Here is a 239,207-nt window from a genome sequence, read left to right as displayed (position 1 = left end):
TGGCACACCCTACATGACCTCAGCCACTTCTATTAAGCATTATGCAACCTGATTTTCATACAGAAACTCTTACACCTCATGGAAGAAAACACACTTAACTGGTCTCAGGTACACACCTTCCTATGACTGGTTCAGATGGAAATGTCACACCTAATGATTGTCCCACCACCACTTTCATTTTCTGACCTGTTTCACATGGCAACACTTCCCTATAGAAGTGATATCGCTGCAGCTGCTAATGCAGCACAGCAGCAGGGCTTCCAAATAGTGGGTTTCCCTGCATTTTTAATGCCCCAGACACTATGGCAGTCATCCCTGCAGTCACACTACAGGGGGCGGGGGGAGCGTTTCAAGGTTGTTGTTTTTTTAAAAAAACTAGTAATATATCATTATATTGCTTGCCAATGGCCAATTTCTTTCTTTTTTTTAAATACCCTAGTTGCAGTCACAGGGACTGGGGCTGGCAAAATCTAAACCTTCCTAACTATACAGCAGCCAGCCCAGCTTTGCTGTGATCTTTCCCAAAACATTGCAGCAAAACAGATTTGAGAAACATTGCAGAAAAGTTGAGGTAAATTTAGATGGTGCACAGAAGCACTAGGGTGCTGTGGAAAGCAGGAATTAAAAACTCACTTCCCAACAGCATCAAATCCAGGCAAAGCACAGTGTGAAAACGGCCAAAGGCAAGCATTAAGACCTGCGTATTTCCTTTAGATTGCAACACTTATAGGTCTTTCTACAGTGGAATAAGTAATTAAAGATATTTTTTAAAAATAGGGTAGCATTTGCTTGAGAATGTAAATGAGACTTGGGAAAGCATTTCTATGTATGGTGCTGCCCTTTGTACTAAAATATATATATTGTGATTTGGTAAGCATACGGCCAAAGCTTCCCTAACAGGATCAGAATAAGGATATATTTAAATAGGTGATTTATATTTGTTATTGACCAATCTTACAGTTTTATGAAGCTACAGCCTGTTTTTTTTAAACTGGTTTGTTTTATTTTTAAAAAATCTGTTTGGTTATGAGTGGAAAAGGTGGAATATAAGTGAACTAAATAAATAACTATACCAACGTAGCCAGGCTTATTTAGATGAGAGCAAAATTTGGCTACCATTGATACAGGCCACAAACATTGGCCTATGATGCCTGTAATATAGCTTCTGCCTTCACCATAACTTCTTGTGATATCACATTGCTCTTGTGACACCTAGGTTGCCTAGTAGTAGATGGTAGGAAAGAGAGACATCCACTATTAGGGCAAATTTTCTGTGACTGGTATAGAAAGAAGAGACAGAAAAGTTTGGTTTTGTCCACTAGGATGGTAGCGTTCCTTCTTTTAAAAAGTTCATGTGAAAACGAAAGGAGCAACTCCTTCCAATAGGATGCCATTGAAGAAGTTGTTCGTGTGTCAACAAATGAGAAAGAAGGAAAGTATCATTTTACCTACCACAAGATCTTCTCTGAACTTGCCATCATTAGTCACTTATCAGAAACTGAATTGCTGTGATAATGACACGGACATAAATAGAGTATTCCTAAAGCTCTCTGCATTTCATTGCAAACTGCATGATGCCTTGAAGGAGCAGCTGCTCTGGTGTGCTTATGAAGATGAAGGAAAAGGTATGTACATTAATTTGGCATACTGTACGTAGGTGGGGAAAGGATTGGCAACATTTTTACTGGACTTGTTCCTGTGCTTTTCATGGCAGCCTACCATGCAACAATTACAGCGAAAAAATTCTTTGCCTTTAATAGCAACCTAAAGTAGCAGAGTAGGGAAGCAGTTTAGACAAACGTACATTGGGATATGAAAACACTTGCTTAAAGGAAAAGGGAGAGATTTTTTAGTGGGAACAAAGTTCTTGATTAGATATGGGCATGATCCAAAAAAAATTAACAATCCAGCTGATCGTGGATTGGTGCCGGCGACGATCCCGAATTAACGATCCTCAACTATCATCTCCCGTTCCCAAGCCGTGGATCGTGGATCGTGGAGGCCAAAGCGGGCCGCGCTGCTATTCCCAGCTATGTGCGAAGGTGGGTGGTTGGCGGCAGCCGCCGGACCTGGCGGGCACGGGGAGGTGGCGACGAGCCACACTCCAAACAGCTGTTTCAGGGGGGCTTCCAGCAGCCCATGTTGGGGCTCTGTTCACCCTCCCTCAGCAACACAGGAGGTCTGTGTTTGGCCATCAGAGCTGCGTATCAGGGTTTGCAGGGATGAGATTGGAGTGCCCATGGCTACAGAACGCCCCCTTCCCCCTCCCTCCTCTGGGTGTCTTCTCCCAACTTGTGACTGCTTTGCTGCTCTGTGGTTTGAAGGAAGCCCTGCTGATCAAGGAAAGCTGGGCTTCCATTCGGGTTTCCAGGGCAACGGAAGGCAAACAGAGCTCAGGCTTTCCTCTGGCTCCATTGCCAGGGGAATAGATTGCTGACGCCTGAGTGTCTGGATCCCCAATCTGAGCCCGAACACAACGATCCAGGCCTCTCCCGATTGCTGGATCATTGGCCGTGGACGTTCACGATCCGCCGGGTCACGATCGCATGATCACCATTATCATGGGGTTTTTTTTATTGTAATGCGGATCGTGCCCATCTCTATTCTTGATATCCAACAATTCTAAAAGGGAACGAACCATGTTTAAGAAAGTCTAGGATAGGGAAAGTATAGCCGCAGACAAAAGACTAATTTGTATCATGCTTAGAAGTATTAACTATTTAGGGCATCTTGCGCCTCTAGTATATGTAGGTGACATTTGTATGCTGAAGGGATTGATCGCTGTAAGTTTTTATTATACCACACTGCAACATATTTATATGGTTTTTATGTTCATGAGTCAGTATGAGAAGAGGAATGGTTTAGGTCACCACCGTTAGCTGCTGCAGCCTGAGAAACTGTGTCCCTTAATAATACAGATGATTATGAAGGTCAGAAACTGTAATAATGCTACTTTGCAGAAGATTAAATGAATGTCTGAAGTGGGATAAAGGAAGGGTTATATTTCAATAAAATTAATCCTCCCTAGATAAGGAAAGCTTTAACACTGCCCATCTGGAAAACTCCAACTCAATATTTTGTGAGAAAAGAGCATTTAATTTTCTCAAGACTTTGCTTAAGAAGTATAAGAATAAAATGTGAAAACCTGCTGAAAAGAGATTTGAAAAAGAAATCCCACATTTGCAAAAGAACACAAACAATAAGCACATGAGCTGTACATTTCTGCTTGAATGATGGAGTAGGATTGCTGTGATCATTTACATCTCATTCTGATACAGTCTTTGTAAGGTTAAAAGATGTATCCCCCTCCCTTGCAGCTCTTGCCTCATATGAAACACACCAATTAAACTGATCACTTACTACCACTTACTCTGGAAGACAGGCACTGGAGTAATTTGGGATTAACAGTTTATGATGCACACAGAGTTTTAATTTGGTATCATGGCTTTTTAAAGAATACAGTTTCCTCACCTGAAATGATGCCATTATTTTATTTTAAGGTTTGCAATCTGGTTTCTTCATAAAACTGATTACGTGCAAATGTCATAGAAAAATGGCTGCAATTTTTAAAAACTCGACCTGTGAAGGAATAAATACTATGTAAACTTATTTTTGAAGATTTTGTTAATTCATTGTAATAAGCTGTTTAGTACCAGTCAAGTACTGTGATGAAAGCAATCAGAGTTAAATAATTTAAATGATATCTTCCTGCATCTAAGTGTATCTCTGCCTCGATGTCTTCGAGTTCCTTCTAGACAAAAAGTAAATGGTATTAGTTAGATCTAGTACTAATCACCACTAGGTGCTCATGTCGACCAGTGGTTAAAGTGTGTGGGTCCTCTCCATGCCATCAGTGTAAGATTTAGCAATGTAGTTATCTACTTCAGTTACAAATCCACCTCAGGAGTAAAAAAAAACAAAACATGAACATACATCTCTTTTTCCTTTTCATCCATATCTCTTGCAGCAGAATCTTATATGTTTTTATTTTCAGGTTGCTGTTTTGAGAATAAAATTTTATAGTAGGCCACTGCACCCTGCTCACACCCCCCCCCCCCGAAACTCTCTACCCTCAGAATCCAGGGGACCCTCAGGAGCAGTGGTGGGTTCAAGGGAGAGGCTGTGGTAAGGGAAGAATGGGCAAAAATCACTTCACTGGCCAGAGGAACATTTGTTACCACCCATAGACCTAGTAACAGCTGGGTTGTATGTGAATATCTCCTTTATCTGCTACTTAGAAGCAAACACTCATTTCCATGGTTATGTGTTACCCTGAACCAAAGAGACTTTTCCTAAGATTTGGGAGAATGAATTTCATCTTGTTTCCTGTGGAGTCTGGGCAGCAGCATGTGCTTTCATGTGCCAGGCTGCTGGTAATGGCATTGCACTGGGACCAGTAAAAGGGGGGAAGGCAGACTAAGGACCTAGTAATATCCTCAAATTCTTTTCTTCTCCCTCTTCAGATGATAAGATCTCCTCCTTTGCCATGTTTACTGCCAACAAGGAGCTACCCCAGGGGGTTTGCAGTTCACCACAGCCAGACCACGTTCCCCTGAAACACAGAACATGTTCCAACAAGGTTGCCAAGACTCATAAAGGCTTAGGGATATATAGACAGGATGCTCCAATGGCAACTATAATTGCAAGGTAAGATATTGTAGAATGCAAGCCACTATTTTTTATAAATTCAATTGTATATCGGTATATATAATTTTCAACACGATGCCAACCACGAATACTTAATTCTGGAGACTCGAACCATCGGCAAGACAGATATTTCTACAAATCTAAAAAAAGCTCCAGATTTGCAGAAAATATGAAATCTAAAAACAAATAAGCAAACAAAAACATTGAGGGATTACCCCCCCCCCTGCAATCATGGAAGCAGCACCTGTATCTTTAAGAAATGAATGGCCTCTGCCGTGGCCATTACGAGCATCACTAGGCAACTACAACAGTACAGCAGTAAAAGGGAGGGGATGAGGCAGAGTCCTGGGTCGTTTCCAGGCCTTTGAGGGAGCATATGGGCCAAGCCCTGCTGCAACCATTTGCTGGCCTGGCTGCTCACTAATATTCAACAGTGACAACCACACAAAAGCCAGTGTGGTGTAATGGCCACAGTTTAATACTAGGATTGGGGAGGTCTAGGTTCAAATCCACACTCCGCCATGGAAGCTCTCCAAGTGATCTTGGTCCAGTCATTCAGTCCCAACTTAACGTATGTCACAGTGTTGTGAGGATAAAATGGATGTCATATAAGCTGCTTTGGATAGCCATTAGGTATAAATAAAGTAAATAAATAATACATGGGTATAAATGAAGTAAATAAATAATAAATACTGCTGAAGATGGAGGACAGATGAAAGGTAGTTGGCTGGTGGATGGGAAGGAGCCAAGGAAGCAGGGAATGGGGATCGCCAATGGGTAAGGGTGTGTATCTAGAAAGTTTCAGTTTCAGGGTTCCGGAACAATCTCGTTCCATTACTAGTTTGTTCTGGCTCGGAAATGATTAGTTTAGTTGTTTTTTTTCCAGTCCATTGTGTGTGCTTTGGCCACACATGCACAAATGCTAGGCTTGCCATCCCAGGGCAAAGGATCCCGTCCCCCTGCTGTCCCTCAGTCCTGCTCATCTGGCCAGTGGGGGGAGGAGCACAGGGATGGGGAGAAGCTTGTGCATGTGCTCCCCCTCCACAGACGAATCCAGGCACGCACTGACTGAAAACCGCCCCTTTGGAGGCCGTTTTCAGTTTGAATGTGTGTGCGTGTGCCGTGACTCCTTCCTTTGTCCCTTTGGAAAATGAGCAGAACAGTCTCCCTCCTCCATCCCGCTAATTTTCCAGTGGAACAAAGGAAGGAGCCGGAGTGCATGGGTATGTGCTGAAAACTGCCTCCCAAGAGGCGGTTTTCAGTCAACATGCACCAGGATTCCTCTGCAGAGGGGGAGTGTGGGAGTGTGTTCACGCACAGCACACACACAGGAGATAAGTACTCTGGGGTACTCCGTCCCCCAGCCCCCTACACACCTTCTTGGGCTCCTGGGATCCCTGACAACACTAGCAAATGCACACTGTTCTTTTCAGTGTTGCATAGCTAAATGAGGCTCTGGGCCAGCTGTTTTTGCTCTTAACCAAAACCACCAGCAACCATTAGTCTCCCTTGTAGTCTAAACAATTGGTCCACTGAGTTTTTCCTCAAGCACAATAACACACACACAACGGAGCTGTAGAAAGTTAATGTTGGCAGGTACAGCAGCGGTAGCGGGGCATTTCCAAGTAGGAGAGTGCTGCAACAAGTGTAAAAAACTATCCTGTTTCATGTTCATTTTTTTCTTTTTCTATAGTCCAACTAACTTATGCCCTTTACCTTCTGCTGTTGCTTGTTGATTTTGTGTTTCCTTGTTCTTTGTTTCCACAATGAGGGGAGAATCCAAATTCTTCCTTTTGATGCTCAGGATTCCTCTGCAAAATGGGGTGTTCTTACTGCAAATCTTCTCCATCGCCCAAGTGCAGGCAGGCAGGCAGGCAGGCAGAATGATTGGCTGAATCCCCCCCCCCCCATGTTTTCCCCATAAGTTTTCCTTTGCTGTGGGGGCAGGCAGGATTGTTTTTGAAAGGGCAGAGTAGTTGAATGGCTCACAGAGTTGGGAGGGGGGGAAGCAAGCCTAAATTGGTTTACTCAGATGTAAGTCTCATGTTATTCAATAGTGCTTATTCCTGGGGAAATATCTTTTGAATTGCAGCCTATGACTGAAATATGTCTTCTAAACATTTTCAAAGCTGATAGGCAGGGAACGGAAAGGACTCCTCTTGCATGGATCTGATTAGCAGGTGGGCGGGGAGAGATGCACTCAAGTGCATTGGTCTCATTCCCTCTTCCCACCAATAAAATTAATTAATGATGTAACATTTTTCTTCCCTTGGGATCTGATTGGCGCTGTTCAGGAAAATAAGTTGCTGTGCTGCCCTGTGAGGCAATCTTGTCCAGTGCCGAAGGTATGAAACGAAACACAACGCACAGACTTTTTGGTGGTTTCAATTTAGTTACCTGGTTTTGGTTCAGCATTCCAGAAGCTGCTTTAACAAGCTGAACCAGCAAGTTCTGTGTGTAATTTCGGCTTGTTTTTTCTGTTATGCACACCCCTAGCTATGGGGACTGCCAGGAGGAGGGAAAAGAGGAAATTGGGGGTTGGGGGTAGGGTTGCCAGCCTCCAGGTAGTGGCTGGAGATCTCCCGGAATTACAATTGGTCTCCAGGCCACAGATATCAGTTCACCTGGAGAAAATGGCTACTTTTGGGGGTGGAATCTTTTTTTTTTTTTAATAAAATTTTTATTGGAATTAGAATCATTTGATTTCACATTACAATCAATTCCCGTTTCCCAATTTCTAACCCCCTCCCTTTCCCCCCTTTTTTGTAGACTTCCAACAGTTTTCCAACCCTTTGTCCGTTTTCCCTTACTCATTTTAAATTCATCTATCTAACATACATATACTTTCCCTTTAATCTAAGCAATAATTCTTTAACTATTTTTAACACTCTATACCCTATCTTTAAGTCCCTTCTTCCGTATTAGACAAACAATTTGTCCCTTTTTTCATAATTTCCTGGTTTCAAATATTTCTATAAACCATATACCATATAAACCATATAATCCATGCATTCATATAAGTCAACCAATTTAATTTATATTCTGTATATTACTTTTTCTACAAATCTTGTCTTCATTCTACTTTAGTTATATTTAATTATGTTATTAATTTCCTCTTTCTTTAATTATACATCTATATAACTATCATCAAAAGTTATCAATCAGTTTAATCCATATATTTCTTCAGGTAGACTTATTCAGTTTAACATATTACACGTTTATACCAGAAACAATATTAATTAGTCGGTCCTTATAGTTAGTTATTTTCTATCCACATTCTATATATTTTTCTATATATAACAAATCTAACAAGATAGCTGCTTAGACATTTTCATTTCTCTCTCTACCCTCCGGTAAAGTCACCCCCCTCTACATTTTGTCATATTTCAATAGTTCTCAAACTGCCACAGTTCTCCTCCCACCTCCCATTTCTTCAACACATATTGCTTCAGCTTCTCCCAGTCTGTGTTGAACTGTCCTGGGTCCAGATTTCTCAATTTTCTTGTCATTTTGTCCATTTCGGCCATATACAGCAATTTGTAAGTCCAATCCTCAATAGTTGGCACTTCTTGTACTTTCCATTTTTGCGCATACAAAAGTCTGGCCGCTGCTGTCATGTAAAATAGCAATGTTCTATATTGGGCTGGAATGTTCTCCATTCCCAAGTTCAGTAGCAGGAGTTCTGGGTTCTTATTGATTTGAAATTGTAGAATCTCACTTATTACTTTTATTATTTCTCCCCAGTACTGCCTAGCTACCTCACACGTCCACCACATATGGTACAGAGAGCCCTCATGTTTTTTACATTTCCAGCATTTATTAGAAGTATTCGAATTCCCTAGCGCAATCTTCTTTGGTGTCATGTACCAACGATAGATCATTTTGTAAATGTTCTCTTTAATATTAGTACACGTTGTAGTCTTCATTGTGTTTTTCCACAAGTGTTCCCATGCCTCCATTGTTATTTCTTTGTTAAAATTTATGGCCCACTTCACCATTTGTACTTTAACTATTTCATCTTCAGTATACCATTTCAACAGTACTTGGTATACCTTGGAAATTTCCTTCTTATCCTCTTTTAAAAGTGTCTGCTCTAGTTCCGAATTCTCTGTTCTTATGCCTCCCTTTACACAATCCGAGTTGTAGAGATCTCTGATCTGCCTATACTGAAACCAATCATAGTTGGGTGATAACTCGTCCTGTGTCTTTATTTTAAGTTTGGAAGATTCTATTCGGGTTATCTCCTTATATGTTAAACACTGTTGCTCATTATCGACAGCTCTCGGATCTATTACTTCATATGGAACCACCCACATGGGGGTTCCTTCTTGTAGAAAGTCTCTGTACTTCTTCCAAGTTGCAAATAGGCTTTTCCGTATATAATGGTGTAAGAACATAGAGTTCACTTTTACTTTATCATACCATAGGTATGCATGCCATCCGAATATTTTTTTATATCCCTCTAGGGCCAATAATTTCTTATTCTTCAGCGTCATCCAGTCTTTCAGCCACACTAGGCAGATTGCATCATAGTAAAGTCTTAGATTGGGCAGTTGCATTCCGCCTCTTTCCTTTGCATCTTGTAAAACTTTCATTTTCACTCGAGGCTTCTTGCCTGCCCAAACAAAGTCTGATATTTTCCTCTGCCATTTTTCAAACTGCTTAGAGTCTCGGATAATTGGTATTGTCTGTAACAAAAACATTACTCTTGGTAACACGTTCATCTTAACTGCTGCAATCCTTCCCAACCATGACAAATTCAATCTATTCCATTTGATCAAATCTTGCTCAATCTGAGTCCATAATTTTTCGTAGTTATTTTTGAATAGATCTATATTCTTTGCAGTCAGTTCAACTCCCAAATATTTCACCTTAGTTGTTACTTCACAGTCCGTTATTTCCATTAACAGTTGTTGTTTTTGCTTAGTCATATTTTTGCATAGTATCTTTGACTTCTTTTTGTTAATATAAAACCCTGCCAAATCTCCGAACTCCTTGATCTTCTCTATCACTTTTGGCATATTCTCCATTGGGTCTTCCACAATTAACATTATATCGTCCGCAAATGCTCTGACCTTATAAGAAAAGTCTTTTATTTTTATTCCGCGGATTTCTTCATCTTGTCGTATTTGTATCATCAGTATCTCCAATACCAAAATGAATAACAGCGGAGACAACGGGCAACCTTGTCTTGTTCCTTTACTTATAGTCAATTTCTTAGTAGTCTCATCATTCACCACAATTGCTGCATTCTGGTCTCTGTAGATTTCTTTAACTGCTCTTATGAATCTTTCTCCCATTTGTAGCTTTTCCATAGTGGCAAACATAAAGTCTCAGTTCAAATTGTCAAACGCTTTTTCAGCATCAACAAAGAAGAAACCAACCTCTTTGTCACAACGCTTATCATAATACTCAATAGCATTGATCACTGTCCTTAAATTGTCTCTGATTTGTCTACCAGGTAAAAAACCTGCTTGTTCCTCCTCAATAACTTCCGAAAGCCATCCCTTCACTCTCTCTGCCAGTATCTTCGCAAAGATTTTATAGTCATTATTAAGTAAAGATATGGGTCTGTAATTTTTCACATTAGTCAGATCTTGGCCCTCTTTGGGGATCAATGAGATGTTAGCTTCCTTCCAGGTATCTGGAATCCATTGATCCTTTAATACTCCATTGATCACTTCTTTTAGGAATGGTACCAGTTCATTGGCCATTGTCTTATAAAATTTGGCTGTAAGTCCGTCTGGCCCTGGCGCCTTTCCCAAATTTGTTAATTGTATTGCCATTTTTATTTCCTCATCCGTTACTTCGTTGTTCAGTCTATCTCTCCACGCTTCCGAGATTACTGGGAGCTTCATTTTCTCCAAATATGTCGCTATTGATTCTTTATTCACCTCTTCCTTATTATACAATTTAGCATAAAATTTATAAAAGGCTCTACTAATGGATGTCTGTTCCAAATACGTTTTGTTATCTTCACATATTTTATTTATTGTTTTCTTTTCCTTTCTCTTTTTCAATTGCCATGCCAAATATTTCCCAGGTTTGTTTGCACCTTCAAACCCTTTTTGATTCAGTCTTTTAAGATTCCACTCCAATTCTTTATTATTCATTGCTGTCAACTGTTCTTGTAATATTTTAATGTCCTGATAAATTTTCTTTTTCCCTGGTCTCTTCTTTAACTGTATTTCTTTGGCTTTTATTTTCTCCATGATCTCCTGTCTCTTCTCCTCTTTCTTTTTTCTGGCTCTTCCATTTAAGTCCATTAGTATGCCCCTAATTACCGCCTTGTAAGTGTCCCAAACCTTATTAGTTGGTACTTCTTTATTCATGTTGTATTGTATGAAGAACTTTGTCTCTCTTCTCAGCATCTCCATATTCTCTCCCTCTTGAAGTAAGTCCTCGTTTATTCTCCATCCTTTCCTTTTGCTCCTTCTCCCCAATTTCCACATAATTGGATTATGATCCGAGCCTACCATCGGCATTATTTCCACTTCCTTAGTCCATAACGCTAAGTCTTTTGAGGCCCAGATCATATCAGTTCTCGATAGTGTAAAGTGTCTTGCGGAGTAGAACGTAAATTGTCTCCTTTTCGGGTTTTGTCTTCTCCATACCTCTTCTAAGGTTTCCTGTTGTATCAATTCAAAAAACAACTTTGGTAACAGTCCTCTCTTCTTTTGTGCAGTTGATGATTTTTTGTCTAAGTCCAAGTTTGTCACTCCATTGAAGTCTCCAGCAAGTATTATCTGGTCATATGAAAGTTCATCTAGTTGCTTCCTTAAATCCTCAAAGAAGCTTTCTTTTGCTCCATTAGGTGCATAGATTCCAACTACCAGCACTCTCTTTAAATTCCATACGCATTCCACTGCTATAAATCTGGCTTCCACATCTTTCATTACAAACTTTGGCTGCAGCTCCTCTTTAATATAAAGCACTACTCCTCTTTTTTTCTTATTAGAGGCCGCTGCAAAATCATTGCCCAATTTTTTTGATTTTAAATACTTTACATCTTGTTTTCGAATATGGGTCTCTTGCAAACATACAATATCACATTTTTGTTTTAATAGCCAGTGAAAAATGCTTTTTCTCTTATTCGGTGAATTAAGTCCATTTACATTCCAAGATAAAACTTTACACTCCATAATCATAATCTTGTTGCTGGTAAGTCCTTTTCATTGTCTCTTATAAATCGCTCCATCTCTCGTTCAGATCTGATGCGTTTTTTGGCCCCTCCAAATTCAAAGGACACTCCTTCTGGTAATTCCCATCTGTACCTGATTTTCATGCCCTTCAAAATCTGAATTAGCGCCTTATATTTTTTCCGGTCCAATAACACCGATCTGGGTAATTCCTTCATAATGATAATCGTCTTGCCGTCAATCTCCAATGGATCTTGAAACTGTTTAGTCACAATCTTCTCTTTCATATTTCGGGTCGTGAATTGCACAATCACATCTCTTGGTAATTTCCCCTAGGTCGCAATTCTTGAATTTACACGATATACCACGTCTAGGATAGCCACAACTTCCTCCTCCTCCTTCCCCAGGTATTCAGCTAACACCTCAGTCATCTGTTCTTGCGCTGTCTTTCCTTCCACTTCCGGCAAGCCGCGAAATCTTAGCTGCTTCTCCATGTGTTTACTTTCCGCAACCGCCATTCTCCCCCTCATCAGCCTCATCTCTGTTTGTTGCGTGTCAGCTAAATTCTCCACCGCGCCTTCTACTACTTTAACTCTCTGCTGTGTTCCTTGCAGTTCATTTTGCATTGTTTCCATACCTTTCTTTACTTCTGACAGCTCACTTTTCACTGTCTGTTTAACCTCTTTGATCAGCTCCGGTTTCATGTCCTCAAGTTCTTTAATCACTTCTAAGAGTTTTTTGTCTAGGTTCTCTATTGCCGATTGCCACTCTTTTTTCGACATCATGGGGCTTGCCTTAGCTCGCTCCCACGAGTCCGCCCTCTTCCTTAACTCCGTGGCGTAAAATTTGGTGTCTTTTTAATTTTTAATTTAAATGTCCCGGTCTTTTTGCAAAGAAAGAACTTTTAGAAAATCCAAAATGTCGGGCGTCTTTTCTCTATGGTTCTTCTATGGTTTTTGTAATCCAAAATGGCTTACTTCCTCTTCCGCTGAAGCCGCGGCTCTTCCCCTTTCAAAGATGGCGATTCCCTTCTTCCTGCCCTCCGGCAGGGGCCGCTTCTCTCCAGCAACTCTATTGTTATTACGTACTTCCTGTCTCCCGACTTCCCGCAGTAGCTCTCGCGATGGTAAAATTTTCTCACAGCTCCATAACCGCAAGTATTCAAAACAATAATCCAAATTCTTTAATAACTTCTTTAAACTTAGTCTTTTTTCTATTTCGACTCTTGCCGAGTCTTCTCCTCCTTATAGTTAGCCTGTTGCAGTTTTAAAATCTACTTTTAATCTTCTTTACTTTTAACAATCTGTCCCGTATCAGAAGATAGTGATCTTTACCTTCCCATTCACTTTCCGTGGGTTGTAATCACTGTTTCAATCTTCGTTTCTCCTCTACTCCTCTTTCCCCTGTTGAAGCTTGGGTATGTAGGTCTTATGCCAACCGCATTGGCCCCGAAACTGCCGCAGAGATCATAGCCGACCTGTCACAGGGTGGGACCTCAAGGGTCGTGAGGGGGCCCGTCGCGTAGAGCCCCCCCTCGCCCGAGATCAATGCGCCCTGAGGTCTTGAGCGTTCTTTGCCTGCTCTCCGCCTGAGAGCAGTCGGCCGCGGGCTATTTTGCCCCCGCCGGCCGCTTAAAACGGCAGTCCGGTCAGCTCCGCAGTTGGAGCTGCGTCAGACCTCCATAAATCCCAAACCGGGGGTGGAATCTATTGAATTATGCTTTCCCTCCCCAGACCCCACTTTCTCCAGGTTTCTCCAGGTTTCACCCTCCAGATCTCCAGGAATTTCCCAACTTGGAGCTGGCAACTCTAGTCAGCGATGAGATACCTGCTGCAACTCCTTGCAGGTCCCTAGCCTTTGTTGTCTAATCTCTGGTTTGCTTAGTCATGTTTGTAATCTGTGCTGCTTCCTTGTTCATTTTTAGTCCACTTTATATATTCACCATCTGAAAAAGATAGTTAAGTTTGGAGAAATCCACATGAAAACTTGTAACTTTCCTCAAGGAGACAAATAGCACATCCCCAAACCATTTTAGGACAGGAAAGCAGCACCCATTTCGTTCTCCATGCATGTCACAGTTGTGATGCAAATTGGGCTTCATGTATGTGGGAACTGAAGAGCTGAAGAAAATCCACAGCTCAAGTATGACTGTTACATAGGAAACAGTGCAAATCCCCAGAGCTGGTCTGTGCATTGTGGAAATCAGCCTCCAGATGGGAACCAAACAAAACTTCACAGCAGCAGAACCATGTTTGGGAATGAAGGGTTCTCCTTCTTCCTGATCAAACTGAAATATTTTTAGACGCTGGCTTATGAATGCAAAAGTGAAGCAACCTGACCTAGATGGTCCTCCTTGAACCTTGGAAGTAGGGTTGCTACTGGCCTGGAGAAAAATTCTCTGTCGCTTTAATAGAGGCCAAATGTATGCAAAGAGATAAATGAAGCTTTTTGTGGCATGGAGATAAATAACATTACCTAGCAAACTGCATCCTATCCCATTAAGCCTCTATTAAAGGGATAGGACATTTTCCTCCAGACCCTTTGGCAACCTTGCTTGGAGGAAAAATATTAAATTATTTTAGAATTGCTTAGATATATGAGCACAGTTTTGCTTCCTGTATAGTAATCAAAGGCTATGAAGGTTTATAGGTATAAGGATTAAAAGGATATTTAAAATCTAATTATACATCTAATTATACATCCAGTAGTGTTTATGGCTTTAGCTATTTAAAGATGTAAACAAGGTGATTAAAACCAACTGCTCAGATTTTTAGAGTTGTGGTATATGCACACATAATTTCTGAACTGAAAAAAAATAAACATCTGGTTACATGGTTACATTTGGAAAATAAAAACTGCTACTCCAATCCAATTGAGAGTATGTGGAACAGCTGGGATTGTGAATTTCTTTCTAAAATTCTGAATCCCACCAATTAGCTGTTGGGTGAGGAAGAAATAGCAGAACTGAATCTACACTTCCTTCTCTTCTCTCCCGTTCACCAGCCCATCTCCAGAATTGTAGTTTTTTAAGAAGTGCTGAGTGTACCCAGTCTCAACTTTTGAATTGTAGTGGGTAACCATATGTATAGTGCCTAGTTATGCATAAACCCTTCTAGAGATATGTGCATAGAAATCTACTTTAGTATGGATACTACTCTTAGCTGGATCTGGGTGTTGAAACTGCAGCATGCAAAGTACTTTCAGAATACTTCCAGATACCATTTCTGCCTAATTAATAGGCCTATTTGTTCATTCCAAATACAGACACAGCATGCTCTCATATTCACACGTGCTAATGTTCATCTTGCTTCTTTACAACACAACCCTTTAATTTCTTGTCTGCTACCTTTCCAGATTTCATGATTCTCACTTGCTAGTCATGTTTCCAACTTTTATTACTAATTCTGCTTGTATTTTTAACAGTACATTTTTGCAAGCCAAATTGCTGTTAAAGGTACAGAAGAAGAGGCCAGTAAAAATAAAAATGGCAATTCTGTGTATGCCACAACTGTTCCTCATTACTAGAGATGGGCACGAACAGCAATACGAACAAAAAAAAGCCATGAACAACCCAATCTGCTGTTCGCAAACAAGCTGTTTGTGAGGCCCCATTCTAAACGAACAGGTGGTCATTGCAAGCCTTGTTCGTTGCTGTTCGTCAAGCCAGTCTGGCACCTGCAATCAATTCCCTTGGCAACTTAGGCAGGGATTGTTTGAACTCTGTATGCTCCTGCTATTGCCCTGGAAACCCTAATCTAAGCCCACTTTAGCTTGATAGGCAGGTCTTCCTTCCAAGTGTGGAGCTCCAAATTTGTTACAAGGGAGCAAAGACCAAGTGGGGAGGGGGGCTCCCAGCTCTGACTTTGCAGACAGTGGAGAGACAGTTGCTGTTGGCTTTTTGATAAGAGTGCATTGGAGCTTGAATTTTCTTTGTGTGTGGTGGGATAGAGATCTACCCCTTCAAGTTCCAGGGCTGCTGCTAGGCTCTGGGCCAAGCTATTATTTATTATTGGTACCTTTCCTGGTGCCTGCTCAGGTAAGGTTTCTGGGAGTGGTGTGGTAGGGATCTACCCCTTCAAGTTTCAGGGCTGCTGCCAGGCTCTGGGGCCAAGCTATTATTTATTATTGGTACCTTTCCTGGTGGCTGCTGAGGTCAGGTTTCTGGGAGTGGTGCAGTAGGGATCTTGACTTGGATGATGGCTGGAGGAGAGCCTGCTGGCCCCCACGAACAGCCAACCACAAACATGTTCGTGAACAGGGCCATGTCCATGGTTGTTTGTGAGTCCCTGTTCGTGGATGGCAACAAACAACAAACATGTTCGTTTTTTTTCTGTTTGTGCCCATCTCTACTCATTACAGACATTTTCTGTATGTTTTCCCCTGACTTCCTACCATCTTCCAAAGAATCAGAGATGAACTCAAAAGGCATGCTAACATTCAAACCAAGAAATAATACAGGAACTCCTCATATTTTAGCTTTTTTCCAGTACTTGGCATTTATTTCTTAGGTTCATACTTCCATTTCTTAAGGGAGCACTCTCTCTTCAACTGTTATGAATTTAGAATTTGGCTCAGTCATAGAGAGAGTATTAAAAATTTACATTCAACCTTTATTGTCCTTGCAACTAATTAAAAAAGCCAACAGTTAAACTCTAAGCGAAAAAAATCTACCTGTGAAAATCTGAGGTTTCAAAATATGAAAAGCTAAACAAATGGCCAGGAAATAATCAGGTCATGCATCCTTATGCAATGTTCTCTCTGAAACAAAATACTTGGTGTGATTTGTACTTGTCAAAAAACTGAAAAAGTAAAATAAAATAGAATCTCAGATATCATACTCTAGTGACTTTTCCTACACAAATAAGCTGTACAATGACGACAATGTAATATGGAACTGGAAGTTGTTCCAGGCCCTATGGAAGAGGAGGACAGAATCACACTTCAATCATTCTACCAAAATAGAGGAACAGCAATGTAAATCCAAAGATTTTTCCATTAAAAAAATCATGTCAGTGCAGAAATTAATAATATGGCCTCGATAGTGTGTTGTCCATCCCTGCTTATTTCTGTGATATGTAGCCTCCCACTGCCTGATCATGCAAAACTCCAAATAATTGTTTCTTGGTGTGCTTAACTCAGTACAGCAAGTTCTTTTCTTTGCCATCAGAGGCTCAAGGTACACAGGATCATTTCTTGCATGAATATTCCCCTCATCCCCCTAGTACAGCGATGGCGAACCTATGGCACGTGTGCCACAGCTGGCACGCAGAGCCCTCTCTGTGGGCATGCGAGCCAAGTCACCGATCGCTAGGTCCAGGGCTCATTTGGAGGGGAAACGCCTGGAACGGCATTCCAGTAGCTCTGAGTAGAGATCACATGGGTTTTGGCCCTGCCCACGTGATTCCTTTTCCTCAAGGCTTCCTCGGACTCCCTGCTGCCCGTCTCTTTAGCAGCAGGAAACGGAGGCAGCAGCCAGGCTGCTGGGGCTGGCTTTCTAAAGAAGAGGAAGCTGCTTTGATTTAACTTGCTTTACTTTTAGTCGTGGCTCTTGAGCAAGTGAGAGAGAGAGAGAGTGCTTGCAAGCAGGGCTGCTGGTCTAAAGAAGGGCAAACTGCTTTGATTTAATTTGCTTTACTTTCAGTTGTGGCTCGTGAGAGAGAGAGAGTGCTTGCAAGCAGGGCTGCTGGTCTAAAGAAGGGCAAACTGCTTTGATTTAATTTGCTTTACTTTCAGTTGTGGCTCGTGAGAGAGAGAGAGTGCTTGCAAGCAGGGCTGCTGGTCTAAAGAAGGGCAAACTGCTTTAATTTAACTTGCTTTACTTTTATTCGTGGCTCCTGAGTGAGTGAGAGAGAGAGAGAGAGAGAGAGAGAGAGAGAGAGAGAGAGAGAGAGAATTAGTTGGGACAACTGTATGAGTTGTTTTTTCTTAACTAAAACCTCAGCATTCAGGTTTAATTGCAGTGCTGGCACTTTGAAATAAATAAGTTGGTTTTGTGTTGCAGTTTGGGCACTTGGGCTCAAAAAGGTTCACCATCACTGCCCTAGTATCTTTCTAATAATAACACTAACTTGTTCACCACTCTGGGTGAGGCACTAATTTGTCTAGAAGAGCAGTATATAAGCACAGTTATTGTTGTTGTTGTTGTTATTACTACTACTACTGCAAAGTAAATTGATGAGATGATTCTGACAAGAAAAACAGCCCACAAGTTAAGGAAAATATACCCATACCACTTTTCTAGGTAGTAGCTTTGTAGCAATAGAATAGGTGGAAGTCACTCCTTGTATATGAATTAAAGGTGGAAAATGCAATTAAAGGTCAAGTTAGAACAAAGGTTTAATAAAATCAACATGTGCCATTAATTCGATTTATACCCACATGCTCAGATTTGATGAGCAGGTAGCAACCCCCATAATACAGGTAACAATATACCAAGAAGGTTTGCAGAATGAAGGCTTTCCTCATGGGTTTATTCTGTCAGTTCTGGCCCCATACTGCTTCAATTTATCCTGATTTCTGCACACATTTTTTTTGTTTAGTTTTCGCTTTGGTTTGTTGTTCCCTCCAGTTTTTTCCTGGTTCTTTCCAGACTACTTTTACCCCAATCTTGTTCTGGTAACTGATTTTGAGTCGATTTTTTTTCTTGGTGCACAATGTTTGTTTTTGTTTGTCCCATCCATCTCGAATCCATTTTTTGATGACTGGACATCCATCATGGTTGAACCACTCCTCCTTGCCTGCCTTCCTTACCCCCTTCTTTTGTTTTGATCTCTTTTTATCGTCAATTTCATACAGCTAGATTGACCTACCATTGTAATATGTGCAATAGGTTCTCTGAATTCCCAGCTTTCATTTTTTAAAAAAAAGCAAGTCTATAGCCCTTCCCATTGCAGAGATATGCCTTTTTCTTTATCTTTGCAAGAGGAGCTAGAGACTTACTTTTTCAAATTGTCAATTTCATATTGATAGATTGACCTACCATTGTAATAAAGGCGCAGCAGGTTTTCTGAATTCTCAGCTTTCATTTTTAAAAGTCTCTAGCCTTTTCCCCTGCAGAGATATGCCCTTTTCCTTCTATCTCTGCAAAGGAAGGGACTGTAGATTTCTTTTTTTAAAAAAAATGAAAGCTGGGAATTGGGAAAACCCGCTGCACCTTTTATTACAAAAGTAGGTCAATCTAGCAATATGAAAATGATTTTAAAAAAAATTGCAAAAGCCCTGGTGAACCCGGAGAAGAAGGGGATAGCCACTTCAGGTGCCAGAAATAGCAGCGTGCTTTGAAAAGCACATCGCTATTGCTTCTCTGGGCCTATCTCAACAGAAGTGGGTTTGACCCGCCAGTGCTAGCCTCCACCTCTTGGCTGTGGATCAGCCCAGGTGGAAAGCTGCTCCCCTTTTAGGCTTGCCCATGCAAAGATTTCTCCATGTGTTCATTTCCAGTGTTTTAAAAAAACATTCAGCCCTTATATTAATCTATCTATTAATATAAACAAGCACCAAAAATAATAATAAGGGGGAGGTGCTGGGATGTCATTGATGATGCCACTGATGATGACGGCACCCACCCATGAAAGCCTGATTTTTAAGGCACATTCAGAACAAAATAAACCGACTCTACAACTGTAAAAATGTGAAATAAGAGCAGATGTACAGAAGAACCTTACCCAAACTGATTCCAATGCTTGCGAATTGACTGCTAAGAAAATCAGGAATAAGCCAAGTGTGCAGAAAAGCCCTGACACTGCCTATGCAAATCTTTTCAAATATTTTTAGTTTTAACCTCCGTTTTTTTAAAAAAAAAATTCTAAAAAAAAAATCCTTCTACACATACTTTCAGACTTTCTAATTCTTCTGCCTTAGAGGAGACATTACAAGTGTCTGCCCAATTGTTTTCAAATAACTGCATTCACCTGTAGCACAAGGAAAGTGTCATGTAAAATAATCAGACACATGGAACTGTTATACAGTCATAAACTGTTGGCCAATACATAATCCTTTGTAAATGAATACTTGAATCAAGGTGTCCTACTAACACAAATTATGTTGTTTTCTTCTTTTGTCCCTTCCTACAACAGGTGGACACCAAACAGCATTTCAGTTCAACATAACCAACAATCAGTTGTTCAAGAACTTGCAAAATTTGGTGACATTGAATCAGTGACTCCCTTTGGAAGACAAACAGTTGTTGTCGTGTTCAAAGAGATTTGCTCGGCATGTAAAGCAATTAGAGTTTTCCCACCTCATGGCCCAAGTTGGAATGTGCGATGTGTTTGGTACCATAAATTCATGTCTAGATACAAGAGATAAAGATCCAAGGTGGTTATTATTAATGTTTTAAGTGACTCTGTCATCAATATCCTTAGATTACCCTTGTTAAAACTAAGGTACCATATTAGATATTTCCTGAAGTATTAATTTAGCAACAACTGTTCTTGTAGGAAAGGGGATAGAAATTAGCTTTACAGAAATCTATTTTTCACAGCTAAACAAGAAATTAGAGTTTTGATTTCTTCTGCAAGAAGCTCATTACAGCATTCATGCACTCATCAGACAGCCATCTTTCTTTGAGACATTCACATTCTTGAGAATTAACTTCATGTAGCTTCTTCTTGTCCATGCTTCGGAGTAACTGCTTGGAGATTGCCAGGGACTATAGAAAGAAAGAAATTAAAAGCCCAAGTTAGTGTGGAACACACCATTCCAAGTTGCATTATTCTGGAACTAGAACTGTACTTTAGAAGGCACATACAAGGTTCCAAAAATGATGTTTGCCTGGTAATGCTAATGCAGGGGAAGGGACTTTGCAGAGGGAAGTTGGCAGATGGGAAGGGGGTGCCTAACCTCTTTCCTTTCTCCTGATGCTTTCCTCTATGCAACCCTTCCCACAGCCAAGCTATGAGACTGGATGAAGGTTGGAGGAGAAAGGTCAAGGAATGGTGAGAGGACAAACAGCAGTTGGAGGAAGATTTGAGTCCTCTCCCACTGATTCTTCCCTGAAGATACAAACTTGTGGCGCCTGAAAGACTCACACATTTTTAAATTTTAGCAGAAACATTTATGGATGAAAGCCCACTTTATTTGTTTTAGCTGGAATAGGCTAACCGCTCTTTGCAAAAGCCTCCATGGATGAGGTTTAATCAGCAAATATTGGGCTGGATCCTACACCATCCTACCATCCTCCAGCCTAAGAATAGCCTTTAACAGAGTAGCCATTTTAACAGTGCAATCCTAAGAAAAGATATTCCAGTCTATGCCCATTGACTTCAAAGGGATTAAACTGGAGTAACTCCTCTTAGGATTGCTCTGTAAGCAGAGTAGTGCCCTTCTAAATCCACAAGTTAATGGGCTTAGAAAGGCGTGACTCTACTTAGGTTTAGTGTTAAGAGTGCATGCATGATTTATGATATTAACTTGCTGTGAGCGACTCCAGTTATGAACAGATAGACTTTATAGTATAGAAAAACAATTCTTCACTTATTCATCATCATCATCATCAACACATTTGATTTATATACTACTCATCAGGACAACTTAACACCCACTCAGAGCGGTTTACAAAGGATGTTATTATCCCCACAACAATCACCCAGTGAGGTGGGTGGAACTGAGAAAGCTCTGGAAGGACTGTGACTGACCCAAGGCTTCAAGTGGAGGAATGGGGAATCAAACCCAGTTCTCCAGATTAGAGTCCCGTTGCTCTTAACTACTACACCAAAGTGGCTCAATTCAGAATCAAGACTGCTGTTATAGAAAGCAAAACAGGAAGGGAATAGTGTAGAGTAAGTGATGTTGATGGCTTCATGCATTTTTGCTTGTATTCATTCCGGTATCACAGCACACAGCATTTCACAAGTACAAACTCAAGTTAGATTGCTGATTGCAATTTAGTGTTAATAATTATAATAGCAGGCTATGTAAAAGAGCTATCTCTATAAACAGACAAAAGTTATTACATATATGCAGATTTAACTAGATTTAACAAAAAAAAATGCTTGAACCTAAGTAATTATGTCTTAAGGGATTTGTAGGCTATGGTGAAACAACCCAGGACACTCTAGTTTCAGTTATAATCAGTATAGTTTCAGGCCACTGCTGTATTTTATCTTTAAGTATTCTCAAGCAGAGGATAATACAGTATGAATTAACAAAAAACAATTTTCTTATTAGCAAAAACATTCATTGGGTTGTATCACACAGATCTATTCTTTAGTTGAAATGTTTTCAGCTGGTGAAAAGAGCTCTCCCCTGATTCTTGAATGTTTTGCGTCAGGGGAAGTTTCTTTCTGCGGGAGGAAAGCAACTCTGCTAATAGATTTGCAAGATCCAATTCACAAAATTAATTTTATCCTGACCCGATTCATATACCCTATGCACAAGATCTCCAGATAAACTAAGCAAATCCCACTGAAATCTCGTACTGTTATTCCGATATGGCAATAATGCCATCAAAATATGAATAAATTCTTTTCAGGAAGGTGATGAAAATAAGAGTCCTCTGTGGTAAGGAAGTCGTTATTGTATCTTTTTTTAAAAGAACGCAGGAGAACATGATAGACGAAAACCAACTTGTTGTCTGGTAGAAAAAGATCTGATTTTAAAAAAGAACCAAGATAAGACAACTGTTTAGAACTCTATATAGCTTTGGTCCTGCATCCCTTGTGTGATGTTTCCTTCAAAGAATCCTCCCATCCTTTCAGATCTGGGACACATACCCTGCTTAAAATAGAAAAGTTTGCTTGGCCAGGGGCAATCAACTAGGATCTCACTGGTCATTCAAAATCATTGTTACATATTGCCCAGAGAAGCCCAGCTGAGTCTATGCCAAAAATATTTTAGAAGATGTACATTTGCTTTTGAACAGGACTTGAGAAATGCACATTTTTAATAGACTGCTTTGGTATTGATGTATATGGCAATTTCAGTATTAGTCAAAGCACCAATTGTGGTTGGTTCCCCCACCCCCCTAGAAACTAGGATTTATGCTCAGTTTTCCTAAATATATTTTGTTTGTCTTACTGAAGATTCTTGACAGATCTGACAGCTAAACAGCATTTACAAGATCAAGATCAAATAATGCTACAGTTTTATAATTTAACATGTACAATGTGTGGTAGATAAGAAAACCACCTGAATTAAATGGAAAAATGTGCACAGACTTCCATCAGACAAATTGCTAGAGGATTCCCAGGAGCCTCTATCCAGACTGATATACAGAAATTGTGAAAGTAGTGGCACTTAACTTAGATTCAAGCATAAAAGCTGATTGGTCCAGTTTCTTTTGTGTCTAATTGCTATCTGAACAATTCTGAGAACAACAAATAAAAAGGGTCACCAAAATAGGAGTGTCAAATTCTGAAAAAGTCCACCCCATTCTGCAATTGAAATTGAGGTTGGGAGAGATTTAGTTTTGTGCTATGTACCAAGTCCAAGAGTGGCTCCAAGTCTAAGACTTGTCTGGGGTTTTAATCCAAATCTGAGAGATAACTTTTAAAAATAATGCCAGGACCTGTTTATTTTTAACTTGCATTTTTAAAAATTCAAAAATTTAGTAACACTACTGACTGGCTTAAACTTATCCCAAGGATGAATGAGTCAACAACATTTTTTTGTTCAGTGTTATCATTGAGTAAGACAGCAGTATTTCTGAACTGTAGAAAAATCTGTAAGTAAAAAAACCCTCACTAATAGAGATGGGCACGATCCAAAAAAATTGCCGATCCAGCTGATCGTGGATCGGTGCCGGTGACGATCCCGACTAAACGATCCACACCGATCATCTCCTGTTCCCAATCCGTGGATCGTGGAGGCCAAAGCAGGGCGCGCTGCTATTCCCAGCTATGTGGGAAGGTGGGTGTTGGCGGCGGCCACCGGGCCCAGTGGGCATGGGGAGATGGCGACGAGCCGCCTCCCCTCAGGCAGCAAGGGGTCTGGCTGCTCGCTGGCAGCACCCCCCATGTGCCTGCCCACCAGGCCAAAAGGGAGCGTGCTGGCGAGAAAAGAACGGTGGGTGATGCCGGCGGCATCTGTGTTTGTGTTTGGCCATCTTGTGTTTGGCCGTCAGAGCTGCCTATCAGGGTTTGCAGGGATGAGATTGGAGTGCCCATGGCTACAGAACACCCCCTTCCCCCTCCCTCCCCTGGGTGTCTTCTCCCAGCTGGTGACTGCTTTGCTGCTCTGTGGTTGGAAGGAAGCCCTGCTGATCAAGGAACGCTGAGCAGCACAGAGGGGAAACCCCCACGGAAACCAAACAAAACATCAATCAGTTAATAAACTTTGAAAGTTCTTAAAGTGCCAGTGCAATATACAGTGCAAACTCTTAACATGAAAAGTATCAAATTCATTCAAATTACATTCATGTACAGTAGCATAAACATTCAGATAAACTCTACAGTAGTAGTTGTAAACATTCAGATAAACTCTACAGTAGTAGTTATAGCAGCATAGACAGAAAGTGTCCAGAAGTATGCACAGACTACAGAGGTAAACCCCTCCTAATGACGATGTTCTTGCTGTCCTTTATTCCATATTCTTCCAACAGGGATATATAAGAAGCTAAGACCTTTATCCTCCACGCTCAATCTGGGGCCGGCTGCAAATCACAGATTTCGTGCCCACTTCATCAGGAGCGTGATTTATATCCCATCCATTATTCTTATTCACAATCAAGATTGCTAATTAGTCAACCTGGAGTCTGGCTGCTGCCTGTTCTTTAACGCGTTTGTGAATAAGAATAATGGATGGGATATAAATCACGCTCCTGATGAAGTGGGCACGAAATCTGTGATTTGCAGCCGGCCCCAGATTGAGCGTGGAGGATAAAGGTCTTAGCTTCTTATATATCCCTGTTGGAAGAATATGGAATAAAGGACAGCAAGAACATCGTCATTAGGAGGGGTTTACCTCTGTAGTCTGTGCATACTTCTGGACACTTTCTGTCTATGCTGCTATAACTACTACTGTAGAGTTTATCTGAATGTTTACAACTACTACTGTAGAGTTTATCTGAATGTTTATGCTACTGTACATGAATGTAATTTGAATGAATTTGATACTTTTCATGTTAAGAGTTTGCACTGTATATTGCACTGGCACTTTAAGAACTTTCAAAGTTTATTAACTGATTGATGTTTTGTTTGGTTTCCGTGGGGGTTTCCCCTCTGTGCTGCTCAGCTTTCATTACGGAAACGGCCATTCTCTTTATCTCCTGCTGATCAAGGAAAGCTGGGCTTCCATTCGGGTTTCCAGGGCGACAGAAGGAGGGGAAACACAGCTCAGGCATTCCCCTGGCTCCATTCCCCCGGGAATAGATTACTGGCGCCTGAGTGTCTGGCTTCCCGATCCGAGCATGATCCAGCCCCAATCCAGCCCCCTCCCGATCGCTGGATCGTTGGCCATGGCCGATCACAATCCGCTGAGTCACGATCGCGTGATCGCCATTATCGTGGGGTTTTTTGGATCGTAATTCGGATCGTGCCCATCTCTACTCACTAACATCCTAATTTGCATGTACACAGACAAAAAGCTACAACATGCTTATGAGGCCACCCATGGAGATACTTTGGAGCAAATGGCTGGCTGTAGAGAACTCCAGGCCTACGAGGAGTCTGGACATACCACATGCTTCTAAATATGGGATATATACACTTTTCTTTTTAGTACTGACATTTTTGGGGAGACTAGCATAAGCTTTTAGCCTTGCCCACACTTCTTTTTGGAAGGTGTTGTCGGGGAAAACTTCAGTAACAAGCCCCTGTGAACAGGCTTCAGCAGCAGTCAGCTTCTTGTTGAAAAGCAGCATCTCAGTTGCCTGAATGAAAGGAAAACAAGACACTGTTGCTTGCAAAAAAATATGATACGCCAACAGAAAAAAACTTTCCAGTCTAACTTGTTATGTCAACTGCCTTCTGCTGATTTTAGTATTCTTTTCAATATTCTGTAGCATTCATAGTCTTGTTAGGGGGGCTTGCTTTCTGGGAGAGTATCAATCAGTTTGGGTGCAAGAACAACTGCACTTAGGTCAAATATAACTAAACCTGGAGATTTGTGTGTTCATGCATTCCCTCCTCTGCCTCTCCCTTCACATGCCACCAGTTAACAAATTATTTCTGCTTTCATGGCACACCATAGTTCACTGTTATGCCTGACCTGGCAAACTACATCTGGCATTTTCCCTGCAGTCCAGGATTCCAAATTAGGATTAAACTGGAAACCTGATTTGAAAGCAAGGTTGCCACAACATTTTTGCCACCCTAAGTGTGGGGAGCACAACAGAAGAGTAAGCACATATTCCCACACACATGTACCATTGCTGCCTCTCCCCAGAACAGCCTGTCTTGGAGCTGGGTGGCAATTGCACAAATATGGTGGGGAGGGAGGGAACTATGCCCCCTTCCTGTGCAGGGTGACTGCTGGAGCTTGACAGCATCAGCTGAAATGAAAGCGAGCATGCCAACACACACACACACACCCATGGAGAAGGAGCATGTGACTCCTCTCATGGACTGAAGCCTGCCTTGGACTTAGTTTGGGAGATGACAACTTGCACAAGCCACACTTGTAACCCCCTCCAAATTGGTGCCCCAATGAACCACTTGTCCCTGTTTGAAAATAAAGTGTAAACCAGTTTGAGTGAAACAAATTATAGTTTGCCACAAACCTAGGAGAGCTAATCTGGTCATCTGCAAAGGGAAGAAGGAAGAAGGAAACACTCAAGCCCAAGTGTCTCCAGGAGACTTATTCACATAGTAGCAATCCATGGTTTTATCATTACATCTGAATCAAGACATCATGTCTCAGATGCCATTTTCTGGCTACATGACCATCCAATCCCATTGCTACCCACTTTAAACCTCCCTCCTCAGGTTCTGGGCTACACAAGTAGTTTAGGGAAGTTACAATATACAACCTGTCTAGTCCCTAATTATCAGGCAGAGATCCCAGAGCCAAATCCACACACTGTCACCTCTCTCCTTCCCCCAGGGACTTCACCAGACAGCCAGTTCCCTCAATTCACTATCCTTCAACCCAGCTGAATGCCCAGGGCTATTTAAGGCAGGGAACTCAGTGTTTCTTTCCCTAATATGTTGCCATCATTTAGTTAATTAGTTATTGGCTGTGACCAGAAAGGTTGATGTGTGTTATGCTTTTCTTTCCCTGAGACATTAGGCAGCCAGTCAACATGGTTTAAGCAGACAAAACAAAACTTTTTATTTACAAGATGAACAACATAGGAGTGAGTGATTTAAATACTTGGATACATTTTTATCAAGATGCAAATGTATAACCCCATACTTTCATAACAGTGGGTGGTTACAATACGAAATAACAGGTGTCAGAACACAGATTTCTCTGCTTCTTCTCTTTAGCAGCCTAAAATATCACCCCTCCCTCCCCTTTAACTTTTCTAACAGATCTCAACTGCCACCAGCAACCAGCTTTCCATTAGCATTCTTTGGCTGTTTGTTCTCAGGAGAGGTGGAACTTAACCTATCCATCACAAATTATAACATATTTGGTATGTACCTGTGCTATTAGACAGAGAGGCCATTTTGTGCCAAAGAAAGTAGACTAAATATGGCCTACTTTTCATTATAAGGGGAGCAACTGGAAAACACTTGCTAGTTAACAGCTGCTAAGTAATATCTTGCGGAGTTTGCTCTCCTGTCAACACAAAGGTATGTAAGACGGAGCATGCCCAGAGGTGCAGGCTGAAGGGCTCTTGTCCTTTGTTTAGGAACCTGTAGCTGGGCAAAAGATCAGCTATCAGAGAGAGAAGACTGGCTTGGCAATCGGAAGCTTACCCTCCCTTTCTTGTTCATTTCGATGTATTTTTTCTTTTTGTATGGTTAGCTATTTTGGGTCTTTTTTTGGGCGGGGGGAGAAAAGTAGAATATAAATACACTAAAAAAATAAATACTCTTATCTACCTACCTAAGATCACATATAGCACACCAAGAGAGTTATAGCTTGAATAAAAATGATTGGTCTCTGAGCTTTATGATAGCTTCTATATCCAAGACAGCACTAACCTAGAAAGCATGCATCCTCACAATATTGTGCTTACCGCAATATAGCTTGATTCCTTTCCTTAGCATTTTTCTAAGTGAATAGAATAAATGTGAATGGTGGTAGGGGAGAGAGAATGGCAATGCAGTGGCAAGCTCTTCCCCCAACTTATGCAGGTTCCTCGGAATATAGTGCAGGGACTATATAAGTGTCTGTACATGGATTACTAGGGAATCTGGGCAGAGGGAGGGGTTGCATTTATCAAAAATGCCTGAGCAAAATCAGGAAACGACTGTTTTATAAACCATCAATGAATTTTTCTTGTGGTAAAATGAGCATGGACAGAGTACTAAATTTTAACAGGATCTCACCTTTGCTAAGCCCATAATTTTTGGAAATACATATGAAGAACATCCTTCTGGACTCTGACCCAGATTGCTAAAGGGGGTGTGAAATGTAGCCTGTGTAAAAAGAAAACAGAATCTTCAATTAAAATGGAGACCCCAAGCATTAATGTGTCACTTTCAGATAGAGCCTCTATAAACAATGGGTAATAATTACAGTTTCCTTAGAGGGCTTTTAAATGCAGTTAGGCAACAAACATGACTCTAGCTACAAACCCCAGAATTTTTGTGACTTGTATGAGGTACAAAGGAACAGCGAGACCCACCTTTGACTCCTCAGAGCCGAGTGACACATTACACGTGGTGGGTCTGTGCAAATTTACCTGGGAAGTGTAGTTGGAGAATCCTTCCCCTCTCTGTGAGAATGGATGGTGGAGTAGCAATGGTGGTGGCAGGCTCAGCAGCTCCTTCTGCCGCTGCTCGCCACCAGCTCCCCTTGCTGGCTGAAGAGCTGGAGGAAGCCAGCAGCAGCCATCGCAAATCATTCTTCCAGGCACAAGCCCACCGGATGCGAGGGCCCTCAAAGACCATTCGGGGGCAGGTAGCTGCTGCTCTCTCCCAGGGTGCCCTGCATCCAGTGGGCTGCCTGCTCCCGGGGAGCTGCTCTAGAGACAGCCGCTGTGCCAGCGAAGCTCCAGCCGGATCTGCTGTTGCTGCTGCTCTAACATGCCCTTCTCCTGCCCTCGAGCTCCCAGAGGAAAACTGGAATGAGGGCATGTTAGAGCAGCAGCAGCAGATCCCTCTGCTGTTGCTGTGGCTGGAGCTTTGCTGACGTGGCAGCTTTCTCCAGTGCAGCTCCCTGGGGGCAGGCAGCCTGCCAGACACAGGGCGCCCTAAGAGAGAGCAGCAGCTGCCCGCCCCCGAATGGTCTTTGAGGGCCCTTGCATTCGGTAGGCTTCTGCCTAGAAGAATGATTTGCAATAGCTCCTGCTGGCTTCCTCCAGCTCTTCAGCCAGCGAGGGGCAAATAGGGGCAGAAGGAACTGCTGAACCTGCTGCCGCTGCTGCTACTCAACCATCCTTTCTCACAGAGAGGGGAAGGAGTCTCCGACTACACTTCCCAGGTAAACTTGTGGGACCAATCAAGCTAATATGCAAGCTCTTGGCATGCATGACAAAGCTCAGGTAAAATCAATGTCAATGCATCTTTTCAGCCTACATTATCTTGAATATTTTTGTTTATTTTTGAAGCCAAGGAAGTACTTTATATCCCCAAATTTCTGGAATTAGAAAATGACAGCCTATTGTATATCAGTGTAAATATACTATTACTACATTTCAAATTGGACCCTTATACAAAAGCATTTTATACCCACACCTCATATAATGCTTCGTCTTACCTGCGCTTCAGCAGCTAGGAGAAAACTAACACAAAACAGAGAATGGAGGTAGCTACATTCTAGCAGAATTCAGACACCCAATTAACCGCAATTAAATAAAGGTGTGCATGAACCTGGACTGTCAGATTCACATGTTTGCTGTCAGCTCCCTCCTACCTCTCTTCTTCTTCAGAGCATCAAGAAAGAATGTGGTTTATGAAAGACTTCCGGCTTAGGATCCATGAAGGTCTAACGCAGCTCTAAGAGCTGAGCTGTCCGTGCCGCTGTTTTGAAGGCTGGAGGGGCGCAAATTGCCCGTAGCCACCTGTTCTCAGGCGGAGAACAGGCGAGAACGCTCGAGAACCTGAGGGCGCGTTGATCTCGGGTGAGGGGGGGGTTCTACACAACGAACTCCCACCCACCCTTGAGGTCCCACCCGAAGAAAGGTTGCCAAGATCTCTGCAGTGGTTCTGGAGTCAAATTTTGGCATAAGACCTACATGCCCAAGCTTCAGCAAAACAGCAAAGGGGCTGGATTCGATCAGATAACAGAAGCAGCGACTACAACCCAAGAAAAATGCTAAAGGAGGTAAAGATCGCTATCTCTCAGTACGGGACAGATTTTAAAAAGAAATAAGAGGCAAAAGCGGATTTAAGAACTGCAACAGACTAGTTATATAAGGGGGAAGATTCCGGCAAGAAAAAATTTGAAAAAGTAAATTTGTAAGGAGAAGCTAGCGCGGAAATTGGATTATTGTTTACATACCTGTGGCTGGGAAGAGATAGTAGACTGTGAGAAAGCTTAAAAATCGCGAGAACTGCTGTGCAACGGAGAGGAACAGGAAGTACGTCAGAACCATAAAGAGACAGAAGAGAAGGGCCCTTTTCTTAAACGCCGGAAGTAGGGCGATGCCATTTTGAAAGAGGGCAACTGGCGACTTCAATGAAAAAGGAAGTAGGCCATCTTTAAAGAAGGTAAGGGCGAGCGCTTCAGTACAAAACCATAGAGAAAAAACGCCCGACATTTTGGACAGTTTAAAACAGCGTTTGAGAAAAATAAACTGCAATCGGACTTTTAAAAATAAAAGAAAGTAAAAAAGTAGCATCATGAATTTAAGGAAAAGGGCAGACTCGTGGGAGCGAAGCAGAGCTAGCCCCACGATGTCGAAGAAAGAGTGGCAAACTACGATGGAAAATTTGGATTAAAAAGTTTCAGAGGGAAATAAAGAGCTTAAATATGATGCTAGAGATGGCGAAAGAATTAAAAGACTTTAAAGAGACGCTTAAATTGGAGATGGCAGAACTGACAAAAGGTATGGATAAAATACAAAATGACCTACAAGCTACACAGCAGAGAGTCAACGCAGTAGAGGAAACGGTGGAAACTTTAACAGACGTGTAAAAGCCTGAAATAAGAGGGATGAGAGACAGAATGGCCGTTGCAGAAAGTAAACAGATGGAAAAACAACTCAGATTTCGCTCGGTCCCAGAAGTAGAGGGAAAATCAGCCCAAGAGCAGATTACAGAAATTTTGGCAGAATACCTGGGGAAAGAAGAGGAAGAAATTGCAGCTTTCTTGGACGTGGTGTATAGAATCAATTCCAGATTTGCAGCTCAGAGGAAGTTACCAAGGGACATGATTGTCCAATTTACGACTAGAAGCACAAGAGAATTAATTGTGAGCAAACAATTTCAAGATCCATTAGAAGTCGATGGAAAAGTGGTGAGAATCATGAAAGAGTTGCCCAGATCGGTGCTGTTCGAGCGGAAGAAGTATAGAGAACTGGTTCAGATGTTAAAGGAGCTGAAAATCAGATATAGATGGGAAATACCAGAAGGACTGACATTTGAGTTTGGTGGAGTTAGAAAGAGCATCAGATCTGGCCATGAGATGGAGACTTTTATTAGGGAAAATGAAAAGGACTTACCAAAAACTATAAGAAAGTCATCATGGAATGTAAAGTTATATCTTGGAATGTTAATGGACTAAATTCACCTTGTAAACACAAAGCTACTTTCCACTGGCTAGCAAAACAAAAATGCAATATAGTTTGTCTGCAAGAGACACATATTAGAAAGCAGGACGAAAAATATTTGAAATTTGTTAAATTGGGAAAAGAATTTGTTGCCGCCTCTAAAAAGAAAAAGAGGGGAGTTGTATTGTACATAAAAGAAGAATTGCAGCCCAGACTAGTTTTAAAAGATGCAGAAGCCAGATATTTAGCAGTGGAAATTATTTGGAATTTTAAGAAAATATTGATCGGGATCTATGCACCTAATGGTGCAAAAGAAATTTTTTTTAAGGACTTAGAGAAACAATTAGATGAATTGACCTATGATCACATAATTTTGGCGGGTGACTTCAATGGAGTTACAAACCTGGATGAGGACAAGCAGTCTAAAGCTGCTCACAAAAAAAGAGGACTATTACCAAAGGCGTTTTTATGCTTAAGGAACAAGAAAGTTTAGAAGATGTGTGGAGGAGACAATACCCTAAGAATAGACAATATACATTTTACTCTGCAAGACATTTCACGTTATCAAGAATAGATATGATCTGGGCCTCTAAAGAACTGATATTATGGACTAGTGAGGTGGAGATAATGCCAAAGGTAGGCTCAGATCATAACCCAATTATGTGGAGATTTGGGAAAAATAATAAAAGAAAAGGATGGAGAATAAATGAGGACTTGTTACAAATAGAAGAAAATATTGTGTTGCTGCGAAGGGAGACCAAATTTTTCATACAATATAACCTGAACAAAGAAGTGCCAACCAATAAAGTATGGGACACATATAAAGCAGTGATAAGAGGCATACTAATAGACCTGAATACAAGAACTAGGAGGAAAAAGGAGGAAAAGAGATCTGAAATTTTGGATAAAATAAAAGCCAAAGAGATACAGCTTAAGAAAAGACCGCGGGGGGGGGGGGGGAGACATATCAGGATATTAAAATTCTGCAGGAACAATTGACAGCAATGGACAATAAAGAATTAGAGTGGAATTTAAAGAGGATGAATCAGAGGTCGTTTGAAGGTGCAGATAAACCTGGGAAATACTTGGCGTGGCAACTAAAAAAAAGGAAGGAGAAGAAAATCATAAGTAAAATTCTAGAAGATGATAAGGTGCTTATGGACCAAGCGGCTATTAGTAGAGCCTTTTTTAAGTTTTGTGCAAAATTGTATCAAAAAAAAGAAGTGAGTAAAGATTCAATAGCGGAATACCTAGAGAAGATAAAAATTCCGACAATTCCTGAAAAATGGAAAGAGAAATTAAATAAGGAAGTGACGGAAGAAGAAATAAAAGAAGCTATACAATCAACGAAGATAGGAAAGGCGCCAGGACCAGATGGACTAACAGCAAAGTTTTATAAAGTGATGGCTAATGAACTGGCGCCATTCCTGAAAGAGGCAATGAATGGAGCGATGCAAGATCAAAGGATTCCTGACTCATGGAACGAAGCCAATATATCGCTGATACCGAAGGAGGGTCAGGACTTGACCAATGTTAAAAATTACAGACCAATTTCGTTGTTGAATAATGACTATAAAATATTTGCAAAGGTGTTGGCAGAGAGGTTGAAAGGATGGATGTCGGAATTCATTGCTGAAGAACAGGTGGGATTTTTACCCAACAGACAAATTAAAGACAATTTGAGGACAGTAATAAACGCTATTGAATACTATGACAAGCACTGTGACAGAGAGGTTGGTTTTTTCTTCATAGACGCGGAAAAAGCATTTGACAATCTGAACTGGGATTTTATGTTTGCTACCATGGAAAAGCTGCAAATGGGAGAAAAGTTCATACAAGCGGTCAAGGAAATTTATAGAGACCAAAGTGCAGCAATCATAGTGAATGAGGATCTGACAAAAAAATTGAAAATCAGCAAAGGAACTAGACAGGGATGCCCGCTGTCTCCATTGTTGTTTATTTTGATTTTGGAAATATTGATGATTCAAATACGTGAAGATGACACAATCCGAGGTATGAAAATAAAAGAGTTTTCTTACAAGGTCAGAGCTTTTGCGGATGACATAACGTTAATAGTAGAGGATCCAATTGAAAATATGCCAAAGGTAATAGAGAAAATAAAAGAGTTTGGAGATTTGGCTGGACTTTACGTGAACAAAAAGAAGTCAAAGATTTTATGTAAGAATATGACTAAACAGAAGCAGCAAGAGCTAACGGAGATAACAGACTGTGAGGTGACTAATAAAGTAAAATATCTTGGCATTGAGCTGACTGTGATAAATACAGATTTGTTCAAAAATAATTATGAGAAACTGTGGATACAAATAGAGAGAGACTTAATAAAATGGAACAAACTGAATTTATCATGGCTGGGAAGAATTGCAGCAGTAAAAATGAATGTCTTACCATATGTGATGTTCTTGTTGCAAACTATACCAATTATCCGAGACTCCAAACAATTTGATAAATGGCAAAGGAAAATCTCAGATTTTGTGTGGGCAGGCAAGAAACCACAAGTGAAAATGAAGGTTTTACAAGATGCGAAGGAAAGAGGTGGCTTGCAACTGCCCAACATAAGACTGTATCATGAGGCAGTATGTCTTGTATGGTTGAAAGACTGGATAATGTTAAAAAACCGTAAGTTGCTGGCCCTGGAGGGACATAAAAAAATATTTGGATGGCATGCATACATGTGGTATGACAAAGTAAAAGCGGACTCTATGTTTTTGCATCATTATATTCGGAGAAGCCTCTTCACGGTCTGGAAGAAATACAAGTTGTATATGGAAGATGGAATTCCTTCATGGGTGGTTCCGTATGAAGTAATAGATCCGAGAACTGTCGATAACGAACAGCAATGTCTAACCTACAAGGAGATTACACAAATACAACATTCAAAGCTGAGAATAAAGACAGAAGAAGAATTGTCTCCTTGTTATGGATGGTTCCAGTACAGACAGATCAGAGACCTTTATAATGCGGACTGCCAGAGAGGAGGAATAAGATTGGAAAATTCGGAGTTAGAGGAAGTGATACTACAAGAAGGTAAGAAAGAAATATCCAAGATTTATAAATTACTTTTAAAATGGTTTACGGTGGACGAAACAGTAAAAGTCCAGATGGTGAAGTGGGCAATAAACTTTCATAAAGAAATAACAATGGAGGCATGGGAGTACCTATGGAAAAATACAGTGAAGATTTCAACTTGTACGAACATTAAAGAGAATGTATACAAAATGATTTACAGATGGTATTTAACACCAAAGAAAATTGCGCTAGGAAATACTAATATGTCAGACAAATGCTGGAAATGTAAAAAGCATGAAGGATCATTTTATCATATGTGGTGGACATGTGAAGTAGCTAAACAGTACTGGGGAGAAATAATTGAAGCAATAAATGAGATTTTACAAATACAAATAAACAAGAACCCAGAATTGTTGCTACTGAACTTGGGAATGGAGGCAGTTCCAACGCAGTATAGAACATTGTTATTTTACATGACTGCAGTGGCAAGACTTTTGTATGCGCAGAAATGGAAGACACAAGAAATACCAACTGTAGAAGACTGGATTTATAAATTGCTGTACATAGCAGAAATGGATAAAATGACAAGGAAACTTAAAGACCTTGACCTAGGACAATATATTGTTGATTGGGGGAAATTGAAACAATTTTTGGAAAAAAAGTGGGATGTAAAAGGAGAACTGTGGCAGTTTGAAAATTTTTTTAAAAAACAATGTTGCAATGAAAAGAGAGAAGGGATCTTACCATTTAGGGGGAATGTAATTATAATCTAAGCTAATATAATATTTAAGGGAATTTTACATTGAATATATGAGATAATGAGAAGGGGTAAATAGATATCTCAATGAGGTATACTATATATGATATATAACATAAAATAACGGGTTAGTGGATCAGACTTTACATTATAACATATTATGTGGTTATGCTATATGGTGTTGTGTGCTGTGCTACATTGGTGGCATAGCATACAATATATATATAATATATTACTATAATATATACTATATTGATAGTGTATTTGATGGAGTATATGCCTAAAAGAAAAGAAATAGAATAAGTTTAAAGTAAGAGATAGTGCGATCCCTGCTATATATTATACTATATTGTTATGTTATATTGATATGAGATATACTATATTGATAGTATGTTTGATAGAGTTTATGTAAAAGAATAAGAATGTGCTTAGATTAAGAGATATTATGATTCAAAGTTGGTAGGAAAATATAAATAAAATAGATTCAAGTAATAAGAAGGGTTAAGGGTTGGAAAGCTGTTGGAAGTCAATAGGGAGGGGGGAGGAAAAGGGTGGGGGACAGAGTAAGGGGAAAAAATGGGATTATATGTGTTAAATTTGGAAAATTTTCTTTTGTTTTTCCACTCACCAATAAAATTTTATTTTAAAAAAAGAAAGAATGTGGTTTATGAAGAGCTTTGGTTATTTGTGAAGTATGAATGCTGGAATGTCGCTTAACTAGCTTTAGTTTTCCTTCCACTGAGAACTTAAACCAGGACTAAACCCTGGTTAGGTGTCTCAGCTTGTATGGATAAAACAAACTGCAGTTATGCCGCGCCCTTGTGTTTGTATGCTACACATAACCAGAATTAGCGTTAAATTTCAAATTCGTTTATTGTGTTCTTGTGTGAGAAAGGAGGAGATGAGGAGGTACTGAGCATATATGTAAGCCTAACAAAAACTAGGTTTGTGCCCATTTTGATTTAATGAGGGTTAAATTGATTCTCACAATACAACCCCTTTCTTCCCAGATCCAACTTGCAGTCCCACAGGAACAATGGAAGAGGCAAGGTCAGATTTCCACCTCCCACTCCATCTCATAGAAATTGTCCGCCTACTAGCCTGAGCTGGGAGAAGGGAGTACAAAGATGGCAATGATGGAAGAGGTTCCAGGTCAGGACAATCTTGGCTACTGACACTTTAATCAGCTCATGGAGGAGGGCAGCAAGTTCTCTTCTGCAGATGGTTACATTTTGTACCAGCAAGCAGGAGAGCTAAGCCCGGAGCACCCATCCCGTTTTCCAAAATGAATTTTACTGTCAGTTTATTACTGTTTAATGCTGGTTGCAGTCTTGAAGTTCCCTCAGGAACAAAAGGCAACCTACATATTAAATAAATTAAACTTACTACATAAAAGGCGAGCTGTATTGGTGACAACTCCCTTTTATCGTGGCACAGGAGCACTCAGGGGCCTGTGGGTGTGCCTGCACCAGGATAAGAGCTGAGTTGTCAGCGCAGCAGGCCTCTGAGGGGCCACAGAGCCGGTGGGGAGGCACAGCACGGCCCCGCAGCCACTGCAGAAGCAGCAGGAAGGCTGCATCCAGGGGAGGGTGGGGCTCCGCAGGGCTGTTGTGGAGCCTTGGGAGGTCCATGCCAGGCTTCTGTGCCACCTCCGGCAGCCCTCTAAGGAGCCGCAGAGCTGACAGGGAGGTGCAGTGTAGGGGAGCCCTTCTGCCCAGCTTTCCCATCACCTCCGTGGTGGCTGCGGGCCCTTGGGGGGGGGTCCATGCTGGGTGTCTGTGCTGCCAGCAGGCCTCTGAGGGGCTGAGGAGGTGACGGGGAGGAGGTGCAGTGTGGCCTCACAGCTGCCGCAGAAGAGTCAGGAAGGCCACGCTGGGGGGCTCCCCATGGCTGCTGTGGGGTCTTGGGAGGTCCATGCTGGGCCTCCATGCTGCCAGCGGCAAGCACAGTGCAAGGCCCCCCCACGCGCAGCCTTCCCGCCACCTTTGCAGCAGCCCAAAGAAATATCGTGAAACCTAACTAACAAAAATGACAATGATATACAAATATATGCCACAATCACTTATAATATATCAAATATAACAACTTAGTAGCCGTTGTCTGCTATATAATAACGGACCACACAGAAACCATTCAGCAGCGTTACAATTTTGCAGTACATTGATTTGTTGGAAGAGGTCACAGTAAAGTGCTATGTGCAATGCCTATAAATACTAATTCCTAAGACCTATACAATAATCCTCTTAAAGTGCAAAGTGCTAAGGCAAAGAATAATTCATTCAAGCACACTGTGCCTCACAAATAATTAGTCCATTAACAGACTGCTAAGGCGCTGCCGAAGACGCTGGAAAGGGAAGGAGTGATCCAACCACGAACAAGCCATCAACGGATGGACCGGTTCCTGAAAAAGCCGTTTCGGATCTTCTTCAAAGATGACTAGATGGTATCACAAAGGGTGCTGGTGTTTTTCTTAATTATTTCTTGATAATATAACAAATCCATATATATATCAGCCCCACTCCTTCACAAGAGTCAAATACATGAAGTGCGTTCAGCAGCATTGTGACGCTGCTGAATGGTTTCTGTGCGGTCCGTTATTATATAGCAGACAATGGCTACTAAGTTGTTATATCTGATACATTATAAGTGATTGTGGCATATATTTGTATATCATTGTCATTTTTGTTAGTTAGGTTTCACGATATTTCTTTGGGCTTATATCTGCTTGTGATACTCTTTTACGCTGGTACCTTTGCAGCAGCTGCAGGACCTTGGGAGAGCTGTGCTGGCACAGTTCTCCCAAGGCTCCGCTGCTAAAACCGGTTATATTTATTTTCACAACGGGCTCTGTTGTTAGTGTAGTCTTTCTATGGAGGCTTCAGCTTGGCGATTTGAGGCAATAGTGCAGAAGACTTACCCTGTCAGTAGAATATACCACATCAAAAAGTCCAAGGATAGTTACAGATATCCCAACAGCTGGCCCATTCACCACAGCAATTAATGGCTTAGGAAAATCAATAAAATGGTTGACAAAATTTCTGGAAAGAGAAAGGAACAGAATTTGATTGTATGGAATTGACGCAGTCTTCTTCATTGCCAGAAGGTTATTCTGTATCACAACCTAACTGGAACAATGGCATGCAATGTAATAATGCTGGACTTTCCATCCTCCCTGAACAGTGCCAAATAGTACCAGCATCTATCTGCTGGCGTAGCAGAGTGGGACTTTCCCACTTCCCTTTCCCTCTGTCATGGATATAAGCAGAAATACAGGGGAACTGTTGCTGAATTTGATCATGAAGATAATGGAAAATGTCTCTGCTCACAGCAATAGGGCTAATCTGGCCCCACAGTCCGACATGCCACAAAGAGAGCCTGGAGGTCCAGAACTGAACAGCCTTGGAGAGGAGCATGAAACAAAGGAGTAACACAATTGTGTGGCTTTTTGTAAATAGAAGAGCCATCTAACACATATCAATAGGATACTGTGTGTTGAGGCCAAGGTGTAGAGTGCAACTGAGAATATCAGGAATGTCCAACTTCACAGAAGTGAAGGTATGATTCAATAATAATAATAATATTTGATTTATATATCACCCTTTGGGACAACTTAATGCCACACAGAGTGGCTTACAAAGTGTGTTATTATCCCTACAAAAATCACCCTGAGAAGTAAGGGGGGGGTGAGAGAGCTCTGAGAGACCTGTGACTGACTCAAGGTCACTCAGCTCGCTTCAAGTGGAGGAGTGAAGAATCAAACCCAGTTCTCCACATCAGAGTCCTGCTACTCTTAACCAGGGCTTTTTTTCTGGGAAAAGAGGTGGTAGAACTCTATTACCACATGTGTACGTGTGAATTGTGTGCACACTCCTGGAAATGTGTGATGACATCACTTCTGGAAGTGATGCTGCTTCCCAGAACGATGCATTATAACAAGATAAATGTTAGTTAGCTTGGAAAATTACACTATTATGAGAAAGGTTTTTTTTTCCTTTCTGTATCCTCTATAAAAAATGAAATCTTCCATTCCCTTTCCCAAACATTTCATTTCTTTGGAATCATATTTTAAAATATGCAAGAAGGAGGGAGCCTCTAAAAATCCAAAACCCATCTCACAAATATAAATTCTAACAGTTTCCCTCTGCCAGTGTAGAAAAAAAAATCCAAAATTCTTTCTCAAAATTCCAGAGTCTGAAATTCCTACTCTAATGAATATTGAATTTTCAAATTTTCAGGGAGGGTTTTGCTTTACTGGAGCAATTCAAAAGAAGATACTCAACTTTAGCTGCATTAGATTTATACTTAGTTTAAAATGGCTTTTTTTTGTTGCCTACCAACTCTACCTTACCAATGGCTAACCTGTTGTGACATTGTGAAATGCTCATAAACATTCCAATGTCCCAGACAAACAATATTCATGAAAACTTCCTTAACACCCATATGTCCACTGCAATTTCAGTGATGTTAATCAGCTGAGGGTAGGAAGACCTATTATTAAGACAAAAGAACACTTATATGCTGATGAATATATTGATGAAAGCCTTCTGTGACTTGGACATAGCTATCCATTCCTAGCATAAAACTGGAATAACTATAACTGATATTTTAACTAATACAAATAACCATATCAGATATATTTAGCTAACACAGAACCGATCTGCATTCAAAAGCTGTGGGAACCATAACAATGTCAACTTCAGTCAACAAAAGAATGAAAGCAACACACACAGAGACATACATGCACAGCCTCACCCACCCTCATGAAAAGAAAGCAGAATGAACTCAAAGCAGCACACATACACACACAGCTCCACCCACCCCAAATGAAAATAAAACAGAATGAACTCAAAGCAGCACACATACATACACAGCCTCACCTACCCACCCACCTCGAATGAAAATAAAATAGAATAAACTCAAAGTAGCACACACCCACAGCCCCACCCCCTGAAAAGAAAGCAGAATAAACTCAAAGCAGCACACATACACCCACAGCCCCACCCACCCACACCCCCAATTAAAGTAAAACAGAATGAACTCAAAGCAGCACACACTTACACAGAAAACCCTGAATGAAATGAAAGCAGAATGAACTCAAAGCAGTTTAACCTCCTCTGCAGAGCTCATGCCAGGCCCCAGTTCTCTCTCTCTCTCATTCACTCACTCACACACACACAGAGGAATGAAAAGAAAGCAGAATGAACTCAAAGCAGCTTAACCTCCTCTGCAGAGCCTGCGGGGCCAAAGGAGGAAGGAATCACGTGGGCAGATTCCAGAGCTGCCGGAACACTGTTCCAGGGTGTTCTCCCTCAAAAAAAGCCCTGCTTTTAACTACTACACCAAACTGGTGTATTGGTTGAGAGCCAAAAAATATTCATGTATATGAGAAACCTGTAATCACTGATTTTACATAGAGATTTTAAGATAAAAAATAGCAAGAATTCATTCACAATTTTCATCTACTTTTAGAGGATATTTAAAATATGAATAACCTTATATGATATTTGAAGTTGCAAGATAATTAGTTAGCCAAGAATGTGAGCCCTTATTAAGTGGGACAGTTAGTTATTGTTAAGAGAGGATTCTGAAACCCTATAAATATGAGAACTTGAACTGATTGGAAGCTGCTTCTTAGAAAGGGCTCCTTGCCTATGACCTGTGGTATTTTCTTGGGCTCGTGTATTTGCTCTCCTTAATGATTTATGTAGTTATATAATGTTTTAATAAAGGCTTAGAATGGAAGCAGAGATTCTGTAATTGTATTTACCTGTGTACACAACCTGATAATGAACCTAGAATGTTACTGAAGAATATCTCTTGCCAGGAGTTAAATGATTTGATATAGGAAAGGTAATTAGACAATTAGGGCTTCTTAAGTGCATGCCTATATCTGAATCAGGCCTGTCCAGAGTCATCCAGAACACTGTTGCAGCCCACTAAGGGCCAACTTACATGTTTGGGATTTTAACAAGCTGGGTCTGGGTTTCCCATACCCATCTCAGATTCCTGCAGCCATATAGCAGCTGTGGGAAATGGCTTTTATAAAATAAAAGGAAAGCACAAATGAGCTTGGGATGTCTCACAGGGGGACAAAAGATTCCTGCCTTCTCCCACCCCTGTAAGCTGTTTTCCTGCACCAAGACAGTACTGGTCGGGGAGGGGGGAGGAATTATTTCCTTGGTTTTGCTGCTAATAACTCCCCCAAGAGTTTTTTGCATGGGAAAGGAGCTTGGGGGAAGGTAGAAGCCCGGAGTAGTGAGCCTGTTTGGTATCTCCTTAATTGTTTAAAAGAGATTTCCCACCCCTGCTATGTGGCTGCAATTAATCTGAGTTGGGTCCAGGAAATCTAGACTCAACTCATTAAAAACCCAAATGTGTAGTTTGGCCCATAGACCCCTCCATTTGTTGGTGGGGGGCGGGGGGAGGTCAGAGAACCCTCCAAAACAGCACAGGGTGCAAAGTGCAGATTACTGTGGGGTGGTAAAAGTGACAGAATGACAAACATAACCTTCCATCATCTGAAACCTGTGGAAGGATGCAAGCCATTTTTCAAGGTACTGAGTGTTTCCCATACCACTTTTCAGTAATACATTTCTCTCATCCTCAATCATTTTATGTTTCATTTGCGGCCTGAAGGCACAGCTCCTTCTTTCCCATTGATTCTCTCATGCTGTGATGCCTCAGAGTGAATCATACTAATGATGCTCCTGCTTCTCTGGGCTTGCTCTAAAGAGCCTTGTAAAGAGGGTTTAATTTCTACAGAGATTTTTTTACATTCAACATTATTATTTCATAACATATGGATACCTTGCCTTGTAAAACTAATTACAGAAAGGCAGTCTGTAAGAGTAAATAAATTAAATACATAATACTATCCACTTTGGACAGGATTGCACAGATTATAAGACTCTTAAAATGCAGGGGGCTGCAAATTCTTGTCCCTCGCAGTCAGTGGAATGTATGAATCTGTATGCCCAAATCAAGTGAATGTGCAGGAGCCAATGGTTTCAGGGACCGTTGGTTACTCTAGGCTGCTGGTTTCCACAAGTGCTGTGGATTCACGCAGTCTTTGTTTCTCCCTTCCCTTTTAGGGTGGTTTCAGTCAATGACGGCAGTACAAACAGGAAGAACCTCTTAAAATAGGTACTTCCTGATGTAGTTTACAGTTAACATTTCTGCTCTAGGGAGATCAACGCTCAGCTGCCTGGATTAGCAGAGATCATAAAGGAGATCCCCCTCCTTGCATGGATTGAGAGTGATCAGCACAATGATTTGGAGCACTGGTCATAGGGAAGTTTCCTTCATCCCACAGTTCCCAGCTCCTGAATAAGAACTTGATATCTAATGAAATGTTAGATGCTGTCTACACAACAGCTTTACATGCTAGTATTTTTGTACCAGATGCAGTCAGAGACGTAAAATTTGTGGAAATTTTGAAGTCATGGGGGAGGTGGAAAAAACAATTTTGGAAACAATTGAAATAGATGCAATACTTACTTTCCTATTGAACAGAAATATTTTTACTGATTTAACTTAGTGAAATGCATTAGCATGTGAAATTGTACTAGTATTTGACATATTCATGGAATTTAGAAGTATAAATATCGTAATTTTTTACAACCAATACTTGAGCAAGAGCTGCAAACTGCTGCTATGTTTGGTAGCAAACATGCTACCATAGCACATGTATCTTTAATTTTTGACATCTGAGAGGTAGAAAAAAGAAAATTTAAACGTATAAAATAAATTCTGTAGTAAACAAAAGAAAATGTATCATTTGAACAGAAACTGTCTCCTAGAGTCACAAAAGATAGCACTGGCAGTATTGGACATTATACTAAACTTTATAACACTGAAAATACTAAATGTGGTGGTAGAAAGTGCTGTCAAGTCAAAGCTGAATTATGGCGACCCCAGCTGGGGTTTTCAAGGCAAGAAACTAACAGAAGTGGTTTGCCATTGCTTGCCTCTGCAATTCTCATATTCTTTGGAGGTCTCTCATGAAATTACTAACCAAGGCTGGCCCTGCTTAACTTTTGAGATCTGATGAGATCAGGCTTGCCCAGGCTATCCAGGTCAGGGCAAATGTGTTAATATGTCAATACCCCAAATTGTCCATTTTTTTCCACTGGAAAAAAGTGGAGGGGACTTGTTTTTTTCCTGAATAATTCCATTTGTTTTCCAGGCACTCACACCTCTATATACTGTACTCCCATTTTAAAAACATGTACCTTGTCTGTGAAACTTTTCTTATAAAGCCTTTTTATTAGTAATGATTAATGTAATGAACAGTCCTCAAAACATAAACGCTAGTTAAGCAAATAGTACTAGTAGCAAAAGGTACTAAGTGCGTATTTTCATAATTCTCTATCATGAACTGTGCCATGTTGAACTGATCTTGCAGTGCCCTTACCTATTCATATGGACTAACAGGAATAATTGCAGTGTGAGCACAGGGACTGCTTATCTTCTGAGAAAAAGGTACACAGAGCTTCTAACCAGATGGTATGCTAGAAGTTCCATGTAATGGACCCCCAGCATTTTAAAAAAGTCATTTTTCAGATGTGTGTGTGTGTGTGTGTGTGTGACTGATTTGCATTGAGTCTGTGGTGCAAAAGGAAGAGAGTTTTAAGACTTCTCTGCCCTGTTTTACCAATCAAAAATGACCACTGGAGCCACTATTTGCTCTTCTGGGAAATCTTTCTGTTTTTAACAGCTCATAAACAAGGGATGATAAAAAAAATCAGAGCAGGAATTTGCACAAATGAAAGGATTTACATTTGTTATGAAGTTTGTCTTTACAGTTTGAGATGGACTTAAGATTGTCATGGTGGTTAAGATAGAGATCATAGGTCTCACCTTGTCACATAGATGTATAAAGTCCTTCTTAACTGACTTTTTATTAGCAATGATTAATGTGATCCTCCCATTCTTTGCCTTTGGGCATGGAAAAGAAGCAAAGTCTTATTTCCAGGAACCAAGTGTATAATATAAATTGTACTATTCAGGGACCATGTGTCAATTTTGTTCCTATGATTTGGCACTGCATTCTGATACTGAAAAGTCATTTTAGCTGCAATCATATGCCTGCTTTTTTGGAAGCTGACTCACTGAACTCAGTGAGACTTAATTCAGAGAAAAAATTATGCTACATTTCACTTCTCATTTCTTAAAACGTTGGTACTGCTTTCTTTCTCTCCTGCCATACACTTTGTTACGTCGACTGTGCATGTCAACATAATTTTAAAAAAGACTTACTTGAGCAGCACTGCACCATTATCTGCCATCTCCTTTATTCCACCCGCTGAGACATTGGCAAAGTTGTTCAGGTCATTTCCACTACAGTAGTAATCTCCACTTCCTGCAGACAAACACACATCAAGACTTCTGATCATGTGAAACAGTCAAATTGAAAATAACCAAATTATATTTGAAAAGATCTTATTTTGTAAACGGAAACATTCAGTTTATTGCAAATATGATACAGCAAAAATTATGCGCTTTTGATTTCAGAAGAGAGATATCTATGTGCATGTTTCTTTTCCTCATCACAGTCAGTGGGACTTAAGATCCATTTTGACTTTAAAAAAAATTAAATCCATTTTTGATGCTATGGCTTACTATTTCAGCTTGTATTCTGCTTGAAGTTACACAAACAGCACTATACACCTAGTACGAACACCACTATATTGGCTGATAACCTGTTGTGCAGTTCACCATATAAATAACACCTGCTTAACCAGTCTTGTTTTTGATAAGAAATGAGGTATGCATGGGTTGAAAATTCACACACACAAAAAATAAACTTAACAGACAATGAAAGCACCTGTCACGACGGTTATAACAGAGTCATCCTTTGCTGCTTCCTCAAGTGCTTCCATTATTTCTTCATACATCTGTACAGAAAGATAAAAAAGTAAAAACAAGAAATATTATGATGCTGTAGGAAGAATATTTGTTACTAGCGAGCCACAAAAGTTCAAGTGTTGCATCACAAACTTGAGGTATGATCCAGAGGGCAGGAGCTTTCTTATCTTATATACAGGAAGGATGTGAGGCTGTACATAGGTTTAACAGCAAGCCACTATAGAAGCACCCTGACCACACTTTGGACACACAAACCCTATTCTTCACTGGACTGAATTCAACTGAAACTTCTAGCAGAAGCCAGATTTTCATAAACCAGTGCTGATAGGATGGATCTTGTGCCAGTAATGAACCTACTGGTGGTAGAGAGTGCCATCAAGTCATAGCTGACTTATGGCGACTCCTGGTAGTATTTTCATGGGAAGAGACTAACAGAGGTGGTTTGCTATTGTTTGCCTCTGCAACCCTGGTCTTCATTGGAGGCCTTCCATCCAATTACTAACCAAGGCTGACCCTGCCTAGTTTCCAAAACCTGACGAGAGGAGGCTTGCCTGGGCTATGCAGGTCAGGGCAATGAGGCTACTAGGGGTGTGTGATTTTGTACGTGGTAGTGGAAAGTGTCATCAAGTCATAGCTGACTTATATCTGGTCCAAAAATATAAACGAAAAAGACCTTATTGGTATTCTCAAATAGTCCAAAATTCTAGGATAGACCAATAATGACATTTCCATTGATTTGGAAAATATTCAGAATAACCAGGGCAGCCATTTTAAAGGTCACAGCAACCCCCTCCCCTTGCTTTTTTTGGACAAAAGAAAGGAAGGGACTCTTACAGGTGAATAGCATCACATGTTAGGGGGATGCTTAAACAGTCTGTACAACCATGATGATTCTCTCATGAGAATATGTAGAACTGGACCCCTTGACTTGATCTACTTGAATCATTGAGGGGACAAACAGCCCTCACTCAGCTGAAATCTGCGTGATATTTGCTCTAAAAACAGCTCCTCCTGCCTCCACAGGGAATAATGAACCCAGTTAACTTCAGAATTCCCCCCGAAACCCAGATCTAAATACCAAACTGGAATTTAGGGACCCAGGTACAGGGAATACCAATATTTATGTCCTTTCCAATACCCAATATGAAAACAAAACCAAAACGTAACAAACAGCTTGGCTGAAGCATGGAAAGAAGGTCAAAGAAGTTAGCATTCACGTATCACTACAGCAATCAGAGGAAACCCCATAGCAGAAACACCTGCAACTTACTCCTTTTTGTAAATACATCTATATGCAGCCAAAGAATCAATCCAGGCATGCAGAGACATTTCTGACTGACGCAAAACAAGGTTGCACCTACCTGTAACTGTTGTTCATCGACTGTTCTTCTGTGCAGGCACACATGGGAGCTGTGCATGTGCAGGCCAGCCGCGGACATATCAAAGCTCCAAAAGGTGTGAGACGCTCACCCGGCTTTTTTGAGTGCTTTTTGTCAGCGGGTGCGGCTATAAATGGCAGAGCAAGCAGATTCCTCCCTCAGTTCACTAAGCCGCAGGTGAAGAAGGTCAAATTAGCATATTAAAGAGCACATGGGGGGGGGAGCGAGGGATGTGTGCCTGCACAGAAGAAAACTTGATGAACAACAGTTACAGGTAGGTGCAACCCTGCTTTCATCATCATGTCTTCTGAACAGTCCCACATGGGAGAGTAGCGAGCTAACTTACCCAGGAGGTGGGCGTATTGCTCTTTATCAAAAAAGTCTCTTCAGGACTGCTTTGCTGACTGCAGCATCCCTTCTAGAGTCTACATCAATGGCATAATGCTGAATAAAGGTGAATGGCGTCAACCAGGTGGCTGCTTTGCATAAGTCCACTAGAGGAATGCCCAAATTAAATGCTGACGAGGTCAATTGGGCTCTTGTAGAATGTGCCCTGATGTCCAGAGGGCAAGGTTGTTTGGAATGTTTATAACACTCCTTGATGAGCCATACCAACCAGTTGGAGATGGTCTAAGTAGTGACCTTCTGTCCCTTCTTAAGCCCTCTGAAGGAGATAAAGAGGTTAGCGTTCTTTCTAAAGGCAATAGCCCTATTCAGGTAAAAACACAGTGCATGTTTGACATCCAGTGTGTGCGCGGTGTTTTGCATTGTTTGTGGAAAGCCAGGAGACTGGGGGCTCTCCTGACCTCCTCGGGCAGGCTGTTCCACAGGGTAGGGGCCACCACAGAGAAAGCGTGTGTACGGGCTGCTGTTGATTTCACCCATGAGCAGCATGACACATGCAGGAGATCCTGCGCAGATGAGCAAAGCTGTCATGGAGGAACATAGGGAGGGAGGCTGTCCCGTAGGTATGCTGAGCCAAGGCCATGAAGAGCTTTGTATGTGATAACCAATACCTTGAACTGAGCATGGTAGCTGATAGGTAGCCAATGGAGTGACAGCAGAATGGGGGTGATGTTCATGCTCCTGCTTGCTCCTGATAGTAAACAAACAGAGACAAAGCCGGGAATATAACAATATGTATCTCTATTCTATTAAAGTGCATTTAAGTGCAAGTAGCAAAAGTCTTGTAAACAGTGTACAAAAAGCAATAAATATATCAATCACAATCCGTCAATGTCCATATATATATTCCACAATGGGAGATCCCAGGAAGGGGAGGTAGTTGGAAACAAATTTCCAGGAAAGTTCATAAATAATTTAAAAGTCATAATCCATGCACGATGAAACCATTATTGCCGACGGTCCGATGTGTGCACTGAGGTTTCAAATCCCGTTTCGTGGCAAAAAGGCACTTCTTCATGGGCATATATCTTCTGGAAAGTAATAACTCCCGGTCCAACACACTCCCGGATCCAATACACAATCAAAAATTACGACGGATGTCCATCGTAATTTTTGATTTTTGATTGTGTATTGGATCCGGGAGTGTGTTGGACCGGGAGTTATTACTTTCCAGAAGATATATGCCCATGAAGAAGTGCCTTTTTGCCACGAAACGGGATTTGAAACCTCAGTGCACACATCGGACCGTCGGCAATAATGGTTTCATCGTGCATGGATTATGACTTTTAAATTATTTATGAACTTTCCTGGAAATTTGTTTCCAACTGGAACTCCACCTCCCCTTCCTGGGATCTCCCATTGTGGAATATATATATGGACATTGATGGATTGTGATTGATATATTTATTGCTTTTTGTACACTGTTTACAACACTTTTGCTATTTGCACTTAAATGCACTTTAATAGAATAGAGATACATATTGTTATATTCCCGGCTTTGTCTCTGTTTGTTCCTACTAACCAGGTTGTCTCCCTGAGTTTTGCCCTGCTCCTGATAGTAGTCATGCTGCAGCGTTTTGCACCAATTGGAGTCTCCTAATTAATTTGGATGGGAGACCTATGTATAGTGCATTACAATAGTCAAGTCTTAATGTTACCATACCCTGACAAACCAATTTTGTAACAGCTATAGCTGTAGCCTGGCAAATGGTACTATCAGTGTCAGAGAGGCCATGAAACCTAACAGTTTTTGGATTTGCCTTGCGCTTTGGTGCCTGCAAGATCACACTTTGTTTAGAATGGCTAGGAACTGGGTTATTCATTCTCCGGTGGGAAAAAAACGAGCTAGTGTGGAGTCCAACACTGCTCCCATAAATGTTACCCGTTGTTGTGGAACCATGGAAGACTTCTCCAAGTCGACCCGTAGCCCCAATTGGTAGAAGGTTGACAGGACTAAGAAAGTGTGATAGGAAATGGACTCCCTGGACTGGCCTATGATAAGCCAGTTGTCCAGATGCTGCTGCTGCTGCTGCTAATAACTGTACTCATATACCACTCTTCTAGACAGATTAGTGCCTCACCCAGGGTGGTGAACAAGTTAGTGTTATTATTATCCCCACAATACAGCTGGGGAGCTGGGGCTGAGAGAAGTAGCTTACCCAAGGCCACTTACTCAGCTCATGGCAGTAGTGGGATTCAAATCAGTAGAGTGCTGATTCACAGCCAAACCACTTAACCACTGTGCTACAGTGATTAGGAAATGCAGACAGGGAAATACGGTACAACCTTTTTCCTTGACGTGACCAACCACTACTGCCATCACCTTGGTGAACACCCGAGGGGCAGAAGAAAGGCCAAAAGGAAGGATCTTGTACTGGAATCTTTCAGAACCACACTGAAAACAGAGATATTTTCTGTAATGATAATTTATTGGCAAATGAAAGTAAGCTTTCTTCAATTCAACAGTAACAAACCAACAGTGGTTCTCTAGGAGGGGTAAAACATCTTTTAACGACAATATTCTGAACTTTTTTGGAACAACAAACTTGTTCAAAAAACGGAGATCTAAAATGGGGCAAGAGCCCCTTGACTTTTTGTCCACCATAAAGTAGTGGGAATAAACCTCTTCGGAACCATGGTTCGGAACTGGTTCCGTTCCTTGTTTCAGCAACAAGCTTTGTACTTCCTTTACCAACAGCGTTTGAAGCAGGATAGGGTTCAACTAGGGAGGAATGTCTGGAGTCCTGAATTCTAGGGAGTAACCTTCCTGAACTATTGACAGTACCCAGAGCTCCTGGGTGATATTTTCCCATGCAGATAGGAGCAGAGATTGACTGACAGGGAGAGGGGAAGACATTCTGGCATGAAAAACTTTGCTTGGTGAAGCCTGACTGTTCTCTAAGGGAATTGGAACCATCCTTCAACTTATGGCAGAAGTACCTCTGTCGAGGCTGGTTAGATGGAATCGTGGAAGTAGCATGTTGCTGGTTCCAATGGAAATGTTGGGTTGGTTGAGACGGGAACCAATTATATCTGGGATTGTAGAAGAGATAAGGTCTGGGAGGGAACCGGTGCTTACATGGTATGGCCAGGGTAATCCCTAGGGACCTAGCAGTCACCTTATCATCCTTTATCTTTTTAAATGTATCATCTGAAGTCGATGAGAAAAAAATCATTGCCACCAAAAGGTAGATCTTCAACCCGTAATCTATAATGGGGAGCCAATGCAGTGGTTCTAAGCCACGTATACCTCCATATAATGATGGCTGAAGCCATACTCGTGTGGAGCAATCCCCAATGTGTCTCGCAGTGAGGATCTGTTGCTTAGAGAGTCTAAGGGCTTCTCCCTGCAGTATCCTTGTGAGGCACTGTTTCTCATCAGGGATGAGACCCAGGTAAGGACTAATTTTGTGCCAGAGGAATAACTGGTACCTGGCCATAATGCCCTCGTAGTCACCAATATGCAAGTTAAGGGCCAATGAAGCATAAACCTTTCTCCCTAAAAAATCCAGTTTCTTTTTCTGTGGGGGCAGAATGGCCAGCACCCCATGGAAGATCCTTGCTTTGGAGAGTGTCTATGACTATGCAATTAGCAGAAGGGTGGTTGAATAAGAACCCAGCCCCATCCTGTTTGGTTTTTAAAGGTTGTCTAACATCTTTGAAGTCACTGGTGTGGATGCCAGAGTCGACCAAACTCCTTTGCAACATTCAACATTCCCTGCATGATGGGGAATGCCACCAGTCCCGTTGCCTCGGAGTGGAGAACCTAAAGACTGGATCTGAGGAGGTCAGAGCAGAGCAAGTCATCTCAGTCTCCAATGACCTTGCCATCCTGACCAACTGTTTGGAATAGAAGTGAAAGTCTTCAGTAGTAGACACAGTAGAGTCCCCCATTATACATTCGAGAGGGGATGGCTCAGATGCCACGTCAGAACCAAAGTCAGAACCTTCATCAGAGTGTGCAGGTGGATCAAGTGCCAGTTCCACAGTCTCAGAATCCATAGGAACCATTGGAAGAACCGATGCCATTTTTGCCTTCGCAACTGAAGGACGAGGTTCAGCATGGCAGTAGTCAGAAGCCTCCTGTAGATAATACTGAAGTGCCAGGTAGAGGCCAGTATATCCCTCAATGCCATAGGCGTAGTAATGATAGGGAGTGTCATAGGGGTATGGAACCCATGGACGTCTATGTTGCCTGACAACCTCTAGACAACTCTCGGTCGGAGCCGAAGAAGCTGCTTCCTTCTGTGCAGGTTGCACTGGGAAGGTGGTAATGGTGATAAAGCCATTCCTAGTTCAAGGAAGTCTGACATTTCACTGTCTAGAATGGCAGGAACCGAAGCCGAACAATGCAAAGGAGTTCTCAAAGCCACAGGTGGACTGGATGCCACCGAGGTGGATGGAGCCAAAGCTGAGGATCGTTTCTTCTTCTGAGGTCTCAGAGTTGGGTGTTTATCAGCATGTCTTGACTTCAGCTTGGCTTTTTTCAAAGGCAGCTCGGAAGAAAACCAAAGTGGGCCGGAATCTTTAGCAGGAACCAATTGGTTCATATTATCTGCACTTGGAGCCGAAGTAATAAGTACCGAGGATGCCCATTCTGGGCACTGCGGTCCTTTTTTAGTGGCTTTTGTCAGTTCAGAATTGGAGACATCCTTCAAGGCTGACTCCCAAAGAGCCGCTTTCAGACGCGATGCCCTTTCATGCCAGGCTTTAGGTGTGAACTGCTTACAAATGCCACAGTGCAGTGTTGTGTGCCTCACTACGACACGCGAGGCATTTGTCATGACCATTGGATTGGGCCATCTTGGAACTGAACTTGAGGCACTTCTTGAAGAGTGCCTTCGAAGTCATATCTTCTTCTTTCTTCTTTCTGCTTGGAGTTGAAGAGGAGCTCGAAGCACATCCTTCTTCACCAGCAGCTAAAGAAGAACTGAGAGAGGGATCTGCTCGCCTGGCCTTTTATAGCTGTGCCCACTGAAAAAAACACGCAAAAAGGCCAGGTGAGCGTCTTGCACCTTTTGGAGCTTTGATACGCCCATGGCTGGCCTGCGCATGCGCAGTTCCCATGTAGGACTGCACAGAAGACATGATGGTGAACAGGAAATCCTTAAGCCCACAGGACACTACACTATGCTTTCGTTGTGACTCTGCATACATGCTTTGACCCTCCTGTAACTATATCTGGGAAGAAAGGGTACACTTACAAAGGATCAGGATTTTAAAAAAAGAATTTATAGAATCCTTTTAACTGCATCGAGATTTGCTGACTTGCCCTGTTCGGCGTTCGTGAACAGGAGGCTCGTGGGACACTCATTTTTCACACACGCTACAACTTTTGAGCAGGTCTGTTAGTCAGTGAATGCAGACATCCCAGCACCAAGCAATCAATTCCCTAGGCAATGTAGGAGCCGCCTGCAGACCTTTTGCTGCCTTTGGAACACACCAATCTTAGCCCTGAAAGCTTTGATAGGCAGTTCTGGCTCCCAACCATTATTCTCTATATGAGTGTTTAGGACGGAGCCACGGTTTCACTTTCCAGCTGACAGTTACTGAGTGAGAAACTGATTGTTGCAGGAGTTTTTTTGCATTACGTGTCATGAGAGGACACGTGTTTGCTAGGCAGGGCAACATGCAGAGAGGAGAAGGCTTGGACTTCCCCTCAGTGGGGAAGCCCTAGTCTTGTGGGCTTGCTTTTCTCCTGTTCTCCTTTCACAGGAGGAAGAGGGGTGACCTGGCTGGTGAACTTTGCCGCTGTCTCCCTGCTGTTAATTGCACCCACCAAATGTGTTCAAGGGGTATCACTTTGCAATCCTTACTGTGTACAAAAATGAATAGATTTTGTAGTATGAGCTGACTTGTGTTTGCTTCTTTTGAAAAGCAGGATCGAAGTGATTCATAAGCACGTTACTATGCTGGAAGGGGCAGTGGGAGGGGAGGAAATGCATTGTGAAAGGATCTAAATGAAAGCACAGATTCTGCCCATCTTACAGACCCTACACAGGGTCCTGTAAATGTTGACGGCGATGGATTCAGGGAACTAGAAGCAGCTGGGATGGGGGGGACTAGACACCCACAGGAGCCCACCATGCCTGTCTTGTCCTCCTTCTCCATGGCCCCTTTGCAGAGAAGCACCACTGAAGCTGAGAGCCAAGCTACAAGTGACACCTTACACAGGTTGGACACTTCTCAGCTTCCCTCAAGTTTTGATGGGAAATGTAGGCGGTCCTAGCTTTACAGCTTGGCTCTCCATTACAGCTACAAGACCAGGATGCCTACATTTCCCATCAAAACTTGAGGGAAGCTGACAAGTGTCCAACCTGTGTCAGGCGTCACTTGTAGCTTAGCTCTGAGTCCAAGCTTTCCCCTCTCTGAATGTAAATTTAACGCTCGGCTCAGCAAGGGGAGACAGGAGGCAGTGCTCGTCCACCTTATGATCAAAACAGCACAGAGAGAGGCAGCTAGATCAGGTTGCTGTCTTCCTCCTGCATCTTCCTCAGGCGAGATGGCCAGTTAGTTTGTGCTGCAGCAACAATTTGGGAGCAAGCTTATTACAAGTTACTGTGTTTCCTCGGCTGAGGACTCACTCTTCTGTTTCATCCCCCCTTTTCTATTCTTACTTGCTTGTGGGGTGGTGGGCTAGGGCTTTGTCCCAACCCAGTCTCAGGGCTGCAGTCTTCCCATGCTCAGATCTGCCTCCTCATGATGATTGTTCTCCCTCCCAGAGTCGGCGCTTCCAGACTCCCCTCTAGAAGTCCAATGTGGAGATTTCTATTCCTCCAAGGTGACTCTCCCCCCCCACCCCCACCCCAGGATTAGGTCCCCTCATGGATCGCCTCTGTTCTTTCCTGTACAGGGATATTCCTGTCTCCCCAAAGAACATCCACTCCCTTCCCCAAATTTAACCTCCTCTTATAGATGGTCTCTGTCCTCGTGTCCTTTAAAAGAATATTCCTCCTGCTGTCTCCCCAAAAACATCTCCTTAACTTTCCCCTCAAAGAGTACTTCTCTCCCTCCCCATTCTAGCCCCAGAGCAGGTTTTCTGCTCCTAGGAACCATCATTCCACTCTGGGGCCTGTCATTCCATTCTCAAAGGAAGATTCTCCAACTCCATCTCACATTTTCATTGCAACTTTTTGGTGCTGCAAGCCAATGCAAGTCAATTGGTGTTTGTAGCTCCTATTCTATCTACTGGAAGTTTCCTGGGGGCGGCCGCTTTGGGGTCTGTAACTAGGACCTCCGAAATGCAATCTTGCCCAAACTTGGAGCGTGGCTGGAGGACAGCCTGCTGAGGACTCACTGTGAGTTCAGCATCTGTGAGTGCAAAGGGGGTGGTCTCAGGGACTCCAGAAGTGATGGACCACAGACCAATGAACCAATCAGTGAACTGGGGTGGATCTGTGAATGGTCTGTGGTCCGTGAAACACGATGGACCATGGTCCAATGGTCCATAGGTTTTTCCCAGTCCGTGTCCATGTCTGGTGCAAAGTAAAAGTAAAGTAGCTATATCATTGCTTTACAAAGTGCTTTGCCTGTCCTGCCAGAAATAGACAATGATTTGAAGCAGAGGTGAGTATTGCACAGCATGAGGACCTTGGACAGTAGGCTGTGAGAATCTGACACCCATTTTCAGCAACAGCTTGTAATGCTCACTGAGTTCATTAGACAAAACTGGCTTCTATCAAATCTGCTAGTTACTAAAGATTCAGAGGGACTTTTTGGAGGGGAATAGGTTCAGGCAGAGCTGTGTCAGCTGGGCTGGGAGGAGGAGCACAAAAGTGGGCTGCTGGAGAGGTGAGTGTTTTTCCTTGCCTTTCCTAAGCTGCCAGGGTTATAATTGACCAAGGCTTGCTGTGTGTGTGTTGTGTGTGGGAGCTGGTGCTTTTGGCCTGGGAGGGAATGAAGAGCTTAGCTTGCAAAGGGAGAGGTTTTCTCCTCGCTTCTCCTCGTGTGTAGTATAGTGTGCAGAGACTGTGTGAATGCTGTGGATGTAGTTTATCTGGATTTGAGAAAAGCTTTTGATAAGGTTCCTCAATACTGTTCTGATGTGAATTAGATGCTAGGATTGATAGATGTATAGGGAACTGGCTGGATAAATGTATCAAAAAGTTCTCAATGGCATCATGTCTGATTCGGGGAAGGTGTCCAGTGGAGAGCCACAGAACTTGGTTCTGGGCCCAGTGCTTTTCAGTATTTTTATAAATGATCTGGATGAGGATGTGAAGGGATTTGTACATGGCACCAAACTGGGAGGGGTAGCAAACACCCTTGAATATAGAGATAGAATTCAATGAGATCTGAACACAAACTAGAAAAGTGAGCAGATTTGAATAAGATGTGATTTAACATGGGTAAGTGCCGGGTCCTCTTCCTGGGTAACAAAGGGATACACTTTGGAGGAGGGATACACTTCTGGATAGCAGTGTGTGTGAACATGATCTTGGGACACAGGTGGATAGGAAGCTAAATATGAGCAGTCAGTGTAATGCAGCAGAAAAAAGGCGAATGCAATCCTGAGGTGTCTCAACAAAGGCATAACATTCAAATCACAGGATGTCATTGTCCCACTATATACTGCATTGGTCAGGCCCCACCTGGAATAATGTGTGCCGTTCTGGAGGCCTTTCCAAAAAAGGATGTTGACAAATGCGAACAGGTACAGAGAAGAGCAACCAGGATGATCAGGGGCCTGGAGACCAAGCCCTACGAGGAAAGACTGAGGGAATTGGCAATGTTCAGTTTGGAGAAGAGGCGGTTGAGTTGATTGCTCTCTTTAAGTATTTAAAAGGTTGTCACTTATGGGAGGGAAGGGAGCTGTTCCTATTGGCAATATTGGCAACAGAGGATAGGACTCGAAACAATGGGTTTAAACTACAGGAGGGAAGCTACTGGCTGTACATTAGGAAAAACTTCTTCACATTAAGAATAATTCAGCAGTGGAACTGGCTGTCTAGGGATATGGTGGGGTCCTCCTCATTAGCAGTCTAGGAGCAGCTAGATGAATACTTGTTGAGGATGCTTTAAGCTGTTCCTGCATTGGGCAGGGGGTTAGACTAGATAGTCTTTAAGACACATTCCGATTCTATGATTCTATCCTTTCCCCCCATTGAATTAGACTCAATGCGGGAGGGGGGGGGAGAGAGAGAGAGAGAGAGAGAGAGAGAGCATAAAAAGTTAACAATGTCACCTTCACATTGATTGCATTTTTCATTTTGGGACGGTTTAATACTAGCTTTGTGATGTTGTCCTTGGTAGAAACTTGTAGTGTTTCATAGTCAGACTTGCTGTCTGGAGGGATTTCTTTAACTTGACTCGAAGATTCTGAAGACACCAAACTTGACACAAGATTAACATATTGCTGTCTGGCACTTTCCTGTAATAAGAAATTCCTTTAATTAATGTTAAACACATGCTGAATTATGGCTTGACTGGCTACCTAGAAAGAAGAATCAAGATACAAAACGGGGAATTTAGCATCAATAAAAAACCATAGTCCGTTCCCCAACGTCTCTTTGGGGTTGAAAAAATATAAATATGTCCATTATAGTTTCTGATCTTTTGGAAATTCTTGGTTACTATATAGTGGTTGTGGAAGTTTGCTCTGGCCTAGAAGTTCAGAAATTTCCAGGCTGCCTGAAGACACCACTTGGAAAACCACCTACTTTCTTCTTCCCGATAAACCCTTTCTTTGATCTCTACCACCACCTACTCAGTGGATAAAATATAATTGGCCAGAAGAGTGGGACTCCAGCCCTCTTTTTCTTTATCCTCACAACTCTGTGAGGTAGGTTAGCCTGAAAGAGAGTGCCCAAGCAAACTTCATGGTAGATGGGGACTTGGAAGTTTGGCCTCCCAGTCCTAGTCCAGCCACTACAATATACTAGCTACTCAGCTTAAAAATTATATCCCAAAAGAGCTCACATCAATTAAAATTCAGCACATAATATGCAATAATATATATTACATACAATATTAAAGATAATTATGCATATAGTTCCTATAGGTATAATTTAGCAACTTGTCTGAATCTTCCAATAACTGGTAATGAAGCAAATAACATTTTGCTTTAAACCATGTGTATGCACATTTATTTTTATTTATTTTATTTTACAAAATTTATACCCCACCTTTCTGTCCTCATAAGAGCCACCAAGGCAACTAACAAATTAAAACATGCATATTAAAATCACATCTTAAAACCATCAAAAATAACCATTAAAACAATTAAAGCCAGGCCTAAAATACATACAACCAGAGCTAAAATACATACAAAAACATAAAAACAACATTGGGCAGAAAGGGGGGATCATTGAGGGAATGCCAAAAAAAAAAAGTCTTCACTTGCTGGCAGAAAAAGGCAGCAGAAGGGGACAAACAAATCTCTCCGGAAATAGAGAGTGGCAGTGTTTTGGTGCCACTACCAAGAAGACCCTCTCTTGGGTTGCTACCTGCCTAATCTCAGAAGGTGGGGGTACCCAAAGCAGAGTCTCTGAAGATGACCACAGTGATCTGGTAGGTTAATAAGAGAGTAGGTGGCTCTTCAGGTACGTTGGTCAGCATCAGCACTTTGAATTGTGCCTGGAAACAGATTGGGTGCTAGTGTAAGATGACCCACTCCAGTCAACATCCTTTTTGTTGATCATACTTTTTGTCAATATCCTGGTCTTTGCCCAGCATTCTGCACCAATTAAATTTTCTGAACACTTCTCGAGGGCAGCCATATGTACAACACATTTCAGTAATATAATCTAGATATAACCAGGGCATGTACTGCAGTGGTCAGATCTTGGAGGGGCTGCAAATTGCTTATCAATCAAAGCTGGGGAAGGAGTGTCTGTTGCAAATTTGTGAGCAGTTCTGTCCTACATGCTTGGCCTTTGATCACGGTGACTCAGTCTATTTTACATGACAAAAAGGAGGATAATGTTATAAGGTAAAATAATTATTTATACGCAATATTAGAATTACATTTATCTGTTTCATAAAAGATCTAAAGGCAACGCTTCTCTTGATATCAGTGGGACATTTTGGATACTTCTAAAAGCTTTTGAAGTGCATTTTTTATCCTACCAAGAGAGACTACAATAGGATAGCAAGATCTCGTTTTTATTCTATGTCGGTAACTCTATTGATAACCTGATAAAGTGTACTTCTTTTATAAATTAATCTCTGGCTTTGCATACGGGGCCTTTCCATGACATTTTTAAAAGAGCCAATGATGCAAACTACAGGGATTTTTAGGGTTGCCAGGTCCCCTTACCCTCCCAGCACGAGGGGGGGAACCTGGCACTTACCTGGGTGTGACCTTCTTACGTGCATGCTTTGTACACGCACACTCCCGGCATGTGTGATAACATCACTGCCAGAAGTGACATCATCGTGCCCGGCAGCAGGTATGTTCTTGCCCTTCACAGGGCCAATTGAGGCCTCTGTGAAGCAGGAGAGCATGCCCGCTGCTGGGTGCAATGACTTCATGTTGTTGGGGCTGGCAGGAGCGTGCCCACTGTGTGCTGGCCCAGGAGGTTTTTTGCTCATTCCTATTTCTGTTACATATGTCTATTACTCTTTCCTTCTAAGGGATCCAAGCTTGGGTAAGCGTTAGCCCCGGGAACTTCTCTTTGCTTGTAGCATAAAAGCATAGTGGAATAAAGTTGCATGGGACAGAGCTCACTTCTTCAGGGGTGCATGTGTGAACAACAAGTACAAACAGAAGAACAGCGGAGGAAATATGGGATCTTATGACAAAGTGAGGCCAAAAGGCCCAACAATCTAAAACAGCCAGAGCACGTGAAAAAAGCTGAAGAGCTAATGATCTCATCAGAGTGGGTGATCAATTGGCAAAGCAAGATCAGTATTTTATACAACCTTTACCTCTCTCTGTGAGTTTTGATGGCAAGTAAGAAAGTATGTAATTGAAAAGCCATAACTTTTTAAAAATGCATTGCGAAAAGACATATTTTTCATATCAATGGTTCACTTCTACTGAAAATAAACTAAATAAAAGAATGGGCATCATTTTTGAAATATTCAGAGGAGCAACTCATAGAAAATTCACAAATTAAATCACAGCAGGAAGAAGACATCTCATAATGACCAGGAGAATTTCCAAGGCCAGGAGGAGTAGCTTAGTATCCTATATTGCTCTTTATCCCTTTCTGGTGATTAATTTAATTTAATTTAATATATTGGATTTGTTGCCTGCCCTCCCTACAAGCTGGCTCAGGCCGGGTCACATTATCATAATACAATAAGTAAAAACAACAATAAACAATAATAAGATAGAATAACAATTTTAATACAAATTTTAAAACTACATATCGGGGACTTCCGGTTTGGGGTAATGGCGAGACCGACGTGATTCAGAGCTCCGGATCATCCAAGGTGCTGTTTTTTGGGCTGGTGGGGCATTCAGATCGCCCACAGCCTCCGGATTTCAGTCAGAAATCCGGCAGGAATGCTTGTAGCCCTGAGAGTGAAGGGTCTCGGCGGGTGGGAGGCTCTGAATTAAGGGCTTTCCTCCCAAGCCTTGAGATCCTCCTCGGAGAAGGGCGGCTAAAATCCCTGCAGCAGCTTTGGGAGTCATTAAATTGACATAGGCTCATTGTTCCCCAAGCCTCGGGAACGGAATTGAACAGAATTGGACGTTTGAAGCAGTGAGTACATCCCAAGAAGTTTATGCTAAGTTAAGATTACTATCTCCCCCAACAGACCGTTTTACTGAATAAAGACCGAATTTTTAAAAGAACAAAAGACTGAGTTACCAAGCTGAAAAAGTATACTAAAAGACTGAGTAGTTTAATTTGAGCTTTGAGAGTGAGAAAAAGTTAAAAAGAGCTAAGAAGAATATTGTTTTGCATACCTGCGGTTGGGGAGATAGTGACGCGGTGGGCGGATCGTGGGAATTGGAAGGCGTGCCGCCAGACAGGAAGTGGAGGATAATAGATGGAGAGGAGATAGAGAGAGCGCGGTGAGGGAGGTCAGGAAGATCAGGAGGACCCGGAAGAAAAATAAAGTTAGAAGAGGAAGTGAAGTACCCACCATTGAAAGTAAGGGAAAGGAAACGGAAGCAAAGGATTCACCACTGAAAGTAAGGGAAGATCATCGGTGTGACAGCATTACCATAGAGAAAGATCGCCCAACATTTTATATCATAGAGAAACATCGCCCGACATTTTAAGGGTAAGGGAAGCCTCAACTGCCATTTTAACTGAGGGCAAACATTTAAAAATTTTGATATATAAAAATAGAGATTTGAATTAAAAAGAAGACGGAGTTAAGAAAGAGAGCTGATTTGTGGGGACCCAAGGCAAGTCCGATGGCCTCCAAAAAAGAAAAGGACTGGCAGGTTGCCATCGAGAATTTGGATAAGAAAATAACAGAGGGAAATAAAGAGATTTGGGAGATGATACAACAACTACAGCAAAATTTAATGACGGAAATGAAAGAAGCGATTAAGTCAGAGATTACGGAAGTTAAAAAAGAGATGGAGGCAATAAAAACAGATTTACAGAACACCCAACAAAAGGTACAAGAAACGCAACAGATGGTGCAGGACGGGGAGAAAAAAACGGAGGCTATACAGACAGAGACTGTGGGTATGGGCGAAAGAATTGTGATGATGGAATGCAAAGCAATGGACAGACAAATTCGTATGAGGGCGGTCCCGGAAAAAATGGATGGATCCGCTCTTAAACAAGTACCTGAAATATTGGCAAAATTTTGGGGACAAACAGAGGAGGAAATGATGACTCACTTGGATATCGTGTATAGAGTCAATTCAAAATATGCAGAACAAAAGAACTTACCAAGAGATATTATTGTCCAATTGACCACAAGGAGAATGAAGGAGGAAATTATTAGAAGACACTTTGAAACTCCATTGGAGGTAGCCGGGACACGGATTCGAATTATGAAAGAAGTACCACGTAAAGTACTCCAGGATCGGAAAAAGTATAGAGATTTGACACAAAAGCTGAGGGCAGCTGAAATTAGATATAGATGGGAGCTGCTGGAAGGAGTGACTTTTGAATTTCAATCAGGGAGACAAGTCATTAAATCGAAATATGCAATGGATGTATTTCTGATGGAGAATGGAAAAGACTCTCCTAGCTCATCCAGGTTATAATTATGGAGTACAAATTAATTTCATGGAATGTTAATGGACTTAATTCACCCTCTAAACGAAAAGCTGTGTTACATTGGTTATCTAAACAAAGAAGTAATTTGATTTGTTTACAAGAGACTCATATTAGGGATCAAGATGCTAAATATTTAATTAACAAAAAGTTAGGAAAACAATTTGTTTCGGCAACAAAGCAAAAAAAGAGGGGAATTGTTATATATATAAAGGAAGAATTGCAACCCAAATTAATAGTGTCTGATAAAAATGGAAGATACCTGGCTGTGGAATTTTTATGTAATGCAAAAAAAACTTTGGTACTTGGACTATATGCGCCAAATGGCTCCAAGGATATATTTTTTAAAGATTTACGAGAACAAATGGAGCAATGGACTTATGATCAGGTAATCATAGCTGGAGATTTTAATGGAGTGGTAGATTTGCAATTGGATAAAAGTTCATCAACAAGTAAAGTAAGGATGGGGAAATTACCAAAGTCTTTTTTTGAAATTCAGGAACAAGAAAATTTAGATGATGTTTGGAGAAAATATAATCCTAAAGCGAAGCAGTATACGTTTTTTTCAACTAGTCATCAATCTTTTTCCAGAATAGATATGATCTGGGCGTCTAAAGAACTGGTAGTGTTTACAAAAGAGACTGACATATTACCGAAAGTTAGCTCGGATCATAATCCTGTGATGTGGAGATTTGGAATGAGAAATAAGTAACGGAGATGGAGAATTAATGAGGATCTTTTAAGTGACCCAGAATGCGCTGAGGTGCTTAGAAAAGAAACGAAGTTCTTCATTCAGTGTAATGTGGATAAAGGGGTGTCAATGCACATGGTCTGGGACACATATAAAGCTGTAATTAGAGGTGTGTTGATGGACTTAAATGGTAGAGAGAAGAGGAAAAAAGGAGCGAAATTAAAAGAGATTCAGGAAAAAATATTCAAGTAGAACAACAACTGAAAAAGAGGCCAGGTAAAAAGAAATTGTTGTATGAAATAAAGTTACTGCAAGAACAAATTAGGGCTATGGAAAATAAAGAAGTGGAGTGGGAGTTGAAGAAAAAGAAGCAAAAATCATTTGAAGGAGCTAATAAACCAGGGAGATATTTGGCGTGGCAATTAAAGAAAAAGAGAGAGAAAAGAACAATAAGCAGAATTATAGAAGAGGGGAAGGAATTATATGATCAAGGGTTGATTGAGAGAGCATTTTATAAATACTATGCCAAGCTATATCAGAAAAAAATAGTGGATTATGAAAAGATAAGAGACTACTTTGACATGATTGATCTACCAAAGGTGCCGGAGAAGTTGAAAGAGAAGCTTAGTGCTGAGATAACAACAATGGAAGTGCTACAAGCAATACAAGCTACTACAGTTGGTAAAGCTCCGGGACCAGATGGAATTACAGCAAAATTTTATAAACTGATGGCGGAGGATTTGAAACAACTGATGGAAAAAGTGATGAATGAGAGATTGGAAGGGGTTGAGATGCCAGATACATGGAAAGAGGCTAATATTACATTGATACCGAAGGAGACATTAGACTTAAGTAAAGTTAAGAACTACAGACCAATATCTCTAACTAATAATGACTATAAAATATTTGCAAAGATATTAGCGGAAAGACTTAAGGCTTGGTTAGTGGAATTCATAGATGAAGACCAAGCTGGCTTTTTACCGGAAAGGCAAATAAAAAATAATTTACGAGTGCTGCTGAATGCTATTGAGTATTATGATAAAAATCCAGGGAAGCAGGTTGGTTTTTTTTTTTGTGGATGCAGAGAAAGCGTTTGATAATTTGAATTGGGATTTTATGTTTGCAACAATGGAGAAGATGCAGATGGGAGAGAAGTTTATACAAGCAATAAAGGCAATATATAAAAACCAATCTGCAAATACAGTTGTCAATTCGGATGTGATGAAAAAGTTGGAAATAAGAAAAGGAACAAGACAAAGGTGTCCGCTTTCCCCACTTCTGTTTGTAATGGTATTGGAGATCTTACTTAGGCAAATAAGAGAAGATAATTCAATAAGAGGATTGAGGACAAAAGGATTTGAATATAAAGTGAGAGCTTTTGCTGATGATATAATGGTGATAGTGGAGGATCCAATAGAGTGCATGCCAAAATTGATGAAGAAAATGAAAGACTTTGGAGATTTAGTGGGATTTGTAATAAATAAGGTGAAGTCCAAAATACTGTGTAAAAATATGACTAAACAACAACAAAAGGAGTTGATGGATAAGGTGGAATGTGAAGTAGTGAACAAAGTCAAATACTTGGGAGTGGAAGTTACTGCGAAAAATATTGATTTATATAAGAATAATTATGACAAGTTATGGCAACAAATAGATAAAGATATGATCAGATGGAACAAAATGAACTTGTCATGGTTAGGTCGCATTGCAGTAATTAAGATGAATGTTCTTCCAAGAATGATGTTTCTATTACAGACAATACCTGTTGTTAAGGATAGTAAACAATTTGAAAAGTGGCAGAGAATGATTTTAAATTTTGTTTGGGCTGGGAAAAAACCCAGAGTTAAAATGAAAGTACTTTATGATGCAAAAGAAAGAGGAGGTTTACAATTACCAAATTTTAAATTATACCACAATGCGGTATGTTTGGACTGGTTAAGGGAATGGTTGTCATTGAAGCATTTGAAGTTATTAGCACTGGAAGGATACAATAAACTATTTGGATGGCATGCATATCTATGGTATGACAAAAGTAAAAGCAGATTCTATGTTTTTACATCATTATGTAAGAAGAAGCTTGTTTGCGGTATGGAACAAATACAAGAAATATATGGAAGAGTCTATACCAATGTGGATTATCCCTGCGGAAGTAGTAAACCCAAGAACAGACTATGCAGGGGAAGACTGGTTGACATATAAAGAGATTCTTGAGATAAAGCAGAACAATTATTTGCTTAAAGGCAATGATGAATTGCCATTCCAATATGGATGGTTTCAATATATGCAGATAAAAGACTTATATGAGAAAGACAAAAGGAAAAATGGTTTTAGATTACAAAATTCTGAGATTGAGAACTGTTTGCTTCAGGGGGGGAAGAAAATAATCTCTAAAATATATAAGATATTACTGAAATGGTTTACAGAGGAGGAGGTCGTTAAAGTTCAGATGGTCAAATGGGCAATAAATTGTAAAAGGGAAATTTCAATGGAAGCTTGGGAAAAGGTATGGAAAAATGTAGTTAAAATCTCAGCATGTACCACTGTGCGTGAAAATGTATATAAAATGTTGTATAGATGGTATTTAATACCGAAGAAGTTGGCCAATGGTAATAGCCAGATTTCTGATAAATGTTGGAAATGTAAACAGCATGAAGGTTCATTCTATCATATGTGGTGGACTTGTGATAAGGCTAAGCAGTTCTGGGGAGGATATAGTAAAAGTTATGTCAGATATTTTACAAAGGAATATAAATAAACCCCCGGAATTGCTGTTATTATGTATGAACCTAGAAGATTTTGATAAAATGGACAGAGTTATGGTGTTTTATACGATCACGGCGGCCAAAATGTGTTATGTACAGTTGTGGAAGACTCAGGAGATACCATCTATGGAAGATTGGATTCTGAAAGTTTTGAATATGGCAGAAATGGACAAGTTAACAAGGAAATTGAAAGAACAAGAAGAATTGGACTATACATTAAGCTGGGAAAAAAGTTAAGAAATATGTGGAGAAAAAGTGGGACATGAAGGGGAAACTGTGGTCTTTGGAGAATTAAAGGGGAGATAGAAACTTACTTAAGGTCAAAAAGGGGTATATTTTACTGTATCTTATTGGATTAGTATGGAGTTATAGTATTATAGTATTAAAAAGTTAAGAGATAGTATTTACAGGGGAGTATAAGTTTGAGTAATAAGGTTGAATAGGTTATAGGGAGTATATGTGAAATATAGATAATAGGTATTTAAGGAATAGTATGTTACACATATATATGTATCTTTTTTTTAGTTAGTATATGTACTTATTATATACTTATATAATTTTTATATTTTTAATTAAGGTAAGTAATATAGTAAGTGTAGATAGTTAAGATAAGTAAAGAGATTTGATTAGTATGTATAATATAGATATACATTATAGACTTTAAGAATTTATATGATATACTTTTTAGATTAAGTTGGGTATGGAAAACTGCTGGGAGTCACCAGAAAAGAGGGGGGGAGGATGGGGAAAATGTTATGGGGTAGAAAATGATAATGATTTTTGTGTATGTTTGTGAACCCATCCAATAAATTTTTTTAAATTTTTTTAAAAAAAAACACATATCTAAAATGCAGCATATGATGTTTATGACAATGCAGCTCTCACTCAATATCATGGGGGCAGGGCAGGGCAGGTAGGTAGACAAGTGTGTTAACAAACAGCAGATCAAAGGCCATAGCAGACCAAAGGCCATAGCAGAGAGGCCAACCGGGCAGTTTGGCCATGCCTCAACCACTATCATAGGCCTGGCGAAACAGCTCCATCTTACAGGCCTGGTGGAAGTGTAACAAGTTTCACAGGGCCTGGTCTTGATGGAGAGTTCCACTAGCCTAGGGTTGCCAGGTCCCCTTGTCCTCCCAGTGGGAGTGGGGGACACGGCACTTAGCTTCCCCCCTTCTTCCTCGCACATGCGCTCCTGGCCTGCATGATGACATCACTTCTGGGAAGTGATGTCATCATGCAGGCCGCAGCTGCAGGGGGCCAGATCAGGGTGCTGCGAAGCACAGGAGCAATCCCGCACTCTGCAGCATCCTTATTCGGGCCGAATCAGGCCTGCGGGAACGTGCAGTACTGCCCAGGAGCACACCCCTGGGAGGCACGTTCTTCCCCCACCAGCCAAGTATAAGCAGAGGCAGGGTGGTGGAGGGTGGGAGTGGGGGATCCCGTGCCCTTAGTGGGGGACTGACAACCCTACACTAGGCTGGTGCCAGTGCTAAAAAGGCCCTGGCCCTGGTCAAGGCTAGGTGGACCTCCTTGGGGCCAGGGATCACCAGAAGATGTTTATCAGCTGAGTGAAGTGCCTTCTGGGGAACATATGGTGAGAGGCAGTCCTGCAGGTATGTTGGTCCCAGTCCATATAGAACTTTAAATATCATAGTCAGAAGAGGAATAAATTATACACCCTAACTTTGTAAGCCAAATCTTAAAGTAGGATTTTGATTTTTTTTATCATGCCAAGCTTTAATTATATATAGCTAACATACAACAAATGTACATGCAAATATATGCAACAAAAAATAAAAATTTGCAAATAATAGCATACTGACCTGTGGCAAAGTGCCAAGTGAATTCCACGCATCCCATTTGGCCTTGTTAATAAAATCTAGCATGCCTGGTTTGGGGGTATTGCAGGGCCCCTGAGTTGCCTGCATGAAGGAAAAGATACAAATTTCTATAACCTTTCAAATTCGTTTAAACTGATTAAACAAGAAATCAAAAACACAGAATCAGCCATAAGGTTTTAATATAGCTATCTTGGACAAAGAGTTAAACTACTGCTAGTTTGCTCCGTGTTCTTATAAACAGCCCATTTTTTTAAGACTTCTGTATTAACATTTTGCCATTCCAAGATATTAAAGGCATGCAAATTCTTTCAGGTAAAGTAGTGGTCTGTGTGTACTTCTGGAGCAGCATGCACAACCATCCCAGAAGAGCTCATGTAGTCCTCACCTCCCTATTTGAGGGGCTGTGTGTTCAGCATCTTGGCCAAACTATGCAGAGCCTCATCTCCACCTTGCCCTCTCAAGCCCAGGGCAAGCAGAATGAAGCTGTGCAGAGAACCCTACACTTACACCTCAATTCTTGTAGACTGTGTGATATACACTCTACTACATGATAGGGTATGTCCCCCAGTTTGGTTGATGGACACAGTCTGGGAGTGCTGTGCTTGGAAGGGAATTCCCAGGTGCACGGAGACCTGATTCAGAACAGGATTATAGTGTGTGAACACCCCCTGCCCCAATTTTCTGAATTGAAATGGCCCCAAGGAATTATTGTTTGTACCAACAGAAAACAACAAATACTGATGGGAAGAAGTAAGGAAAATCATGCTAGCTTACTAATAGCAGCTGAATTCTGTGTGAGCTGAGTTTGTTTCTCTTTCGGCTTGAAAGTACTTGGCCCATGTCTTGCACCCTGAGACCTGCATTAGGCAGCTCAGTGGACCAGGACCAATCTAGGATATGTTTGTGGGGTTTCTTTTGTTTTATTTAAATTGTATTAATTAAACTGATTGCTGAAATTGTAGTTTGGAATTTTCAGAAAGGCAGAAAAACAGCACAGAAAAACCTAAACAAACAGATAGACATTAACAGCTCAGTCTTATGGGGGTTGCTGAAAGTGCTTAGGAAGCCAACGAGGAGGTACGATGGAGTATCTCACACATATGCCGCTGTAACCTCTAGATAGGATGGCGCAGTCCGTCCAGGTTCCCTGCCAGTTTCCAGGCGCAGTAGCTGGATGCAGGTAGATCTACAGTGTAAATCCTTGTTCCAGTGGGCCAGGGGGCGCGGCAGGGGTGCGAGTTAGTTGGCTCCCTAAGCTATTTTGGGTTCAGGAATGCTGTGGCCCCCCAGAGCAGCAGAAAGTTACATCACAAAAAAGGTGGGGCAGCCCATAGGCACCAATTGTATAGGAAAAGTTGCTTCCCCCATGCTTAGCCCCACCCAAAGGGCTCATAGGAGCATAGGACTACAGACGCAACCAACCTTCTCACACCCCCAGAGTAGGCAAGCCTTCTCCGAGGCGCCAAGTCACAGCCCCCACACCCTATATAACCCCCAGCCACGGTGCCCATTAACTCAGGTAAGTAGGGATGCAGCACAAGGTTCTGCCTGAGAGCCCTCTGCTATGGGGACTTAGAGTACAAGGCAGAAAAGGGTGTACATGGTGATGGGGAAAGCGCACAGAGGGCGCACTTTGCGAGATCTGATGAACTCCTTGCTCTCACACATTGGAGGAGAGCTAAGTCCAGAATAGCTGACTAACTTCTTCCATTCAAGTTCCCTTACAGGTAGCCCATCTCCAGAGTCTTGGTTCAAGGAGGGGGGCAAGGCTGTGCTGACAGGTAAGAAGGAGCTGGGGAGCTGGCTGCCCCGGCTTGCTCATTCATACCCTCCTTCGCACCCCCCTCATACATGAGCTGGTGCATCCCCCCAAAAGCTGACCTCTGCAATTGAGTTTGGTGGCAGAGAGGTGGCCTCTGCCCTTATGGCACCATGGCCCATGCCTGCCAAAGAGATGAGCTGCCTCTAACGGAATGGGGTATGGGGATGCTTGCAGCCCATGTCAGAGTTGCAAGCAGAGTCTCTCATCTGCACTCCCACCCCCTCAGAGAGAGGAGAAAGCACGGTCATGGGTCAGGGGCCATGCAACACTCGGACTGTTTTTCTCACAGGATCAAAGCTCCATACAGCCATGGAAGCAGCAGCAGTCAGCCTGGTGCATTCAAAGACCACTGTCCTGCCAGGGGGGGGGGGGGCATTTGTCACCTGGTTGCTGGCAGCACCTGAGACGGAGGGGCTATCCCCCCCCCCGATCCATGGATACTTCCCCGAGGTGCATCAGACCTGGCTGTGGCTTGTGTGAGGCTGAGCTCCCTGCCCCCATCACACATGTTTCTGTTTCCCTTTCAAGCAAGCTGCAGTCCGATAGGGAGGCCTGGGAGCAAGGCTGTTTCTGCCCCCTTTAATCCTCGATGATTGCCTTTCCAGCCAAGTTCAGAGAGTGGGTCCCCTGTTGGCTTGTGACTTAACCTTGCTCCTGAGAAAGCAGCATGAGGAATAGCTCTCCCAGCACCAAGAACAGCACACCCAGGCACAGTCACTTACCCAGATGAGAGGAGCTGGCAATCTGTGTCCAGCCATCCTCCTCATTTTTGGCAGCTCAATTAAGTCTGTGTTGCGCAATGATCCTTTCCCTGTCTGCTAGCCTCCACATTACAATGGTTCCATGTCCCTCCCCAACACCTTCCTCCACGTCTCTCACTTCCCTGTTGGACTGCCCTTTTGCACATACCAGAGGATTTTTTCTGGCTCTGGGCTGGTAAGGATTGGGTGGCACCAAAGATGGTCTGCTGCAAAAAAGAGCAGCAAAAAAGAGCAGCTGCCAAGCTTCCCATTTAACCCCTTCTTCCCACTCAAACGCCATGCTGTAAGTGGGGTGAGTTGGAATGCTGTCTGTTTGTGTCTGCCGGGGGTGGGGGCCTCTGCCGGGACTTTAGCCCACCTCTCCTCCCATACTATTGGGGTTCATACTATTGGGGTTCATGTTTGAGCTGCAGAGGGCTCTCAGTTCCTTCCCAGCTAGTCTTTAGGGAACCACCTCACCAGGCTCTGAGACTTGGAGGGCAGATCCTGAGTGCCAGGGGCTGAGGGTCTGACCCTGGCCAAGTTCTTCTTGGTCCTGCTGCCTTTTTGTATTTACTTTCCCAGGAGAGAGGTGCACATGTCTCGGGGTGGCGGCAGTGGGAGGAGGCGTTTGCCAGAGGGTGTTGCTTTGGCTGCCAGCCTGTTCCTTGCAAGAAAGGGGTGTGTGGGCAGGCACCCTGACCGCATCTGGGGTGTCTGCCCCACCCCCCGCAAGCTGGGCAAGGCTTCTTTCCAGCTGGGTGTCTCTGTTAGGGTGCTGCGATCAAGGAGTCTTTGTGCGTTAAGCACATGCTCTCTAGAGGGGAGTTGAGTGGCATTGACAGGCAGCAGCGGGGCAATCATGGTCCCTGGAGTGGCTGCGCCTTTCCCTGTCACTTACAGGCTGTCAACAGCAGCTGCCCAGCAATTGGTGGCCACTGCTGGGGTTGCCAGGGGATCTAGGGAGCATGCTATCCTGGCTGGGCCTCACCGTGTCTTGCCCACCAGTATATCTTGCTCATAAAAATCTTTAGGGAGAGAACAAGAGCTGCTGGATATCTGCAGGCGGTTGGCCACCTGCATGTAAACAAATGTTAGGACTGCACTGCCCAGTTCCTTTATGGTTCAATTAGTAGCTTCCAAGGATGTTTCAAGTCAGGAACATGGTACATGATGGAAGGCTTTAGCCCTTTCTCTCTGAGTGCCATGGTCCCAATCCAAGTCAGGCCCCTGCACACCTGAGCAGTAGGATTCCAGCATAGAACTCCAGTTGCATATCTCATCCAAAGTCTTCGTGGCAGCTCCATGGGCTTTGTAATGTACAAATCATCCCACATCCCCCCCCCTTACATATCCTGGACATCCAAGAGTGGGAATATGGAGTAAGGAAAAGAGAACTAGAAAAGCTCACTGGACACTATTAACCTTACATTTTAAAAACCTAACACCCCCCTCCCTCCACAATTGTATTGCATATTCAAATGAAAACTCTCAGACAGATTTTAACAAATACAACTAGCTTAATCATCCCTGTACTTAAAAATATGGAGCTATCTCATATGAGAGCCCAGGTGATGTGGTTACTATCAGATACAAATGATTCCATTACTCTTTCTGCAGCAAAATATATAGGGGCAATAATTAAACATCAGAGACATGATCTCAAATAAGGTTCTTCCCGTTTTCATTTCTGCTTAAAGCAATAGCCGTATGAGCAGAGAAAGATGATAGATAGATAGATAGATAGATAGATAGATAGATAGATAGATAGATAGATAGATAGATAGATAGATAGATAGATAGATAGATAGATAGATAGATAGATAGATAGATATTTACAAAATGAAAATGGCCAGAATTACCTGTTTAAACAATGCATAAAGCTTCAGCTTTACTTCATTACCAGGATCAGTCTTCAAAAATTTCAGTTGATCTTTGGCCTTTTCAAAGTCTTCCTGGCTGACTTGCATGGCAGGTTTAGTTGTGTGTAACTGTACTTCAGGAAAATGAAGAGCCCAAGCTGTACTTCTGGAAGAAAAAAAATTAAACTATCCAAATTTATCCAATTAAAATTTTCAGTAGATAACAGAATGAATGCTCCAATTTCTTGTTCAAAAGGTTGCAAATCGTCATCAGAGCAAAGATCAGTTGCATTAAAATCACAGCTAAGTTTGGTTGTGGTATAATTAACCTTTGGACAAGATTATTTAACTGAATCCTTTAGGTAAACATTGAACTCTGGATTTTGTGAAGCAAAGGAAATGTACTACAGTTTACTTATTAGAATGTTTCCGATCCCACCTTTCCACCATTAATAAAATGTCTAAGACAGCAAACAACAAACACTATCAAACAGCAAACTAAAAATCAACAAATCCAATCAAGTGGCATCCAAACAAAACCAAAGTATCAGCAGTCACAAGAGGCAAAGGACACTGAGCAATAGAAAGAAATCCGATCACCTTGTAGTTCAAATGTAGGCTGGAACAGCAGCATCTAAACAAGGTGTCCAAAAACTGGAAGAAAGAGCTAGACGAACCTTTCAAGGACAGTGTGCCTAAGCCTGGGCACTAGAGTTCAGTCAGGGTGGGAAGATTGGGGGGGGGGAGCCTGAGGACAGACTAGGGATCCAGTGGTCCCAGGGGCCAAAGTGGGGGCACAGAGAATGGGAGGCAGCAGGGTACTTACATCATGCATGTGCTCCCGTGCTTCCCTGTCCCACTGAACTGGCTGCTCTTGCAATTTCTCTTATACTGACATCATTTTCCAGAATGCAGGAAGAGCTGAGGGGTGCATTGAAGCTTCACTGCGCCCAGCACACACACTCCTCCCCCCTGTATCTCCCCCCATCAGCCAGGTGAGTGAGGCCAGGGGGGCAGCAGCGAGATGGCAAGCCTAGGAGAGACTGCAGAGTATAATCCCATAGAGTCTACTCTTCAAAGCATTTGCAAATTCAGAACAATGGATCCTCCAGGGTTGAATCAGGATTTTTTCTTGCACTACAGATACTATTTTTCTGCATTTAATACCCCTGCTCTATCAAGTTAACCATAACATATTATAGCTAGCTTCCTGACACTCATTTGCAATGCTCCTCCCACCCTCTGCCTGAATTATAAAGACTCCTATTTTTTCACTCCTTGTATCTGATGAAGGGAACTTTGACTCTTGAAAGCTCATACCCTGGAAATCTAGTTGGTCTTTAAGGTGCTACTGGTCCCAAATCTTGCTCTTTTTTGCAAACCATCATGACTACCCATATGAAATGATTTTCCCTGGAGAACCGATCCCTGTAGTCTGGAGAACAGTTGCAATTCCAAGAGATATCCAGGTCCCATATGGAGATTGGCAATCTTACTGGGCAGCACCATACAGAAGGCTCTACTCCTCATCCACCTGCCATAACATGGATAGTAAGGGACACAGAGTAGAACCTCAGCACATGGGTTGGTTCATAAGAGAGGATGCATTACTTAAGAAAACCTGGCCTCTAACTGTTTAGGGCTTGAACAGTTAAAAGCTACACTTTGGAATGTGTTCAAAAACAAACCGAGAGTCAATGGTGATGACACAATATCAGATCTAGAGCATTAGGCCCATTTTGCATTTCAGCTGCTGAATTTTGGACTAACTGAAGATTCTCCTGCTGGCCCAGATACAAAAGTGGGCAGGAGGGCCAGTCCGCCGGGAAACAGCTCACCTGGAGCAGGCAAATGTTAAGCCTAAGCTCAAAGGTAGTTTTTTTCCACAGAGGAAATGCATTTCCACACAAGGTATTTGCTCTGGATTTGATGCTACTGGGAAGCAATTTCAACCCCCCTCCCCTTCCCCACAGCGTTGTGATGCATTCATGTACCTCCCAAGGCTTCCCTGGTTTTTCCACAATGTTTCCCAAACCTGCTTTGCTCTGAAGTTTTGGGAAAGATTGAAGCAGAGCCTGAATGGCTGCTGTGAGAATTGGAAAGTTCAGGTTTTCCTGGTCATTTGGTTCCATCCACATGGTAGCCATTTTCTCCATGGTAGTCACCTCCTGACCCTGCTACTGTAGGGGGCCTTTTAAAAATTGGCAATTGAATATTGTTATATTGAATATTGCTATTCAATTACTTCCAAAAAAACCCGAAAAAGCCCCGGTGGAGGGGGGATGTGTGGCTGCTGACAGGGGACTGGGGCAGGAAACTATAAGGAAACCTGCCACATGGAAGCCTTGTTGTCACTGTGCTGTATTGGCAGCTGCAGAAGAAACAGGGAAACCACACACATCTGTGTCTGTGTCAAAAACATCAAAATAACCGGGGTGGGGGGAGTAAAAGTTTCCCTCTCTCTCTGTGCCACTTCTTCTTGTTAAAGCAAACCTGGTAGCTATCTTTGCAACAACAAAAAAGTTATTTAAAATAAAGAAAGAAGATGTTGTAAGTCGCAATTAGGCCCAGAATCATTCAGCAATCACCTCCCCTCCACACTCTTGGTCATTAGAATATGTAAATTTTTACTTTTTCAAAAACCAAATGTTTGAAAACCTCTGTTCCTGAAATCAATATATATAACATATAAATGTAATCATACAGAACACAGCTTTATAAAATTACATACACTGATATTAAATAAGTTGCATTTTAATTTTTTTATATTCCATTCTAACATCCTGTTTTTGGCACAATTAAATCACTCCCCCTTCTGATTTGCTTACATTCCGCAAACACTCTCAACATCCTTCTTCTGGTTCTTAGACTACTTCATTATAATTCTGTGCTGTTAGCCTTATTTACTTCATTAGGCACTGCAGTAACAGCTTTAAAATAATTTGTTTCATCTCCATGCGCAGCTAGGAGCTTCTATTCTGCAGTTAATCCCTAATTAATAAATAGACATCCTTGGCTTTTAGAAGTCACGTTTAACAGCATGAGGATGACCTCTCCTGTAGGAAAATGTTAAGAAAACACTACCCTTTCCACAAGACAAACTCTGTTATCAAGAGACTATTGACCTTCCGAGATGCTAGCCAGAATCAAAGCGATTTTTCTGAAAGGCTACTAAAAGCCTTAATCCAATACAAAGAGCTTTCAAAAGTCTGCGCAGCATGAATGACTGCATAGCTAGCAAACTGCTAGTAAATTGTGTGTGAGAATAATTACCTGTATGATAGCAACTCTCTGCTTGTAGAATTGATCTCTGACATGAATTAAACAGGCAATTCTTCAGGCATTCAGTTATCTGGTATGTTAACATTAAAGCGAGGGCACCAGCATCACAAAGGTTACTGAGTGTGGTGCAGATGGCAGCACTTTCAGAAAGCATTGCAGGTGATATAGCAGTTCAGGCATCTTACAATGAATCATGCAATAACATTTGTGATTGGTCATTTGGATACTGTGTGTGTGTGTTGCCCAAGAGCAATGGTTCTTTTCCTCTAAGGAATATGGAGACAATGAACACACAAATTATGAAAGAAAATAGATTTAATTAAGTAGTTAAAGTAGTCTACAGAAAAAAACCAGATCTATAGAAGAATCGATGTAAGAAAGTAATGTTTATGATCCTTCAGTTGTCAACCAGCCCTGGAAAAACAGAAAGAACCCCCTGGAACTAGCCCTCCACGTAGAACACTTTCATGTTTCTAGTCTCCGCTGAGGTTCAGTTTCAGGGGATCCATCTGTTGTTGTTCTCCAGGGGTTCCTGACAGCTGAAGGTACATAAGCATATTCCCTTCTTGCACTGTTTCTTCTGTAGATGTAGTTTTTTTCTGTAGCCTACTTAAGATATTTAATAAAATCTATTTTCCTTCATGACTTGTGTGTTCATTGCCTCCATTTCTTATACAGGAAAAGAACGATTTCCCCTTGGCAATACAGCATGTATGTGTGAGTGTGAGGTAGTTTAAACATTTAGGCAACTGTTCAAATGTCAAACTCTGATCCGAGTTAACAGAATGCAACAGAAGGGCTATACTTGCAACCCTGAGCACGTATTTTCTTATATACAATGACCTACAGAGGACACACCTGGACTGATCCTTTTACCCTCATACCCTAGGAGTGCTATAACTTGGTCCAGTGAAGTACACAGACCAGATGGGTGACCTCTTTTCCTAGATGTAGGCAAAGTTATCTATTGTTTGCTCTAAGGCGTCTTCACAGAGGTATGATGTTTAGAGGTATGAGATCTGTTTCTCATTTCAAGGTCTTCTAATAAGATGACTATCTATGCAACCACTTCATACTTCTGAAGGGTTGCTCTCTCACTTTCATGGGAAAGCAGGTTGATTCTACTCCACAAGCAACATTGCTTAATATCTCCCACTGACATATCCTCCATTCACATGATGGAAAGAATTTAATATCACCTACATGTGGGATTACCTCATCCTCCTTGAATTGTGTGTTGGGAGGGCAGGGCACTGCATGTACACAGATGTGCCTACGTGGAATGGAGTAAAAAGAACAATAAGCAACACCTGCAATTTTAAATGTTAATTATGTAGAGCTGAAAACGCACAGAACCTAGGGGGAAGTCAATCAATTAGTCCTCCTCCCAGTACTTGACATTGTCCCATGAACACTCTTAGTTTCAGAAGAATGGTTATTATCAGCCTTTATGAGGGGGGCAGAAGAAAATTCGTTTATATGAAATACTTGATGAGATGTTGGAGAGGTGAAAGCATGTCAGGAGGCTGATCAATGTAAATACTCATATAGGGAACATTTGGCCCATTTGAGATCTAGGAGGAGCTGTAATTTATTTATTTAGAAGATATTCCAAGCTGCTGTAACAACTCATTTTTACCCCACCCAATCTCCATTGATCTGGCAGTGGCATAATAACCCTGGAAGGAGGTTAGGCAGAAAGATTGGCTGGTCCAAGATCTTACAGTGAGCTTCAAAGCAAGGATTTGAAACTGAGTCTCCCTAGCTGTCATTCAATTCTCCAGCCACTATACTACACTGATGGAGTTCCATTCGCAATTGTTTATGTATACAACCACATGCACTCAAGTACATGCTAAACTCAAAATATGTTACCCAGGTATTCACTAGTTAAAACAAATTTCTGCAAACCATCCATTATTTTTCATGTCTTAATTTGGAAAAGAAATCACATCCCCCCCCCCCAAAGGAGGGTAAATTTACAGCTAGATCTCATGGTGCATAATCTTATTACAGATAATCCTATCAAATGAACAGCATGCCTGCAAGACAATTTTGTCAATATATTCTAACCAGAAAAGCAGCATTTCTTTCATCCTTTTAATGATCTTTCCCCAGACCCAAGTGCTACAGTGTCAAGCTTTTGTCAGGGAAGGCTTTTATATTAAATGATAATACTTTAATAATCAATTAGTTGGTCCATAGTAGTCATGTTTGGCTCTCTCTGGCTCTCTCTCTCTTTGCAATTAGGAAGCATGAAAATAACCATCTCTAGAACGCACCTTCTCCTCTGCAGCTCCTGCCCTGCCCTCCTAAAACACCTTTCATATCCTTTGAAGTCACCTTATTTCTCCCATCCTCTTTCTTCTGATTTTTGTTCTTTACACTAAGCATTTCTACACCATTTTCTTTTATGAGAATCTAATTACTGTGAAGGGTCTATGGAATAATTAGCATTTACTTATAGAAAGAACAGTCTTTAATTGTTAAAGCTGCTGGCACATTAAAGGAAGAAAGGACATTTTACATTTCATGTTGAGTATTTTTATTTCTAAAATTATTGAACCACAATTAAGTATGTACCTACTGATTTCAAAAACAACTGTTCTTGTAGGGACAAGGGGCACAACCAAGGCAGGTGGAACTAATGTAGAACTTGATGCTCAGGAGTTAGAGCTAACACAAAACTAGGATTTCATTGGTTTCCTGATAAGAGAGAATTGTACTGGTCTGACCAATAGGAGAATGGCTGGTTAGCCATTCTACATGCATGATTTGTTGGAATGCTATGCTTTACAAAAAAAGCTTAGTGCTGCAGAAGCTGGTAAATGTGCTGCAGAGCTGGGAACAAGACAACCTGTGGAGGTGACAGTAAATGGATAACCATTTAGAACTAGAAGAGAGACATACCTGGCTTACATCATAAGGATCTCTACCTGTTTTCCTCTATGGAGGTAACTGCAATTTCAGGAGAGAGGCCACTATTGGAAAACCAGCCCTTTGCCGTATTTTTAATAATCCGTCTCTCACAATATGAGGGCCATCCTGTCTTTGGATGATTTTTCCCCTCAATAAGTTTTATTAAGAATTATAAGAGAAATATAATAACAATAAAACAGTTAAATACAAAATACAATAGGTAAGCAGTCTCAAGTAGAAAGAACAGTTTACATAATGGTTTTTAACGATTTCTTAATCCATAAATATTTATGAATTCCTTCCTTAGTATCGTCTCCAATTTTATTTTATTGGATTTATAATCCAAACTGATATCCATACCAGTGCAGCCACTTGTCGATACAGCTTAACATTTGGCACAGCCAGCTCACCTCGGATTTTTCATCTTCTAATATTTTAAATCTTCTTGGTTTTCTTCCATTCCATACAAAGTCATTTATCCTTTTCTGCCACTTGTTAAGGATCTTTTCATCTATATAGACTGGGAGTAGAGGTGGGCATGAACTGGGAAAATACTGAACCATGTGGTTCGTGGTTCATCACGTTTCACGAACCACAAACTTTCACAAACTTGCCCCGGTTCATTTGGTTTGTGAAAACGTCACTTCCGGGGCAGCAGAAGGTCACTTCCGGGGCTGCAGAAAGCCCATCTCTCCCATTGCCTAGGAAACTGATCGGCGCCAGGCTGTCTGCAGTGATGAACCGAAAAACGAACCAAACAGACCAGCCTAAAGTTTGTGGCAGTTCGTCAGAAATGGGCTCTGATGAACCCAGTTCGCGAACCGCGAACCAGCCCAGTTCGTGACAAACTTTGGTTCGTATTTTGGTTCATGCCAATCTCTAATTGGGAGTATTTGAAACAGAATATATTCATTTTTGGTAATATATTCATTTTAACAGAGATCCTCCCTAGCCATGAGATTTTCAATTTTTTCCATCTTTGCAAAGCTTCAATAATACTTTTCCAAACTTTTTGATAATTATCTTTATATAGCTTGTCATTTTGTCCCGTTACATTTATTCCCAAATATTTAACTAATTTTCTGATAATAACACAATCTCTTTTTTTCCCTACCACTTCTTGTTCCTTTCTGGTTGTCAATAATAAAATTATTTTTGTCTTCTTTTTATTCAGCTTATATCCAGAATATTGTCCAAAGCTTGATTATTTTCTCCATTAGATATTTCAGGGAAACATTTGGTTTTGTTACTGATATTACAAAATCATCTGCATAGATTTTCATGTCATATTCTTCTATATCCTCTTTTAATTCAACAATTCTTTGATCTTGTCTGATTTTCACAGCCAATATTTCCAAAACAATAATAAATAATAGTGGAGATATTGGACATTTCTGTTGCGTTCCTTTAGCTATTTCTATTTTCTCTGTCTACAAGCCATTTACTAAAATTTTAGCTTGCTGGCCAATATAAATACTTTGCATCCAATTTAAAAATTTAGTTCCACACTTCATACTTCATAATACTTTCATCAAGACTTTCCAAGATATGTTATCAAAAGGTTTCTCTGCATCCAAAAATATAAATGCTGTTTTTTCATCCTTTCCTTCTTAAAATATTCAATTGCATCAAGTAAATATCTGATGTTATCTCTCATGTATCTCCTAGGAACAAATCCTGTTTGATATTAATGTATTAAATCTGGAATACATTTTCTTAATCTTTCTGCCATTATCATTGTATAGATTTTATCATCAACATTCAATAAAGAAATTGGCCTATATGATCATGGTAAAAATGGAGCATTCCCTTCTTTATACAGTATATTAGAGTTATATTCACCTCTTGCCACATTGCTGGTATTTTCTTTCCATCTTGTAGCTCATTCATTACCTTTTGTAACGGTATTGCTATTATGTCTTCAAAATACTTATAATATGTTGCTGTTAGTCCATCCAGTCCAGGTGCTTTGCCTATTTTTAGTTCCTTGATGGCTGAATTGATCTCTGGTATTGTTATTGCTTGATTCAAAATACTTCTTTGTTCCATTGTAAATTCTTTAATTGGTACCTCAGATATTTCACCATCTCTACCTCATTTATTAATTCTTGTTTTTAAAAATCTAGGAAAAAAATCTCTTTTGTTTGCACTGTCATTTCTTGTTCCACATAAACTACTTGGTTTCCTTTCCTAATTGCAGGAATTGTTTCTTTTTCTGTCTCTTTTCTTAAACAATATGCCAGTTTTGTTCGCCCCTTCAAACTGCCTTTGCTTTAAATATTTCAGATTTTTCTGAATTTTCTTGTTTCCAATAAATCCATTTTTAATTGCTTAATTTCTTTCAATTTTCTCTTGTCACCAGTAATTTTATGTTCTTGTTCCAATATCTTCAATTTTTGTGTAATATTCTTTACATTTTCTTGCCTTTCTTTTTTCTTTGCTAGTAGTATTGCTAGTAATGTTCCTCTTATATAAGCCTTGATAGCTTCCTATATTGTTGTTGAATTAACATCAGTTGTGCTATCCAACTTGAAATATTTTAGCAATTCTTTCTTAAATTTGTGTACTACCTCCTCTTTTAACAATAAATGATCATTTAATCTCCATCTTTTTTCTTTCTTAATTGCATTCTACCATGTTAGCTCTATTGGGTTAACATCCACCAAAGTCTTCGTAAGACTCTACTTTTCCAACTTTTGTAATTAAACTTTTAGATATCCAACACATATCTATTCTAGAATATGATTGGTATCTATCCCAAAAATATGTGTAGTTTCTTTCTTTTGGGTGCAGTTGTCTCCAGGTTTCAATATAGAAATAGATTAAGCCTGCCAATTTTGCCATTGATATCACCAATAGATGCTTATTATGATATTATTACAAGAAATAAAATAGATTATATTAATTATGAATATATGATGGACAAGCAAGGAAAAATAAAAATGGGAAGAAATCCAAGCCCAGGGAAAGAACATCCCATGGTTGAGGTATTATCAATTATTAACTAAACTTAAAGAACAACTATGCAAAGAAGAAGGACAATTAAGAAAAAAACAGTGTTTGACTAACTAATGTGTGGAGAGCCAAAACACCTGTTAGGAAAAGTACATAAAATCTTACTGCAATATGAAACAGAATCAGAACAGGTCAAAAATTGTATGATTAAAGGGATACAAAACTTTGATGAAAATATTTCAATGTGTCAATGAGAAAATGTATGGACTAAAGAAAGATTGTCAAATGTTAAGAGAAAATTGGTATAAAATGTTTTTAAGACGGTATATTCCTCCTAAGGATATTGCAAAAACTAAGGACTACAGCAGAAATGTTGGAAATGCCAATGTATGGATGCAACTATCTATTGTATGTGGTGGTCACATAAGATGGCAAGAAGATACTAGATAAAAATACATGAGGAGATGGAAAACAGACTGAAGCTTTGCTTTGTGATGGATCCTAAATATATGCTATAAAATATTTTACCAAGTAATATAACACAAGAGCATAGTGAACTTTTAAATTATATGGTGACAGCGGTGAGAGTAGTATATGCAACAAAATGGAAGGCAGGATCTTGTCCGGTTCGGGATCCATGAAGGTCTAAAGCAGCTCTAAGAGCTGAGCTGTCCGTGCCACTGTTTGTGGAGGCTGGAGGGGCACAGATTGCCCGCGGCCCCCTGTTCTCAGGCGGAGGACAGCCAAGTACGCACTGCATCTGAGGGCACGTCAATCTCGGGTGGTGGGGGGCTCTAAGCAACGAGCTCCCTCCCGCCCTGGAGATCCCACCCGAAGACAGGTTTGCCAAGATCTCTGCAGTGGCTCTGGAGTCAATTGTATTAGCATAAGACCTGCATGCCCGAGCTTCGTTAAGCAGCAAGGGAAACGGATTCGTTTGATTAAAAGAAGCAGCGATTACAACCCAAGAAAAGATGCTTAAGAAGGTAAAGATTGCTATCTCTCAAACTGGGACAGATTTAAGCAAGTAATAAAGTTTAAAACTGGACTTAAAAACGGCAACAGGCTGATTAAGTGAAGGGGAAGATTCCGGCAAGGGAAAATCTAAAAAGCAACATTTTAAACAGTAGTTAAGGCGGAAAATTGGATATTGTTTACATACCTGAAGTGGGAAGAGATACTGGACTGTGGGAAAGCTTGAATATCGCGAGAACTGCTGCAAACATTAAAGAAACAGGAAATACATCAGGACCATAAAGAGACTGGCAAGAGGCGCTCTGTGTTAATACAGGAAGTGGAAGTTCGCCATTTCGGAGAAGGGCAAAGTTTTGGCTTCAAGGAAACAGGAAGTAGGACATCTTGGAAGAAGGTAAGGGTGTTTGCTTCAAGTTAAAACCATAGAGAAAAAACGCCCGACATTTTGGATTGAGCAAAACAACTTTTAACAAAAACTGAGTAAATTGGGACTTTTTAAAGCAATTGGAAGTAATAAATCAGCACCACGGATTTAAGGAAAAGGGCAGACTCGTGGGAGCATGGTAAATCTAGCCCCACGATGTCGAAGAAGGAGTGGCAAGCTGCGATGGAGAATCTGGATAAAAAAGTTTCTGAAGTTACAGAAGGCAATAAAGAGCTCAAAGGTATGATACAGGAGATGGCAAAAGACTTTAGAGACTTTAAAGAGACACTTAAATCGGAAATGGCAGAGCTGGTAAAAGACGTATCAGATACGCAGCAGAGAGTGAAGGTAGTAGAAAACATGAAGGATCTGCAGAGGACAGAGATGAGAGGACTGAAAGCGAGTGACCATTGTGGAAAGTAAACAAATGGAAAAACAGCTAAGATTTCGTTCGATCCCGGAAACAGAGGAAAAGACCGCCCAAGAGCAGATTACAGAAATTTTGGCAGAGTACCTGGGGAAGGAGGAAGAGGAAATTGCAGCTCTCCTAGACGTGGTGTACAGAATTAATTCAAAATTTGCGTCTCAGAGGAAGTTACCAAGGGATATGATTGTGCAATTTACGACAAGAAATACAAGAGAACTAATTGTGACCAAACAGTTTCAGGATCCACTAGAAGTTGATGGAAAGGCGGTAAGAATTATGAAGGAACTGCCCAGATCGGTGTTGTTGGAAAGAAAGAAATACAGAGAGCTAGTCCAGATGTTAAAAGAAATGAAAGTAAAATACCGATGGGAAATACCAGAGGGACTGACATTTGAGTTTGGTGGAGTAAGAAAGAGCATCAGATCTGGCCAGGAAATGGAGGATTTTATTAGTAAAAATGAAAAGGACTTACCAAAACCCACAAAACCTTGATCATGGAGTGTAAAATTATATCTTGGAATGTAAATGGACTAAACTCACCTTCTAAACGTAAGGTTATTTTCCACTGGCTTGTAAAACAGAAATGTAAAATTGTATGCCTACAAGAGACACATATTAGAAAGCAAGATGTAAAATATTTGAAAATGGCAAAACTTGGAAAAGAATTTATAGCTGCCTCCAAACAGAAAAAGAGGGGTGTTGTGTTGTATATAAAGGAGGAACTGCAGCCTAAAGTGGTGTTTGGTGATGTTGAAGCTCGATATTTGGCGGTGGAAATAATTTGGAATTCAAAAAAGACATTGGTGATTGGAATTTATGCGCCTAATGGTGCAAAAGAAAATTTCTTTACAGACTTACAAAAACAGTTAGATGAACTGTCTTATGACCAAATAATATTGGCAGGCAATCTTAATGGAGTTACAAACTTGGAGGAAGACAAGAAATCTAAGACTACACAAAAAAAAAGAGGACTATTACCAAAGTCATTTTTTGCAATTATGAAACAGGAAAGTTTAGAGGATGTATGGAGGAGACAGTATCCCAAGAATAGACAATATACATATTACTCTGCAAGACACTCTACACTATCAAGAATTGATATGATCTGGGCCTCCAAAGAACTGTCGCTCTGGACTAAAGAGGTGGAAATAATGCCAAAGGTAGGCTCAGATCATAATCCAATTGTGTGGAAATTTGGTAAGAATACTAAAAGAAGGGGATGGAGAATAAATGAAGACCTGTTACAAATGGAAGAGAATATTGCGTTGCTGCGAAGAGAGACCAAGTTCTTTTTGCAATACAATTTGAATAAAGAAGTATCGACAAATAAGGTTTGGGACACATATAAGGCTGTGATCAGAGGGATACTAATGGACTTGAATGCGAGAGACAGGAGGAAAAAGGAGGAGAAAAGACAAGAAATTATGGAAAAAATTAAAGCCAAAGAGATTCAGCTCAAAAAGAGACCAGGCAAAAAGAAAATATATCAGGATATAAAAATATTGCAAGAACAGTTATCGGCAATGAACAATAAAGAATTGGAGTGGAATTTAAAGAGGATGAATCAGAGGTTGTTTGAAGGTGCAAATAAACCTGGGAAATATTTGGCATGGCAACTAAAAAAGAGGAAAAAGAAGAAAATTATCAGTACGATACGAGAAGATGATAAGCTATTAAGTGATCAAGTCGCTATTAGTAGAGCCTTTTTTAAATTTTATGCAAAATTATACCAAAAAAAAGAGGTGAACAAAGATTCAATAGTGGAATATTTAGATAAGATGAAACTTCCGACACTCTCTGAAGAATGGAAAGAGAAATTGAATAAGGAAGTGACAGAAGAAGAAATAAAAGAAGCTATTCAATCAACGAAATTGGGGAAGGCGCCAGGCCCGGATGGACTAACGGCAAAATTTTATAAAATAATGGGCCAAGAATTGGCACCTCTCCTGAAAGAGGTGATGAATGGTGCTATGCAGGATCAAGAGATTCCTGATTCTTGGAAGGAGGCTAACATATCATTGATTCCAAAAGAAGGACAAGATTTGACTAATGTTAAAAATTATAGACCAATTTCATTGTTGAACAATTATTATAAAATATTTGCAAAGGTGTTGGCGGAAAGAATTAAAGGATGGATGTCGGAATTTATTGCAGATGAACAAGCGGGATTTTTACCTAATAGACAAATTAAAGACAATCTGAGAACAGTAATAAATGCTATTGAATATTATGATAAGCATTGTGATAAGGAGGTTGGTTTCTTTTTCGTAGATGCAGAAAAAGCATTTGACAATTTGAACTGGGACTTTATGTTCGCCACCATGGAAAAGCTGCAAATGGGAGAAAAGTTCATACAAGCAGTTAAAGGAATTTATAAAGACCAAAGTGCAGCGATTGTAGTGAATGACGATTTGACAAAAAAACTGAAAATAAGCAAAGGCACAAGGCAAGGCTGCCCATTGTCTCCATTGCTGTTCATATTGATTTTGGAGATATTGATGATTCAGATACGAGAGGATGACACAATCCGAGGTATAAAGATAAGAGAGTTTACCTACAAGGTCAGAGCATTTGCGGACGACATAATGTTGATTGTAGAGGATCCAATTGACAATATGCCAAAGGTAATAAAGAAGATAAAGGAATTTGGAGATCTGGCTGGTTTTTTTGTAAATAAAAAGAAGTCGAAGATACTATGCAAAAATATGACCAAACAGAAACAACAAGAACGGATGGAATTAACGGACTGCGAGGTAACAAACAAAGTAAAATATTTGGGAATTGAACTAACCGCAAAAAATATAGACTTATTTAAGAACAACTATGAGAAATTGTGGATACAAGTAGAGAGAGATTTGATAAAGTGGAACAAGTTGAATTTATCATGGCTGGGCAGAATCGCGACAATAAAAATGAATGTTCTACCTCGTGTGATGTTTCTGTTACAAACGATTCCGATTATTCGAGACTCTAAACAATTTGAAAAATGGCAAAGAAAAATTTCAAACTTTGTGTGGGCAGGCAAGAAACCACGTGTTAAAATGAAAGTGTTACAGGATGCGAAAGAAAGAGGTGGCTTGCAACTGCCCAACTTAAGACTGTATTATGAAGCAATTTGTTTGACATGGATAAAGGATTGGATAACGTTGAAAAATCGCAAGCTTCTGGCATTGGAAGGTTATAAGAAAATATTTGGATGGCATGCATACCTATGGTACGATAAAATAAAAGCGGACTCTCTGTTTCTGCATCACTATATTAGAAGAAGCCTCTTCACAATCTGGAAGAAATATAAGATGTATCTGGAAGATCAAATCCCCTCTTGGGTGGTCCCGTATGAAGTAATAGACCCGAGAACTGTCGAGAATGAACAGCAACGTTTAACTTATAAGGAGATAACACAAATACAATATTCAACATTAAGAATAAAGTCACAAGAAGAATTGTCTCCTTGCCAAAGTTGGTTTCAATATAGACAGATAAGGGATCTTTATAAATCGGACTGTTCAAGGGGAGGAATAAGAACGGAAAATACAGAATTGGAAGAAGTAATGCTACAAGAAGGCAAGAAACAAATCTCAAAGATTTATAAGATACTTCTAAAATGGTACACTGAGGATGAAACAGTGAAAGTACAGATGGTGAAGTGGGCAATAAATTTTCATAAAGAAATAGCAATGGAGGCATGGGAGCACCTGTGGAAGAATACAATTAAGATTACAACGTGTACGAATATTAAAGAAAATGTATACAAGATGATATACAGATGGTACCTAACACCGAAGAAAATTGCGCTGGGGAACGCTAAAATGTCAGATAAGTGCTGGAAATGCAAAAAGCACAAAGAATACCCTATGTGGTGGACTTGTGAAGTAGCGAAGCAGTACTGGGGAGATATAATAGAAGTAATTAATGAGGTGTTACAAACCCAAATAAATAAGAACCCAGAACTGCTGCTACTAAATTTGGGAATGGAGAATGTTCCAGTGCAAAATAGAACATTGTTATTTTATATGACAGCTGCAGCAAGATTACTGTATGCGCAGAAATGGAAAGTGCAAGAAGTACCTACTGTAGAGGACTGGATTTACAAATTGCTGTACATGGCAGAGATGGATAAAATGACAAGAAAACTTAAAGACCTAGATCCGGGACAGTATTTGGCGGACTGGGCGAAACTGAAACAATTTTTGGAAAAAAAATGGGATGTGAAAGGAGAACTGTGGCAGTTTGAGAACTTTTGAAACAAGACATTTTAAACAGAAGAGAGAAGTGACTTTACCATTAAGAATTTATATCTATTTTAATCTAAGCTTGGATTATAATATAGCAGAAGAGGGATGAAATTTAGAACTGATTTTTTAAAGAATAAGATAGAGAGGTTATGATAAGTAGTATCTTTATCAGTGTATATGAATAAGGGAATAGTTAAACAAATATACTGATGGGGCATACTATATATACTATTATGTTGGTAGATTAGATTGTATATGATATAATGAATGTGCAGTATGGTGCTGTGTGCGGTGCCACATTGGTGGCAGGGTGCACAGTAGGGGTGTTAATACATATTATAATGACAATAGTATATTTGATAGAATATATGTTTAAAAGAAATAGAATATGTTTAAACTAAGACTTTTATTATATATTATATTATATTATATTATATTATATTATATTATATTATATTATATTATATTATATTATATTATATCATACTGGTCTATATTGAGGGGTATAAGATTTATACTATATTGATAGTATAATTGATAGATGTATATTATACTGATAGAATATTTGATAGTATAATTGATAGAAGCATGTTATATTGATAGGGTATTTGATATATATGATAGAATACCTGGAAAAAAAATTAGAATGTGCTTAGACTAAGGGAATTATCAAGTAATAAGAGGGGGTAAGGGTTGGAAAGCTGTTGGAAGTCGATAGAGAGGGGGGAGGAAAAGGGTGGGGGATAGGGTTAATTAGATATTGAGGGAATGTATGTATTGAATTCGAAAAGTATACTCACCAATAAAATTTTCTAAAAAAAAAAAGGAGATGGAAAACAGACTGAAGCTTTGCTTTGTGATGGATCCTAAATATATGCTATAAAATATTTTACCAAGTAATATAACACAAGAGCATAGTGAACTTTTAAAATATATGGTGACAGCGGTGAGAGTAGTATATGCAACAAAATGGAAGGCAGGATCTTGTCCAGATATGATTGATTGGATGAATAAATTGTATGAATATGAGTCAATGGAAAAATTAACTTCTTATATGCGTACTAGACCAAACCAAGAATTTCAGGAAAAAATTGAAAGGTTTTTTTGAATATGTAGCTGTAAACTAAGGAAAATTAAATATAAGCAATATTAAAATAGACCAGTTGTTAAGCTAAATAGTTAATAATATGCTGAACATAAGACTGAATATAATGTAAAATATAAAACATAAAATAGTATGGGGACGGAGAGGGCAAATATTACGTAGTTTTATTATTCTGATTTTTTTCTTTCTCTGCTTGTATATTATGTGTATGTTATCTGTTTTTTAAATGTTTCATTTATTCTTTATTGTTTAAAAATAAAAAAGAAATTAAAAAAAGAAAGAAAACCAGCCCTTTGCTATATTCAGGCTTAAGCAGCCCTTAACATGATCTAGTAAAGTGTGTGGCTGCTCTGTTGTTTTTAATGGTCCCAATTTATAACTTTTTGTATTGCTCAACGTTTCCCAAATAACAACACACTAATACAGCAATTAAGTATGCTAAGTTTGAAGAGACTAGCTAATGCAACCTGAATAAACATATGTGAAAATCACTATAATATTTTATATTTATGGCACTAAACTCTTGATAAATAAAATTCAAGGGAGTAATTCTAATAAATATTCAAAATCTGGACACATCTCAGGAAACATATATGTGGTGGCACTGCCCTGTTGTTCAACACTATTGGAGGAAAATTATGACACAGATGAAATGAATGAGAAGTATCAAGCTACCAATGGAAGCTAATGTTGTCATGAGTCAGCTTGTTGGGAGTCAGCCTGCTGCACTTGCTCACTACTACCAGCCATTGCATCCTCCTCAGAGAACGAGGAACTGGAAGAGTTGGCCTTTACACCAGAGAAGTCCTTGACAGAGTGTCAATTAGAACAGCAGGAACCACAGACAGAGACTGCTGGGGAAGCCTCCAGAGGTGTGGACTCCTTCGGGGCTGAGGGAAAACCAGAGCAGCCTGTGTTGCAGGCGTCCCCCAAGCCAACCAAGCCAATCAAACGACGGAGACACTGAGAGCAGATGACAGTCTGGGAGCGACAGAGGAGCACCCACTTACATGTACAGTGCTGGGCTATGCTAGTCACTGACGCGCTGAAATCAGAGTAAGAGGCAACACCTGTGCCTCAGCCTGTTAACTGATCAAGGGGATGAAGCAACTTTGTTTGCCACTCCCTGCAACCTGCAGGGAGTGTCCAGAAACTCTTGACCCCAACCTGCGCCCTGCACCCCGAATGGAACTCTTGGCTCTTGACCCCAGCCCACCTCTTGGATTTGCACCTGCCTGATTTGCTTTTGAACTGCACACTTGAGAGAAAAGGCTGAGAAGTGATTAGGGTAGGTTAGGGTTTAAATGGTCATAGTGTTGTGTTTGCTTCACCTTGCCTTGCCCTTTGAACTGCCTTCCCCGTATACTGACTTGGATTGCCTGACTTACTCTTGGACTGCCTCTGTGAGTACTGACCCAGACTGTGCTATGGACCTTGCCTACCAGTCGCCCCCACCCAAGCCTCTTGGCGGCACAAAGAAGCCCCTGAGCGTGACAGTTATTTTGCTGTGGCTTTTTAACAATTATGTTATTTCTAAATGTGATAATATGGTGCCAAGTCTATTGTCAGTTGCAAAAATGATTATTGCCAAAGAGAGAGGCTCTCCCAAAGTTTTTAAGATACTTATTTACAGGACCTCGCAAACTGCCACACTTGGTAAGTTAATTTAAATTGTTAAATTAAGAAACAGTAGGAAACAAGAGGCACTTTTGGGAATGGGAAATTTTTTCTTGAATGTTAGAAGAAGGGGGCATGTTATAAACAATGATTGCAGTGATCTAAAATTGGGTTCAAACTAAAATAAAATGAATGCAAATTCTGATTAAGTTTTACAACATGGTAGGGGGTTTCTTGAATAAACAGAAATTGAAATGCTTTATTTGTCTTATTTTATATGTTGTAATATTATTTTATTGGTTTTTTGTATTTACCAGACTTTTTTTTAAGTGAGTGGTGGACTTAATACTAGGGGTGTGCAAAGGCACCCTGATTCGTTTTTTCCAAATCTGCTAAATCCAAATCGAGAGGCTGATTCGGATTTAGCAGAAATCCGAATCGCCCAGCCGACTCGGGTTTACCGATTCGGATCGATTCGGATCGATTCAGATCGCTTCGGGTGTTTTTTCAATGGGAAAAAGCCTCCCCAGGCTTCTCTGAAGCCTGGGGGAGGCATTTTCCCACCAAATCACCCCAAATTTGGAGGGGGCCTTCCTCTAACTCCCCTCTAACAACCCCCCAAGTTTCAGAACGATTGGACTTTGGGGGGGCCATGTTATGCCCCCCCAAACCAGGTCCCCCTATACTCTCCTTTAAAAAAGCCATAGGTTTAGGTTGCTGCTGCTCATCTTCATTCATTTTTTCCTATGGAGAAAAAATGAAGAGGAAGGCTTCCTTTGCCAGGGGTGGCACCCTCAGGGGCCCTTCTCCCACCTCTACTCCCACCCCCCACCAAGGCTCAGCCTGCTCCCACTTGGGGGGGCATTTCATGGCCACCCCAAGTAGGTGCTCTTATCTCTACCACTTACAGCTGCGGGAGGCTTGTCTTGCCAGGGGAGGCATTTTGCATGCAAAATGCCCCCTACCCTCAGGGGCCCTTCTCCCACCTTTCCTCCCACCCCCCACCAAGGCTCAACCTGCTCCCACTTGGGGGGGGGCATTTCATGGCCTCCCCAAGTAGGTGCTCTTATCTCTACCACTTACAGCTGCGGGAGGCTTGTCTTGCCAGGGGAGGCATTTTGCATGCAAAATGCCCCCTACCCTCAGGGGCCCTTCTCCCACCTTTCCTCCCACCCCCCACCAAGGCTCAACCTGCTCCCACTTGGGGGGGGGGCATTTCATGGCCTCCCCAAGTAGGTTCTCTCAGCCCCCAAAGTCCACCCCTTACAGCCCCACAGAAACCCAATTCCCCCCCAGCTGCCACACACAGACCCAAATCCCCACATTAGCCCCTCACAGACCCAAATCCACCCCCAGCAGCCCCACACCCATAACCCCAGGAACAGGCTGGCAAAGGCCAGCCCTCTCCCTTTGTTCCCTATGCTGGGAACTTCTAAACTCTCTTTCCCTGGTCAATTCTGCACAGCTCAGGGGTGCCACAATGGTGGGCACACTTCTGAGTGCCAGCTGGTCCCTGTGAAAGAGCATCTGAACCACAGACACCCTCCCTCAAATTCCCCCACCACCTACAGAGATGGCTGGCCAGCCAGCCCCATTGTTCCCTATGATGGGAACCAACTGCACAACAAAGAATAAAACACGAACAACACAAAATACAGTTTTTAAAAAATTATTTTCTCCCTTTCAAAGTACAAGTAGGCAAAGCATTATGACACATTACACCAGCAGTCCCCCACGCAGAAAAATAACACAAATCACTTAACACCAGAGAATCACAAAAGCACAATTCCTGTCAAAAACACTTTATTTCTCGAACAGCTTTCGGTTACACAGCAGGGGGCACACCAAAGGGCATTCTAGCATTCCACCTCACAAAAATAACACAACTCACTTAACATCAGAGAATCACAAAAGCACAATTCCTGTCAAAAACACTTTATTTCTTGAACAGCTTTAGGTTACACAGCAGGGGGGCACACCAAAGGACATTCCAGCATTCCACCTCACAAAAATAACACAACTCACTTAACATCAGAGAATCACAAAAGCACAATTGCTGTCAAAAACACTTTATTTCTTGAACAGCTTTAGGTTACACAGCAGGGGGGGCACACCAAAGGGCATGGCAGCATTCCACCTCACAAAAATAACACAACTCACTTAACATCAGAGAATCACAAAAGCACAATTGCTGTCAAAAACACTTTATTTCTTGAACAGCTTTAGGTTACACAGCAGGGGGGGCACACCAAAGGGCATGGCAGCATTCCACCTCACAAAAATAACACGACTCACTTAACATCAGAGAATCACAAAAGCACAATTCCTGTCAAAAACACTTTATTTCTTGAACAGCTTTAGGTTACACAGCAGGGGGGCACACCAAAGGGCATTCCAGCATTCCACCTCACAAAAATAACACAACTCACTTAACATCAGAGAATCACAAAAGCACAATTGCTGTCAAAAACACTTTATTTCTTGAACAGCTTTAGGTTACACAGCAGGGGGGGCACACCAAAGGGCATGGCAGCATTCCACCTCACAAAAATAACACAACTCACTTAACATCAGAGAATCACAAAAGCACAATTGCTGTCAAAAACACTTTATTTCTTGAACAGCTTTAGGTTACACAGCAGGGGGGGCACACCAAAGGGCATGGCAGCATTCCACCTCACAAAAATAACACAACTCACTTAACATCAGAGAATCACAAAAGCACAATTGCTGTCAAAAACACTTTATTTCTTGAACAGCTTTAGGTTACACAGCAGGGGGGGCACACCAAAGGGCATGGCAGCATTCCACCTCACAAAAATAACACGACTCACTTAACATCAGAGAATCACAAAAGCACAATTCCTGTCAAAAACACTTTATTTCTTGAACAGTTTTAGGTTACACAGCAGGGGGGCACACCAAAGGGCATTCCAGCATTCCACCTCACAAAAATAACACAACTCACTTAACATCAGAGAATCACAAAAGCACAATTGCTGTCAAAAACACTTTATTTCTTGAACAGCTTTAGGTTACACAGCAGGGGGGGCACACCAAAGGGCATGGCAGCATTCCACCTCACAAAAATAACACAACTCACTTAACATCAGAGAATCACAAAAGCACAATTGCTGTCAAAAACACTTTATTTCTTGAACAGCTTTAGGTTACACAGCAGGGGGGCACACCAAAGGGCATGGCAGCATTCCACCTCACAAAAATAACACAACTCACTTAACAGCAGAGAATCACAAAAGCACAATTGCTGTCAAAAACACCTTATTTCTTGGACTGCTTTAGGTTACACAGTAGGAGGGCACAACAGGGCATGATAGCAGTGTACTACACAAAATAATACAACCCACTTCACCGTTTTTGACAGCAATTGTGTTTGGGTGATTCTCTGATGTGAAGTGAGTTGTGTTATTTTTGTGTAGTACACTGCTTTCATGCCCTGTTGTGCCTTCCTACTGTGTAATCTAAAGCAGTTAAAGAAATAAAGTGCTTTTGACAGCACTTTTTGGGGGTGATTCTTTAATGTGAAGTGAGTTGTGTTATTTTTGTGAGGTGGAATGCTGGAATGCCCTTTGGTGTGCCCCCCTGCTGTGTAACCTAAAGCTGTTCAAGAAATAAAGTGTTTTTGACAGCAATTGTGCTTTTGTGATTCTCTGATGTTAAGTGAGTTGTGTTATTTTTGTGAGGTGGAATGCTAGAATGCCCTTTGGTGTGCCCCCTGCTGTGTAACCGAAAGCTGTTCGAGAAATAAAGTGTTTTTGACAGGAATTGTGCTTTTGTGATTCTGTGATGTTACCTCTGGGAGGTATCCCGCCAACTCAGTGATGAATCGAGCTATCTCCCCATTTGCCAGGATCCTACCAATCACATTATGAATATTATCAAGGTGACCGTAGAGGAGGCTTTTGCATTAAGGGTAATTTCCGCAGATGTCAGCAAATTTTTGATAAATACAACTCCACGTGTCCCTTGCTTTTACATCCTACCAAAAATTCATAAAGGGGTCCCCCCCCAGGTAGGCCTATTGTATCTGGAAGTAATTCAGTCTTGGAGCCACTGGCACAGTTTGTGGACCATTATTTACAGCCTGCAGTCCTTAGTATGGACACCTACATCAAAGACACAAGAGAGTTCATTAAATTAGTGGAGGGCAAATGGCTACCTCCTGGTGCCATGATGTTAACCATGGATGTGACCGCCCTATACACATCCATTCCACATGGTGACATTAGAAACGTAGTGGAGTTAGCATTACGTCAGGGAGATCTTGAGAATGATTTGGTTTCTGCACCAGCCTTTAACCAAGCACGAGATGCGGTCGTGAAATCTGTCAGCTGGAACCGAGTGAGTAAACACATACTTAGAATCCTGTTGTAAAAAGGTGGCAGGCAGGGGTCTTTATGTTCTTGATGTTTATTACAGAGAAGCAATTCCCATGAACAAGAATGCAGTGAAACAGGAAGGCATCCGGAATCCTGTTGGGAGATTATCATCATTTATTTCCATCCCGCTTCTGTGGGGATCACCATTCAAATATTTTCTACTACAAAAGAAATTACACCAGGGCCGATTCCAGATGGCCCTCCCCATCCTGAAACGTTGCGCGTCGTCGCGTGGAAAACGCGAAATACCGCGTTTTCTCGGGCAACATCGCGCAAAACTCGCATGAGAAAACGCGATATTTCGCGTTTTCCGCGCGATGATGCGCGACGTTTCGGGATGGGGAGGGCCGTCTGGAATCGGTCCAGGACTAATTCCACCACAAAAGAAGTCACACCAGGACTAATTGTGGTGTTTTGCCCTTTGTATTTGCCCTTTGTTATTCTGATTAGATACCAACAAGTGAGCAGCGGTCAGCAGCCAGGGTCAACTTTCTCGGTTTGTCTAGACTCATGAACAGTGCAACAGCAGCAGTCTGCCTGAGCAATGAAGATCTTAGCAGTAGTATAATCACAAACATCATCATTGGTGTATAGTTGGTTCAGAACCCCTGGATCCAGAACTGAAACAGGGGTATTCACACAGGTAGTGACAGTGAGCTGCATGATGCCAAGCAAGTGGCCCTCATGAACCTAGTGCTCACTCAAGAACATTCCCCACAATCTCCTATAAAAGGGAGTTCTGTAGCAAAGATACAGAGGTTCATTACCAAACAAGATCTTATTAAACGAAGTCCATAAAAGTAGAATGTTTGAAAACCAGTGGCATAGAAACTAGGTTTAATGGTTAATGTTTCCTGTGGAACCCATGTTTTCAAGAAAGTTACACAAGTTTCATTCTTAACACCACCACTCAGCATCAATTAACAACAACCCAGACACTCAGAACTCTTGAAAGAGCAATTTTGATCCCCACTGGAAATGCACTGCTCAGTTCCCATAACAAATCTAATCCTTTAGAAACTCTCTCAGCCCTAGCAAATGAAGCTGTAAAGACCCCCATTTACCTGCTAATTCTAGTGTAACAGTACATACTTCATCTCATTAGCTCTTTCCCAGCAATTGTGCTCCCAGATCACCCACTGTCATTGTTTTTAAGATTAGTTCTCTTAAAACTGCAATCTTCAAGATCTGAAGGAGACTCACTCAATTCAATAGAATAATTCTGGAGTAAATTACCTGAAGACTGCTACCATACATTGATGGAATGACTTTGAACTTCCTGAAAGACACTCAAAAATAGTGATTCACATTAGGAAGCCAAAGTGAACATATTCATTTTCTAACTCGGCCCAAAAGCCAAAAGCACATTTCCCTGCAGATAAATTATATATAGCACACACCATCGACTCAGAAAAAAGGGAAAAATACAATACTTTCTGTCTTATTTTGAATACAGTATGCTGAATACTCAGAAGTTTCTCCAAAGGTTTTGGGCAAAGTAGAGGAACTGGGTTGGGGAAAGGATTGTCTAATTATAAAGTACTGAAGCTCAAGTCCCTAATTTCAAGTCCCTAATGCATCTGATGAAGAGAACTGTGGTTCTCAAAAGCTTATGCTACAATAAAGTTGGTTAGTCTTAAAGGTGCTACTGGACTCTTTACTATTTTGCTACTTCAGATTAACACCACTAATTCCTCTGGATCCCTAATTTTATTAACACTTTTACGAACTGGGAGATCCAGAGGAAGAGAAGGTTCATGAAAAATGGGAAAAACTCTCATTGTACATGTGTACTACTAAAAATAATCAGAATCTATGATGGTTACTAGTTTTGGATTATATAATTTCTTATTTGAGTTCAACATCTGTAATTTCCATACAGCCCAGTGACTGAAAACTGCAGTTTCCTGATCATGCCCAAAATACTACCATCAAAAAAAGAATGCACTGGTGGAAAGCACTGTGAAATTGTAACCAACTTATGACAGCTCCTGCTGGGGTTTTCAAGGCAAGACACTAACAGAGGTGGTTTGCCATTGCCTGCCTCTGTGTAGCAAACCTGGTCTTCCTTGGAGGTCTTCCATCAATTACTAACCAAGGTGGTGTTTTCCACCCAGGGGTGGGCTTGTGTGGCTTCCTTGTTGTCATTGTGACTGCCAATGCAGTACAACTTCTCTTGTTGAGTCTCCCTCTTTTCCTACTGCCTTCAACATTTTCTAGCATTATTGTCTTTTTCGGTGAGTCTTGTCTTCTCATGATATGACCAAAGTACCATAGGCTCAGTTTCAACATCTTATAGGGAGAATTCATGTTTGATTTGATGTAGAACTCTCTAATTTGTTTTTTGGGCGGTCTATGGTATTGGTAAAACTCTCCTCCAGCACCATATTTCAAATGAATCAATTTTCTTCCTGTCATCCTTCTTCATTGTTCAACTTTCACATCCATACATAATAATCCATACATAATAATCCATACATACATAATAATACCATAGCATGAACTATGTTGATCTTCACCTCCAGCGACACTTCTTTACACTTAAGGATCTTTTCTAGTTCCTTCATGGCTGCCTTTCCAAGTCTTAATCTCCTTCTGATTTCTTGCTCGCAGACTCTCCTTTGGTTAATGACTGACCAAGGAACAGATAATCTTTAACAATTTCAATGTTTTCATTATCAACCATAAAATTGTGTAATTCCTCAGTAGTTATTACTTTTGATCTCTTGATCTTCAACTATAATTCTGCTTTGGCACTTTCTCCTTTAAGCTTCGTCAGTAGTTATTTCAAGTCTTTACTATTTTCTGCCAGTAACATGGTGTCATCTACATATCTTAAGTTATTAATGTTCCTTCCACCAATTTTCTTTCCACCTTCATCTAAGTCTAATCACTTTCCTTATGACATGTTCTGCATGTAGAGTGAACAGGGAGATGATATACATCCTTGTCTGACATCTTTGCTAATAGTCAACCATTCTGTCCCCTCGTATTCTGTCCTAACAGTAGTCTCTTATCCAGATTACAGGTTACACACCCAAACAATCAAATGTTGTGACATACTTATTTCTTTTAAAACCATCCATAGCTTTTCACAGTCCACACAGTCGAAAGCTTTGCTGTAATCTATAAAACACAAATTTATTTTCTGTTATAAAAATAGTTTCAGGTGGGTAGCTGTGTTGGTCTGTAATAGAAGATAGATTCCTGGAGATCTCCTGGAATTACAACTGATTTCCATGTGATCAAAAACAGAAAATAGCTGATTTGGAAAGTGGATTCTATGGCATTATACCCTGCTGGGGTCCTTCCCTCCCCAAACCCTGCCTTCTCCAGCCTCCATCTCTAAAATTTCTAGGAACTTCCCTACCTGGCATTGGCAACCCTAGTAGAAAAGCAATATTTGAATCCAGTAGCACCTTCAAGATGAACAAGATTTCCAGGGTATAAATTTTCAAGTTTGGTATCTGATGAAGGGAACTTGCCTCTTAAAAGCTTATACTTTGGAAATCTTGTTGGTCTTGAAGGTGCTATTAGACTCAAATATGGGTCGAATCCACATTCACCCATTACCCACATGTTTATCGGATATCTTCTGTTTGCCTCCAATCCGTGATTTTTTCCTCTTCATTCACATTCCTGCTTCCAATCCGTCTTTCTCGCGTGTCCCTCCGGTCACACGGCCGCTCAAAAACTGCTTTTTTGGGCGGGACCTTTTTTCCCCGCCCATTTTTTTTTTAGCGCACTTTTCCGTTATTTCGATCTTGCCTTATAAAGAAACATCATTGAAGATAATGATGCCTCTCTTTCCCCCACTGACAGCACTGATGGCTCTCTCCCGTTTCTTTTTTGGAAATTTGGAAGCATGTGGGAAGCTTTCGTGGGCATTTTCTATGCAGGACAGTTCAGTGCCTGAATTTTACTGAAGTTTCACTTACTTGGAGTGTCATTATTTCGATAGTTCATAATTTCGATATTACAGTAATATAAAATAAAAAAAATAAAAAACAGTTAAAAAGGAAGTTTCGCGAGTCCATTCTGAGGATGGATGCACCCCAAAATGATTTTTCAAACTACCAGATTTGATTCAGAAACAGCATAATCAATAAATCCAATGCTATGAAGTCAAAAACAGTCTTTTGCAGACTATGGAGCACTTGCAAGTTGAATCAGCCAATAGGAACTCTCGGAATGGCTGTAGAGACAGGAAGGGGGGTGGTTTTTTTAAAAACCGCGTAAATTGCGCATTGGCCCATTCACGGCCACTGTGAAACTCCCGTTGAAAACCTGTGACCACATATTCGGGAGAAATGCGAATGAAATGCATCTTTTTAATGAGGTAATGTGACCGGCACTCGGATTGCGTAGGGAATGCGGGGAACATGCGACTTAGAATGAGTAATGTGGATTCGACCCTAGATTTTCTTCTGAAATTCTCTGGTATGCTCCAGTAACCATTGCAAATTTGCAATATGATCTCCATGCCACTGAGGGGGTGTCACATTTAGGGGCTAAGCACCCGCCGAAGGCTGGGTTGCATGCGCCTAGTAGGTGGGGTAGGCCACAAGTGGGTCAGGCAGTCCAAGAGCAAGTCCAACAGTTCAAGTCAGTTCACAGGCAAGGCAGGCAAGTGTATGTCCAGGAGTTGAGCCAAGGTCGTAAGTCTGTCCACAGGGAGCAGAATGCAAGGTGGGGTCAACAGCTTCCAAGCAGGTTCCTGCTTTTCTGATTGTGACTCCTCTGATGGCCGCTCCATAGCCCACTCTTTGAATTCCTTGTCCTCTGAGGAGGCCCTGGGCAATAATCAGACAGGAAGTACAAGTTCTCTTCAATTCCTGCATATGTGTTGCTCATTCCAGATCATGATTGTGGTATGCATGAAGGGACTCTAGCCTTTTCTCTCTTGCACCATTCTCCCAAATGGCAACGGTCCTGCGGATGCACTATTTGGCCTACTGGGGAAACCCAATTTGTAGCATATTCCCCCCCCCCACACACACACCAATATTGTTTCAGGTCAGAAAAATGATATAAGGGGAAGGTTGAGTACAGTTGCCAGTCCTCCTTTGGGGATGGGGCATCCTTTGCTTCTTGTTTCCTGCCAGTGCTTGGAGCAGCAGTGAGAGAAAAAATATTAATGGATGTTGGATCAATGGCATGACAGCACTTCCAGGGAAAACCAAGTTTTACCATAGGTTTCTAGTATTCCTAGAGAGGCATGACATCATGTATGAGTTTTCTCCAGAAGTGACATCACACCATCACCAATGGTCGCTCCTTTCATGTCCCCATCTCTCCTGGTCTCCCACTGTGCCTGGCAACCGTAAGGTTGAGGTCCCTTCTCTACTGAACTGAATGAGAGAAAAGGCAACCCTTATTTCAACTGGCAGTCAATTCCACAAGGACAAGTATTTGTGCCCTAGCAGGCCTAGTTCTTTCTTCCTTCAGAAGATTGTAAGGTCTATCTGGCCTGCACTGAGGAGAAGCAGTCCTTCAAGTATGTGGGACATAGGCCATAATGGGCTTTATAGAACAAAAGCAGAATTAGATCTGGAGGCAAACAAGTAAACCAGTGCAGCTGCTCTTGGTTGACATTTGATTGTACAAAGTTCCTAGTTGTCTCTGGCTTCTCTAGTTAGATCTCACAATAGGGTTGCCAGCCTCTAGGTAGTAGCTGGAGATCTCCCAGAATTACAACTGGTCTCCAGGCCACAGAGATCAGTTCACCTGGAGAAAATGGCTATTTTGGGGGTGGACTCTATGGACTTATGCCATGCCAAGGTCCTTTCCCTCCCCAAACCCCACTTTCTCCAGGTTTCTCCAGGTATCATCCACAAGATCTCCAGGAATTTCCCAAGTTGGAGCTGGCCACCCTATCTCACAAGGTGGCGGTGAGAAAGACCTTTTTCTCTGACTCAGACTCTGAAAAGCAGGTGCGAGTCAAAGTGAACCATTCTGAGCTAGATGGATCAAAGTTCTGATTTGACATCAGGCAGCTTCATATTTTCATGTAAGTACATCTTTCAGATCCTGCATTGAACCCATTAGATTGCATAGATATACAAAAGTAAAGAAAAAAAGCAATCACACAAAATGTAAGCCTGTAACAGATTAGAGAAAGCATACACTATTTTAGTATAACTGGTTTTACTGGTTATCCCAGCCTTGGTTGCTCAACGCTATGCTTTTTTTTCAGTTGGGAATTAGCACCATCCCCTGATTCCATCTGCAGAATCATGAGCATTTGTTTATTTATTTTGAATACTGAGTAGAATTCTCACTTTGCTAATAATAAGCATGCTCTCAGAGAGTAGGAGAAAATCCATTCCTGTATAGCTCTAATTATTGTGAATGTGAATTTGACAAAGTTATTAAAATGTGTTAAAGACCAAATGATTTATGTGACTCTGTGTATGCCCTTATCATGCAGAATCTCAGATTGATCAGAAGTAAACAAGTTATTAGCACTGTAAGCCTCCTTAAGGCAAGTCTTGAAACTGGATAGACTTAGAATACAATTCAAAAGCAGCAACACAAACAAGTATCAACAAGATTTATGAACATCTGATAATTAATGTGTAAGGGACTGTGCAGAGGAATGATTACATGTACCTTAGAAAGTTTACAACAAAGTGTCTGGAACTACTTCACACTTACAATGAAATATTCTACATTCATATGCAGCTGATGTTAACTTATATTCCACTTCACTTATCAATTGTAGTCCAAATGTCAAATGATGCTCTCCTGGTAGAAACAATTAAGCCAGCATGATGAAGCAGTTAAAAGTGTCAAACTGGGGCCAAGAAAACTAGGACTGAAACCCCCACTCTGCCACGAAATACACTGGATGACCTTGGGCCAGCCGAATTTTCTCCAGGTATCACCTACCTCATAGGATTGTTGTGAGAATAAAATAGGGAGGAGATAACCATTATATCTTCTCAAAGGGTGGGATAAAATGTGATAATTATTGAAAACTCTAACAAAATGTCCTTCCAACTCTTGCGCTGTGCTGTCACTGAACATTTAGTTCCTCTTACAGTAAAATATTTGTCTAATGGTACAATCCTATGCAGAGTTACTTCAATCTAAAGCCACTGCAATCAGTGGGCTTAGACTGGAGTAACTCTGCATAGGATAGTGCTATGAGCCACTCAGAATTAATTTCAGCTTTAAAAGATCACATTCATTTTTAATGTTTCAACAATCCAAATTGATATTTCTTACTTCTGTAACATTATACCATACAATTCAGCAATTAACTATCCAAACTTTCGACCCAATGTACTCCATGTGTATTTCACTTTCTAGCTTCTAGGAATCCCGCTGAGTAATTGCACTGGAAACAGTAACAGCTAAGTAAATCCAAGATACTTTAATACTCTGATCAATCTGAGATTCTGCATGATAAGGGCATGATAAGGGCCTCAAGGCATGATAAGGGCCATGATAAGGGCCTCAAGGCTACAGGAATCTTTTTATATCACTTCTTGAGGAACTGATTTGCAGTTTCATGTCCAAAAACGGCTAGAGGGGTAGCCATGTTAGACTATTGTAGCAAACTAAAACAAGACTAATGGTACCTTAAAAACTAACATTTATTCCAGCATGAACTTTTGTGAATCAGAGGTCACTTACAGGACCACTTCCTCTTTTGTGCTCCATCACAATCTTTATATTAACTCAGGATTCTCTTGAAATTATTAATCATATACCAAGATCAAACAGCAAGGACATGGGGGACCAATTCTAAACAGGTCTAGTCAGAATTAAATCCCATGTTTCAATGAGATTACTCCCAGGAAAGAATCCTTAGGATTGTACTGATAAACAGCAGTTCTTAACTGATGCTGCAAAACTATGGAACTCCATTCCAATAAAATCTCATCAGAATTACAGCCTAAAAGCTCCAGATAGTATTCTTGTTTTGGATGGCTTACACTTCAGGAATCAGAGGTGCTCTAATTCATTGTGCAGAGTACATGTTCTAACGAGTATTAAAGTATCTTGGATTTACTCAGCTGTTACTGTTTCCAATGTAATTACTCAGCGGGATTCCTAGAAGCTAGAAAGTGAAATAAACAGAAATAAAATAAAATGTCTGTGCATTTGGAGAGTGTTAGCTATGCATTGTGTCAATGTTCCAAATTAATCACAGGTCCTTTGTGTATGCCAAAATCAAAACTGTTACTTACGCAAAAGGAAGCAGTTACACAAAATCCATATACGTGTGACTAAAATGCAGATAAAGGAGAAGATGTTTCATTGACATCCAAGAGCTTCTCAAAGTACTTCCCGCTGAGGTTAATACTGAAAAGGCAGTAGTTTTCTAACACATTTGAGACTAATGACTCTCAGTAGTAACAGCTCATCAGCAGAAATAAGTCCACTATCCATTATCAGCTAAATTCAAGGTGGTGTATGTATGTAAAACTTTTTTTAAAAAATAACACTGTTAATTGTTTCATGTGAGAAAAAATATTTTTATGAACGATACTTTGATAACCTGAACGTATCCCTTCAAATTAACTAAAGTTACAGTGGCCTTGTAAAGCCACTGAAGTCAGTGGGCTTAGAATAATATAAAAATATTTGGGACTGCACTGCACTATCACTCACTAAGGCCATTTCCTTTTAAAGCAAATAGCATAAATCTTGAGGGGGGACCCAGAAAATGAGACCTGGCAGTCTATCTCCTCCTATCACATGTACCACTAAATGATACTTTGGACACTGCTTGGCTGTATTTAATAAATGTGAGATGACTATGAAGGAAATGCCAAAGGAACAAAAATTAGAACACCTCTGTTTAAAACAGGCATATCCAACTGGATCATATGATATGCCCATAATAGGAAGCTCTTGTTTACTTAAAACAGGAGCTTCCTATGTCCACATATGGGCATACTGAAGCAGCGTGCCAACAACAATTTCTACAGCACTGTGAAAACATCTTTGCCATTTCTCTACTGTGGCAATAGCCCTGATCACTGTCGATGATAGCCTGAGAGCAGTGGAGTGTGGAGTCCAATTGCGACGTTTTCCCAACTGCAGCTACTTTGCAAATTATATACAACCAAATGGAGTCAAGTCAAGTCAATTCCATTCAACTTAGCCCTCTGTGTTTACCACAGAGTTTCTGGCAATTCCTAGAGAGATTTCCCACTTCTGAGAGGTTTCCCAGAAGTGATGTCATACTGTCACCAGCAGCCACCCTCCATGTCCCATCTCCCCAGTTGCCAAATTCTTCTGACAACCCTAAGCAGGGAAGAAATTATGAGAATAACAGTGCAATCCTAAGAAGAGTTACTCCAGTCTAAGCCCAAGTCAAGCAGTGCTTGAAGGTCTACTTTTTATGCCACCAGACCCTCTTGATTGTTCTCTAAAACTGAAATCACTGATGCAATATTTAATGTCCTGCATTTTCAGTAACTGTGGTCTTTTGACTAATGTCAAAGTTATTTTAAGCTAACCATTCAAGGCTTAATTATGGCAAGGAGAGTAGACCCACAGATGTCTTAGAAAAATAAGTAATTGTAGGGTCCTGTGTACCAAATCTCAATGAAAAAAACAGGTTTTTAGCATATAATTTATTTTAGAGTTTTAACAAAGAGGGAAAAGAACAACAATTATAGGCTTTAGGTCACAGAGTGTACAACCTTAGAATTAATGTTATCCCTTTGCCCCCGCCCCTGAGTTTAGATTGTCTTTTAACAAGAGCCTGTGTATGCACTCTTGCTGCAAAAGCTATGTAAGCACAATAACTTTCTGTATATTCACTTTTTTCATAAACATTAACCAACTGCAAATAATAAAAGGAAGAAAGAAAGATCCTGAAATAAGGGCCAATGACATCCATTATTTGTAAAGTCATGGAATAGGAATCTGGTAGCTCTTTTTAAAATTTAAAATGTGACTGCCAGGTTTGTGATTGGGATCACAGAAGTGAGGGGAGGCTCTCCTTGCTGTTTCTGCAATCCCAACCCCACCCTCCACCCCCATCAATCCTTCCTGTTAATGAAAAACTGTCAGAGTAACATTACAGGTTTTTTAGGTAAGCCCTAATTATTATAAAACTTGTCAGGGACTAGCTAATTCATTTTGTGAAATGCTTATACAATTTTTTTTTCAGTAACAAGCACCCCCCCACCGCCATCTTCCTAACCAGTGAATTTGCCAAAAACCATTGCATAGCACTCTAAAAAAATGCTGGAAATCAAGAACTAAGAGACACAAAACCATTGATCTAATCATGAATTTCTGCCCCAGGTTGAACTAAATAGGTAGGTTTTTCTGCAATAGATCAGGGTCAGCATCAACATACCCTGAGGTGAGATAGCTGCATAGTAAGCTATGAAAGATTCAAAATAATCAACATAAGGATGTTGTTAAAGTACCCAATATCCCTTAAATGTGGAGACAGTGATTATATATGGACAACAATTCTGGGACTATAACCCAACCAAGTGATGGTCTAGCCACAAATTTCTAACAAAAAGAGAACATATGCGACACCTAATACAACTTCATCTCTGCTAGATTAAATGCATAAAAAGAGTTCTTTTGGGTCAGCGAAACAGTGGCCAACAAAATGTCCTAGGTGGCCCACAAAAGGGCACAGAGGCAAAAGCTGCTCCTTACTGTTGATCTCTAGGAGCACCTGTCTTTTGGAGAAATGTCATTGTCTCTGAACATGGAAGTCTCATTTAATTGCCATGGCTAATAGTTAATACAAGTGGGGGACTCACGAGTACTTGCAGTGGGGGACATCTCATTTCCCCCTACCAAAGATTACTTCAAAACTGGAAAAAATAAATCAAAAGGTTCACAGAAAAGCAGAGATATGAGATCAGGGGAAATAATTTTATAGTTGTCTGTGACACTTGGCATTGAATACACTAATCAGAAAAACTCAAGTTTGTTATCATTCTTACTCAGAAACTACCTGCTAGTGGATTTTGAGAGGATAAACTTTGCTAGCCCAATGAGAGGCATCAGCATTATTACTGATAGCGTCAGTGTTATGATCTTTACTTTCCTTGGGGTAGATGTTTCTTTTAATCTTTCCCTTAGTAGTTTGCTGCCACCAGGAATATATTATTCCAAGGTATTTTATTTAAATTTTCCCTTTTGGTAACATTCCTAAGCGTCAGGCTCCTTCGTGGTTCTACATGGCCCTGAGGATAGGAATGGGATATAGCAACGACAGCTACACTGGGATATAACAAAACAAAAATAAACTTTTATTTAGTCAAGAAGCGTATCGGTTTCATAAATGTAGTTCTCGGTTCTTAAAGTTACTTCATTTACTCTCATTCACACAGATCTCTTCTAAGACTTCACACACAGTTAGCCTCTTTCTCTAACTCAATATTTGTCTCACAGAAATGCTTAAAACTCCTCAGGCAGCACACAGCTAGCCTGCTTTCCTCTGACTGCTATTCACAGAAATATTAAACCTGCTCAGGCAGCACGCAGCTGGCCTCTCTTTCCCTGACTGAGTGTCCTTTTACAAACATGCTCAGTTCAGGCTCCACACAGGTTATATTTCTGTCATAAACACTTCAACATATTCAGGCAGCACACAGCTAGCCTGCTTTCTTCTGACTGAAACCTTTCTCTCTCTCTCCCAGTCTAAACTGCATTCACTCCGCCCACAATCTCAGTCAACCAATCAAATCGCTCACTCATTCCTCTCTTTCACCCCCACTCTTCACCTAGCTCAAACCAAGCATTTAAAGATACATGCACCCATTTGTTGAAATCATTACAGTCAGTAATAACGGAGTGGCACAGCGTCAGTAATACTGTTGCTGTGCCACTCCAAGCAGAGTTACACCCTTCTAAGATCACTGAAATCTATGAGTTATAGATTTGATTAAGATGATATTGTTAATCCACAAACTCTAATTAAGATGATATTGTTAATCTACAAAGTGATTTAGCAATTATTTATTGTGTGTTTATTGCTAAACACACAAAGGTACCTTATACCAATTCAGCCCATTGGTCTATGAAGGTCCACATAGTCTACCATGACTGGCAGTGCCACTCCAGGGTCCCAGGCAGAGATTTTTCACATTACCTACTACCTGATCCTTTTAAATGGAGATGCTAGTGATTGAACCTAAGACCTTTTGTATGCAAAACAGATGCTCTACCACTGAATTGCAGCCTTAAAAAGTCCTTTCAACAGATTGCCAGTGGCAAGTGCCCTTGGAGCTCTAGTGATACCTCTGGAGTCGCCTGATGAACAGCAGCATGTACATGCTCTTCTGTGCGACCTCTGTAAATTGCAGAGAACTCAAGGGAGGTCTCTCAAGACAGGCTGAGCTTTGACAGTCATCATGAGACATCCCCCAATCCCTGCCCCCATTCTTCTTCAGCTACAACTTGAGGGAGAACTGGGGAGATCTTCATGCAGTGCTGAGCTCTGATGCAGCTCTGCCTGTTCTGCAGGCCAGCACATCATGAGGGAGTCCTTAGCGCTGCTCCAAATTTCCTGGCATGTTCAGCATACAAGAGGGATGGGTGGGCAGGGTCTCTCATATTGTGCTGAGCTTTGGAGATTTTTTATGATATCGTTGATTGTGTGTGTGGTTTAACTCGATATTGCTTTTGTATTGTTAACATTGTAGCTTACATAATGTCGTTAGCAGGGCTGGGGCTTAATGGAGCCATATTTTGCCAAGTTATACTTTTAAAACAAAATAAAGTAAGTTACACATCATGCTCTGCGAATGCAGGCAACTCCACACTCTGATACTTGCTGCATAGTACACAAGTGTTTATTTAGTGTTTCCCACAACAAAGCTATAAAGAATGGATGACATATATACACCTCTAAACATCAGGTACATAATCTCCAGACACAAAAAACTAGTATGTCAGGCATTGCTAGGCTAGAAACTTTCTCCTGAACATCTAACTTTCCATGTGGAACTGATTTTTGAATGTAGGGACATTGTCCTGTGAGCTCCTTACATCTTAAATGACACAGCTGAAGTACTGGTTTGCCACTTTAGCGAGATGTAGGCCTTAGGCTTGCAGAAATTGTGTGAGAACTAGGCCTTAGACTTATCTGCTAAGCTCAAGCAAGAATTTCCACAGCTGTTTGTGTTGTCGATGTCCCTTTCTTCTATGCTTAATTTTCAGGGGAGAAAAAATACTGGTGTTCACGTGTACTCTTGAAGCTGCCTTATAATGAGCCAGACCATTGGACTATTGAAGCCTAATAAGGGTTCAGTATGTCTAGAGACACTATCTTGAAAGCCTTGGATTCTCTGAAGTTCCTTAATGGTATAGAAAATGCATCCATGACTATTTTTATTTGTTCTCACTTCCAACACTGAGCCTTGACATTGTTACCAGACACTAGGGCTGAACTGCCTTGTGCCCTCCATCCCTTCGTTCCCTGCCTCTTTGTCTTGCAGTATCATTCATCATCTTGAATTGGCATCCATGGTGATTTTGAAGTCCTGCTTGGGCTGAGAAAGAAGTAGGGTTTAATTTTCACCAGCTTCTGGATTCCATGTCAGGATTTAACACATACGGAGCGCAAAGAGCTGATCAAGTGCAAAGTACACTGAGAACTCACAGCTCAGAGAATTTGCTTGCCATTCAGAGAAGAACAGACTTGAGTCTCAACAAGAAATTAAGCACTGGAACACAGCAGTTATTACCCAGATGCCCAGGTCACACAAATTCTGTGGGTAGGCAATTCGGACTTTGAAAGGCTGGTGATTTAGCTCAGCATAAGGCAGCTTCATTACTGGTAATTCACTTTGCAAATTAAAAGAGCAAGAGCTGGGTCCATAGCATCTTCAAGACCCAACTAGATTTCCTGGGCATGAGTCTTTGAGAGTCAGAGCTCTCTTCATCAGGTATCTGACTCTCGAAGCTCATACCCTGGAAATCTAAGGTGCTACTGTACCCAAATCTTGCTCTTATCCTACAGACCAACAGGACTACCCACTTGAAACTATCTTTGCAGATTAAAAGTATTGTGGGCGTTAACAGAGAATAACGTCGATCCCTTTCTATTGCATCACAAACGGGTAAACTATGAGGCGATTAACTGGGCGGCGTGAGGGGGGATAGACAGCTCCCCTTTGCCTTCCTCCGAGTCCTCACACAGACACCTAGTTGGGCAACTTCTCTCTCACAGCTCTCGCCCTTTCTTCCCCTGCGTATAAAAGAGCTTCCCCCCGGCTAGGCGCTCTCACCTAACCCCGCAGAGCGGGTTGCGATGGCACAAAAGACTCCGAGTCAGGGACTTGGCGGCGGCGGCGGCGGCAGTGGCTGTAGCTGCTGTACTATACATCGCCCTGGAGGAGCCGGCCAAGAGGGAATGTACCAGCCCCGAACTGGCCAATGAGAGAAATGAAGCCTTCTGCGGGAGTCTGGCTCGTTCGCGTTGACAGACCTGAGGGGAGGAGCTGCTCCGACCGGCCTGGAAGAAGAAGAGGAGGAGGAGGAAGGGGGTAGAGGAAAAGGCGGGCTCGGCGTGAGCTGGGGAGTGCTAAAGGGGGAGGCGTTTGAGGAGACAGGCTTCGCAGCGTGCTTGTTGAAAGGCATGGTGGCGCTGTGTTCGCCACCGAGAGTGAGGGGAGGGGCGAGAGCTGAGCCTGTGAGAAAAGAGCGCAAAGAGAGTGAGAAAGGGTGAGAGAGAGAGAGAGAGAGAGAGAGAGAAAAGAGTTGCTGCTGGGAGATGAGGCAGGAATGATGAGCTAGGGAGTAGCTAGTGAAGTTGAGCTACTAAACTCGCAACAGTTTAATGTGGTACAATCCTGCTTAGTCGAGGAGAGCCATGTTGGGCGAGACGTACATTTTTGAAAGTAAGATACCTGTCTGGGGATGTACTAAAAGGAATGACAGGATTGCCCATTAAAAATAATGGGAGGGGCTTGAATGCCCATTGGAAATAATGGGAACCAAGAACTCCCATTTTCTTGCATGGGCTCCATTGAAACACATTACAGCAAAAAAAAAAAGTTGCAAAGAAAATGTAGAGTGTATTTTGAAGGAAGGTCCCTGGGCCCAAACAGACTATTCAGAGACTGGAATGACAGGCCCTTGAGTGGAATGATGCCCCCTGGGTGTAACAGAAGGGGTCTGGGATGGGAATGACAGGCCCCTGACTGGAGTGACAGACCCTGTGTGTATCAGAAGCGCTCTGGGACTGGAATGACAGGTTCCTGAGTGGAATGATGGCCCCTGAGTGTGACAGAAAGGCTCTGGGACTGAGATGTATACTCCACAGTCATAAGTATTGCTCTGTTGAACTGTTATCTACACGGAACATTATTTTCCACTCTGCATGCCTAAATGGAACACCTGCTTGATGGCATGCTGCAGCAGTTGACAACAAAATGTTTCTGTGTTGCTGTGATCCATCCTGATCTTTTGCTGAATCGACAACGATATTTTCTCTTGTCTTAAAGATTATTATGCCCAATACCCAATGATGTCGGGTCGAGTATAAGTCAGTATTGAAAGGAAGGAGTAAAATGTCTTTGTTGAAAGCCATTGTGCCAGCTAGAAATGGATAAAAAACATTGGGTTTGCAAAACAAAGTGTCAGGGAGCTGCTGGTAGGGAATGAGGCGCCAGCATTTTAGTCCTTTCCTACTTTGGCTCAAACAAAATAAATGAATGTTGAACAAGCTTTAAAAAGTACATGTTTTTCCCCAGAATGCCACTACCGATTGCCTCTCCAGTGGCCACAAGACAGCCCAATCAGAAATACTGTGGGGCGGGGGAGGGCTCCAACACTGCAACGTTACCACACCTGTGAAATTTTTTTTTAAGCTGATGTCAGCTCCAGCCCCCATAAAATGCTGCTACAAACAGACACATCTCAACGCATCAGCAGACACCAAATACCCTTGAGGTTCTGCAGTGCAGAATGATGGGAGCCCAAGCCATTTTGGCACCAATCAATGTGACTGCTCAGTGTAGCCAGCTTAAAGTGTGCCATGCAGACTAGGCCACGGTTTTCCTGGTGCCCACCAAGTGTTTTAAGAAAGAGGGGTGCCAGATGTGACACCTGCCCAGTGAGGCTACTGCTGTGCTGTGCAGATTATTAAAAATATCCCTTTGGCAGCAGCTGAAACCTCATTACAAGGATCTTCACCATGCGACAGAAGGAATGCTGTGGCCAGTGTTTCCTGGCTGGCTTACCTGCTGCAGTAGTCAGTTTGTATCTGCATCCACCATGGTGTGTCAGAATTACAAACATGCCTGTAGGCTCCAAAAGGTTGCAAGTTTGGGGACCCCGAAATATTTACTTGTTTCTTTTATTGGATTTATAGTTCGTTATCCCGGCAACTGGGCTAAAAGTGGATAACAACAAGCTAAGTAAATAAAGAAATAAAACAGTAATAGCATAAAACAAGATAAAAAACTAGAGTATGAGGGGATTTTTCACAGAGAGACTATGGAGGAGTGTTCTGGGTCAGTGGTCAACAGAGTGAACAAAAGTGAGCAAATATCGTGCTTTTATTAACCCTTTCCCTGCCAAAATCTCCCGGAACACCACAGAACAGGCTGGTATGGGCGCTAAATAAATGCTAGTACTTTCTAGAAATATCACGTGTATCCTTGCTCGCAGAAAAATCTTGAAGGTTGCAATCCATCTAAACTAGCCATCAAGTCTTCCACTTGCTTAGACATTGCACAAATACTGTCTGATATATTCCATAGAAAAGGTTCCATAGAAAGGTTCGGATGGGCTATGGGTGAGTTCTGGAAAGGCGAGTTTGCCAGATTTTCAGGAGGGGAGAACAATAGAGAATGGGATCAGAACAGCAGAAAGCAGGGTTTTCTGCAGTGGCTCAGGGCTTTAAGTGCACCCAGACCAGGTTTTCAAACCCCATCCCCATTCTCTGGAGTTAGCCTGGGGCTTAAAACATGGCTTCAAGCCAATACCGGTCGCCTGGCTAGAGGCTCCAACAAACAATCAAAAAGAGATGTCCCATTAATATATATAATCAACCAAACAAAGGAAACTGTTTCTCCATAAACCAATTCAGTCATTGGGTCAAAATGAAGGTGAGTGCAACAATGATGGAAAGGGGCTGTGTGTGAACATTGAACAGTGGATGAATGTGAACAAAACTTGGCGACATGTCGGTTGGAAAGCTGCACGAAGCATGGGTATTTGGCGAGGGATTTGACTAAAGTGTCAGTAAGTGCATGGAGAGATGATTCGAGCATACAGAGGAGAACAGCAGAGCTGATTTGAAGAACGGGAGACAGGATAAGGTTGCCAACCTCCAGGTGGGGCCTGGCGTTCTCCTTGAATTACAGCTGATCTCCAGGTGAGAGATCAATTCCCCTGGGGGAAATGGCTACTTTCGGGGGGGGGACATTACGGCATTATACCCTGCAGAGGTTCCTTCCCTTCCAAAACTACGCCATCCTCAGGTTTCACCCCCAAATCTCCAGGTACAAGCAGGAGTCAGCAACTGTAAGACTGGGGAGGCTGAGGATGGTGGAGCAGCAAATGTCATATGCTAGAATATAAATGACAAGGGGCTTGTAAGCAGGAGTAGGTTTGCCATTATGGCCTCCAGGAGAAAATTTCCCATCGGATGATGTCCTGGGGTACAACTTCTCCACACACACCCATTAGCGCTGTCATGTATGCCTGCCTGCAGTACATGCTACTTATTAATCCTCTGACACTATGGAGAGTTCTGAGTACCATTCAGTGCCTGTTATTTGGGAGTTCAGTATGTTATCCCTGCTTTGAAGTTAAACACTCTCATTGTGAAGCAAAATACTTTCACTGTTAAAGCAAGCGGCCTTGGAGGCCAGCTGCAGGCTGAATTGTATCTTCTCTGAGAACGGGGATGATTTCATACCCAATCTGCTATTGTAGTATACGATAGTCTAAACTGTGATACATTTTGTCTCTGATGTTTGAGCAATTGAAAAAGTTGTTCACCTGAGAACCAGCCCTACAACACCCAGATGAAAACCGTAAGTTCATTATGCAGGTGGACGTGAGTGACATTGCCATGGAAGGGGTCTTGTTGCAAGCCGGTGATGAGGGGAAGCTGCACCCCTGTGTGTATGTGTCCAAAAAGTTTTCTGAAACAGAATGTCACTGGGCGATCTGGGACAAAGGGGCCAGCGCGGTTAAATTCGTGCTGTCTACCTGGAGGCATTGGCTAAAGGGAGCCAAGGTACCTTTTGAAGTACGGACTGATCATAAAAATCTGGAAACATTAAAAACGCCGTGCAAGCATCCCAGAAGGCTTCTGCTACACCCAGAGGCTGTCATTCCACTCAGGGGCATGCCATTTCAGTCACAGAATGCTTCTGCTAGATTCAGGGGTGTCATTCCACTCCGAAGCCTATCATTCCAGTCCCAGAGCACTTCTGATACACACAGGAGCTGTCATTCCAGTTAGAGGCCTGTCATTCCAGTCTGAGAGCCTGTCATGGGCTCTGATTCCTCTGAGGATGAAGACTTCGTGGAGGATGACAGGGGACAGAGTATTCCAAGCTCCTGAGGCATGTGGAGGACCAGCGGGGAGTGGAACAGCAGGAACCCTTGCCAGAGCAGGCTGAGGCAGAATCAGAGACAGAAGCTGTTCCCCTACCTGCGCCAGCAGTTGAGACCAGGGCAACATCACCCAGCTCTCCTGAACCTGATAAGCAGCGTAGGGTGCGACAGCGTCTTGTTATACAGGAAAGGAGTCGAAGTGTGAGGCTTCAGGCACTGAAACAGCAGCTTAATGACCTTGAGTGCTAGCAGGATGCAGCACCTCCTTGGAGGTGATTGCTTTTAAGCCAAGACGCCCTTTCCCTTGTTGCAGAAGCACCTGTGCAAAGACCTGCCTGGCTCTACTGTGACCCAGCTCTCTGTTCTACGTGTTCCCCCAGCTCTGACCCTTGGACTCAGTGTTCCGGACTGTTTTCTTCCTTATTCCCTGGATGGCGTTGGCATACTTCAGACTCTAGTTAGGTTTGTGTCTGTTTCCTGCCTGTACTCAGCACAGAGCCCGTCTGCTACACCCATGGGAAGTCATTCCGATCAGGGGCCTGTCATCCCAGTCCCAGAACCCTTCTGCTACACCCAGCGGCTGTCATTCTACAAAGGAGCCTGTCATTCCAGTCCCATCCAGGGGCTGTCATTCCACTCAGGGGACTGTCATTCCAGTCCCAGAGCCCTTCTGATACACCCAGGGGCCATCATTCCCTTGAGGGGCCTTTCATTCCAGTCCCAGAGCACTTCTGTCACACCCAAGGGGCGTCATTCCACGCAAGGGCCTGTCATTCCCGTCCCAGAGCCCTTCTGTCATACCCAGGTGCCTTCATTCTACTGAGGGGCCTGTCATTCCAGTCCCAGTCTCCTTCTGTCCCACCCAGGGGCCGTCATTCCAGTTAGGGGGCCTGTCATTCCAGTCCCAGAGCCATTCTGTCACACACAGGGGCTGTCATTCCACTCAGGAACCTGTCATTCCAGTCCTAGAGCGCTTCTGATACACCCGGGGCTGTCATTCCACTTAGGAGCCTTTCATTCCAGTCCTAGAACCCTTCTGATACACCCAGTGGCTATCATTGTGGCTATTATTCCTTTTAGTACAACCCCATATCTGAGTTGTGCAAGCATGGACAGCTCCAGGCGCAGATTGCTGCATGTTTCCCAATCAAGCCTATAAAGTACGGATGACATATATTTATGTTTAGACACCATGTTCATATGCCAGAGAACCTTGAAGAAGCCAGAGTTACTAGAGGTTCAAAAGGTTATTTTTGTAGAAGGAGTAAAGCTGCAGTGTTACGGTTCAGCTCAGGGGGTGACTTTTCTTATTTACTTCATTTATGCCCTGCCTTTCTCCCCCATGGGGACTCAAAGCAACTTACATCATTCTCCTCTCCTCCATTTATGCTTTCAACAATCCTGTGAGATATTACAATATCATATCAGTTAAGATATAGTAACATTTTAGAGTGTTAGGTTGAGAGACCGTCACTGGCCAACATCACCTAGTCAGCTTCCATAGCAGAGTAAGGATTCAAACCTGGATCTCCCTGATCATAGTCCATCACTCTAACCAATACTGACCTTAGGGATAAAGTTTTTTCTACACTGATTATCTTGTTGCCTTAAACAAATATGTATGCATGCTTTGTTCTGTTTTTCCCCCTATTCTACAATCTTAGCCCAGCCGAATTATTTTGTCTCACTAGGAATATTTGCTGTTAAAGTCAAATGTGATCATATTTTGTAACTTGCTCATCGATTGCCTTATAGTATCATATTTTCTAATTTGCTTACTGATGGAGTGAAAGTTTTTTTTTAAATCATACTTGTAATCCATACTTGGGTCCCAATGAGAAGGGCACACTAAAAATGAAAATAATATACTTATTTTATACGTTTCTTTTATCTGTAGAAGATAACACTGGTGAAACACCAATTTTCATACAGCAACTACGCATCTTGCATTTTGAATGCTTTCTCAAGTTTTTTTTTTAAAAAACTTCATACAAATGAAAGGTTGGTTCTTCAAAGGCAGAGGTTCTAGCTCAGCTTATTGGGAGGATGTGGGAGATCTGGAACGAGGTCTGAGATTTGGAGTGCAGATTCTGAGCCAGTTATTGCCTCACTTGTTGCACCAAGAGATGTCTTGTTTTATCTTTCTCAAATGGCTAGTGTTGGATTAGTACTCTAACCCTCAAACCCATACATTCTGCAGCAGTCTAATTGCAAGGATATCTGCATACTCACATGCAGAATGGGTTGTTAGCTCAAAGGGTGGGAAGTAGAAGCTGAGAATGGTCCAAGTGAAGAAAATATGAAAAACACTGACCCAAAGCATGCAACTTAATTTTTTTTAAGTTTGGAAGTGGGGAAAAATGCCCTTACCCTTTGTCTGGCAACTGGACTGAAAGTGCTAGCTAGCTAGCTAGCTAGCTAGCTAGCTAGCTAGCTAGCTAGCTAGCTAGCTAGCTAGCTAGCTAGCTAGCTAGATAGCTAGATAGATAGATAGATAGATAGATAGATAGATAGATAGATAGATAGATAGATAGATAGATAGATAGATAGATAGATAGATAGATAGATAGATAGATAGATAGATAGATAGATAGATAGATAGATAGATAGATAGATAGATAGATAGATAGATAGATAGCCATGCTGGATTCCTCGTCAGTTGGCATTACGCTGGGTCCTTTGAGCAGGAAGCAAAATAGGCACTGGAGATAATCTAACATACTGGCATTTACTAAATAATGTTAAATTGTGTAATATTTCAGCAAAGTGTATGTGACGGACAGGACTGGCTCCAGCTCCAGCTCTCCTGAGAAACCAACCAATGAGAGGGGGCAAAATGCTGAATGCTGAACCAGGGACAGTTGAGGTCTCTTGGAGAGAGTGAAAGGAGAAGGCTGTTGGAGCTGCTGAGAAAAGGCAGCAGAGAGGGAGGTGGCAGTTAAACCTGTTTGGTTACATCGAAATATTCCCTGTTTAACCCCAGTATCTTTTTGAGTTAAAAACCATTCACTCCTATGTTCTGTCTTGTAAATAAAATTTAATTTTGTTTTGTTTTAATCCTGGAGGGCTTGGAATTGTTTGCTGAAAATATTACACATAGAAACCTCAAACAGGTAAAGTTAAATGGGCCAACATAGTTTAAGTAAATGGTGGCAACATACATAGGGGAAACAACCTCTACGTTCCCTTTCCCCAATAGCCCTGGGCAGTAGCTGGGTGAGGGGAGAAGGGACCCTGTGAGGATTTGAGTCAGGGCTCTCTGCCTGCTAAATTGAAGGCTAGACAAGTGGCATGTGGTGAACAAACCTTACCTACCTGGAAAGACCCAAACCTGTGAAGGGACGTTTAGGATGGGTGGCAGGGTGTATGAAAGACTGGGTCCTCCATAGTATATTTAAGCATTTTTCCAGGATTGCAGATGGAAAACCCAGTGGTCATAGAAAGCCAGTGTTCACAGAAAGCAGCAAGCTATGTAGACTTCTCATCAGTTCTGTATCTATAGCCTAGTGCATTGTCATGCTTTTAAATTAGATCCCTTTTCTCCTTTAAAAAATTAACAGAATGGAAGAGCTGGTTTCATATAGCAAAACTAAATGGAGGATTGAAGAAGGTTCCCCAGCCAACGGTGCCTTTTTCTGACAACGGATGGTAGTCAAAACCTCAAAATGGGTGCCACAAAAGGTGGAGCTAGCCACAAAATGTCAGGAAGTGCTTAACTCTAATGGAACTCTTTAACATTTCAGGCAACAGCTCTGTTTAACAGGATGACTTTTAATAAGAACATAGCATTTAAAAATGTTTTCTTGAATACACACAGCTTTAGTCATGCAATGAAGATCTTTGTGTTGTGGTTGTAGCTAGCTGCTGCTGAAGCAACTTTTAAAAAATTTACATAGCCAATCAGAGGGCATGCTGGGCAACAGTCCTACCTGGCTCCCCCCACTTTTAAAAATGCTTAATGGACTCCAGGAAAGGCTTTTGTGGGTGCTATTGGGGAACCATGGATTAAATCTGTATGACCCTGTATGACCTTAAAGCAATTTGAGACCTGCAATTTAAGGATGGAACAAGACCGTTTGAGCCATCAGGGACATCTTTATTTAGCTGCTGCTTACCCTGATACTGGGTAGCCTGGCCCTACTAACAGGATCCTTCATCTGCAGGGCCGGCGCCGGCGGTGAGGCGGGGGCCATGGGGCCGGAAGGGGTGCCGGAAGGGGTGCTGGGGGCGGAGGTGTGCACCACGCCGCCGCTGGCCATCCCTGCACCGCCGCTGGCCAGCCCCGCACCACCACCGCCGCTGCCACACGCCCCCGGGTGGGCGCAGCAGCCGTGGCCAGGGACAACAGGCAGCCAGGGCGGCGTGAGGAGCGCGGGCAGCCTCCTCGCGCCACCCCAGCCACCTGCCGGCCAATGGCCCCGGCAGCACTGCGTGATGACATCATCACGTGATGACGTGATGACGAGGATGGCCTCAGGCACCAGTGACCCTGGCGCTGGGGCTGTTCATCTGCACACATTTTATGGTCATTTCCTTAGAACTTTTCTACACCGTAACTAGTTGCATAATTGCTACAGAGTTTTCTTTGGCCTGCTTCTTAGCATATAATTCATCCCTCTGCTGTTACTCATTTTTTCAAACTGCTAGCACAGTTTGCTTTACTCAGCCTTATCTTGACGTTATGTGCTCCATTTCTCTTCCCAAAGAGCCAACAGGTTTATAAAAGGAGTATTGCCTTATTCATATTTGAAATTCTCTCTACAGAACAATGATAAATATTTGATGGGGCAAAGTAAACATTACAGGTGATTTTGTGCTGTTCAGAAGTGTAATAACAGGTTCATCTCCAAATGGAAGAGTTCAAACTGTGAATTTACTCTCTTGTCTAAAAATATAGAAATGACCCACTTATTAACAACAACAAAACCCTGCAACCTCCACCAAACTGTATCCTTGAAGGAAGAACAGCACTCCACGTAGATTGAAAAGCTTTGAAATATCTACACATCTGGAATAGTATTTTACAGGAATATCTTCAATTTTTGCATTTGCTGGTTCTGATGAAATAAAACATATGCAATATACTAAAGAAATCAAAAATATTGGTAGTTCCATTTCTAGGATTTCAATCTGCAATTATGCATTTACAAAAATAGTATATTATTTGAGGATCATTTTGAAAATTGTTTAACTTAATTCCAACTTTCAGCCTGTAGCACAAGGCTGATAAAAAAAAAATAACCCCAACCCCCTACCCTTTAAAACTGGTTTTCACATTTCTAAAATAGGAAAATGCATTTATGCTTGCAATGGTATAATTTAATCATGAAGAGAATTAAACATTGCAGTTCACCCTGCTGCTTCTTAGGCTCTAATTTTCAAAGGAGGTCAGGGCCATTTTAGGGAATAAATTGACACTAAAAAAAGCAGGGTGACAGCAGCAGCTATGGGAACGTCTCTCCTTGAATGCTAGGACTTCTCTCACTATGGCAACTGCAAGTCAAAGGTATGCCATTAACAATACAGGCTCCATGTATATACTGTGCCAACCGCCCCCCCCCCAGATTATTTAATCTGAATATATCATGCAGATTACACATGTATGTAATATAACCAGCATGAAGAATTTATATTTTGTACTGTGAATGTATGGGATTACCTCCCCCTTGTGTGTATTACCTCCCCCTTGAAGCCCAGCTTGTTCACCATCAAACTTTGGTTCTTGAGTTCTTCTGAGGGCCAAACTAGACATTACAATATTCATTAATCTGACCCAAGGATGCTGACGTCATTTTAGAGCTGAACTCAAACCATTTAAAAATGCTGCACAGGTGGTGGAACCAGGTAATCTTATTTCCTCACAGCATTTCCTTATGGTGTGGCCCACAGTACAGCAGGACCAGACAATCTTGTCCCCCCTCTGCCACCTTTTCATGTGCCAAAACATGCAGTTTTAAGACATGAAAAGGCATGGGCAGGGTGGGGGAAACAAGATTACTTGGTCCCACTGTGCTGTCAACCTGATCGGGATTAGACCCTTGCAATATTTTTAAATGGTCAACTGTAAAGTGGCATTGGTTTCCACAGGTCCAGCCCATGGATGCTTTAACATCTAGTTTGGCCCTGAGATACCATCTCCATTAGCATCACAATCAATTAGAAAAAAACTACCAGCAGGAGTATGTTTTACTTTGTAGTTGGTTGTCAGAAAAGAAGACCTTTGTTCCCCCTCTCCTCCTTCCCACCATCATTTTTTTTGTTTAGCTAGCTTAGTATTCAGCTAGCCAAATGACAAACAGAAAAGTTTTGTGGGAACATACCTGCTGATAGATGATCTTTCCAGTATCTAAGGAAAAACCTCGAAGGTCAAAAGGAATAAATTGATATTATGAATTTTAAATTTTTTAAATTTTTTTTTAAATTCAAAGTCCGAAGTGCTAAAGTGTCAACATCCAATTTCCAACAAATATTACACATAAGTATCAATAGATCATCCCATAAATATCCAATAAATATCCAAATATACAATTATATACAAATACAGTCAGGAGTTCAACCAGTAAAGTTCCATCCTATGAAGATAATGCAAGTCTTCCAGAGATGTACTACGTAATGTAATTCTATTTGCTTGTTCCTTTATGTAATTTTATTTGCTTGCTCCTTTATGGGTTCACAGGTTTCCTCAAAGGACAATGCAGTCCAATGGTTATAGCTGATGGCCAAACATGAGCCCATGAGCTCTTGGGCTCATGCGTGGCCATCAACTATAACCATTGGACTGCATTGTCCTTTGAAGAAAACTCCATATTAACACCGATGAACCTATAAAGGATCTAACTCATTCCAGAGAAATTTAGCATGTTCTAATTTCTTCTGTTTAATTAGAGCTTTATACTGGGACCTAAGCATTGTTAGACTGTTGATCTGAGCCCTATCCCTATTATGCCTGGCCTGTCTCATAGTATAAAGGAGTTCTTTTTTCAGTGCTCTGCATTTGTGGTCGAACCAACCACTTTGAGCATGGAATATCGACTTCATAGGCCTGTTATTTGTTAAAACAGGTTTAAGATGGAAATTAATTTCATCAAAGATTTTAATCACATCTGTGGTGTTTTGTAAAAGAGATGATCTCAGTCTACTCATTTCCAAGGATGACAAGGTATTGGATATAGTGCAATGTAGTTTCCCAGACCATTTGAGCCTCCTAAGATTGGGATTCATGCTCTCAGCAAGGTCTGGTACTGGTTTCACTAGGACATTAACATTTGCAGTAAGAGACAGTCTCAAGGGACAGTGATCACTTAATGTTACATCTAAAACCTCCAAGTTAAAAACCCGGTTAAATAGATCAGGGGATATGGCTATGTAGTCAACAGTGCTGGTACCAGATTCCATCACATATGTAAAGGTCCCCCTCTGTGGAATCAAAAGAGGTGCCATGCAAAATATGCAGGTTGGACAGAGAAAGCAGTTTCAGTAGTTTAAGGCCAAACTTATTTACTACTGAATCCTTTGCTGAGCGCTCTAAGACATGGGTGTTTGTAGCAATCTGTGTGCTTACACCATCTCTTGCCTCAAATTTGCCCGCCCCAGTTCTCGCGTTGAAGTCTCTGCATAGAATAACATGTGAATTTGGGTATCGAGAGGTTAGCCTATCCATCATATCAGATAGAAGATCCCAGATACACTCACCTTTCTAGGGTGATAAGCCCCTAGATGGGATATATATGTTAACACAGAGTAGACTTCTAAAATGATCACCTTTGAGAAGTAGGACCTGAAAATTATTAGGGCAGTTATTCTCTAGCACTTGTATATCTATGTTTAGGTCCACAGAGATCAAAATAGCCAAACCCCCACTTTGCCATCCCTTCGAGTGTACTTTAATTTCAGGCACAGAATAGACCCTGTAGCCCTGCACAATGGGGAGATCAGAGTTCTGGATCCAGGTTTCCTGCAAACAAAGAATGTCATGATAATGTAAAAAAGTTAAAAAATCTGGATCATATAACTTAGTCGATGTTTGGTAAATTGTGACGGCCTGTGGCTATAGACAATAAACTCTTTTGAACTTTGGAACTTTATAACATTATATCAGTACATGTACTAGATTCTCTGAATTCCCAGGGTTTATTATTTTAAAAAGTCTGCAGCCTTGGGTTACCAGGCCCCTCTTGGCAACCGATGGGAGATAGGGGTGGGGGAGCACAGATAGGTGCAGCCAGAAGTGACATCATCACACTAGGGCTGATCTTTAAGAATCAGCCCAAAACATGTTTTTGCTAAGTTTGAGGCCAATTCTGCCCCTGGTGCAATACCACTGCTTCCAGTCACACCAGAATTGGAGGGGAAGGGCAGGGCAGGGAAACTGCAGGAAAACCTGCTATGTGGAAGCTGCATTGCTGCTGCACTTTATCAGCAGCTACATCAGCAACATGGAAACCACACAGCCCATCCTCATGTGGAAACCACCTTCATTTTAAATGGTTTCTCTCAAGATATTTTATTCATTGAAACCAAACTGTGCTACGCAATGTGTGATGTCCATTAGCTCAGATGGCTTTTTAAAATTCTAATTTATGCAGAATAGTTCTGTCAGTGATCATTGGTCCTAATAACTAAATGGAACTTCCTTGTTTGGAGATTGTATGCTTCAGAGTATCAGACACTGGGGACAAACAATGGAGAGGGCTGATGCCTTCAAGGGCTTCATGGAGGTATCTAACTAGCTCCTGATGGAAATAGTATGCTGGATTCAATGGACCCTGATCTGATTCTCTAGAGAGCTGATGTGATCTAACAGAGCTGCCATTGTTGAGTTATTCTGTTACATTTGAGGAGGTTTCATGATTTTGGGGGTAATCTCGAATTGGGGATTGCATATTTACACAAAATATACCTACTTATTCTGGTAATTTTTCACACATCTCAGCAAAAGGGTACAATTTAGTTCACAAGAAAATGGATGTCAGGGAAGAATAAATGTGTCTCTACTGCTGAGTCAACCAAGCCAGTGCATCTTTCAGTTGTATTTACTGAATGGTGGAGGAAAATGTGCATTATGGAAAGCAGATGTTTAATACAGCACAATACTTTCAATAGGATATTTATTCAGACATATACCTCTAGATCTGGGTTCACAGCACTTGGTGTGGACAAATACTCTTACAGCAAGACAGACAACATTGGTCCAGTTGCCTCACTATCAGGACACATTCCCGTCTCCAGTGGTCCTAGGAGTGGGTCAGTCCATACTTTTAGGCTATAGCTCCTCCTTTCTGAAGGCAGGGTCAGTCAGCTAATTTTAATCTCAGAGGGGAGAGGTTTGTCCCTGGAATCGCCAGTCTTTCTGACCCTGCCATCTGAGCAGGACATCTTCAGCAATGCTCTGCAGAGTGCAGCAGTCCCGGTGAATAAGAAACTGCCAGAGATGAGCTGGGCATGGTGGTGCACACCTGTAATCCCAGTACTCAGGGAGGCCAAGGCCACAGGCAGTGCAGAGCTCACACAGGAACGGAAAGGCCCTACTGCCCTACCACACCCCTGTTTCGCATGGAGCAATGGTGAGCGTTAATGCTGGAGGTCCCTAGGTTCTCCTAGGTTCCACAGCCACAACCGCAAAACTCCACTGAGGTTCCCCACCTTCGTGCTTGGAGGAACCCCCCTCGGACAGCCAGAGGGTGTGGTGTTTGAGTCCATTGTAGCCTGTCATGGAGATTGATATTATCAGGAACTCCCTCAGGCTTGAAAGGAGCAGACTCCAGCAGCAGTAGAGGAGCTGCTCCAATCCTGGCAGCCTTGACTGAACCATGGTAAGACTGATCCAGCAGGAAACAGGGGCCGCAAAAGGAAGGAGGGAGGAGAAAAGAGTAGCAAAAGCCTCATAGCCAACTCGCCCCAAATAAAAGGGGGAAAGGTAAAGGTAGTCCCCTGTGTAAGCACCAAGTCATTATTGACTCATGGGGGGACATCACATCATCACTTTTTCTTGGCAGACTTTTTATAGGGTGGTTTGCCATTGCCTTCCTCAGTCATCTACACTTTACTCCCAGGAAACTGGGTACTCATTTTACCGACCTCGGAAGGATGGAAGGCTGAGTCAACCTTGAGCCGACTACCTGAACCCAGCTTCCGCTGGGATTGAACTCAGGTCGTGAGCAGAGCTTGGACTGCAGTACTGCAGCTTACCACTCTGCACCATGGGGCTCTCTTTAAATAAAAGGGAGCTCTCCTTTATTTCTCTTTCCTTTCAGCTGGGACTTATGAGGTGCACTTTCACTTTCGTTTCTCCTTTTGGCAGGAAAATTTCTGTTGATGGGAATGTCAGTAATGGCAGGCCCCAGCTGCCTCCTAGGCCTCAGAGAGTGCAAACCTGCAGCCTAGTGGTGCCAGACTCACAGGCCTCAGCCCCCTCTTGGGCCTCTCAGCAGGCCAGTGAAAGAGAAGGCAGGCCTAGCCACCTCCCAGTCTTCAAAGAGCACAAGCATGTGGCCTAGACTTTCCAAAGTTTCCCAAGCCTCAGCCCCCTACTGGGCCTCTCAACAGGCGAATGAAAGAGAAAAGGTCCAAGGGCCTGGACCTGTCAGGCAAGAATGCCTGAAAATTGCTGCAGGCGGTATGTCAGCAAAGGCAGGCCTAGCCACCTCCCAGGCCTCAGAGAGCACAAGCCTGTGGCCTAGACTTTCCCACCTCTCAGGTCTCGGCCTACTCCTGGGCCTCTCAACAGACCTGTGAAAGGGAGAAGGTCCAGGGTCTGGATCCATCAGGCAAGGACTCCTGAAGTGAATTGCTGTAACATGGCTAAGTGACTGGGCCACAAATGAGAACCCTGCTGGTTAAAGTTCCATAATTGCTTGACCAGTGTTGCAGAGGCAACTATGACTGGATGGCACTTTTCACCACCAAGGGGAAAGAAGTTATATGCCCCCTACTTACATAGTCACACAGCCATAGTTATTATTTAACAAGTGCATTGACATGGCCCAGGATGGAAATAAGAAGGAATTCAAAGAGGACTCCTGAAGGTACACCAACAAATAGTCTAGTGGCTAGACCCTCAGATGGGCAGGAGGGGCATCCCAGTTGGGGGTCCAACTCCAGAAAGGTGAAGGGGTGCCCCCCCCCCCAGATTAAAGAGGAGGCAAGAGCCATTAAGAGTACAGATCTCAGTTAAGCCTCCAACCTGAGTCCCCTGAGTTATCAGTTTTCTCCCTAGGCCAAGAAGAAAGGGGAACTGTTAAAAGAAGGGAAATTTCCCTAGTACACGTAGTCACTGATACAAACAGGTCTTCCTCAGGAGCTGTATCCTAGAATGCTCCCTAAGGTGATGAGGGTCCTGGATTCTTCTCCCTTAAGGACCAAGAGAAAGGAGGACAAAGGGGTTGGAGAGAATCCTCCCTAAAATCAGGAATAATCCCATCAGGGATTCCTTTCCAGAAGCCCTTCATACCTGTAGAAGTCTAAGAGGGAAACTCTGGCAAAACTAACCACTCTATTCCCTTTTTTCCAAGTCATACGTTGATTCCAAGAACTGCTAAGAGGATCAAACTGCCATTGGTGGATGATCTGGTAACCAGCCTGCCATCTAATCCTGTGCTGCCCATTGACAAGGACAGGCTACTTAAGGATTCTGGCCTCAGGCGATTTGAACTGGCTATGTGCAGAAAATTGGAAGATTCTGCTATATCCTTCAGAGCATTGGTAAAAGCTCTGCTCCTTCCTAGAGCCACATCCTCTCAAGTCTCAGACCTGCAGGGAGCAGCAAAGTCCTTTAAAGAGCAGAAGGGCAAAACTAAGAAAATAGCCCCAGCAATATGCTATGCTGTGGTCAACACGAACCAGGGTTTTCAGGCAAACCTAGGCACAAAGCTTAGGAACTAGAATGTGGACCATTTGCCCCAAAGCCAAAGTACAAAAACAAAAAGGGGGGGGGGTTCACTTCCACATAAATAATACACCAAGGAAAAAGAAGTGAAGAGGCACAATCATGAAAATACTCGTAGTTTACATATATACACAAACTGCAATTACAAAATCTACAGTCACTATAAGATAGACATTCAGAGTCCCTGATTTTTACTGGGACTCTGAATGTCTATCTTGTAGTGACTGTAGATTTTGTAATTGCAGTTTGTGTATATAAGTAAACTACGAGTATTTTCATGATTGTGCCTCTTCACTTCTTTTTCCAAAGCCAAAGTAACCACGGTTTCCTTCAAAGACATCAACCTGTCTGGAGAAGTTCTGGATAAAGGAAAGTAGACCAAACATCAAGAGGAGGGTAGTACCTTCTCCCTCAAGAAATCTGGTCAGAATACCAAAGAGCCAAAGAAGGGAACTCAGTGTGTCTATACCAAGACAGCAGACATGATGGTGATTAGAGGACACTTACAATTCTTGGCAAACCCTTGGCGGCCAACAATAAGAAACAGGCAGGTGCCAGATACTGTGATAAGTGGAATTCAATTCTGTGCCAACTGGACCTTTTACCGCCAGATCCAAAAGAATTTGGTCAAATAAAATAGGCACCTAGGAACAAGAAAGGTCAGAATGGAAAGGCTAAAATTTGTCATTACTGCCATTTAGATGGGAGATTGTCCGGCTTCCAACGATCTCTCAAAGGCACTTCCAACATGAGGCCCTTCCTTTTGACCTGAAAACACTACCCAGGGTGTTCATCAGAATCCTAGTAGCACTGATAGCATGGATAGGCTGCGGAGAGTGGCTCTTTTCCTGTATCCAAATGACATCTTGATCATGGTTCCCTCCCTACTACAACATGTGAAAATGATAAAATTGACAGCAGCCAGTCTGTGGGACCAAGGATTTATAGTCAACAAAGAAAAGATGCAGAAGTGATGCTCCTGACTCAGTGGCTGGGGATGAGGGTATACTAACCCTCCAAGAGGCAAGGTTCCTCCAAGAGGCAAGGTTCCAGACCTATGCGCTCCAGAGATGCCTGTTGCCATACCATGAGGTGTTAGAACACAAGAGGTTCAAGATAGTTGAGTTGCCAGAGATCCTCAAACAGGAGAACAACCAATGGCTGGACCTCATTCAGTCCTGCAATGGTATCCCACTCAAGGAACCAAAGAGAACAGTGATGACCATGGACACGAGTCTTTCAGGATGGTTATCTCGCACCCAAGGAAGAATGGCATAGGACATCTGGCTGAAGGAGAAATGGTCAACAGTGTAAACCCTTTGGAACTCAAAGCCATCAATCGGGGTCTGATGGAATGCCAGGAACGTCCTACAGGTCACCATATGTTTATATAGATGAAAGATTACCGTGAATCTCTGAAAGAAGTACATGTAGCAGACCAGGACAACTCCCTGGTGGACTGGCTAAGCCAGACAGTGATGGACCAAGCAGAATGGATGCTATCTAGAGAGATTCCTCAACTGGTCTACCACAGTGTTCGGCAAGGCACAAAAAGAAGAAACCCTCAAACCATAAGGATAGATGCTGTGAGTGGCAAGCTGCCGTCACACATCCTGTACACTTTTCAAAGTACAGCTATTGCACAGAGCAGTTCAGAAGATCACACAGTAAAGTGCAGAAGTGATACTAATAGCACCCTTTGGGTCCAGAAGGACATGGTCTCAAAACCTGAAGAATCTTTCAAGCATGGGTCCCTGGCACCTCCACTGAAGGAGGGCCCATTGATGCAGGGAACAATACCACACCCTTGAACAGCTGTGACAAGCCTCACAATGTGGAGGTTGAACACAGACAACTAATAGGGTTGGACTAAGCAGAAGACATAATTGGTAATATGCTAGCCTCCAGGAAGAGTTCCTCAGAGTCTATAAAAATTCCTGGCAAGTTCCCAGAAGAGTGCACGGATAGAGACATGTAACCTTTCAAGGCTAATTAGGGTGTTACTATCCTTCCTTCAAGAAGGGCTGAAGAAAAATCTTAACACCAGCACCCTTAGACAACAGTAGCAACCATCTCAACAATTAGGGGTTCTAAGAAGGGACATCCCCTTATACCTTCATGGCAATAGATTCTAAAAGGGGGCCTCAAAGATTCGCCAGTTTTTCTCATGTGAAATCTTAATTTGGTATTGAGAGCATTATCCAAAAGACGTTTTGAGCCTCTGACCAAAGGAACTGACCTTTAAAGCCATCTTTCAAATGGGAATAAAATCAGCTAGACAAGTGTCAGAATGGCAGGCACTAGCAGTAGATAGAAATCCATGCCCTTTCCTTCAAGATGGTAGATCAAGTTATGAACGGAACCAACTTTTTTCAGAAAGTGAACTTCACATTTTCATAGCACAGAAGAGATAGTACTTCCCTCCTTCTAACCTAATCCAAAGCATGGGAAGGAAAAAAGAACCTCACTACTTTGATACACGTTGAGACATGAGATTCTACTTGGGCAAGACTAAACAGTATTTCACAAGTCTGGGACACTAGTTGTGTGTTTTCAGAGGTCCTCCTTGGGACAAAGAGTGTCCCTTTCTCGGATAAGTAGGTAAAGCAGAGGGTACATAATTCTGGCATGTCAAGCTAGAGGTCTGGAGTGCTAAGCAAGTCTACTTAATGTCCCAGAAAAGTTTCCTCAGTATTGCAAAATCACTTTCAAATTTAAAAAAGGGTGCTGAAAAGACAGCAACTTGGAGGACAACAGCTGTAAACTAGTGCAAAAAATGTGTGGAGGGTAGAGTTATGTCATTGATCTCTTCAACTTTTCCCTCCCAAGGCAATGTTCTCATCAAAAACCGAATTTCACATAAATTAAGTGCATCACAATTCATAACACTGAGCTCTCTGCAAAGCAGCAGAGAACAACTTGACTTGAAAACAAAACCAAAAAAAATCATACTAGGTAAATCTGTGCAGCTATGTTCCTCTCTGTTTCCCTAACTGTTCTTTACTATTACTATTACTATTACTGTTCTTTACTATTATTACTATTATATTTTGCTCAGTGAATGTCCTAACTGTCAATTATATTGTATTGTCACTTGCACTGTTGTAATCTGCCTCAGATATCAGTCAGAAAGGAGGACTATTAAATAAACAAACAAATAAATAAATGTAAGCCTTAGACTGGCATACGATTTCTCCTGCAACTTTAAATTCATTATAACGGCTAAAGTATGTTGTGCCTCTCCCTCCCAAAATCAATATTTTTCAGTAAAATAATTTAAATTCTGTTTTTAGAATAACGTGCAGAAAACAAATATCTGTCTGTGGGGTTTAGTTAATTTTATGTGAGACAGTCAAGGAGTCTGAAGTTTCATCCCAGGCCATTAGAGGCTCTACTACGGTAGCTAGCTCCTGGTTGGGAAATTCCTGGAGATTTGGGGAGTGGCATCTGGTGAGGGCAGGTTTTGGGAGGGAAAGAACCTCAGTGGAGTACAATATCATAGAGTTCACACAACGAAGTAGCCTTTTTCGCCAGGGAAACTGATCTCTGTAGCCTGGAGATCAGTTGTAATTCCAGGAGATTTCCAGCCACCACCTGGAGTTTAGCAATCCTAAATCTCAGTCAGTTTTGCTAAGGTTTTCTTTCCCCCCTGCAGGTTTAAAGGCTAGAAACTTGCTTTTTTAAAAAAGCAAAAATGAGAATTCTCAAGATTCTTAATGTCTGTGACATGCTGCTTTCTTTATTTGCATAGAACTTGTAGGAACGTATGGAAAGGATAGCATACTGGCCTTATTTTAGACCTGTAATTTCTCTTATTCTTATACCAAATGTTTACCTATATATTTATTACAATTTTTTCAGCATGCTAATAATAAGCCAGTATAATATAATATAACAACAACATTCGATTTATATACTGCTCTTCAGGACAACTTAATGCCCACTCAGAGTGGTTTACAAAGTATGTTATTATTATCACACCCTGTGAGGGTGACAATATCTTGGGTACTGTTGGAAGTGCATAGCAAGTATAGTAGAATTATCACAATGGGGACCCTTTGTACCCATCCAAAGACCGTTTCCCTTGTTCTGCTTAATGTTGCTTTTCTACTTTAGAAATCAATTAATGAAGGGTTTTTTCCCCACGAAGTCATTCTAAATGAATTCTGACAAGATCAAGTTCATATTCATATTCACACTAGTCAGTTTATTTGTTTAAAATATTTATAGCTCACCCTTGCATCTCTATAGGATTTCTAGGTGGATGCACAACGTATTATCTAATTCAGGGGTTCCCAATGTGGTGCCCAGGGGAACAATTGTGCTCATTAACACCTTTCCTGATGCCTGTGTTTTAGAAAGTGGGAGGGGCCAGGAGGGGCTTTTGCAAAGCATGGCTTCTGATTGGCCATTGGAGTATCAATTGGCTGTGTAGATTTTTAAAAACATTGCTTTGGCAGAAACTGCTTCCACAGCACAAGGATCTTCACTGTGTGACTAAAGGTAAGCTGTAGCAGCCATTTTTTTGTGGCTGGATCCATTTCCTGCAACTGTAGGGTTGCCAGGTCCTTATACTGGCACTTACCTTGTGCTGGCGATATGCTTTTTGCGTGTGCGCTCCAGTGCCTGCGTGATGATGTCACTCCCCAAAGTGACATCATCGCACCAGCTATGGGAGTGCTCCCACGCCCTATGCAGGGCCAATTCAGGAACCCTATGTGGCAGCTATTTTATGGCAGCCATTTTGTTGCTGCACCCACTACACTATGTCAGAACTCCCAATGTGCCCACAGGCTCAAAAAGGTTGGGGACCCCTGATCTAATTACACTCATTGGACAAGGATATTTTTACCATTACATTCCCTACGCTACTGCAATTCTAATGTGGTGAAGTTACACCAGCATAATGACATAACAGGGCTATTCAGAAGTTTACTTCAGCATAATTTCTACCTGGTCATACCCATGATACTGAAAAGGGGAAAAATGGGTGAAGATGGGGGCATAGTAGGTAGGGGAGGTGAACTAGCCTGCTTAGTAGAATCTTGTGGCATGGTGACATTAATGAAGTTATATCAGCAGAATAGCTGTCATAACTAACAAGAACTCATAGGAGTCAATGGGATGCCCAAGAAACTGCCCTCCACTATCACATCAAAGGATTGGAGCAATATAAGGCCCAGCAGTGGAGAAGGACTTAAATACTGTAATATTTTGCATGTAAAGAAATGTATTTTATTTCTGCTGGTTAATGTGCTTTTTAAAAATGTGTTATTGTGGATTTAAATGCAGGCCTCTGAGGAAAGAAGGGGCTGGATGGGTGAATAGATCCATCTTGGCAGCATGGAAGCAGGACTTGTCCTAGCATCCATGTCTATCCTTAGACTAGATAGGATCAGTTAGGATCTGTCTCTCCTCCTTTCCTATCAGAGTATGGAGTACTTACAATAAAGAACTCTTATTTCTTTTCTAAATATAAAGCAAGTGTATAATTTGTTATTTTCTCTCCTGCACACATAGCAGCCAGCAAAACCAGCTCACAACCACCTATAATCGCGCTTCCTATGTGAAACGATAGTCTCTGCTAACGGCCCAAACATAGAATCCTTTAATTAGGTTTCTGGAGCCTACATACAATTTATTTATCAGTCTCTAGTGTACGATTGCTTCCAGTCAACGGATAAGATTGATTGCACTGGAACTTTGGTTAAGGCTTTTAAAGTTGTGGCCCTATAAAATCAGCTACCCTCTGCAATTTGACCGTGTAAGCCTTGCATGAACAATACAAACAGTTTACTTAAGCTTGCTTTTAGAGGATAAGCTAATGTAGTTCTCTCACTGTATTGTTTTGAGGCCAAATCCCTCCAGGGGGCATGTGTGCCTTGCTGAGCACATTGAAAGGGGACTGCCTGGTGCATGTGGGTGCTGGTGAGAAAGGAAAGAAGAGTTTGGGGGTTCACAAAAAATGGTCTTTGAGTTTCTAAAGTTTCTGAACTGCTGATCTAGAGCACGCACCATCCAGCAGCAGCCATTCTGAAGCCCACTACCAAAATAACATATGGGACAGAGCAGCACTTGGTTACTTGCTGCTTGGCTTACAGGATACTGAGATCTTTAGTTCTTAAAGGCAGGAACTAGAGAACACACCACTTGGCAACTCTCATTCCAAAGCAGCAAGTGGGTAGCCTGCGACTAGTCAGAGGAACAAGAGGCTAATAAGTTGGTTATATGGTGGAGAGGAAGGAATTATGTGGCATTTATAAAACTGAGAACACCAACTGGAACTACAGCCAGTGTAGTGAATGCGTGCTTATTGCTGGCGCATATCAAACTATTGCTTCTGATACTGCTACTGAGGGAGTATTGGTTCCCCATTGCTTCTGCCACTATAAGTGCCAGTTTCATGGCAGCCATCTGAACTGGACCATACATCTGCCAAGACAAGCTTATCAGACAAGTACATGGACATATGCTTAGCTTGTAGTAACATAAGAGCTGATGCAGTACTTAATCACTTTTAGATGCTGAAATGCATGGTTGGTGTTTCTACTAGGCAATATACAGGTTGAGTGACCATGAAGAATTTCAAAGGAGAAGAGGATTAAATAACTGGGAGAGTTCTCCAAGTATGCAACTGTGCCAGATAGCTGAACTCAGAGGCTAGAACACAGCTTTACGTTCCTTTAGCCTTAAATATCAGCAGTCTGGTGCCATAGCACAATTGCCTCTATAATGACGACTGCTGAAATTTGGGCTGAAATGAGCAGAAAGCTACTCATGAGCCTTGACTTTGAGTGATAGAGGGCAGGGGAGAGGGTTTTTAATTCCCACTTCCTATGAAAAATGAGAGAGTTCAGTAGAAGAGATGTATGTCTCGTATTTCACTGTAAACATTTTAAAGACTTCAACAGCAGATTAATCCCTGCCCCCTGTCTCTCAGCTGCTGTCATTATTGTTCTCCACATCTTGGAAGGCAATGAGTTTGCTCAGGCTTCATCAAGCCTGGTGTGCGTGTGGGGGGGGGGGGGGTACTAATTTTTTTAATCTACAAAGTGATATTTCCTTGCATCATGGAAAATATCTCAAGTATGAAGAAACTGCTACATTGTCTGTTGGTAGCTTACAAATGGAGAAAGGTTTTGGAGAAAAGTATCCTCCTATCCCTTTAATAGAGGCTTGCTAGGCAATTGAATCTTTTCGTGGTATAGAAGTATATAATATCACCTGGTAAATAAATTTAAGCCTCCATTAAAAGGACAGAAGTTTTTTCTCCAGTTGTCCACCCTAAGGTTTTGTTATTTTGCTATACTTCAGGTTTGCTATTAAGAGGAGTAACAAGATTGGAAGGGGGGGATTAGGAAATTGCTCCTTGACACAAACCTCCTTTTCATGAAATTATAAACTTGAGTAGGTCAATTTCCTTATTCTTCCTATATTTTCTTATTTTTTAACCCTTTAATTAACATTGAACCGTCATCATGGTTCTATGTTTCTTAGGACATGCTCAAGCCATTTTTTTCTTTATTAAAATATTTGCAAACTAATATTTTTCTGTGTACCTGGATGGTCTTCACATTTACAGAAACTCCTGGGTGGCACTGTTTTGCTGTCTGATTGATAGGTGCTCAACCATCCACTTGGCATTTAGAGAGAATGATAACCTGAAGGACTGTCGTAATATATATATGAGCTATTTATACCCTGAGCAAGTTCTCTCATCTGTTACGAGGACTCAGTGCTGCAGAAGGACCTTTGACTGGCACTCCCAGAGGAGAAACGCATCCACCTGATGATCAGAACATCCTACAGCATACATGGCACAAGTAAGAAGAGCTGAAAATACATGTAGAGTATAAATACAAATGTAAATAGCATTAAGAAAATAGAAAATGTATTTTGGGTTACAGTTTTGATCTCTTCTGGAAGAAACGTTGAAGGCCACTCATACACTCTTCAGAAAAGAATCTTTTCACAAGTAGCTTACTCTCTTGCAAACTGACCGCATGTAGAATTTCTTTATCCACATTTCTCATTAACTGTTTGGAGATGGCTAGAGACTGGGTTAAAAATAAAATTGAAAAATTATTAAATAATAAAGGCAAGTCTTAATAGTTCCCACACGTTTTCAAGCTCTACAGTCAAAATACCATGATCCACAAATTTCATTAATAAGTTAATAGGTTACCCTGCACAAGCCCAGTTGACAAATGGTAGCTATATAGTGATTTATGTCCAAAAAATTTCCACTTTCAAAACTGATCCTGTTTTATTCTGTCATAACCCTGTTTATGATATTCATAGGTGTCAACTAGTGTGATATTCTCTATAGAGCAATAGCAGGGCTACTGAGGGTGGGGGAGGGGAGAAATACTAGGACGATTCCCCAGGCTTGAACTGGGAGGGGAGAGCTGTGAAGTCCATATGCTTCAGTTTGCTCTCACCTGCACAATGTCTGTAATCTCAGGGCTTCAGTAACAGCAGGAAACCTCTCTAGGAATCTCTAATTATTTGTGCCAGTTTGGTGTAGTCGTTAAGAGAACGGAACTCTAATTTGGAGAGCCGGGTTTGATTCCCCACTCCTCCACTTGAAGCCAGCTGGGTGACCTTGGGTCAGTCACAGCTCTCTGGAGCTCTCTCAGCCCCACCCACCTCACAGGGTGTTTGGTTGTGGGGATAATAATAGCATACTTTGCAAACCACTCTGAGTGGGCATTAAATTGTCCTAAAGGGCGGTATATAAATCAAATTTTGTTGTTGTTGTTGTTTTAAAGTTTTGTTTGAGTTGAAATTGTAGCAAGTGCTCTTGTGCATCAAGAGAGTACTTACAATGTTTTCAGTTAAGTGAAGGGTTAAAGTGAGTGATAAGTAGCTCAGTGAGATGTGACAAACTGCACTTGAAAGTAGGTTTTCTAAGTGCAGTGATCAGACAGCTGGGAGGGAAAGAGTTAATTCTTGCTTGGAATAGAGGGCTTGAAACAGGCTGCTCCCTCCTCTCTGATTGGTCAGTTAGAACCCGGATGAAGGACTGGCAGTTTCTGAAAGGATTGCTCAGAGAGAGTTTGTGAGTGAGTCTGACAGGGAAGGTCAGTCAGGTTCCCCTCTGGAGTGACGGAAGAGGAAACTTTTGCCTTAATTGTAACATCATTGTCCTGAAGAAGAATTCTATTTAAGAATTCTTAGTATAAGTCTCAGCTGAAGCTGCAGCCTGCTTGACACAGGCACCATAGAACTGGGAGTGTGTTTTGGCAATAGTAATTGGATAGTAGGTTAGACTCTGTTTCAAGCCAGAAGAAGAAGAGTTATATCTTCTTAGGAGAAGAATATTAATTCTTGCCCAGCTTCTACAGGGGGGTTGGCTCTGAGGAGGACGCCAGGTCTGTTATGAAGGGAAACTCTGTGAAGAAACACAGTTGCTGTAACTAAAATATTATGTACTCACTGCTAAGAACCAAGAATATAAGAAACTAAGCTTCAGGGAAACTATATTTGCCCATTACTGAAAGTGTATCCTGTACTAACAGCAAAATTTAACCTCAGCACTTTCATTCCCTGACTAAACTTATTCAATCCCTTCCTGTTAAATAAAGTTATTTCTTTTTTAACATTATAGTTTCCAGTGTCATTTTCCAAAAAATGAAGAAGGCTTCTGCTTCTCCTCATCAAGATCCTTGGCTGGGCTAAAAAGCCAAAATTATATCTAATTTTCAGGATGGGACAAACAGATCCGTCATAGATGTATCAGTAGGGACAAGGACTAAATGCTACTCTATTAAGTACTGTCTGCTGATGTAGACATGTGCCTACTAGGAAGTTTTCCACATTGCTAAACATGCCATGTAAATTAGATATGCTTTGTTTCAAAAGATTTCATCATCTGTGCTCAGCTTCATGCTTGCTATTCAAATTTTCTGCTGCCATATCTTATGGTAGCTTGTTCACTGAATGTCCTAACTTAGAGATGGGCACGAACTGAAATACAAACCAAAATTAAGCACGAACCAGGCTGGTTCGTGGTTCGCGAACCACGGTTCATCAGATCCCATTTCTGATGAACCGCCACAAACTTTTAGGCTGGTTCATTTCATTCATTTTTTGGTTCATCACTGCAGACAGCCTGGTGCCAATCAATCAGTTTCCTAGGCAACAGGGATGGACTTCCTGCAGACCTTTTGCTGACCTGGAAGTGAACTTCTGCTGGCCTGGAAGTGATGGTTTTCTGACCTGGATGTGACATTTTCACGAACCAAACAAACCAGTTTGCTAACCAGGGGCAGGTTCGTGAAAGTTCGTGGTTGTTGGATTGTGAAATTTGACAAACCACGAACCACATGGTTCATTTGTTTCCCGGTTCGTGCCCATCCTAACTTGTTCATTATTATACTTTGCTCATTGAATGTCCTAGCTGTAAATTACATTGTATTTTCACTTGCACTGTATAATACATCTTGGATCTCAGCAAGAACGGCAGATAATTAACAAATAAATAAATACAGATTCCTAGAGAAGCTTTCTATTCCATTAAGCATGGATAAGTTCTTCCACCCCCTCTTTTTTTAAAACATGGGCCAGGGGGGGACAAAGGAATGTTTTTTTCCCAGTTATCTCTGCTGGCTCTCAGCAGCTGTGGCACCATGTCACTTGGTGAAGAATATTACAGATGGTTTGTTTTACTTGGGTGACTGCAGTACTATCCTCTGCAGTTTCCTGTTATAAAATTTAAAGATAACCAAAACCAAAGCAGAATATTTGATAATAGCTATAATATGTTTCAGGAATTATTGCCATGATGGTCTTTGATTTTTGAGAGAAGTATACTGAGTAACCAAGCTTTTAATTACATTTAAGATACCATTTTGTTGTATAAGCATTGTGAATTTTACAAAGCCATAAACCTGATATACAGCTCTTAAACTTCAGAACTTTGCATATTAAGGCAAAGGAGCAATAAGCAACCATAATTCATGCTTTGGTAACCTCTAGAAATAGACACTACATGGCGCTGCTTTTGAAGGCTACAGAACACATTGCCTTCTCTTTTAAGGGTGCTGTAGCAGAACACAATGAGCCATGAACTCTTAGCCTCCTGGGCAGAATGCATAATGTTGGACATAACCTATATAGTCTGAAAAATTTTGTTTCATTGCAGTCCTCCAGACCAATCAAGGGTTCCTTCTTCAGACACAGAAGGTAGACATTAGGCTATGATTCTAAACATGGCTATTCAGAAACAACTCAGTGGGATTTACTTCTGAGTAAACATACTTAGAATTGCACTGTATATAACTAAAGTTAGAAAAGTTCTCCGCAACAGACGAAAGATCTGTTAGGCCGGGTAGTGTTAAATGATTTTGTAACTTGTGAAGTACCACTGAGCTTTGTTTCAGTTACTCTTAAGCTTGTCTCCTATGCTTTGCTCCTTTCAGGGAACCCTGAACCCCTCGTTCTTTTGGGCTAGGGTTGCAAACCATAGAGGCTTAATGAGTGGAAGTGGGCAGCTGAAACTTTTCATGGCATGGAGGTAAATACCATCCCATTATGGCTCCATTAAAGGTATAGGACATTCTCCCCTGCCTCCTCAAGCCAATGGCAACCCTATTTTGGACTGCTTTTGCTCAAGGCCTTTTTACACATAAGATTTAGCCCAAATTCATGCATGCCACTAAGACTATTACTGCTCACTTGTGAAAGTATGTATTGACATCTCATATGGAAATGAGTATTTTTCACTAGGCACCGATGATTGAAGAAGTGTGTATGTCTCAGTTAAAATGCCCAACAGTAATTATTAATGATGTGTGTGCAGTATTCCACTGTGGATTATTGTTACATACATTTTTAGGAAAATTTGCATATGCTTTCAGCCTTGTCCAAACTTCTCCCTGAAAAGTATTGTCAGCAAAAACCTCAGTCACAAGTCCCTTGGTATATGCTTCATCTGCAGTTATTATCTTGTTGAAGAGAAGCATCTCATTTGCCTAAACAAAACAGAACAAAAATGAAGATTCAGTAACAAGAAAACAGGGCTTTTTAAAAAAGGGGTACAGGCTGGTATGGATTTCTGATACCTCTTTATGGAGTACCAGCACCTCTTGGGTATTTGGGACTTGGACTGAGAGAGGAGAACATCATGAATACCACCATATCGGATTCGGTTTCGTTTTCTCAGCCATGCCGGACGCTCCTCTCGGCTGGTCCGGGAGGAAACGACCGGGCACCCTGACCGGGCGGCTGATCCGTAAGGATTAGCCCCCAGGACTCCCAGGGAGGGAGCCAGGGTCCGGGACGCGGCGGGAAGAACTCCCCGAAATCAATGCGGGGGGGAATTGCCCGTTTGTCCCTATGGAGGCCGGCAGATGTGCGCGGCGCCTCGAGTGCCGCCGGGCAACGAGAAACGGCAAGTAAAAGAAACAGGCGGAAGCCTGTAAACAAGCGAATCCCTTCTGTTCTACAAGCGTTTGTGAAGGAGAGGTTGATCTGAAGAAGACTCGCTCTTCCCCTTCGTGGAGTTCCAGAATTTTGTTGGCGCCCCCCCCCCAAAATGGCAGCAAAGAAGCAAAGTCCCGCTCTCGGTAAGTCAATCTCGGCCACCTTGCAGAAAGGGGAGTCGCTCGAAGAGTTGGTGCGCAGGGCGGTGGTGGAAGCCATAAAACCCTTTGTTGACAAGCTGAACGAAACTGATCAAAGGGTGGGCTTAATTGAAAGCGAGGTGAAAACCATTAAGGCAGCAGCGGGGGGGGCAGAAAAGTCTGCTCTGGAAAGTGCGTCACTTGTGAAGGCTACAAAAAAGGAGCTGAAGTTGGTGGAGAACCAACTGATCGGGCTACAGGTGGAACGAACGCAGACAATTTTGCGTCTCCAAAACGTGAAAGAGGAGGAAAATGAGGATCTGTGGGATTTGGTCTCGGAACTACTGGCGACACCCGCGAGGACGACTAAAGAAGAGGTTAAAAGCGCCATTTTGGAGGTCCGTCGGGCTTCTTCAAAATATGCAACAAAGCGACAGTTGCCTCGTGAGATCATTATTGACTTTTCAACTAAAAAGATTCGGGACACCATCCTATATAACTCATACAATGCGGATTTGGACTTTATGGGTTTGAAAGTCAAGATTTTGAAGGACGTTCCATTTCTAGTCCGGAAACGGCGTTTTAAATATAAAAAGTTTGCAGCTCTTCTGAGGGACCATGGAATAAAGTACAAATGGTTATTCCCGGAAGGAATATGGTTCAGATATAAAGATCAGGCCTATAAGATATTATCAGAAGATCAACTAAAGGATTTTGAGAATAAAAACCCAGAACTCTGCTGCACCAAGAACGAAGAAAAGGAGGAGCCGGAGGGGGGGGGGGAGGAGGAGAGCATCGCAACAGCAGTTGCACAGAGAGAATTGCGTCCGGGACCTAGAAGGGGGAGGAAAGTTTAATCAGAATTTGAAATGTTTATTTTCTGTATGATTAACCACTCCATCATTATTCTATGGAGCTATTTTTGTATTATGACAGTATGAAGGGAAACATTGAAGTGTAGTGTTTAGTGTTTGTAGTTCATTCCCCCCCCTTTTTCTTTTTCCACCCCCCTTTGTCCTTTCCCTTTCCTTGTGATAGTCTGGTGTAGTGTTTTGTAGTTATGAAAAATAAAAAAAATTATAAAAAAAAAAATGAATACCACCATATCTTTTTTTTTAGGGAAAAAAGCACAGCAAAAAGGTGTCATTGGCTTCATCAGGGCCTCTGAGAAGAATTTTATGAGATGGTGCAAAAAAATTTCAGGGCCCCTTTCCTGCTCAATTAGCCATCTTTTTTTAAATTCACAATGGTTTTAGGCATAAAGTCAAAAAAGGTTAAGAAATAGGCTTTGTATTTACTTAAAAATGAGCTTTCCTTGCCTTTTTTTGTGAAAAATTTCTAATGACAGCATCAAAATTAACTGTTCTGGCAATGTTTGATTCAATACTTAACCTGGCCAAATCCATAAGACTTTATTGAGACACTGTAGACCTTAAAAATTCTTAATCAGCTTGAGTTTGCTCAATGATAGCAGAAGCTACTGTTGCTGGAATTGTTAAAAGAATTCATAAGCTGACACAAACATTTGGAGACAGGTCACCAAGCCTGTATTCTGTTAATATGTTCAACAGATCCAGTGGTTTTAACTGCATTTCCAAAATCTGCCTTATGTACTGAAGGTGAATGCTGCATTTCTGTCAAAAAATCCTCATCATTAAGGTTATTAGGATATTGTTTTGATAAAAATAAAGCTTTTTCTTTCAAGTCACTTTCAGACATGGTGAGGTATTTCCGTAAGAAACTGAACTTTTCAGCCAACTGCTTCACAGCATTGAATCTTACAGTTAATCCTGCTATAACACTGTCTACTAAAACATAAACACAGACTTTCTGAAGTAGGCTTCTTCTGGTGAATCATCTGTGTCATTCATTTCCAGCAAGTTAGCTTCAGGTCTGTTATTGTGCAGCCTCGCCCCCTTGTGCTTAACTCCACCACATCCACAAGATAATTTTATTTCTATCTTAAGGGTAGGTGCAACAATTTTGGCTTCATGCCACATGCATTTCCAGTCATTTTGAAGAAAACACAAAATATCTATCTATTGAAAGAATCCCCAAATCCTATAGCAATACATTGCTGTAGCTTTGAAAGTGCTACTTAACTTTTTAAAAAAAATTCTTCTCTAGGCATTAGCTAGTTGGTCACTCCTTTGAAACTGGACCACACCATTTTAGGTACCAGGAAAATGGAGAGCATGAACATGTACAGAGTGCACATTCCTTGTCAATGTTCTCTCCAGGCTGCACATAGGGCAAAAGGAAATTTTGCACACACACACCCAATCCTGTTCATGCAGATGGGGTTTTTTTATTGTTTCAGAAAGACAGAACTCAGTTTTAGGAATTGTCCTTTTCTGCAATAGATACCACCTCTCCATTTAAAAATGGAATAGAAATTGAAAGAGGAGCTTAGGAGTGGCTGAAGCAGCCCCCCCCCCCCACACACATTACCATGAAAAAACTGTTCTTCCATACACAGCAAAAAAAACCCCTCAAAAAACAAAACAGCAGCAATAACCTTGTTGAAAGCTATTTCAGCAAGGAAACATAGGGCCTACCCTTTCCCAGTTTTCCATTTCCAAAATACAATATAATGATAATATAACTGAAAAGTAAAATAAAATAGAGACATTTTCCCTATTAAAAGGAACAGAAACTGGTCCTTAACAGACTAGCATTGATTGCAGAGAAAATGTGATGATGGGTGGTTGGAGCTGCTGGTTGGTGTGAGTGTGAAAGTTTTAGAAAAGTTTTCATTTTAGAAAACTAAATTATTTAAATTATAAATTCTTAATAAACACACAAATATATATGAGCAAAAACCAAGAACAAAGCCCCAAAGAATCATGGAAAGTGTAACATGATACAACAGGAGGGGTGGACAGTCCTGTGCTTCATCTGCCATTGTAACTAAGTCCCTCATGTGAGCTTGTCACTGCTTGCTCCCCTGGCCAAATCCAACGGGCTTTGAGCCCCTCAGCCCCCATGTAGTTCACTAGCCCCTCCCCGGCCAAATCAGGAGGGAGGCTCGAGCCCCTCAGCCCCTCCCCCATGTACACCAACACATCCACTACAACAATGGCCACTGGCCTAAACATTCTGTCTGCCTGGCTGGAGCGTGGAGAGTCACGTGATCTTCTAACTGGCATATGCTGCCCTTAGTGGAATGTAAAAGATAAAACTATGCTATGTAGGCAAATAACATAAGATATAAATTCTAGTCTTCATATGCAAAGTGCAGGAAACTCTTGGGCCACCCTTCGGTCTCTTTGGGCCCCCTCTGGGCCCATGGGCCCCGGTGCGATGCACCTGCTGCCCCCCCCTCATAGGGCCTGGGCTTTATTTATATACATACACCACTCAGTGGGGTATAGCCAAGTTGGTCTGTGGCAGCAGAAAATAAAAGAATCAAAAAGGAAGTCTCGTGGCATTTTGACACTTAGCAGATTTATTGTGGCAAAAGTTTTGGTGGGTTAGAGAGATATCTGAAGGGAATCCTCAGCAGATATCTGTCAGTTCATGAGGACTTGTTTTATCCACTAGATGAAGTGTATTCTAACTTACCAAAGTTTCTGCTGCAATAAATCTGTTAGTCTTTAATGTGCCACAATAATCCTTTTTGTCATGGGTGTGTGTAATTTTGCCAATATATAGAAGCTGCAGTGCAGGTATAGCTACAGTGTTATCCAGTAACTGGGTGACATAAATGAACAGTCTGAGAGCAGAACCACAAGTGACAAAAGGCACAGATTGGACACTTGTTAGCTTCCCTCAAGTTTTGATGGGAAATGTAGGCATCCTGGTCTCGCAGCTTCGCTCTCTGACTGCTGTCCAATGGACTTTTCAACTGTCACTTGTCCAACATTCTGCCAAGCTGCCTACATTTCCCATCAAAACTTGAGGGAAGCAGACAAGTGTCCAATCTGTGCCTTTTGTCACTTGTGGTTCTGCTCTGAGATGCAACTGCTGTGCCATTAAAAATGACAAAGAATGTTACTAGGTTCATATCTTACAGTCAATTCAAGTGTCTTGCATACACTGAAATATGATGTCCAACTAGTTGTTCTTCATGTAAGTTTCTCATGTCAAGTTTCCTGTCTTTTAGAGGAGAGAAAAGAAATGATCTTGGACAACAGGGTTAGAAATTCCTTTTCAGTTCCTGATCGCTGTAGGAAAGGCTGCTCCTTTTAAAATATGGGGCGGGGGGGGGATGTTTTTTCCAGGTATCTCTGCTGGCTCTCAGCAGCTGTGGCACCATGTCATTTGGTGAAGAATGTTACAGGTGGCTTGTTTTACTTGGGTGACTGCAACACTATCTTCTGTACGGATTCTTGTTATAAAATTTAAAGATAACCAAAATCCAAATAGAATGTTTGATAATAGCTATATGTTTCAGGAATTATTGCCATGATGGTCCTTCATTTTTGAGAGAAGTATACTGAGTAACCAAGCTTTTAATTAGGTTTAAGATGCCATTTTGTTGTATAAGCAGATGTGTAAGAGTGAAGCTAAAAGCTGCATACTATTTTGTTCTTCTGCTGAATCAAACAAGTATATGGATGGGTGAGATATGCAACAATGGAAACCACTTAGAGATGCTTAGATAGCTAGCTTTTAAGTTTTAGATAGGCAATTTTAATATTTAGCAACAGAAAGGATTTCTTGTTTTATGCCTGTTGCCTGAGTACTTTACATTTTTGGAGATGCTCCTTAATTAATAAACTTATCTTTTACTAAGCTGAGTCTTGAATTCATGTCTTGTGCATGGGTACACCTTAGAAACAAACCCAAATTTGGAAAGCCTGGCCTTTGGGAAAGGAAGAGCTTTCATTCTCATGAATAAACGGAATGTGTCCTGCCTGTCTGGTTGCTGGAGTAGCTGTGGTCAGTGCCAAGAACTGGAAGGTCCAATAGTGGGTTCCAGCAGTCCCCAATCTGTCCTGTTAGCCACAAATTTGCTAGAGATGGTGAGTGGAAATTAGCACAAATAGAAGAGCTGACTTGTGAAAAATGTACAAATGGTGTCATCAAAAAATAAGTACAGGTAGAATAGCCAGAGTTGCTCAGGGGAAGTAAGGCCCATTCATTCCCATTTTTTTTCATTGCAGAAGTAATAACAGCATGCAGAGGGCAGTTTTGAAAGGCAAAACTGAGCAGGGATGGAAGGATTAAACCTCCTTTCTTATCTCTGTGTTGCATCTAATCAAACTGCATCTGGCTTCAATTTAGTTTTAAGAAACAGATCTCTTAATGTCTTGTCTAGTTGGAGTGATAGGACCCAGAAGCTTAACTAATATAAAAACCTCTTGAAGATCTAGATCTAGTTTCATGAATTGGCTTTGAAAAGATAGGATATTGACCTTTTACACATGGGCAATTTACTCCTCTCTTTTTGAGCGTTCGCTCCTCAAGAATTAGATTCTTTTTGGCCATCTACCTTTCTGCATGTCACTTGTAATTCCATTGTGGGGGCTGTCTTTTTTTGTTGGCATTGACATGAAATAAACAGGATTCTGTGGTGAGGTTTGGACATCATCACTGTTGGCATCTCCAATGCCATCACATCACCACCACTCCTTTTTTATTTTTATGTATGCCCAATAGTGTTATTGCATTATGATGTTATGACAACTAGAGGTAGCCAGCCCTAAGGCATTAGCAATGTTGGGGGGGGAACCCCAAACAGAAAACAACTAAAGCAAAAGAAACCCCAATCTGGCATGTATGCAGTGTTGGCACAGAGTAACCCCAAACACAGAACTTTTAATCCCCAAAGCATAGACAGATAATCTTTGAAAACCTAAAAGATCCATGTAACTACAACACAAAATAACCCTGTCATTATATTATTATGACATTATAACTTCATTATGGTTGGTTTAAAAAAATTCCCCAATAAATGACAGCCATGTTTTGAGTAGACATTTTTGTTTATGATTTTGACCCCCCCCCACCCACACACACACCATGGTCCAAACTGAGAACACTGCCTGGGCTGACCCACAGCTGAGAGTCTGGCACCAGTAGGGCAAACCAACACAATGCAATAACAACAATATTATGACGTTATAACATCATTAAGTTCTGCCCCTCCCCCAGAAGGTACATCTTGGGAAAGGAGGTGAATGAGAGAAGGAAGAGGAGGAAAGGAGGGAGGCGCTAAGAGGAAGATGGTAAGACCAATCATTGAGAAGTGACCTGCAGAGGGAGATGAGGGAAGAATATAGGGTGAAAGAGAAAAAAACACAAAAGGAAAATTCTGCACGATTGAAAAAGTCAACTCAAAACCTCATCAAGAAAAACATCAGGGACTAAATGCAGGCAGAAGATTCAAAGAGAACCCCTGAAAATGCTGTGTTGAAGTATGAAGGGGGAGTTAAGCATGCAGAATTTGGAAGATGTAGGGCATATGATTATGGAGTGATTAAAAATGATGTTGGGAAAACTGAGGGGTAAGGAAGATGGTGGTTATTAATCAGTGCCTTAATTACTTAAATGGGAGATTCTTAAATTACACCTACCTGCAAACCACTCCCTTCTGTTGTGGGAAATAGAGGGTTTTGTCTTTTGTTACAGCCTGAATGATAAAGTTATAATTGTGTGTCTGAAGAAGGGAGCTCTGGCTCTTGAAAGCTTACACTCTGAAAATCTTGTTGGTCTCTTAGGTTCCCACTGGACGAAAATCCTGCTGTTCTACTGCAGACCAATATGGCTACCCACCTAACCATGCACCAATGAAGTGTGGCTATTTCACAGCATTTGGCTTAAGGAAATAAATGGAGACAAGAGGCAGGTTAAAAATCAAAACACTTATTATGTTAGGAAATGTTCCATTGTATCACCCTCTATCTAAACTGTATTTCTATTTTTAAAAAATCCCTAGAACTAATCATGTGAGTATGAATGACATACCTGCTGTCTCAAGGAAAAGAGGCAGCCATCAGTATGAGCTGCTATTTCAGAAGTGCCTATACAGAAAACGAAGAGAGGAAGGAAGAATTGCTTAAAGTGGAGCATTGTTGGACATGGTGATGTGCCAAGCTGGCGCTACTTTGCCAATAAGTTTCCTGCCATTGTATGTGTCCTCTAACACTTGTCTTCTTTGGGGCCCATTGCTGTGTGAGTTTTTATGTGCTTGAGGAGAAACTCATTGGATTAACAGGTCTTGGTTTTTGGTTAAGCATGAAGAAAGCCTCATTTCCCCAACCCTCCTGAAAAAACAGTGTGTCCATGCATGTGCAGTTGCCCAGTGCTCGCCTTGACATGTGCCTTCCCCAAGCATTCCTTGTTGTCCATAAAAATGGAGCCCAGTGTTACATCCTCTCAAACTTGGTGGGTTAATGGTTAGAAGGAGGACTGTGTTCTGCCGAATTTTGGTGCTGTTGCATACAAAAACAGCTGCCTCAGGACAGAAACTCATGAAAATGAAAAAAAAAACTAAATGGATCAGATCCAAGCTAGCACTACCCCAACTGAAACAAACAATAATGGAACTGAATTATTCCAGAACCACCTGGAACTGAAACTGGAAAATTTCTCAGTGCACTTGTAATACCTGTGCAGACAACCCATCCACACACTTTTAGGCTGCCAATCTCCAGGTGGGGCCTGAAGAGCTCCTGTAATTACAACTGATCTCCAAACTACAGAGATCAGATACTCATGAGAAAATGGCTGCTTTGGAGGTTGGACTCAATGGCATCACCATCACACTGAGTTTCTTCCCCTACCTACGTAAATCCTGCCCTCTCCGGGCTTCACTCACAAATCTCCAAGAATTTAACATCCCGGAGCTGGCAATCATAACACATGGCCTCACTGCGCAGGGAGGGAGAGAGGGCACCAGCAGGTTAGCTCTCTCCCCATTTCCAGGCAATCACCAAGTCATCTGCACTGTGCTAACACATAGAAGAAGTGCTTGCATGCGTGTCACTCCCCATGATCAGCAACACTGTGAAAGCTGTGCCACTGATTGATTGATTGATTAGATTTTTAGCCCACCCTCCCTGCAAGCAGGCTCAGGGCAGGTGACAATCATAAATAAATTATAATGGATTACAATGGATAAAAACAATAAAATAACATCTCAGTACAAACATGAATTTCAGTATTCCGGATGGGGCACCCTTCCCCGTTTCCCTGCCCACCATACACCAAGGAAGAAAAGGGTGGATGTGTGGGTTGGTGAAACTCTAATTCCCCAAGCATATCATGGGGGGTGAAGGGTAGATTAACCATAAGGCCCCCCTCCATTGGTAGGAAACTGGCAGGGAGGCTAATTAGATGGATCCCGTGCTAGCCTCAACCATATGCCTGGTGGAACATCTCTGTCTTACAGGCCTGCCAAAAAGATAGAAGATCTTGGCAGGCCCGAGTGTCTTCCAACAGAGAGTTCCACCAGGTTGGGGCCAGGACAGAAAATGCCCTGGCCCTGGTCAAGGCCAGCCGAGCCTCCCTGGGGTCAGGGACCACCAGTAGGTGTTTACCTGCAAACCTAAGAGCTCACTGAGGTACATACAGGGAGAGGCAGTCCCTCAAGTATGCCGGTCTCAGTCCATTTAGGGATTTATAGGTCAGAACCAAAACCTTGCACCTGATCCAGAACTCCACAGGGAGCCAATGCAGCTGCCGCAGAGTTGGAGTCATATGTGCCCTGAATGGAATTCCTGTCAGGACACGAGCAGCAGCATTTTGGACCCGCTGCAGTTTCCAGGTCAGACCCAAGGGAAGCCCTGCGTACAGCGAGTTACAGTAATCTAATCTGGAGGTGACCGTTGCATGGATCACTGTCATTAGGTCATGGGTTAAGAGATGGGGGGCAAGCTGCCTGGCCTGCCGAAGATGGAAAAAGGCTGTTCGGGCAGCTGCCTTGACCCGGGCCTCCGTTGACAAGGAGGAATCCAGTGTCACACCAAGGCTCCTGACCGATGGAACAGGCACAAGTGGTGCCCCCTCAAAGGCCGGGAGCTGGATCCTCACATCTACCCCCCCCATGACCCAAGTACAGGACCTCCATCTTCATGGGGTTCAACATCAGTCTGCTCTGCTTCACCCATCCAGACACGGCCCCCAATGCTCTAATTAGGGCCTTGGGAGCAGAGCCAGGCTGGCCATCCATCAACAGGTACAACTGGATGTCATCCATATATTGATGGCAAGCCAGTCCAAAACTCCGTGCCAGCTGGGCGAGAGGGCGCATGTAGAGATTAAACAACAATGGGGAGAGTAATGCCCCCCTGTGGGATGCCGCAAACCAAGGATTGGCGCGCTGATAACCTATCCTCCAGCACTACTATCTGTCCCTGATTGTGGAGAAAAGAGACAAGCCAGAGAGGAGGCATCCACACAGTCATTTCCTTCATGCATTCATACTATTCAGGTGACTGGGTAACTGTGTAGAGGCACAGGGCAGGGCCAGCAAGCTTGTGCACCTTCTCTCTCCCCATGTGTTGAGTCAAGTCATAGATGGGTTGTCCGCATGGGGCTAAAATGCCATGCTTATACATGCAATGGTGTTTCTACATTTAAATACTATGTATGGTTCTGATTCTCCAAAATTACCAAAAAAAGTGTCAAGAAGGACATGATGTACAAAAGAGCAACTTAAATGACTAAGGGAAGGATAGAGTATCACCTCTTTGAAGAGAAGCTTTAGCACGCGAGCTCTTTTGTTTATGGGAAAATATGCCATCAGAAGATGTGATAGGGGTTCATGAATGGGGACTAGAGAGGAAATGATTCTCTCAGAATTCTTGAAGCCATGCAATGAAATTGACTGGCATTAATTTCAGGATAAATAAAAGAAAGTACTTCTTCACACGAGGCATAATTAACATATAACATTCACAGCCGCAGTATAATGCTTGACATTAACTTTAATGGCTTTTAAAAAGGTTTAGACAAGTGAATGGAGTACAAGCTTTGAAAAAGCCATGAGAATGCTAAAATGGGAATTTCTAGAGCAAGAGGCCACATACTGCTGATTACTGGGCACTGGGTATCTCCATTTTGCCCCATTTCTACCTGTTACACTTACATCCTGCCTTTCCTCCACAGAGCTCAGGACTGGAGCATAGCTCTTACCTCTTCTATTTTATCCTCAAACATTTCTGTGACGTAGGTTAGGCTGAGAGAATATGATTGGCCCAGGATCACCCAGTGAGCTTCATGATTAAGTGAATCTGGGTCTCCTCACTCCTATGGTTGGATCCAGCCAACTTTTCCACTCAATTTCACCCAATTCCTGTCCCTATTTCAGCCCCTTGTCCATATGGCTTTTGTACATACAAGTCCCATGATCCCCAGCACAGCTTTTGTGCATGTGTGTGTGTGTGTGTGTGTGTGTGTGTGGTGGTGATGCTCAAAAGGAAAACCCTCCTTTTTTAGCTAACAGAAAAGCTGTTTGGGTCCAACCCCTTGTCTGATCACCTTAGCGTACTAAATACTTAGCTATTTGTGAGCATTTGGGGGAATAGACCAGCCACCACAGAGTCAGAAAAGTTGGATGCTGATCTAGGGTGCCTTTCATCTGCTCCAAGTCCCATGTTTGCAGGGGATTCACGTTTGAAAGGAAGTCATGGGATGCAGTACACCTCTTTGTCCACAGCATCCCTGATTTTTCTCCCTGTGGAATACTGCGATGTTATTTTTGAAGCTGCTGCCGAGTCACAGCTGGCCCAATTTGTGTCAGTGTTAACAATTTTGTCCCCTTTTTACTTCTCTTCCCTCCTCCTTTTCCTCAGGAGCTGATTGGTCTGTATGGAATTAACCACTCCTACTCTCCTCAGCTTGCTGAACTCCTTGTCCGCCATTTTTATCAGTAAAGTGAGGTAAGGGTCATAAGACTGCTTCTCTGTTGTCTTCAACAGCAGCATTTTAACCCTTACCTGGCTTGGCTTAAAAGAAAAATAAATGACAATGGAAGAAGCAGGAAAAGTATGTTTCCCCCTAGAACTCTGCAACCAATGGGGATGGGACAGCCCAATCAGCAAAAGAGGGGGAAGAGGTTCCAACATTGCAATGTTACTACATATGCTCAAAGTTTTTTTTTTTAAAAAAGAGTGATGGGAATTGCAAAATCCCGAAAGCCCAAAACTGCACCGAGGTTTCAGAGCCCGTCTAAAATGAAAAACAAGATGCCAAAATGAAACTGCCTTGGACAGTGTGAAACGTGGGACTACCATGCCAAAGCCATTGCGATGGGGGCAAATGCTCATAAATGGCGGTTTAAACCGTAAGTGCAAAAGGGGCCTAGGTTGATCCAGCAAGGTATTCTTCTGCTTCTAACAATCCCCTGTTGCTTACAGCACAGATAAAGAAAAACCTTCTACAATAAGTTTGGGCCATGTATTAATTTTCTTCCTCTTGTCAGAACATGTAGATCTAAGGGAGCTCATGAGTATCAGAATCATGAATCCGATCTTTCCAAGCCACAAGCTGAGGGGATTGTTATATGAACCTCAGAAAATTCAATCTGGCAGGCTTGAAAAAGAATAATCAAGATGATGAAAGAGAAACATACTGTTAGGGACAGAGTTCAAATAGTTTGCATTGCCAGGCTGAGACGAGTCTTTCAATTACTTTTCACACATGTAATTAGATGTCTTTAACACAGAATTCCCCAGTCCATGCTGTTACAGCAAAATGTACAAAGCATTAAAAATACCTAAAATCTGCTGGACAAAAATAGAGCAGTGCTTTGTACAATTTACAGGCAAATATTTAAATTACAGGAAAGAGAGATGACTTGAATATAGAATTCTGTCCTTAGAAGTATAGGAAAACTAGTAAGATTTCATAGTTTACATTGTGATAGGAAGAAACTCAGGCCCAGGCTACATGGGATGGTGGTCAACCTATGTTTTACAGCATGGGGCTGTGTTAAACACACACCAATATGCACAGGTGAAGGGGGCAGCATCCCCTTCCACCACTCCGTGTTCCATAATTCTTCTTACCAGGTGCTTTTCTTCTGGACAGGTTTACTTGTGTATTGAAGCTCAGCTGAGCAGGAAGTGACATCAGAAAACAGGATATGGGATGTGCCAGTGTTCCCTTTTACTCTTAAAATAGACCACAACTATTTTGCATGCGATTGTGGTAGCTTCACATTTGAAGGGAATTTGAATGTATCTCCACGTGCTATCACATGTTCTTTGAGCTAGAGGAGTCTTTTCAATCATGAAGGTGGGAGAATGCAGCCAGCTCAGATCCAGCAAAGGCAGACCAGAGGAGATGGTACGAGGGTTGGAGACCTGGTACTTACTTTGTGCCAGTGGCGCATGCACGCTCCAGACCCAACTTCCAGAAGTGACATCACTGTGCCAGCCATGGGAGCGCTCCCATGCTCTACACAGGTCCAATTTGGCCTATTTGGGGCCCAAATTGGCCCCAAACAAAGCACGGGAATGCTCCCATGGCCGGTGCACAGTGCAATTGGCAGATGAGGAGGCAAATCCCCAGGAGTTTGCCTGCCAGCAGCAGGCACCTGGGAATCCTATGGTACATGTGCAATCTAATTTCAGTGGGACTGTCTCCTGGCTAATTATGCATAGTATTGAGGCTTGGATTCTGATTTTTGTGGCTTAGTCTATTCTACAGAAATGTATTGTTTCTCAGTGGCTGTGGATCTCTCCTTGATGGGCCTTAAGTTTTTTATATATGGCTGTGACCAAAGCTCCACCAGGCCTGGAAGATCTGGGCTTTTGGCCTAGCTGGGGCAGGGGCAGGGGGACCTGATGATATCTTTGTGAAAGTAAAATGTAAGGAGTTTGGATTTAGAGAGGGACAGAGAGATGGGCAGACAGCCACTACTGGAGCTGGAGACTCTTGGAGCTGTTGGATCTCTCTTTCTCTGCGGGTTGCAGATCTGCTACCCTGTAGGAGTGTTTCTGCCTCTACCAGTGCTCTACTTGAATATTTGTAAATAAAGCAAGTACTACAAATATGAAGTCTCCAGTGTTTTCTTTTCCAAGGGAACCAATGCCGGTAGCAGGTAAGTGCAGGCCCTTGGAATTTTACACCACAGTAGGATTGAAAAGTTAATAGTGTTTCCCTGGCAGAGTATTCTTATTGTTCCTATACAAATATTCCCTCAGTATATGGACTGTATAAGATGATATCTTAGGGATAGAGGAGGAGCACAGGAAAATGCCACAACCTATATCACATCCTGTGATTTATTTCTGTTTTGCAGGTCCTGTACTATTTCTGATCAAATTCTGTTTGTGTATAACTCACGTCCAACTATATTTTTCCTAACTCGGAATCAGAATCAGAAAAAATCTATTTTTCTCAACTAAAAACCTTTTTTAAGGGCTCATTCATACATTCTTGTTTATCATACAATGACTGTACTATCAAGTGATGCCTTGTTGTTGTGAATGACTCATCACAAATAAAAGTTTGTATCAGTGTTAAAAACAAAATGAGTCATCACAGATATGACACTACAGGTAGAGCTACATAATTTCTAAAGCAATGCTTTTAAGTGGAATCAATTCACACATTCAGCTATAAGTCATTAAAAGTTTTGTATTCCACAGTGGCAAAAATCAAGAGAGGCAAATGTATATGTGAATCAGGCTCATGTGGAGACAAGTTGGTGCAGAACGCTGCAGCTCAATTATTATTGAGAAGTAGGAGAAGCATAAATATTACTTCCATTCTGCAGTCACTCCACTGGCTATCTATCAGTTACTGGGCTCAATTCAAGATATTGGCTTTCACATACAAAGCACAGCCTTGGTCCCTCATATCTATGGGACCACCTCTTTCCCTGTGTTCCACCACGGTAGCTTCACTAATATGAACGGAGCCTTCTGCAGGTGCCCTCTTGCACATGGGCTATATCTAGGGTTACCAGGTCCCCCAGGGCTCAAACCGTGGGATGGAGGGTGGGGTGTGGGGGAGTGCAATGGGAGTACTTACCTTACGTACACAGTGTGAGTATGGTCCCAAGCACTTCCGTGTTACCAAAGGAATGATGTTGTTCCCAGCATGACACAGAAGTGGTCTGGATTGCGTGGGAGAGTACTACGGGGTTCCCGGATCCGTTCCTGTGTCTTCCACCACCATCACCCCTGCTGACCAGGTGAGAGGTGGCAGAGGGTAGAGGCTGGGAGTGGGTGATCCCCCCCCCACTGGAGGAATGGGTTTCCTAGGTCAATCAACAACTGCCTGTACATGTGCATTCTTTTTGGTGGCCCTACCTTATGAAATGGCCTACCCGAAGAGGTCAGGAAAGCTCTCATTCTCCTGGGTTTGTGCAAACTATGTAATACTGAATTGTTCAACAAGGCTTTTTACTCAGATAAGAGGGTTATACTGAAAGAATTAGTCTCGGAGAGACGCAATAATAAAGGGATAGGGGGACTATAAACTTTACTACTATGTACCATCTGTTGCTGTAAGTATGATCTTACTGGTTAGTTTTTGTTTTGTTTAATATGTCAGGTTTAGAATTGCCTACGCTCTGTTTAAACATTTCTTGGATTTCTACTGGTTTTAAATCTTTGCAAATTTGCATTTATATACCCTGATACACTATTTATTAAAATGTCTTTGATATTGGTTATACTGACTCACATTGTGTAATCCTCCTTGAGTCTCGGTGAGAAAGGCAGACTATAGTTGTCTCCAAGTTATGACTGGTTTCAATATAGACAGATTAGAGATCTTTATAATTCAGACTGTGTGAAGGGAGGGATAAGAACGGAGAATTCGGAATTAGAGGAGGTAATTTTGCAAGAGGATAAAAAGGAAATCTCTAAGACTTATAAAGTGTTGTTAAAATGGTTTACAGAAGACGAGACAGTCAAAGTTCAAATGGTGAAGTGGGCAATAAACTTTAACAAAAAAATAACAATGGAGGCATGGGAATACTTGTGGAAAAATACGTTGAAGATTACGACATGCACCAACATTAAAGAGAACGTCTATAAAATGATTTATCGTTGGTATTTGACACCAAAGAAAATTGCGTTAGGGAATCCGAACATGTCTAATAAATGCTGGAAGTGCAAAAAGCATGAAGGATCTTTGCATCACATGTGGTGGACTTGTGAGGTAGCTAAGCAGTACTGGGGGGAAATAATAGAAGTAATAAGTGAGATTTTACAATTTCAAGTTAATAAAAACCCAGAACTGCTGCTACTGAACTTGGGAATGGAAGATATTCCAGCACAATATAGGACATTGTTATTTTATATGACAACAGCGGCTAGACTTTTATATGCGCAAAAATGGAAAGTACAAGAAGTGCCAACTATTGAGGATTGGATTTATAAATTGCTGTACATGGCGGAAATGGACAAAATGACAAGGAAACTGAGAGATCTCGATCCAGGACAGTTTAACACGGATTGGGAGAAGCTGAAACATTATCTGGGGAAAAAATGGGAGGTTGGAGGAGAACTGTGGCAGTTTGAAAATTACTGAAATACAATAAAAGAAGAGAGAAGTGACTTTACTGGGGGGAGGGAATTTAAACAAGGAGTTCTAAGCAATTATTTTATTTGATTACCACATATAGTAGTAAATAATAGAGGTGTTATTATAAGAATTATAAGGATATAAGTTAACTAAATATATTTCTGGCTGATAACTGTATAATAGATAAATTATATTTTTAAAAAAAGGGAAAGAAGTATATAGTAACATATAGATTATAAGTTAAATTGATTGACATATATTGAATGTATACAGCGGTATAGAAGCATTTAGAAGTATGTGGAGTATGGGTCAAATTGGTTGACCCATATTGACGTGATTAAGTAAGAGAATAGTAAATGGATAAAATGTTATATTATTAAAGAATATATGCTAGAAATGTAATAGTTAGTTTTATAAGGTAAAAGGGGAAGGGAATAAAGGTAGTACTGTGTTATAACATAATATATAAGCTTAGAAGAGAATGAAAGTAGGTTTAATAGTATAAAGTAAGTTTGAAATGAGTAAGAAAAAAGATAGACAAGGGGTTGGAAAACTGTTGGAAGTCAACAAAAGGGGGGGAAAGGGAGGGGGTTAGAATTGAAATTATTTAAAGGGAAATGATTGTATGGAATATTTACATAATTTCTAATCCAATAAAAAAAAAATTTTTAAAAAAAGAGAGAGAAAGGCAGACTATAAAAATATAAATAAATAAATTCATGCTGTAACTACATTTTAGTGCAATCTTAAGTAGAGTTACACCAGATTTCAATGGGCCTAGACTGGAGTAACTCTGCTTAGGATTGCACTGTTACTTAAGGGACTGCATTATGAAAAGAGCCTACTATATATGTGCTTTTTAATGGATACAATGCATATTCCTGATAAACTATGGCTTGCATTAAAATGATTGGGATGGGGGGAGTGGAATATAATTCCAAGTCAAGATGGTAATATGTAGTTATATTTATACCCCTGTTTTCTCCCAGTGGAGCTTACATTCTACTCTATTTTATCCTCACAACAACCCTGTAAAATAGGTTAGGCTCAAGGAGTGACTCTCCCAAGATTTCTCAGCAGGCTTCATGGCAGGGCAGGGATTTGAATTTGGGTCTCCCAGACCCTAGCTCAATATTCTAACCACTGGCTGTCTTCCTATGACAAAAAAGGCACATAATTTGGGAAGAGTTTGAGGCCAATGGAGATTATGCTTTTTGTAACCTTTGTTTTAATCTACTTACCTTAGCTGCTCCCATTATCTTAGGGAAAGTATAAGATGAGCAACCTTCTGGACTCAGTCCCAGCTGGCTAAAAGGAGTGTGAAATGTTGCCTGCAATGAAATTTACATATATGTGGAATTGAAAGAAGAGATATTATTAGATTAAAAAAATAGACTGCAATCCTATGTACACTTACTACATGCAAATAAGTACTATTGAACTCATGGCTTTATTTCTAATAAATTAGCATAAGATTGGATTCTGATCCAGTGAACACTTGCAAACATTCTCCCCTCTAGTTCTGCTATATACTCAAGAATGATGCCAAAGGACAGGTAGCTGGTTTCAAGAGATAATGGGAATGCTAAATAATAGTATTTCTATTTGCCCCTCAAAAACCCTACCTGATCTGCATTGGCCCAAATTACATATGACAGGGCGTAGCTTAATGGAAGAATACAAAAAGATCCTGACTTCTATAGAGCTTTTCTGCACCAGGTTTTTGCTGCAGCTTGGCTTCTTACCTGCATTTGTTTTTCCCTACCCACTCATATGGTCTGAAAAAACACAGGAAAAACTAAAAACAAAGGGCAGAGCAACAACCAGCAAACAACATTGTGTGTAAGGGTGGTGGTGGGGGAACGATGCAGTTAAGAAGCCAAGCTGGAGCAAAGACCCGGTATTGAATAGCTCTAGGTAGAAAAGATCTTGAGTAACAGGGCTGAGAACTGCCTGAGTCCCTGAAGAGTTGTCATCAGTCAGAGCTGATGAGACTGTGCTAGATAGACCAGCAATGTGGCACAAGGGAGCTTCATAGGTTTATAATTATTTTCCACAAGAGTGCTATCCTAAGCAAAGTTAAAGCCTTCTTAGTCCATTGAAGTTGTGGATTGCAAAGTAAGTGATTGAAGCTATCTGTATCTATATAGCAGCTATATATATATCTATGGAAGGATTCCACATCCTGCAAAACAAGCCTGCTTTTTCCTCTCCAAAGATTAGCTAACAATCCAAGGTGTGTGGTTGGGCCATGATGTAGAAAAGTATACTTAGGCTGCATCCACCCATTGTGAGACGTTGCATTATCTTTTCACAGTAGCAGTCATTTGCAACTGAATTGTCTTGTCCAGATGGGAAAATCCACTTACAAATTATTGTCATAGTACAGCAATAATGCGATATCCAATGATGTGTGGATGCAGCTTTAGATATACATAGCTATAAATATGATTTGTGATATGGCAACTGTTATGAGTGTCAGGTCTATTGTCCAATAACACTTTTCCCTGCAGCATCTGCAAGCAATTTCCATATTGTTCAATTGTTGGCTATTACATCATATTAAAAATGAACACTGGCGCTATAAGCACTGTTATTGCCAACCTCCTCCCATCATATTCATTTCCTAAAAATTATCCTTCAGTTACTATAGCAAGTTGAAAATAGCAAGTAGCCAAGTAGGTCATCTGGTCCTTGCACAGAGCTACTGAACCACACAAGTTGGCACGTTTCCAGTGCAGAATTAAAGTGCTTTGCCTCCTTGACTTCTATCATCTCCTATGAGGCTGTTTCTATAGAGGACCATGGGACTGCGGTGCTTCTCTGACAAACATTTCTTGGCTGAAAACAAATTTCCTTTAGGCAGTTTCAGATCATTACTGAAGCTTCCTTGTGCCAAGCAGAAAAGACTTTCCCCTGATTGCCAATCTATTAAGTTTCTTGCAAACATATCACAGAACCACTTTACCCAAGTTAAGTTACATTAAACTCCTTGGTTGTGATCTGGAGACCATCACTAGATGCAAAATGTTGCACTTCATTACGCTGCATGTAGTACCAAGTAAAGACAGGAGAATACATTCTAAAAAACATCCAGAATGTGCACCTTAAGGATTTAAGAATCCATCTTAAATGGGGCAGTAAGCGCAGTTATTATCTACTTCAGCATACTCTTTCCTACAGTGGTTAGACAGATCCCTATGAAAAGTCATCATAAGTAGAGCATGGATTGGCTTCCCCTACTAGTTACTGCAAAATCTGGTTTTCAGAGCAATATTACCTCTGAACAGAGGTATCCCCCATTTAATTATCATGGCTGATTGGTATTGAAATTCTCCATTAATTTGTCCAATCCATGCACACAGCCAGCTAATGGAATGGTAGTCACTTTAAGATGCTGGCGAAAAATCCACAGGGAAGCTGATAGAGCTTACTACAGAACACACTAGAGGACCTATGAAGCAGAAGTGAAAGTGGCAAAGAAACATTATTTCTCGGCAACCATTGTGTTGGCTAGTTCATGACCCTCCCAACTGTTCAAGATATCCAAACACCTTCTAACCCTTAAATCTGAACCTTTACAGTCCCAAGAACAGACCATTAGCTGAGGCCTTTGCTAAGTTTTTCACTGATAAAATAGCACGCATACTCTCTGATCTAGATGCTAGATGCAATGCAAACGAGATAGGAGAAATGCTTAATACCCCATCTGGCCTACATTTAGACTGCTTTGAACCAATTACAATGACAGATCTTAACAGGATCCTGGCATCTATGAAAGCCACTACTTGTGTGCTTGATCCTTGCCCTTCTTGGTTATTAAAATCAAGTAAAGATCACATAAGTGAACCACTGAGATCTATTGTAAATCAATCACTAATTCAGGGTACTTTCCCCCAGCCGCTCAAACAGGCAGTTATCTGTCCATTAATTAAAAAACCATCCCAATTATTGCCCAGTCTCTAACCTATTCTTTCTAGGCAAAGTGATTGAGAGAGCAGTAGCTGACCAACTTCAGATCTTGGAAAACTCTAGCGCTCTAGACCCTGTCCAGTCTAGTGGATGATCTCCGTCTGAATATAGACAAAGACCATGCCTCCTTATTGCTCCTCCTGGATCTGTCTGCAGCCTTTGACATAGTAGACCATGCCATCCTGTTGAGGCACTTAGAAACAGAAGTGGGCATCAAAGAATGTGCCCTGGACTGGTTTAAATTGTTTCTCATGGAAGGGACTCAAAGGGTTGCTGCTGGAGATAAACTATCTCCAGAATGGGAACTAACTTGTGGGGTTCCACAGGGCGCCATCTTATCTCCCATGTTATTCAACCTCTATGTAAAACCTTTAGGAGAACTCATTTGCAGCTATGGAGTGGAATGTTATCAATATGCAGATGACACCCAACTCTATATAAGAGCCCCGTGGCGCAGAGTGGTAAGCTGCAGTACTGCAGTCCAAGCTCTGCTCACGACCTGAGTTTGATCCTGGTGGAAGCCGGGTTCACGTAACCAGCTCGTTGACTCAGCCTTCCATTCTTCTGAGGTCGGTAAAATGAGTACCCAATTTCCTGGGGGTAAAGTGTAGATGACTGGGGAAGGTAATGGCAACGCACCCCATAAAAAGTCTGCCAAGAAAACATCATGTTCCGATGTCCCCCTATGGGTCAGTAATGACTTGGTGCTTGCACAGGGGACTACTTTTACCTTTACCTACCCAACTCTATATCTCGCTATCCAGGTCCCCACAAGATGCAGTAGAAATCTTAGATCGCTGCCTGCAGCCATGGTGAAATGGCTGAAAAATAACAAATTGAAAATGAACCCAGACAAGACTGAAGTGATGCTTGTTGGGAAGGCAGAAATCTTGAAGGACATTGTACTCCCCATTTTCAATGGAATTCGTCTGACCCTCGCAGACTTGGTTAAGATCCTAGGGGTTAAACTGGATCCAGCACTACTACTAGAAAAACAAATTAAGGCAGCAGCAAAAAATGCTTACTACAATCTCACTCTAGCCTGGAAAATGGCTTCTTACTTCGACATGGCCAACCTGGCCACCTGGATCCATGCTATGGTAACATCAAAACTTGATTATTGTAATGCACTATGCATTGTTATCCCATCTAAGGTACATTTCGCACTCGGTTTTTAGAGCGCGTTTGTACCTGTTCCACATCCCATGTTTGCAAGGTTTTCACACTTAAAAGTAGTCATGGGGTGCAGTCCCGCTTTTTGTCCGCTGTATCCCCGATTTTCCCCCCTGCGGACATACCCCGATGTTTTTTTAAGTTCGCTGCCAACTGGCAGCTGGCCCGCATTTTGCTAATGTGAACACTTTTGCCCCCTTTTTGCTTCTCTCCCCCCCTCTCCTTTTCCCTGGGAGCTGATTAGTAATGCGAGCTGAGGGTCATCAGGCTGTTTCTTCATTGGTTTCCTTCCTCCCGGTATGCATGCTCTTTTATTTTTTTTCAAAAGCCAGGAATGATTCCTAAGCTTGCTGCTAATTCCCTGCTAGCTTTAAAAGCAAGGAAAGTGTTAAATAGCTGCTTTCTCCTTCCTCCCTTAGGGTATGCACACACATTCTTTTTTTTTTTTAAAGAGAAGAATGGGTTGCAACGTTGTAATGTTCCTGCACTTTCTTCCTGGCTTTAAAAGCCAGGAAAGGATTAAATGGCTGCTTTTCCCTCCCTCCCAGGCATGTTTCAGACTTTGCCAAAGAGGGGGAAAAAACCCAAGCATTTTGCACAGCCCTTTGGAAACAAGCCTCTGCTTCCTGGGAGGAGATGGCTTGATTTAAAAAAATGAGAGTGGTACATGTTTTCCCCCAGAACTCTGCCACCAATTGCCTCTCCAGTGGACAGGGGACAGCCCAATCAGCAAAAAGGGGGGAAGGGTTCCAACATTGCAACGTTACTATGCATGCTCAATTTTTTTAAAAAAAGTGTGACGTGAATTGCAAGGCCCTAAAAGCCCAAAATTGCACCGAGGTTTTGAAATGAAGCACAGACACCAAATCGAAATTGCAGTGGACAGTGTGGAATGAACAGGTGCAATGCCGAAGCCACTGCGATCGGGGCGAATGCTCATAAATGGCGGTTTAAACCGTAAGTGCGAAAAGGGCCAAAGGTACTTTTCGCAGTAGGGTTTTAAAGTGTGTCCGGACCTGTTCTGCATCCCATGTTTGCAGGGATTTCACACTTGCAAGCTAGTCATGGGATGCAGTGCTGCTCTTTTTCCCCATTACCCCGATTTTTCTCCCTGCAGATACACCCCGATGTTAATTTTTAATCAGCTGCCCAGTCGGGGCAGACTCGATTAATGCCAATGTGAACGTTTTGCAGCGCTCCCCCGCTCGTCTTTTCCCTGGGAGCTGATTGGTTTGTGTGGAATTAATCACTCACATAACTCAGTTCTCTGAACTCCTCTTTTCCGTCATTTTTTTTGGCTGCACATACCCAGTCTCTCCTACTTTATGACTCTGACTCGCTGCTCTCACTCTCTGGGTGGGACCTACAAAGGAGGGGGGGTTGTTTTAACTTCAGTCCCCTTTCTCCACTATCCCTGTGCCCCGGCGTGTTTCATGTGAGCGTTGCCTGTTTACTCTTTAAATCGGGTTGAGTTGTTTATCCTCCCCTTGTCCTTGGCATGGATCCATTTCCTTTTCTCTCCCTCTCTCAAGAGTCTCTCTCAAAGTGCAGTCAGAGTGGCAGGGCTTCTCTTTCATCCCCCCCCTCCACCCTTTCAAGCCAGCAAGAGCATGAGCTGGGGGAGGAGGAGTGGGTGAAGGGGATGTTAAAGTTACATTACTGGTGTAAGGGAGAGGGAAAGAAAGAGAGGCGCACACATACACACACACAGAGGCTCTCAACTGACTCTCCATTTCACTCAGCCTGCGTGCTAAGCTTAGCCAAATGGCACTGGTAGTTCAAGAGCTGCAGCAGCCTCTCCCCTCTGGAGTGCACACACACATTCCCCATACAGGAGATAATTTCACAGCCCCTCAGAAGGCACACCAAGCCCCAGCTTGGCATGTCTCAGCAGAGCCAGAAGTGGGTATGAGTCTACTCCCCACCACCATGCCTAACCCCTGGGGAGGCAAGTCCTGCCTTACCCCGGGAAGAGTGAGGTGGGAGTGGGTGGTTGAAATGGCGGCATGAGGGGAGGCTTGTCTGTCTGAAGATGTAACGCAGGGTTGTTACCATGCATGCTCAAAGTTAAAAAAAAAAAAGCTGACATGCACTGCAATGCCTCAAAAGTCCAAAACTGAACAGAGGCTTCCAGGCAGGTGTCTGAAGGAATCACGAGAGGTCAAATCGAAACTGCTGGGAAGTGTGAAAGCCGAAGCTAAAAAATGGCGCTTTAAACTGTGAGTGCGAAAGGGGCCTAAGTTAACTAGAAGGCTCCAATTGGTGCAAAATGCTGCGGCTTGGCTATTATCAGGAGCGAGCAGGAGTATGAATATCACTCCCATCCTACAGCCACTTCATTGTCTACCTATCAGTTACTGTGCTCAATTCAAGGTGTTGGTTATTACATACATACTCTTCATGGCCTTGGCTCAGCATACCTACGAGATCGCCTCACTCCTTATGTCCCTCCACGGCAGCATCGCTCATCTGAACAGGGTCTCTTGCAGGTGCCATCCTGCACATGGACGAAATCAACAGCAGCCCACACAAGGGCTTTCTCTGTGGTGGCCCCTACCCTGTGGAACGGTCTGCGTGAGGAGGTCAGGAGAGCCCCCACTCTCCTGGCTTTCCGCAAATGATGCAAAATTATTCAAAAAGGCTTTTTACTCAGATCAAAAGGAAGTATTATAGGGAGGGGTCTCAAATGCTTCGCTAATGAGTTAGGGACCATAGACTTCAGCACTATGTTGCCTTGCATATTCTCTGTTGCTTGAATATGTACTCTTATACTACCTGTACTTCATGTTTATCTAATGTCAGTCCTAGAATTGATTATATTCTGTTTCAGCAATTCTTCTACTCTGTACTGGATCCTTACTAATGCTACATCTTTGTAAAATCCTATGACATTGTTTTGGAAATGTCTTTAACACTGTATGGAAATGTCCTTGATACTGTATGGAAATGTTCCCAATACTGATTGTACTAATCTCATGCTATGTAATCTGTCTTGAGTCTCAGTGAGAAAGGCGGACTATAAATGACATAAATAAATAGATTAATAAATAAATAACATTTTGCGCCATTCTCCGTGGTACAAAACTATTTAAGAAATCTCAGAGCCTTGTACTTGGTAGCTATAACAGCACATAACCTTAGGACAGCGTTTACATCGCTGCGCTTCCAAACTATGCCAACGGAGCAACACACTGGTCAATATTTAAAAATACCCCAGGAGCAACGCATTTGTATATGTGGAAGTTCAATGGAAGATCTTCCCCATTATGTTTTGGTTTGCCCTTTACACTTGAAGCCTAGAAATAAATTTCTGGCAAAGACATCAGAGAGCTTACATTTCCTTTCTGACATGGACAAATTAAAATTTATGCTGTCAGGTGTCCCATTGTTTCCAACAGGATGGCACTTTTTGCTCTAGCTGCCAGAAAAATTAGAGCAAATGTGGTTCTTAAGAAAGCGGTCTGTTGAAATGAATGGTTATTTTTGTGTCCAGATGTGAATTTTTAGAGACAGATGTAATTTTAGAAATTTTAATATTTTAGAACTGTAAATTTGTTTTTAACTTGTAAAGGCCTATGGCCACATACAGTAAACTTGTCTGTCTGTTTGTCTGTCTGTCTGTATTGCACCATTCATTCCTAAACTTTCCGAGCCAAGTGTCACCAAAGCTGAGGCTGCCCTTTTAATGTCTCTGCTATAGGTCAGAGAGTTTTGACAATTCCCTCCACTTAATGTTGATACAGTGCCACCTGCTGTCCTCCTAACTGATCATGAGTCCACATTTTGGGGTCACGCAGCACCTTTTTCACTTGGTGCCACTACCAAGGCAGCTTTGTAGGGCAACATCAGTGGGCACAGTCCCTCTAGCAGGTCTCTTCAGCATGGACTTGGAGCCTAATAGAGGGGATGTCTAAGCAGTGGGTAGTGGGCAGATTGTTGAGGTGGGATATGGGGAGATCATCACTAACTATGAAAATGTTTCATAGTTCAGGAGTTGCATCCCTAATTTATCATATTTTGCCTAATGGAAGACCGCGTACTATTTCAGTGGTGAAACGTAAGGTGCAGGAGGAGCACTGGTGGCTAGAGACAGATGGGGAGATTCCGTAGTGCCCACTTTCTATACAGTCTTTATGGGGTGAGATTCCAGATGGTTCCCCCTTGACCTTGATGTCACATAATGCCAGATGCATTAATAATAATATTTGATCTCTTCTTAAAGCATTTTTCTGTCTGAGAATGTTCTGCAACGACAGGTACAAAAAATCCTAATGTTTTGAATAAGTTTGTTAGGCTCTTGCAGTCAGAAAGAGACTGTCCGCTGTGTTGTAAAAGCTGAAGTAAACTCAACTTGTAACAATACCATAGTGAGAGAAATACATGTTTTCTGATTCCAACCTTTGATCCTCCTAGAAGGAAATATAAAATCCTAGTCTGGGGGAAAGGGAGTGTTCAAAGGCACCGTATTAAAACTGATCACGAATTAATCCAGATCCACTTGACAATCTACGCAGTGCTCTGCTCCTTCACCCCACACACCACTTTTGCAATTCTTTATTCATTTGTCCCAAGGAAGTAACAAAACATCTCATAGTTCTTAAGGAGAATAATCTATGCACATGTCTGAAGAGAAACACTAGACTACTGTCTGACCCCAAAATGTAATCACTCAGTATTCATGCTTGTACCACTCAAGAATAGGTCCTTCAAGGCCTATAATTATTGACTGCTTTTTGGAAAAACAACAACAACAATGAAGCAGTATGAAATGGGATTTTCTTGCCATCCACAAATTCTAGTAAATATCTTTAAAATGGCTTTTTTATTTCTCCCACTTCCCTTGTGATACTTCTTTATTCATTCATAATGTATAATAGGGGAGGACATAAACATCTCAATGAGGTTAGCTGGCATAAACGGAGAGTTGATTTTCTACTGTTTTGCTGTGCAATTACTAAGCAAAGTCACACCCTTCTAAGCCCATTAACTTCAATAGGAAGGTGTAACTCTGGTTAGGATTCCACCGTTAATATACTAAAAACTGTTGCACGAAGCAAGTGAGTACAATTTAAATTCAAAACTAGGTTTATTATATAACTTAAAACAGTCACACAACAGCTGCTGCATCACTTAAGAAAGATGCAGCCTGGACGAAATCTTCCCCTTCCCTCTCCCCCCCCCCACCTCTGAACGGATACCATGACAGTGTATTCACTACTCCATGGCTAAATTATTTCAAAACATTCTCCTGCCACTAGGACACACTTCCCACGGTGCTCCCCTCATCAAACATAACTCTGGAATCTCCTTAGTAGAAATGGCAGCAATTCAGAAAGGCGCAATAGTGGCAATACTAAACATGTTTTTTAAAAAGCCTAAATTGAGCACAGCAAGCAGCTCAGAGGCTGGCAACCTCCAATGGGCCAAAACACACATCATCCTGATATCATGGTGCAAAAAGTAATGCAAAGACCATCCGCACACCACAGAAATGATGCTTCTGTTCCACATGAAGGGGGGGGGGAACCCCTCAAAAAACAGCACCTAGAAAAATGAGGGGAGGGGTGGGTGGGAGAACAGTGGACATGTCCTTTGGAACCCCTGTTAAAACTATGCGGAAATGGTGCTGATTGCAAAGACTGGCTCATCCACTAGGCAGACCTAGGTGGTTGCCCAGGGTACCAGTGGCTGAGGGGGCACCAACCAACCCTGTCGCCAACCCAACCACAGCACCGAGGTCTGCTATGGCAAACAGCTTCCCTTGGAGGTTCCCTAACCCAGTGGGCAGCCAGTAAGAAGGCTGATCCTTCCCTACCTCCTTCTGTAACTAGATTGGTAGCAGTGGCTTCCTTTCTTCCCCTCCCCAGCTTCCATGTGGCATAGCACTGGGTGAGGAGGGCATGTGGTAGTTTCCCCCTGGGCACAAGGAGCAACTTCCCAGCCTAGCCTAGGGTACCCCAAATCCTTGGCCAGCACTATCGTGGGGTTCTTAATGAATGCAGAACACAGAGTAGAGTCTTAAGTGCTGAATGGAGACCTTGGGTGAGCCAGCACCATTTGACTAGTGTGAAACCATCCAGAATTACACCCTTTTATGCCCCCTGACTTCAATAGGATGACACTATATTTCTACCAGCAAGCAGGGCTTCCAGCTGTACTGGAAGCTCTGTTCTTACAATTATTTGTGCACAGTAGGGGAAAAACGCTCTTTGGTAACAGTCGTTCATTGCACAGAAAAATAAAATGCACACAAACTGGCAAAAACCTCTGGATTTATTTTGCCAAGAGGATGTCTCACATGTAAGTTTAAAACTGAGTTGCATTGGCATATAATTTCAATTTGCATCTCACATATTAATTTCATTATCCAAATACAAAAAGGAATTCCACGCCTGCAATTGTTCTCTGGTTCTCATCATTCCCTCTCCAACCTTTCACAAATGGAAACAGGACTACACCTGTAACACTCCCATTCTTATAGAGAGGATCACAGCCCAAGACCGCCATGCAGCATCATGACTTATGGCTGAAGACTCTACTCTGTGTTCTGCATTCATTAAGAACCCCACAACAACCTATCCACTGATTTAAAAGCCAAGACTCACCCTGTCTGTAGCATATACCATATCACACAGCCCAAGAAGAGTAGCTGCAATACCAATGGCAGGACCATTTACCATGGCTACCAGTGGTTTAGGAAAGTCAACAAAATTATGGATAAATTTCCTAAAAAAGAAAGAGAGAAAAGTGAGATCTGTTTATTATCTGTCATGGTGAAACTCTAAAGCCTGTTCTGGTTCAGGTTGTTCTAATACAAGGAAGTTTCAAAATGAGTAAAGGTGCTGAGTGAGGCGTTGCCAAACTAGTTGGTCAGTACGGCAGCTACATCTTCCGCCAATCTATGTTTGAATGTTCTGTGTGTACTCTTCCAATATAGCTCATAGTTTCCTGCCTCAGACACAAGGCCACGTGCTTTGGGCTGGGCTTAGTAATAGGAACTTTTCAGGAGGAAACCTAAAGGGATACTTGAAGGGACTCTTCATATTGTTTACATCAGAGCTGTGGGATGCAATTACAACCTGGATTGTATCTGTCTGTAAATCAAGCATTTAATATTGAAAATGTTTTTAAAAGTTCCTTCTTACGCCAGCCACTTTCCACTGTCTTTCATTAGCTCATCTACATTTTCAGCAAAATTGTTGAGATCATTCCCACTACTGAAGTAATCGCCACATCCTATAAAACAAACAGACAATAATCCACTTCAACAAGAATCCCAAAATATTTAAATTCAACATACTCATTTGTCTCAATGTGAAAAATAATACAAATACCTATGGACAGAGTTCTAGGGGTTTGAGAACAGATAATGTTGTAGTCAGTTTTTTGTACTATGCACATATGTTACACTTTCCTGATAGCTACATCTTGTTAGGGAAGTCCAGTATACTGGTATGTAATAAGGGAGTGCATGTCTTAGCAAATGAAACAACACCTTGGTCTATCAAGCTGAGCGGTGTCTGTTCTGATAGCAGTGGCTCTTCAGGGTCTTGATAGTAATGCATGCAAAGTACATGCTCTACCACTGAGCCATAGTAATTAATATGAAAATGAAGCAAATTCCCTATCTGAACAGCCTGTAATGGGAAATGCCCATTATTTTCTTTTGTTTTGTTTTACACTTTTGCTTCTGTCTGACCTAACCTGTCTCCTTTCTCTGCTGTGTATTCCTAATAAGGATATAACAACGTGTTCTTTAGGGGGAGGGAAGAGAGACTCTCTGTGTTTTCTTGATCATTGCGGACTGTAGCCACTAAGATTGCATATAAAAGTGAGATAGTCCAATTCTGAAGAATGTGGGGTGGAACTTTGAATTAAGTAAGAGTTAGTTTTACATTCTGGAGAGTGCCTGTTTATAGGAACCAACTCAGAAAGGGAAAGAGATCATTTGCAAGTTTTCTTGCATCGAAGTATAGTGTACGGTAGTATGTTATACTATATTATTCCTTTCTTACTTTCTTAGCTTTCTTCTTGAGTATAGTTTCTGTTTTAGGTATGCTGTCTCTTTGTGTTGTGTGTGTGACTCCAATTCTTTCTGAAGCATTTTACTGTTTTTCTTGGGATTTGCTCACCTCTTTCCCTGCTTTCTGGCTTTCCTTCTGTCCTGCTTTCTCCTGCACACTGGTTCTTTGGAGCCAATTTTTGTATAATTCCCCTCCCCCCATCTTATTTGCTTCATTCGTTCTTTATTGTTTCAGTGTGTGACTGGCAGTGTCTGAGTTTCCTGAATGTGTCCTTGAACCCTTTTGATTTTCAGTTGTGCCCCACCTCCCCACTGAAGCTGCTGTGGTTCTTAAAATTAATTTGGAATTTGTTGGTCTTGTGTAAGTCAGCCTGTGTTGTATGTTTGGGTGCCCCAAGTGTAACCCAACCACATAACTTATTTTATTTATTTTATCTTATCACATGCAGATCTGGCAGAGGGGGAGGGAGAGGAAGGTGTGATTTTGAAAAAACAGCAGCAGCCAACAGTAGTAGCAGTATACCTTGCACTCAAGTCTTCCTTGTAAGCTCAAACTACCGTTCTTCAAGCTAAATGGCTGCAGTACCAATTCCTCAAGCTGCTTTATGTGTTACTGTTTCATATCAATTCTCCCCTAGACATTAATTTTAAACATCAGTACATTTCATTGCCTCAGAAGGGGGGAAGTAGTCAGATATTTGGTAGTATAGATGTCCTAGTGGAATATGGCAATCCCCCTGAGTTTTGTCCAGTTCAGATAGAAAACGGGGAAGGTACAGACCCAAGAAAGGGGGAGGGTGTACGTCAATTGAAACCAATGGGAAATAACAAAATAAAATTATGAAAATAAAACAAATACAACAACAAAAGAAACAATAAGGAAACAAAACCATCTGAAACTACCGAATTATAAAACAGTCCCTTTGAGAATTAATAAAAAAATGAAAGAAACAAAACAAAATCCCATGCACAGGTCTACAAAATACCTTTGCCACCGCATGATGATTAGGGCCGTTTCCAGACGGCTTACCTGGATCTGGGACATCGCGCCATGTTTCGGATCGTGCCAGGGAAAACGCGAAATATCGCATTTTCTCGCGCGAGTTTTGTGCGACATCGCGCAAAACTTGCGCGAGAAAACGCGATATTTCGCGTTTTCCCCGGCACGATCCGAAACATGGCGCGACGTCCCGGGTGCAGGTAAGCCGTCTGGAAATGGCCTAAGCTAACTCTAGAGTTACAACCTGTTCTTATTTATAATATTTGTTTTTTCTATAGTCATTGTTATAGATAATGATTAATCTTAATAAATGACTTATGGAAGACTTGCAGCCAACATGTGATATTCATTCTTCCTAATACTTTCCCATGAGTAGCGCACAGTTCCTTTTCTTTTTAAGAACCATGTAAAGAGCTTTCCACCTCTCACTCCTGATTCCTTATGTACAGGAGCTATAAGGAACGTCTAGAGCCCTTTTCAGAACTGCACATTAGACATGACATGCAGTTGCTATTTTGTGCAAGTGGAGCAATATGCATTTTCCATGCATGTTCAGCTTTGGGATGTGTGAATATGTTCCCTCAAAAATCTGGGGTTCTGTTTACACATACCAAATGTGAAAGATGCTCATTTTACCCCATTCACATAAAATGGTGACTGTGCATTTTGGAGGATAAAGTAGAATGTATGCTACTGTTCTGCAAACCTGACTATCTGAAAAGACCTTATGTCCCATTCCACCAAGAAACCAATATAGTTCACGAGTTTTTAGCTATTATATTTTCAAGGATTCTTCCACATCCATGAAACTGGAAACACATGCCCTTTTTAATGGCTGAAGTTTGAGTTTTGCAGAAAATCAAGACAGATTTTAGGCTGTGAAAGATTAGCTTTCATTCTACCAGGTAGATTCTCATCCTTTCTATTCACTGGAGACATTTGGCCTCTGTTAATAAACCTCCTCTCAGAACTCCCATGAGTCTACATACCTGTTATAACAGTTAAAGTGGAGTCATCCTTGGCAGCTTTGTCAAGTGCTTGCATAATTTCGCCATACATCTGGACAAAGGGAGAAATGGGAGAGTTGTGGGAGGAAGAAGAATAGTTATCTGGCAATATCTAAATACCATAGACAGAAATGTTCAAAAACGTCATGAGGAATCACGAATGAAATTTCTTTATTTTTCTATTACCTAGTGCGGCATTCAGATGTAATGATGAATCACCATTATTCATTAAATGAATTATAATGCAATCCTAAATAAATTAATCTCAGCAGCTTATTCTGAACAAGTATAAAGTTTGTTTCATGTTTTCCATGAGAAAGGTTTGCTAAAGCTCAGAGAGAACTCATCTCAGACCATCGGAAGCAACAAATCAGAGGATTTTGGCATGATCATATGGATTTCACATAACTGAGCTTGTATTAGACAGCTATATTTGGACTCCTGAGATTATCTGGCCTTTCAGAAAGTTTTTTGGTGAGATTCTTAAAATTGTATTTTATCTTTTAGATCTGAGATATATAGAGAAAGGGATTGTGGCATGCATGCTTATCTGTTACTGTTAACTTTTACACATGGTAGTATAATTTCTATATTTGTGATCTTGATATATTGGACTGTTTCAAGACTGATTCAATTGGTTTTAAAGGCAAGTCTTAAAGATGGTTGTGATTATTGGCTCTGCACCGGCAGTAAATAAACTTCTTTGACCACTCCCAGTCAGACGGCTATTAACCTGTAAGAGATAAGCTGTGCGAGAGAACAGCTATCTTAAATGCAGCTCTGTGGCTTAGTGGTTAGAACTTTGTTTAAAAATAGACAAAGATACTCTTGTTTCCGTGTGTCTGTTTAAAAAAGGAGTGCTGCCTGCCATAGAAAGATGTTACTCTGTAATAGTTTGATTCCATATTTAGTAACCATGGTTGGAGATTACATCTGACTATACCATACACCTCTTCAGTTCTTATAACTATTGCATCTTACTACTTTTTCAGCAGCAGTGGTGTTTTATTGCAGAATGGTTCCTGATACATGAGTTCTAGCTGCTTTAGAGCATTTTTTTCAGGATTGCATGTCAGCAAAATACACACAGCTTTCAAGGTGGACTGATGCTGCTTAAATCATCTCAAGGACTCAGGAATGAGTTAGGCCCAAAGACAAGCTGAGATAAGTATTTTGTTATTTAGTTGGACCATTCTAAGGGCCAACTAGATATGATGGTGGGGGATCTGAATGTATTCGTACATATCTAAAGTCAGGAGTGCAACATACAGGTGAGGGAAACTAAACTTTGTTCTTCCTTAACTCCCTGTACTCCATTCCTTTCTCCTTTCTGAAGCTTGTACATAGAGCCTCTCTGGTGGGGCAATTAACACCCCTCTGTGCTGTTTTGGCTTGGGAAAAGGGTACAGGGACAGAGGCAGGAATCCTTCCTCCCCTCACACCGTGGTCCTGGGTCAATCAGGGTCCCATAGCAATTTTAAAAGGCATCCCCACTGGGAAACCCAAACCCCCATGTGCTTGTATGGCAGACTCATGGAAGCCATAATATCTAGTTCTGTTCTAAGGCTGGCTCTGATACTGAAAGTAACACAGGCAGAAAGGAAAGCACTGGAGGCAGTGGAGCACAGTGAGGTAGGGAGGGCAGTGGGGCTGAATCCCCTTCATCTTACACTCTTTCTTTTGCTAAAAAGAATCATCTTCTTAAAGGAAGCTCAAATGACTCTGTTGATACTTAGAATGCATTTTTTTAAATTCCTTTTTTTGGTTCTGATTGAATGGGATAGTTAGCTGGACTGGATTCTGAAATGGATATTATGATTTATAATATTTGATTGTTTTCTGCTTAATTTTTGTTTACATGGAGCTTTTAAAATAATGCTTTATTCTTATTTTTCCCTTGGTTTGTAAACTCCTTAGGGGCCAGGATGGCAGATAAGTCTGGATGTGAATATTTTAACAAATTAAGCACTTTCCAGGTCATTAGTGGTAAGTATGAATTGGCTTTTGGTATGCCGCAACAAATACAGTTTAGGAATGATCAAGATAGTGAACAGAAATCAAAAAGCATTTGAATACCTACATAATATATTATGGAACACTGATATTTAGAATGTTGGCCTGTGGTTGTAATAATACTTGGCATTTTTTATCACACATATCAAATGTTTCAAGCTCTTAACACATATTTTCTTAGTTATCTTTCCATTCTGGGGCATATCTTTTCAGAACTGACATATGCAGTCTCTTTCAGTCAATCAGTCAGTCGAGTTTTATTGCACAACCCAAGCTGTCACAATATTACAAACATAACCATATATCAGAAGAATAGTAGTTTAGCCCTTGTCAAAGCAAACCAATTTGTCACTCTTGCAGCTTAACAGAATGAACTTGTATACAGTCTTTCCTAGTGTTTGCAGCTTGTTCTGAATTTTGTGCAGCCCACATTTATAATTGTTATTTTTTTAAAAAAGAGGTAGCCAATATTTGGGAAAATGGTCAACACTGCCTCACATCAAGGAACGGGCCTTCCAGAGGGGTTATGTATGCTATAGGTCTTCAACTGCTTCTACAACACATGAGCAAGTCCTTTTGGAACATGGGACATTGCTGAAATATTCTGACATATCCCTACATTCCATCGACTGAAATGGGAATGAATTTAATGCTTGCCTGAACTATGAGTTTTCCTGTTTAACAGGAAATTTGAGAACTTTGGGAATTGCTTCAAAAGAAAAAATCAAGAACAACTCTGGATGCTTGATTTGCATCTCTTTAGTAGTTTGTGAATCTGAGCCAACCAAGAATTATTATATAGTAAAAAGACTCACTCCTTTAAACATAATTTGGGGAGCCTGGAATGGTCCATGAATTGTAATTTCAACCAGTAGTTTAACATAGTAAACCATATTTTAGTGAGTAATGGAACGTGTATCAGTTTATGATAGAAGTATCAGAACAGCAAGAATGTCGAGTCTTCACTAGGACCAAAAGATAATTTCAAGAGAATTTATTTTGAACCATTCAAGAGAATTTATTTTGAACCATTTAATTCCCTAACAAAGAGCAATGGCCCCAAATCTGCCCCATAATAATTGGCACCACCACTTTGAAATCAGATTTGAAACTAGTAGCGGAATTTGGATCCCTGAAATCTCTAAAATGATTGCCTATATTAGAATGATCTAGCAATCCAGTAATATTTACTGCCCTCTCTAAGATGCTTATGCAACTAGTTCTAAAATCAATGTGCCCGTAAGTACAGTTGGAAACGGATGGCTGCCAGGTTGTGTAATGCTCCTAAAGTGAAAATGATTATAGTAGCTTTTCATCAGGGGCAGTTCCAGGTTTCAAGAGGCAGTAGCAAAGAACTCCCAGGACCACTCTTTCCTCTTCTACCCACTATCCGATTCCCAAATAGGCTCCCTTCTCTCCCACCTACCTGCATGCCTCCCACCTGCCTGCATGGCATCCCCCTGCCCCCTTGTGAACTCTCCCACTGCTGGACTCACCTCTGTTTGTAGCCCTTTCTCCAGTGGCACTGGGCAGTATGTGTAGCTGGGAGCACAGTGAAGTGCTAGCAAATAAACAGGGGAGGGGGTGACAGCAGTGGGCCCTGCCAGAAGCCAGGATCCCGGCAGCTGCCCCACCTCAAGGTATGCTCATGCTGGGCCTGCTTTCCATCCAACATTATTGAGGGCATTTATGAGCAAGCATTAAACAACCAAACTACAGAAATGCTAATTCTATTAAATCAATAATAATCTCATGGTTAATTCTTGGGAGGTTGCAGCAAGTGAACTGGAAATGAGATGAAACAGGTCAAAGAGGGCTTCTCATTGCGGCAGACTGATGTAATTTCAATGGGTATGTATGCACGCACATGCATACTGAAATATATAAAAATACTAAAATCTGCCCCAAAGAAAAAAGCATCCTATTTATTTTCATTTCTACTTTTGTCTAGAAGAGAGCTGCAGTTGTTTCAATAAAAAGACACAGAAACAGTTCACAGATTATTTAAACAACCCACTAAAAATATTCTAATTAAGGTCCTATTGATTTTCTGAGATGTTATGGTTTCAGAGCAAGAGGGTGATGGTAATTTCTCATGCATAGAATCTAAATCAGTAACCAAGTTTGTTTCAAATGTGATTGATTCTGAGGCTGTTATCAGAGTCAACTATCCTTGTCCACGCAGGCAGCAAAATCCCCATGTGTTTTCTTCATGTGCCTTGGTTCTAATAAAATGTTTCAGTCCACTTCTCTGTGTATAAAATAGATCTAATTTGCATTTTACTTCTGCAGTATGGTAGCCACCAAAACATAATTCCCCTGGTGTGTGGCCATCATACAACAGGAATGCCAATAACTTGGGCCACACAAATCACACTCCTCTGGTAAGAGATGTAACCATGCAATCAGGCAAGCAATGTTAACATGACAGCTCTGTCCATTGTTGATTGAATGTCTAACCTGACAATAATGGACCAGTTTGTCATCAGCTAGTACAATTTGTATACACACTTTCTAAACCTCAAGGAAGAGGATAGCAATCGTCCTCTTATTTACATTTTCATAAAATTTAGTTAAGTGTTTTTACAAAACAGTGAAATTTTGTTGTTTCTGAAAACATGATTAAGCCAAAGATAGACTGTTGGACTTGAACTCATATGAGTTCAGAGGAAGACTTTGTTTACAAATGTAAACAAAGAAAGAGCCTGCCAGTGCTGGGGGGAAGGGGGGGGTCTTCTTATTTTTTTAACTTAACGATAAACTCTTTAATATGTGCAAATTTCAAAATTCGCAGCCAACCAACCTATGAGTGATCAAATACATTTGGCAACAACAAGTAGCACTTTAATGGCAATTCTTTATATAGTCATTTTCTTGACATGAACTAGGCTCTCTAATTATCCAAGGAATTTAGGGGAATGGAGGGTTTCAGCCTCTAATTATCTCTAATTTCAGGGGGCTTCAGCCTTTAATCGTATACATAAATCAGGGATCAAAAATCATTACACGGTTCTTCTTTCAAAACAATAGCTCATATTTTAAAAAACAAAAACAAAAAAAACCTTGTGAGAGGCAATTATCAAGAAAGGGGCTAAATCTACTTTGCTGGCTGATTGATTAAAGATCCATGAAATCAGTTGCATCTCTGAGAACATTCTTTGCTAGATAACAGTCAGATCTTGACCACTTCCTTGCTTGGCCCCCTAACTGTTTTTACTGGAACCACTTGCCTACTGTTAACTTCAAGTGTAGTGTGCCATGGTAGTATTTGCTACACATTGTGTATCTTATTGCACTGACGAGTCTGGAGTCTATAACTGGCAACTGTTGCTTGCTATACTCACCACAAGATTGATAGCATTTTTCTTGTCTGGGCGATTCAGCATTATCTTTGTGATCTTCTCCTCTGTGGTTACCAAAATGGTCTTATATTTTCTTACCACTTCATTGATGGGAGAACCACAAGAAACCAGGCTGGGCTGGGGGTCCACAGATACGGGGCTGATAACATTCTGTATTCAGCAAAGTACAAAATTACCAAAAAGTCCAAGAATGCATGCCTTACTCACCTCATGATTTATCTTGGGCACAGTAATGAATGATCCACTTTTCTCTCTTCAAGACGATATCACAGAAGAAATGTAAATTTTAATGTACTGGTTTTATGTGCAAGTATGATTGCACTTTGTACAGTTGTAAAAGTTCCCCTTCAGATTGGTTCTACAAGCCTTCCCTTCAGTACGGCCTTGTGTGCCATTTATGAGTCAGAATCGTTGCACTGTGGGGTGGAACCTCCTCAGCTATGGGTTCAATTTGATGAAATGCCCTCCCTAGTACGACATGTCAAGAGTTTTTACAATACATTTGTGAAAGCTTTTGGCAGCTTTTGAGCTGGGTTTCTATATATACTTATTAATTTGATTTTATTCCTTGCTAGCCACTTTATATTATATTTATACTCTTTGACACGTTGCAAGTTGCTTTGATTTAGTTTTCAAGAAAGGAGGAATATAATTTTAAATAAGGAAATAAATGCATGCAAACCTATTCTCCAGAACTTTGGAATATAAACTGCACGAGTCTTACAAGTAATTGTGGTACCGGAACATATCTGATGGCTCAGGTCCTAAAATATAGATGTATGTGGAAGGATGATTCAGAAACAATATACTCCGTTTTGAAGATTCTGATTTGATATGAAGAAATTTGTTTCAACTTTATCAGGGATTTAAAACTTTTGTATACAACTCAACATTAAAACATGTTGGAAGTATTCATATTTGACAAGTGGACTGACTTTACTGTAAACACCTTGAAAATTAATTCATATCCTATGGATTTTTTAAATCAGAAAACCTTAAATTTAGAGTGAATTTGGATCTATCACCAATAATTAAAAGTACAGTCTTCACTTCAGAAGTTAATACATTGATTCTTGCATGAGCGTACTTTACTCTTGAACACTAATTTTAATGGTACATTACAGGGGATGGGATACTAAGATTTCTTTATTGTACGTATGAACTTAAATGCATAAAGAGTGTACCAGTCATCATTTAATTCTTATCTTAAATGTCTATAAGTCAGAAGTAATTGTCACTGCTTTCTGTACAAAACACTTTCAGCTCAAAGTAGAATGAACTCAATAACCCACCCCCTCCACATCTCTGAGAACATATTTCAGAAATAGAGATTGTTTTTTAAAAATGCTATTGTTTAGCAATTTTTTTCAAGCATTTATCTTTCTGAATTATACTTACCTTGTTTAGAGATCTGTTAGGCCATCGGGACTTAACTTCATTTTCCAAGCACTTCATCTTATATGCTTGTGTTTACTTTAGCAAGGAGAAAAAGTTCCTTTTTTTCTCTGCAGCTCAGGTCACACTTGAAGCTCCACCCAGTAGAGCTCTTACAGGGCATACTTTTTTTTCATGCTCAGAGAATTTCATATGTATTGCTTTAATCATCCTTAGAATCATTTCATAATGTAAACTTATGTCTTCAGTATATTTAGATATTCAAAATGTATTGAAATAGCCAAGGGCCATCACAAACAATGACCTCTTCCACACGGTGAACTTTACATCAGGCTTTCTGAATATTCAGCCCATGAGGATTGGATCTACTTTATTCATCAGTTCTGTCCCCATACTGCTTCGATTCTTTAATTCTACATTCTAAGGGAGTTAAATGGAAGTGATTTTCTGTGCTAGAAAAATCCCCTGTTTCTGCTGTGGGCTTTGAGGACACGTCAGTTTCCTCAGACCATTGGCTGAGGACTGGTCAGTTTCCTCAGTCCATCAGTTTCCTCAATCCATCGGCTGAGGACTGGTCAGTTTCCTCAGTCCATCAGTTTCCTCAGTCCTCAACAGATGAACTGGGGAAATTTACGTGATCTCAGCTGTTCAGCTAACCCCCCAAAAGACAAAGCAGTCAGTCATTTCTGCTTTGAGGACACATCAGTTTCCTCAGTCCATTGGCTGAGGACTGGTCAGTTTTCTCAGTCCATCAGTTTCCTCAGTCCATCGGCTGAGGACTGGTCAGTTTCCTCAGTCCTCAACAGATGAACTGGGGAAATTTACGTGCTCTCAGATGTTCAGCTAACCTTTAAAAAGACCCCCCAAAACCCTTGTAAGTTTCCTTAGCAATCAATTGAGGAAACTTATGCATCCTCAGTCCATCAACTGAGGATATTGACATCACCACCACATTCTTACTTGTACAATTTTTTTTTTAAATTAGCTCTTGGCTAACATAGCAATGGCAGATTGGTATATTGCTGATTCCAGCTAGGTGCACATTCCCTTAATAAGTTTAAGGATATAAAATGCCCAACGACCTTCTATATTTTAAAATGATAGTAGCAAAAGAATGCCAATGATGTGAAATCATTTAGTTTATAGTAGGCACATTAGCTTTTTTTCCAAAGAGATTTGGGGGAAGCAGTTCAGACCTAGGGGCAGAATTACTTTAAGAAGCTATGTTAGGATCAACAAATGTTATTGTTAAAAAGTCTCAGTCCTGGGAAGGAAATCAAAGAGGAGCCCAGTAGCATCTTAAAGTTCAACAATTTTTCCAGCACAACCTTTCATGAGTCACAGCTCACTTCATCAGATGCATAAATTATTCCTTCATTAGGCAGATACATCCTAATGAATGGACATTTCATGCATCTGTTAAAGTGCGCTCTGACTCATGAAAGCTTATACTGGAGTAACTTTTGTTGGTTTCTAAGATGCTAGGCTCCTGTTTTATGCTTTTACTATAGTCTTAACTCAGTAATCCATCTGGTAAGGGGCATTCATTTGCATTTGGCAAACACAAACAAGTGATTTCTGCAAGAAAGATTGTCATGAGATGATTGCTAAATGCCAGAACAGACATGGTATGAAAGATCCAGGAACTTTCCTGTTGTTATTAAAAGATCATTAGCAGCCTGAGCTGGTTTTTCTGAGGCTCACGAGCCTTTGTGTAAGAGGGTTTCTACTCCTTTCTGGAAGTGCAGTGAATTAAGCTAGGAGACTTGGATTCAACTCCCTGCTCAGACCTGAAGCTCATTGGGTGATAATGAGCCAATCACTCTCTCTCTCTCTGCTTGTTACAGAGCTTCTGTGAAGATAAAAGAGAAATGGCCTTGTATGCTTCCCAGATCTTCTTAGCAGAAGGGCAAGAGAAAAATGTAATGAATCTCTCTAACAGTAAAGCAGCCAACAACCATTATAATGAACACAGCACAATAGGATCATACCCAGGTGTTTCCAAATACTTAAGGGCCCAAAAATTGATTTGTAAACAAAACCAGCTGGACAGCTCCTACCCAGAAAAAAAAACCCTGATGGGGACTGAATATGCTCTAGGAGGCTGCAAATATTGAGTGAAGCTGAGAGTTAAAAGGGGGAAGTGGTCAAAAGCAGTCTGCTCAACCCCCTGAGAGTTTTTAGGCTTCTTGGGAGGGATTTGGGACTGGGGGACTTTCCAAATTGATCCTCCTCTCCACAATTTCTTGTGGGGCGCCCACCTTGCAACATAACATCACCCCTTGTGTAATGCTTATCTAGTACCTCCTTCCACATCTTCATATACACCTGTGCTGGCTTTCTAGTTTCATAACTACTTTTGTCTTTAAGGGTGGTTTTATTTTTAAAAACTTTTATTTCAGTTAAAATTTTGTGAGACTTGCGGAAGGGGGTGGGGAGAAACTTCAGTACTCTGGCTGTGTGCTGCTCCTCACGCTGAACAGCAGTTTAATTTGCCATGCTCCCTGGCCTTTTCCCTCAGTGCTTTGTTGCTGCTACTCTCATAAGCCATTGTTGACGCACCCTTGTGTACATAGATTTGCAGCTTGTCCAAAGCTATGTCTAAAACTATACGTATAACTAGCTCCTCCCCACTCCCAGTTCCTGTTCAAGCCAATTAAGGTTAAAGGGCTTAGTATTTACAGGTGTGGATGTGACTAGTTTTCCTACTGTCTTAAATAACAGCTGGAAGAAATGCATCTCAACAAGTGTGAACTAGAATCCAAGAGGTTCCTTTCAGGGCATGGAAACTTGAACCCTGGCTAACTCTACACTTTATTTTAAAACCTTCTGTATAGGCAACTGTCATACAAAGAACATCTAGCTCATTATTTCCATTCTGGTTGGCTGTAGCTCTTCAGAATCAAGAGAAGATAAGTCTTTCAGAAGACTGTCACCTGAGGGCCAGTTCACTCATTGTAGAGCTTACTTGCAGACACATGGACTGTGTTGACTAGGTGTGAGCTGAGAGTTCAGTGTGAGGAACTTAGGCACTTGCAGTCATAATTTGTATCAGCACCATGGTACCTGGGAGAGAATATGATGATGATGATAACAACATTTGATTTATATAATGCCCTTCAGGACAACTTAACGCCCACTCAGAGCGGTTTACAAAGTATGTTATTATTATCCCCACAACAACAAATACCCTGTGAGAAGGTTTACTCTTATTCAATTTTCCGGCTCAGAAACATTCCCAGGGAGCTGCTATTTGTAGTTATACTGATAGTTACATGGGTATTTCCTCAACAGGGTAAAAACTTCCTGGTCCTATCTCAGATTGGGAAACCAGTATGGGGTGGGGGGGCTTAAGTCCTCTCTCTCCATGCACTGTGGTCCCAATCCAAATTGGACCTATGCATGCCTGGGGATTAAGTTCCCATCACAGAACTTCTAGAACATGTCTGTCAATGTGGAGGGCACATAGTGAATTGGTCCTTAAGATCCTTCAGTTGGAGACCTTCATTCTCTACCACTGAATGACTTCCTGCTGTATGCTGGCTAGCTTTGGTCAAGTCCAGTTTAGGTCTAGGTTTAAAGGCAGTTAATCAGACTTTTGGGAGGTGCAGCCAAGATGGCAGTGAGATAGCTTCTCCTCTAAGTAGCTCTGGGGTTTATTGTTTATACACAGTTTAATTCCAGAGTTTAACTCTTTTAGAGAGCTCAAACTGGCTCTATTTGGAATAATTGGAAGAACAACTCAAGCTTCATATTTAATTACTGGCTGAATGCCCAGCTTCTGATAACACAGTAGCTGCAACATTGGAAGCCTCACGAGCAACCTAACTATGCCTCCCCCAACAAGCTTTAATCCATCAACGGGGACGTAAAAAAGAAGCAGACCTCATTGTTCTACTCTCCTTAGAAATCAGCTAAGCAGCTACATAAAGATGACCTTCTATCAAAAGAAATAGTAAGTGAAATTTCTCATCTCCAAACCCATTTGGTGTGCTGAGTGAAGAAAAGGAGAATGCTGAGGAGGAGTCTCTGTTACATTTAGACCCAGACAACTTCCCTCTGAGTGGGGCAAATAGAGACAAACTTTCAAATACAACAGAGTTAACAGAAGAGTCACTTTCCCAGGTGACAACTTTTCATAATGAACAGCTGCCACCTGGGGCTGAGGAACTTGATATACAATTACAATCATAGAAAGACTTCTTGATGAAGTTTATAGGGGACCACTGTCTGCTTATAGGGGAAATGGTAATAACCATTTTCCAAGGGCTAATATTATTTCTAACAAGCTTACATACTCAACAACATGGTCAAGGTTTTTAATGAGAAGATAAGCAATTTGATGTCAAATCAAATTGGAAGGGAAAGTGCCTAGCAAAACTAGATAATACGTTAGACCTGTTCATGCTGAATGGTTCTGTCAATGGAGACTTACCTGGCAAATTTACCTTTTTGTCAAACCAAGGAGCCAGCACCATTGATTATGTTCTTATTTCATGCAACTTGTTAGAACTGTCCGGGGTCTGGGTCCCAGCCCCCAGACTTGGTAGGAGGGAACAGCAGGTCAGCTGGGCTGACGGGCAAACAGAGGGGGCAGCCAGCAGACAGCAGGTCAACTGGTCAGCCAGCTGACAGCAGGTCAACTGGTCTGACTGGCAGGCAGAGGGGGCAGCTGGGGGACAGCAGGTCAACCCCTCCCACAGGCAAATGGAGCCAGAACCTGCCGGTGCCAGGGGCAAGGGGCAAAAGCCCAGGGCCTCAGGAGGCAGGGGGAGACAGAGAGAGGCCAGCGAGTCCCACTCCCCTAGGGAGGGAAAGGGGGCTAGGCAAGGCGGAAAGGGGCAAGGGCAGAGGGATTGGGAGCCCAGCAGTCACCCACCCAAAGACCTTACCTGAGGAGGAGAAGCAGCAGCAGCCCCAACAACCCAAAGCCATGCCCCAGCTAGAAAATAGTAGCCTGGCCCAGGAGTTGCCAAAAGCCAAGCCACTCCAGGTGGGGCTATTGGAGGCACTCTGCAGGAAGCCCTGGGCAACCAGCCAAGGAGCCGCAGCTGGACCCACCTTCAGCCATCAGCTCTGCCAGGGAGGCTGGGCTGCTAGCCAGGGGACTGCAGCTGGACATGCCTTCAGCAATCAGCCAAGGCAGGGAGGCTGGGCAGCCAGAGAACAAGGCACAGCTGGTGCTGGTCAGTGGGGCCAGATCAGCTACCCCAGCTGCAACTGCTTGGTGCAGCCCAAGGCCAGGCTGGAAGAGGGGTGGGGCAGTAGAAGGAAGCCCTATAAAAGCTGGCTGGGAAGAGCCCTGTGGTGGTGGGTGTGAGTGAGGAGTGATGATGTGGAGTGAGAGCAGTAAGATGCAAGGGTGGAGGTTTGGAGGAGAATTCTGGAAGGAGGAGATGAAGGAGGACGCAGAGGGTAAGCAGGCCAGGTTGAACAGGCCAGCGAGTGGACTGAGAGGGAGTCTGGGTGAGGTATACCGCCCCTCCTTCCACAGAGCAGGGTCCTGCAGAATCCCTGGCCCCCCTGTGACGTCAGGAGCAGACCGCCCAGTGCCACGCCCAGCGGCAGCGGCGGCAAGCCCTGACAAGTACATGTAGTTTTCTTAAGAGTTAATTCTCAACGAGATAGCAATCATCTACCAATCAATGTAATGTTTAAATTCCAACATTCTCCACTTCTTTTAACCATGAAATTTGAGGTAGAACTGTCACAAGTTTCCAATTATAAAAGAATTTGATGGTCCAGTAAAGCAACTCTTTTCACTTTTATTGACCGAACAGGCACGATTCCTAGAGACTGGGGCATGGCAGTCATTATCCCAATATATAAGAAAGGGCCAAGAGCAGACCCTTTTAACTATCAACCCATTAGCTTGCTCAGCATGGTAGGAAAACTACGCTAGACATCTGTTTTGGAAATTTTGGGACTGGATAGACAGGGAAAATATATTAGCAGAAAAACAAGTTGGATTTAAAAGTGGCTGATCTACAATGGACCAGTGTCTGCTTTTTCAGCATCAAGTAGAGAAATATACAGCTAGGCCACCAGGAACCTTGTATGCAGCTTTTGTTGATTACAAAATGGCATTTGATAGCATCTTGTGCAATAGACTGTGGTTAAAACTTGAAAAGTCTACAATAGATTGCAGATTGCTGGCCCTCATACGGGCCCTTTATGAGGATAACCAACTATCAGTAAGATGCAATCCACAAGGGCACCTGTCCAGTTAAGAGGAGTGTGAAACCAATGCCAGTTAGAAGGGGTATGAAACAGGACTGCATACTCGCTCCTTTATTATTCAATTTCTACATCAATTCTACGATAGTCTAATCTATCTAATCCCTATCTAATCCGGATTTCCATCCTCCAACAATTGTGAATAGATCCATCTCCATGCTCCTATATGCAGATAACACGGCTATTCTGTCATATACTGAAGTAGGGTTGAGAAGAGCCCTGCGAGCACCTTCATCCTATTGCAATGAGGAACACCACATCATAAATTTTACTAAAACCAAAGTACCTGTCTTTGTCAAAAGATCCACAATACACGGATGGCAAATAGATGGACATAAGATTGAGCAAGTCTAAGTGCTCAGATAATTGGAAGTTGCATTTCAGTCCTCAGGTTCATGGGCTGCGCATCTTTCCCAGGTCATGGAACGGCCTCAGCTACACTGAGATTCTTCCATACAAAAGGAGGAGCTCATATTCCATATGCCCTGAAGGTCTTTCAAGGCAAGACAATACCCCAGCTTATGTATGGCGTGCATGTATCCCAGTACAAAGATTACTCCAAACTTGAAATAATCTAATCAAAATTTTAAAGATCTTTATTAGGGGTACCAAGATGTATCCATAATGCTTTGCTCAGGCTAAAGGCTGCATTACTATCATTGGAAACCCAGTCCTGGTTCCATGCCATCTGTCTATGGTTCAAGATAAAATTTTCCCCTTCAGGATTAACTCCTCTAATGTTCTTAGACAGTTTTTGCTCAAGCTGAATCTCAGTAATAGAACGCAAATTGTTACTACTGGGCTTCTCCAGCACAGCTCTGTCGCATCCTGGCCATCAAGGAGCCAAAATAATGATTAAACAGACTATGGGACAATTCTCTACAAGCCGATAGAGCATGAGCCTTATATGTTCTGGCAGTGGGGAACAGAAAACAAAATTTTACCCTGCCCAGCTATCTTTTTTCATTGGAATTTCCAAAACACCGCAGAGCTTTTACCTTAGTACATTTTAATGTTCTCCCATCTGCTCTCTTAGAGGGGAGATATGCTCATATCCCATATGAAAATCGTCTCTGCCCCTGGCAATCAGGACTGGTAGAGACAGTAGAGCATTTTTTTATACTGTCAGTATTATCAGGATATTCGAACAAAGTACATTTTACCAATTATCGCCGCCTACCCAATTTTATTCTTCTCTCTTTTTAGCTGATTGCTGTAAGGAAATTACTGCCGAAGTAGCAAGATTCTGCACCCTGGCTAGTGTAATCCAACAGAATATTATTACTTCTTCTAAGAAATGCTAGTTAGATTTTAATGATTTTACTCATTTTAGTACATAGTTGTATTTAATTCTTAGATATACTTAAATTTAGAATTAATGCACTTGTTGTATCTTACTGTATATGGCGATCTGAATTTTCATCTTGGATTGTTTTAATAAAGATGTAGACTGAAGACAACGAACAGTAGCAATGTTAGTAGCAAGCCACTGCCAATGGAAGATACAAACTAGATAGCATAATTTTATAGGATAATGCTGCCATAACTATTGCATTTACTTATTTGGAATTATTTATATGTATATAACTTTGCAAATTTTTAATGCATATTGGTTTTACATTTTTAAATTATATTTTAGGGTAGTAAAATCAAAAAGAGTCCAGTAGCACCTTATCGAAGGCTTATACTACATAGGAATTGGATGGTCTAGCTATTTTACTGCTGCAAACTAACAGGGCAAACTCCCTTGAAGCCTCACTCAAGCCAACTGACCCCAAAAGGAGATGTTTACATTTACTAGCAAAGGAATGTTTTGATTGCACCCTCCCTCTCTCCCCCCCTAACTGCATCTTCTCCCCTCCTCTTCTATATTTGACCAGTTTCTGTACCAGGCATCTGACGAAGAGAACTTGATTCTCGAAAGCTTATGCTACAATAAAATTGGTTAGTCTTAAAGGTGCTACTGGACTCTTTTTGATTTTGCTACTACAGACTAACACGGCTAACTCCTCTGGATTTTAGGGTAGTGTAATTTCTTGTTTCTGTGTTAGTGCCAATAAATTATTACCTTTGCATCCTGCTGTTGCCTGTTGCAGCCATGTTTCCTTTTGCTTTGCAGTTTCATTCCCACAATGAGAGGTGAATCCTTCCTTTTGATGCTCAGTATTCCACTGCAAAATAGGGCATATGTGTTAGTTTTAGTTGGGTAGCCATGTTGATCTGCAGTAGAACAGCAGGATCTGAGTCCAGCAGCACTTTAGCAACCAATAAAATTTTCAGAGTGTAAGCCTTTGAGAGTCAGAGCTCCCTTCTTCAGACACAAGTAGGAATGGAGATCCCTTAGCCTTTATGAGTGTTACAAAGGAGGGCATCAGGATGTAAAGGTAAAATGCAACTTGATTAGATGGGAGAGGTGTAGCAAAGGATGTAAAGGTACAATGCAATTTGATTAGAGCAGAAATTAACATCTGTAGTGAGATGGGATTTGGGTAGTTTAAACTATCAGCTGGCAGGCAGTGAGGGGGAGATCCCCACCGCCACCTGCCAGTTGATAGTTTAAAGGGACCTGCCAATTGCAAGGCAGGAAAGGGCCCATTAACTGTCAAATGCCCCTTTCCCTGCCAGTGCTAAGTGACCAGAAAGGGGCATTTAAACTCCACGAACCACGAACTGGTTCATAAACTTGCCCCAGTTCGTACCAGTTCGTGGTTCCTGGTTCATGAAAACCCATGAACCACAAACCTCATGTTTTTTTTTTTTTGTGGTTTGTGCCCATGTCTATTCATTCACTTGTTCATCTTCCAACGTCATATATGCTGTTAAGTGTCAGCAGTGCCTTTCTACTCTCTGTATTGGACAAACAGGTCAATTCCTACATAAAAGAATAAATTGACATAATCTGACACTGTCTATTTCCGGCTTGTTTGTTTCATTTTGCACACTCCCTAGTAGTAAGTTCCTTTCAGTTCCTTCATGGAGAGAAATAGCAAATAAAAATTCTAACTAACTAATTTTTCTTATTCATCTCATTATAATATCCTTGGCTCTCCAAATTTGGTAGTGCTTAATTGAAGGTCATAGGAGGTGAATAACACTGCAATCATTTCTCATTGAGTATTCAACAGGGGATCAGAACTAGATCATGAATGGCATAGAACTTATGAGCTCATCGAGTTTGGCTCCGGGGCAGGGAAGAAAGTGATGAGAAGTCCATGAATGGCAAGGTGCTGAAGGCAGGCAGATTTGAGACTCATCCATTTGTATCTCTCTCTTCTAGCTACACTGTCATTGAACACAAGAATGGAATGAACAAACAAGTGAAGGAGGAAACTGCATGATATACTAGGGAAATAACAGCTTGTCCCAGGAAACTGAATGCAAAAGAGGACAGCTAAGAATAGCAGGGATGACCTGGAGAAGCAGATAAAGGCTGTTTCTGCACAGCCCATTGTTCCCACCTTTCTCCCACTTTAGGTCTGTGTTTTGCTGAGTCACTCTGAAAACTCCTCCTCCACACACAGTCCCCACAAGCACTTATCTTTCATTGTGAGATCATAGGCCAGCCTCCAAACTGTCCAAAACAAAAGCAGTTTTGGAGGAGAGGTTGTGTACTTTTGCCATCATAGCCTAAAAGCACCCACCCACCTTTAATTTTTTTTTACTTTGCACATGCACAATTGCCTGCAGCTCCTGTTGCAAGCAGGCTTCTGTGGCTGAAAAGAAATGTGAAGAAGGAAGGGAAAGAGCTTCAGGGGAAGAACTGGGAGGAGATTAAGAGGGGTAGGAGGTTTCTTCAGAAGCATTTTAACCATTCATATGCCAAAAATTGCAAAAAACCCACACCGTAAACCCGCAACAAAAGCAAGTACCAGAGCAAGTGCGGTCACAGCAAAGATGCAGAAAATGCAGTAACAAAACAATATTTATTTTTTATTTTATTTATTCAATTTATATACCGCCCATCCCCAGGGGCTCTGGGCGGTGAACAGTTAAAATCGACAAAAACAAAAACTAAAATCAATATACAAATAATAAAACAAATTAACAAGGTGCAGTGGTGGGGAGAACCTTCCCCACCCTAAAGGTGGGAGGCCGACATGGCACCGCCCCCTTCAATCACCAAACGCCTGGTGGAACAGCTCTATCTTACAGGCCCGGCGGAACGATAATATGTCCCGCTGGGCCCGGGTTTCCATTGACAGAGCGTTCCACCAGGCTGGGGCCAGGACTGAAAAGGCCCTGGCCCTGGTTGAAGCGAGGCGGGCTTCCTTAGGGCTGGGGACCACCAGTAAATATTTATTTGCTGATCGGAGCAATCTCCGGGGAACGTACAGGGAGAGGCGGTCCCGAAGATATGCCGGTCCCAACCCACTCAGGGCTTTAAAGGTAAGAACCAACACTTTGAACCTGATTCGGAATTCAACTGGAAGCCAGTGCAGCTGGCGCAGGACAGGTGTGATGTGTGACTGGTAAGGTATACCAGTCAGGACCCGTGCCGCCGCATTCTGGACCAGTTGTAGTTTCCGGATCAGGCCCAGGGGTAGCCCAGCGTAGAGTGAGTTACAGTAATCTAGCCTGGAGGTGACCGTTGCATGGATCACTGTAGCCAGGTCCTGGGGCGTCAGGTAGGGGGCAAGTTGCCTGATCTGACGAAGATGGAAAAATGCAGACTTGGCAACCGCCGTGACCTGGGCCTCCATCGATAGGGAGGCATCCAGGAACACACCCAGACTCTTTACCACTGGCAAAGTTGCCAGTGGTGTCCCATCCAGGGCAGGGAGCTGGATCCCAACATCTGGCAGCCCCCGTCCCAGCTGCAGGACCTCCGTCTTCACTGGGTTCAATTTCAGCCTGCTCTGTTTCAACCATGCGATCACAGCCTCCAAAGCTCTGGCCAGATTGTCTGGGGCCGTGTCTGGCCAGCCGTCCATCAACAGAAAAAGTTGGGTGTCATCCAACTTTTGCATACATTTGGCAAACAATAACATGTGGATGCTTGGGGGGAAACCACCACAGTTCCAAGGGTGAACCGTACCTCTAAGGATGTGTGGAAATGACCAAAGTTACCAGGCATTAGAGGTGTGCACGAAAAATGTTTCAGTTTCAGTTCTGAGAGTTGTGGAATAATTCTGCTTCATTAGTAGTTTGCTCTGGGTCAGCCAATGCTGGTTTAACTGATCCATTTGGTTTTTTCCATTTTCATGACTTTTGGTCTTTTGCGCATGTGCTGGCTGCACGTGCACTAATGCACACTGTTCTTTTCAAGAGGGGGGTAGAGAAATGAGGCTCTGGAGCAGCTGTTTTAGCTCTTAACCAAAATCAGCATCAACCATTAGTCCCTCTCCTAGTCTAAACCACTGATACACCGAGTTTATCCTCAGACACAGTTACACATACACACACACGTGCACACACAACAATAGACCTGTAGAAAGTGAGTGTCTGTGGGTGGGGCAGTGGCAATGGGGCATTTCCAGGTAGGAGAGCAGGCCAACAAGTGCAGTGCAGCAACATTAACAACTATCCTTCTTCATGTTTACTTTTTTCTATAGTGCCAATAACATTACTTTTGCATTCTGCTGTTGCCTGTTGGTTTCATGTTTCTTTGTTCTTTGTAGCTTTGTTCCTAACTTTCCACAATGAGGGGTGAATCCAAATCCTTCCTTTTGATACTCAGCATTTCCCTGCAAAATAAGGCATCCTCACTGCCTGTCTTCTCCATCACTGAAGTGCAGGCAGGTAGGCAGAATGAATGGCTGAATTCCCTCCCCACCTCCTGCCCAAACAGACCTATGCTTTCCCTATAAGTTTTCCTTTTGCTGTGGGAGCAGGCAGGGTTGTTTTTGAAAGGGGTTTGCCATTTGACTCAGGAAAATAGAGAGCCCTGAAAGACTATGTAAGCAATCCTAAATGGGTCAACTCAGATGTAAGTCCTATGTTATTCAATAGTGCTTACTCCCAGGAAAGTGTCTTTCAAATTGCAGCCTATGATTGAACTCTCCCTTCCAAACATTTCCAAAGCAGATAGGAGGGGAGGGGGGTCTCCCCTTGTGAGGACCTGATTGGCAGGGAAGCAGAGAATGCCATTTACCATGTAGCTACATGGTGGGTGGTGGGTGGGAGATGCACTCACATGCATTAGTCTCATTCCTTTTACCACCAACAGAGTTAATTAATAACATATAGCCTCTCTCCCCTTGGGATCTGATTGGCACTGTTCAGGAAAATAAACTGCTGTGCTGCCCTGCAAGGTGAGCCTGCCCAGTGTTGACGGTATAAACTGAAAAGAAACACACAAACTTTTTGGTGGGAGGAACTCATTACAATTTAGTTTCCTGGATTTGATTCAGCATCCCAGAAGCTGCTTTAAAGAGCCAAACCAGTGAATTCTGTGTGTATTTTAGGCTCATTTCCCCCCTACCATGCCTGTTTGCCTCCAGCTGATCACCAGTGACAGTGTCACAAAGCTGATCTTGCCATTGTTACACATGTATTGTTGACATTCAGACTAGATATTGTCAATTATATAGCTAGAACTATAGGAGAACAGTTGCTGGATATGATCTAGAAAGCCATTGAAGATACCTTTGCATACTGAAATAGGGCTAGCCGGGCCGCATAACTAGACAGGCTACAAAGGGAGTCCAGAGGACTAGAATAGAATAACCTTGGAATGGGGCATTAAAAATAGAGTTACACAGTTGTATTGCCTTGTGTAGATTAGAAGAACCATCTAACTTGTATCGATATATACAATGTACCAAGGCCAAGGTGCATTGAGTATCTAGAATGGAAGGAATAATTTCATAGAAGCTGGTAATATTTTTCAAAGATAAGTGTACTGGTGGAAGGCCAAAAGATATTTAGATGTATAAGAAACTTGTAATCACTAATTTTATATAGACTTGTTAAGATAAGAAGTAGCAAGAATGAACGAACTATTGTTATATTTTTTGAGAAGATGTTTCAAATATGAATAATCTTGTTTGGTGTATGAAGTCATAAGATAAGAAGTTAGCCAAGAATTTGAATCTTTGAAGCAGGATAGACTGCTATTGTTAAGAGAAGCTTCTGAAGCGCTATATATATGACAAGCTAAACCAATAGAGAGCTTCTTCTTCTTTACCTGGACTCATGTAGTTGCTGTTCTTAATGGTCTCTGTAATTGTTATAATAGATCGTTAATAGATTTGTTAATTGAGTTATTAAGAATACTAAATAAACACGTTATAATAATAAAGGCTTAGAAGGGAAGCACAGACTCCATCATTGTATTCCTTGTGTACTGTACCCAATAACAAACCCAGAACGTTATCTATGGTACCTCCTGCCAGGAGTTAAAAGATTTGGTACAGGAAAGCTAACTAGATGCTCAGGGCTTCTTAAGTGCACATCTATATCATGACCATAGTCATTCAGAACACTATTGTACCATGTACTTTGTGAGGTTGTCCTTGAAGAGATTATTCAGGATCACATCACCCCCCTCTGGCAAATGCTAGTAAACCAAAACCTTATGATACTTAGCGGATATAGAGGAAATTGCATTATCTCACCCCAGCAAGCCCAAGGCTAGAGAAGCCAGAAGGGCATAAAGGTGACTCCATCTCTGACGTCATCAAGAGCCTTAACTGATTCCTACAAAAAATGAAATAGAATAAAATGCCAGATCAGGTTGAGGCGACCAGGTACCTTGTGAAAAAGTATGCAATCCACCATAAGGGGTTTCTCTTGTGGATCTGTCAGATCAGTCCCAGATTCCGGAGCCATAAGAATGGTCAATGCTTGTGAAACTTGTAGCAAACATTCCAAAATACTTGAATTTCCAAAATAATGCCAAAATTTGCATTGGACAATCTGGACACTTTCCTAAGTTAGGAAGATGGTATCACCTGTCAAAATTAACCAAAGGAGTTCTTGGTGAGGTAGCAAGCTTCAGTTGCAAATGCAGCCGTTAGAATTCTGCTGGAACCCACCTACAAAACCAGTTCACCTGCACTGGTTCTCAGGCCCTTTTCGCACTTACGGTTTAAACCGCCATTTATGAGCATTCGCCCCCATTGCAGTGGCTTTGGCATTGCACCTGTTCATTTCACACTGTCCACTGCAATTTCGATTTGGTGTCTGTGCTTCATTTCAAAACCTTGGTGTAATTTTGGGCTTTTGGGGCCTTGCAATTCATGTCACACTTTTTTTAAAAAAATTGAGCATGCATAGTAACGTTGCAGTGTTGGAACCCTTCCCCCCTTTTTGCTGATTGGGCTGTCCCCTGCCCACTGGAGAGGCAATTGGTGGCACAGTTCTGGGGGAAAACATGTACCACTCTCATTTTTTTAAATCAAGCCAGGAAAGGGTTAAAATGCTGCCAATTCATCTCCTCCCAGGAAGCAGAGGCTTGTTTCCAAAGGGCTGTGCAAAATGCTTGGGTTTTTTCCCCCTCTTTGGCAATGTCTGAAACATGCCTGGGAGGGAGGGAAAAGCAGCCATTTAATCCTTTCCTGGCTTTTAAAGCCAGGAAGAAAGTGCAGGAACATTACAACCGTTGCAACCCATTCTTGTCTTTAAAAAAAAAAAAGAATGTGTGTGCATACCCTGAGGGAGGAAGGAGAAAGCAGCTATTTAACACTTTCCTTGCTTTTAAAACTAGCAGGGAATTAGCAGCAAACTTAGGAATCATTCCTGGCTTTTGAAAAAAAATAAAAGAGCATGCATACCGGGAGGAAGGAAACCAACAAAGAAACAGCCTTATGACCCTCAGCTCACTTTACTAAAAAAAATGGTGGACAAGGAGTTCAGAGAGCTGAGGAGGGTGGGAGTGGTTAATTCTGCACAAACCAATCAGCTCCCAGGGAAAAGGAGAGGGGGGGAGAGAAGCAAAAAGGGGGCAAAAGTGTTCACATTAGCAAAATGCGGGCCAGCTACCAGTCGGCAGTGAACTTAAAAAAACATCGGGGTATGTCCGCAGGGGGAAAAATCGGGGATACAGCGGACAAAAAGCGGGACTGCATCCCATGACTACTTTTAAGTGTGAAAACCTTGCAAACATGGGATGTGGAACAGGTACAAACGCGCTCTAAAAACCGAGTGCGAAATGTACAGTTTGCTTCTGCACCCAGTTCAGAGTTCTGGTTTTGACCTCTGAAGCCAATTCCACAGAACCCGAAGAACTGCTTTCACCAACATCAACCTGCTGAGCCTTAAGATCAGCAGTTAACTTTCCTTCAAGAAACCCAGCTATCTGAAGTTAGAATATCAGGGACTTCTCATTGTGTGGAGATATAAGAGGATGAGCAAGAAATTGACTGTAAATAGCCCTTTATAAGAGGGGGGCCTGTGCGGAATTGCACAGCAGGGTAATACCATTTTTGCCTACCTCCTCCTCACTGTCACTAATTCCAGCTTTCCCCTCCCCCTCATCACCATGTCTGACTTGCTTCTCCCAGCCTGCCTCTGTGCTTACTACCTCTGGGCCACTTTGTCTTCCTTCTCTCCTCCTGCTAGTACACTGTCTCTTCCCACCTGCCCCTTTTGTATTTATTAGTTAATTTCAAACCACCTTTCTGGCATTCGCCTGTGTGAAATAGTTATGTATTTATTTATTAAATTTATACCCCACCTTTCTCCTTAATGGGGACCCAGGCTGGCTTGCATAATTCTTTCCTCCATTTTATCATAACAACCTTGTGAGGTAGCTTAGGCTGAAAGTGTGTGACTGGTCCAAGGTCACCCAGCAAGCTTCCATGGTAGAGTAGGGATTCAAACCTGGTTATCCCAGATCTTAGTATGATGCTCTAACCATTACACCAGATGTTGCTATTAAGTTTTGTGTAATTCTGTACTCCCAAATTAATTTGGAAAAGCCCAATTTTTATGCAAGTCTGACAATTTCCCAGGTTTGCAGAACTCTGTACAATAGCTATCAACAGAGGGATTGAGCTTTGCTTAAGGTCAGTGGGAGATGCCAAAAGAAACTTCTGATTAGTTAAGCATGCCTTTTGCTTCCTAGTAAAAACCATTTTAATATCCAAAGAAAAGACTTTAAAATTATTTTTGCAAAGGCTATTGCCTAGTTTTTTGCTTTAAAAACACCTTCATCATTGGATGTGCAGTTCCCTGAACTTTGGACTTCAGCTTATAAAAGTAGGAGGTGGTAAAGTCATTATGAAATAAAAACATTTAAAAGCCCTATATGTTCTGTTTTATCAAAAAATGTAGTGAAGGTTGTTCCATGACCCAATCAGCAAACACTTCCAGTCATTTCAAAAGGAAAAGGAACAGGCAGGAACAAATGGAGCCCTGTTAAGTTACAACCACATCCTCCATCCCTAAAGCAAACAGGTCATTTAATGGTGCCTCCAGGAAGGAAGAAGAAGTGGGGCAGTTGGGGCTCTGTGGAAACTGATGACATAACCTCTCTCTCTAAACTTCACAGCAACCACATCTTGCGTATTCAGAGGAGTAGCCTTGTTAGAGCTAAAGTTGATGAAATGCTAGCAGATCCATAAATGGGGTCTCCAAGTGTTTTGTATGCATAACTTGTACTGGCTGGGGAGAGTCCAGTTCTGATCAGAGCCATGGCACTGGGGGAAAAGGGATATTTATTAATTCTACTCTCACATATTCACTGTTTTCCTGACCTCAGATCCACTTTTGAATCTGCTGTTTGTTCTATTGTGAGAAGCAGAGAGGCAACCGTATCTTTTCTCCAGCTAGAGATATTAAGGCCTGGGGTGGAGAGAATGAAAAACATTTCTCTAGATTTCTGAATATTTCTTTTTAAACTTTTCTGATAAAAAAAATGGAAATGTGTATGGGGGGGGGATCCTATGAAGTATTTTCTCTTTTAGAATGAGTGAAACACTTTTTTTTATTCACTCAAAATTTATTGCATGAAGATTTTTATGTATGACAACCTGCTATAGCATTAGATAATGATAATCCCTGGCTACACAGTAGAATATACAGCACATTTCTAAGGATAAGGTTATTGTTTAGATGTCACTAATTTGCCCACAATTAATATACAATAATATGTATGAAGATAATATACTATAGCAGGGGTTCTTAATCTTTTTGAGCCTGTGGACACCTTTGGAATTCTGGCACAGAGTGGTGGACGGAGCCACAAAATGGCTGCTGCAGGAGATGGAGTCAACCACAAAATGCCTACCACTGGAGTTACACACACCCAGATGAAGTCCAAATACAAGGGAGAAGAGGGTAATTTTAAAAATACACTGGAAAAGAGGAATAAGAATAAAACCAACACCGTGGTGGCAGCTGCTGCCAAAGCAAAGGTGTTTTAATCTGCACAGCCAAACAGAAGCCATGCTAGGCAAGAGCCCTGCCTGGCCCCACCCACCCTTTGAAAATACTTGACAGACTCGAGGTAAGGTGTTGATGGACACCATGGGGCCTGTGCTATACTGTTTAACTCCCAGATGGCAAAAGACAATCAAAGTGCTGATTGACCTTTAAAGCCCGTAAAGACTACCTACTCCCTTGACCGCTGTGATTATCCTCAGGGGCCCTTCTTTGGGTGCCATGCAGTCTGAGGATAAATGGGTGGCAACCTGAGAAAGGTCCGTCTTCATCAGTGGCCCCAAATTAAGGAATTCCTTCCTCCGGGAGATTCATCTGTCTCTATCATTGTCTTTTGCCAACAGGTGAAGACATACCTGTTTTGTTTGGTGTTCCTTCACTAACCATCCTTCTAGTATATGTAATCTTTTAATTTTTTAAAAATTGTACATGTACTATGTGTTTTAAATGCTTGTTTTAATCTTTTTTATTATTCAACATCAACACTTTGGAATGGTGGCATGTATTATTTATGCTTTTAATGGTGATGTGATTAGCTGTGTGATGTATTTTAAGTCTGTTGTGATCTGGCCTGAGCACACTTGTGTGGGGAGGGCGGACTATAAATTGAAAAAAATAAATAAATATTTTTTTAAAAAAATAAAATAATTACATAAAATGTACTAGTGAAGTGGGCTACATATAAGTTTCCCTATGAACGCAAATAGTGGCTCCCTAGGGAATTTCAGGTTAGGAAAACGGTGTGACTTGAGATACTTCTTCCTGTATACCATGCTCCTGATTTGAATCAGACCCATACATGTCTGGGAATTAAGTTCCCAAAGGGGGAAAGTACAAGAGCCACATGTGTCGTGCTCAGAATGAGCACAACACCAAATACAAATTCTCCCTCCACTCTCCCCTCAGAGTGTGGTTCCTCATGTGGAAGTGGCTGTGTCCTTGAATTTGTCTTTTATAGAGCTATCCCAGATAAAAATGCTATTATTAATATACATTTATACAGTGTTCAAGGCACTTCTCCTACTTTCACACTCACTCAATAATGCACATTCAATCCTGTTTCAAAGCAATTTGCAACTAGATGTTACTGTGGGAAATGGGAAAAATCCACTTGCAAATGATTACTAAAGTGCGTTGGAAGTGGACTGAAAGTGCATTATTCAGTGTGTGTGAAAGCAGTAAGCACATCTTAGTATGTGTTTTCATGCAAAAGCTTGCTGCCTGAATTTCCAACACTACCAGACCCAAACAATTTTTTAAAAAGAGTATTTTCTTTTTATATTTTACAAAATATTGCAGCCTTTTAAGGAGCAATGTCAAGACAAAAGATGAGGAGAAAGAAATGGGCATCATTGGCTTTGTATTGATCAAGGAAGATTTGCAGGCTTGTTTCAAGAGTTTGCTCTTTCTTTTTTTTGAAGTAGAAAGGGATCACTGTGCCAGTTTCCCCTTTTCTCATGCAAAGCCCATGTCCGACGGAAGGCAGATCCTGGCCAGATCTGGCTCGGTGCACATTTTTAAATCCTGGCATATAAATTGCCTGTTAAAAACACAGCTGCTGCCAAGCCCTAGGAGGGAGTTGCTCTTGAGAGGGTGAGAGCACATGTTGCTTTGAAGCAGGCACTCCAGATGATGTCATTGCTCCAGGTCTCCAAAAAGCCCAGAGCTGTGCTCCTGTGTTCCATACTCTACTACACCCCTGTAATCTTCCCTGTGTGTTATGTGATCTGTGCTTTGTATGTTTTAGTTAGGCTGCTCACTTAGAAGACTGGCTTTGTATCATCTCTCCTTTTCATATCCCCTGCCCCCAGTTCCGCCGGGCCTTTGACTGAGGGCCAGCTGTGCAGGACTTTCCTGCTGAGTCATCTGCCAATGACATGTAAAGGCTTCTGTATGATATTTTCCTATCACATCGTTAGACATTTGCTTGGAAATAAATGTGCTTTCCTCAGATCTAATTGTCTACACTGAAAGTTGTAACATTATTTATTTATTTATTTGATTTATACCCTGATCTCCCCACGAATGGGCTCAGGGCGGCTCACCACATTCATAAAATACAATGAGTTAATCATAAAATGATACAATCAATAATAATCTTAAGACAATCATTAAAATAGTCTAGGCGCAGTTGGGAGTCGGTATATGGACTTATATATGGGCATAGCACATGGCCGAGGGCAGTCCCAGAAAAAGTGGTGGGCTTAGATGGAAGAAGGGGGACACCTGCTGGCCCTCAGCCAAAGGCTTGGTGGAACATCTCTGTTTTACTGTAACAGGTTCCGCAGGGTCCGGATCACCAGCGGGAGAGCGTTTCACCAGGCCGGGGCCAGGGTGGAAAAAGCCCTGGCCTGGTTGAGGGCAGATTAATGTCCCTTGGGCCAGGGATCACCAGGAGCTGCTTGTCTGCAGAGCGCAATGCCCTGCAGGGGATGTAATGGAAGAGGCGGTCCTGCAGGTATGCAGGTCCCAGTCCGTGAAGGGCTTTAAACACCAAGATTAACACCTTGACCCGGATCTGGAGCTCCACTGGGTGCCAGTGCAGCTGGCACAGCACAGGATGGATGTGCACTCAGATTGGCGTTCCAGTAAGGACACATGCTGCTGCATTCTGGACCAGCTGTAACTTCCAGGTCAGGCCCAAGGGCAGCCCAGCATAGAGTGAGTTGCAGGAGTCTAGCCTGGAGGTGATCGTTGCATGGATTACTGTAGCCAGGTCCTGTACGGTTAGGGCCTATCCTTCACCCCAGGACCTGGCTACAGGGCCTATCCAGTTGCCTGGCCTGTCGAAGATGAAAAAAGGCAGACCTGGCAACGGTCACGACCTGGGCCTCCATTGAAATAACAAATCATGAGGTCAAGTTGAACATTTGCAGGTTGCGTAGTTTTGAGATGGTTAGTCAAGTTACAGCCTGTTGTTTGCAAGTCCTGTTACTGTTATTGGCAGGATTGTTTATTTATTACTCTTATTTGTATCTTGACACAGGCTGCCCAAGGACCAGGTGCACGGTTTGATTCTTATTCTCCAGAATTCATTCACTGACCATTCTGGCAGTATTTGGGCTATAAAAAGCAATGTGAGGATTATAGAGCAATCCCAGCTAGAATTATTCCCTCTAAACCCATAGAAGTAAATGGGGTTAGCAGAGTACAACTCTTTAAGATCACAATGCTAGATATATCAAGTGGGAGATCCAGAAGGACCTTATGAGGGAGGGAAAATCCCACCCCCACTTGCCCCCTACTGTTACCCCCCTTTGTCCCCCACTTTTGTATTTCTGCCTCCTTTTCCTTCTTCTTTCCTGCTGCAGCTTCCTTCCTTTCCTCCTAACCTCTCTCCACTGACTCTGACCTTCCTTCCTGCCACCCTTCTACTGCCTCTTTACCCCTACTGCTGCCTTTTCCCTTCTTTCCCTTCTTTCTCTCCTCCCCAAATTTCCCACTTCTGCTTCCATTTTGACAATGTTTATTGGAGTTGCTAGGACCCCCCCCCCCAAAAAAAATAATGGCCAAGATCTTGTGAAGTAACAATTGGTGGTTTCCACACAGGGATGGGATTTTTTGGTTTCCCCATTGCTGGTGCCACTGCAGATAAAACTCAGCAGCAACAGACTTCCACATGCCAGATTTTCTTGCAATTCTCCAGACCCAATCTCCCAGAAGTGGCCAACACCACCCCTGCCCAGCCACCAGGGCTTTTGCAATTTAAAAAAATCCACTCTGGAATATTTTTATATCAATATACCATTGGGACTACAGGTGTAGTAGGTTCTCTGAATTCCCATGTTTCTTCTTTTTTTAAAAAAAGAGGTAATTCTCTAGCCCCTTCTCTTGCAAGAAAGTATGTCTTTTCCCTTATACCTCCACAAGAGAAGGAGCTAGAAATTTACTTCTTTTTTAAAGGAAGGCTGGGAGTTTAGAGAACTTTCCACACTGACTGTTACAATGGTATATCCATATAACATTCTAGTGCCATTTTTTAAAAAATAAAAAAGCATCCCTAGGGCGGGGGAAGCGTGAAAATAGCTTCCACAAGGACAGGGGAAGTGGCTGCCACATGGACAGTAAAATCCAAATTTTCCCACCCATACTGCACTCATCCGGGCTTTACTGTGATCTTTTCCAAAACTTCGGAATAAAGCAGTTTGAGAAAAACTGGAGAAAAGTACCAGGAAGTGAACAAATGGACTGAGATGCTGTGAGGAAGCAAGTTAAAAACCCACATCCCCAAAGCACTGGACTCAGGGTAGATAATATGTGCAGAAAGGGTCAATGCAAAATCTTTTTTTCTTGTAAGGTGGGGTCCCTGTGTAAGTTCAGATATCATTTCAGCAGCTTTCTTTTGATTTTATTTTTTAACTCTCCTTTTCCATTCTCTGATTTTTCTACATATCTGATTTCTTAATACTTGTAGAAAAATCTCCTCAATCCTTGGTGGCAACCTCTGAAGATTTTTTGATTAACATTTTGAAGCAATTTCAGAATTAGATATAAAGATGATAAAATACTGATTTTAAATATTGATTTCAGAACAATTATTGTAACATTCACCAAAAGATATTGTGGCCTCAAAATCCACAGAAATAGCACTACAAACATTTACATATGATATGGAAAGGTTTTAAAAATTAAAGCAACAAAAGACTGCCATTTTTATGTGATCACCATACCTACATTTTCAAAACTTGCTTCACTTTTGAAAGCGACAATGCAAGTGATACCTACAAACCCACTATAGTGGATGTACTTATCACATTGTAGAATTATTGAGCCATGAGGGTGGTTGAGCCTCAAGGAAAAACAGGAAATAAATATTTTAATTAATAAATAAATAATATAAAAATGTTCTAACACCCAGCATTGCATAGTGTTGCTGCTAATTCATTCTATTGCCCAAGAACATACAATCTGTTTCAAGAACAGGCTATTCTTTCTAAAGTGTTATTAAAGAAAACAGCTTCTAGATCATAATAATAGATGGGAAGATATTATCTTCTGGATGTAATGAATAGTTAGGTGAGATATCTCCTGTTGCTATTCCTTTTAAATAGAGAATGAAATTTTAACGACCTATTTTTAGAAGAGTGCATTTACATTTTAATTGAAAACTTTGGAACAAAATCTAATGACTTTACTAAATGTGATACAGTACTTGACATCGAGATTCAGATTTACACTAAAATACCAGTGACAAGAATTGTACCTTCATGAAGAAGTTGCCACTGTTAGTTGTGATAACATTTTTCTTACTATGACAAAAGTTTAGGACTCCATAATGGCCAATGCTACAGATTGAGGAGTTTGTATTTATTCATAAACTAAAGCATTTATATCCTGCTCTCTTGGCCATGGCTAAGGACATGGCTTAAAAAGTCATTAAATCTATGCAAGATCAGCTGGTGAACTACATAGCTACCAACAAAATCAGGATTCATAATAAGCTTAAAATCAATAACTACATACAGGAAAAAAATAAAATCAGCACAACTAAGTAGAGATGGGCACAAACCAGAAAAACTCCAAACATGCGTTATGCGTTATGTGGTCCGTCGCGTTTCACGAACCGTGAACTTTCACAAACTTATTCGTTTGGTTCATGAAAATGTCACTTCTGGGTCAGCAAAAGGTCTGAAGAGAGCCCATCCCCCCATTGCCTAGGAAACTGATTAATTGGCACCAGGCTGTCTGCAGTGATGAACCAAAATATGAACCAAATTATCCAGGCTAAAATTCGTCATGGTTCATGAGGAATGAGCTCTCAGAGACCGCCTGTTTATGAACCACGAACCGGCACAGTTTGTGATGAACTTTGGTTCGTGCCCGCCTCTACAACTAAGTCAAAAATAAATCAACAAAAGTAAACAAGAAGTCTTGTGGCACCTTAAAGACTGACAAGTTTTGATTTTAGCACATGCTTTTGAAGGCCAAGTAAGATGGACGTTTATATATGAAATTATGATTGGGGATTGCTCCTCATCCATCCTTCCCTTGCTAGAATGCTCCATCTTTTAATCTATGATAGGAAAATTGCTTCCTAAAAATTTGTTTTACGTTGATATTCTATTAAAAATATTTAGAACAACTACAGAGATACTAAAATCAGATTAAGTTTCATTTAGTGGCCAAGAATTTGCACAACAGATTTGAGCAGTTTAGAGTTTATATCATGATTGTCAAGCTAACTATGGCAAGTTTGAGTTAAGAGAACTAGAGCTGGCTAGTTAACATTCTATCATGTATCTAGGAGTGGAAATACATGTTGCTAATTACCTGGGGATGCTCAAGTGCAGGATTTTATGTGCAGTCCTCAATTCACGTGCAGGCTTTTCTTGCTCGGCATACATGAATGCCACTTTCACGGGAGCTCCCTTTGTGAGATTCCATCTGCACATGATTCTGGAGGGCAGAGCACCAATTCAGCTCTGTTTTCACTGCAAGAATAAATGCTGTAGGCTCCTTTGACTTGCCAACTTGCATTTCTTTAAGGTGCGGAAAGTGTCAAGATCTCCATTTCAATGAATGGAAGTGGGGGAAACTGGTATACTTTTAATGGTTGAGGAGAAACTGATATTGAACTCATGAATGTATTCACACGGAGCAAACTGAAGTGTGACTGGACGAGCAAGTGAATGGAAAGTTGGAAAGGGAACGTGCGAAATGAGGTTCACTTGAGCATCCCTAGGTACTTAGTAATGTGTTATTTCCACCCTAGTAGTGATAGATGTCCCTATAATATAGGTATCATACAAACCTAAGACTCTCTAATCCAAACATAATCATACCACACTGCCTTTCTCAGGGTATGCCAGCCTCCTGATAGGGCCCGGAGATCTTTCAGAATTACAACTGATCCCCAGACCATAGAAATAAGTTCCTCTAGAGAAAAATAACTGCTTTGGAGGGTTGTCTCTATAGCATAATACCACATTGAAGTCTCTCCCCTCCTCAAACCCTACCCAAATCTCATGCAATTTCCCAACAGAGTTGGCAAGTGTATACCCAATTTGAATCTGCAAACCTAGATTTTGCAGTAGGTGCCAGAGAGGGGAAACCTGGCACTTATCTTTTCCACCTTCCTTGTGCACATGCAAAGTGCATGCGTGCTCCTAGTTTAGCATGATAACATCACCTCCAGGCACTAATTTGGTGCAAAGTTTGGGAGTGCTGGTAGGTTCTGCATGATGATGTCACTCCCAGAAGTGATGACATCATGCTGCACCAGGAGCACTCACTGGAGGGCTTTTTTCCTGCCTCCCCCCACTGGCCAGTGGCCACGTGGGGCGGAGGGTGGGAGTGGGGATCCCTGCCCTGACTAGGGGAGTTGGCAGCCCTATACTGAGTGTTTCTGCATGTGCAGTGCAGTGCAGTAGGCCCCATGCCTACCTCTACTTTGGATAACATGTCTTCACTCAAGGCACCTTTTCCAGCCACCTCTGATTTGGTAATTCACTGCTGACATTCAATAGAGTACTACTGTTGAGTTTGTTACTAAAGGGGAATGTGTACCTGACTGAAATTAAGTTTTCTAACTGACAGAGATAACAGATGGCTCTTGAAACAGAGACAGGTTGGAATGTGGCGTGTCTGTCTGCCTGGGAACATCCAAGCAGCTTATTAGCTGTGCCTGGTTCAAGCTGCTCCTTCTAACTCACCTGCCAGAATGGCTGTTTTGGAATTTCAGCTTTCGTTTTTGCATCCGATTTTAGCCAAGGTACATTAGCATATTTGCTGCTGTGGACTGTGTATGTTTTAAACCACTAGGGAGCCTGGCAGCATTTTTCCAAGACGACCGCATTTTCAAAGTGTTGCATAGGGGGCTATTTGGCTTTTGAAATTATTGCTGTTTGAAGATTTCTCCCATTTGACAATAGGTACATGGCACTCCGGGCTAAGGACATAACAAGCTACTGAGGGCTGTAACATTTTAAGCAGCATTGTCTCTTGCTGACCCCATTTACAAGCTGTTCCATACAACTTTAATTGTGCCCAGGCTCCATGAGGCTTTTCGCAGGACGTGCATCCTTTCTCACATTTGTTCTGCAAATTTGCAAAGCAGTAGCAAATAGATATTAAATGAGGCTTGCACATGAATTGATCTTTGCAAACAGACATCCCATTACAAAAGCAAATAATCAGAAGTCAAACAAAATAGAGCCATCCCTTGTGGGGGGACCTGTGAGGAACTGCCAAGCACTTTTCTGCTTGTTATATACTGTATGCTGTTTTGCAAAGGAAAGTTTCCCCAATTAAATTGTTTCCCCTTCAAACAAGCTCTCACTTTCCATAGTAACCTACAATATGATCATTGTCTGATTTTTCTTTTGAATTCACATCTTCAATATTTTTAAGTACTTTTCATATGAATTACTACCATTTTTGTATTAAAATCTCTGACCTCTTCATTCTTTTAATTTTCTTCTTGACCTTGAGGCCTGCCTGCCCTCTCCTGATGCCATTTGTTTGCCATTAGAGATGTCACAATGAAATTTCATTCTTATTGCTCCTCCTGTAATCATAGACTTAACTGTTCAGGAGGAACAAGAAGGCTTCAGCAGTTTCATACTGGACACCTGAGTGCTAAAGATGTTAAAGACTTCTGTGACCTCACAGAAAATCAGCCAATAGCATGCACGAGTTAAATTCTAATATTTATGAGTGGCTTTTAATAAATTAAACTGTGTAGTTATTGTTCATACTTTCAATTGACAGCTTCTTTGTGCAAATCATTAGTACAAATCAGGCTAAGGATCATTTTAATGAATGAGGGTTCTTTCCATGGGAGGGCTGGTTACGCCAAGCTTCCATCATCAATAGTGCTCCCAAGAAACCTTCCATATAAACATCTCATAAGAATATTTCTATCAACATATGCTATAGACAAGCAAATTAGGAGGACATTTTTGTGATGAAGTCCAGAAGATAAAATATAATATGCACAGCTTCCTGAGGAAGCAAATTTGTTTAAAACTGCTTGTAGATACTGATATGGCAGATAAGCTAGTGTTCATATGTCATCTTAATATCATTACAACGAGAGAAGTCTGCTATGTCTGCGATAATTGAAATGAGGATTTCGTGAATAAGTAATCTGAAGTTGACAAAATTATCTTTTAGATTGTGTAACTGGCTTCTTTATTGATATGTCTCAGTTTGGGTTTCATATTTATTTATGTTATTTATAGTCTGCCTTTCTCACTGAGTCTCAAGGCGAATTACGCAGTGTGGGTCAGTACAATCAATTTCAAAGACATTTCAAGACACATAGAGGGTATATACCTGCAAAGTAACAAAGATTTAAAACCAGCAGAAATCCAATACAGAGTTGAAGAAATGTTGAAACATAGAATAAATAATTCTAAGATTGACATATTTAACAACATAGGATCTGGGCAGTAGGATCATACACAGCAATAGTAGTAAAGTCTATATTCACTCTGTCCCTTTACTGATGCATTTGTTTGAGACAGGTTCCATATATTACAGCTCTCCTATCTGAGTAAAAAAGACCTCTTGAATACGTCAGTTTTGCATTGTTTGTGGAAAGCCAGGAGAGTGGGAGTTTTCCTAAGTTCTTCATGTAGGCCATTCCATAAAGTGGGGTCCTCCACAAAAAATGTATGTGTACTGGCAGCTGCTGATTTTGTCCATGTGTGAGGTGGCAGCTATAAAAGTTCTACAGCCTCACTCTAGCCTGGAAGATGGCTTCTTAACCTGACATGGCCAACCTGGCCACCTGGATCCATGCTATGGTAACATCAAGGCTTGACTATTGTGATGCACTATACATAGGTCTCCCATCGGCTCCAATTAGTGCAAAATACTGCAGCTCGACTGTTATCAGGAATGAGCAGGAGCATAAACATCACTCCCATCCTACAGTCACTCCATTGGCTATCTATCAGTTACTGTGCTCAATTCAAGTTATTGATTATTACATACAAAGCTCTTCACAGCTTTGGTCTGGCATACCTATGGGACCACCTCCCTCCCAATGTTCCTCCACAGCAACTTCATTCATCTGAACAGGGTTTCTTGTAGGTGCCAGGCTGCACATGGGTGAAATCAACAGCAGCCCATACACGGGCTTTCTCTGTGGTGCCCCTACCCTGTGGAATGACCTGCCTGAGAAGGTCAAGAGAGCCCCCACTCTCCTGGCTTTCCACAAATGATGCAAAATTGAATTATTCAAAAAGTCTTTTTACTCAAATGGGAGGGCTGTATTGTAGGGATGGGGTCTCAGATGCTTCGCTAATGAGTTAGAGACCTTAGACTTCATCACTATATTGCCTTACATATTATCTGTTGCTTTAAATATGTACTCCTGTGTACCACCTGTGCTTCATGCTGTCTAATGTCAGTCCTAGAATTGATTATGTTCTGTTTCAGTATTTTTTCTACTCTGTATTGGATTCTTGCTAATGCTATGTCTTTTAAACTTTTATCTATTTACCCTATGGCATTATTTATGGAAATGTCCTTGATAGTGTATTGAAATGTACTTGATACTGATTGTACTAATCTCATACTGTGTAATCCGCCTTGAATCTCAGTGAGAAAGGCGGACTATAAATAAATAAATAAAATAAAATAAAAGGCCCTGTTCAGATGAACAAAGCTGCTTTGGTGGAACATAGGGAGAAGAGTGATCCCATAGATATACTGGACCAAGAACACAAAAAGTTTTATATGCGGTAGCCAATACCTTGAATTAAGTCCAGTAACTGATAGGTAGCTAATGGAATGATTTCAGAATGGGAGTAATATTCATGATCTTCCTAACTCCTGGTAATAGCTGAGCTGCAGTGTTTTGAACTAACTGGAATCTCCAAGTTAACTTAGGATAATTTTAAAAGGTTAAAATAATGTATATTTTTTAAAAAATTAAAAAGTTTCCAAGAGGTCTTAAAAGAAAAAAATATCATTAACTAAGTTTAATTTGTTTTTTTCAGCACATTTATGTTTCTCGTATCTGTTTGTAGTTTTTGAGAGTGACACTTAATTAGGTATTCTGTTTTTACAAGCCATTCTTTGGACTAATTCACTGTATAACTTTGCATGAAATTGATTTCTACAAGTCACCTTGAGTTTAAAAATGAGTTCATTCTCAAGTGCTTTGTCATTTTCTGAGTAAGTTTGATCTTCTTCATTAATTATCAATGGTTCACACATCATGACAGAATGAAACTTTATTTTGATGAATATGAAAAGCCATTATTCATCCTCCATTCATCTTGATAATTTTCACTGGTGTAAACAGTAACACACGTTATTGTGATTCATGGAGAGGGAATTCCTAGCTTAAATGCTGACTCCAGAGCAATCTTCCTATTATAAAATTAGACAAAAAAATAATTACACTAAAAATACAAATGCTAAATGCATACAATATTAAAACATCCTAGTATATTACTTTCCAACTAATACACTAGATTCTCTTTATAATGGGCAATTCATAGTGAAGGTTAAATCCAGCCTCTTGCACAGACAGTTTGAACAGTTGTTGATTTCCTGAGAATAGGAGTCCCAGAATGAAGATCACAGATCTCCATTCGTCTGTAAAAAGTAAATTGTGTATACAACCACAATTTGGATCAGTGCCACATGGGAAGGGAAGAGGGTATCTAACCTTTCAAGATCCACTCAGCCTGGCTAAGTAAAAGCATGCTTCCTGGGCTAATATTGGTGGTTAAATGGTGGGGAGAGTTGTGTCCTTTTAAAATCCTGTGTATTCCCTTTCAATACACTAACAACAGTGTGGGGGGTCTGGTCCTGATGATTAGTGAAACCAAGCAGGGATTGGAAAGTTCAATGACTTTCCCCTTTTCTGCACAGCTTAAACGAATTGCAGCTGTGCATGTGCACAATTTCCTTTTATGGACTGATGGAGATCTCAGATTTGGCTCCCAATTAGTGTGGCTACTGACAATACTCAAAGTACAGGACCCTCCCCTTACCCCCTCCCAGGCACACCAAACCAATCATGTTAAAGTTAGACCAGGCCAATATATGCAGAGGGATGAGAGAGAGAAAGCACAGGGGGAAAGACCTGCAGGGAGAATTGTCTTTGTGTGGAAGCAAACCTTACACTGTCCAAATTCTATGTCCCTTAGGGGAAGTTTCTCCCATTGTCCACAATGAGATCAGCTGGTGAGATGCTTAGCTGCTGCGACCCAAAACAATAGCTATGGCACAGCTCTTCAAAGGAAGCTAGAGTCACACTGATTGACTTCTTTTTAGGGAAGAAACAGTGGAGGATTACACCTGCCCTGCTCCCGATCCCAAACAGCCAATCCATGGGATTCCAATTATTTAACAATTCACTATCCAACATGGGATACACAGGAGAAAAAACTTTCCTCTAAACAAAATGCACATACTACAAGCAGATGAGAAAAAAAGCTTTTCCATTTTCTCCAAACAGTATTTTCTCCAAACAGTATTTAATTTTTTTTAAAAACCCTTCCTTCAAGGAATTCAGGCTGGTCCCTTTCCATTTTATCCTCACAATTAATGTCAAAGGTTGGTTAGCCCCAGTGAAAGGGGCTTGTATCCTGCCAGTCTTGTGCTGCAAATTTGGAAGTCTTCTACTTCCTAATGAGCCTCCTCAAATGCAAGAGGAAGGCTGGAGGAAGCCTTCAAACTTTGCTGAGCAGAGCTGTAGGATATAGGCCAGTGAGTAGCCTAAGGAGGTCACTCAATGAGCTTCACCACAAAATCACCCCAATCCCCTTGCCTGTAAACCACCTTGGCCATAATATATCAATTCATAATAAAGCCTATGTCCAAATCAATCAATAGCCGAACTGCTGTTTTAGGTCCTCTTGAAGAACCACAGTATGAACCTTTGATGAAACTCTTCTGTCTTCCATTTTCAGCCTGTCCTAAATGAATAGGAACAAACAAACTCATGTTTCCTCATATGAATTATAATTAACCAGCTGCCTAAAGAAACTATTATTACTGTTGCTGCAAAGAGACTGTCTGTACTGGATAGCTTATGATACCTTTCCTCTACTAGATTCACCTCTTTCTGGCTTGACCTAGATTTAAATGTTTATTAGGAAAGTGAAATGGTGATAAACTCCCTCTATTGGTGGATGCATACATCACGTACGTTTTCCCAGAGAATTCTAGAAGGTGCACAGATTTATTAAATCAACAAAGCAGTCATTTGATACATGTGTATCAGAAATCTTTTGTAATTCTTTTAACAAATGTTTAGTGATGAGGGAGAGATTTTCTCCACAAGTCTTTATAATCATAACACGCTGGGATGCCCAATAAATTCTTGAATCAGATTCCAGTAATCACATTTTAAAATGACCGTACAAATTTGTTTTTAATAACATCTGTATAATATCACTATAAAGAAACTTAATTTTAGATTTTAAAAAGTATTGAAGTTAATTTGCAAGTGTATATGTCTTTGTATGCCTTGATCAATATTTTATTTATCTATTTACTGCATTTATTCCCTGCCTTTCTCCCCAAGGGGGACCCAAAGTGGCTTACACCCCGCCTCCATTTTATGCACACAACAACCCTGTGAGGTAGGTTGGGTGAGATCTTAATGCAACACTCTAACCATTACGCCACAGTGAGTCTTGGTTTCCCAGATCCTTGTCCAGCAATCTAACCACTACACAACAATATATACCTTCAGCACAGATACACATTTTTAGAAGGACCTAGAATACCCCCAATCTCTCCCCAAATAGAACTCCTTATGCCCAGGGATGCAGGACATAGAAGTCATCAATATCTAGACTACTGTAACTCCCTGTATGTAGAGCTACCCTTGAAGGCATTTTGGAGACTTCAATTGATACAGAATGCAGCTGCAGGCTGTTGACTGGCACACCATGGTCAGAGTATATTACTTTGATTATGAAGCAACTGCACTGGCTTCCAATTGTCTTCTGAATTAAATTCAAGGTGTTGGTTTTAACCTTTAAAATCCTTGATGATCTGGAACACTCATACCTATAGGACCACCTCTTTCAGTAAAACCCCCTGCATGCCCTACACTCTGCGATTCAAGGCCTGTTAGTGGTTTCTGGCCCTAGAACAGTTCAACTTTCTTCGACCAGAGGGAGGGCTTTTACTGTTGTGGCTCCCTCCCTCTGGAATTCATTGACAGAGGAGATTTGCTCCCTCTGGGATTTGATGAAATCACAGAGGGCCTGCTAAGCAGAGATGTTTCAGCTGGTATTGTTACTCAGAATGGGCCTCCCTGTGAGTAAGAGAATTTGGGGGGAATTAGCAGCAAGGAATAAGACTATGCAAGAGGGGAAATGGTGGGAAATCACCAACGTTTACGGGGTCCCTTCTCCAAGATAGCAGATGAGACTGGTGCTTTAAGTTCAAAGAGCAATCTTTTATTAAAAGAAGAAAACACACACACACAGGAGTAAATAATAAAATGGTTGCACATGCACAGTGTCCTAGGAAGCTAGGCAGAAGGTAGAATAGAGTGAGGGAGGGGAAGTATATTTACCGATCCTGGAGAGTAGTCCACAGAGGAAGAGGGCTTCAAACGGCCAGCATTCTTGGCCAGGAGAGAAAGAGAGGCTTAGGGCAGTGACCCCAAGGGTACGATGCTCAGATCTGGAGGTGCAGCGTGCACACCTGAATGTGGCTAGAGCCCTGGTTTGTATAGGGCAAAATGTGCCCTGAGGCGATAGGAATCCCGTCAGCCATTGGGACAAAGACCGTAAAGGTCAGTCTCTGGGAATTACAAAGGTTTGATTACCTTGATTACTTGCTGCCAGGGTGTGTAAAAGGAAATGCAAAGTCTCTCCTGGAACTACACAAAAGGGGCAGTTTGTTAATGGGTTCTACCAGAGTTGAGTTGATGAATTTAAATATGAGAAAATATAGGTTCCCAGAGATAGAAATTAACTTATAGATTCTGATTGATTGCTCCCAAGCTTGGGATAGGAAATGTAATCATGGGAAGAGGGCATTGGAATGTGCGAATGGGGTGACACAGCACAGCCCGCTATTGTCATGGTCTCAAGCTAGGTGCTGAGGAGATAGTAAATCCAATCACCCTAGTCCTTTGCATTCACATGCACATTCCAGGTATACCTGAATCTCTTGGGCTGAGACCAGCAACATTCTGCCTAGCCAGCTTGAAATTTCCCCAATGCAGACCAAGCTGCATTAATCCCCGAGCCCTGTGACATTTTATACATTTCATACACCTTTAATACAAGCTTGTATTAAAGGTGTATCAAATATGGTGAAGGCCAGGGCCGACTGCTTACTGTATTTGGAGGCTGATTCAGATATTTATATTGGCTTGACTTTATAGACAATGCATGAGTAGGATTTAGTGATGTTGCTGTTCTTTTAGATGTACGGGTTTTGAGGTTTGTATTCTAATGTATTATTAGTTTTTAACATTTGTATTCCTATTTTAATACTGTACTATTGATTTTAATGTTTGAATTTATATTATTTTAATAGTGATTTTATATGTGTGCTGTAAATCGCCTTGAGAAATAAGGTGAAGAGGTGCTATATGACAAATGAATGAATGAATGAACGTGAAAATGTTCTGCTACTGGAAGAAACTCAAGCCATTTGCAAAGCTCTAAGGATCTTCTCATCCAGCAGCAGATCCATCATGTTCAGAGGGGTGGGATGGGTAATTTTTGAAGTATCCACAATATATTTCAAGCATGTTTATTACCACTGTCATGGCCCAGTCTGAGAGTGAGGTCTCCTCTGGAGGAGAGGAGCCTCGTGTAGCCAGCCAGGACTCCTCAGGAGAAGAGGAGCCCTGTGTAGCCAGTCCTAGCCCTGATTCAGCAGAAGCCAGCAATCAGGAGCAACAGCTGCTGGCTGATCAGAGCTTACAGCCAACAGCTGAGGCACCAGCACCCTCTAGCTCCAATACCACAGAGGAAGCTCAGCCAGGGACTTCTACAGGTGCAGCGCAGCCAAGAGCCTCCATCCCCCCAGGTTCACCCACACCCAAGGAACGCCGCAGGCAGCGCCAGAGACTGGAACTGCAGGAGAAACGGCGCAGTGCTCGCCTCTTGAGCCAACGCCAGCTGCTGGAGAGTGACGATGAGTAGTGTCAGGATAGAGCCCCAGCAGCTGGCTGAAAACCACGCCTGGCTATAAGAGCCAGTCTGGAGGAACTGCTGGGTGTGGAAGCAACGTGTCTACTGCTTGCAACCACTCTGTATTCTGTGAGCCTTGCCTGTGCCTGCTTTTGGATCTGACACTATCAGTGACTGACCTCAGACTGTGCCTGACCTCGCTCTTGGACTCTGGACTCACTCCTGGCTTTATCTTGTGCTCTGACCACCAGTTGACTTGGCTTTTGCTCTTGGAACTCCCCTTTGACTTTGGCTTTAAGGTTTGGACTTGAACCACCCTGCTTGGGCTGGCCCAGCCCGTGACAACCGCTGTCTCAGACCACAGATCCTAGGCAAAGCACTCCCTAACTACCTACTTTTAGCAGTGGTTATAAGAGTCCTGCTGGATCTTAGCAGTGGTCCATCTACTCCAGCATCCTGGTTCACAGAGTGAACAAACTTGGAGAGCCAACAAAATGGGCACAGAAACTGAGGCCTTCCCCTGATGTTGCCTCCTAGCATTGGCATTGAGAATTTTATTTCCTCTAGATGAAGAGATCATTCTCCTTCAGTCACTTTGGCTAGTAGTCATTGATGGACCTATCTTCAATGGATCTGTCTAATCTCCTTTTAAAGCCATCTGTGTTCAAGGCCCTTATTATGTCCAATGGCAGTAAATTTTGCAATTTAATTATTTATCGAGTAAAGAAGTATTTCCTTTTGTCCTTCCTGAATGTATGGCCCACTAACTTCGCTGGGTGCCTCTAAGTTCTAGTATTATGGAAACAGAGAAAAAAATTCTCTATCCACTTTTTCTGTCCCATAATTTTATAAACCTCTATCAGGTTCCCCCTTAAATGTCTTTTTTCCTAAACTGAAAAGTTCCAGGCTCTTAGCCTTTCCTCATAAAAAGATGGTCCAACCTGTTAACAATCTTGGTTGCTCTCTTCTGGGAGAGTTGAAAAAGCAGGGCAACAGCAAGCAAACTTTTCTGTAATGTCTTTTGTACATTTTACATAGCTTTTGAGAAATTGTGCAGCCATGTCTACATTCATTTGTGGTTATGGTGGTGGTGGACATTTAGGTGTAATTTTGTTTCTGTTTAATAGTCGTGTTGGTTTTTTGTGTGCTATTTTCTAAGCAATTATTATACCTAGCTTAGTTTTATCTCAATATACCTTTTAAAGAGGTCACAGATTTATTTGAAAACAGGATTTATATTGTGAAAACAGTTTTTAGGATTTGGTAACAAAATGGCCATCTATTAAATTAATGAAACAAATCAAGCAAAGGTATGGTTACTAAACTCTGTAGCTTGCTCATCACATGAACACAGAATTTAATTATTAGATTAATAAGAAGATTAATGACTGAGTGCCTGTTAAGGATTTTACTTGATGGCTGTTGTGGGTTTTCCGGGCTGTATTGCCGTGGTCTTGGCATTGTAGTTCCTGACGTTTCGCCAGCAGCTGTGGCTGGCATCTTCAGAGGTGTAGCACCAAAAGACAGATCTCTCTGTCTTTTGGTGCTACACCAGCCACAGCTGCTGGCGAAACGTCAGGAACTACAATGCCAAGACCACGGCAATACAGCCCGGAAAACCCACAACAGCCATCGTTCTCCAGCCGTGAAAGCCTTTGACAATACATCGATTTTACTTGACTTCCTCTAGAAGCCAAAAATGTAATACATTCTTAGAACAGAATACCGAGTTGAAGGCAGAATAGCTTAGTGAGTGCAGCTAAGCGTGTGCGTGTGTGCGTGCTTTTGTGTAATAAGCTTACACAAAGACAGCTTTCTCTTTAGTAAGGAAATAATAGTCCTTTATTGCAAGGAACTACACTTTCAATAGGCAAGAGTAGAGATAGCATTCTAAACTAACTGTCTAAGCTAGAACTCCGGGAGATGCAGGACATACAGCCTGCTCTCATGGTTGAGGATGGAGAAGAGGGCGAGGAGAGGAAGGTGAAGATGGAAAGAAGGAAGTCCCTAAGAATAATGGTCTGCAAAGGGATATCACTAGGGTAGTAGAAAGAAGGATGGACAGACCTTGACCATGCTGACTGTCTCAGGTTCTCCCTCTGAAACCTGAAACAAAGAGTCTTTCTTCACATTACTACAGACCTAGGGACACTCAAGTTCAGTGTTGTATGTCTAGTCCTCAATTCGCATGCAGGTTGTTCTTGCTCAATGCACGTGAATGCCAATTTCATGGGAGCCCCCTTTGTGTGACTGCATCTGGAGGGCATTCTGGAGGGCAAAGCACCAATTCCACTCTGATTTTGCTGCAAGAGCAAGCACTATAGGGTCCTTTGAATGGCCAGTTTCCATTTCTTTAAGGTGTGAGAAAGTGTCAAGATCTGCATTTCAATGAATGGATGTGGGAGGTGAAGGAAACTGGGGTACTTTTAGTAGTTGAGGAGGAACTGATATGAAACACGTGATGTGGAGCAAACTGAAGTGTGACTGTGTGAGCAAGTGCATGGAAAGCTGGAGGGGGGACAAGTGAAATGATATTCACTTGAGCATCGCTAGGTACTTAGTAACGTGTAGAGAGACTCAAGGAGATAGTGTAAATTCCTCCACTTCCATCAAGAGTTACAATAAATCAGATGAGGTCTACACATGCAATTCAGGTGATTGTTATTAGAGGTGTGCACTGAAAAAAATTGTTTCAGTTTTGAATTCGGGGTTTCAGGATGAAATCCATTCTGTTATTGGTTTGTTCTGGATGGGCTGGTGCCGGTTTGGTTCTAATCCACTCGAGGTCTTTTGTTATGAGTTTTAGCCCATTGCATGCACACAAAGCAAGTGTTGGCTGCACATGCACACGTGCATGCTCTTCTTTTCAAGGGGGCTGGGAAACAAGGCTCTGGAGCAGCTGGTTTTGCACGCAATGGCACCAAATTCCCTTCAAATCATCAACCCACTAAATTTGAGCATACACACAACAACGAGGCTCTGTGTTTATGGACGCTGAAGAATGTTTGAGGAAAGGCATCAAGGCAAGTGTTGGGTGGTTGTGCATACTCTATCTACGCTTAACCAAAAGCCACATCATCATCAACCATTAGCACCCCACAAGTCCAAAAACATATTGATCCAACGTATTTCTCCATAAGCACAAAACACACCCATAAAACAATGGACCCTGAAGAAAGTGTGTATTGCACACTATGGTAGGAAACTGGCTGGCAAAGCAGTGGTGGCAGGCCGGTGCCCAAGCAGGAGAGAGTTCTATTGCCAAATAGTGCAGCTCAGTGAATTTTTTTTAAAAAAATCCTGTTTTATGATAGTGCCAATAAATTACTTTTGCATCCTGCTGCTACCTGTTGATGCCGTGTTTCCCTGATCTTTGTAGTTTCATTCCATGAAGAGGGGTGAATGCTTCCTTTTGATGCTCAGGAGGAGCCACACACCAAAGTCAATGCAGATGGATCTGACTGAGCTCCATCCTGGATTCTGATGTGTACTCCAGAACTGAAAAGCCTGGAGAGAGCATTGTAGAAGTCTTTCCAGGCTTCAAAATTAAGAATGGTGTGTCCCATAAAGGCCATAACCTCAGCATCAGATTTCTTGTCATACTGGACTCGCTGTCACAGTGTAGAAACTGGCACTTTACTTGATGCCCTCTGCCTTTGAGCACCTGTTGTTCTTTGAAAGTTACTGTGTTTTTGACCAGAGTAGACCATGCATACCACATAACCATGATTCTTTGCTTTTGGCCCTCGATCTATCTTGATTTGACAGGGCCATACTGTTATTTCATGCCATACCGAAAATGCAACAGAGGTCTGGCAGAGAAATGTTGGGTGGTGATGCTGAGGCGTCAACACAGGAGTCAGTGTTATGTTTCTATCATAGCTTCCTACACCAATGATTCCTCTCCTTCTTAAAACAGTCCACCACAGTGAGATTAGGAGGTGGGGGAGTCTTTGGTTTTGTTAATGGGACATCGAGGGAATGAGGGATGACCCTCTTTCTTTTCTCTATTTTTTTATCAATAAAGATGGGAGACTAGGCAAGTCTTCCAGTCTCCATTTTCTGATAAAACCATTAACCTAGAACTGAACGATGAAGGAGAAAAAGTTAAACTGAAGTCAAAGCCACAGTCTCGATAAAGAAAATGAAGGGAACCCAGTCTTTAATCCAGACCAGTCCATGTGTAATACTGATCTGGAAAGACTTCAGCATCCTCATGGAACTGTGTGCAGTGCACAGCCTTGCTGTGTCTGCTCATTCAGCACAGGGTTTTAATCAGAGCAAGATGAAGCAACTCCTAGTGCTTCTTCTTGACCCATTATTTTAGATTGACTTCTACAGTCACAGTTGGCTTGCAGTGACACCTATGTGAAGGACAGCAGCAGCAGAAGGCCACTGAATGGGCAGCAACCTGGTCCGAATGCGGCTTTCCATTAATAATTCTTTATATTTCCCAGTTTGCACCCTAATCTGTATAACATGAGCCTTTGTGGCAGCCAGGACCTTGGAAACTGAAGGAGACCCCTCCCTCCTCGAGCCTGTGTGTGCATGCCCAGGATGGATGTTGCTTACTTGCCAGCCTTTTTTTGGTGAGGTCCTGTGCCATCTGCTGCTCCCCTTCCTGGAGCAAAGCAAGCCTTTTTCAAATTAGAGCCATTCAATGTCAATTCCATTGCCTGGGAAGCGCTGAAGGAAAAATGCACTCGTATGCAATATACACATTCTCTTTCCCACCAATGGAATTGAGCTATGTTAGGGCTTAGTCTCTCTCCTGGGCTTATGGTGTAAATGCTTTGTTTGGGCCCATTATGACCCTGCTAAGCTCCCATAGCTTCTGGATTTCAACTGGATGGACATAATCAGCCCTCTGGAGTATGTGCATGAGAAAGAAGTGCTCCCCTCCCTGTCTAGTGACCCCCCTTTCCCCCACTTTGACGGGCAACCTTACTCCCCTGCAAAATTGCAGGGCCCAGGGATAACATCTGTAAAAGGAAACAAGTTCTTTAAAATAATCAGAGTTATACTTAACATACAGTTCTACACTTCTTTGGCTGAAAAACATAAAGCAATAAAAGAAGACAGGACGTTCTATTTATATCTTTTCTGTCCCATTCTAATGACTGTGTACGGGGAACAAAGCAAAAATTAAAACAGAAAATCTTCATTTAGATTAATCATTATCTCCCCACCCTTCATGAAACTCTGAACCCAAATGTGATGCTCAGATAAAACGGTTTTACAACACTTCCAAAAGGTACTCAGATTTGGGATTCAATCATTTTGAAGTAGAAGTAAATTCCATAATTAGGGATCAGCTATCAAAAATATCTCTCTCCAGTGCTGTCCTAAGTATTATACCTTTCTATGTGCATTAAAGGGTATTGCTGCTTAGGGTTGCACTATGAATGCCTTTGTTAACTGAGCCACATATACAGATCATGAAAGTAAGAAATTGTCATCGGCAGATATCAGAAGAATAATCGAACTCTTATCGTAAGATAAAATATACATCTTTTGCTTTCTTGTGTAACTTAAAGCATATATGAAATCATTACTTCCTGGATAATGTTTTATACATGAGACCGTTAAAACTGACAGAATTCTAGTTCCAAGATGGCAATAACTGTCTAAAGTATTTCATTCATCAGTGAATGAACACTTTGTATATGATGAACATTCCTGGCCTTCCCTCTGCCATCATTACCACGGATTTTGGGATAAAAACTTCTTTCAGCTCTTTCTGTTTCCAAAAGCAATTTATAGGGCACAGTGAAGTTTCACCCAAGTTTTCAGTCTCATCACAACAGCTTGACTCAACTCTATGATTTTCAGTTTTAAGATTTTTTTAAAAAATTACTTCAGTTACAGTCCACTTTGACAGTAAAACTCAAGACAAATTACACAATTCAAAGCAATGCAATCAGAGCATTATATTACATAGAATCAATAACACATAGGGTTGCAAAGCCTTCCATTATGGTGGAAAGCCTCCCACTGTCAGCCCTTGTTGCCCATCACTATTACAACCAGCATCAGGGCAATTTTTTTAAGATAGCATTTTGTGCACCACTATGTCACTTCCATATTTTCCTTGGAAGTGATGTAGGATAACTCTAGAATTTGCTGGAAACTCTATGGTAAAACCATTCTTAGAACTACCCTAGAGCTACCCTACATCACTTGGGTTTTCTCTGGAAGTGACATAGTAGCACAAATGATGCCATGGACTCCCCCCCCCCCCACCAATATCCCCATCTTCAAAGCTCCCACCAGTTGCCATGGCCTGGCAACCCAAACAGTACAATAAAATGGGATTGCAGCATTAGAGCAGAGAGCGCTAAAAACAATATACTACATATACTACCTTGATTCCAGGGACCATATATGCATGATGGGTGTTGTGCATACAGTTCCCCAGCCCAATCCAGCAGCCAAGGTTGTATACACATCAGATTATTAGTGATAAACGGTTTAGAAGTGAGAGGGTTTTTTCCCCATTCCCTGTTGAACAGCTGACCAGCCTGGTTGCTGCTTAGCTAACAAAGCTAAATGAACACATTCCTGGCTACACTGTATACAAGCATTTGGATCTAGGCCCATGTGTTTCAGAATGGTGCTAATCGACATGATTTGTTAATCATATCTTTCGATTTACTATCCCTTTATGTGTAGTTTATCTAAAATTGATTTAAGCTCAATCTACAGCCAAGCACACTGAGATATTTATGTTTCTAACACTGTAAATTGACTCATTCATCAGATGTCTGGCTAACATTCAAATCACACTTCATTCGGCATGTTTCTAATGTGCAACAGCTGTGGAAGAATTCTCAAAACACAATCAGTGTGTCCATTTATTTGGATATCCAATTATTATAAGGCTATATATGGCTTACTATGTGACACAAGCAGATAAGCTGAAGCTTTGTTTCTTGCTCCAGTGGTTTGACAGAGACTGATTTGTGACTGACTGGCCCTGAGTTGGAAGATAGAGAAGGAGGACGAAAGCAAACATTTTTAATTGATTTCACCTCCCCCTCAAATTGGCTACTGCAATATTTGTGTTTGGCTGACAGTGGCTTGCAGGGAATATTTGCTAAGATGTTTTTGATACAGCAATAAGCAAGAAATGAAATAATTTCATATAAAGCTACCTTAATGAAAAGAATACCTATCTAGAATTGATTCAGACCAGATCAGTTCTTATCTGCTTACAACTGATGTGATATGACAGTGGGTGTGACTGAATGATGGAAACTCTGATGCCTTGAACCTGTGCAAAATTATGAAACTCACTGGTTGACCTTGGCTCTGTTGCAAGAACCATCAGGGATAAGAAGAAACACAACTTGCTGGTGCCCACTTTTGAGAATCCAGGCTTTTGTGGAGGAAATAAATTTCACTTTGCTGAGACTCCTGCATTTGGATATCCTGGTTATTTTGGAATCTTTCAGTTCCATGCATGAGGGGGAGAAAGAGGGGGAGGAGCTAGCACAGAAGCCACTAATAGGTTGGGGTTGTGCCAGTCCTGGGCAAAGGTTTGTTTGTTTGTTTGCTTGCCTGCTTGTAGAATTCTTAGTTTGCCTTTCTCTGAAGCTGGACTCAAGGTATGTTACAGTCATGACGAAGGATAAAAATCCAGCAGCATCGATGACTGGCATATGTAAACAAGGATGTAGTTATTTTTGCCACCTTTGAGTGGGGAATTAGCAATATTCTCATAACCAGCAGAAATTTCAATAGTACTCTTACCAATTCCAAGAGTTGATGTATATTTCAGTGTCTGTGAATTTTTCATATTAGAAAGCTGAAAAACAATGTGTAGAGGTTATATGTGTGACCCAGGCTTTGGTTGTACAGGTGTGAGTAGAAACTCAGTGTGATGAACCTTCAACTTGAGGGTTGTCAGGTGGGGATTGAGCCTATGCTCCACCATTCAGCTCTGGTCAAAACAAGTAACCATTGGAAGACCAGTATGGAAACCCCTTAGGCCCCAGCAGATGGTATGATATTCCCCCATCCCTGTCCAAGCTGACAGGTTTATTCACAGTTCTAAGCAGTAAAAGGACTTTGTTCCCATGTTGCCTACAATCAGTAACAAAGATTCTGCTTTGCCTTCCCTGCCACACATGATCCAGGGCTGATCTTGAGAGGTTTGCAGGATTGGACCAAGGAGCCATGATCCACACAAGAATGAATCCATAGCAGAAGATAGATTTCAACATCCAGAAGCTAACCAAACTCCTATTGGACAAACAATAAGTGTAGTGCATATTTACTGCATTGAAAATTGTTTTCCATGAATACAACTAATTTGTATTTCAATCATAGTACCATATTCAAGTTAGCAACACCCATTGTCATGTAAGAGTTTATGTGATTTCCCCAAGTTCTCCATCTGGCCTCATGTCTTTCATGGTTTATTTTGGATTTGGGTTATTATGCAACCTTCATGTGCTCTCGCAGAGAATTTGACAACTAGTTTGAAAATCTTCCCTGAACTTGTTACAACTTGAAATTGTTACAAGTAACATTTAAAGATCATTTCATATAAAAGAGATGAAAGAAGATTAAATATGTCATCTCATACAGCAGTAATGCATGTGAAGCTTTCTGCTCAGTGGAGTCAATTTTGTGCTTGCTTAATTTCTTCTTCTTATCGCAAATGTATGTATCCTGGCCTTCCTTCAGGAAGCTTGGGCTACATGGAGATTATCCAAGTTTTTATTCCTTGATCCCTTGGACAAGGATCAGGGAATATCATATTACCTGCTCAGACCTAAAGGGTTTCCATACCAGTCTTCGTCTAGTTACCTATCTTGATCATGTTATATCATATTATCTGCTTGGACCTAAGCAGTTTCCACACTGGTCTTCCTAAACTGCAAGGAGCTTTGTGGCTGAGTAGGGTTTTGAACCCGGGTCCAAGGCTTCCCAATCCAGATCCATCACTCTGCCTATTGTATCAATGTATGCATTTTATAAAAGTAACAATGTGATGAGAAAGCTACCTTGAATGAAAGTGAGAGGATGGTGAAAGTGTAGTTTGAAAAACTATTTTAAATTTTCCTGTATAAATGGTCAGATCTCAAACAAAATTTTGCTAAGATTCATGGGCATGACGATCCTTAAACAAAATAGAATGTAGTGGCCAAATCAGCTGCAGAAGGGTTACGGAAACAGCTGTGCACCAAGCTCTGTAAACACATACCTACCAAACAGATGGTTCTCCCAAGGAAAGTATGAATTGCCTGTTCAGGAGGGAAGCAGAGAGAGAATGCTGGATTTAGCCTCTGCCGTACCACACCAAGCAGTTGACTGGTACTATAAAAGCTTATTGTGTTTACTGTGCTGAATGAGCCAGGGGATGCACCCATGGGGCTTCAGCCTGCATAGATCACTGCATGTGCCATGTGCAAAATATTTCTCTTGCTCAGCATGTAGGATCTAATCCACCTGGATCAGAATAACAGTAGCCCCAACCCCACCTATTACTATTGTTTTATTACCATGCATTATTGTTTTATATTCTTTCCTTATAATGTTCCACCCTGGCTCTTTTTTAAAAAAAAAATCAACACATTTATTTTTGGAACCAATGCATCTTGCAGCAGAAATCAGTGTAAAAGCTAGAAACATTGAGCAGCTGTTGTATAATTTTTGTTCTCCTTTGGGGGTATTAGTGATCAAATTGTAGGAGGAGCCTCCATTGCGGCTGTGTTTACTTACTTGACTGGGATTGTAGACAGTAATGCATCTGAGGGTTCCAGCACAGAAGAGGAAAGAACCCTAGTTAGATAACAGGCACTGTGCAAAGAGACCTGCCTAACTATGGCCAAAGAATGGATTTATGGCGCAAATGAATCATAAAGGGCAATTCTGGTAATATCTTGAACAATATGTAATTGGATTTGTGAATCACTGTAAATCACAAGCACAAGAGAAATGTTGACGTTAGCACACAGCCAGGGCAGAAAAAATATGCACGTGTTAAAATGTAGTGTTTGCGTTGCCTCACCTGGTGTTGTGATTTGCCCTACCTAAGAATGTTTTGAAAAACAAGGTTGCTAAACTGGTGACGTAGCAGTTTCCACTGAACAAATGAGATCTGTTTTACAATAGGGAATGTTATGGTTTGGAGGAGAAAATGGATGACTGGTGCCCTGCTGACATTATGCTTGTGGCCTCCCCAGCCCAGACTGCTTAAGATTCTTCCTGGATCAGGCTACATTTTCAAGAACACTTTTAAATGTATCATATTTAAGTTATTCTTTTAAAAAATCTCCTTTTAGATAGAGTGGCTCCATTCAGATGCCACAATAAAATGATTTGTTTAAACCATAGTTTGTTGTACACACCATGATTGCAACAGCCTGTCTATAAATCCTAGTTAATTTGCTATTTGCCTGCTTTCCTGCCTCCAGGCTTAATCCTTAGTTGCTGTTCTGAGCCTTACTGCATATGTAGGTCATGCACTGTTGGTCAGTTGCAATAAATGGGAGAGGAATTGGGATGGGAGAAGCCCAGCGTAAGCCAAGCCTCAGTTAAAGATCATCAGTCTTCCTCCACCTTTCAGCCCATCCCCTTTGTCCTTGCTTTTTATTAGCTGCCTTTTAAATTTCCCCTTGGGAGAAGCTGAAGTCTCTGAAGCACATTTCTACTTGCAGAGAAAGGGACGGTTCTTAAAAGTAGGGGTGTGCATAATGGGGGGGAGCCAAAATTACACCCAGAACTCACTGGTTTGGCTCAATAAAGCAGTTTCCAGAATGCTGAACCAAACCCAAGAAACTAAACCAAAATCACCAAAAAAATTGTGTGTTCTGTTTCATTTTGTACCTTCGGCACTGGGCAGGTTCATTTTGCAGGACAGCACTGCAGCTTATTTTCCTGAACAGCGCCAATTGGATCCCACGGGGAGAGAGATCTTACATTATTGTTAGGGAATTTCCCCCAACAGTTATTAATACACTTTGTTGGTGAGAAGGGAGAATAAGACCAGGGCTTTTTTTTTTTAGCTGGAATATGGTGGAACGGCATGGAGGGCAACCTAAACTCCCCTCTGTCTGGAGATCAGGGGGCGGGGCCACCAGCCATGTGACCATTTTCACCGAGGGCGATTTAAACTTTTAAAAACTCCCCCGTTGTTCCAGCTGACCCAAAGTGACCTCTTTGTGAAGTCCTGAATTCCACCACTGAGTTCCACCACCTCTTTTCCAGGAAAAAAAGCCCTGAATAAGACCAATATGTTCGAGTGCATCTCCCCCCTGCCAATCAGGTCCTCGCAAGGAGAGGCCCCTCTCTTCCCTTCCTATCAGCTTCAAAAATGATTGGAAGGGAGATTTCAGTCATAGGCTGCAATTCAAAAGACACTTCCCTGGGAGTAAACACTATTGAATAACATGGGACTTGCATCTGAGAAGACTTGTTTAGGATGGCTGCCCGCCCCCATCCTGTGAGCCATTTGACTACTTTGTCCTTTCAAAAACAATCCCTCCTTCCTCCTCAGCGAAAGGAAAACTTATGGGGGAAACATATGTCTTGGGGGGGGGGGGTCAGCCAATTATTCTGCTGCTTGCCTGATCAGATCAGTTCTGAGCCAGGACCAACCCAGCAGGGACAAACTAGTAATGAAACGGGATTGCTCCAGAAGCCGCAAAACCGAAATTGAAATGGAAACTTTCTAGATGCACACCCCTACTTAGAAGTGCAATCAGTCACTGAATACAGCTGGAGTAGTAACATTTCTTTTTGGTCTGTACCGTTCTGTGTGCAGGAGGCTAGTTTAAATGACGCATTCATCACAGGGAGATTTCAGTTTTCACATGACATACTTGTTTGTTTAAAAGAGTTACCACTGGCGTTTTACATATCGAGTGGGTAGCTTGTCACCTCAGGTCTGCACCTCAAGACTTTAATGATGATTTTATGTGATGTTATTAGCTTGTGACATTCTGAACTTTTAGATTATACTCATATTTCTATGGTGGATGATACCAAAAGTCTCATTTTGGCACCTGTCACCATGGAAATCTGATCTCAAACTGTCTGAGAGAATGGAGACTGTGTCTATGGTTTTCCTTCTAATATAGTGCCTTCCTTCTAATATAGAATCCTTCTAATATAGAATCCTTTAAAAATCTAGCAATTCTTACAGTGCAATCCTAAGGGGGGTGGGGAAAGTGAATAGGAACATAACTAAGGCTTGTGATGGCAGAACTGGCTCCTACGTGGGTGTAAATGGCCTTCCGTTGGCAGTGGCACAAGGTTCATCCTCCAATCTGATATATGCCCTCATGTGCCAACAATGTCCTTCTGCTCTGTACATTGGACAAACCAGCCAACCTCTACGCAAAAGAATAAATGGACACAAATCTGACATTAGAAATGGAAACGTCCAAAAACCAGTGGGAGAACACTTCAATCTACCAGGACATTCCACCAAAGACTTAAAAGTCGCTGTGGTTCAACAGAAACCCTTCAAAAACAAAATCCAACGGGAGGCTGCTGAATTGGAATTCATATGCAAATTTGACTCTGTCAAGCTGGGACTGAATAGAGACTATGAATGGTTATCACATTATCACAGGTAACAGATTTCCTTTACAGAGGCGTGGTCTGGGGGAGCCCAGAGACGCCTGGTGTGGGCTTTGTTTGTCAATTATCTCAGCCTGAGTGCGTGTGGGCTTTCGGGGACCACAGTTCTCTTTGTCAGATGCAGCTGGCAGGGAGAGCTGTGGTTATCGAGGGCTTATACTACATAGGAATTGTATACCTTCACTGCGGCAAACTGACTCCACACCAAAAGGAGATGTTTACATTTACAAGCAAAGGAATGTTTTGATTGCCTTCACACTAATTGCATCCTGTCTTCTTGTGATATATGTCCTGTTCTTTCCCCTCCCCTCCTCTTCTGTATTTGACCAGTTCGGATCAGGCATCTGATGAAGAGAACTTGATTCTCGAAAGCTTATGCTACAATAAAATAAAATTGGTTAGTCTTAAAGGTGCTACTGGACTCTTTTTGATTTCCCCCCAATTGTAGCTGTTCCATGGTGGCAAACATAAAGTCCCAGTTCAAATTGTCAAATGCCTTTTCAGCGTCCACAAAGAAGAAACCAACCTCCTTGTCGCAACGCTTATCATAATATTCAATAGCATTTATAACTGTCCTTAAATTATCTCTGATTTGTCTGTTTGGTAAAAAACCAGCTTGTTCCTCCTCAATAACTTCGGAAAGCCATCCCTTTACTCTTTCCGCCAATATCTTCGCAAAGATTTTATAGTCATTATTAAGTAATGAAATAGGTCTGTAGTTTTTGACATTGGTCAAATCCTGTCCTTCTTTAGGGATCAATGTTACATTAGCTTCACTCCAAGTCTCTGGAATCCTTTGATCATTCAAAACACCATTGATCACTTCTTTTAGAAATGGCACCAGTTCATTGGCCAGTACCTTATAAAATTTGGCTGTAATTCCGTCAGGTCCTGGCGCCTTTCCCAAATTTGTTGACTGTATTGCTTTCTTTATCTCTTCCTCCGTTACTTCGCTATTCAGTTTATCTCTCCATCCTTCCAAAATTATTGGGAGCTTCATTTTCCCCAAATATGTCGCTATTGAGTCTTTATTCACTTCTTTTTTGTTGTACAGTTTAGCATAAAATTTCCGGATTTTTATCAGACACAATTAATTTAGGTTGTAGTTCTTCTTTTATATATATATAACAATTCCCCTCTTTTTTTGCTTTGTTGCCGAAACAAATTGTTTTCCTAACTTTTTGTTAATCAGATATTTAACATCTTGATCCCTAATATGAGTTTCTTGTAGACAAATCAAATTACTTCTTTGTTTAGCTAACCAATGTAACACAGCTTTACGTTTAGAGGGTGAATTAAGTTCATTAACATTCCATAAAATTAATTTGTACTCCATAGTTATAGTCTAGATGAGCTAGGAAAGTCTTTTCCATTTTCCATCAGAAAGACATCCATTGCATATTTCGATTTGATCACTTGTCTCCCTGATTGAAATTCAAAAGTCACTCCTTCCGGTAGCTCCCATCTATATCTAATTTCAGCTGCCCTTAGCTTTTGTGTTAAGTCTCTGTACTTAGCCCGGAAAACCCCCAACAACCAGTGATCTTTACCTTCTCCAGCACTTTTCGCGGCTTGTAATCGCTGTTTCAATCTCAAAATCCCATCAGTTCTTCTTGCCCCTGTTGAAGCTTGGGCATGGGGGTCTTATGCCAACCGCATTGGCTCCAGGACTGCTGCAGAGATTTTAGCTGACCTGTCTTCGGGTGGGACCTCAAGGTACGGGAGAGAGTCCGTTGCGCAGGACCCCCCTCGCCCGAGATCAACGCGCCCTGAGGTTCTTGAGCGTTCTATGCCTGTTCTCCGCCTGAGAACAGTTGGCCGCGAGCTTGATTTGCCTCGCCAGCCGTTAAAACGGCTGCCCGGCCAGCTCAGCACTTAGAGCTGCGTTAGACCTCCATGGATCCCAAACCGGAAGTCAGCCCAAGCTCTACTCATGACCTGAGTTTGATCCTGGCGGAAGCCAGGTTCAAATAACCGGCACAAGGTTGACTCAGCCTTCATCCTTCTGAGTACTCAGTTTCCTGGAGGTAAAGTGTAGATGACTGGGGAAGGCAATGGCAAACCACCCTGTAACAAAAGTCTGCCAAGAAAACTGTGATGCAATGTCCCCCCATGTGTCAGTAATGACTCGGTGCTTGCACAGGGTGCTTGCACCTTTAGTAATGAAACGGGATTGCTTGACTTCTTGGCTGGGAGCTTGCACCTTTACCTACTTTATGGGATAAGAAGCCTTCTGAGTTCTGGGTAGGGAAAACATCTGATGGAAAAGTTATTTTAAAATCTTTAAACCACACAATACTGATCAACGTATGTGACGAATAACACCAGATACAATCTCTGAGCAGGGAATGTGGTAAGCTGTATCACTACACTTAGCGTAAGAGAAGCAGTACTAGTACTGAACAAACTGCATGGTACAAGAATTAACGAGCAAGTACAAACCATAGTTTAGAAGCCCAGTTTAATTACAAAACCCGCTACGTCTCCAAAATCCTTCATTTTCTTCATCAATTTTGGCATGCACTCTATTGGATCTTCCACTATCACCATTATGTCATCAGCAAAAGCTCTTACTTTGTATTCAAATCCTTTAGTCCTCAATTCTCCATCTCCGTTTCTTGTGTTTCATTCCAAATCTCCACATCACTGGATTATGATCCGAGCTAACTTTTGGTAGTATATCAGTCTCTTTTGTAAACACTACCAGTTCTTTAGACGCCCAGATCATATCTATTCTCGAAAAAGATTGGTGACTAGATGAAAAAAAAGTATACTGCTTCAATTTAGGATTATATTTTCTCCAAACGTCTTCTAAATTTTCTTGTTCCTGAATTTCAAAAAAAGACTTCGGTAATTTCCCCGTCCTTACTTTACTTGTTGATAGACTTTTATCCAATTGCAAATCTACCACTCCGTTAAAGTCTCCAGCTATAATTACCTGGTCATAAGTCCACTGCACCATTTGTTCTCGTAAATCCTTAAAAAATATATCTTTGGAGCCATTTGGTGCATATAGTCCAAGTACCATAGTTTTCTTTGCATTACATAAACATTCCACAGCCAGGTATCTTCCATTTTTATCAGACACAATTAATTTAGGTTGTAGTTCTTCTTTTATATATATATAACAATTCCCCTCTTTTTTTGCTTTGTTGCCGAAACAAATTGTTTTCCTAACTTTTTGTTAATCAGATATTTAACATCTTGATCCCTAATATGAGTTTCTTGTAGACAAATCAAATTACTTCTTTGTTTAGCTAACCAATGTAACACAGCTTTACGTTTAGAGGGTGAATTAAGTTCATTAACATTCCATGAAATTAATTTGTACTCCATAGTTATAGTCTAGATGAGCTAGGAAAGTCTTTTCCATTTTCCATCAGAAAGACATCCATTGCATATTTCGATTTGATCACTTGTCTCCCTGATTGAAATTCAAAAGTCACTCCTTCCGGTAGCTCCCATCTATATCTAATTTCAGCTGCCCTTAGCTTTTGTGTTAAGTCTCTGTACTTTTTCCAATCCTGGAGTACTTTACGTGGTACTTCTTTCATAATTCGAATCCGTGTCCCGGCTACCTCCAGTGGAGTTTCAAAATGTCTTCTAATAATTTCCTCCTTCATTCTCCTTGTGGTCAATTGGACAATAATATCTCTTGGTAAGTTCTTTTGTTCCGCATATTTTGAATTGACTCTATACGCGATATCCAAATGGGTCATCATTTCCTCCTCTGTTTGCCCCCCAAATTTTGCCAATATTTCAGCGAATCTGTCTGTCCATTGCTTTGCATTCCATCATCGCTATTCTTTCGCCCATACCCATAGTCTCATTCTGTATAGCCTCTGTTTTTTTCTCCCCATCCTGCATCAACTGCTGCGTTTCTTGCACCTTTTGTTGGGTATTCTGTAAATCTGTTTTTATTGCCTCCATCTCCTTTTTAACTTCCATAATTTCCGATTTGATTGCTTCTTTCATTTCCGTCATTAAATTTTGCTGTAATTTTTGTATCATCTCCCGAATCTCTTTATTTCCATCTGTTATTTTCTTATCCAAATTTTCAATGGCAGCCTGCCAGTCGTTTTCTTTTTTGGAGGCCATCGGACTTGCCTTAGGTCCCCACGAATCAGCTCTCTTTCTTAGCTCCGTCTTCTTTTTAATTCAAATCTCTGTTTTTATATATCAAAAATTTTTGACATTTGCCCTCAGTTACAATGGCAATTGAGGCTTCCCTTACCCTTAAAATGTTGGGCGATGTTTTTCTATGGTTCAAAATGTCGGGCGATCTTTCTCTATGGTAATACAGTCACACCGATGATCTTCCCTTACTTTCAATGGTGAATCCTCTACTTCCGTTTCCTTTCCCTTAGTTTCAATGGTGGGTACTTCACTTCCTCTTCCAGCTTTGTTTTTCTTCCGGGTCCTCCTACTCTTCCTGACCTCCCTCGCTGCTCTTTCTCTTTATCTCCTCTCCATCTATTGTTCTCCACTTCCTGTCTCGCAGCACGCCTTCCAGTTCCCACGATCCGCCCACCGCGTCGCTATCTCCCCAACCACAGGTATGCAAAACAATATTCTTCTTAGCTCTTTTTAACTTTTTCTCGTTCTCAAAACTCCAATTAAATTGCTCAGTCTTTTAATATACTTTTTCAGCTTGGTAACTCAGTCTTTAGTTCTTTTAAAATTTAAGTCTTTATTCAGTAAAATGGTCCATTGGGGGAGATAATAATCTTAACTTAATACAGACTTCTTGGGATGTACTCACTGCTTCAAATGTCCAAATCTGTTCAAATCCGTTCCCGAGGCTCGGGGAATAAAGAGCCTATGTCAATTTAATGACTCCCGAAGCTGCTGCAGAGATTTTGGCCACCCTTCTCCGAGGAGGATCTCAAGGCTTGGGGGAGAAGCCCTTAATTCAGAGCCTCCCACCCGCTGAGACCCTTCACTCTCAGGGCTAAAAGCATTCTTGCCGAATTTCTGACTAAAACCCGGGGGCTGTGGGCGATCTGAAAGCCCCACCAGCCCAAAAAAACAGCACCTCAGATGATCCGGAGCTCCGAATCACGTCGGTCTCTCCATTACCCCGAACCGGAAGTGTATGTTTGTAAACCCATCCAATAAAAAATTCTTTTTTTAAAAAAATAGAAGCCCAGTTTAACACCCACCAATAACTCATATTCAAAGCTTTAAAAACCAAGTGTGGCTCAGCCCACAATTTCCATGCCTATGAAGTTATAGTAATTCAGTATGCTTAAGCAAGTACACGGTACACTGTTCTCACTTCTAAATCATCCCAACCTACCCCCACACACCTGAGATTAACAGCAAAGGTCTCCATAGCGGAGAATGTATCCTCTAATCATGTTTGATTATAATTTTAGAAATTAAACACTGATGACTGGGATGCAAATGTGTAGACCACACACACTTAAAAACCCATGTGGGGGGAGACTTGGAGGAAGAGCAACTTAGAAGGGGAAGTAGTAGGTAGGGATTGGGAATCAATTCAGTGCCTCTCCTGATCTGGTATTTGTTGAGATTGTTACTCCTAAATAATGTATTTGTTGCACAGCTATTTGGTATTTGTAGTCTTTTGATAGTTTCTTACAGGTTTTTTTATCCAAATTAATCGGGAGGATGTGTAATTTTAAAGTATTAACTTTCAGTCCAGCAATGTCTCTGAATTCTGTTAAAAGTTGCTGTAGGTGGTTAAGAGATAAATGTGGATTAGTAAGGTATATTAACATATCATCAGCGAACATGCTGACCTCAAATGACCTAGGTCCTATATTAATCCCTTGTATAAGCTGATGGTTCCTAATTGCCGAGGCTAATGGTTCGATGGCTAGTGGAAATAGGCAAAATAGTACAACATATGGGGAATAAAGTATATTCCATTTGTCTATTGTATGTATTATCTTGCCCTTACTGCATTGTTTTCTACTTTCATAATTTCATTTTTGCACTATTTAACATATGTCAAATGCTTTTTTTGGCATTGTTTCTAATTTTTGCTAGTCCTATTGCATTGTTTATCAGACACCTCGTGCTATTTTATTACATTGTCTTATACTGTGTAATCTGCCTCAGCAAGAAAGTTGGGCTATAAGTAAGTAAGTAAGTAAGTAAGTAAGTAAGTAAGTAAGTAAGTAAGTAAGTAAGTAAGTAAGTAAGTAAGTAAGTAAGTAAGTAAGTAAGTAAGTAAGTACATGAGATTTATATGCCACCCTTCTACTTAAAAGCAGTGAGTGTGGCTTACAAAATGAATAATATCAAATACATAAAAGCAGCAAATTAATATTACTAAAATAAAAATGAAATAATGTTCCACAATATAATAGGAACAAGGGCGGATGATGAATAACAACAGGTCTTTACAATAACTTCAGCATCTGTTATTTGCATTGGCTTATAAAAGAATTATTATAAAGCAATTTATCATTGGTATCTTGCTCCTAGCAGATTAAATCCAATTTATAATTCTAAATGTTATCATTGTTGGAATATGGATCCAAATTAGCTGATTACAAACACGTGTGGTGGAGTTGCAGTGTTATTAATAATTTATGAAACAAGGTGTTTGATGAAATTTATAGGAAGGAGATTTTCATGTTATCTAGGGATCCTAAAATTTGCTTATTAGGCTTGAAAAATAAATAAATGTAACCAAAATAAACATGAAGCAATGGTTCAGGGAATTATTATACTCATAAAAATGACCATAGCTAGTCATTGGAAGCTTGCAAATATGCTAAATATAAAAAATGGATAATAAAAATATGGCAAACGGTCAAATCAGCTTCAGTTAACTGAAGTAGTGCAACTGTGTGACAAGAGATTAAAGAAACTTTATTTTGCTCAGGGTTTGCAATCTTTTTACATTTTTTGGAAAATGGAGTATTATTTAATAGTTAGTTTATATATGCACAGTTCTTTTATAGGTTATTGACAAGTTATGGCTCAGACTAGTTGAAACAGTGATTATCTCAGACAAATACATACTATGAATTTTATGTAGATTAGAGATTTTTAAAATACTATATGAATTATTAGATTTATATACACAATTTGGATATTCTGTTTGTTTTTCTATATATATTATTTTGTTTTAATGAATTTGTCTGTACTGTTTGACCAAATTAATTATACTTATTCTTGTATCTTTGCATAAAATAAATAAAAACATTTAAAGATGGAATAACAAAATAAATAAGATGAACAACAATAAAATAGCAGGAGTTAAAAATTCTGCCATGGCACTTCCAAATATGGTTTTAAACTTGAAACCCCTAAAAGTAGCCATAGTAAAAATTATAAAAGCAATAAAAACAGTACTGATTAAAACTACAAATCATAACTCAGCAATAACCATCAGCTTAGGGATGATTTAGCCCCCTCAAAGGCCTTCTGGAAAAGAACTGTCTTACTCTCCAGAAGACCATTAGTTAAGGGTCATTTCAGTTTCTAAGGCAAAGGTATCCAGAGCTTGGGGGCAACTTGTATGTGCTCACCAGTTGTATCTTCTGCAAAGTTGGCATGTGGAGAAAATCATCTCCAGATGATCTCATGCTATGGGCAGATTCATCACATAATTATGAGAGCCAGTTTGGTGTAGTGGTTAAGAGCGCAGGACTCTAACCTGGAGAGCCGGGTTTGATTCCCCACTCCTCCACTTGAAGCCAGCTGGGTGACCTTGGGTCAGTCACAGCTTCTAGAAGCTCTCTCAGCCCCAACCACCTCACAGGGTGTTTTGTTGTGGGGATAATAATAGCATACTTTGTAGACTGCTCTGAGTGGGCATTAAGTTGTCCTGAAGGGCAGTATATAAATCAAATGTTGTTGTTGTTGTTGTTGTTATTTGCCTCTCACAGTTGTAAACATTTATCTGTGAGTCATTACAAAAAGATCAGGGCCGATTCCAGACGACTAACCTTAAGGCGCTGCATGCCGCCATGTGCCGGATCACGACGGGGAAAATGTGAAATATCGCGTTTTCTCGCGCGAGTTTGGCGTGACGTCGCGCCAAACTCGCGTGAGAAAACGCAATATTTCGCGTTTTCCCTGTCGCGATCCGGAACATGGCGGCATGCAGCGCCTTAAGGTTAGTCGTCTGGAATCGGCCCAGTTGATAGGTAGGTAATGAACATTTTCCTGAGCAACTGTCTGTCACAAGGTGAAGATACCTGTTTGTCAACCACTGACTGATGAAAATAAGCCATGGGGCGGGGCCACCAGCCATGTGACCATTTTCTCCAAGGGCAACCCACTGAGTTCCACCACCTCTTTTCCCAGAAAAAAAGTCCTGAAAATAGGTATATACCTTGTATTACATTTCAGAATATGCCACCTATTTTATCCTGCATTGAAGCTGGCTTACATGATCACAGTCTACAAAAATGCACCACACTGAAAGCATCATAAGTCAAAACAGTCGATGAAAAAATTCACTTAACCCACTAATAAAATAGACCACAGTTAATCTAAAAGGGCCCTACCAAAAGGGCTATTCTGCAGGCTCTGCATCAGGAAGCAAATGACAGTGCCTTTTGCATCTCCTCTGGCAGTCTGTTCCACAAAACTGGTACAAAAATGGAAGAGGCACATGATCTCACTGAGAAAATGTGAGTTTGATGGATGGAGAGCACCATTAAAAGAAACTCTTGTAAGGACCTAAGATGGCACATCGGTTCATAAAGAGAGAGACAATCTGTCATATAAATTTGTTTTTAACCATGGCCGTTTTCACACACACACGTAACCCTCTGCAAAACTCACAGCACGAAGCATCTTCCTAGCACAATTTCCCATTTAATGGTGAGATGACGTCAGAAATTGTGCCACTAAATGGGATCATGATGGGAAATTGTGCTAGGAAGACAATTCATGCCGTGAGTTTTGTGCGATTTTCCAGAGGCTATGGCCGTGTGAAAACGGCTCATATAAACTCAAGTTATACAGGTACATTTTGTAAACTTTGTATGACCGTTAAAGCAGTTCATTAGCACCTTGTGGAAAAAAACAAATGTTCTTTTATCTTTGACAGCCAATTAAAATAACAACAACAACAACAACATTAGATTTATATACCACCCTTCAAGACAACTTAATGCCCACTCAGAGTGGTTTACAAAGTATTGTTATTATTATCCCCACAACAAACACCCTATGAGGTGGGTGGGCTGAGAGAACTCTAGAGAGCTATGAGTGTGACTAGCCCAAGGTCACCCAGCTGGCTTCAAGTAGAGGAGTATTTTGAAAACAGTAGATGTGTGATCTTTTAATTGCTAGAAAAGACTAAGTATAATATGTTAATCTAGTTTGGAGTAGTTTTTTATACATCTTTAAAGATTCTTAGAATCTTATCTGTGCAGGGATGCAATAGCAGTATAAGCTGACTTTAGCAGAAAGTCACATGATTTAAAAAAGCAGAATTTAAGACCAATCATATTTTTATATTATTGTCACATGTCTATAGATAGCAAATGTAATTCAATATAAAAGGATGTCATCAAGATAAGAAACTAGTGTTTTGGCAAAGGAAATCTCACACAGAAGATTGTAGGTGACAAATGTATGTCTGTGTTTATGAAATTCTGATGCATTTCATAATAGATTAAATTAAGTATGATCTGATTTTAAATCATTCGTAGTTATGATTGAGAAATGTTAAGAGATTTAAATTTTATTGCATGCGCATGTTCATCATTAATTGGGTTTATTTTAATATGCATTTATATTCTAGTATCTGGCTTAATTAAAAAGATTAGGGTTTATTTCAATAAAAAATAAAGATTTAAGCTCTAAGGACGTTTCTGTATGTCTTGACTGGAAAGAGTTAAACAAGAAGAATCCACTTAACAAATAATTTGTACTGAGAAGCATGCTCTGAAAAAGAGATCCTTGTTTTCAGATCCTATCTGAAGCTCTGAGACTATGCAAGTTTGGGACATAAAGTTTGCATATTGGACAAGCTCTAATGGGGTACAGGAAAAGAGGAAGATCTAAAACGAGGTGGCTTGACTCAATAAAAGAAGCCACGTCCTCCAGTTTGCAGGATCTGAGTAGGTCTGTTAGAGATATAATGTTTGGGAGGTCTTTCATTCATAGGGCTGCCATAGGTCAGAAAGAACTTGACAGCATATAACACACACACACACAGAATGGGGTACAGATAAATCAGCCCCTTACAGATCCAAGGAGCAATGTACTTACTGAACAGAAAACTGAATGGGAATGAGATCCTCATGACAGCAAATTTTCCTCTTCCGATATAACTACAACACTGACATTAGTCACACTTAAGGCTAATCAGGTTCCCCATTGAAATGGCCCCTGTGGGTATATCAATTATTGTACTGCAGGCAGTAGTACTTCAGTTGATAGAGAATGCTACAGTCCAGCAACTATTGGGTGTGAAGCAGTATATGCATGTCACATTTATTCTGCAGACACTCCATTGGTTACTGATCAGTTGCTGATTCAATTCAGGGTTCTGGTTGTTTCCCTCAAAGTCCTTAATGGCCTTGGAACCGCAAACCTGCAGGACTGCCTCCCCTGCTGTGCCCCACCGTGAAAGCTTCACTTGTATAAACAAAGCCTTCTGATGCCCACCCTGCAAGTGGGCAAAATTGGCAACTGCACGTTCATGCACATTCTGTCTGGTGGCTGCCACCTTGTGGAATGGCCTGCCTGAGGTGGTCAGGAAGGACCCCACACTTCTTTCATTTCACAAAATATGCAAAACAAAAAATGTTCAGAAAGGCATTTTTACAAAGGAATTAGAACGGTAGTATAATGGACCAGCACAGGAAATTGCTTCTGTAAGGAATAGTGGTGTAGTTTGTTTACTGCAATGTCCTCTACCTTTGAAATCCCCTTTCTTCATTATGGTATGTCAGGCCTTAGACAATTTTGTTCTCTTAGGCACTTTTTCATTTGCATTGTTTTCCAGTTCTGTAATCCTATCCTGTTGAAGGGCCTTGCTATCTGATTGAATGGCTTTTCATATTCTGTAATCTGCTCTGAGTCTCAGTAATATAGACTATAAATGATGATGATGATGACAGACAACAGCGATGATGGCAGAGGTGTGGATCCTTCCCATGTCTTTGGCACCCCACAAGGTATGATGGTACCAACTGGGTAGGAAATAACCATACAATTGGCTTTGCCTGTGTCATTCACCCATGTTCCTTTACAGTTTGAAATTATACAACATGGATGTGGTTTGACGCTGGTTAAAAATCTGGTTAAGCAGGGAAGCAGGTTAGCCTTCACCCTAAATAAGGCAGGGGTGTGGAGAGAGCTACCTTAGCCCATCTAGCAGAAATTGGATTTATCCCTCTCTTACTAATGAAGACAACTTGACCTGGATGGCCCAGGCTAGCCTAATCTCATCAGATCTCAGAAGCAAAGGAGGGCTGGGAAACTTCCAAGAGACTGCCAAGGAAGTCCAAGGTCACTGCACAAAGGCAGGCAATGGCAAACCACCTCTGTTCATCTCCTGCCTTGCAAACCCTATGAGATCACAATAACTGTATCTTATTGGATTAGTATAGAGTTATAGTATTATAGTATTATAAAGTTAAGAGTAAGATAGTGTATTCATATGGGAAGTAATAAGGTTGAATAATAAGGTTGAATAGGTAATAGGGAGTATATATAATATTTTTGTGATGTATTAGAAGCAATAGATTTATAATATAGATAATAGGTATTTAAGGATTTATATATATATATATATATATATATATATATATATATATATATATATATATATATATATATATATATATATTAGTTAGTATATGTACCCATTATATACTTATATATTTTGTATACTCTTAAGTTAGATAAGTAGTATATTGATATAGTTAATAGAATTAAATAGACTAGATTAGTATGTATTATATAGATATATATTAAACCCACGGAGGCTTATGGATCCAATTGGTTTCCAGGAGGCTCTGCGGGATCCGATGCCCCCTGGCAGTACGTTAGATGAGCTAGTGGATTATTGGCATGACCGTGTTTCCGAAGCCATCGACGTTATTGCCCCCTGCCGTCCTCTCCAAGCCCGCAAACGGGTAGCTCCTTGGTTTACCGAGGAGCTTCGCCAGATGAAGCGGTCTCTGAGACGACTAGAGCGAGTGTGGAGGCGGAGGCGCGACGAAGAGGCAAGAACATCTTATAGGACGTTTATGAAAGTCTATGAGGTGGCAGTGAAAGCAGCAAAGAGGGATTTCTTTGCTGCTTCCATTGCGTCCGCTAGCTCACGCCCAGCTCAATTATTTCGAACAGTTCGGTCCTTGGTTTCCCTCTCTCAGGGAGACCACCAAATTCTTAATTCAACTATAGGCTGCGAGGCTTTTGCGAGCTATTTTGCGGGTAAAATCTTGTCCCTTCGCCGTGGCCTGCCACTCACTGTTGATACAGTAAGGGAACTGGAGACCCCTTGGCCATCTTCTGGGTCCGTATTAGACCATTTCAGGCTGCTCTCTCAGGACGATGTTGACAGGATACTGCAGGGGATGAGGCCAACCACCTGTCCTCTGGACCCGTGCCCATCCTGGCTGGTGAAGGCCAGCTCAGAGGGGCTACGGGACCATTTGGAGGCCATTGTTAACATCTCCCTGAGCTCTGGGGTTTTTCCAGGAGTGTTAAAGGAGGCGGCAGTGCGGCCCCTCCTGAAAAAAACATCTTTGGACCCCACCAACCCGTCCAGTTACCGCCCAGTGTCGGACCTCTCGTTCCTGGGCAAGGTGATTGAGCGGGCGGTGGCGGTACAACTGCAGGAATTCCTGAATGATGCTCTAGTCCTGGACCCATTCCAGTCTGGCTTCCGTCCTGGCCATGGGACAGAGACAGCCTTGGTTGCCCTCACAGACGACCTTCGCAGGCATCTGGATCGAGGCGGGTCACCGCTGCTTGTGTTACTTGATCTCACAGCAGCGTTTGACACGGTTGACTATGATTTGTTGGCCAGCCGCCTTGCCGACATGGGGATTAGGGGGACAGTCTTACAGTGGCTGGTCTCCTTTCTCCAGGGTCGGGGACAGAGGGTGGCGCTCGGGGGAGATCTATCGCCCCATCACCCTTTGGTGTGCGGGGTTCCCCAAGGGGCGATACTCTCCCCGATGTTATTTAACATCTATATGCGCCCCCTCGCCCAGTTGGTGTGGAGGTTTGGTCTGGGTTGTCATCAATATGCGGATGACACCCAACTTTTTCTGTTGATGGACGGCCGGCCAGACACGGCCCCAGACAATCTGGCCAGAGCTTTGGAGGCTGTGACGGCATGGTTGAAACAGAGCAGGCTGAAATTGAACCCAGTGAAGACGGAGGTCCTGCAGCTGGGATGGGGGCTGCCAGATGTTGGGATCCAGCTCCCTGCCCTGGATGGGACACCACTGGCAACTTTGCCAGTGGTAAAGAGTCTGGGTGTGCTCCTGGATGCCTCCCTATTGATGGAGGCCCAGGTCACGGCGGTTGCCAAGTCTGCATTTTTCCATCTTCGTCAGATCAGGCAACTTGCCCCCTACCTGACGCCCCAGGACCTGGCTACAGTGATCCATGCAACTGTCACCTCCAGGCTAGATTACTGTAACTCACTCTATGCTGGGCTACCCCTGGGCCTGATCCGGAAACTACAACTGGTCCAGAATGCGGCGGCACGGGTCCTGACTGGTATACCTTACCAGTCACACATCACACCTGTCCTGCGCCAGCTGCACTGGCTTCCGGTTGAATTCCGAATCAGGTTCAAAGTGTTGGTTCTTACCTTTAAAGCCCTGAGTGGGTTGGGACCAGCATATCTTCGGGACCGCCTCTCCCTGTACGTTCCCCGGAGATCGCTCCGATCAGCGAATAAATATTTACTTGTGGTCCCCGGCCCTAAGGAAGCCCGCCTCACTTCAACCAGGGCCAGGGCCTTTTCAGTCCTGGCCCCAGCCTGGTGGAATGCTCTGTCAATGGAAACCCGGGCCCAGCGGGACATATTATTGTTCCGCCAGGCCTGTAAGACAGAGCTGTTCCGCCAGGCGTTTGGTGATTGAAGGGGGCGGTGCCATGTCGGCCTCCCACCTTTGGGGTGGGGAAGGTTCTCCCCACCACTGCACCTTGTTAATTTGTTTTATTATTTGTATATTGATTTTAGTTTTTGTTTTTATCAATTTTAACTGTTCACTGCCCAGAGCCCCTGGGGATGAGCGGTATATAAATTGAATAAATAAATAAATAAATAAATTATAGATTTTAAGAATTTATAGTATATATTCTTTAGGTTAAGTTGGGTATGGAAAACTGTTGGGAGTCACTAGATAAGGGAGGGGGAAAGGATGGGGCAAATGTAATGGGGTGGAAAATGATAATGATTATCATGTTTATGTTTGTTAACCTATCCAATAAAAAAAATTGGAAAAAAAAGAGATCACCATAAGTCGGCTGCAACTTGATAGCACTTTACATGCACACTTTATTGAAGTCTAATATAATTTATTCTCTTTCGTTCAGGATAGATGGTTTCAAAAACCTCATTTGCTTCTCATCAGATAAAAGCACATCCCCATATGTAATGATAAAATATTAATTTCCTAGTCCATTACCTGGCTGATCTCATAATTCTAACTTCATACCTAATAAAGCCTTCCAGATCTGAAAGAATTTAGTAGCATAACCAGCCACTCAACATCATAATAATGGATAGCGAAAGATACTCTTTCTTATTTTCTTACAGATGCACAATAGTGTGGGAATTTGCAGCCAGGGGTATGAGAGTATTTCACTTCCAGCTATCGGCTGCACATGGCTGGTGAAAGTTCTATGCATATGGAAGTATGCAAATCACCCTGGAATATATCTTGTGCACAGCCCAGATGGAGTGTATGGGAGTCTTTCCAAAATGGCCCTGGAACACAAGTGCAGAAATCCCCCAGGTTGTTACAGAGCCTAGATATTGTTCAGCACAGCAAAACGTCCCTTTCTTCAAAACCCTGATAAGAACATAAGAAAAACCCTGCCAGATTAAATCAACAGTCCATCTAGTCTGGCATCCTTTTCCCCCACAGTGGCAGAACAGATTCTCCTAGAAGGCCTACACTTAGGTGTAGAGGCCAAAGCCCCCATCATTGTTGCTTCCCCAGCAAGTAGTAGTCAGAGATACACTGCCTCTGCTCTTGGAGGTTTCATGTAGCCATTATAGCTACAGCAACCCATGAACCAAGTTACCATACATAATTCCCTCTTTAAAGCCGTCTGATCTAGTGGCCATCATTACATCCTGTGGCAGTGAGTTCCAGAAAGTATGCATTATACAAGGAAGTACTTCCTTTTGGGTTGGCTCTGGCTCCACTGCACCACCCCTTCTGATTCCCTTCCTCACTGCAGCTACAATCTTGTGTGGCTTTTATCCACAAGGGGTCCCATAATCCACAGTATAGCTGTCCGATCTTGCCAGGTAAATTCCCCAAGCACTTCACTGCATTACTCAGGTATATGAATTAAAGTTACTTTATTAAAGAATACCAGAATCAAGATGGTCAGACAGGATCATTGGCTGAAGTGACTTAAGGTAGCAAAGCAAGGTTAATTATAGGATAAAGTCCTTGCCCCCCAGTGGAAAAGAAAGTCCATTAGGATTTTGCACACTGAGCCAGGGAGCCAAGGAAGAGGGGAAGAGGGAAAGGATGAGCTCTGCTCTGTCTCTTAGGAGGCTGGTGCTGTCTCTGCTGGAACTTCAAGGCCATGTTCTCAGGCCGGCCAGGAAATGGTAACCAAAACACCTGCAAGATAAGCAGCTAGCAACCAGGCAGCAAAACAGGTTCCCTCTGCATGTTCTCACTGCAGTGTACACACTGCAGCAAGAAATCCATAACCCATGGCAAATATGCTGGAGGTGTATCTGACAATAGCCTTTTTGTTGGTCAAAAGCATACCCTCTTCCTTCTTTCACCAGCAGAAAAGCTGGTAGGATCCAGTTCTTTGTCCATCCCTCTTAAGCGGTTGTCCTACTTCAGTAAGTCCCATGAGGGATTTTTTGAAAATCAGTTTACCACATGGTTTACCACACCATGCCATTCATATGCCAAAAAAAATCAAAGATGCTCAAGCAGATTGTCACCTACATGCATATACCATAGAGTTATATGTCCCACTTTTTAACAACACCCCCCCCACTCCAACATTTCTATCATCTCCTTGAAATGTTTTTTGAACATGTGGGGCTTGTCAGTGAATAGACTACTTTTAAAAGCTTAAGAGGTAAACCCAACAAGAGGAATGCTTTATGGAGATGTCTCCCCAGTGTACTGCAAACATCTATATGCATTCATGGGAGTATGAACCTGGCAGCTGGAAGTCAACTGTTTTACACTAAGTTCCTGCCTTAAAGACAGACAATTTTGTTTACTTAGGCAATCAGAAAAGGCCTGCATTCCCCCTTTCTAGCTAAAATGGTTTAATTTATGCTACATTCATCAAAAAAGGCATTTGCCCCATTTCATGAGGCAACATGCCTCTCATCTCAGAATCTCTAACTACCTTGTTGCTTGAAACGGGCAAAGATGATAACCAGCTCTACAGGTTTTTCGCCTCTGAACAGCTTGCTCATAGCTGACTCATGCCGGCTTGTGATAGAATGACATCAGCTGAGGAAAAGAGTGCACAGTGGTCACACACCACTGTTTCCAGGGAAGAGATGGCTGTGGTACAGCTGACACTTCTGTTGGCAGCCAAATCAGAGAAATGAAAGACTAACAGCAGCTGTGATGTGCATCTTACATAGGGGCGGTCCACACACAGTCATGTTTTGACGGTAGCATTTTAGCAGTGATTTTGGAGGGGGGGGGAGTACGTGGGAAGTATCCATCACAGACAGCCTTCCTTGGGTTTCTACCTGTTTTCTGTCCTAGCTTCTATGCTTTTAAAATTATAGAATAAAAGTGCGCATCCATCTACTATTATTTGCCAACAGACATTCTAATTTGGGCATCATGAATCATTTTGCATAATCCTACAAGACAGGGTAAACCTTGGATATCTATCACATTTTAGTCTACCCTTATTCCAAGATGCTTGGGGTGGCATATATATATTTTGCTTCCTTGTCTTCACAATAACCCTCTGAGGCTGGCGAGGTTGAGGGAGAGTGACTGGCGCAGAGCACCCAGTGATCTTTTGGCTGAATGGGGATTTGAACCCTTGATTCCCTCATCCTAGTCTGATACTCATCCTACTAAGCAGGGTTGCCAAGTCCCCTAGGACTCAAATCAGGGGACAGAGTTTGTTGGGGGGATGGGGGTGGCTAAGACTTATCTACACACACATTTATGTAGTGCCAGAAAATGATGTCATTTCCAGTGCAATGAGGAAACAATGGGTTGCATTGGGGGTGGGGGGCTGATTCTCTAAAAGTTGGCCTCAAACTTAGTGATTGAGGTTGTTTTTTAGATAATTGGCCCTGGTATGATCTATCACTTCTGTGTTGTGCCAGAAATGACATCTTTTTCCAGTTTGATGAGTGGGTGCACATTTTTGCTAGTTTTCCTACCTTGGAGTATATGAGAAAAGGCTGTGGTGGTTACTTCAGAGGCCTGCCTGATAGGTAAAAACTGGGAGTCTGTTTTTCCTTGTATAAGATGAGACTGCATAGAACTAGAGGAGGGTTCCTGAATATGATATAGATCAGGGGTGGCAAAACTTGCTTAGTGTAAGATCCACATAGAATAAATGTCAGATGTTTGAGAGCCACATGACATGATGCATTGAAGTGACTTCAGATGAAGAGGTGGGTTTGGGGGAGTGTCCTGAAAGTGACATCACAGGAAGGGGTGGGGTTTTGGTACAGTATGCTGGAAGTGACATTATCAGAAGGGGTGGAGCTTGGGAAGAAACATCACCTGACCTTTGACTTAGAAGTGAAATTACAAAAGTGATGTCACATCCTTGCTAGGTTTCACCCCCAAAGTCGCCAAGTATTTTCTGAGCCAGACCTGGCAACCTCAACATTTTTATTGAAAATATGAAAGACATAGAAAGAAAGAAGGAAGGAAAGGAAAAAGGAAAGGGGAAGGAAAGACATGAAACAAAAGAAGGAAAGAAGGAAATGGAGGGAAAGACAGGAAAAGAAAGGAGGAAAGCAAGGGAAGGGAGGGAGGGAAATAAATTAAACTAAAATAAAATGTATGGCCATGGCAATACTCAGAGTCCACCGGAAGCCACATGATATGTCTAGAAGAGCTACATGTGGCTCCCGAGCCACAGTTTGGCCACCCCTGATATAGATAGCTGAAAGAAGCTTTGAACTGTTGGGAAATGAACTAAGTGTTCAGTTCCTGCTAGGCAATATTCCATCCAGATGTCAGATGTGGGTACTTCAAAGAAGCTGAGAAGACAAGTAGTTGCCACAAACATAGAAAAAACTTTCCAAAATAATATAATTCAATTTGAAATACACCATTTGTTCACACATCAGGGATTAAGCTTTGAATTTGGGGGGGGGGGCGCTCATGGTTTCAGCAGATGTTTTGCAGTCACCTGTGACTGTAAAATGTTGCTTCCTTCAGCCAGGAATGTTAACACCTTTAGTAAGGTGGTTGTTGGGATTCACCTTACTTAGTAGGCATAACTAAACACTAAAACTATTAACCTTTAGATACAGGCTTCCTGGATTATTTTAAACAGATCACAAAATATTTTTCAAATTAAAAAAAAATTATACATGGTTTTCATTTCCAGATGTCGTCCATATGAGCGTACGGAGACAGTAATAATTCACTTTCCCTCACAGAAAATAGAGCCTCCTAGAAAATAAGCAATTTTCAAGGGTTTACAACAGTAGATACATGCTGATATGAGTCAGTATTAGAGGCAATAGTTCTACAATACTGCCCACAACTCCTTGGGGGGGGGGGAATTGTCAACCCCAAGCCAGGTACAAACACATTTTAACCAAGTACTATTGAAAGCAATAGGAGTGAAGTTGGTTACAATTAGCTGACTTCATTAGTACCAATAGGATGGAGGGCCTAATTACATGATACATTGTTTCTCCCTTCCTCTATTTGCACCTGGTCCTGTCAATGAGAAGGGGAACTGCTATTTTCCTCACTGGGGATACTTGCATATAGTCCATCTTTAAAAGTATTTCCCCCAACAGTGCAAATAGCGGCTCCATGGGCCATTTCAGCCCCTTCTCCCAGTGCACCCCAGTCCCAATCCAAACTGGTTCCCCACACACCTAAGAATTCAGTTCTGAGCACAGAACTCCCAGGATATGTCTGGTTGACAGGACCCAGCGGGCAGCAGGGAATATGAGGACCATGTATTGTGTAGTTAGGTCCTTAGCTACAACTTAATTTACATAAACTGGAATGACTGTAGTCAATATTCAGCCATTTTATCCAATGGAAATACATATTTTGGCAGCTTAGATCAGTGGAATAGGAGTAGCCAGTGAAATGGCACAGTAGACTGAAGATGATGCTCATTCCTGCTCAGGCAGCACACGTGTCCCACAAGGGATGTCCATG

General features: G+C 41.6%; 2 protein-coding genes across 4 annotated transcripts; both read right to left on the bottom strand.

Moving 5' to 3' along the window:
* Positions 1-18,104: 18,104 nt before the first annotated feature.
* LOC129333723 (enoyl-CoA delta isomerase 2-like) lies at positions 18,105-107,553 on the bottom strand. 3 transcript variants are annotated; one of them, XM_054985575.1, is made up of 11 exons: positions 107,344-107,462; positions 75,262-75,331; positions 70,777-70,942; positions 66,335-66,433; positions 56,108-56,293; positions 45,099-45,168; positions 44,531-44,633; positions 38,190-38,310; positions 28,163-28,252; positions 25,450-25,593; positions 18,105-20,436 (listed from the first exon to the last, which is right to left on the bottom strand). In XM_054985575.1, the coding sequence occupies exons 3-11, from the start codon at positions 70,882-70,884 to the stop codon at positions 20,281-20,283; spliced, it is 1,077 nt and encodes a 358-aa protein (XP_054841550.1). In that variant the 5' UTR covers positions 70,885-70,942; positions 75,262-75,331; positions 107,344-107,462; the 3' UTR covers positions 18,105-20,280. The 3 variants fall into 3 exon arrangements, with proteins under 3 accessions (XP_054841550.1, XP_054841549.1, XP_054841548.1); XM_054985574.1 differs by having other exon boundaries at positions 75,274-75,331; XM_054985573.1 differs by lacking the exon at positions 75,262-75,331 and having other exon boundaries at positions 107,344-107,553.
* Positions 107,554-131,416: 23,863 nt separating this feature from the next.
* ECI2 (enoyl-CoA delta isomerase 2) lies at positions 131,417-173,518 on the bottom strand. Its single transcript, XM_054985860.1, has 8 exons — positions 173,462-173,518; positions 172,046-172,213; positions 166,671-166,740; positions 163,804-163,894; positions 163,264-163,384; positions 152,755-152,844; positions 135,347-135,490; positions 131,417-131,572 (listed from the first exon to the last, which is right to left on the bottom strand). The coding sequence occupies exons 1-8, from the start codon at positions 173,516-173,518 to the stop codon at positions 131,417-131,419; spliced, it is 897 nt and encodes a 298-aa protein (XP_054841835.1).
* Between the last annotated feature and the right edge of the window lie 65,689 nt (positions 173,519-239,207).

Source organism: Eublepharis macularius, chromosome 7 (assembly GCF_028583425.1).
Source record: "Eublepharis macularius isolate TG4126 chromosome 7, MPM_Emac_v1.0, whole genome shotgun sequence".
NCBI classification, from domain to species: domain Eukaryota; kingdom Metazoa; phylum Chordata; class Lepidosauria; order Squamata; family Eublepharidae; genus Eublepharis; species Eublepharis macularius.
The sequence above is the reverse complement of the archived record's forward strand: the minus strand, read 5'-3'. Positions and strand labels throughout refer to the sequence as shown.

What these genes read in the sequence shown, in the direction of transcription:
- ECI2 (XM_054985860.1), bottom strand. Translation starts at nt 173,518, where the DNA reads ATGAAGTGCTTGGAAAATGAAGTTAAGTCCCGATGGCCTAACAGATCT. An exon ending in GACAGTGGAAAGTGGCTGGC is followed by an intron (nt 163,385 to 163,803) that starts GTAAGAAGGAAC and finishes TTTCTTTTTTAG; the next exon opens with GAAATTTATCCATAATTTTG. An exon ending in ATGCAAATTTTCCTAAAAAT is followed by an intron (nt 131,573 to 135,346) that starts GTATGTAACAAT and finishes TTTTTAACCCAG; the next exon opens with TCTCTAGCCATCTCCAAACA.
- LOC129333723 (XM_054985573.1), bottom strand. Translation starts at nt 107,441, where the DNA reads ATGTATAGTACAGCAGCTACAGCCACTGCCGCCGCCGCCGCCGCCAAG. An exon ending in CACTTGGCACTTTGCCACAG is followed by an intron (nt 56,294 to 66,334) that starts GTCAGTATGCTA and finishes TTCTTATTACAG; the next exon opens with GAAAGTGCCAGACAGCAATA. An exon ending in AAAATGCAATCAATGTGAAG is followed by an intron (nt 45,169 to 56,107) that starts GTGACATTGTTA and finishes CTTTCTGTACAG; the next exon opens with ATGTATGAAGAAATAATGGA.